At 36.9% G+C, this 288358-nt stretch overlaps 1 protein-coding gene across 2 annotated transcripts; it reads left to right on the top strand.

Moving 5' to 3' along the window:
• Positions 1-104558: 104558 nt before the first annotated feature.
• On the top strand, positions 104559-281116 carry LOC131028940 (fatty acid amide hydrolase). 2 transcript variants are annotated; one of them, XM_057959317.2, is made up of 20 exons: positions 104559-105011; positions 129580-129689; positions 166898-166958; positions 197503-197690; positions 198006-198135; positions 199685-199762; positions 199865-200012; positions 200261-200373; positions 238114-238189; positions 238298-238369; positions 238469-238517; positions 243464-243535; positions 243724-243804; positions 244161-244264; positions 244410-244502; positions 248308-248376; positions 248946-249010; positions 249181-249242; positions 249455-249550; positions 280925-281116. In XM_057959317.2, the coding sequence occupies exons 1-20, from the start codon at positions 104921-104923 to the stop codon at positions 280979-280981; spliced, it is 1815 nt and encodes a 604-aa protein (XP_057815300.2). In that variant the 5' UTR covers positions 104559-104920; the 3' UTR covers positions 280982-281116. The 2 variants fall into 2 exon arrangements, with proteins under 2 accessions (XP_057815300.2, XP_057815301.2); XM_057959318.2 differs by lacking the exon at positions 280925-281116 and adding an exon at positions 250233-250262.
• Positions 281117-288358: the final 7242 nt, after the last annotated feature.

Genomic DNA, 288358 nt, shown 5'->3' with positions numbered 1-288358 from the left:
GTTCTTTCTTGTTTGTTCAGTGCATGGTTGTGTGTATGGAAGTTGCTTTGTGTTAGTCCCTTTGGTAAAGCGTCACTCTTTGTTTAGTGTGTGAGTTGGGACCTAGTGGCATCTCCTAGCTTGGGGGGTGGTTCCTTGTAGGTTCCACATTGGTCGAGTGGTTGGAGCTTTTTTCCATTGAGGTTTTTTCCCTCTTCATTGGTGTTGGAAGCTTTCTTCATGTTGAATTTGAACCCTTGGAGCAGATTCATGTATTGATTATCTTATGATAGAGAAACTTAAATCATATATTAATTTAAGAATTTTATAAAAGAAGTGTGTGATACTCACGATTGTAATACAATGTAAAAACAACCAATAATGCATTCATGAGTTAGATGGTACATTCAAATGGAAGTAATAATATGAGTCAATCAAATGTAAGTAGAAAGAAAGAAGAAAATGATATACCCTTGCTAGTAATGTTTTATCATTTGTTAATCATGTATATTCCTTAATTTGAACTCATAGGACATGAATGAAGTTGTCGTGCTTAGTATATGAGATGAATTAGTTATTTATAATTGAAATGTATTTTGTCAAATAGTTAAATTAGAAATACAGTTATTCATGTGGTAATTAAATGTTAGATAGTAGATATGTAGGTGTGATGGAAAAATTGATGTTGTTACTTTCTTCATGTTATATCTTTAGCAATGGATATGAACTAATGCTTGTACCTTCAATATCTTCATGTGAAAATTGATGTAAAATTTAGTAGATGTTAGCATACATTTATGAGATCAATGATATGAACAATGCAATTAAACAAAAAACTTAGACTATCAATGTTAAGCATGGGAAACACAAAACTATTGATGATATAGTAGATGTTTGGAAACTAGAATATCACTAAGGCTGAAAATTATATTGAAAACTATAATGAGACTTAGTACATAGACATCATTAAGAGCTAAATGAGAATACATATAATTGTGTTATGGTTGCCATAAAACTAATGTTGCATAAATAGCATTATAAACATGTAGATTGCATAAGTAGGTTAATGAGCATGCCTTGGTAGATGCATTGGATAGTGGACAACAATAGTAGCATATCATGTGAAGTGTGTGATATAGATTAATATGCATACATGCATTTGAAGTTATGTTCCATGATAGGATAAATCATTAGAATCATAGAATTGAATTAATACGATAAAGGTGAATTAAAAGTATTGATCATATCATAAATGGTGTCAATACCCTAGGGAAACGAAGGAACCATGTAAGCTATTAAGCCTTGTAAACATGACTTCACTTGTGTTAGTAATGTAATGTATGAAGTAATAGATAAACACTTAATGTTAGATTTTAAACTATTGATCTAAATCATAAACTTAATGGCTAGATTGAGTTATATGTAACCTTGCTAGTAAACAAAAAAAATTATTACACTCCTTTCGGACCTAGTTGTAGTAATTTTCCCTGGGGTTTGTTGGCGAAAGCTATAGGGGCACTACAATATTATTGTTTGCAAGTTTCATCATGAACCGGTTGATCTTTGGTCGACTTGATTTAGTTGTTGTTGCTTGTAGATGGTATACAAAGGAAGTTTGGAGATTCATTTTAGAGGATAGAGGTAGGAGGAAGAAGAGATTATGAACAAATGTAGTTTCTAGAGAGATTATGGTCTGGGGTGACTGAAGTCTAGAGGGAGTAAGGTCCGGATCAGTACAAACTGTTACCGGAGGCCGAATTGTTGAGCAGATGATCTGCGGATCATAGATTTGAGTTGTAAGAATTGATTTGTAATCTTGGGTTGCGGTACAATGTATGTAAAGCCTGCAGGCATATGTAATTCATTAATTGTTATAAGGATTTCTCTTTCTAATTCCTCGGTTATAACTTGTGTTGTGTGAACCGGTTACCGGTATCTTGCATGGTATCTTATGTTGTGCGAACCAGTTACCAGTATCTTTCATGATGATTGTGTTATAGGTTGCACATGAGGTTGTCCTTCATTGGATCTCCCTACCTTGTCTGCACCATATATGTATATATATGTATACACACACACACACGTATATATACACACACATATATACATACATATGCATGCATACATACATACATGCATGCATGCATGCATACATATATATACATTCATACATACATACATACATATATATGTGTGTGTGTGTATGACACACACACACACACATATATATACACACACACTGTGTGTGTGTGTGTGTACACGTATACATGTGTATAGATATATATGCATGTACATATACATATGTATATGTCTATACATATATATGTCTATATATATATATATATGTCTATATATATATATATGTCTATATATATACATACATACATATACATACATATATATACATATACATATGTACATACACACATATATATACATATGTATATCTATACATATACATGTGTATATATATGTATGTATATGTATGTGTATATGTATATGTATATGTATGTATATATAAAAATATATAAATATCACTATTACATAGAAGGGTTTTTAAGACAAAATATTAATTTTGTCTGAAATACTAAATTTATTATTTTAATTATCTTAAATTAAAAATTAAAACTATTTTAATAGTCTTAAATTTAAAATTGAGACAAAAAGAAAATAGGAACATGCATTTTGCAATAGGCATGTTCGCAGGGGCCAGACAATGGCAGGAAGTAAATTTGGCATGTTTTAATGGTTTTTTTTACTTGAGTTGAAAGCTAGGGTTTTTGTTTTGCAAAACTCTGCCCCTTTTTTCTCATGGGAAACACTGAAGCAAGGCAAATTTTTTTGGGTAAGTCTATGATCCGTGCATCTCTCTTTTTTTTGTCCTAGTCCTCAATAAATCTATTTGCAAAAAAATCTCATTTGCTCATGTGTTACCAAATCTATGCAGAATCATGCACACAAAACAGATTACAGTCAGTGGATTATGGAATCTCATTTTACGTAAAAGAGAGGTGGCAAATCAAGGTTGGATGTGGTGTCTAGAGAATTTACCTTTTCAACGTTGACTCGTTCTGGCTACATGTGCAGCTATTTTCTATTAAAAATAATGGATTCTCTCTCAAACCCAAATTTCAGGGTCCATGAAAGACAACTTTTCAAGTAAATTTTAATATTGTTCTATCCATTAATTAGGCAATATATGCCTTTACCAGTTCTTTCTCAGCTACAAAACTCCATTTCAGTAAACTATTTCAATGGATATATTACCACAAAGCAAATTCCTTTAGTATGTTTATGGTTGTTGATAAGTTTTCCAACATCTATATACTAATACTTATTCCATGAAATAATAGTCTTACTGTTGGAAATCTTTTCATTGTGTAGGCAGGACATTTGGAATTTTGTCATTGCTAACATTTGATTCTAAGTATTTAAGCCACCTTTGGAAATCAGTTTGCAACTTCCAATGTGAAATCCCATTTAGAATCTAGGTTTAGTATGCTTGGAAACACCTTTTAAAATCAATATTATGCATTGTTTTAACCAAAAGCAGCAAAACATTGCCTTTCATTGGATTAGTACTTTTTTGTGTATCTAAATTTTACCTTAAAGCTTAATTTAATGAGTATGATTTAGTGTACGGTGCCTTATCTTTAAATTTATTTATTGAATGAGTACATTTAGTGTATATGACATCAGCCAGAAATGGCAGATGATGGACGGGATTTGATGTCGTATACACTAATTCACCTAGACAAGTCACCTTTGATAACTAGAGGAAACTATTGCCTTAGAACTGTGATCCAATCCAACTCTTAACAAGAAGTAGTTTCTCTTTTCTAACAACTTCATTAACAAAAAATTGATGGTGACCAAAACGTTATATTGGATAGTAGCAGAACTTTGATTACAATTTGATGAGTTTCCAGGACACAATACTATGAATTGCTAGAAATTAAATGTTTTTAAATAAAGGTAAATTGTGATAACATTATTTTTTTTTTAACAAAGTGAGTTGCATTATTTATTTATTTTCAATAAAAGTGGATTATTCTACTAAACTTTTTTATTAATATTTTTTATTTTTTACACAGGATTCAAAGAGCATACCAAAGCAAAGAACCCTGGGAAGAAAACCTCCGGTCACAGCTCATAAAATAAACCTATAGTATCTAACGGATCAATTTATACACCCCGCCCAAAACCACATACAAAATGCGGTCACAACACATATAATATCAGTTTTGCATAGAGCCCATATGACAATTTGCCAAAAAAAACCATCGGATAATTTTCAAATGTAGACTCCATAGCTGCTATCAATGGAAGAAGACAAAATTTTCCAAAGCCCTGTGCCAAATCCCATGAGCCAAAAACCTTCCTGCCAAAAAAGAAAGTATCAAAAAACCTTTGGAAAAACACTATTATATCAAATACCATGACCTCGAACTCTTCTCTAGACAACGAACATGAATACTTGAAATGAAAGGGGAAAGCGTGAATAATTATCATCATAAAATTTTACATCGATGTTACTCAAGAAAATCATATGACTATTGCTGCAAACCTTCCCATACCCTAGAAGGAATTTCCTCAAAACCCACCTCTCGCTAATTAGCATTGCTATCAATGGCTAAATTTGCCAAATAATCTGCAATCTTATTAACTTCTCTGTAACAATGGGATACCAAGAAAGATTCAAACAATTCTAATTTTTGAAAAATGGGATCAAGTATATACTGCAAATTCCAACAATTCGATTTCTTTTTCATAATACATTGAATAATCACCATAGAATCACCTTCAATTATTAAGTCCTTAATTCCCAAAGAGATTGCCATATCCAATCCAAAAGACAAAGCATGAAATTCCACATAATTGTTAATTTTAAAACCAATAGCATGACACTTAGCTCGAATAAAATTTGCATTGTGATCATAAATTACCATGCCTACCCCAGCCGACCCAAGGTTACCACGAGAGGCCCCATCAAAATTTAGTTTAAAGTGCCCCTACGGAGGAGGTTTCCATCTAGGAGAGCATCTCTTACCTATTGCATCATTCTTTTTTAAAATTGAACCACGAGAGGGTAAAACTGACACCAGCTTCCAAACTCTAGTAACTCTACTATCCCAGTGCGAAAAAGAAGTAAGATTTTCCAAATTCTTATAAATAAATGACAAAGCAACCTCAAAGATTGAAGACTCAATTTTTAATAGAACCTCGGGCACAAGAGACCTTGTTTTTTTAAATATCCTGTTGTTTCTCTCTAGCCAAACACTCCAAATCACAATAGATGGAGATATGATCCAAAGGCATGCATAAAAAGATGAGGCAAACATAAAGGGCCAAGATCTAAAATGGGAAATGAGATCCTTACCAATAACAAAGCATATATTTAACTTCTCAAACAACCACTGCCAATATTCATAAGCATAATCACAATGTAGGAATAGGTGTGAAGAAGTAGAGTATTCGATTATATTAGAATTCAAAATATCAAGAAAAAATATCGTTTATTGTTTGAAGGGGAGGAGCAAATGCTTGTATGTTTAATAGGGGTGAAAAAAGACATAACAACCTTAGTGGAGAAGTTACATAGACAACTGATAGTCCAGTTAACACCACTAAATAAATTGCACTATATTGGAGACTGAAAATAGAGAGATAGATATCAAATCACAAAGTTGAGAACGAAAAATTGTAGGAACTAATTTTTGTGTATCTCTGCAGAATCAACAATATTTCCATTCAAAATTTGGGGACCATACTGGATAAGATGATTGTCAATAAAAGGTTTGAACTTTGATGTCTAAATCAAATTTGAAAAAACACTCATTTCAATGAGTAGTTTCTCTTGATATTACTTGAAAGTCTATCATTTTGCATATTCAAAGAAATTTTGCAAGTAACCTTTCTAATGAATCAAGTATTACTTTAAGCTAGGTTATCTAAGACATTATGATTGTCTGAGGTAGCATACATTTTCTATCCCCATCTCACATCAAAAGTCTAATCACAAGAGCTATCACAATCTTCTTCACAGTCACTTCTATGACTCACATGGGCTTTGACACCATGAAATACTTGTTGAAACAAAAACAATAGAAGCAAACAAACTCTCAAGAATTATTCCATGAAAAATCAACATAAGAATATAGCCAAAAGAGATTTCAATAATATGTGCAAGAGACTTTATTTACACAACTGCTAATAGAATTATTCTTTGCATTTATTTGTTATTCTAACTTTTTTTTTTTTTAGTGTTAAAACTTAAATCTATAGAGGTTTCAACAAAGCATTGTTTTTCTATATCATTTTAGGTGTGGTTTTTATCATGGGAAGGTGGTCAAACCTGCCTATCCCAAGACTATGTTGTCTGTGTGGATCCCTCAGCCTCTACTCTGAGGAGTCCATTCCCCAAGAAAAAGTGGAGGAAATTCCAACTATCAAATTTGTTCAGCAGCTCAAGTGTTGCAACAAAATTATATACAATAGATGTACGCATAATTGAAGATGGGTGTGAAATTGTTGACAGATGGTTTGTTTCCCTTATGATTTTTTCTGGGCAAACACGAAACATGGCTCTGGATAGGTATTCTATTAGGGAAAAAGAGTGAGAAACACTTATTACAAGAAGTTGGTTAGTGTATTTTCTAGAAAAGAAGCTTGAATAAATTTATGTACAAGTTTAATTGCTTTTCATTTATGATCCTTTTATAATAATTATAAAATGCATACAAAACATATGTCATCCTATAATTTGGATACTAGAGATTATGTCACAAAATCTCACATAGCTTTTCTGCAAAAATAAATAGTGCAATTGATTCATGATTGCTCAAGCATCAAATAATATGTGCTTCATATAAGCTAAAATTCATCCAAAATAATAGAAATTGAGCAAAACATAGAATAAAAATATCAACTTACCATATCACTAAATTACCCTGGAGAAACCCAGCATGGCAAAATCTTTAGCATCTAGTGGTAGTTTTATTAAGTCAAAGATTTATTATAGAAACAAAAATGAGTAGTTTTTATTTTGGACTCCTTCTGAGAAATCTGGCATGTCATGTTTCTCAAATATGAAGTACATATAAGGATAACTTCAGATAGGTATTTTTTATATCTTGAGCAAAGCCAACGCTCAAATGTCATAAAGTCCCTCTATAACCTGGATAAGCTAGGCAAATAAGGCCCTGAAAATCTTTAATTATGGATGAATAAGACCACACAAGGCAAATGAGAGACACCCAAAATGGTATAATGGGACTTCCAAGTGCATTCGCTTATGCAAATAAAATTCACAAAATTGACAATAAGCAAATTACTACTTTGCTAAGGGAGAAGCAAAATGAAATATGGTAAAGTAACAATAATTTGAGCAGACAAGAGAGTGCTACATGGCAATGAGAATTGAATCGGACAAAAGCTTTCATCTCTTAGATGATCTTTTTATGTTGAGAATTTCTTCGAGATTGTTTGTGTCACCTCTTTGCATTTTGATGCCTAGCATCAATAACCACATGATTTAGTCATGATTTTCTCTCACTACTTACAAGTTAAACATAGATCACTATTCATTGGGGTGATATGATCTCTCTCTCTCTCCCCAAGATGTAGAGGAACAATTTATTTCATGTGTTATAACTTATATCATTGTTGTAACCTATTGAGATATCCTTATATCTACATAGACTATGGAGCATCCCTTGTTACCACTTTTGTTACCCAAATTGGTGGTGTTTGGTTTTAAGCATTTGGAAACCCAAACTGGTGGTATTTTGTTTTAACCATTTAGAACAAATTACTTTAGATGTTGGATAGTTTTGGTATTTTAAAGACAACCAGATTTCTCACCTCATTTTGTAGCCTATTTACCCATTAGGAGTAAAGAATTTGTTGGTTATTGAAATCACTAGGTAAGATAATGTTTTATTTGTGAGGTTACACCATCCTATGAATGTAATAGCCTATATATATTCTTGTATTTGCAAGTTGTTGCTTCCAATCCACATAGTTGGGGAGATGTGTTGCGTCCTTTTTCTCTTTACTTGCATATAATTATTAGTTGTACATGTTAAGAGAGGTCATAGGAGTACCTTTTTTTCTAAGTTTGTTCATTTGTGCCCTCTTAGCCTAAGACATTTTCCTAAAGATACCATTAGGATTTGTATTGGTCCTTCTGTGGTGACTAATGAGAAAGTTGGGGTTGCTCTTTTGATTCATATGTAACCTATAATTTTATTTCTATTGGCACCTTGCATTGTCTCTTTCAATTGCTCTTCTTGATATAGGGGCCCTCGTACAAGAATATTTTGTATTGTATTCCAGTGAATGTTACTATGTGGTGACTTGTCTAAGGTTTTTTGGTATCCTCATCTTATTAGGTTTTATTGCTTCATATGTTTAATTTAGAAAATTTTAAACACTTAGTTTTTTACTTAGCAATCATTTTTTTTGTCTTGATTCAATTATTGTGACTTGTTGTAACTTTGAGTTTTGTTAACCTCTTTTGGTCATTTATGAACAATAATATAATATAAGAAAATGATTGTAAGTTAGAAATTCAACAACATTGAGTTGGAAAAGTAAAGTATCAATATTCGGATTTGAAAGCATGCAATTAGGGTAACTTATGGGAGGTTAGACATTTCTAACTTTTTAAGCGATTGCTTTGAGTCTTGGTAGGGTCAAGGTTGTTGGCATTTTGATGATTATGTTGTGATTGTCATTGATGGACACACACTTGCTATGAGATCACTTTGTGAATGTATGAATTATTCTCAACTAGTAATTGTTCCAAATCGGTATCATGTTGTAGTCTTTAGACTACTATTGTTCTGCAGAAAGTGTTTACCGATCTCAAGCAGCAGAAAGACCCAAGCGGCATAGAGAGATCAAGCGGTCTAAGGATCTCAAGCGGAGCGGAGCAAAGGAGCCAGAAGCAGCAGTTATCTTTTTCCCAGTCTTCAAGTTTTGTCTATCGGAAATTTGTTTGAACCGATATTACTTTGAGTTACCAATCGGTAACCGGAAAGTTGAACAAACTGGTAATACTCTGTGATGAGTTACCATCCACCGACACTTTGACGGTGATTTTGTGTCGTGTTATCAAAATGTGTCTAGATACAATGAACATAAGAGCTTGTAATGAAATCCTATTGGACCGACATGAAATCAGATTCCTTTTAAGGACATCATGTCTAGGGTTTTCAAAATGAGAGAGTGTATGCGAATATTGCAGGTTAGGTTTTGTAGTGGCTAAGAAACTTCTTGAATGTGCGATCTTAACTCAGAAGATCAAGTCTGTGAGCTGTAACAGAGTGAAGAGTTACTGAAGACTGAAGTAATGCTTAAATGCATTAGCTATGAGCTACAATGGATCTAATCAAGCAGACTGTGCCATTTTCTAGATCATTCACTTGTTGATTACTCACATCTTTGACAAGTTAGAAACCCTTAACCGGGTAGGCCCAAAAAAGCCTTTGTAAATCCTCTAACAAGGTGGTTCACATCTGTGGATCCGAAATCCTCTCACAAGGTAGTCTTTAATCGGACTTATCTCCTAACAGAGATTGAGATTCCTAATAGGATCTATTCTAGTAAAGAACATTGTATGACCTTAACCGGTCTGGTTACTATTCTGTAGAAAGTTACTTGTGATTTTCATCTCACCGTGGTTTTTCCCATTTGGGTTTCCATGTCAAAATCTCTTGTGTTATGGTGATTGTGCTTCTGTGGGTGAATGCATTATTTGCTATTTGGTTTGCATATATGTTAACCGATTTGTTTGCTAAACTATTTTACCGGTTTACTACTAGACTGTTAAAGTGTTTAAGTACAGTATTTTTTGGTATACTAATTCACACCCCCCCCCTCTTAGTATTCATCAATTGGTATTAGAGCCAACCTTTCTATAAGTCTAACCACTTGGAAAGAGATATGGGGGAATACACTGTGAGGGAACTTACTCATCGGCTCACTCAGTCTGAGCAAGCCTATGATGAACTTATGGTCAAATATAAGGCCTCTCAGGCAAAAAGAAGAGAGCATGTTGAAAAACTGATGGACCTATCTGAAAATAGTTCCTTTGATGAAGCGGACATGGAAGCCCTAATTCAAGAAGTAGAAAAATTGAATCAATCCAATTCCAACCTAAGAAAGGGGTTGGAAGGAATGACTATTCAAATGTGTCAAGAGCTTGAGAACCAGAGGAAAGCTGAAGATCTGATAAAAGACAAAGATCATGAGATCTCCAAGCTGAAGCAAGAGATCAGTGCACTTACCGCTAGTCTTCATGAAAGCAAAATGGAAAAAGAAGAAGTGCAAGGTGAACTAAACATGGCTATCTCTGAGAATACAACCTTGAAGGAATTCAATGCTGCTATTTCTAAAGAACTCACTGAGTCAAAGGAAATACTTTCCAAATTCAATAAGAGCACTGTCAAGCTAGAGCAGAAGCTTGAATCAGCAAAACTGATAAAGAATACCAATGGACTTGGTTTCTCTATTTATGAGGAAGGTGAGACCTTTGGAACAAAAGATGGAGCATCAAAGAAGCAACCAACATCAAAGGATAAAGGTAAGCAAAAGTTCAAACCTGTTTGCTTTAACTGTCTCAAGGAAGGACACACGGCTAATGTATGTAGAAGTAAGGCTTACAATAATTTTCCTTATTTTCTAAATGATAAGCCTAGATCCAATAGATTCAATGGTAATTTTTATGCATGCAATAAGTTTGGGCATAGAGTATTTGAATGCAGGTCTGTCATGCACAATACCGGAAGGTAGCCTCAAAGGAATCAAGGAGTTTTCCTGAACCCTCTAAGAACCGGAACCCAAACCGGTTTAATACCTATAGTCATCAATCAGGTAGCAGTGGCTATCAAGCGGCAACCGGATGGAGAGCAATCCGTGTGATTTGTCATGGTCATGGTCACACTGCTGAAACATGCAGAAGGAAGAATGAAAACATGAATAATGGACCTTGGAGGGCACCTGGAAAGATTTTCTATCATTGCAACAAACTGGGTCATTCAACAAAATTTTGCAGAAGTAGAAAGAGTATATCGGATGATATACTGGTCACTCTGGAAGGACAAATTGATGTTGAAATTGTTCAAGCAGATATGAAGAAAACCTGGAAGAAGAAGCCAGAAGAAGTGATTCAAGAAGAACCGGTTTCTACACCCAGTGTGGAAGTCGCTGAACCGGCAAACTAAGCATCAGAAAAGCTTAGGGGGAGCAAACGGTGAAATATATCGAACCCCAATTGACAACGGTAAAAGACCTTAACCAGTATGAGATACCTATCAGATTGGCAGAAGACCGAAAATGGTATAAGGCAAAATTAGGGTTTAGGCCCTATTAGTGGAGCATTTATTACGGTAGGTGGAGAATCTGTTTAAAAGGAAATTTCAAATCATTTCTCACTATAATTTGTCGAGTGAAGAAGTTTTCAAGTGCAGAGCGAAGAAAAGCGATTTACATTGCGATTCAAAGAATTTATCAAAATCCTGAAGAAGAATCTGAAGCAAACATCTGTTGGGGAAGTGTAGAACGCAAAGCGATATTCCAGCAACCAAAGGAGTGTGTAGCAAAATTCAAATTGCGAAGCCCTAAATTTCGATCTACGAAGGTATTTTTCAAAAATTCTCTGTTTATCATGGCTTCCGCATCACATGCTAGCTCTAGTGCACCTATTGATTCTATTGACTTCATTCAATGGAAGGCTAAATACAATGCCCTATCTCAAATACCTACCGGTGTCATAGTGGAAGAAGGCATTTCAGATTTCATTGACTGCAAAATTGAAGACCTAGGATCTCTGATGATCCATTCCGAGTTGAGTTTGTTCTGTGGAAAGGATAAGAAGATTAAACTAGAATTCAACATTCTGGAAAAGAAGCTACTTCACAATGCAGCCTATTTTCTTGAAGAATTTTTGGATGATCACATTCGAATTATTCTGAGCAGAGTACATGGTGATAAGATGTATTTAGAGCAGACACATGATATCACACTAGAAGCGATTCATGCCGTCACCGATTTTTGCAATGTCGGTGAAGTGCCAGCCCTAAGAAAGTTTAGCAAGACAGAAATGACTAAGCTCACCGGTTCTATGAGCGACTCATGGGGTATGACTATCAATTCAATCAAGGATGATCTTGTCAAATATGCATGTATGGTGATAGGATACCGAATGTTCCATGCCAGCAGAATCAACTCTGTCTCTGTTGAAGCAATAAATGTCGCCTATAAGATGATCAAGGAAGATGCATCGTTTGATCTATGCACATGTATGCAAATACAACTTCTGTTGAATCTCAAGTTGATCAAATAGGACAATGCATTGAGATTTAAGTTCAGACAACTACTGGTTGGGTTGTTCTTTTACTTCCAAGGCTACTTTCCAGGAGTAGGTGATATTCAGTGGTCTGCTAACCAATCGGTGACAAAGCAAATTAAGAAAAGCCTATATGCGGTTGGAACCGGCTATCCGGAAGTGCTGAACAAATACTTTGATGAGTTCAGATGCAAAATGAACCAAAGGGTAAGAATATCCGGTGATATAGTCAAAAAGTATGAGGACGACATTTGCTTCACCATCAAAGTTGATGAGTGCACAATGGAGGCCGTTGAGCCTAGACAGGAAGAAGTGGAACCAATGGGATATGAGGTAATGTATGATATGTTGGATGGGTATACCTCTACCCTACTTGCCTTGCCTGTTGATCCAAAGGCAAAGAGAACCGACACCTATCTAGAAAGGGTTACACCGGTTAAAGAACCCTCATTGAAGAAGGGAAAGGCAGTGCCTTCAGCATTGACACCGATTACTCTAACAAGTCCCAAAGTGACCAAGCGGTCACTAGTAAAGAAGAAACCAGAAGTGGCACTTGCCAAAGTCTTCGAGAGGAAGCGGAAGAAAAAGAACAATACACCAGACTCAGAGGACACTGTCTCTGAAGAACAACCTAAAAAGACTAGGCAAACGAGGAAAAAGACAAAGAATGAACCGGCAACATTGGCACCGGTAAATGTTGACATCTCTTCTTACAAACCTTTGACACATTGTCAAAGAACAATTAAGAATATTAGAAGAAAGGTGCTTGGTGATTTGAAAGAATGTTTTGATGATTTTAATGAAGTTGAAAAATAAGAAGTTGAACAGGAGGTTATTAATTATTTATGTATTAATGACTGGTGGCCTTCAAAAATTAAGTCTCAGACAGCTGATTCTTTTTATAACTCTTTAGATAACAAATGGCGCATTTCCATAGAAAAAGAGTAGGAAATAAGAGAAGAAGTATTTTCATATTACTTCACTAATGTACCTAGATCAGAAATGTATGAAGTAGTGGAGAGATATAAGGGCCTCTTCTTCATGAGAAGAAGAAGACTCTAGTTGATGGAGGGAAAAGTTCTGAAAGTGGTCAAAGATACCCACTCCCTTGCTCAATCAACATTAAGACTGCATCAAGTAGCTGAAGCCAATGAAAAGGCTGAGCAAGAACCGGAAATCACTCAACCGGATGAAGTATACAATAGTGAAGGAGAACCGGTCTAATGAATACTAAGAGGGGGGGGTGAATTAGTATGCCAAAAATCTTTGAACTTAAACACTTTGCAAGTCTAACAGTAAACCGGTAAAACAGTTTAATAGACAAACTGGTTAACACACATGCAAACCAAATAGCAAATAATGCATTCACCCACAGAAGCACAAACACCATAACACAAGAGATTTTGACGTGGAAACCCAAATGGGAAAAACCATGGTGAGATGGAACTCACAAGTAACTATCTATAGAATAGAAACCAGACCGGTTAAGGTCTTACAATGTTCTTTACCAGAACAGATCCTATTAGGAATCTCAATCTCTGTTAGGAGATAAGTCCGATTAAAGACTACCTTGCTAGAGGATTTTAGATCCACAGATGTGAACCACCTTGTTAGAGGATTTACAAGAGGCTTTTGGGCCTACCCGGTTAAGGGCTACAGACTTGTCAAAGATGTGAGTAATCAACAAGTGAGTGATCTAGCAAATAGCACAGATTGCTTGGTTAGATCCTTGATAGCTCAATCTTAATGCACTACAGCATTACTTCAGTATTCTACACATTCATACTCTCTCTAACTCTTCAACCACCTTAAACCCTACCAACAATATCAACTTCACCAACAACAACAACCTAAACCCCTAGACATGATGTCCTTATAAAGGAATTTGATTTCATGTCGGTCCAATAGGATTACAATACAATTTCCTAGGTTTAATGCATTTAGACATATCTAGTAACACGACACAAAAAGCACCATTAAAGTGTTGGCACCGTCAAACAATCGATGGATGGTAACTCATCACAAAAATGTCGGTTGGTAACTCATCACAGAGTATTACCGGTTCATACAATATACCGGTTTAAGCAAAATGCCGATTGTCGGTTTGACAAAAATGAAGACTGGTAAAAATGTGTTATGCCACTTTAATCCCTTGTACCACTTGGGATCCACGAACCGCTTGGGGTCAACATGCCGCTTTAGACCGGTAAACATATTCTGCAAAACACCAATAGTCTAAAGACTATAATACAGCATACCAGTTGGAACATATTCCAGTTGCGCTCTAACTCATACATATAAAGGAGATCTCAATGCAAGTGTGTGTCCATCAATGACAATCACAACATAAACATAAAAAATGCCAACACAGTCACCACTCAAATGGAACCAATTGATGTTGATGCCTTAAATGGTGACAATGTTACTCTGAATGCATCAGTAGAAACTGAAGGTCAAGAGAAACAGGAGGAAGACAAGAGAAAACAGGCAGAGGAAGAGAAGAAGAAACGGGAGACAGAAAAGACAAAACAGGCAAAACAGGAAAAGGAGCAAGAGGATGAGAAGAAAAAGAAAGAGGAAGAAAAGAGAAAGGAAGAAGAGAATAAGAAACAAGAGGAAGAGAAGAAGAAGAAGGAAGCGGAAAAGGAAGAGGACAAGAGAAAGGAAGAGGAGAAGAGAAAGGAAGAGGAGAAAAAGAAGTAAGAATAGGAGAAGAAGAAGAAGGATGAAGATGAAGAGAAGCGGAAAGAAGAGGAGAAAAAGAAGGCAGAAGTAGACAAGAAAAGAGTCAAAGAGAAATAAGAAGCGACACAGAGCACTCAGATGGAGACTCCAAAGGAAGCCTGTATTCAAGCCAAACCGGCTGACATTACCAGTCCTATTGACCTGCAGTCTGCAAATGAATCAGAGCTGCTACAAAGCAGTAAGCTTCCTCAAGAGTGATTGGATGCTCTAAGGAGGAAAAAGGAGGAAGATGTTATCTAGACTGTGGTGGAAACACTCACCAATTTGATACCCGATACGAACCTCCCCAGTATCGATTCCTCACTTGCCCAATTAAAGCTTCTATGTACAGTTGTGGAAGACCAGGTCCAAAGCCTGGAAGAAGTTGTAGAATCAAATGCCAAGAAGGAGCATGAAAAGGCTCTGAACATTGCCTTGGTGAAGAAGTTGAATGAGCTTCGGTCAGAACTTCAGAAGGCACAAAAGGACATCCGAGATGCAATGGATGAGGGCATTCTACTACTCAACAGGATTTGTCAACCTCATTTATTCTGTGATGATGTACTCACTCAAAAGGACAAACTACAATCTGATATGCAGTCATTTATTAGCACCTTCAAGATGCCATATAATTCCTTCTCCACATATGGTCAAACTGCTCACCGGTTTCAACTCTAGTCTGCAAGAATTGAGACAGAGATAAGCAACCAGACACGTAATTTGCAAGAACTTCAACTGGTCCTACTGCCAAGAACACAAATTCTCTAGAAATGCTACCTCAATATAGATGCCCTAACGGTTACTCATGAGATGAGTACCATGGATGCCATGGAGGAGCAGGTTTATCAGATGCAAATGGAGAATGAGGTTGCTACCTCATTGCTTGAATCATGGTCTTTATCCATGAAGACATTCATGCAGGACTTTAAATCTATTTTTGACAAATTTCACTCTTTATTGTCATAAACTCTTATTTTGTTAATGCAAATCGAATAGGGGTTATTCAGTTGTACTTTGTCATTGTTGGCAAAGGGGGAGTAGTATACTTGAATTAAAATTTTGATGGGGAATAGTATCTGTATTTAAATTTTGATGCATGCCATGTCTATCTCTGTAAGAAAGTAGTATACATTGTATTGTTTGCAAAAGGGATAGCGTATATGCTTAGGGGGAGTAATTTTGTTTATGGCATGATTTTGTTGTAAAACACTTAGAAGTCAAAAATTTTCCTAAGTGTTGCCATCAATACCAAAGGGCGAGATTGTTGGCATTTTGATGATTATGTTATGAATGTCATTGATGGACACACACTTGCTATGAGATCACTTTGTGAATGTATGAATCATGCTCAAGTGGTAATTGTTCAAAACCGGTATCGTGTTGTAGTCTTTAGACTACTATTGTTATGCAGAAAGTGTTTACCAATCTCAAGTGGAGCCAGAAGCGACAGTTATCTTTTTCCCAGTCTTCAAGTTTTGTCTACCGGAAATCTGTTTGAACCGGTATTACTCTGAGTTACCAACTAGTAACCGGAAAGTTGGACAAACCGGTAATACTCTATGATGAGTTACCAACTGGTATATTTTTGTGATGAGTTACCATCCACCGACACTTTGACGATGATTTTGTGTCGTGTTATCAAAATGTGTCTAGATACAATGAACTTAGGAACTTGTAATGAAATCCTATTGGACCGACATGAAATCAGATTCCTTTTAAGGACATCATGTCTAGGGTTTTCAAAATGAGAGAGTGTATGTGAATATTGCAGGTTAGGTTTTGTAGTGGCTGAGAAACTTCTTGAATGTGCGATCTTAACTCAAAAGATCAAGTCTGTGAGCTATAACAGAGTGAAGAGTTACTGAAGACTGAAGTAATGTTGAAATGCATTAGCTATGAGCTACAATGGATCTAATCAAGTAGACTGTGCCATTTACTAGATCATCCACTTGTTGATTACTCACATCTTTGACAAGTTAGAAACCCTTAACCAGGTAGGCCCAGAAAAGTCTTTGTAAATCCTCTAACAAGGTGGTTCACATCTGTGGATCTGAAATCCTCTCACAAGGTAGTCTTTAATTGGACTTATCTCCTAATAGAGATTGAGATTCCTAACATGATTTGTTCTGGTAAAGAACATTGTATGACCTTAACCGATCTAGTTACTATTCTCCAGATAGTTACTTGTGAGTTTCATCTCACCGTGGTTTTTCCCATTTGGGTTTCCACGTCAAAATCTCTTGTGTTATGGTGATTGTGCTTCTGTGGTGAATGCATTATTTGCTATTTGGATTGCATATGTGTTAACCGATTTGTTTGCTAAACTATTTTACCAGTTTACTGCTAGACTATTAAAGTGTTTAAGTACAGTATTTTTTGGTATACTAATTCACCCCGCCCCCCCCTCTTAGTAATCATCAAAGGTAGGTCCCCTTTGGAAGTATTGGTGGTGCAGGAGCACCTAATGAAGCTCATGGAGCACTTCATCAAATTTTGGTTTGGAATGGCCTATGTTGGTCTCAATTGAATAATGGACTTTTTGTATGTCCAAAGGGTGTGTTTAGTGTGTTTAAGTGTCCTTTGTGTCTTATTTTTATTGTTTGTGGAGTTTTGGTCTATTTTTGACCTTTTATGCCTTGTAAGCCTAGAATGGGCAAAATGTGGAAAAATGGTCAAAATGCCTTATAAAGCCTTGTGAGGCATTGAAATATATTTGTGTGGCTCTATTAAACCATTTCACATGGTGGATTTAATTCTATTTGGCTCGCAAGTAAAAAATGCTCATTGTACCAAAAATTGTCAATGTTGTCAAGCAACATTTTGATAATATTTGGAAAATTTATAAAAATGAGGCAAAAGGTGATTATTGGTCTATACCTAAGCATGATTTGGGTGGTGAGTTACTATTTAAATCTTCACACAACTTTGTATCAGGTTCGCATCCAAAAAATAGAAGAACTCAATGCAAAAACTAAGAATTTTTTGTCCTTTTTCTTGCATTTTTTGCTCCATATGCTATAGCAGTCCATACCTCCTGAACATTTGTCCGTACTATTTTCATTTAGGAAGTTGTGCCATTTTGTGTTGAAATTTTTTCATCTGGGTTTGTGTGTTGGTGTGGAGTTTTGGCATTGTAGCAAAATTATTTTGTTTAGCCCTGTTCTCGGTTGAGTAAGGGTTTGGCTTCAATAATGGAAGCAACTTGATTTTCTTTGGCTCTTCCTTCATGGCCTCTGAGATTCAAGTTGTTGTGCATATAATTCTTGTATATATAAGTTTTTTTTTTGGCAAAGACAAAGAGAATGGTTTTTTTTTCTTACTAGGCGAGCTCCTATAGCCCGACTAGTGAACCTTCATGGTGTAAACCAAACTTTCTTTGCAAAACCCCACCAAGTGGACCTCATTTTGGTTTCCAAAGGTGGATTGAAGTTTGGACAGAGATTTTAGACTAGATGCAAGGAAGTTTCAGTGAATAGTTAGTTGGAAATGCATTTTGAGTAGCCAAAGTGTTGAAATACAATGGTTTTTGAGCACTTTTCCTCTTGAAACTTGGTTGCACATCAACTGTTTGACTTTAAGCTTGTAGGTAAAGAAGTTGGAATGCTTCCTAATGTTGTTATAGACCTTCTCAAAATATTCTTTGGTCTCAAGAAGAGTTTGGAATGGTTATAAGGAGTTAGAAGACTTAAAACCCTTGAAAACCCTTATTTTTAGGCATATTTATAGGACATAAATTGTACGGTCCTTTCAGACCTCCTCATAGCAAAAATTTGAAATATCTCCATAAAGGGTATCCATAAATGCAAGGTTTTAATGGAGTTTTTTGTAAATTTGAGGAGTTATAAGCATTTTGGCAGTTTCAAAGGGCTAATTGGGGCCCTTTTCCTTGTAGCCCTGTTTTGGGCTTTTCTTCGAATTGGGTAAGAAGATAATTGAATAGATAACCAAACAAAGTTTAATTGAGCCTAAAAGTATGTTAGTTGATTTACTAGACCTCCTACAACTCTTGGTGAGTGATCTTGGTGTTTGGAACTAAAGAAGCAAAGTCTCACCCTTGTGAGGCTTGAGAGCAAGTTTGAATGAAATAAGAGCTAACATGGTAGGAAGACCTCAAGGTTGGTATGAAGCATAGAGAAAGAAAACATCAAAGTAAAAATACCTAAACAAGTGACAAAACCTTCAACAATTACCCTTGAGGAAACATGCAAACTAAAATTGATTACAAACACACAATGTGGGCCAATTTTTTAGTATCTCCCTATCATAGTGGTATCAGAGAAAGAAGTAGGTCTTGGGTAGAAGTGAGTAGTTTCAAGATGGTGAACAATGCTGAGCTAGCCAAGAAGGTAGAAGACCAAGAGGAATAAAATAGAGCACAAAGGGAGAGATTGGAGCAGCTAGAGATAAAACTAGTTTTCGTAGAGGTCAGGACTGGAGAAGTGAGTGATAAGGTGGACAATAAGGGAAAATTGGTAGCAATAGGAGATTAGATCCCTATACCTGACCATGTTCTTGAACAAGAACCTTTCTTGAAGGCCTTGAAGGCATTGAGTGGAAAAACCTTAGAAGGTGTAGCTCTATTTAGTGGCAAGATGGATCTAGATTCAGTCATGGAGTGGATTGAAGGCCTAGAGAATCACTTTGAATGTGATGGGGTGATAGAGGCCCAGAAGGTGAAAGTAGATAAGTCTAGGTTGAGAGGGGTTTCCTTAACATGGTGGAAGTTCATTCAAATTGAGAGAGGGAAAGAAGGGAAACAACCCATATCAACCTAGAAAGGAATGGTGTCTAAGGTCAAAGAAACCTACATACCAGATGATTATGAAATCCAATACATAAGAAGAGGCAGAATTTGAGGTAAAGGGAGTTAGATGTGAGCAGCTATACATAGGAGTTTCAAAGAATAGGTTTGAGGTCAGAGGTTGTGGAAGTTGAGAGCATATAAGTTGCAAGATATCTCAATGGCTTGAGATGGAACATACAAGAAGAGATGAGTTTATTGTGTTCCAATACAGTGCAAAAGTACTACCAACTAGCACTCAAAGTGGAAGAGAAAAGTAGGAAGAAGAAAGAACAAAGCAACAAAGGCAGAGGTAGGGGAAGAGATGGTAGAGGCCATAGAGGCAATTTTGGTGGAAGAGGAGCTTATCAAAGGTTCCAAGGAGAGTCCAAACTTATAGAGCAAAGTAGGGATTCTAATAGCAAGAGCAGCTATAGAGGAAGGGGATCTTGCAACCCAAGTAGAGGTAGATCTAGTGGACCAGGAAGAGGGTCCTACTTCTCCACCATGAAGTGTTACAATTGCCAAAAGTTGGGTCATCCTGCCTATAGATGCCCTGATAAATATTCTTCATCTCAAGGAGGTGAAAGAAGAGTGATATATGTACAAGAAGATGCAGCAAACGGTAAGACACAAGAAGTAAGTTTAGCTTTATATGATGGGGAAACTTTAACGATGAGAAGAGTCTCCATTAAGGAGCCAAACAAAGAGGAACCAACTCAAAGAAGATCTTTATTTAAAATCAAGTGCAAGATAATGGGTAAGGTTTGAAGAGTGGTGATAGATTCAGGGTCTATAGACAATATTGTGTCAAAGGAAGCATCAAATAAAATTAATTTGGAGATAATTCCACATAGTAATCCATATAGGGTCACTTGGCTCAATAAGGAGCAACATGTGGTGGTGACTGAACAAGATTGGGTTGAGTTCACAATAGGGGGTTATAAGGATAAAATCATGTGTGAAATACTCCCAATGGATGCTTGCCACCTACTTCTGGGTAGGCCATGGCAATTTGATAGAAAAGTCATTCATAATGGTGAGAAAAACTCTCTCTTTTCTAAAAGATGGAGTTACTTACAAAATTTAGTCCGTAAATGATAAAGGAGAGGGCAACAAGTCCAAAAACCCAAATGCCTTGTTGGTGAGTGAAAAAGAGTTCATAAACACCCTTGAAGAGGGTGAAGGAGTGGGATTTTCTCTCATAGTGAAACGAAAGGAAGAAAAGAAAGAAAAGAAGGTTCAAATACCTCATGAAGTGCAGAAAATACTAGACAACTTTAAAGAAATCATAAGTGATGAAGCACCAGCAACCCTACCACCTACTAGAGCCGTAAGCCATCAAATTGACTTCATTCCTAGAGCTTCATTACCCAATAAAGCATCCTACAAGATGACCCCATAACACAATAAATAAGTGGCTAGACAAGTAAAATAGTTGTTAGATCAAGGTTTGATAAGAAAGAGCATAAGTCCTTGTGTCGTACCTACAGTGTTAGCACCAAAGAAAGGAGGTACATGGAGGCTATGCACAGATTCAAGAGCCATTAATAGAATCACTATCGAATACAGATTCCCTATCCCAAGGATTGAAGATTTGATGGATTGCTTGGGAGGTGCAAGGTTTTCCACAAAGATTGATCTCAAGAGTGGTTACCACCAGATCAGGATAAAGGAAGGTGATGAGTGGAAAATAGCCTTCAAAACTAATGAAGGACTTTATGAGTGGCTTGTTATGCCATTCGGTCTCACTAACGCTCCTAGTACATTCACGAGACTCATGAATGAAGTGCTTAAAGGTTTTATTGGTAAATTTGTTGTTGTATACTTAGATGATATCTTGATTTTCATTAGAATGAAATATGAAGATCTAAAGCATCTTAAATTTGTATTGCAACAATTGTATGGTGAGCAACTAACAATAAACTTGCAGACATGTGAGTTTATGAAGTAGGAACTAGTCTATCTTGGTATTTCTAGTTTCAGGTGGAGATTTGAAAATGGACACATCAAAGGTGGAAGCCATCACCAAGAACCGCAAGTGAAGTGCAAAGATTTCATGGTTTGGCGCAGTTCTACAGGAAGTTTATAAGGGAATTCAGTGAGATTTGTACACCTATCCTAGTTACTATTAAAGGAGTCAAGACAAAGTTTCAGTGGACCAAGGAAGCTAATAAAGGGTTTGAACTCTTCAAACAAAAGGTAGCTACACAACCCGTACTCATTCTTCCTAGTTTTGATAAGTTGTTCACTATTGAATGTGTTGTAAGTAACATAGAAGTTGGTGTTGTTTTGAGTAAAGATAATAGACCAGTAGTTTTCTTTAGTGAAAAGCTCAATGATGCAAAAAAAAAGTATTCATCCTATGATCTTGAGTTGTATGCTCTTGTCCAAGCTCTTCGAAAATGGAGGCACTATTTGCTACCCAAAGAGTTTGTTGTTTACACAGATAATCAAGCTCTTAGTTTTTTGAATTCACAGGATAATTTGAATCATAGACATGTTAAATGGTTGAGTATTTGCAATCATATACATTTTCCATTAAGCATAAAAAGGGACAATGTAATAAAGTAGCAGATTCTTTGAGTAGAAGGCTACTAACAGTGCAAGAAGTGCAGATTCAGAGTATTGGAGTTGATTGTTTCAAGGATTTGTATCCAAATGATGAAAATTTTCCAGCCATTTACAAGGTTTGTCAAGAATTTCATAACCATTTTCATAGTGAATATGTTGACTTTACCTTGCAAAATGGTTTGTTGTTTAGAGGTGGACAGTTGTGTGTTCCCAAAGGCTCTATGAGGAAAAATCTGATCCAAGAGAAGCACAATGGGTGTTTGAGTGGTCATTTTGGTGTAAATAAGACATTGGAACTTGTGCAATGTTTCTACTATTGGCCAAGAATGCATAGGGATATCAGGAGGCATGTTGAGTAGTGTATGGTTTGTCAAAAGGCAAAAGGCACATCTACCAATGCTGGTCTTTATCAGCCATTACCCATTCCTACAAGGCCATGGGAGTGTGTGATGATGGATTTTGTGGTTGGTTTACCCAAAATAAATCTTGGTTTTGATAGCATTTTTGTTGTTGTTGATAGATTCAGTAAAATGACACATTTTGTTCCTTGCAAAATTACTCATGATGCTAGTCACATTGCACACTTGTTTTTCAAAGAGGTTATTTGAATCCATGGTTTGACTATTATTATTGTTTCAAATAGAGATGTAAAATTCCTTGGATATTTTTGGAAAACTCTTTGGAAAAGATTGGGTACTAACTTGTCTTTTGGTTTAGCCTACCATCCCCAAACTGATGGCCAAACAAAGGTGGTCAATAGGACACTTGGTAACCTCGTAAGGTGTTTGACAAAATAGTATGGACAAAGTTGGGATCAGATTCTTCACCAAGCAGAGTTTGCCTACAATGACAATGTCAATAGGTCTACTGGTAAGAGTCCTTTTGAGATAGTATATGGTATGCAACCAAGGGATGTTATGGAGTTGAGAAACCTTGGTGATGTGCAGCAAGATGGTGAAAAAAAAAGTGGCCACATGCAAACAAAGAGAAAAAAAATTCATAACCCGTGCGTGTTCTGGAAATTCAAAAACATGCTAGGCTTGGTAACAGCAAGCCTAGCCAAAAATAATTTAAAAAAACAAAAAGTTCCTCAAAACTCGTACTGGTTTTGAGGAACATTATATTTTATAATAAAAAATCAAAAGGACGGGTTTTGAGGAACATTATACTTTTTAGAAACCCACGAGTTATTCAGAACTAGAAGTTTTGGCCTTAGTTCTGCGTAACCTGTATGGGTTATATAGAACTAGGAACCAAATAGAGAGAGAGAGAGAGAGAGATAAGGTAGAGAGAGAATGAGAAAGAGAAAAGGGTGAGAGACTCAACATAGAGAGAGACATGCATGTATACTAATATATATATATATATATATACACACACACACATATTATATATTTATATTTGTATATATGAGTAGTAAATGATAAGTTTACAAGCATACATTATTATGAGTTTTGTAAAACACAAAATAATGGTTTTAGTTCTACATAACCCGTACGGGTTATGTAGAACTGTGAATAGTATTTTTTGTTTTTCAAAACCCGTACGGGTTATGAAGAACTGTGAATAGTAATTTTTGTTTTTCAAAACCCATGCAGGTTTTGGCTTGGTAAGAGGGTTGGAAAATGACCCTAAGGCTTGCAAGCCCATTTTCCCCCCATTTTTGTCCCTTTACACCTTTTTTCATCTTCCAACATGATTTCTCAACTTTATCATCATCAGGTTTACAAATGATCAAGTGGGTATCTCTAAAATTACCACCACAATCTCACACGTCTTCTCAATTTTCTAACCATATAATTTTATTTTTATTTTTGGACGACATTAGCATAGTAAACTTTAATTTTCTTTACCAATGCCTTGACAGTCCTCATAGACATATGTCTACCATTTTTTTTAATAAATTTTGATATACTTGACCAAATTAAAAATAAATTACATATTATTGTTCTACACTATATTATATACACTATAAAAAAAAAGAAGTTAACATTTTCGATTATTTTGATGCAAGTTATGCCCAACGCATGAACAGGTTCAAAATGCGGTCACTTCAAAAAATCATTAAAAAATAAATACTCAATGAAAAATTACAAAAAAATACACAACTTATAGATCTCACTCTTACCTATCATCCTAACAAAGGGTTTTACAAACTAGTAAATCTAACTATATATTTTGTGCAACACACGAAAACAACTATGTTATATTTTTCTGAAAAAATCAGGAACAGTTTTTCGTGCGTGAGAGGTTTGACCCTCTTAATATTATCCAATTTTTAAAAACTTTAGTAGTTTAGAAAATAGATTTAGAGCACTAAAATTCTTATTCTTTTCTCAACACCTATTTTTTATTGCATGACCTTGAAATATCTCTTTGAAGTTCAAGTTTACATATTTTCCACCGAAAAAAAAAAGGGCCACTTATACCCACCTTTTTGTTCACCATCAATTTACTTCTATTAACAAATTTGTGAAATTGTTTTGACTAGACAATTGAAGACTTGACACCAATGCAGGGACCTCCACTTCATTGTTTGTTCCATCTGGTACTTTCTTTGAAATGGTGCAAACCGATTTGCCTGAGTAGCCTCTAATAACACATCTAGCCCCATATTATCTAGGGTGACCTCTGGATGTGTCATCAAATTTGAATTTTAAAGCATTGTTGAGGGGAGGAATTCATTTGGCCATCTTTCTGGACTTGCTGGAATTCACTCTACTAGCGCCATGAACAATGATATTATGGGTATTAACATTTTCCTAATTTTTAAGGCTTAAAGCATTTGTCACAATTTTTAAAACTTTTTTATAAATAAATGTTTTTTGTTTTTGTTAATATAGTAGTTGGACATGTTTTCGGTATTGAATCAAGCAATCTTGGTTCCATATTGTAAATCATTTTGTTTGGGTTCCATTTGTTCTAGTTTTTACTTTCATCTTTTGGGAGAAAGTTGAATATTCATAATTTGCTACAAAGAATTGGGATGGGTTTTAAAGACTCTAACAGGTGGACTTGAATAGTTTCTATGATGGCAGCTACGTCCAACACACGTAAGACTAGTGGCTATCAGATGTGAGCTAATGATGAGCTTAATAATGATATTTTATTTTATGGTCTGGACAGCTAGTCAAAGGATGCAAATGTGCTCATTTATTGCTTCAAAGTCACACAATTGAACTTTACATATCCTTGGAAAGTGATGTAGATTGAACCTTTGTTCTTTACAAACAAGTTTCAATAATGTTGTTCAATTTTTCTCAGTAACCTTCATGATATGCTCTACTTTAGCAAAAGATAAAACAAATCATACATTTTTGAAAAGTGATACAACAGTAATTACTTATATATAAATTTATAATCCTGCCAATATGAAATCTAAATTCACCGAATCAGAATATATATCTCAAGTCCAAAAAACAAAAACAATGGTATCAACCTATCCTTCATCAAGCCAACAAAACCCCAATGACAAATAGAAACAAAATCCTCCCAAAAAAGAGAGATCAATACCTTAATCTTATGTCTTAGCCATGAAGATATTTACTTGACTTGACAGTAATCTTATGTCTTAGATTTCATTCTAATCATTATTCTTTTGATTTTAGGCCACTCTGACCACTGATGACTGTCTAGTGGCAACTATGTGATTAACAATGATTTGTTATTATGCTCACTACTTATCTTCTCTCTATTATTGCATTAGACTATTGTTGTAGCCTTCATTTACTATTTATGGATGGAAACTTATTGATTGCCCTCCGTTATAGTGCTCTTTTCATGAGATTCATTGTTATGATTATGTCTTGTTTTTTATAGCACCTTTATGTGATTGGGCATAGAACATCTTGTCATTGTATTCTTGTCTTAGTCACATCAATGGTACTACTACTTGTGTTTCTCTACTACTTGTGTAGCAGACTTAGGACACATGCACAGATCAAACTTCTAGATGGTCCATGGAGAGTACATTGATTCATCATTGCAGCAGTAAAGGTGCCTTACAAAGTATTCAAAGGTCTCAAGATTTTGAGCATTCCAGCTCCCTTCTCGACAAAAAATCATGGTGCACATTTATCTCCTTGTTTTTTCCCATGTAATTATATCCTCCTCCTCCTCCATTATTCAGTCTAGCACGGATGCAGATCAATATTGTTGGCCATTGACACTCAATTGGTTGGTTTCACTATATTTTCATTGATGGCAACATGGTATTGTGTTTCAGCTTCATGTTTTGGTTTAGTTGTGTACCGGCAAACACTTCACAGATTCTACATCGGCATCGGTATCGACAGGACAAAAGGATTTCTTTGGCAACCGACAATGCTGACCGACATGGTTTAGTAAAAGGTTATCAGTATTGGAGGCCGACATCTCTTAGATCCGACATCGACGATTGGTTTTAATATTTATGCATTTATGTTATCTGGCCGACATGTAATTTGATATTTTACATATCTTTGTAAGCTGACATAAGGCATGATAATTTGTATAGGGTATATAGGTCATTTTGATAGATCATTTTGGAAGAGACAAGAAATAGGAGATTATGGATATTTGAATGTAATATGATGCGAAATATTTCAGAGAGATTATGTATGTGAGGAAATTTATGTAAGGGTTATTTGGGTAAAGGGTTTAGGGTTACAGACCGGAACAAACAGAGCTTAAACCGAAACTGTATTCTGGCATAGAAGATGCTATATTAGCAGTTCAACACTTCTTTGGATTTTAGTCTCAATTTATATGTAAACAATGAGGCTCCTTTTGTGATTGAGCAATGTGATCTAGGTTGTAAGCCTTCCTGCAAGTGCAATCCCCTCATATTTTGTAATATCTCTTCATATGGCCAGTGGATTGATATTGTGGGTCACAAATACCACCGTGGTTTTTTCTCTTTGAGGTTTTCCACATATAAATTTGTGTGTTATGGTTCTCATTTATGTGATTGTCTTATTGGTTGCTTTACTTCTTTCAATTTTTTATTTACCAATATATACCGGTTGGTGTATGCATGTTTTAATAAGGCTAAAATTGATCATTCCAGTATAAAAATAATTCACCACCCCCCCCACCACTCTCAGTGTTATTGGATTCTAACAAATACAACCCCTATGAAGGACAACAAGGAAAGTATGAAGGAGATAATACATATATATTTGACAAAGAGAGATTCGGGACTGTTTCAAGCTCTAGAGTTGGAGATATCAAAGTTCCGCCTAACTTCAGGAAACAATCTAAGTTGTTCAAAGGAATTGAAAAATATAGAATCACTTGCATTTAAATGAGGCCCAACTCCTTGTTGAAACCTCAATGCATTGATGCAGACTGGGTGCTCGTTGTTGTTGAAGGTAAGTAACTTAAATTATTTTAATTCAAGGTTGTCTTGTGGAAGTCTAAGAATGTGTTAGATTATGTTGGAATTAGCATTAGATTTTGTTGGAATTAGCAGTCGTCTATAGACATAGAGCCTCTTACAATGAAACAATGATGTCCAATTCTCTCATAAAACTTATTTTAGTTTTTAGCATAGATTTCCTAAATACATTTATCTAAAGAAAGAAATGTCCAAAGATATCAATTAGATATTTTTTTCTTGTATCTTCTGAGACATCGGAACTTAAAACACACCATTTGTTACCTCAAAACCTTGAAAACTTTATGAATTCCAGTCTCTCTACATTTTGACCCAGTACTCCCCTTTTTCATTGTCATTTTATGGATATTACAACTCCTAGGATTGTGAAAGGGCTCTTTATTGTGGTAGATCTCTTGCTTATTGTTATATAAACTCTATTTTCCTTTGAATATGCTTTACTATGGTACTATCATGATCTTATTACTCTCTAGTTAATGAATCATAAAGAAAAATTAGATTCTATCACTAATAATGAATGGGAAAATCTTGTAGTTTGAATAACAAGATGGTAACAAAACAATTGCTTATAATAGAGTAATCCTTTTTAAGCTCGAAACCCTACCTCTAACTGTGAATTCTTCTAGAACTTGGATCTTCTATTATCTTTTGTGCTCTCTTAAGATAGTTACAAAAACTAAGGATCACTGTTTTTTATTTTGATTATCTTCCTTTTTCTCTCCTGAATCGCATCCTTATTGATAGTTCTTATACTAAATATGATTAGTACAGATGCCAAGTTAATAATATGAGAGGGGGGGGGGTGAATCATTCAAACTTAATCTTCAATAAAAACAACAGATTCAACCTCGGTAACCTTATCAGAAAAATAGTAATGCATGCAGACCCATAAATAGATAAGATCACAAACATGTAACACCAGATTTAATGTGGAAACCCAAATAGGGAAAAACCACTGTGGGATTTCTGACCCACTAAGAAATATACTCTTCTAGAGTATGCTCGGTAAAAGCAAATCCTGTTAAAGATTACAAACACATTGCTAAATGTGACCCGGTTAAGGGATTTCCCTAAGATCTGCTAGGATCTTCACCTTGTTAGAAGTGACCTTGTTAAAGGATTTCAAACACTCAATAAGAATGTCACCTTGCTAGAGGATTTTACAAATAAGACTGTTAAGTCCACTCAGTTAAGAGATTTTCTGCTACTTCTCAAAATAACAGTAATAAAAATATGTCTGCAACTTCACATCTAAAAATGTTGAAGCAAATTCTTATTTGTTCAATACAATCTCGACATAGAACTAATCTTCTCTATCTGCTGGGCTTCTATACTCTGTTATTCTAACAGATCTTCAAGCTTCTGTGCTCGGTAAACACTATGTAGCATCCTTGTGCATACACTTGCCCGCATACATTGTTTATCAACAGTTTCCTATTTAGAAACAATCTTCCAACCGCTTAATCTCCTTGATCACATTTCCCATGATCAATCATAGCCATTAGATCTTCAAGCTTGTCCAGGTTCAATGTATCCTTCGATCTGAAAATGTTTTACCTCGCCTTGGAACTTGCATTTTCACCTTGGAACTTGTGTTAGGGTATTGCGGTTCAATCTGAGTTGTAGATCTTCCTGTTGATCTTTCTTTACCATAGATTCTTTAACAATCTTCATACACGGCTTACCAATCATTTAATCTGCTCCAGCTCATCAACTTCCTTCATTAAATATCACATGTAAATATTTAATGCATTTTGTTATAGCTCGGTTGTAACTCGGTAAATACTAAACTTCACTCAGTAGACATTTTGCCTTCATCAACCGATAGCGATAACCTTATGGTTTACCGATTAGGTTCCTTAGGGTTTACCGACTAGGTTCTTTGCTCAGTAACATAGTATAGTATTAACCTTTCAAACAATAGCATATGTAGGATATCAAAACAATCTAAACATCATAATCTCATCATTGTCTAACTCGGTAATAGTTGCCCATTGAATAACTTATCCCCTTATTCATCATATTCTTTCTGTGTCTTTTACGGACATCTTTATACTCATCAAATCATATTTCTTAAGATATGACAACATCATACTGAATTAGAAAATCAATTTCTTGACATCAATGACAAAATAATAATATTAAGATAGTAATCATCCTTAATCAGTTATATCCATAGTCATCAACAACCTTCTTGATATCCTTATTGAAATGCCAACAATCTCTCATTGTAATTGGAATGCCAACCTTCTTCTTGTCTGTTATGATGCCAACAATCTCCCCCTTTGGCATTGATGGCAAAACCAATTGATTTAACTTTATTGATTTGGATTCAGATTGCTGTGAAATTCTGAAATGCTCTCCCTCTGTCATTAGTCTTCTCCTCGGCTCTAAAATGTAGTCTTCTCCTTCGGTCAATAGACTTCTCCCCCATACATTAGTCTTCTCCCCCTTTGACAACAATGCCAAAAATGAAAAGAACTAAAAACATAATTTCTTCCTCTAAGAAGTGAATTCCATGCTGTTATGTATCAATTCAGTCTCGGTCACAGCATTTTGTCTTCAATTCCTGTTCCTTGTTTATTGTTTCCTGCACACCTTTAGAAAACCTCCTAAAGTGTGTAAACCAGCATCAACTCCTAAAAGATATTATGTATAGTCATCAAATTGATGCTTTCACCGAACTCGGTCAGTGAATGGAAGATAGGGGTAGGACCCCTAATTGACTTCTGAGATACTCAAAAGTGTCCTTTGGCAGTGGCTTGGTGAAGATGTCTGCAATTTGTTCCTTTGTGCTAACATACTCCAAAACCACTTTCTTCTCTTGAACTTCTTCTCTAAGATAATGATATTTGATAGAGATGTGCTTTGTCTTAGAGTGCATAACATGATTCTTTGAAATGTTAATGGCACTAGTGTTATCACAGAATATAGTTACTGGCTCGGTAACTTGCTCATTTATACCTTCAACAGTTGTTTGATCCATGCTATATTGGTGCAATTCAGTGCTGCAGCAACATATTTAGCTTCTATTGTTGACTCAGAAACACATCCTTGTTTCTTGCTAAGCCAACTCACTAGTCTTTGTCCTAAAAAGAAAGCTCCTCCACTTGTGCTTTTCTTGTCATCAATGTTGCCTGCCCAATCAACATCAATATAAACTTTTAAATCAAAAACATTTCCTTTCTGATATACTAAGCCATAATCTTCAGTGCCTTTTAAGTATCTGAAAATTCTTTTGATTGTCGTCATGTGTGTTTCCTTAGGATCTGCAGAAAATCTTGCAACTATACCTACTGCATGTGCTATGTCTGGTCTGCTGTGAACAACATATTGTAGTTTTCCAATCATGGATTGGTAGAGTGTCTCATCAACAGATGCAGATTCATCATTCTTTGATAGTTTATAGTTGGTAGTCATAGGAGTACTTACTGGTTTTGAATCCTCCATTCCAAATTTCTTCATGATTTCCTTTATGTACTTGGATTGAGTAATGAAAATCTCATTTTTCATTTGCAGTATCTGTAGACCTATAAAATACTTTATCTCACCGATTAGTGACACCTCAAATTCTTTACTCATTTCATTTCCAAATTTCTTGCATAGAGAGTCATTTCCACTAAAGATAATATCATCAACAAATATGGCTGAGATCAGTATTCCATTTTCATCATTCTTCATGTACATATTGTTGTTTTCACTTGTTCTTATAAAACCAATTTTGATCAAATATGAGTGCAATCTCTCATACCATGCTCTAGGTGCTTGTTTTAGACCATATAAAGCTTTGTTCAATTTACATACCTGATCATTACTTTCTCCTTCAACAAATCCTTCAGGTTGTTCAATGAAAACTTCTTCTTCTAATATACCATTCAGAAATGCAGATTTGACATCCATTTGATATACCTTGAAATTCTTGTAAGCAGCATATGCCAACAATGTTCTTACTCCTTCAAGTCTTTCCATAGGTGCAAAAGTCTCACCATAATCAATTCCTTCTTCTTGGGCATAACCTTTGCAAACTAGTCTTGCTTTATTCCGAATGACCTCACCTTTTTCATTTAGCTTGTTTCTGAAGATCCACTTTGTATCGATTACATTTTTGTCCTTCGGTCTTGGGACCAGTGTCCATGTGTCATTCTTCTTGATTTGATCAATCTCTTCTTTCATAGCATTTATCCAATCTTCATTGTTAAATGCCTCTTTCACTATTCTCAGTTCAAATTCAGATATTAGACATGTGTTATGTCTCAGTTTGTTCCTTGTCATCACTGGATCATTCTTATCTCCTATAATCTAACTTGGTGCATGATTCCTTTTGACATACTTGGCTAATACGGGTTCAGTAGGCTCTGTATGATCTTCTTCATCACTCGGTAACTGGATATTCTCTTCATTTTCTTCAGTAGTCTTCTCGGTAGGACTTCTCGGTTGAACATAGACAAATCCTTCATAATCTTCTGGTTCTTTGGAGTTTCCTTCATCATTTCTTTCTGTAAATTCATCAATTTTCACATTTGCACTTTCTACTATTTTGTTAGATGATTTGATTAGACATTTAAATGCTTTGCTTCTAGAAGAATAACCTAGAAATGTTCCTTCTTCATTTTTCTGATCAAACTTACCATTTCTATCATCTTTGTGAACATGGCATCTACTCCCAAAGATTTTAAAATAACTTACATTAGGTTTCTTGTCATACTAGATTTCATAAGGTGTCTTCAAAGTTCCTTTCTTTAGTTGTACTCGGTTTAGGGTGTAAACTGTTGTGCTTATTGCTTCTCTCCAAAATGTTTGTGGAACTTTCTTTTCAATCATCAAGGTTCTGGCACAATCCACAATAGATCTGTTCCTTCTCTCAACTATCCCATTCCATTGTCGAGTTCTTGGTGCAGAGACTTGTCTTTTTATACCATGATCATTGCAAAATAAGTTGAACTCATTAGAGGTAAACTCTCCTCCTCTATCTGATCTGAGACAGTTCAGTTGTCTTCTTGTTTCATTTTCAACTCTAGCCTTGTACCATTTAAACATTTGAAAACCTTCTGATTTTTCTTTTAAAAACATTATTGACATCATCCTTGAGTAATCATCCACAAATAATATGAAATATTTATCACCATAATAACTCTGAACTTTCATAGGACCACAAAGATCAGTATGTAGAAGATCTAAAATTCCCTCAAAAGTGTAGGACTTACTTGTAAAGCTTGATCTTGTCATCTTACCCATCTGGCATCCTCGGTACATAGCATTCTCAGGTTTTTCAAGACTCGGTAGACCTCTTACTCGATGCTTCTTACTTATTTTGATCAGAATATAAAAATTAACATGACAAAACCTTTTATTCCATAACCAAGTATCATCTATCCTTGCATATAGACATTTATTCCAAGTTGAGTCAAGATGAAATGTATTACCTCTTGTTTGTGTCCCGGTAGCAGCTAACTTTCCATGCTTGTCATGAACTTTGACAATTCCTTTTTCAAACTCTATTCGATAACCTGTGTTGTTTAGCTGTGCAACACTCAACAAATTGTATTTCAAACCTTCAACCCAATAAACATCATTACACTTAGCATTGTCAAGAAGTGTTATGAATCCTTTACCTCTTATCGGACATGGTGCATCGTTACCAAATCTTACATAGCCTCCATCATAATCATCTAATTTAATAAACTTGTGTTTATCACCTGTCATGTGATGTGAGCAACCACTATCTATGATCCAAGAATCATTAGTATTTATATGAGATATTAAAGCTTTTTCTTCATACCTTTCTTCATTTGATCCATCTTTGATAGCCACATAAACAACTTCCTCTATATCAGTTTCATCTGATTTATCATCATTAGATTCCTCGTCAGCTATTGGGCATGTCTTTTTATCTCTTCTCCTGAAGTCTCGGTGTCCTCTGTAATGATTATCTTTCTGTCTGTCATCTCGGTAATTTCTCTTTTCACTAGATTCTTTGTTAGGACAGTTAGAAGCCATATGTCCTATCTTATCACAATTGAAACATTTTAAAGGTAGCTTTCCTTTATACTTACCTTTTCCTCTTGGTAGCCTTCTGGCTAATAGTGCTTCAAACTCTTCTTGCTTTCTGATTTCCTCATATAGTTTGTGTACCTCCTCCATGTTTTTGCGAAATCTTTCACTTGCTCCACTATGATTCCCTTCAGAGAACTTATACTTTCTATCATTATAATCATCAGTTTCATCAATATGAAAAGAACTGAATGCAGATTCAACTTTATTTACCGATGACCCACTGTTATCAAAGTTACTTAACTCAAATTCATGTAGCTTACCAATAGTAGCATCTAAAGAAATGGCATATTGGGTACAGACCTCAATTCATTGATTGCAGAGACTTGGATTGCATAGGCAGGTAGAAGGGTTCTTAGCATCTTACTTGTTACATCCTTTTCTTCAATAGTTCCTCCTACTCCTTTGATTTGATTTACAATCTCCTTTAGTCTTGTACTATACTGGGTTATGTTCTCACCTTCATTCATCCTCATAGATTCAAGTTGTCCTCTTAGACTATCCACTTTTGCTCTTTGAACATGTTCATCTCCACCATACACAGATATGAGCTTAGTCCACATTGCCTTTGCATCAGTACATCCTTCTAGATCATTAAACTCTGAGTCGGTCAATGCAGATGTTATTTCAATCATTGCTTGAATATGTTCTTGCTTTGCCTTTATCTCTTCCATTGTCAATGGATAGGTGCTCGGTGTGATGAAATCATTCTCCAGATAATAGACAACATATTCTCCAATTCCTGATAGATGCAGCTTCATCCTTTTCTACCATGTAGAGAAACTTGACTTATTCAGCTTCGGTGCATCCCTCTTATACATCTTTTGGAACTTTAACTCAAGTGCCTTTAAACTTATCTTCGGGAGTCCAATGCTCTGATACCAATTGATAGTTCTGATACTAAACATGATTAGTACAGATGCCAAGTTAATAATATGAGAGGGGGGGGGTGAATCATTCAAACTTAATCTTCAATAAAAACAACAGATTCAACCTCGGTAACCTTATCAGAAAAATAGTAATGCATGCAGACCCATAAATAGATAAGATCACAAACATATAACACCAGATTTAACGTGTAAACCCAAATAGGGAAAAACCACTGTGGGATTTTGTACCCACTAAGAAATATACTCTTCTAGAGTATGCTCGGTTAAAAGCAAATCCTGTTAAAGATTACAAACATATTGCTAGATGTGACCCGGTTAAGGGATTTCTCTTAGATCTGTTAGGATCTTCACCTTGTTAGAAGTGACCTTGTTAAAGGATTTCAAACACTCAATAAAAATGTCACCTTGCTAGAGGATTTTACAAATAAGGCTGTTAAGTCCACTTGGTTAAGAGATTTTCTGCTACTTCTCAAAATAACAGTAATAAAAATATGTCTGCAACTTCACATCTAAAAATGTTGAAGCAGATTCTTATTTGTTCAATACAATCTAGACATAGAACTAATCTTGTCTATCTGTTGGGCTTCTATACTCTGTTATTCTAACAGATCTTCAAGCTTCTGTGCTCGGTAAACACTATGTAGCATCCCTGTGCATACACTTGCCCGCATACATTGTTTATCAACAGTTTCCTATTTATAAACAATCTTCCAACCGCTTAATCTCCTTGATCACATTTCCCATGATCAATCATAGCCATTAGATCTTCAATCTTGTCCAGGTTCAATGTATCCTTCGATCTGAAAACGTTTTACCCCGCCTTGGAACTTGCATTTTCACCTTGGAACTTTTGTTAGGGTATTGCGGTTCAATCTGAGCTGTAGATCTTCCTACCGATCTTTCTTTACCATAGATTCTTTAACAATCTTCATACACAGCTTACCAATCATTTAATCCGCTCTAGCTCATCAGCTTCCTTCATTAAATATCACATGTAAATATTTAATGCATTCTATTATAGCTCGGTTGTAACTCGGTAAATACTAAACTTCACTCTGTAGACATTCTGCCTTCATTAACCGATAGGGATAACCTTAGGGTTTACCGACTAGGTTCCTTAGGGTTTATCGACTAGGTTCTTTGCTCGGTAACATAGTATAGTATTAACTTTTCAAACAATAGCATATGTAGGATATCAAAACAATCTAAACATCATGATCTCATCATTGTCTAACTCAGTAACAGTTGCCCTTTGAATAACTTATCCCCTTATTCATCATATTCTTTCTGTGTCTTTTACTGACATCTTTATACTCATCAAATCATACTTCTTAAGATATGACAACATCATACTGAATTAGAAAATCAATTTCTTGACATCAATGACAAAATAATAATATTAAGATAGTAATCATCCTTAATCAGTTATATCCATAGTCATCAACAACCTTCTCAATACCCTTATTGAAATGCCAACAATCTCTCATTGTAATTGGAATGCCAACCTTCTTCTTGTCTATTATGATGCCAACACTTATTATGTAAAGGACTCACTTTTATTTTACATTGCAAAACTTTTTTTATTGTCTAGGATTCAAATCTTATGAAGCATGGTGAAGAATCTATGGGACATGGAGAATGTAATGAACTCCCATTTTTAAAAACTCATTACTGTCATCCATAATTTGCCATCATTACTCATCATAATTTTTGGTTCATTGGATGGTTGCATGGTTTTAATTTTGATCCTTGATAGTGTTGGCAGGATATAGGAAAACTACTTATATTTGTAGTACCTTGAGTTTTTTTTTTTACATTAGTTTCTTTTTTTAAGGATATACTTGTTATTTGGTGCTTTTGAAGTTGAAAAAAGTTAAAACTTTCAATAGAATACCTATCCAAAAGATGGATTTAGAATACATTGTATTTACAACAAGAATACATTAAACAAACTATATGCTTTTCAAGCTACCTTGCACATGGCTTGTAATTTTTTCATGCAAGACTAAAGGAATTGAGAAATTGTTTTAACATTCAATACTGCAGGATGAAAGTCAAATTAAGGAACTTCAATTCTTAGCATTGGCGAAAGGGTATGAACTACCACCAAATGTTGTCATCATCACACTACAGGTAACTTTTGTGTAACTGATTATTTTAACTCAATATGGGTGCTCTTATTAGGAATCAATATAAATTGCCAATACAATGAAATCAAGCTCTTATAGGTGCTCTTATTGTTGATAATGAGGTGAATATCAAGCTCATTCAAAGGAAACATCGTAGCTACCTTTTGTGTGTCTCTCATTCTCCATGAGCTGCACCTTGAAATCCTTCATGCAAATGGTGCTAATATTGGGGAGCATTATATCTTCATACTCAATACAAAGGTAAACAACCACTATTTCTCTTCTGGCACCTTCTAATGCCATAAACTACTAGTAGATTAGAATGCTTCATAAACCACTAATTTTCTATAAATCTTGTGCAAGTTAGGAAATATCAGAGAAAAACTATAAAAACTAGATTTTTGTTCCATCCTTCAAATAATATATTAATTTGTATGAATTCCTCATATGTTCTATATATTAATAAAAATAGTTAGTTTTCTTTTCTTTATGCAAACCTATGAAGGCTCGTGTGAATATGCAAGGTCCATTGTTACAAAATTGATGGAAGTTGTAGATCATCAAACAAACTACATTTCTAATTTTTAAAGTACCATTGAAGAGTTATGTATTTATACCTTTGGTGATTGACCGACAAGCAATTTTTTTTGTAGAAATGATACTTGATAACAAATAGATGGTGGTCATATAAGAATTTAGACACGAATGATCATTGCCCTCCTATTGCAATAGCTCTTAGAAAACCTATTATAGTTCAGTATTCACTATATAAAAAACTGAGCATAGAATTTTTTTCATGTACAACTCATGATTATTATGTACTCATATAAAGTCTTTGCTAATGCATACAATGTACATTTGCAGTATCTGCTCATTATTATAGAGCTCTTTTTTCTTGCTTTCTATTATAAAATGATCAGTTATGCAACTGATATTTTTATGTTGTCATTATTGTGTGCTCGTATATCATTGTAACAACAATCAATGACTAAATATACTACCAATTGACAACAATTAATTATTATGATGACTAAATAAATGATCGCATAACAAAAATCAATGACTAAATTAATGACTAAATATATGAATAAAGTAATGACTAAATAAATGACTACTATGACTAAATAAATGACCACTTAACAACAATCAATGACTAAATTAATGACTAAATATATGACTAAATGTACGTCTAAATAAACGACTAGTTAACAACAATTAATGACTAAATTAACAACTAAATCAATGACTAAAATAATGACTAAAATAATGACTAAATCAATGACCAAATAGATGACCAAATTGATCAATCAAAACAACCAATAAATGACTAAAATAGTTTAGTCATAAATTTGGTCGCGTGATTAATGACTAGCAATAAACTACTAATGGTCACATGATCAAATTTAGTCATATATATGTGTTGCCCCATAGTTGACATACCCAAAATTTTAACTTCAAATTGGTCTCAATATTGAATGAAGGCCCAAATATGTGTCTATGCGCAAGCAGTGAGCATGTGACTCAAGGTTGTTGTCAATCAGAATATCAAAAATGGATGAATTTTGAAAATTACCAATAACTGAGGGAAATCATTTGATAGACATATCCTTAGCATCATTTTGTGTCCTTTGGCCAATTTTTTCTTGAACCCAGTTCATAGTTTATCGTATATTAAACTTTCAAATTTTGATGTCCCTCGCCAAAAAATGATTAAAATATCTCATCCTAGGTATTGTCATGAGGAATAAATGATTATGCTGGCCCATTTTCCTACCAGCAACATGTGTTTCAAATTTCAGAGCCTAACTTCCTACCATTTGGAAGATATGGTCATTTTCCCTCAGTTTGAGAATTAAATTTAAAATATTTAAATATTTTAAATTGTTTTAATATTCTGGTCATTTGAGGGAAAAAGTTGTCTAAAAATCTCATTTTCATTTATCCTTTACTTTCCTTTGTATTCAATGGTTTATGGAGGTCGAGATCATAGTCTTTGAAAGAAATGGTTAAAGATGCTCTGTTTTCGAGCATTTTTAACCCATATTCATAACCTCAAAAAGAAAAGGCTAAGAATTCTCCAAAATGGAGCATCTCTAACCTTATTTCCTAGCCTTGTGTAGGCCCTCTTTGCATAAAAAGGTTAGAAATGCTCCGTTTTGGAGCAATCTTAACCTTTTTCACAAGAGATAAAAGAAATGCTCAAATGAAATGCAATCTCATGACATTACATAGTATGAAGAATATGGAAGCATAGACAATACACATAGTAGATTTTCAGAAACTCTAAAGCAAAGTGTGGATCAAGAATAGATGAGCACATAAGTTGTTAGAAAAATATTTCAAATACATGTCATTTCGAGGAGTGTAGTGGTCACAAAGATGAGTAGAAAATATATTTTGATGAAAAAGTTCTACAATTTGGTAGCTATTAATGATGGTGTTATTGCACAATGTGGAAGTAAGGACAAAGAAAGAAGACTATTTGATCAAGTAAGTGCATGCAAATTGTTTGACAAAATGCCTTAAAGAGATGTCACCTCTTCACGACAAGCAAGGATTGCAGAATGCACACAAAATGGATTGCGCAAGGAAGCTCTCAAAATCTTTGATTTAATGAAGCACTCTAAGATACATCAAATTTTATCAAATATTGTAATTGAAACTGCATACATCAAGCCATGCATGCAAGTGGAAATTGTACCCAGGGAATATAAGACGTTTGAAATATTGCTTCAAAGAAATGATTCCTGACATGTAGCGATGGCAGGTTATACAAAAATGGATTTGTTGAAATGACTTTAGCAGTTTGCAGGTTTAAAATAGTTTAGAGCCAATTCCACTTTGTCTTTCACTATCCTCCCCGTCTACACTAGAAATGACATGATAGAATTGTGAATAAAAGAATACAATATTTTATCTAGCTACAAATAATACACAAAATGAAACCATTCAAAATCATTTAAAGGCTTCTAAGAAAAAGCATTGTCATTTTAGCAATCGTGCTATATAAGGAATTAGATGGTCGATGGTGTCTGTGTAAAGTTTGACTCGATTATTTCAAAAGAAGAATTCACAAAATGAGTTTGTTCAAGAATTTGTTATTTTCTCATAATGAATGCATATTAATTTCATTGAGAATGAACATGTCTCATGCCCATGTCGGCTACCTTGAAGATGCCTAGTGGACATGAATGCAAATTATGGAAGCATACACAATGCCATGATGCGTTGGACAAATGCAAATCGTGGGAGTCTAGCCAAGGCAAGTGAATTGTCTGACAAAATGCTTCAAAGAATGTGTCATCTCATGTAATGCAATGATTGCAAGATATGCACAAAATGGATTTCCTGAAAAAGATTTTGAATCTTTCAAGATAATGCAATCGATAGGTGTAAGGCCGAATTCCACTACTGTGCAAGCATCCTTTCAGTCTGTATCAAAATGGGAGCTTTTGATCAGGGTATGGGCATTTATTAAAGCATAAAGGATAGAGGAATTGCATCAGATGTTGTAGTCGCAACTGATCCGGTAAACAATACACATGTCATGTTTTTAACTGCAAATCATGGAGGCATAGACAATGCACATAAAGTGTTTGAAGTGTTGCAGAATGTGGAAGGATAAACGACATACAAATAGGCCCGCATAATGTAATCATTTCATTATATACACAAAATCAATTATTGTAGTGTTTTGATAAACTTAGCAGGTGTCAAAATCTGACAACCTCTGTCAACCATATCCCTGTTGCACCAAAATGAGATCTTGAAAACAAGTTACAGACATCCATCGAAGTGGAAATTTTGGAATGTGGTGTGGGAATTCATCAAAGTGCAATCACCCTCATGGAAATACATTCAAAAAGTGAAAGCATAAAACAATGACATGTTCATCTTGATGTATATGCATGTGATTCTGGAAGCTTGGATCAGATAGTGAGCATGAACTATTTGTTCAAGTATCTCAAAAGGAAAAGACGTCATCTCAAACAATAAAATGAAATGATTGCAGTAATGCACAAAATTGAATTGTTGAGAAGATAATAGAAACTTTCAAACAAATGCAATTGCTAGGAGTAAAGTAAAACCCTGCGAATATGCATGCAAAATATGGAAGGATTAAACATGACATGTTCACTGTTTGACAGAAAGCCTCAAGGGACCGTGAGCATAGACAACGCACATGATTTGTTTGAGTAAATGCCTCCAAGAGATGTCATCATGAAGGATGATATGAAATGGTTATAAGAACAACATAAATCGATTTGTTGAATAGGCTTCATAAAATTTCAAACAAATGCAATTCACAATTGTAGGTTCCTGTAGACACGCATGCAAAATGTCGGAGATGAGAAGATACTTGCGATTGTTGTTACACCATGGATCTCTTCAACCAATTTCACAAGTAAATTTATATGGGCTACTGTCAATATCTTATTCCCAACATTCATGTGACTCAGAGTTATGTAAAGATGAGCATGGTATAGGCAAATTATCAAAACCAGTCCAATTACATCTCTGAATAAATGACTAAAAAATATGAAAATATAGTCATATCCTTGGGGATAATAGCAAGAAAGGACATTGAAAAATGCCTCGAGCAAACTAGAAGGTATTTCTTATAATGAATCAAAATATCCCATGTACATGGCTTGCCATGAAATCCTTGATGATAAATAATGTCACTAGCTCCCAATGTGTATGCCTAGATACAAAGAAAGCATTGATGAAGGTGGGATAACTATGCAAATGAAAGTTTTTTTTTTATCTTTTCTCATCTCGTTATGTGTCAAATGAATTCTAAGGAAGCTTGACCAACTTATCAGATATCTTACAATGGACACCATCTTTCAAAGATAATCAACAAGCATGTGAAGTGGTGATGAAAGATGTTTAAGTGATGTAGTCAAAGAGTGTGTTATTGGAAGGAATATGTTCGTGAATGATTTCTTTGTGTCAGGATGAAGATTCCAATTGATAAAAAAATTTCAATGCGAGATTTTTTCATCTTTATGGAGAAGTGCCTTAACATAACTTTGTTTGCATTTTGATTATGTTGTGATTGTCATTGATGTATGAGTTATACTCAACAGGTATTTGTTCCAACTTGTATTTTGTATTATAGTCTTTAGACTATCAGTGTTTTGCAAAAGATGTTTACCGGTCACAGTTTGACTGAAGACCTCAAGTGGTATGAAGACCTCAAGCGATACAAAGGAACAAAGCGGTAGTTAACATTTTTCCAGTCTTCATTTTTGACAACTGGTAATCGGTAAATTGTATGAACTGGTATTACTCTGTGATGAGTTACCAATCAGTATTTCTGTGATGAGTTATCATCCTCTCACACTTTGGCGTTTATTTTGTGTCATGTTACCAAATGTCTCTAGATGCACTGAACCTAGGAACTTGTAATTTAATCCTATTGGACCGACATGAAATCAGACTCCTTTATAAGGATATCATGTCTAGGGTTTTATATAATGATGAGGGTTTGTATGTGCGATCATATAAGAGAAGATTAGGTCTGTGTGAAGAGTAAGAGTGTGGAGATATTGAAGATTGAAGTAATGTTGAAATGCATTAACAGTGAGCTATCAAGGATCTAACCAAGCATATTGTACTAGTATCTAGATCACTCACTTGTTGATTACTCACATCTTCGACAAGTTTGAAACCCTTAATCGGGTAGGCCTAGCAAATCCTTTGTAAATCCTCTAACAAGGTGGTTCACAACCGTGAATCTGAAATCCTCTCACAAGGTAGTCTTTAACAGGACTTATATCCTAAGAAAGATCTAGATTCCTAACAGGATCTATTTTGGTGAAGAACATTGTATGACCTTAACCGGTCTGGTTTCTATTCTACAGATAGTTACTTGTGAGTTTCTTCTCACTGTGGTTTTTCCCATTTGGGTTTCCACGTCAAAACATCTTGTGTTATGTTGATTGTTCTCTTGTGGGTGAATGCTTTGTTTTCTATTTGGTTTGCATTTATCTTAACCGATTTATTAGTGAATCTGTTGTACCGGTTATCTACTAAACTATTTAGAAGTTTGAGTTTAGTGTTTTTTGGTATACTAATTCACCCCCCTCTTAGTATTCATCAATTGGTATCAGAGCCAACCTTTCTTTAAGTCTAACCACTTGGAAGGAGATATGGGGGAATACACTGTGAGGGAACTTACTCATCGTCTCACTCAAACTGAGAGAGCCTATGATGAACTCAAAGTCAAGTACAAATCCTCTTTGGTCAAAAGAAGAGATCACGTTGAGAAATTAATGGAGCTTACTGAAAATAGTTCTTCTGATGAAGCAAACATAGATGCCCTAGTTGAAGAAGTTGAAAAACTGAATGAATCTAATGCGAACCTGAGAAGGAAACTGGAAGGACTGACTATTAGAATGTGTCAAGAACTTGAGAACCGAAGGAAAGTTGAAGATCTGGTAAAAGACAAAGATCATGAGATCTCCAAGCTAAAGCAAGAAATCAGTGCCCTTACCGCTCATCTCCAAGAGAGTAAAGTGGAAAAAGAAGAAATGCAAGGTGAACTAAATATGGCTATTTATGAGAATGCAACCTTGAAGGAATCCAATGCTTCTATTTCCAAAGAACTTACTGAGACAAATGAGATACTTGCCAAATTCAGTCAGAGTACCACTAAGCTAGATCAAAAGCTTGAATCAGCAAAACCGGTAAAGAATACCACTGGACTTGGTTTCTCCAGTTATGAGGAAGGTGAGACCTCTGGAACAAAAGATGTAGCATCAAAGAAGCAACCAACATAAAAGGATAAAGGTAAGCAAAAGTTTAAACCTGTTTGCTTTAATTGTCTCAAAGAAGGACATACTACTAATGTGTGTAGAAGCAAGGCCTACAATATTTTCCTTATTTTCTAAATAATAAGCCTAGATCTAATGGATTCAATGGAAACTGTTATGCATTCAACAAGTTTGGGCATAGAGTATTTGAAAGCAGGTTTGTTTTGCACAACATTGGGAGATACCCTCCAAGGACTCAAGGAGTTATCCCGGAACCCACTATGAATCGGAATCCAAACCGATATAATGCCTATGACCATCAGTCAGGTGGTGGTGCCTATCAAGTGACAATTGGTTGGAGAGCAACCTGTTTGATCTTTCATTGTAGCGGTCACACTGCTGCAACATGCAGAAGGAAGAATGGTAGTATGAACAATAGACCATGGAGAACACCTGGAATTGTATGCTATCATTACAATAAACTAGGACACACTGCCAAAACCTACAGAATGAGAAAGAACCTATCGGATAATATACCGATCACTCCAGAAGGGAAGATTTATGTTGAAACCATTCAAGCAGGAATGAATAAAACATGGAAAAAGAAACCTAAAGAAGTATCACAAGATGAACCGGTTTCTGCACCTAGTGTGGAAGTCTTTGAACCGGCAAACCGAGCTTCAAAAAAGCTTAGGGGGAGCATATCGGTGAAATATTTGAACCCCCGGATTAGATCCGTAAAGACCTTAACTGGTATACGTTACCTATCAATTGACATAAGATTTTGAAGCGGTAAAAGGCAAATTTAGGGTTTGTACCCTAGCGGTGGAGAATTTATTATGGTAGCTGAAAGATCGTTTAAAAGGGATTTTTGACACCATTTTCACTTATCTGTTTTTGAGCGAAGAATTTTCAAGTGCAGAGCGACAAGAGTGATTCATCTAGTGATTCAAAGTAAATTCAAAATCTTGCAGAAGAATCCAGAGATCGTTTTCAATCAATCAAGTGAAGAACACCAAGCGGTAATCCAGCAACCGAAGTGGTGTGTTGTGAGCGACATTGCAAAACCCTAAATTTTGAAGTGTGAAGGTATTTCTCAAATTTTTTTGTCTATCATTTGATCATGGTTTCTGCATCGCACTCCAGTCCTAGTGCACCTGTAGACTTAGTGGATTTTATTCAAAAGAAGATGAAATACAATGCTCTATCCCAGATACCCACTGGAGTTATAGTTGAGGAAGATATTTCAGGATATATTGATTGCAAATTGGAAGACCTAGGATCCCTAGTGATCCATTCTCAGCTAGGTCTATTATGTGGGGATGACAAAAAAATAAAACTGGAATATAACATCCTAGATAGGAAAAAACTACACAATGTAGTTTATTTTCTTGAAGAGTTCACGAAAGATCACATCCACATCATCTTGTGCAGAGTACACAGTGATAAAATGTACCTCAAGCAGATGCATGATATCATATCGGAAGCAATTCACGTCCTCATCGGTTTCTGTAACATTGGTGAGGTACCAACTCTAAGGAAGGTCATCAAGACTAAAATGACTAAGCTCACCAGTTCTCTGAGCAACCAATGGGGAATGATTGTCAACCCCATCAAAGATGACTTGGTTAAGTATGCTTGCATGGTGATCGACTACTAGGTGTTTAATGCCAGTAGAATAAACTTTGTCCCCGTTGCTGCAGTGAATGCCGCCTACAAAATGATTCAGGAAGACACCTCTTTTGACTTATGTACCTATTTGTAGAAACAACTACTATTGAACCTGAAGTCCATCAAACAGGACAATGCTCTAAGGTTCAGGTTTGGATAGCTTTTGATCAACCTATTTTTCTACTTTCACGGCTATTTTCCTAGAGTAGGTGATATTCAATGGTCTCCTGACCAACCGGTCACTAAGCAAATCAGGGAAAGTCTCCAAGCGGTGGGAACCGAATATCCTAAGGTTCTGAATAAATATTTTGATGAATTCAAGCGGAAAATGAACCAGAGGATGAGGGTTTCTGGAGATATTGTAAATAAATATGAAGATGACATCTACTTTATCATAAAGGTAGATGAATGCATAATGGAAGCGGTAGAGCCAAGAAAGGAAGCAGTAGAACCTATGGGGTATAAAGTGATGTATGACATGTTAGATGGGTATGCCTCTACCCTGATTGCCTACCTTTAGATGCTAAGAAAAAGTGGACCGACACCTACTTGGAGAGAATAACATCGGTTGAAGATCCTACAGTGAAAAAGGGCAAGGCAGTGCCATCAGTATCAGCACCGGTTACCTCAGCCAGCCCAAAAGTGACCAACCGGTCACCTGCCAAGAAGAAACCAGAAGTTGCACCTACTAAAGTATTTTAGAGGAAGCGGAAAACCAAAAACAACTCACCGGAGTGAGAGGATACCAAACCGGAAGTGCAGCCTAAGAAAACAAGTCAATCAAGCAAGAAGGCTAAATCTACCGGTAATGCACCTACATCATCAACACCAGTAAATATAGACATCTCTTCTTATAAGCCTCTGACACATTGTCAAAGGACTTTAAATAATAAAAAGAGAAAGGTGCTTGATGACTTAAAAGAATATTTTGATAATTTTTCTAATAATGAGAAGGAAGAAGTAGAGCAGGAAATGATAAAATATCTGTGTGTAAATGATCGGTCACCATTTGAAATTAGATCAGTGACACTTGATTCTTTATACAATTCTTTGAACAATAAATGGCGCATTGCCATTGAGAAAGAACAGAAAATAAGGGAGAAAGTCTTTGCTCGGTACTTTCCCGATGCCTCCAATTCTGAATTGTTTGAGATAATGGACAAGAATAAAGGTCTACTCTTCATGAGAAGAAGAAGACTTAGGCTGCTAGAAGGCAGAACATTTGAAGTGGAGAAGGACACTCATCTACATGTAAAAGTTGTTGCTAGGTTACATCAAGTGTCTTAGGCCAACAAGAAGGTTGAACAAGAACCTGACCTATCCTCAGCCAAACCGGATGAGGTATTTGATGGTGAAGGAGAAAGAGTTACATAACAGGTTGACACTATTGATGTGGATGCATTAGATGTTGAATATGTCACTCTGAACACAGAGAAGGAGAAACGGGATAAAGAAAAAGTAGGGAAGGAGTAATGGGATAAAGAAAAAGCAGAGAAGGATAAACAAGATAAGGAAAAAGCAGAGAAGGAGAACATAGGATAAGGAAAAAGTAGAGAAAGAGAAATAGGACAAGGAAAAGGCTGATAAGGAGAAAGCGGAGAAAGAGGAGGAGAAAAAGAAAGCGAAAGACAAGAGGAAACAAGAAGAAGAAAAGAGAAAATAAGAGGAGAAGAAAAAAGAAGAAGAGAAAAAGGAGGAAGAAAAGAAAAAGAAGAAAGAAGATGAGACGAAGGAAGAATTGAAGAAGAAACAAGAAGAGGAACAAAAGAAGAAAGAAGAAGAAAAGAAAAGAGTCGTAGAGGAGAAGGAAGCAGAAAGAGCCAATCAAGTGGAGACTCCCAAGGCAACCGACGGTCAAGCCAAACCGGTTGACATTGCCAGTCCTATTGATCTCTAATCTATAGATGAATCAAAGCTACTTCAAAGCATAAAGCTTTCACATGAATTATTGGAAGCATTGAGGAGGAAGAAGGAACATGATGTTATTCAAATTGTGGTTGACACCCTTACCAGTTTGATTCTCGGTACTAACCTCCCCAGTACGGATTCCTCTCTATCTAAACTGAAACTTCTATGTACCGTTGTAGAGGACCAGGTACAATGCCTGGAAGATGTTGCTGAAGCAAATGCAAAGAAGAAGCATGAAAAGGAACTCAACACTGCTTTAGTCAAGAAACTGAATGAGCTCCGGTCTCAACTTCAGAAACAACAAAAGGATATAAGTGTTGCTATGGATGAGGGCAAACTACTGTTGAGCAAAATCAGCCAACCCCATCTATTTTGCGATGATGTGCTCACACAAAAAGATAAACTTCAATCAGATTTGTAGGCATACATCAACAACTTCAAGACGCCATATGATTCCTTCACTACATATGGGCAAACAGTTCATCGTTATCAACTTTAGTCTGCCAGGATAGAATTGGAGATCAGCAATCGGTCAAGAGATTTGTAGGAGCTCCAACTAGTCTTATTACCTAGACTGCAAATTCTTCAGAAGTGCTTTCTCAATCTGGAAGCCTTAACGATAACTCAAGAGATGAGTACCATTGATGCCATGGAAGAACATGTATCTTAGATGCAGACTAAAAGTGAGGTTTCCACCTCATTACTTGAGTCATGGTCATTAGCCATGAAGAGTTTTATGCAAGATTTTAAATATGTTTTTGACAAGTTTCATTCCTTATTGTCATAAACATTTACTCAATTTTAATGATAATGAGAAACAGGGGTTATTTTGCACTACTTTGTCATTGTTGGAAAAGGGGGACTATTATTTAACATTCTTGGTGAATGTTATGATTTCATGTATACTTTCATGTTACCTCTTTAAGGGAGCAGTATACATTGTAATTTCTACAAAAGGGATAATGTATATGCGGATAGTTTTGATACTTAATATAAGTATAGATCCAATAGCCAAAAAGATGAGGGGGGGGGGTGAATCATACAAACTTATTCATCCATATAAACATCAGATTCAACCTCGGTAACATATATTTCAGTAATATAACCAAAACTGATAAACATGCAAACTCAAAAGCATATGAACATCATAAACCTCATAACACCATATTTAACGTGGAAACCCAAATAGGGAAAAACCACTATGGGATTTGAGACCCACTAAGAAATATACTCTTCTAGAGTATGCTCGGTTAAAAGCAAATCATGTTAAAGATTACAAACACATTGCTAGATGTGACTCGGTTAAGAGATTTCCCTTAGATCTGTTAGGATCTTCACCTTGTTAGAAGTGACCTTGTTAAAGGATTTCAAACACTCAATCAGAATGTCACCTTGTTAGAGGGTTTTACAAATAAGACTATTAAGTCCACTCGGTTAAGAGATTTTCTGTCACCTTCACAAAATAACAGTAATAAAATCTATATGCAACTTCACATCTAAAATGCTAAAGCAGATTCTTATTTGTTCAATACAATCTAAACATAGAACTAATCTTGTCTATCTGCTGGGCTTTTATACTTTGTTATTCTAACGGGTCTTCAAGCTTCTATGCTCGGTAATCACTATGTAGCATCCCGATGCATACACTTGCCCGCATGCATTGTTTATCAACAGTTTCCTATTTATAAACAATTAGGTAACCGCTTAATCTCCTTGATCACATTTCCCATGATCAATCATAGCCATCAGATCTTCAATCTTGTCCAGGTTCAATGCATCTTTCAATCTGAAAATGTTTTACCCCACCTTGGAACTTGCATAATAGTCTTGGAACTTGTGCCAGGGTATTGTTGTTCAATCTGAGCTTTAGATCATGTCGACTTTTCATTGCCTTAGATTCGTTAACAAACTTTATTCACGGCTCACCAATCATTGATCAGTTCCAGCTCATCAGCTTCCTTCATTAAATAATGCATGTAAACATTTAATGCATTATGTTATAGCTCAGTTACAACTTGATAACAACTTGGTGAATACTAAACTTCACTCGGTAGACATTCCACCTTCATTAACCAATAGCGATAACCTTAGGGTTTACCGACTAGGTTCTTTGCTTGATAACATAGTATAGTATTAACCTTTATATTTACAACATATGTATGATGTTTAAAACAATCTAAACATCATGATCTCATCATTGTCTGACTTGGTACTAGTTGCCCATTGAATACCTTATTCATCCCCTTATTCATCATATTATTTCCTATGTCTTTTACCGACATCTTTATAATCTTCATATCATACATCTCAAGATATGGCAACATCATACTGAATTAGATAATCAATTTCTTGGCATCAATGACAAAATAATAATATCAAGATAGTAAAACATCTTTAATCAGTTATATCCATAATCATCAACAACTTTTTCAATATCCTTAAGAAATGCCAACAATCTTTCATTGTCTGTTATAATGCAATATTGCCAACAATCTCCCCCTTTAGCATTGATGGCAAAACTAATTGATTTGACCTTAAAAGATTTGGATTGCTGTGATTCTGAAATGCTGAAATGCTCTCCCCCATACATTAGACTTCTCCTGTTTTTAGTCTTCTTTCCAATCTGTAGTCTGCTTAGTTTTCTTTTAGTTTTCTCCCCTGATACGTCTTCTTCTTCCTCTTTAGTAGTCTTCTCCCCCTTTGACAACAATACCAAAAAGTAAAGAACTAAAACATAATTACTTTCTGTTAGAAGTTATTTCCTACTGTTGTGTATCAACTGAGTCTCGGTCAGAGCATTTGTCTTCAATTCCTGTTCCCTGTAGTATTAACTATACGCCTTTAGAAAACATCCTAAAGTGTATAAATCAGCATCAACTCCCAAAATATATTCATTAAAGTCATTGGATTGATGCTTTCACCGAACTCGGTCAGTGAGTAGAAGATAGGGGTAGGACCCCTAACTTACTTCTGAGATATTCAAAAGTGTCCCTTGGTAGTGGTTTGGTGAAGATATCTGCTATTTGTTCCTTTGTGCTAACATACTCCAATACCACTTTCTTCTCTTGAGCTTCTTCTCCAAGATAATGATATTTGATAGATATGTGCTTTGTCTTAGAGTGCATAACAGGATTCTTTGAAATATTAATGACACTAGTATTGTCACATAATATAGTTACTGGCTCGGTAACTTTCTCATTTATACCTTCCAACAGTTGTTTGATCCATGTAGTGTTGGTACAATTCAATGCTGCAACAATGTATTCGGCTTCTGTTGTTGACTATGAAACACATCTTTGTTTCTTGCTAAGCCAACTCACTAGTCTTTCTCCTAAAAAGAAAGCTCCTCCACTTGTGCTTTTTCTGTCATCAATGTTGCATGCCCAATCAGCATCAGTATAAACTTTTAAATCAAAATCATTTTCTTTCTGACATACTAAGCCATAATCCTCCATGCCTTTCAAGTATCTAAAAATTCTTTTGATTGCTATCATGTGTGTTTCCTTAGGATCTGCAGAGAATCTTGCAACTATACCTACTGCATGTGCTATATCTGGTCTATTATAAACAACATATTGTAGCTTTCCAATCATGGATCGGTAAAGTGTCTCATCAACAGATGCAGATTCATCATTCTTTGATAATTTGTAGTTGGTAGTCATAGGAGTACTTACTAGTTTTGAATCCTCCATTCCAAATTTCTTCAAGATTTCCTTTATATATTTGGATTGAGTAATGAAAATCTCATTTTTCATTTGCAATATCTGTAAACCTATAAAATACTTTATCTCACCGATTAATGACATCTCAAATTCTTTGCTCATTTCATTTCCAAAGTTCTTGCATAAAGAGTCATTTCCACAAAATATAATATCATCAACAAATATGGCTGAGATAAGTATTTCATTTTCATCATTCTTCATGTACATGTTGTTGTTCTCACTTGTCCTTATAAAACCAATCTTAATCAAATAAGAGTGCAATCTTTCATACCATGCTCTTGGTGCTTGTTTCAAACCATATAAATCTTTGTTCAATTTACATACCTGATCTTTATTCTTGTCTTCAACAAATCCTTCAGGTTGTTCAATGAAAACTTCTTCTTCTAATATTCCATTCAGAAATGCAGATTTGACATCCATTTGATATATCTTGAAATTTTTTAAAGCAGCATAGGCCAACAATGTTCTAACTCCTTCAAGTCTAGCAACAGGTGCAAAAGTTTCACCATAATCAATTCCTTCTTCTTGAGCATAACCTTTGCAAACTAGTCTTGCTTTGTTTCGAATGACCTCTCCTTTTTCATTTAGGTTGTTTCTGAAAATCCACTTTGTACCAATTACATTTTTGTCCTTCGGTCTTGGGACCAATGTCCATGTGTCATTCTTCTTGATTTGATCAATCTCTTCTGTCATAGCATTTATCCAATCTTCACTGTTAAATGCCTCTTTCACTATTCTCAGTTCAAATTCAAATATCAAACATGTGTTCTATCTCAGTTTGTTCCTTGTCATCACTGGATCATCCTTATCTCCTATAATCTAACTTGGTGCATGATGTCTTCTAACATACTTGGCTAATACAGGCTCGGTAGGCTCTATATGATCTTCTTCATCACTCGGTAACTGGATATTCTCTTCATTTTCTTCAACAGTCTTCTTGGTAGGACTTTTCGGTTGAACATAGACAAATTCATCATAGTCTTCTAGTTCCTTGGAATTTCCTTCATCATTTCTTTCTGCAAATTCATCAATTTTCACATTTGCACTTTCTACTATTTTGTTAGATGATTTGATCAGACATTTAATTGCTTTGCTTCTAGAAGAGTAACCTAGAAACGTTCCTTCTTCACTTTTCTGATCAAATTTGCCATTTCTATCGTCTTTATGAACATAGCATCTACTTCCAAAGATTTTAAAATAACTTACATTAGGTTTCTTATCATATCAGATTTCATATGGTATCTTCAAAGTACCTTTCTTCCATTGAACTCGGTTCAAGGTGTAAACTGCTGTGCTTATTACTTCTCTCCAAAATGTTTGTGGCACCTTCTTTTCAATCATCAATGTTCTAGCACAATCCACAATAGATCTGTTTCTTCTTTCAGCTATTCCATTCTGCTGTGGAGTTCTCGGTGCTGAGACTTGTCTTTTAATACCATGATAATTGCAAAATAAGTTGAACTCATCAGATGTGAACTCTCCTCCTCTATCTGATCTAAGACATTTTAGTTGTCTTCCTGTTTCATTTTCAACTCTTGCCTTGTACCATTTAAACATTTGAAAAGCTTCTGATTTTTCTTTTAAAAACATTACTGACATCATCCTTGAATAGTCATCCACAAATAGCATGAAATATTTATCACCATAATAACTTTGAACTTTCATAGGACCACAAAGATCAGTGTGCACTAGATCTAAAATTCCTTTAGAAGTGTAAGACTTACTTGTAAAGCTTGATCTTGTCATCTTACCCATCTGGCATCCTCGACACATAACATTCTCAGGTTTTTCAAGACTCAGTAGACCTCTTACTCTGTGCTTCTTGCTTATTTTGATCAGATTATCAAAATTGACATGACAAAACCTTTTATGCCATAACCAGGTATCATCTAACTTTGCATGCAAACACTTATTTCGAGTTGAGTCAAGGTGAAATGTGTTACCTTTTGTTTGCGTCCCGGTAGCAGCTAACTTTCCATTTTTGTCATGAACTTTGACAATTCCCTTCTGAAATTCTATTCGGTAACCTGTGTTGTTTAGCTGTGCTACACTCAACAAATTGTATTTCAGACCTTCAACCCAATAAACATCATTGCATCTTGCATTATCAAGAAGTGTTATAGATCATTTACCTCTCACTGGACATGGTGCATCATTACCAAATCTAACATAGCCTCCATCATAATCTTCTAATATAACAAACTTGTGTTTATCTCCTGTCATATGATGTGAGCATTCACTATCTATAATCCAAGAATCATTAGTGTTTATGTGAGATATTAGGGCTTTTTCTTCATACCTTTCTTCATCTGAGCCATCCTTGATAGCCACATAAACTACTTCCTCTGTATCAGTCTCATCTAATTTATCATCGTTAGATTCCTCATCAGCTATTAAGAATGTCTTTCTATCTTTTCTTCTGAAGTCTTGGTGTCCTCTGTAATGATTATCTTTCTATTTGTTATCTCAGTAATCTCTCTTTTCAGTAGAATCTATGTCAGGATAGTTAGAAGCCATATGTCTTATATTATCACAATTGAAGCATTTCAAAGGTAGTTTTCCTTTATACTTACCTTTGCCTCTCGGTAACCTTTTGGCTAAAAGTGCTTCAAACTCTTCTTGCTTTTTGATTTCTTCATACAATTTGTGTACTTCTTCCATGTTCTTCCAAAATATTTCACTTGCTCCATTATGATCTCCTTCAGAGTACTTATATTTTCTTTCATTGTAATCATTAGATTCATCAAGATGAAAAGAACTAAATGCAGATTCAACTTTATTTACCGAAGATCCACTATTATCAAAATTACTTAACTCAAATGCATGTAGCTTACCAATAGTATCATCCAAAGAAACTGGCATATTAGGTACAGACCTCAATTCATTGATTGCAGAGACTCGGATTGCATAAGCTGGTAGAAGGGTTCTCAATTTCTTACTTCTTATATCCTTTTCTTCAATAGTTCCACCTACTCCTTTGATTTGATTGACAATCTCCTTTAGTCTTGTACTGTATTGAGTTATGTTCTCACCTTCATTCATCCTCATAGATTCAATTTGTCCTCTTAGACTATCTACTTTTTCTCTTTGAACATGTTCATCTCCTCCATATACTGATATGAGCTTATCCCACATTGCCTTTGCATCATTGCAGCCTTCTAGATCATTAAACTCTAAATCGGTCAATGCAGATGTTATTTCAATCATTACTTGAATATGTTCTTGCTTCGCCTTTATCTCTTCCATAGTCAATGGATAGGTGCTCGATGTGACAAAATCATTCTCCAGATAGTATACCGAATATTCTCCAATTCCTGATAGATGTAGCTTCATCCTTTTCTGCCATGCAGAGAAACTTGACTTGTTCAGCTTCGGTGCATCCCTCTTATACATCTTTGGATCTTTTAACTCAAGTGCCTTTAAACTTTCCTTCTGGAGTCCAAAGCTTTGATACCAATTGATAGTTTTGATACTTAATATAAGTACAGATCCAATAACCAACAAGATGAGAAGGGGGGGGGGTGAATCATACAAACTTATTCATCCATATAAACATCAGATTCAACCTGGGTAACATATATTTCAGTAATATAACCAAAATTGTTAAACATGCAAACTCAAAACCATATGAACATCACAAACCTCATAACACTAGATTTAACGTGGAAACCCAAATAGGGAAAAACCACTGTGGGATTTCAGACCCACTAAGAAATATACTCTTCTAGATTATGCTTGGTTAAAAGCAAATCCTGTTAAATATTACAAACACATTGCTAGATGTGACCCGGTTAAGGAATTCCCCTCAGATCTGTTAGGATCTTCACCTTGTTAGAAGTGACCTTGTTAAAGGATTTCAAACACTCAATCAGAATGTCACCTTGCTAGAGGGTTTTACAAATAAGACTGTTAAGTCCACTCGGTTAAGAGATTTTCTGTCACTTTCACAAAATAACAGTAATAAAATCTATCTGCAACTTCACATCTAAAATGCTAAAGGAGATTCTTATTTGTTCAGTATAATCTAGACATAGAACTAATCTTGTCTATTTGCTGGGCTTTTATACTTTGTTATTCTAACAGGTCTTCAAGCTTCTGTGCTCGGTAATCACTATGTAGCATCCCTGTGCATGCACTTGCCCGCATGCATTGTTTATCAACAGTTTCCTATTTATAAACAATTAGGTAACCGCTTAATCTCCTTGATCACATTTCCCATGATCAATCATAACCATCAGATCTTCAATCTTGTCCAGGTTCAATGCATCTTTTGATCTGGAAATGTTTTACCCCACCTTGGAACTTGCATAATAGTCTTAGAACTTGTGCCAGGGTATTGCGGTTCAATCTGAGCTTTAGATCTTCATGCTGACTTTTCATTGCCTTAGATTCATTAACAAACTTTATTCACGGCTCACCAATCATTGATCAGTTCCAGCTCATCAGCTTCCTTCATTAAATAATGCATGTAAACATTTAATGCATTCTATTATAGCTCAGTTACAACTCGTTAACAACTCGGTGAATACTAAACTTCACTCGGTAGACATACCGCCTTCATTAACCGATAGCAATAACCTTAGGGTTTACCGACTAGGTTACTTAGGATTTATCGACTAGGTTCTTTGCTTGATAAAATAGTATAGTATTAACCTTTATATTTACAACATATGTATGATGTTTAAAACAATCTAAACATCATGATCTCATCATTGTCTGACTCGGTACTAGTTGCCCATTGAATACCTTATTCATCCCCTTATTCATCATATTCTTTCTTGTGTCTTTTACCGACATCTTTATAATCTTCATATCATACTTCTCAAGATATGGCAACATCATACTAAATTAGAAAATCAATTTCTTGACATCAATGACAAAATAATAATATCAAGACAGTAAAACATCTTTAATTAGTTATATCCATAACCATCAACAACCTTCTCAATATCCTTAAGAAATGCCAACAATCTTTCATTGTCTGTTATAATGCAATATTGCCAACATATGCTTAGGGGGAGTAATTTTGCATATGACATATTTTTTTGTTGTAAAAACACTTAGATGTAAAAATTTTCCTAAGTGTTGCCATCAATGCCAAAGGGGGAGATTGTTGGCATTTTGATGATGTTGTGATTGTCATTGATGGACACACACTTGCTTTGTGTACACTTTCTTGATGTATGAGTTATGCTCAACTGGTATTTGTTCCAACAGGTATTATGTATTATAGTCTTTAGACTATCAGTGTTTTACAGAAGATGTTTACCGGTCACAAATTGACTGAAGACCTCAAGCGATTCGAGAATCTCAAGCGGTATGAAGGAACAAAGCGGTAGTTAACATTTTTCCAATCTTCATTTTTGACAACCGGTAATCGGTAAATTGTATGAACCGGTATTACTCTGTGATGAGTTACCAACCGGTATTTCTGTGATGAGTTATCATTCACCGACACTTTGGCGGTGATTTTGTGTTGTGTTACCAAATGTGTCTAGATGCACTGAACCTAGGAACTTATAATTTAATCCTATTGGACCGACATGAAATCAGACTCCTTTATAAGGACATCATGTCTAGGGTTTTATATAATGATGAGGGTTTGTATGTGCGATCATATAAGAGAAGATTAGGTCTATGTGAAGAGTAAGAGCGTGGAGATATTGAAGACTAAAGTAATGTTGAAATGCATTAACAGTGAGATATCAAGGATCTAACCAAGCATACTGTGCTAGTATCTAGATCACTCACTTGTTGATTACTCACATCTTCGACAAGTGTGAAACCCTTAAACAGGTAGGCCTAGCAAAGCCTTTGTAAATCCTCTAACAAGGTGGTTCACAACTGTGAATCTGAAATCCTCTCACAAGGTAGTCTTTAATAGAACTTATCTCCTAACAGAGATCTAGATAAATAATAGGATCTGTTCTGGTGAAGAACATTGTATGATCTTAACCAGTCTGGTTTCTATTCTACAGATAGTTACTTGTGAGTTTCTGCTCACTGTGGTTTTTCCCGTTTGGGTTTCCACGTCAAAACATCTTGTGTTATGTTGATTGTGCTCTTGTGGGTGAATGCTTTGTTTGCTATTTGGTTTGCATTTATCTTAACCAGTTTATTAGTGAATCTGTTGTACTGGTTATCTGCTAAACTGTTTAGAAGTTTGAGTTCAGTGTTCAAGCTCATGACTTGCTTCTTCATCGATATTACAAATTTGAACTTGTATTTTTATAAAAGTGACTTATGTTAATCATTGTAATTATAGATTAGAAAGTGGACCTTATTCACGCAAAAGTGAAGTAGTTTCTGTTGGCATTATGTGAACCGGCATGAAGACATAATGATATTATATGTTGTCATTGATGTCAATATGAAACATAGTGTGAACCGGCACATGTGATAAGTGAAGAGAGAGAGGAACCGACATTTGTATGAACCTGTTTATATGCCAAAGTGAAGCGGCATATTTGTTCAAGGTGAACCGGCATGTAGCTATGGGAACCGACATGTAGTTATGGGAACCGACACATGGAAGTATTGTATGACTACCGGTTGGTAGGTAGCTTCCACTTCAGGGTTTCCGGTTGGAGTACCTCAATTTTGTGTGACTCAATAGGTGACCTTTGTGTGATGAGTTAGCAGTTTGATGGAGGACATATCGTGTTGCCATGTAAGCTCTGTGTGCGTGAAGAATCTTGCATGAAGATGACTATTCCTGTCTACCTCAGGAATGTGCGAAGTCTGTCAAATGGTGATAACGCATGATGGGTTATCAGCCGCCATGAAATTGGTGGATAATGGATGATGGAGAATGTCTTGAGATCGATTCAAGATTGTTGCATTTAATGCAGTATGATTCAACGGTCAGGATAGAACCATTTGAATTGCTTAACCTAACAGGTTTAGGGTTTAGGGTTTTTGCTACTGACCTGTATGTTTCCTATAAGGTCGATGTTATGTTTCTTTCTGATGTTGTTGACAAAAATTGTGAGTGTGTATCCAAGAGAAGTGATACGTGATTTTTGCCAGACCAAAGGAGAGAAGAGATATCTGCAAAGTGAATGTTCAGAAGGTGAAGAGGAGCCAAAATGGATCTGCATTAGCATTAAGTGTTGTTAACAGATCATTGTAATTCCTGTTGATCTCTAACCACTTCAACAGTTGTAAAATCCCCTAACAGGGTAACCTTAACTGGCTTGATTCAAAATCCCTTAAATCAGGTGGTCTTAACCAACTTGATTCAAATCCCTTAACCGGGTAACTCGAGGCTAACGAGTTCTGAGAAGCTAGAGAGCTTAGGAGATCCTTTCAGCTATTGAGTTCTTGAAATCCTTTAACAAGGTGACCCTACCGAGTTTTAACCCTTAACCAGGTGATCCCTAACAGGATCGGTTCCTAGCAGAACCTATTGTAATGTCTTTAACCGGACAAGGCTCCTAACAGAGTGGACTTCTAAAGAGTTCAAAAAGTAGCTTGTGGGTATTCATCCGCACCGTAGTTTTTCCCAGTTAGGTTTCCATGTGAAAAATATGTGTCATGTGAAATGCTTTTGTCTTGTGATGCTTTGTTTTACCTGTTAAGCATATGAAGGTTTTATGTTTTATGCTTGTCTATAAAACATATTGAACTCACTGTTGTGAAGATCTGATGGTTAAAGTTTACCTGTTTATGCATGAGAATATAATGATACTGTAGTATTGAGCTAAGAGGGTAGCTTATTGAGTGACCGGTTCATGACTGATTGAGTTGTACTGGATGTTACCGGTTGCACTCTGTTTTACCGGTATCCCTATTTGTCAGTCATTTGGGGTATTTATTGTCAAACCGATTTTGGACTAAATTTGTGTTTGTACTGATTCAGCTCCCCCTCTTAGTACCTATTTGGTACTCGTGGTTTATCATTGAGTTATCAGTTTCTGAAGAGGGGAATTTGAAACAAGGTGGATAGGATTGTTAATATGCAAATCAAACACTAAAAACATAAGAAGATGAAGCATAAACCAAATCACATAAAAATAACATGAAGACGATGCTTATACCTTGCTATCTTATCTTCTCCTTCGGATGGAGCTTGATGAAGTGAAGGCACCCTTGGATGATGCTCCACTTGATGTGCTCCTCTTGCTTGCTTGATGTGGACGACTCTCCTATGTTGTGCACAAATAAGATAGATCTTGAAGGATGATGGGGATGAGATGATTAAGTGTGGATGAGAGATGATTTTCCTAGGTTTAAAAGGGCAGCATAAGATTACTAAGCTTGGGGATGAAGAATGAAGGGATGGAGTCCTCAATTTATAGGAAGAGGAGAGGAAAAATGGATGGCTAGGATGGATTCAAGATGAAGGGCTAGAATTGCTTGCGAGCTCACAGAAGACTCAAGAGAGGGTGTGGAGAACAAGAGATATGCCTTAAAGGTATTTCTTGTCTCCACACTCCTCAAGGTACATTGGGAAGACTTCCCAATGTGCCTTGAGAAGAGCAAGGGATGGGACATTCCTTGAAGAATGGTGAGGAGGAATTTAAAATTATCCAAAAAGGGATGATCATGGGGATTGGAGGAATAAGAAGGAATTAAAAATTCCTTGGGAGAGGAGATGCCTAGAGGAATGTGAGATTTTGAAAATCTCACATTCACCTAGGAAAAGAGCATTTAAAGTTAGTGGTTGGATGGAAGGGACAAGGAATTGACTTTGGGGCTAATCATGATGATTAATCACTAGCAACTCATTAGGAGGGGGATTAGAGGAAAGGTTAGGTGAGATAGGATTTGTAGGAGGATTTGACTAGGAGAGAAAATGAGTGGAGGGAATAAAAAATTAGAAGAATAAGGTTAAGTGAGTTTAGGGAGTTTCTAGAAGACTTTATTAGGTTAATGATGAATTAAGAATATGATTCGTAGGAATCATGTAGGTTAACTAATTAATTGAAATTAATTAGCTAAGAGGAAGATTTGTGAGGATTTAATTTTTTTGAAGAATAAAGAAAAGGATTGATTTATTAAATAAATCGGTCACATATTATAGTGACAATATTAATTATATTTAATTAACATTAAGGAGAATTTGAATTAACATAATTAATTAATTAATTATATGAGGAATTAAAAATAATTAAAATAATTATTTTCAAGTGTCTACAGTTTCTAACTAATCTCTTTTTGCATAAAAATGAGTTAGTTATTAAACTATCCAAAGTTGGTTACTAAGGTGGTTATTCTGGGAAGCCTATAAATGCAAGGCTATTTCATTTGTTAAGGGGAGACTTTTACGACAAAGGGAGGAAAATCTACAGAAATGGTTAGAGAATATTGTAATGAATTTTGATTTTATGCTGTGTACAAAGAGGTTTATGAGATTGTACAATCTCACAGAGACAATAAAGAATGCTTTCAAGTTTGTGTGTTCTTGATATTCTTCTAAGTTGTCATTACTAATTTTTCATATGTTAAATTAATAATTCCTTTTTTGTGCTCACGTGAATTATCGACTGATGCTCTACGAAATGGATAAGGTTAGCAAATGACAAACAACACAAGACACAAGAAATCGTTAGTGTTAGTCAATCAAAAACTAATCTAAACAGGCATATCAAAAGAGATACTAAAATCATGCTAATATATCTAACAAATGAAACAAAGACAATAAGACATATCCAAATGCCTCTTAGCATGCTCTTAGCTCCTTCTCCCTTGTTCCTCTCCTCTCCAAGTTCCAAAATAGTGTAGCTCTCAGTAGCTTTTTGCACTATGGATGCTTATGGAGGATTGAGATTTTAGTATTTGCTCCAAATGTAAAATGAAAAGCTAAAATACTAGATGTTATTAAAATGATTGATTTTAACCAAAATAACAAGATTTTAGTTTGTTATGCTAAATGTTCTCTAAAATGCCTATAGGTTAAATGCATACAAGTTTTCAGGATGTGGATTATGAAGAAATGGGCTCTATTTATAGGGAAAATGGAGCAATGGATGGTTGAGATTTAGGAATGCAATTGGATTTGGTGGGTGAGGGAAAATAAGATTTTATTAAAATAAATTAATTTATTTCAATAAATGTATGCAAGTTGCATTTGTAGGAAAATGCAAGTGGGGGGGGGATAATGATTTAAATAAATATTTTTATTTAATTTATTTAAAAAAGGAAAAGGGGATTTAATTAAATAAATAGATTTTATTTATTTAATTGATTTGAATTTGGTTTAATGAATTAATTAAAATAAATTGAATAATTTATTTAATTAATAGGAGAATGTTTGGGAATAAATTAATTAAATATTAATTTAATTAACTGATGGCTAGCGGATTTTTAATCAAATAAATAGCGAATATTTATTTAATTAAGCTGGACAGATTTGTGTGACTACATTTGCCCCTCTTTGAAACGGTGCGGTTTATCGTGTCATTTCAAAGAAAGAAAAACTGATGTGAAAAAATGTCTCATAAAATGTAAATTTAATGGGTGGTATGCCCCCTCGAGAGATGGGCCGAAAAATTTCAAGAAATCGGGCGATTTCTCGAAAAAGAATGAAAATTGGCAAGGTGTTTAGAAGAGAAGAAGTGAGAAATACAGGTGAAAAATAGAAGAAATCGGGGGAAAAATGGAGAAATGGGGGGCTCGGGAAGTTTATGGGGACCATGGCGGTGAGCGGGGGGAAGTTATGGTGACGACGAAGGGTATAAATAGGGTGAAAGGGGTGAAAACAGGATCATTTGTGACCGCGACCAGTGTGAAACCAGAGCTCTGATAGTGACATTTGGAGGAGCGAGCAGTAGTCAAGATGCTGATACTGATTACAGAGCACAGATTTGAGCGAGTCCGACGGTTCCAGCGGCCAAACGACTACGAACCAACGGTACGCAAATTGGAATTTTGAATTTTTAAGTATTTTTGATTGGCTTTTTGCTGAGTTTAAGTCGAGTTGGAGCAAGACCACTGAAACTATGGTTTTGGCACTTTTGCTCAATGAACTAGCGCTATGGTGCCGCAATGGCGCTATCGGCCTATTGTTTGAGCGCTTTTGAAATGTTTTAGCGCTATTGTATGCATGTTTAGGCGCTATTGATTAATAAGCGTTACTAAGTGCTTAATTGAGCGTTATTGCTCTTAATTAGCGCTACTGTGTAGTTGTTTTAGCGCATTTGTAGTTTGAGCGCTATTGGATAGCTTATTGAGCGCTTTTGTTAGGGTTGTAGCGCTATTGTTGAGAAACTAGCGCTTTGTTGGTAAAATAGCGCTTTTGTGTTAGGATAAAGAGATGCCCCAGTTTGGATGAAGAAAATCTCTCGATGCCAATGATGGATGGATGGTGATATGAAGTGGGAGTTGTTTTGAACCATAGCAGCCTGATGAGACATAGGTCATTTTTAGGATAAATGCCCGTTGAAGTCTAGGTGGCCATGATTGCTTACCTGTTGAGACCCGAAGATACTTGATCAAAGTATCTGTTGATGGTCTAGGTGTGTGGGAGTCTATGTATCTGTGTAGACAGAGTAACTGGCTTAATTTTGTGGATGAGTGAGGATGGGAAGTGATGAAGGGATTAGGATGATGTTGATGATCAAGATTTGATATAGCAAGTTAATACAAGCAACTTGATATAATGGATCAAGTTGACATGAGTATTGCTTGCAGCACAGACAAGGATTATCTCCTTTCATGCATGACTTGGATCATCCTCCTTGATCTTAGGCTGATCATATCCTGAGACAAGTGCATACCGTAATAAGAGATAAAACCTTTATCCAATTTGGATGAGGTAGGAGGAACCAAAGAAAGAGCATTGTACCTGCAAACAAACAGTATATACATAAAGAATAAAAAATATGGATCCTTGGTAATGGTTCATGCTCATATGGTCAAGGTATACGCTGTACTCAGCAAGCCGTAGTGATCTATGACTGTATTTTTGCCTATGATCACGTAGCTTAGTGAACTTTTCACGTAGACACCATTAGTACATGCCTCAGAACTTCATCGGAGAAATGCGCCGAAGATACACAAACAATGTTGTAGGAACCTGATATAAATAACTAGCCCATAAATCAACCAAGTATTTGATAGCGTAAACATAATTTTCTTGTCAAAGAAAATGTCATCTTGTCTTTGTTTTGGTAAGGAAAGATGCATCCTTGTTGAAGACAGTTTTGAGTGTTGATGTTGATTGTGTGGTCGATTGATAAGTGGTCATTTTGTGGAGTATATCACAATGTTTGTTTGGTATCTACGCGGATGAGTATGTACAATGTGTTGCCATGTTTTTGTTTGATTTTCGATGGTTTTTCGTTGTTTTTTGGATTTTGTATTGTTTTTTAATGTTTTTGGTATTTTGTGAGATGTTTTTGAATGTTTTTGCCAATGAATCACTAGTAATGTAGAATCCACTTCCATCAACTAGATTGTAAGGGCATTGCCCCCAAGTTTGGACATGATTATGAAAAAGCAGGATGCCAGACGCATGAAGTACTTTCTTTGATTACAGATTAAATAACAAGCCATGGTTTAGATGGATGGATGTGTGTATGCATTGAATGTGATCGCAACGAGCCTGAAAGATACTGGAGCCATTGTCTTTACGAGTGGCGCCTGTTTGCCAGGTTTTCACCATCGCACTTACCCCAGGTGCCACTAGAGTGGTTGTTCACCATTTGGATGCATGATTTTTCTTTACTTTTTTGATGTTTTTTGTATTTTCTTTAGGTCATTTTATCTGGATGTTTTTGGTATTTTCTGGTATGCAAGGGAGCCTGATGCTCTGTACAGCTTAGGTATAAAACCGTTTGAGGTGCATACTGTTGATTGGATCTGCGAGCAGTTCTCCTTCTAATGTAGCCAACTGATATACCCCAGACCTGAATACAGCAGTGACAACATATGGGCCCAGCCAGTTTGATTCAAACTTGCCCTGATGTTCTCTGTTTGGTTGCTTGCGAGGATTCTCTCGTAGAACAAGATCACCTACCTCAAATGTACGAGATCTAACTCGGTGATTGTAGCTTCTACTCATGTGCTGCTGATAGGCTTTGAGGTGATTGTATGCAGCTTGTCGCTTCTCATCAAGTAACTCTAAGTCCTGAAGACGGGATACTCTATATGCTTCATCATCGATGAGATTGTGCAAGAAAACCCGTAATGATGGTATCTCGACCTCAATAGGCAAGATAGCTTCTGCACCATAGACCAATGAATAAGGAGTTGCACCTATAGGGGTTCGAATGCTAGTTCGATATGCCCATAGTGCTGGATTCAGTTGAACATGCTAATCACGACCGACATCATTGATTGTCTTCTTGAGGATTCTCAATATGTTTTTATTGGATGCTTCGGCCTGACCATTGCCTTGTGGGTAATAGGGAGTGGAAAAGCGATGTTGGATGTGAAATTTCTCACAGAGTTCGCGGTCATCCTGATTTTTGAAAGGAAGACTGTTATCTGTGATGATGGACATGGGCACACCATACCGGCAAATGATGTAGTTGAGGATGAATGAGGCGATCTACTTGCCAGTGACTTGGGTAAGTGGAACAACTTCAATCCACTTTGTGAAATATTTGGTGGCGGTAATAATGAATTTATGGCCATTGGATGAAGATGGATGAATCTTACCCACAAGGTCAAGGCCCCATTGACAAAAAGGCCATGGTGTTGTGATTGGTTGCAGTTCCTAGGCTGGTGCATGTATCAGGTCGCCATGAACTTGACATTTCTTGCATTTTTTGACAAAGTAGTAGGAATCTTTTTCCATAGATGGCCAATAGTATCCATTGCGCAGAAGTTTCTTGGCTAGTGACAGACCACTTGCATGGGTTCCACAAATTCCTTCATGTACTTTTTATAAGGCCTTTGTTATCTCATCTTGTTCCAGACATCGAAGGAGAGTACCATCAAGATCGCGTCGGTATAGTGTTTCAGCAATAATGGTATATCGAGCAGTTTGGTGAATAAAGGTTTTACGTTGGTTATTTGATTGGTTGGGAGGAAGGGTGTGATCGCGGAGATAGGTGTAGAATTCACCGTACCATGGGGATTCAGAACTGACAAGGCAACATATCATTTCAGATTCAAGGATATCATAAGCGGGAATCCAAAGCTGTTCTACCAAGAACTCGTAGCGTGTTGAATTCTGTGGAAGATTTAGGAGAGATGTGATGGTAGCCATAGCGTCAGCAACTCGATTCTGATCTCTTGGTATTTGCTCAAAAGTGATAGTAGAAAATGATGTCTTTAGATTGTCCACCATTTGCTTATATGGCATGAGTTTATCATCCTTGGTCTGATATTCATCCATTGCTTGTCAAATGACCAGTTGGGAGTCGCCATATACTTGTAGTTTTTGTAATTTCCATTGTACGGCTAGCCTGAGTCCTGTGATCAAGGCCTCATATTCTGCTATGTTGTTTGTGCATGGAAATGTGAGCCTGTAAGACTTCGGGATGCTGTCACCCTGAGGTGTGATAAACATAATGCCTGCCCTCGAGCCGTGCCTAGTGTATGAACCATCAAAGTATAATTTCTATGGTTGTGTTGTTGTGATCATGAATATCTCTTCATCTGGAAAATTGGAAATGAGAGGATGATCACCTATGAGAGGTGCATCGACCAACTGATCTGCAATAACTTGACCTTTAATAGCTTTACGATCTACATACTCGATGTCAAATTCACTTAGAATCATTACCCATTTGGCCAAGCGGCCTGTCAATGCTGCTTTGCTGAGTAAATACTTGAGTGGATCAATCTTTGCAATGAGTTGTACCTTGTGTGTTAACAGATAGTGCCTTAGTTTAATGGCTGCCAGGATTACTGCTAGGTAAGCTCGCTCAATAGGTGTGTAATTGAGTTCATAGCCTACTAGTGTGCGAGAGATGTAGTAAACAACACATTCTTTTCCTTCTACATTATGTTGTGCCAGTAGTACACCCAATGTTGTACTTGTTGTTGAGATATATAGTAACAATGGTCTACTCGGATCTAGTGGGATCAGCAATGGTGGATTCATGAGATAGTCTTTAAGTGTTTGAAATGCTTGCTAGCATCGGGCATCCCACTGAAAGTGGATGTTCTTGTGTAGCAGGTGTGTGAATGGGTGACACTTATCAGCCAATTGTGCAATGAATCTTTAGATGGATTGAAGCCGCCCTTGTAATGTCCTTAGCTGACTTATATTCTTTGGTGGTGGCATGTCCATGATTGCTTTTACCTTTGCTGGGTCGACCTCAATACCTTTGCTTGAGACGATGTATCCTAGAAGCTTCCCAGAGGTCACTCCAAAGACACATTTCTTTGGGTTGAGTCGAACATGGTATTGTTCTAGTCTGTCAAAGATTTTATCTAAGATGTGGAGATGCCCTTCTCTAGTGAGTGATTTTGCTAGTAAGTCATCCACATAATCTCCCATCATAGTATGCATCATGTCATGGAAGATGGTGGTCATTGCTCTTTGATAGGTCGCTCCTGCATTCTTTAGACCAAAAGGCATTACATTCCAGCAATATGTGCCCCATGGATAGGTGAAGGTTGTCTTATGCTGATCTTCTAGTGCGATCTTTATTTGATTGTATCCTGAAAAGCCATCCATGAGTGAAAGCATGGCATGTCCTGCTGTTAGATCCACTATGATGTCGATATTTGGAAGGGGGAAGTCATCCTTAGGACAGGCCTTATTCAGATCTCTGAAGTCAGTACAAATGCGGATGCCCCCTTTTGGTTTGCCGACAAGCACAATGTTGGAGATCCATTCTGCATAATCAATTGGCCTAATGAAACCAACATCTAGGAGTTTCTTGAGTTCCGTTTTGACTAGTACTGCAATTTGAGTATGCATCTTACGAAGCTTTTGCTTGACAGGTTTGGCTTCTTCTGCTACAGTGAGGTGATGCATGACTAAATCAGGATCAAGCCTAGGCATGTTTGCATATGACCATGCAAAGTTGATCTGACGCTTCTGGAAGAACTCTATAAATTTAGGTTGTTCCTCTAGAGTGAGAAGAGATGCTAGATGTATGAGATGAGGATTTTCAGGAGTCCCCACATTATATTCTTTGGTTTCCTTGATGAGAATCATTGATCGTTCCTGTTGTGCATTAGCAGGGAGAATGTCAAACCCTTCATCCTCAGGCACCTCAGAGAGGTTTTCACTGTTGGATACGCTCTTTCTTTTTACTTTTGTCAGATCAAACAGTGCCACAGTGTGGTTTTCACTAGAAGATCCATGTTTTATTGTTATATTTTTGCAGCTGAAAGGTTTGGCATCCGCCCTGAAGTATGCTACGCTATTAAATTCAATGGCGAATCCAGCTTTGTGATCCCCTCTTGGTAGGTTATCCCTTAATTCCAAAAAGTCAATGATAGCCTCATCGTTTTGGAAGAAGTCAAGACATGGGGGATTGGGTTGGTTCCATTCGATGAGTTCAGGGTGGATAATGGGCATTACTTCATCGATTAGGTTAAGTACGTTAGATGTATCGGTGAGGGTTAAGACGTTATGGTGAAGGTTGTTAATGGTACTCTCCCTGTCAGAATGAGGCGTAGAATGAGACGTAGGGTCTGTGGAAGATGTTTCCAGTTCAGGAAACCAAGTGGTCTTTATTTGTGCTTCTCCATAAACAGGGATGTCTTTGCGTGGCGGAGGTAGTGATGCATCTTCCTCATCTGAAGTGTTAAGATGTACATAATCAAATTCCCACTCATGTGAGTCGGCCTCCAAGTCACTTTCCAGCATCCAATTACCATACCATACTAGGATGTCTTTTGAGTTAAATATTGCAGGTGTGATTGGTTGATGTACCTTTGTAGTGATCGGCGCTGCAGGAAGATCGATGGGGATAAAAGAATATGGTACCGGGAGTATCGACAGTGTTGACTCGATGGCTTCTACTGGAACTGCTAGTGCCATAGATGTTGTTGCGGGTTCTGATACAGTTGCTGCTGCTAATGGTGCTGCTGATGAGATTACGGGTTCGTTTGGTGGGATGAGTGGCATTGGTGATGGTTGTGTTGGGGTTTTGAGCCTCGATGGGGCAGTTGGGATGGTGCTTGAGGCTTCTTTGATAATGAAAGGTGTCCTTTTTGCAGTAGGCTGACATAATGGTTTGCTGGGTTTTCCTTTGAATTTGAGTTTAGGAAATATATCTTTTTCAAAGCCTAGGCCTGTATTACCTTTGGGCTTTAATTTCGGCAACAGAGGTTCATGTCGTCCTTGTTTGCAACATCCCAAAGCACTCTGACCATCATACCCCATTCTTTGCATAATGAGGAGACCTTTGCCATACTAATCCGTAGGAAGTTTAACTTGCAGTATATCAGTGGTGATGGGATCTTTATAGATCCATTCCACTAAGTCCTCATCTTGGGTTTCTTCTTCTTGACTCTTTCCAAGGATGAAAGGCATCAAAGCACATGCAGGCGTGATTAGTGGTTGTTGGAGTAACAGTTGTGGTTTACCATGTGTTCGAGGAGAAGTGGGCATTTGTCCCACACAAAAGAGTTGACTCAAGTTGTATTCCCCAAGACCTTCCTCTGCTACTTTCATCTTAAGCTTTTCTTGCTTTGGTATAGTGGTGTTTGAATTGGTAAGAGAGGTGGGACTTATATGTGATGTGGAAGAAATGGCTTCTCTATTATTAGGAACGGTAATCTCTGGTTGATGGCTGATATTATGGCAATACACAAAGGGATTTGCATTGCCCAGGATTGTGATCTCTACACCGTTATGTGGAAACTTGATACATTGATGATAGGTAGATGGAACGGCTTGCATGGCATGTATCCAGGGTCTCCCTAACAATAGATTGTATGGCAGAGGAAGGTCCAGAACCTGATAGATGATGTGTTTTACCACAAGGCCCACTCGGATTGGTAGTACCACAGCTCCTTTGGATGAACGCTTTGCATCGTCATAGGCTTTGATTGTGATCTTCTTACGAGGATCCACTGATTCTACCACATATCCCAATGTTGTGACCAACTATAGTGTACAAATGTTCAAGCCTGCTCCATTATCTATCAAGACTCGCTTGATCCTATGTTGATTGATAAAGCCTTCAATGTGTAGTGAAGCGTTATGAGGTTACTGGAAAGAAGAGTTGTCACTTTCGGAAAAAGTGAGACAAGGTGATGACTTTAGATTTCCAACCATGGCTTGAAATTGGTCTGTATTCAGGTTTGCAGGGACTGATGTCTCTTGGAGTGCTTGATCCAAGATAGTTTTATGAGATGGCGATAGGTGCAATAGCTCTAAAATGGATATAAGCGCAGGGGTTTTGTCTAATTGGTCCACAAGATTGTATTGCTTTGGGATGGAGGTGGTGCCTTGTGGAGCTGCCTTTATGGTAACCTTATCGCGACGCGTAACAACATTGCAATTTGAGTTGGGATTTTTGAAGGTTATAGTTGCAACTTGTTCACTAGCATCATACAGATGATTTACAGTGTAATTATACGCAGCCTGTGTATAATCAGTGGTATCAGTGCCTCACCTGGAAGTGGAAGGACCCCTTTGATCTTGTGATGGAAGTGGATTTTTGAACATCAGATGATCATTATTTGTTGTTTTGGGGTCACGGCCTTCAATTTCAATTTCTCCTCGGTCAATAAGGTCCTGAATAAGATCTTTCAATCAGTGATAATTACTTGTCTTGTGTCCCCTCCCTTGGTGGAAATCACAGTGTTTAGTATCTCTCCACCATGCAGGTTTGACCTGAGGTTCATAGTTTGATGTTTTAGGGAGAGTGACCAAATTTTGAGAAATGAGTTGTCGCAATACTGTTTCAATGGGTTCCCCTAAGGGAGTGTATGTGCATTTTTGTTTTTGCTGACGAGGTCTTGGTTCATCATGAGATGTGATGCAACCTTGATTGGAAGGAACATTTGTGTTGTTCTGAGGTGGAGGGTTTTGTCCTACAAACCAAACCACAGGTTGTGCATTTTGGATAGTTCGGGCATCCACAACCCCATCGTTGACGATATTCTTGTTTTTGTTCTAGAAGCTTGGTTTATCACTATTGAAGCGTGGGCGAGGACTATCTTTTGGTTCATTATAGATTTTGATAAGTCCTTTCTTGATGAGTGCCCGTTCACATTTCAAACCCTTGGTGATCATATCATTAAAAGAGTCTGTGCCTTTGACATCCAAGTGAAATTCCATTTCTTCGTTTAAGTTGGAAATGAATATTTCCACTAGTTCTCGTTCAGGTAACTGAAGAGAACGTCTACTTAGACATTTGACGCCATCGTTGGAGAAATACTGAGAATAGTTCACCTGGTTTTTGTTTAGTGTTGCACAGATCAGCCATGGTGATGTCATGTTCAATGTTATGAGAGTAACGAGCGAGGAATTTTTGGATAAGTTCCTCAAATGTTCTAATGCCACCTAATTGTCGGGAAAACCATGATGTGGTTGTTCCTCTCAAGCTTTGGGGAAAAAGGCGCATTAGGTATGTGTCTTCATATGCCACTTCGAGACAAGCGGAATGAAATTCTCTGACATGATCGCGGGGATCTCCCTTTCCGCTATATTTTTCGAATTTGGGTGTTTCGAATCCTCGTGGAAAGGGTGGCATATAAAGATTCCTATCAAAAGGATAGGGACATATGTCATTGAGTGAGAATTGGTTAGTTTTGACACCACTATGAAGTTGTTGGGCGAGATTTTCGACTTGTTGCCGCAACATCTCCATTTCATTTGGAGGAGGAGGTGGTGGGTTACCTCGAGGAATGTTATATCTAATAGGATCTCTACCTCTTTCCTCTTCATGGTGACTTTGTCGTTTTGATGCTTGTCTTAATTGGCAAGATCAAAGTCAGAGGGGAGTTTTGCTCCTTCTTGAGCGAGCTTTAAAAAGTGAGCATCCGCATTGCTCCTGAGTATTTCATCAAAAAGTTTGTTAAAGAGAGGGTTATGCTAGGCCCTTTCTATTGTTGCAGGAGTGGGAGTACTTGGGTTTTCGTCATTTGTATTTCCTCCAAGTGCTTCTTGAAATTCATTGAGATTTTCCTCTTCTTCTTCTTCCGTTTCTATTTCTCGTTGCCTTGACTATGATCGGGTTTAGGCCATTTTGTTCACAAGCTTTTGTTAAAGTTGTGTGAAAATGATGATGAGTTTTTGATGAAATGAGAGATTGATGGTTGGTGAATTGTGTTGCATGTGGATCTCTAGCACTTTTAAGGTAGATGTAACCAAAATTCCTTCTTTGAATTGCTTGTGTGTTTTGATAAGATTTGATGTGATAAGGTGTAGAGAAATTTGAGATGTGTTACAGATTTAACTACCTAGTAATGAGAGGATTCACTCATGAACTAGTTTTAACCTACGTAGATGTGTCTCTTAGGATGAACTTATCCTAGATGTAGAAATAATCTAAAAAGTGATGTGATGTGTTTGATTCAAGCAATATCTAAAAAGAGAACTTGGGACAAGAACCTCTTAATGTTTTGAGAGTTGGAACGGATTGATGATGAAGTGATGATGTATGAATAAGATGATGGATGAAAATGTTTTCAACTTCAATAAAAATTTTGTGTCACAAATGGGACAAACTCTACCTCTTCCCTTTCGGGTGTTGGTGGTATTTCTCGAGCTACGTTGTATGTGATACAGACATTTGGGAAAAAGTTGGGATTAATTTTACCTCCTTGGTTTTTGTGATAACTCAAAGCTCTATATTGCATAAAAGCTCTGCGGTTCAATGATTCTGAATCAAATTCATTTGTTTTGCCTCGAAGGCAGAGACGCATGTGACGCAGAAAAACTCTATGTGAGACAAAGATTTGTCTATTTATATAGAAGAATTTCTTCCTTTTGATCAAAGCTTTTGAGCTCAATGGTCTTCTTTTCAAGTTGATATTCTGATGACGCTTCTTCTTTCGCAAGATGTGAAGAATGGTCATAAAATTTGACTCTTTGTTGTTTGCACTTTGTTTTTGATATTTTTGTTTGTTTTGAAAGGTGTTTGGTTGGATGAATACTTTGTTTTTGGAAGTGATTTTCTTTTGATGTTTCTTTGACAAGAAAACAAAGCAAGCACACAAACACAAGAATGTAGCCTCAAAGGCACAAATGAGTATGGGTCTAGATCAACCCAATCCTTGGACTTTTTATATGACCCTTCCTTTAGATGTATTTTAAGGTGTATTTCCAAAGCCTGAAGTCGGCTCAATTTGCACTTGGTCTTTAACTAAAACGAACACACTTCAAACACTTTTTATCCCTAAGGTCAAATGGCCAGTTGTGATAAATTTAGCCCACATCTTGATATTTCTTCGACTTTGGTACTACATACCTTATGAATCCCGCCTTGGCAGGTAAGGATGTGATATACTAAGTCTTGCACGAGCATAACAAATAGATGATCCTTATGATGGGGGAGTCACCATTTTTATCAAGCCACAAGTGACTTTTCAAAAAGCTATGTTTCTACTCAAGGAAATATGTATGGTGAGTATCTTGGGAGCAAAACCATCTATGCTCTTGCACTAAATTATATAGCAAATATCCTCAATCAATAGAACGGGTGGGCTACTACTTAAAGGTGTTTAGTCATGTTCGATGTTTTTGGACATAAGTTCATTCTGCAGTGACTCACTTAAGAGCCTTGTAACGAGTGGTGGGGCCCATTTGTCCTTTCAGCCAGTTACACTATAGGAACAACTATACCCAAGGCTATATCTTTCACTCTCACCTGATTTCTATAGCGGCTCGAAGGATTTACCGCGCGAGGTCGTTCCCAAGAGTGATGTGTCTCTTGGCAGGCCTCTCTTAAAAAGATAAAATTTTGAGTGTTACTAACACTTTTCTCTTGCACCTAGGACCACGAAAGCCAAGGGAGAGGATAGTGTGTGTTAGAAGTAGGACCACTCGACCGACTTTTTGCACAAGTGTGCCAAGCACGAAAAACACTTGTTCTTTTTAATCTGCCATTGCAATGTGATCTAACTATTTGGAGATGTTGCTCCAATAGTCATGGTGTTCTTTTTAACTTCAATGGCAAAATGTGTTGTAATCTAAAAATTGGAAATCCTGGTCAACTGAATTTAAAGCACGTATAAAGAAAGATCGCTTTGCCAAAAAAAAAAATTTAAACAAGTTGATTGTGTATTTTATGTGCACCCAAAATAGAAGTGTGGATTGTAAATTCTTTTGATGCAAGAAAAACAGAATTGTTGATTTTAAGCCCCAAATGAAGTGTGTTTCCTAACTTGCAAGAAAACAAATGTTTGTCTTGTTCAGTTTTAATGCACCAAAGACAAGTGACCCTAACTAGAAAGCAAGAAAATTTTCTTTGTTCAAGTTTTAAAGCACCAAAAAGAAAGTTTGTGATTTTTAATGGTGAGTTTTAAACCTGCACAAACAACAACTGGTTAGTAAAATCCATGTTTGGGGGGGGCTTCCACAAGCCTAAAAACTTTCACTTTTTCGGTTACAAAGTCCTTTGTACAACGTTATGTTACAATAGCGCTAGTCTGTGTTTGAACAGAGGCGCTATTTGACACAAACGCGCTAAAAGAAAAGAAAAACAGAGAAGGCAAAAGTGCTAAAATAGGGTGAATAGCGCCAAAACAATGTCAAATGCGCCAAAACAGTGTCAAAAGCGCTGAACTTGATACAATAGCGCTAGAAAAGCAAGTATCGATAGCGCTAGAACGAGATCAATAGCGCTAAAGCGCAACCTGTGTGACAATTTCAACATTCAAACATGTTATTGGTTAAAAAAAAATGATCTTTTTGGTGTTTGGATTCATGTCAGGTTCACCAAATGATGCTCTGCGAAATGGAAAAGGTTAGCAAATGACAAACAACACAAGACAGAAGAAATCATTAGTGTAAGTCAATCAAAAACTAATCTAAACAGGCATATCAAAAGAGATACTAAAATCATGCTAATATATCTAACAAATGAAACAAAGACAATAAGGCATCTCCAAATGCCTCTTAGCATGCTCTTAGCTCCTTCTCTCTTGTTCCTCTCCTCTCCAAGTTCCAAAATAGTGTAGCTCTCAGCAGCTTTTTGCACTATGGATGCTTATGGAGGATTGAGATTTTAGTATTTGCTCCAAATGTAAAATGAAAAGCTAAAATACTAGATGCTATTAAAATGATTGATTTTAACCAAAATAACAAGATTTTAGTTTGCTATGCTAAATGCTCTCTAAAATGCCTATAGGTTAAATGCATACAAGTTTTCAGGATGTGGATTATGAAGAAATGGGCTCTATTTATAGGGAAAATGGAGCAATAGATGGTTGAGATTTGAGCAATCTCAACAAGGGTCAGGATTGAATGATTTCAAATCCATGTGATGGCTTTCAACCCAATCCCAGGATGACAAGTGTCAATGTGAGATAGGTTGAGAGGGGAGGGAATAAGCATTAAATGCTTGATATGACCTTGGGAGTTAAAGTCAAGGTTAGTTGAATGAATAAGCTCTTTATTCAAAGAATAAAGCTTGTATCCAATGGATAAACTCTTGTGCAAATGTAAAAAGGGATAAATATGGTCAAAACAATAAATGTTTGGGGAGACAAGTTTGAAATAACCATAAATGGTTATGTAAGAGCCATAAATGGTCATGTTAGAGCCATTAGTGGTCTTGGAAGACTTTGAGGGTTAATTTGTTGAACACACAAAGCATTAAATGTTTTTCAAAGACTTTTGAAATCTTTGAGAAGTGACTCCATTTTGCTTAGGAAAGTGACAATAATTAGGGGATGGATTAGGCTAATTAGGAAGGGGCTAGAAGAATCTAGAAGGGGATTTAGGAATGCAATTGGATTTGGTGGGTGAGGGAAAATAGGATTTTATTAAAATAAATTAATTTATTTCAATAAATGTGTGCAAGTTGCATTTGTAGGAAAATGCAAGTGGGGCGGGGGGGATAATGATTTAAATAAATGTTTTTATTTAATTTATTTAAAAGAGGAAAAGGGGATTTAATTAAATAAATAGATTTTATTTATTTAATTGATTTGAATTTGGTTTAATGAATTAATTAAAATAAATTGAATAATTTATTTAATTAATAGAAGAATGTTTGGGAATAAATTAATTAAATATTAATTTAATTAACTGATGGCTAGTGGATTTTTAATCAAATAAATAGCAAATATTTATTTAATTAAGCTGGACAGATTTGTGTGACTACATCAACAACATATGAAATTGATGTAATGAAACACAATCACTTCATGGTATCTTGAGTTAGATGTTTCAAGATAACTTCTCTTTCCGTATGTTACGATTTGTTATCTTTATTTCTTCATCATTGCATATCAACACTTATTTTGTGCTCAAACCCCCTTTGTAATCATTATTAGTTGTGGAATCTCAGTTGGGTTTTGTATGTCTATCATTGGGGTTCCTGATAGTCATATTTCTCTAATTTTGCATTTTCTCCTTTATGTACTTTCAGGTTAAAAGTACACAAAAATCTCAAATATCCCATCATACAAGGGAGCCGCTCCTCTCAAATGCAGAGGAAGATTGTGGTTTTACCACAATCTCTCCAACTGTTGGAACGTTTGTCATTGCTCATCGAGCAAACAGGGTCAGTTTCAGATAAACGACCGCAATGACAATTTTGTTTACCAATAATATGCAATTTTTGGTAGTTTTTTTAGTCATGTATTATTGTTTGTGTACTAGTGATCCTTGTATTCTCTCTCTCTCTCTCTCTCTCTCTCTCTCTCTCTCTCTCTCTCTCTCTCTCTCTCTCTCTCTCTCTCTCTCTCTCTCTCTCTCTCTCTCTCTCTCTCTCTCTCTCTCCTGCAAACTTATTAAAATTTTGAAAACCATTAAAGATATTGTTTTCTCCTCTTAAATGCTTTGACATTAATGAGTGACTCCCCATAATAAAAAAGTCATCATCATAGAGAACCAAAAAAGTGAGAGTATCATCTTATTGCAAAATATTGACATGTGAATCAAAATAGAAATCAATGAAATCGATTATTGGAAGGAAGAAGTTCATCTCAACATATTGAGATTGAGGAGCCTATTTGAGGCCTTAGAGATAATTTTGAAGATAAAAAGTAAGTGAAGGATCCTATATGAACCCCTATGGTGCTCCATATATATCTCCTCCTGAAGGTCACCATGAAGAAAATAATTCTTCACATCCATCAAATGAATTTCCCATATGTGAGCTACAACAATAGAAAGGACAAGCTAGATGGAGTTCATTTTTATGACTAGTGCAAAAGTATCAGAGTAGTCATTCCTAAGAACCTAGTAGAATCCTTTAGCAATGAAGTGAATTTTATGTTTATTAATCGACTTATCAAAATTAAAGTTTGTGTAATAGACCCACTTGCATCAAACAAGTTTTATTCCTTTAGAAAGAGAGATAAGAGACCAAGTGTGATTCCTCTCCAAGGAACTTTAAACTCTTCTTGCATAGCTATATCCCACTTGTGGATACCTAAAGCTTTCTTAAAGGACTATGGATCATAAGATGAAACGATAAAGAGATGCAAAGCCTGCTAAAGTTGTGACCTTGTTCTTCTAGCACATGAAGGAGGGTGATCCAAGAATATTGGGTTACAATTTTTGATACACCCTATTTTTTGTTGAAACCATACGTTTTTCAAAAAATATAATGATTTAAGCCCGAAGAGTTCCTATTTGAATAAATTAATTGAAGAGAGTTATATTAAATCCTCATAGATCAAAATCCCTTGGATAGAACCTCTCTACTCTCAAATCATATCTCCAATGGAGTTTGCTTCACACCTATCAAAATGTTGATTGAAAACCTCTTTTACATTAACTTTTAGGGGGTCAAATGAATTCATTTAGAAGTTTTGTTTTTTTAAGTACGTAGTCCTTATTATAAGCTTCCAAATAGTATAATTTTTAATATATTTAACTTCATTGATATATTTATGTTTTATTTCTTATGAATGTAGTTTTTTCATGAAACATTAAGGATTGTGTTTCACACATGTAGAAAATTAAAAAAATAGAGATTTTTTTTTGTAAAAAATATATTTCCCCTAGGTATTGATATCCTCATTTCAACACAAAAAAAAGAAGTTAATTCAAATTCATACATAAAAAGTTATGCATTGCGGAATACACCTCTGTCTAAATTAAAATTACTCTCTTCAAAAATTAACTTAAAAAAATATATGTAACTAAAAATGATGAAAAATATCCATCCATGATATATTGGTGTGACAAATCTATATTTTAAAAATTATAATTCCCTTCTTGCTATAAAAATGTTATGAACTTCAGAATAAAAGTCACTTCCAAAAAATGTTGATTATTGTAAATATTAAGTTATTAAAAGTTACATAACAATATTGACAATTCATTTTTTAATAATTAAAAAAAATAAAATCGAATTTATATGAAAAATCTCACAAATTAGTATTTTACTTCTTCAAATTCTTAATGGTTTAGCTGCTATAAGTGTTAGAAAGTAAAGATCTCGTAAAAAATGTTGATTTCAATGTCAAGCTTGGCCAAAAAGTGTAACCCAACATTATGGGATCACCTAGGACCACTAACCTAATCACCTATAGAATCTATCGAAAGTAGGAGGATTAAGATTCTCCAAAGAACTATCATCATGATGCAATGTCTTTAATGTGATAGTGAATGAAGAAGTGTTAACAGAAGAGCTACAAGGACTCTCCTCGAAACAAACACTCCTCTCAATGAATAGCTCATGAGTGGTAGGATGTAGAAGCATGCAACCTTTGACATCATTTGAGTATACACCAAATATACAAGGATTACTTTTTGTGTCAATTTCCTTGTATTTTTCTATTGGAATGTGGGCCCATTTATGAGAACCAAACACTTGAAAGTGCCTAATTGACAGTTCTTGACCAATCCAAGCTTCAAAAGGAGTTACCCCCTTTACAAATTTTTGAGGGACTTGGTTCTAGGTATAACATGTACATTTAGTGGCTTCAACCTAGCATGGTGGTGAAGGGTTTGGAGTGTATCATAAAGCTAGTGATTTATTTTAGGGATTGATTCTTGCATTTTGTAATTGTTCTGCTAAGGAGTGTAGGGAACTATTTGTTGCAAGCCAATACTCTCTAAAGCACAAAATTGGTCAAACCTATTGTTGACATGTTCTCCCCATTACCTATATGAATAAATTTCATAAATTTCCTATATTGTTTATATACAAATGCTTCAAATTTCAAGAATAAATCAAATACTAAGACTCTTTTTTGAGAAAATATACAAAAGTGTATCCAGAAAAAATCATTCAATAAAGCTTAAACATATATGGATCTACTAAAAGATGAATGTGAAAATGGTCCAAATAGATCATTGTGTACCAACTCCAAAAGCTATGAAGATCTCCAAGCTTTGCCTTTGCAAATTTCTCTTTTGAATTCTTTACAATTTTTAACTTACTAATAATTGAACATCTTACATTCATTAATTTCAATCCAATTTTATAGTTATGCTTAGAAAAATAACTATATTTTATAGCTCAAGTGCTACGTAAAAAAATTATATACAACATTTATTGGTTTGGTTTACCTTTTCCCTCATTAACTTTTCTTCTTCTTCTTCTTCTTTAAAAAAAATGTGTATAGGGTAAAAATCTATATATTATATTGCAATTGTTGAAAGTAAAGGAATCGTTAGGTTTTCATTGAAAACTACTTTTTATAGCCTATATACATATGGATATGCATACGCATATACATATACATATAGATGCATGCAGATGTGTACAATCTCTCTCTCTCTCTCTCTCTCTCTCTCTCTCTCTCTCTCTCTCTCTCTCTATATATATATATATATATATATATATATATATCTGTGTGTGTGTGTGTGTGCATATATATGTTGCAAGGTATGCACAATTCGTCTCTTTGTGTTGTGCATCACAATGTTCGGGTTTGCGACATGGTTTAACTGCCTTCAAGGGATTCATTAAATCTTGTGGTTATATCAGGCATTAATAGGTCAATCTTTTGGTGCAATGACAACCGTGTTTCTAACAAGTGGTATCAGAGCCTACATCACAGATTCAAGCCCCTCTCTTGTGCTTGGGGAGATATTTTTTCAAGGTGTGCACCCTTGGTCTCCTTATGTAATGAAGTGCTTGGGTTTGTGATATGGCTTACCCACCTCCCATGGATTCATTAAATCTTGCGATTGTATAGGGAATCAATAGGTTGATCTTTTGGTGCAATGACAACCATGTTTATAAAAATATATATAACTAAAGGGGCCCCAATGAATCAACATTCAAACTGGGTGTTCATGCATACTTCCCAATTTCCAATTGTTGTGGGGTTGGAACTGTTAGTCCCAAGCAGTGCTGAGAGGGGAGGGGTGATTACAAAGACACTATTAGGTGCCACCCGGTTAAGGGATTTTGATTAAGGCTTGTCAGTGCCTTTACCCTGTCAAAGATAGCCCTGTTAAAGGTCTTAGGATCATCAATTAAGATGACACCCGGTTAAGGGATTTTTAGTTGCAATGGTTCGAAAGCAACATACAGATGATTTTCTAGATTAACTACAGATAGTTTGATCAGATCACAATGAAAATCATACTTTATCCACATCGGTTGTATCTTCTCTGCACAACACCGGTTTTCTGCTTATACCTTTAGCTCTGCACTCTACTGGTTCTCTAACCCTCAGCTCTGCACTCTATCGGTTCTTTGATCCTCAGCTTTGCACTCTTCTCTGCTCCCCCTGTGTTCACCCTTTTCAGATCTATTTTCACAAGAACAACAACATCATCAAAATGAATTAAGTGAATTTATTAACCTTTGATTCTATTGCCAAATTTCCCTTCAAAACATCAGATTCAAAATTTTGTTATCGTGCCATAAATCACTCTCTAAAAATCATTCCAGGAATCTCTGTCAAAACAATATTTCATGTCAATAAGTCCGTCGATTGACTGGAGAAGATTGTTGGTTTAACTGGATGTTAACTGAACATTACCAAGTATGTTGGTTACAAAATCTGTCGGTGTACCGATCAAAATCTACCTAGCCGATTACCTCCTGTATACCGATCTGTTCACTGCTTGGCCGATTGACCTTTTTTGTGATGGTCTACTCACTACTTATCAATTGACCTCCTATGTGTTGGTCTACTCACTGCTTAGCCTATCTACACATTGCTTATTCGGTTAACCTCTGTATACCGGTCTACTTACTGCTTTCTCTATCTACACATTCTTAACCGGTTAACCTTTGTATACCAGTCTACTTATTGTCGATAGACTGTGAAGACTTGGAAGATGATGTTGCCAACCATGACAACCATATCATTCACTAGTCATACAAAATGCACCAAAATGCCAATAGGAACTATGGGGAAGGGGCCCACCCCCCCTCTCCCCCCCAAGAAATATAAGTTTTCACTCTTTTCCCAAACTCAAATATTCTCATCCCAACAATAATTGAGATAAGGGGTTGAATAATCAACTCAAACTGACTAATAAAGGGAAATGACAAAGCAAGCCCCCATCTTGTGCATATCTTGTTCAAATAACATGACATGAATTACTAAACCTACACTTGAGGATGGTAATGCCTTGAAAACATGTGATTCATTAAGTGAAATATGCTAACCAAATAGCTCAATAAGGGGTTGATGCCCATTAGAATAGTAGGGGGCCCAATTATTTTTCAAGGGGTGGGTGGGAGAGGGGGTTATACATATGTATGTATAAGTATATGTACACATATACATATGCATACATATATATGTGTGTATATGTGTGTGTGTGTGTGTGTGTATATATATATATAGACACACACACACACACACATATATGTATGTATAAGTATATGTACAAATATACATATACATACATATATATGTGTGTATATGTGTGTCTGTACACACACACACAGATATATATATATATATATATATATATATATATATATATATATATAGAGAGAGAGAGAGAGAGAGAGAGAGAGAGAGAGAGAGAGAGAGAGAGTCATAACCCTCCTTTTAGACCTTCACTAGACTTATAATTATTATTATTATTATTATTCATTTTACGAGCAATGTTAGTTAGAGATGAAAAATTCGAATAAGAGTGGAATTAATTTAAAAGGAAGAATTAATAAGTAGTGACTTGTATGTGAGGTCATAATTTATTTGGAAATTATTTATTTCCTCAATATTCTAATTAAGCACGTGGTGTAGGAGAAATAAGAAGATTCTAAAAATGAATTCAAATTCAGATTTTAAATGCATGGTCAAACGTAACTGCCACTATGACAAGTTGTTTAAAGGAATATGTCTTGCATTAAAATAACTTTTGGGAAGGAATCTCAAATTCAAATTTCAAATGTATGGTCAACTGTAACCCCCACTATGACAACAATTTTTTTGCATGAAATAAATTTTGAAATTTCTTATTTGCTCAATATGTTAATTTAGCACATGTTGTAGGAGGAAATAGAAGCTTCTAGAGGTAAAATTCAAATTCCATATTCTTGCATGTAACTCCTCCACTAAGTGATCAATCAATTTTGCATGAAATCAATTTTGGAAAAAGAACCTCCATTTTCAATTAATTATCTTGATAGTGGAATTGGTGCATCTTTTCTATATAATGTATGCAAAGCTTTCAAAAAGGGAGTTCATAGTTTGGGAATGAAAATAAATTTTCTATAGAGTTCTTATTCTTGTTGGTAGAATTGGAATTTGGTAGTCACTTGTATAGTGGGTTTATTTTAAGTTTGGTTGAAGAATTTTTCATGAAGTTACAAGGAAGGATCTAAGAAGGATAGTTGGAAGATTGGAAAGGATTCAACATCAAGCTTCGACAATCCAGGTTCTCCTCTCTTGCTCTCTCTCATTTACATGTGTAAAATTTGTATTTTTAATATATAGCTTTTACCTCTCTAGAATTTTCATTTATATAAAAAAACCGTTCATCTTAATTGTTTAGAAAGATTAATCAAAAGAAAATCTATTTTCATTAAAAATAAATGAAAATAAAATTAAAAAAAATTAAAAAATAAATAATACATTGATAAAGTTCTTTTCAAAAAATGCATATGAAGATTTCTTTTTATATATTTAATCTGTTTTAGAGAAAAAGAAAAAAAAAATTAGATCTTTGCTTTTGCTTTCTTGAATTTTAAAATCTAGATAAAAGATTTGTGTAAATTGTTTTTCTTATTTTCCATATGTAATTATCTCCCTGTGAATAAACTTATCTTTTTATGAATACATGTGATAATCTGTGTATAAATCTTTATTTATTATTATTTATTTATTTTTAATTACTTTCCTGTGAATAAACTTATTTCTACGAGCATATGATCACCTGTGCATAAATCTTACTTCTCTTATTTATTATTTTTTCGTGAATAAATATTCACTTTGTGAATATAAATTTATTAATCTGTGTATAGATCTTATTTTACTCTTTTTGTGAACAGAAAATTGTTCCTCTGTGTAAACATCCGTGAATGTAATTTCTTCCTTGTAAATAAATTTTACTCTCTCTACGTGAATTAATTTAATTGCTTTTCTATGAAAATATACTTGTTCATCTATTAAAGAATTTTCTTATCTCCTGGGAATGTGTGTTTTTCTTTCTCCCTGAAGAATATCACTTCTCTTAGAATTTAAAAAAAATTACCCATCCCAAAATGCATCAGTGATAAAATTAATTTAATTTTTTTATTTTTTATTTTTTCTTTTTTCTTTCACTTATTCTTCTCTATGAATTAATTATATCTTTAAGTGAATACAATATTTAATTCCTAAGTCCATCTCTGTTTATTTTTATTTTTATAAACTCAAATCAAATCATACATACATACATACATACATACATACATACATACATACATACATACATACATATATATGTGTGTGTGTGTGTGTGTACATACATACATACATACATATATATACATATGTACATATATATGTATGTATATGTACACACACACACACACACACACACACACACACACACACACACACACATATATATATATATATAAACCTTTTAAGAATTAATGTCAATTAAGTTTCGGGAGTGTAAAGTTACTGTGGCATCAAAACCATGTTATATTAATTGGTATAACTGTTGTTATATTAATAGGGTCCACAATGGGTATGGGGTGGTTGGGGGCCCCACCTCCCCACCACCTCTCCCCCCAACACACTCCACCGCATTTATAAAAAAAAGCGGTAGATATGAAACCAATCTTTTTTGCTATTCGACATTATTAAAGTGAAATTTTAATTAAGTTTTATTAACTATTTTTACAATTTTATTTTTTATTTAGTTATTAATAAATTATTAATATAGTTGATATATTATATATAGTTAACTATAAAAAGTTTAGGTTATAATATAATATTGGTATTAATTGATTATAAATAACATCTTGTTAATATTAAATTGATTTGCATTGATTCGAGTTGAGTGGATTAAATTATAATTTATTAATTGTTTGATGAATGAATATATATATATATATATATATATATATATATATATATATATATATATATATATATATATATATATATATATATATATATATATATATTATTTTTTATTTTTTTATATCGTAAAAATTAAAATTTATTATTAAAGATTTATTTAAATTTTGAAGTTAGTAATAATAAAAAAAAGGGGCGGGGAGGGGGGGGCTTTATTAAAAGTATAAAATTTATTTCTGTATATATTCTAAGGGGTTTATTTAGTTGAAATTTATTCATTAGAAATTGGTAATTGAAATTTATTTATGTCAGTAGAATTAATTTATAGTTAGAAATTTAATTTATAACCTACTCTTATAAGAAGGGATTTATTCTTTAGTGTATAGAAAAGTTTGTGTATTAAAGAAAAATTTAAGAGGTGATTAATCCTTTAGGGAAAACTATAGAAACTAAAGAATTTATTATCTCCTTAGTGATGGGAAAAGAGTCCCTTTGGGTTTGAAAGGATAAATATTGCATGAGGCATAAGGGTCAATTAACACTTGTGGAATTCAGATGGATAATCGAACATTAAGAGAACTATTATCTTGAATTAAGCTTTCTTAGGATATAGATATAATAGTTAAACCTCCTTATTAAATAAATTTGTTTGACTTAAGGAAACAAAAGAAATGGAAAATGATATTTTACCAACGATACACTTATTCTATAGTATTGGTTCGTTTTCTTCAATTGTCTCTATTTAGTCTCAAATAGTACCTAGTAGTAAGTAGATTTTCCCAAGACATTTGTTAGAATATTTAATCTTTACATGGCTTAGGTTTATTTGTATTTAGTTTAGGATATTCGCTTGGAATCCCTACTTGTAATTTGTCCTCTAGTACATGTGTGAGGAAAAGTCATTTCTTTTATTTTCCTTTATTAAAGAATATTAGATTTCCTCCTTAAGAGGATGTGGACACATGGCACACACATTTTATGAATGGTGACATTCATAGATTTGGGAGTTAATTTATAACTCCTCTCCTCATCTCTATTTAAGAGATGTCTCCTCTTTCATTTCTTCTTAATGACAACATTGTAAAGAGCTTCTTGCTCTCTCTCTCTCTCTCTCTCTCTCTCTCTCTCTCTCTCTCTCTCTCTCTAGGCATTGCCTCATTCATAATAACACAAGGGTTTTTTCTTTGCTTTTCCCCTTTCAAAATTTCTTGTGCCTCCTTCTTCACATTTGGATGATTGCTCCAAGCTTTTTGCATTTCTTTTGGTAACATTTATTTCATCAATAAACTTACTTGGATTTTGTTTTTATTTCCTTGCTCTTGTATTTCCTTTCATGGTATTAGAGCAGGTTTCTAATCCTCGTTTCAAGTTGAGATTGATGAAGTTTACCATTATGTGGAGGTCACCTTCTTGGAGGCATTCTTGAGAGGAGAAGAAGTCCTTTCTCTAATATTTTCTATTGTGTAGGTTTTGGTTTCAGTTTTAATTTTTTTTTCAAACTTGCAAGTTTAATCTTATTCCTGGTTTAAAGTTGTGGCTTCAGAAGGATTGCCGCTAAAGTTTCTTCTTTCTAATTTAAACTTGTGGTTTTGGAAGGCTTGCCACCAAAACTCCATTCCTAACCTCTTTTCCTGCATTCTATGATTTATATTTATCAGTTTTGGAAGGCTTGCTGCCAAAAAAATTTCCATTATTGAATTACATCTTTGATTCACCTGTAGGTTCTATCATTTTTCTTGCTTGCAGAATTTTATTAAAAAGAGGTTTCATATTGATCTCTGTGTAATAAATATCTTTGATTTTCTTTGTATATTCTCTTGTTTGTGTATTGTGAGATTTTCTATTAGAAGTTTTTTTTCTTTATCTTATTAGTAATTCTTTTATGTCTTCCTGTACACAATTCAACCAAATATTTATACCGTTTTCTATTTATTTTTTATATTAAAAGCAGCCAAAAAACAAGGGGGTTGACCCATTGGAACAACAAGGAAAACAGTGGTAGAACCATTGTTCGCATAATAACGACAGAGTTACAGCCCTTTACCTCTATCAAAAACCATGATCATTCTACGCAAGTTTAGCAGATATGAAGCAGTATTAAACAAAGTTTTAGACATATGCCACACAGGGCAATAAATATTAAAGTTAAAATAAAAACATAGGCTAACACTATCTACCCACGGGCTGCTAAGAGTAGACAAAAAACCAGCCTTCCATAGCATAGAGATAAATCATTTCTGTTTCCCGTGGCTCCTCTTGGGGAGGAGCTTTCTTGCCCATTCCTTGCCTTGTAGTCCTCGCCATCCTTGCCTTTACCTTTGGAAGCACTTTCTTGTATAAGACACATAATTGTAGCCGAACAACGCATCACATTCAACGCGAATTTAGAAACATCATGCATTTTGGTTTCCACCACCTCCAGTTTGTTGGTGATATCCTGCACATTATCAGACAAGGCTTCCACTTTTTTCCCTAGTTCTGCTAGGTTGTTTTCATCCTCCTCTTTTATGCTACTCGCCTCCTCCACAACCATTAATTTTTCAAACCTTAGAGTCAAGGAGGGGGAGTTTGCAGGCTCTGGACTCTTAGAAATTGTGTGGCTTTTAGAGGCATGGGTGGAATTGACAGAGTGGGAGATCGGGTTAGGGTGGAACATAACCACATTATCAGTTGGGCTTGAATTCCCAGTGTCATGCGAGGAGGAGGGGTCTCTCAGAGGTTTTTCCAAGGGTTTAGAGGCTAGTCTGCTTGAGCGGTGAGGGGTGTTGGTCTCATCAGTAATTTCCATGTCAAAATCAATCTCTTGGATTCTGAATTTCTTGGGGGTTTTGACCTCTTCAGGGGAGTTATTTTTATTTTTCTTGTTGTAAGAGCCAATTTTCGGGAGCCGAGGGGGGCTAGCATTATGTTTAGCAGTAAGTAGGCCGAAAGACTGGTATTATACACATTCTGGACAGAGATAGAACAGGGTGGACAGAGGGCGAGGTGGAAGTTGTAAAGGTGCGGGATGAGGCCCTAGTGAAGGATGGGGAAATCTTTACCCTTTTTCTTGGCCTCGACAATATCATTGACATTAGCATCCAGAGAATGCAACAAGAAAAACATAATGGAAATATAGTTCTTATTTCTCGGATGGTTAAGGAAAGGGAGATGGTAGTAATAAAAGATTCCATACCTTCCCTCCAGCATGAAGTGTTTCATCACAATGTAACATACCTCATCCCACGAAGAAGGGAGCTCCTCCCAGTTGAAGTTGCCTGCCCTCTTCACTGGGTTTTCGCCTTCATGGAAGAACTGGTTCAGGCTGGTGGTATCCGCGATACGACTTTGCTTTTCCATTTTCTCCCCTCCATAGATAGACTCGTCCCCCAATGGTAACTCTCCTATGCAATAACTTCTTCATTAATTTTGAAAGAGATACCCCCAATGGTAGCTCTTCTATCTTCCAGGAATTCACAAATTGCTTGGAAAGTCTCTCATCGTTCCCCTTCATGCTTTCCATGAATTTATCAATGCCGCCTTCCAAACAGAAGAACCATACTGCCAACTTAGCTTTAAAATTATCAACTTTATCAGGTTCCAGTCTGAGCTTGTCCCCCCCATTTTTGTTTCTTCTAGTTTAGCAGAGTAAATGTGAGACCTGCTAGCAAAATCACAGAGCCGAAACAGGGCTAAAGCAAAGTTGTAATAAAATTTGCGTCGAACTTGGGATAAAAGCACACAATAATCAGTGTGATTATATCTCTTATGTCCGAGTAGATATAAAATTTAAGAAATCTACTAGAAATGTGCGAACCTTCAATCCATCCAATATGATTTGACCTATCCCTTCTATCGCCTTTATCGCCGCCAGTTGGCTCCATCTGGGGATTAAGTAGGGAATAATCATTCCTGATATCAGTATTGTCATCATAAACACATCCCTTATGAGGGTGGTGACAAGGCCCGCTATGGCTACGTGGCAGCCTAGGCCCATGATGGGCGAGATTTCTGTCCCAATTTAAAATCTGAAAATTGGCTCTCTTCATCTGAAAAGGGTTATACAAATTTCTCATTGGACTTGGGTTTTTTCCCTCTCCAAGATCATCTTGGTGGTCATTGGCAGCAGATTGTGTCCCTCCAACATCTTAATTCATTCTGCAACCTTCACACCGTCGCCATGGAGTCTGCAGCTGCATTCCCTTCTCTAAAGACATGTCAGATGGTAAAGCCATCTAAATTAGCCAGAAGGATCTTGATATACCTCAAAATGGAATCAACTCTCCATTCAGCAGTAGATCTCCCCCTCCACCGTTTCCACAATAATCTATGACTCTCCTTCAATTTACAACTTTTTAACTCCTATGGAATTGGCAAATTTCATACCCCATAGGAGGGCCATTCCCTCCGCTTGTGTGACAGTATTGTTCTTTAGGTTGCTTGCATAGGCTTCCACAATGTTCCCCAAGTGGTCGCGGATGATTCCACCTCCTGCTTGGAAAGCATTTTGGGCGGATCCATCAAAGTTCGGTTTAAACCAGTGGATTTTTGGGGTTAACCATTTGGTCAATCTCCTTTTGTTTTTGGCACTTTGTCACTGATATATTTTTTGAAATCATCTTGAAGCAATTGCGTAAGACACTTTCAGGGAGGGATTTAGTATCTCTGAAGATTCTATTGTTTCTCTCTTTCCATAACGCCCAACAGATGTGCGACGGTATTTGCCTCCATAATTGGAGGATGAGGGGGTGGTGGGAGGGGGGATTCCATCCACAAACAAACTACTTAATGTCATTCTGGAGGACCTATTGAAGACCACATTTCTCAAGGGATTTATTCCATAGATTTTCAATAAAGGGGCAAAGGATGAACAGGTGATCAATAGTTTCCTCATCATATTTACACAAGATGCATCTATTGGGGAGTTGGAAGCCCCTCTTTTTTAGGTTATCCAAGATTAGGGTTTTTCCATGTATTAGAGACCACCAAAAGAAGTTGATTTTGGGGATCAGTTGGGAGTTCCATATCTTCTTCCATCACTCTACATTAGCAGAGGGTCTTAGGAGTTGTCTGTAAGCAGATTTGACCGAGAAGGTGCCCGATTGGGTCTCTTTCCAAATGAATCTATCTTCATGAGGGGCTAGGGGGATTCTAATTTCCAACATAATATTTTGTAGTTCTCGAGCCATGGGTAGCAAGTTGGGCCTGTTGAGGAAGAACTGGACAATGTTCTTCCAACCTCTCCTTCTTGGTTCCATATAGTCAACAATATAATCCCCCAGGAGTTCCTTTAGGTGGTACATAATTTGGTGGAAGCGAGTGTTAGCCAGGGGCCTGTCCTCCACCCAGAAGTCTTCCCATAATCTAACCTTCCTACCATTTCAGACCTTCTCTTATTATCAATCTACTTTTCAGGATGTTATTCCATACCTTAGATCCCTGGGGTAGGTCTCCCGTACTCAAGCTGTAATAGAATTGCTCCTGATCTAGGTACTTTGCTATGATAATATTACACCAGTCCACCTCACCTTTAACCAAGGTCCAACCAGTTTTCACCATTAACGCCTTATTCAAGGCATTTATCTTTCTTATACCTAGACCACCCATGGACTTGGGTAAGCACACATTGTCCCAACTGACCAAAGCAAGGCATTTTTTCTCCTCCAATCCCATCCATGGGAAGGTTCTTTGGATTTTCTCAAGTTTTTCTCCCATGGCCCCAGATATTTTAAATATGGACAAGATATACACCGAAATTACTTTTAGGGAAGCCGTGAGGAGTTGGAGCTTGCCTGCGCTACTAAGGAATTTTCCTTTCCAACCAGTAAGCTTCTTTTGCATACGCTCAACGATAGTGTTCCAGAAAGTCGGCATTACTTCTTTGATCGTGAGGGGGAGACCAAGGTAAGTCCCCAAAAGAGCAGCAGTCTTGCATCTTAGAATCAAGAGGATTCTGAGTTGGACGTCATTAGGAGTGTTGAAAAAGAAGAGAGCCCTCTTCTCATAGTTGATACATTGCTCCGAGGCCTTGGCGTAATCAGCCAGTAAGTTCTTCCACTGTTTAGCCTCCATGATGGATGACTTACCAAATAGAAAGGTGTCATCGATAAATTGTTGAATATTAGAGGGGGGGAGCATGGAAGCATCTTTAAATCCTTGAAGTTTGTCATTGGTTACCAAATCAGCCACATTTCTACTCAAGACTTCAGCAATCATGATGAAAAGAGAAGGTGACAGAGGGTCGCCTTGTCGGATACCTTTTCAGCTTTGTAAGATCCCCTAGGAGTCCCATTGATCAAAACCAAGAACCGGAACGTGGTAACACACTCCCATATCATATCCACAACCTTCTGGTTGAAGCCAAGTTTTAAGAGAGTTTTGAATAAAAAACACGAGTTAACTTTATCATACGCTTTTAAAATATCCAGTTTGAAAGCCATACCTAGGATTTTACCCCTATCCATAGAGTGAATTATTTCATGAGTGGCAATGGCAGCATCCAAAATTTGATGACCCAAGACAAAACCTTTCTGGGACGAGCTGATGAACTTCGCCAGGAGGGGTTTAATTCTATTCACGAGGACCATGGAAATTATCTTGTATATGGTATTGCATAGACTTATGGGTCGAAAATACTTCATGCAATTGGGGTTTGCATTCTTAGGGACAAGAACAACGTAAGTGTTATTCAATTTCTTCAGTAATTTACCCGTCTTGAAGAAATATTTCACTTCTTTTGTAACATCATAATTAACAATGTCCCAATATTCCTAAAAGAACATCGGGGGGAATCCATCTGGGCCTGGGGTCTTATAAGAACCCATTGCAAAGACAGCTAGACAGACTTCTTCCAAGGAGATAGGAGCAAGCAGCTAACATTTATCTTCCTCCTCAATGGCATTCAGAAGCTTTCTCAAAAGGCTATCTTGAAGAGACACATCATTCCTTCCAGACTCTATGTATAATCCTATGAAAAAGTCAGCGACACTCTATCTGATTAAGGAGTCACCAGTGATCTCCTTATCAGAGTCATCCCTTAGACTCTTGATGAAGTTCCTTCTCTTGTGGATGCAGGTCGATCGGTGGAAGAAGGCCAAATTTTTTGTCCCCTTCAGCCATTGAATTCTAGATCTTTGCTTCCAGTAAATTTCCTCCTCAGAGAGGACATCCTTCCAACTCTTGCAACACTCCTCTTCCTCCATCAAAATAGGGTCGGGGGGTTACCAGTAGCCATAATGCTCTAAAGTTGTTCCATTCTGGAGCCCATAACCTTCTTTTTCTTGAATATGTCTCCAAAGGTAGCCTTATTCCAACCTTTGACTTCCCTATTGATGAGTTTTAATTTCTCCACAATTCTCAACATAGTAGTCCCTTGAACTGGGGTAGCCCACCAGTTCCTAACCAGGTCTTTGAAATCCGGGTAAGAAGGCGAGAGAGTTGCAGAGCGTTGAACCATCAGGAAGAGCATGCAAAGGCAAAGTCAAATTCAACGGACCAAAAGCATTCCCCCAAGGACCTTGAGCAACCATTTAACATATCCTTGGTGAAAGTTTGAGAAATTACAAAAATAGGAATTACAATGAATAGGATACCAGTATACTTCAAACAAAAGCGTGAGGCTTTTAAATGTGAGAAAATTTATTCTGAAAACAACAAGACACTAGACTTCAAATGAAAGCGTGAGGCTTTTGAATGTGTTCGTCTCCCTAGCAGAGTCACCAAAAACTGTTACTGACTCGGATGGACCAAATAAATTTATATCAGAGATTATAAGATAGAATTACCAAAATATTTCCAATCTCTTATCAGCAGAAACCCAAGAAAAGTTATTCCCTTTTTCTTTGCTTTTTTAACTTAGCAAGACACTAGTCTTCAAACGAAAGCATGAGGCTTCTGAATGTGTTTGATCCCCAACAGAATCGCCAAAAACTGTTGGTTGAAAATTTTGTACACTTGGAGAAATATACAAAATTGTGGTTTCAACCATAGCGTGTGAGTAAAAATCTCCTAATCAAGGGAAGACTCCCCCTATCTAACTACAACTTTAAAAATAAAATAGGATGGGACAACAGTCTTTCTTCTTCTTTTAAGAAAGACAATATCCTTTTCTCTTCACAGAAAAGTGATAGTGATTTGATATAAAACAACGATAACAACTTTCGAAATGAAATGAGAGAAAGGAAATGAAGTTTCCTGAAAGCTCAAAGACTTTCGTCGCTTCCTTCGATATGGGACAATAATATCAAACTCAAAGTCTTGATTATGTGAAGTCCTATCTACCCTTTTCTATACTAATTTTATTAAGAACAAATTATAACAACACAAAGACTGAAATATATTATTGTTTCTATGCAAGACAACAAGAACAAGTGTGAGCTCAAAGACTCACAACTATTTCTCATAAAATCTACTTACTTCTAAACTTTGTTAAGAACAAGTGTAAGCACAAAGTCTTACAACTTTTACCCAATAAAATTTCTACTTTAACTAAATTAATCTCCAATACTTGTAGCTCAAAGACTGCAAATCAGATTCGATCAAGTTCTCAAAGAAACACTTGCAAGAAAGGTAATATGGAACACAAACTCAAGAATATAGCACAAAGACTCAAATCTTGAGCAATTTTCTTCTATTCCTTTCAATTCTTCAATTTACACATAAAAGCTCAAAGACTTCTTTTGCTGCAAATTTGGCAGAGGTTTTGCTTTCTTTCAAAAAGATAAAAATTACAATAGACCCCCTCAAGTATTTATAGAAGAGGAGTCTTGAGAAAAAGGTGGGAGGATCCTAACTAACTTGAGAGATTCTCTCAACCACCAAGACTTATTCAATTACTAACTTTGACTTATTCCAACTACAGTCCTAATTGAACTCAACTTGTAGTTGCTTTACATGTAATTACAAAAGTGCAAGTAACGAGTTAACTTGCAATTACAAAGTTATTTTTTTACATGTAACTTGTCAAAACAATATTACAAATGCATAAATAAAATTATTCCATTGTATCTAAAGACACGACTCTAACTGCATCATCCTTTGTTTGTGATGATCTTCATGTCACTTTCAGGATGCTAGAACTTGAAGTATTCTGGATCAGTGAAGGCATATTGAACCGAAACGAGAATTTGCATCCTTAATGATCTTTGTGTCCTTGGCCAATGAACTTCAACCTTTTCTTCTTTCTTGGGGTAGTACTAGATTTTCAGGAGGGAAAGGGTTGCCTTCCTCCTTTCATGTTATGACCATCTTTGTCTTGAAAGCATTCTATATTCTCAACCATGAATTGTTGTTGTATCTCTTCCTTGTATCATCCTCCAATCCTGAAATTTGCTTGCAAAATAAGGCCCATGCCTTAATCCATTGATTTGGTAGATCGCGTGTGCAAAATAGACTAACATCGGAAGGGATAAATTGATGCACAAAAGGGCTCATGGGTGAATTTTGGGTTCTGGAAGTTGCATTACATGTGTGGTAAAAAAAAGAGCATTAACTTGAAATTGTGGAGGACAAACATGCAAGACCATGTGTGTAATGGGTAACTACAAGTTTGCACTTGTAATTAGACCTTTAAAACTCATTTTCAAGTGTTTTTGAGTGCATTTTGGACCAATTTCGGGTTCTGGATGGCTGACTGCAGGTAGACTTTAAATGGGGAAAATGAATGAAGGTGTGAAATGAGTGGATGAAATGGTGGGAATAGGGATCTTGAAATGAGGGAAATGAAGCTTATGACCAAAAACCACAAGTGCGGATGGTTATGAATGGATTTTTGAAGAACTTTTCCATGTTGATCATATGAAAAATGGGAAGAACTTTTACTTGTAATCAAGTTTCAAAAACCCGATTTTGGAAAGACAAGCTTTTCCAACTTTGAAACTTGGAATTTCACGAAAATATGGTTAAGATTTTTCAACCAAAGGGGTAGATAAACTATTTTCATCTTACATGCAATCGGGTTTTTAAATCCCGAATGCAAGTAAAGAGGGAAAATGGGGAAAGACAATGCAATTTGCAAATTGCTTTGCAAACTTGGAACAAAGGGTAAAATCTCTCACAAAACCGATTTTAGGCAAGAACAAAACAAAACATATAACTATCATGAAGAGAAAAAATCTCTTATATACAAAAGAAGAAGATTCAAACCCTAGCCACGTTTAAAAAAACAACGTCATATGTATCAAAATGCCCATTAAAAACATGAAGAATTGGTCAAGTAAAGCACCCAACCTCCACGCCTAGGCAAGACAAGCCAAAACGGTTTAGGAAAGACAAGATTCATGGCACTTGAATGAGGCAAATCATGGCATTTTTCAAAAATGCCTTTGTTGTTAAAACACCATAAAACCAGCGATATGTCTTCCAAATGGCGTGAAGAGAGTTGGGAAATGCATGAAAATAGCAAGGAATCCAAAACGCCTTCCTCCTCCTTGAATTTCTCCTCAAAAATCGTTGGAAATCTTCAATGAAATCCTCCAATATTGTTGGTTGGGTTTTTGGGAAAGAACAACAAGTTTCATTTTACATGTAATAGTGAAAATCGGGTTTTAATTCCCGTATTACAAGTTTAAAATATTACTTTTCTCTCAACAAGGAAAAATCAGGTTTTAGAAATCCAATTGCAAGTTTAAAATTCCTCTATTTACACTATGGAACAAATCAAGTTTTTTGGACACAATAGCAAGTTTAAAATGCCACTTTATTCCATTTCTAAGCAAAATCGGGTTTTGGAGAGAGATATGCAAGTTATAAATAACTTGTAAAGGGAAAATAAAATCCCTTCAATAAGTTTTAGTAACATAACACATGTAATAGAGGAATAAAATCCCCATTACAAGCAAAAGACATTAAAATATGGGTTCTACAAAAGAATTACAAGTGACTTTTAAATATGCAATTTAAAATTATCTTGTAATTATGACTTAAAAAGCCAAAAAGCATCAAGGGGAAATAAAAAGTAAGTTACAAGTTATTTTTCAATAGAGTGCACTTGTAATTAGCCAAAAATTTCCCTACAAAGATTAAAACAAAGAGAAACATTAAAACTTGCAATTCAAGGAAAATTTCCCACATGCAGTCAGGGAGAAAAAAACCAAAATTGAAGGAATGACATAGCAAACGAACCTAGAATGTGATGAAATTTGAAACGTGGTTCGAGGATGGACCGAGGATTAAAAATTGTGCCTCGGGAAGCATGCCATGGAGTAAAATTTTCAACTTGCAGTGATTGTTTTGAAACCCGAAATTGCATAGAAAGCTAGGAAAAGGAAGACCAAAACTTGGACAATGATGGCAAAGACACTCCCAATGACTTGACACTATAAAATGTGAGTTTTTTTACCTCGTAAAACATGCCTTGGAGACAAAAATGACACTTTTTAGGCAAAAATTTGTAGGGGTTGTCACATTTTTTAGAATCCAAAAATGAGGACAACAAGTTACACTAGCTGATTTACGTTTAATTCATCTTATTCTTAAAAATGTCTTCCTCGTCAATTTCAAAAATTTATTACTAATATTCATGCTCAACTTACTATTCCTACTTTAGCTACTCAATTAACTTATGATATTTTTCGTAATTTATTACATCAAGAGGAAGCTAAATTAATTCAATTTGGTACTCTTAAAAGTAGTGAACATGCTTTTATGTCTAAAAATGAAAATCATAATAATAATTTTAGATCCAATAATAATGATAATCATAATAATCATTATTCTAATAATAAATTTCATTCTAAATCCTGTAATAACAATTCCAGTAATAATCAAAATAATAATTATTCTAAGAGGCCCCATCGTACGTATTGTGGTAAGGATGGTCATGTGACTAATAATTTCTTAAGAAGCAAAATGGTAAAAATCCCATGAACCAAAATAATCAAAATAATCAACAACATAAACCTCATTATAAGAAAGGTAATAATAATGGTAATTCATCTCGTCATGCATTTACATGTAGTTATAATGTTTCTCAACCACTTGAGTGGATTATTGATTCTGGTGCATCTCAACATGTTACTTCTCATAAAGAATGTTTTCAATCATTGCATTCTGATACTTCCAATATTCCTGCTCAATTAGCTAATAATCATAGTTGCAAAGTTGAAGCTATTGGTGATGTGAATGTCCCTAATGGGAAATTACATGATGTTCTTAATGTTCCTGAATTAAAATCAAATTTGCTTTCAGTTCCTAGACTTTGTCAAGGTTATAAGATTAACTTTTATAGGGGCATGTGTTACATCATTGATCGAAAAACTAATCATGTTATTGCTACAACTAAAATGGATACTGGTAACTTATTCAAGTTCTATGAATTTGCTCCTACAAAGTATTCCTTGCTTACTACTATTGATTTTTCTATATGGCATGAAAGAATTGGCCATCTCAATTTTGATTATATTTCATTGATGCAAAAAGCAAACATGGTTGATGGATTGCCTACTATTGTTCCTTCTCAAATTGTTTGCAATGGTTGCATGAGTGGTAACATGCATAGGGAACCCTTTCCTCATGGTCAATCTTGGAGAGCATATATTAAATTGCATCTAGTTCATAGTAATTTCTTGGGTCCCATGGAGAATACCTCCATCCAAGGTTCAAGGTATGTTCTTACCTTTGTTGATGATTTTTCACGGAGAACATGGATATATTTGCCTCATAGTAAGGATCGAGTGCTTGATGTGTTTACTAAATTTCTTATGTTTGTAGAAAGGCATTCTGGTTCTAAAATTAAGATTCTTCGTACTGACAATGGAAGAGAATATGTCAATAATGCATTTAATGCTTATTTGAAATCTTTAGGAATTAAATCTTACCAAATAGTTTTAAAACAGCTTAGATGAGTTGTATCATAGGGAATACTTTAAAAATTATTTGTTAAACGTTTGTTTCATGTTTAATGAGATGTATAAAACTCATCATATACTCTCCATGTTTTAAAAATAGCTTAGATGAGATGAGTTAAGTTAAGTTTGGTGAACTATTGTTTTAAACGTAGCTTAGCAAGGAAACAAAGAGTTATATCATAGTTTATAAAGATAGTAAAAAAAAAGGAAAGATTGGTGGGTAACTTCAACAATCGTTCGAACACTTATTCTTTTCAAACAAATCAATCTCAACTTGAATGTTGGTTTGCAGACTTCTTTTTTGAAAACTACATTTGTAGAAAAAAAAAACATATTCAATTTAGATAAACAAACATGCTATTCCCACTCAATTTCAACTTCATGTTGCTCACAATTTCTTTGTCGCAACCTAATTATCATGTTTCAACTTATTTGCAGGCGAATTTCTTTCACTGATTTTGAATTGAGTGATTGCAACATTAACTACAAATGCCATAGCAAACATCCTTGCAGGCATGCGTCTTGTTGACCCTTGTTTAGAAGTTACAACAATACATTCCATTCAACAACCTCATTCTGCAAATGTCAAATACCGAGCACAACTCTCTAATGGTATGCACACCCATCCGACATTGCTTCCTGAACAAATGAACAATCTTGTTTTGGAAGAAGCTTTAGTCAAGGGTTCTATTCTCTGCCTTAGAGAATATTCTTGCAAGATATTCGACAAATACATGTATGTTCTTGTTTGTTCTTATACACCTCCTTACTAAATAAACATCTCATTTTATTCCAGGGCTATTATAATTGTTAGCTTGGATATAATTTCAAATAATGCAACAATCATTGGATCTTCGACTCCACTCCTCCAAGCTACTACCTACCTTCCATCAAATAATTTAAAAGACCCATTGAACCCTTTCCCAATTATTCTCATTAAAACATAGACCCCATATCACAAACAATGGTCCATTGAAGGTCGAGCATTAGCAAAACCCCCTATTCATGAATTTAAAAATGCAGGAAGTGACGAGAAAGTTTTTGGATTTGATTTTGTAGACGACTTAGGTTCTGAAATACATGCAACTCTTTTTAATGAACTTGTTGATAGCTTCTACCATGCTATTCATTCTAGTAGTCTTTATGTGATCTCCAACGGTCGTATTAAAGTGGCCAACACCAAATATAGTAGCTCCACAAACCCTTTTGAAATAATCCTCCATAACTCTTCCACGACAAGTCCTTCCACATGCATAGACTCTACCATACCCAAGCATAGCTTCCACATTAAGAGTGTAGATTCACTACAATCATTTCCTATTAATTCCCTTGTAGATGTCATTGGAATAGTTTTATCCATCTCCCCAACATCAACCATACGTAAAAGAGATGACACTGAGACAATGAAGTGTATTGCTACAATCATAAACATGCCAAGTTGTACCATAGATGTTATATTTTGGGGTCGCCATTCCCAAATCGAGGGCAAATAAATATTTGAAATGTCCCTAGAACCGAATCCTCCTGTTCTTTTGATCAAGTCTAGTCGCATAATATCTTGGAATGGAAAATCACTCGATACTATCTTTTTAACTACAATTTTAATCAATCCAAATCTGTTGGAGATCACAACATTGCAAACATAGTATGCCAAGAAAGGGCTTGACGAACCCTACATTTCATTGTCACAAAGCCACCTTTCGCCCCACAGATTTGAAAATCCAATGGATATTTCATCTATTAATGATGAAAGCTTTGCTGACAAAAAAAAAGTATGTGTGAAGGCCAGTGCTACAAAACTTCACTTGGACAACTTTTACTACCTTTCTTGTACACAAGTAGTGGACCAGAAAAAATGTAAGAAAAAAGTTGTGCAAAGTTCACCCAACACATTCCAATGCCCAAAGTGTTCTACTGATCTCTCCGAATGTGATTTTAGCTACATTCTTAAAATGGACTTGCAAGATGAAACAGGTGAACTTCTTAAAGTTACCGCATTCGAAGGACCATCAAATACCTTGTTGGGTGTTGGTGCAAAAGATTTTCAGCTTCTTCTAGCGGATCCTGATGCTATGGAACCTATATTGAGCAATACTATTGATTGCCAATTTTTCTTTGATCTGAACATCAAAATGGTTGGACATTTGTTGGCCAAGAAACACAGAGCATTGTTAGTACAACCATTAAGCCTATCTAAAAGTTACATTTGACATTGTCTATGGTTATATATCCATTTTGTATGCCTTTTTCAATATTATGTATTTCACTTGTCCATATATGTAAAGATAATTTTCCTCAAATATATATATGAAAATATTTTGCATTATTTATGGTATGTTTACAGGTGTATTTAAACAAGTTTTTATGTCCTCGTAATGTATTGTAGTTAGTCACGTTACTTCAAATATTGCTTCTAAATTTACTTAAACTGTCACAATAAAAAAAAATGCAAACATTATCCATATATTTAAAGATAATCAACCTCAAATAAACATATTTATAAATCAACATATGCTGAATTATTTTGATTTATGATCAAACTTTATTTCTTGGAACAATTAATCTCACAAGTTTCTTTATAATGGTTTCATATGCTATTTCAAATTACACTTGCACTTTTTTGGGTATATTGATATTTTTAAACGACACTTGCAAAGAGATACATGTATTCAATTCATATTATTTGATTTGTTATATATTTATATTTTTAAGATCTTCATTCACAGATAGATCATATTCCTTTCATTCTGAACACACCCTGCCATGAAAATACAAAACGATACAATGGAAGAAAGACGTGCTTATCGAAATCAAATGCAACGTGCAAGGTACCATGGAGGAAAAATATTCTTAACAAAAGAAGACGAGAAACCCAACACATTTCTGTTGGCCAGGCCTCCACATCCACAATATCATCTCCCCAATTTCCAACCCATCTAGAAACACATGTACCCCAAATCCAATATACAAGTCAACCTGCCCCAATTGCCCAAATCCATAGTCCCCCAATTTTTTGTCAAAAATATTGCATTGCTAGAAATAACTTTTATTCAAAGTTGGACAACCTTTCAAAGATTTCAACACGTATAATCTGTATGGAGAGATATCCAGGAATTAAAACTCGAGAATTTAATGGAATAAATACTTGTTACAGATGCACATCAGAAAAAAAATGGACACTGCTTCTCAAATTGGAACAACATGGACCCTGGTGAGCAACCTCAATGTTAACAAATACTAAATCAAGTTGAGGAGATGTTGATATAAAGGATTAGCCCATTCCTTCAAGTTACCTGTGTAAGAGGAGGCCAACTAAAATATAGTGGCCACACTATTTGTTTTCCTCAAGATATTTCTTCAATTGCATCCCACTTGCCTAGGCGTATAGATGGATTGGACATGATAATAGTAAACAAGGTAAGAAATGGTCAACAACAATACAACTTCTATGTTAGTAGAGGACGTGTCCATGCGACATTACAATATAAGATTTTCTATGACCCATACTACAAATATGTACAATTAGATGACTTAGCATTATCATCTTTACCCATTAACCCCACTAATATATCCAACCTTCTATATACAACAACTTCAAATCTCGATCCCATTGATCTAAGTTTCATGCAAGAAGATGTTACAGAGGATGGTCCATTGATAGAGAACTTGCAAATGACTAATTCATTTGTGGCAAATCTTCTACCTGCACGTCGAGAGGTCAAAGAAGTGCACTCTTTGCTACAACTAGGGAAAGGACGCCCAACTCCTATAGTTCAATGACCACCCATTTGCCCATCTCCTATAAATGAATACACTACTAAAGGATTGTTTGTAATGTCATTCCCTAGTTTGTTCCCTAAAGGTATAGCTGCATTCAAACAACCATGTCTCAAATAAGTTAAGCTACATGAGTATGCTCTCCATATATTAAGATGCCATAATATTAGGTTTGGTCAACACCCAAGGTTTAGGTACTTCATACTCAATATACTTATGCGTTATATAAGTCAAGCCACCGCATCTGTATTTGTCCACGAGCAACTTGATGTTTCGATGCCTATAATAATTTATGACCTTCATCACAAATTAAAGGACTTGTCTGATGACAAACTTGCAGATCAACTAATGCACTTTAGCTCGTCGATTCGTGGAACAAAACCATTCTGGAATCAATGTAGAAAAGAACTTAGTGACATGGTCATTCAAATTGGTTGTCCAACGCTATTTTTCACCCTTAGCGTTGTTGATACAAAATAACCAAACTTGCATAATATCATGCCATCCACTGCATCTACAAATCCATATGCAACTTCTAGGTGGAGGTTACAAAATATAGTTCAAAATCCACACCTTACTACAATGTACATGCATCACAGATTTACTGCATTTCATGAAGAAGTGCTGGAAAAAATTCTTGGTGCAACTGACTATTGGTGTAGGTATAACTCTTGCAACCTTCTAGTTTTACATTCAACTCTTGCTCTTTTTTTTTCTTTCTAAAAACCTCATCTCCAAGGTATGAATGGCAACATAGAGGCTCTGCACATATCCATGATTTCATCTGGCTACAACAAGCACCTGACATTGGCAAATTATAATGGAATAACATTCAATCAATACAAAATGCACTTGCTTACAAGTGTTCCACTGATCCATTGTTGATGACCCTTGCTTGATGGACACAAGCATGATAGTGTCAATTGATCCTTCCACTGACACACTATGAATTGGCTAATCGTGTTCAAAAACATACAAAGTGTACTATCCAAACATGCCTTTAAAAGGAAGGGAACATCTCTTCTATGTTGTTATAAACCCCCTTGGAGCATTTAAGAAAAGTCAACTCTTTTTAATGTTGAAAATGGATAGCCTAAGCACACCCCTGCTCGCAATGATGACTGCCTAAATCTTCACATCCCATTTATACTCTCAATATGGAGGGCCAATGTAGATTGCCAACCTATTCCCTCAATCAATGTTGTGATCAAATATATTGCAAAATATGCAGCTAAAGCTGAAAACAAATATGAAACATACCACGCAATGTTATCTCGTATATCAACCAACTTTGAGTCTAATAAACTGGCTCCTAATTATTTTTGAAAAATGCTTCTTGAGAACCTTGTGGATCGTGATATAGGTGCACAAGAAAGTTGCCACCTTCTACTAAAGCTACCGCTCTCCCTTTGTAGCAAAACACTTGTTTCTTCAAATGTGAACCAAAAAAAATTCCAACGTGTAGCAATCACATCCACAAACACAACCACATATCCAAACTATATTGCATCTTACATGGCACGACCTATACATTTAGAGAGAATGTCTCTTACCGAAGTAACTCAAAAATGGTCGTTCAACGCATCAAGAAAGTGTGATCAATGGAAAGAGCGAGACACACCAGTCATAGTTCGAGTATCCCAATGATTCACAACCATCCCTACAAAGGAAGAAAATATTTTCAAGCATTTTGTTGGAGTGAACTATTGTTGTACTACCCATTCCACAACATTCAAATGGATTTTTGGCTCAACAGATGATGAAATTCAAGCACAATGGGAAAGGTTCTCGCACAACTACAACCCATGGCATGTACGCCGCACACCTTCAGAAGAAGATGAAGAATCTCATGCTAGTACTCCTTCAAGCGAGGTAAAATAAATGCCAGAAAAACATCCTCAAAGAATGGTAAGTACTGCCATCTTCATACCCATGACTTCCTATTCACCTGGATGAACTTGATATGCTTGGCCAACACGATATTGACTTGAACCATGATTGGGGGGAACACCACTTGAATTCAGAAGAGAAATAAATAGCTATAAATTTCATACACTCCAATCATCGAAGATTTCAACCCCATCATGTTCTTAAGCAGCTGACCCAAAATAACCTATGTATACAACAACAAAAGGCATATGATATAGTTATTTCACATCTACATGGTAATAGTTTACAACCACCATAGAAAATTATTGTTCAAGGAACTGTAGGCACAAGAAAGTCACACCTCATAAAAAGCATAAATTCAACACTCACAAGATCAAGACCCAATGGACAATCACCATTATTGCTCCTTGCACCAGCATGAGTTGGGGTGTTCAACATACAAGCATCAACAATTCATTCAACACTTTGAATTCCAATCAAAGAAATGGTCCCTCTACAAGGACAAACATTGGCAAGTTTCCAAGAAAGTATGCACTTCATTTGCTACATTGTAATTGATGAAATGAGCTTCATTGGTCCAAAGTTGATACAACACATTGATATTAGGTTACGTGAGGCATTCCCTGCCCATAACCAACTCCCATTTGGAGGATGCTCAATCATGCTCTTTGGTGAGTCGGGCCAACTACTGCCTGTGAAGGACATTCCTATGTATGCTTCAACTTCATATGGAGGGACATTATGACGTAGCTTCACAATAATTATTACATTGAAAAAAATATTTCGTCAAATTGGAGAGCAACCTGCCCAAATTGCCTTTCGTGCACTTCTCTCAAATTTACGAAATGCAGAACCTACAATTGGATACTGACAACTTTTAATGTCTTAGTCAAATTCAGCACTTACCTCTGTAGAGCAATCTATATTCTTATCATCCACACACCTATTTGCAACAAATGAAATGGTGTCATTACATAACAAACACATGTTGTTGTCTTTGGCAAAGCCTATTGCCCTATCTACTGCAGAACAACTCAAGGGATTCACATGCTCAAATCTAGATGAGGAACAACTTGAATCTAATATCCTTTTATGTATTGGCCAAGAAGTTATCTTATCTGCAAACTTGTGGGTGGAACAAGACTTGTCAATGGTGCACTTGGACAAGTCAAAGAAAGTGTATATAATGATGGTGAAAGACCACCCGAACTTCCCTTATTTGTCGTTGTTCAATTAAAAAATTACATAGGCCCAGTTTGGGACCAGAACAACCCAAAAAATATCCCTCTAATTCCAATAAGTCATGGTCTTCGACATCAAATACCACTAAAAATGGCATGGGCCTTAACAATTCACAAATCACAAGGGCTGACACTTCAAAGAGCAACAATTGACATCGACAATATTTATTGACAAGGGTTGACATTCACAATGATTTCAAAGGTTCGTGACCTTACAAGTCTTTGCATACACCCTCCATTCACGTTCCAAAGATATTCACGTATACAACAAAGCCCATATACTGCTCGACAAAAACAAGAAGAGGAATGACTGACAACGCTATCAAATGCAACCTCTTCAAGCAATCAAACATAACTACAACAACTCTAGGTTTTTCCTCTTCAACCTCTTATCACATTGAATTTTCTTAATTTCTCATGCTTTTGTATACACCAAACAACAATCCTATTCGAATTTTTAAAATTAGTGAATAAAATGATGTCTTCTATCCATTCCAAATTTCATTTTCCTTTATTTTATTTCATCTAAATTTCTTGTAAGTGGATTATTTACAAAATTGTTAAAACGAAGTCCCTATACTAAAACAAAACTTGTACACCATTTGTTCAATCCCATAGTGTTTGTCCTTATATGGACTGTGCTTTATACAACTCTATTTGACAAATTTATGGTGTTTTGCAACAATGTGTGAAATCTTCAAAAGAATGGTTTGGGCCTAACATATCAATCTACCTATCATTTATTTCAAAGATTTGATGTTGCTGAAAAATGAATGATCTCTACATGCTGGTAAATTATAAAACTTGTTCAACTTATTTTAAAAAAACATCTTGCAATATGTCACTTTGTCGATTATCACTTCTTCTATTACCCACTACTATTTAAGAGGTGAACAATATTGACCATTTATCATATTTTCATGTTTATCTATATTACAAATTTTAACATCTCAATCTTCCTTTAAATACTACAAATTCTAACATCTCAATCTTCATTTAATCGATTCTACTTGATTTTGCTCATTAAACAATTATCTCGATACGATGAATCATTGAAATGGTTTAACATATTAAAAAAAAGTATTCCATTTTATCAATTTGCTTTTGCACTTTATCATATTTTTATTTTTATATATATTACAAATTCTAACATTGCAATCTTGTTTCATTGATTCCATAGGACCTATACTATACCATTTAATGTTTTTATTGCTATTTTTTAATTTCCCCATCTTATATTCGACGTACCCATTACACACCAAAGTGCAATTGATAATATAGTAACAATTGATATAATAACATAGTCATGTTGTAGACACCTGAACAATTCATAATTCAAATCCAATCAAATAACTGGAATAACCACATTGACATACTCAAATATCAACGCTATTTAATGGGGAATAAATACTTCATCGGCGCGGTTCGGCGCGGTAATGTCACGTAGGTCAATGAACTAAATATTGAAACCTCCAATTATTTTTGCACAAAGGGAACATTACATTCACAGCACTGTGGTGGGTAAGGGGCAGCAGAATTAAACAACCACAACATTATGTCTTGGTCCGCCCTATTGTCGGTTAAAATAATCGTCTCAAATTTCTTCGAATTTAATCTCCAACTACTTCAAGGCGAGTAGGTATGCAATTACAGTGGATATAAAAAACTACATTCACTCAAGCAGCCATGGCAGTCGGTACGAACCACTCTTTAAGTTCCCTGCTATCCAGCACATTACTCTGTGGCGTGAAGTTTCTTGTTCGTCAGTGACTGAATTTCACATCGGAGTTGCAGGGCTTAAGGAAGCTCGGAGCTTTTTGTATCCTTTTCTGCTTCAGTTTCGCTCAAAATGTGGAAGAAAGGGCGAGTTTATAAGCCAGTGGAGAATATGGATGTAAGCGCTGCGAGCAAAGAAGAGTATATTCAGGAGAAAGTTTTAGGTACGCTTCTTTTCAATTTTGTAAATTTTAGGTACGTTTTTTTACAATTTTGTAAGCGTTGTTCCTTTGCATTTTGTTTCCGTACAAGTTTTTTGACAGAACTTAATGGCGAAATCTAGCTTACATAAACTTGAAAGTAGAAAACCCCAGAATTTGAAGCGCGGGCGTTTATTTTGATCTTTTTACGAGATAACCTTTAAATCAGAGATATTTTTTTAAAAAAATCATTGAACTTAGTCCTTGTGATTTAAATTTTGTGTTTATTTTGTCGTCAAATTGAAACTAGAAGCGTTCGGATCAATATAACCTTTCAATTTCAAATTTTAGGTACTGTGTGGTTTCCGATTAGTTTAGTTGTTTGAATTTATACCGATCTATGTTTATTTTCTAAAATTTGTGAAGTTAGTTGTAAATCTTGATTGGTTTTAATTCTGCTTTTCGGAAGAATTTTTATTTTATACGCTTAACAGTTACATTTACAGGTGCGAGGGTACTCTTCTCTCATTTACAAGATAGCATTTAAATTTTTATTAGTTGACCGAACCAGATATTTTTCTTTATCTAAAGCTTTAAGAAGGCGGATTAGAAAATATTTTTTGTTTTAACAGCCTTGGGTTTGGGAATTTCCTGTAGGGAATTTAGTAGTCCCTTGGATCTTCAGTAACACTCATGTGGAACGGGGTGAATGACTGTTAGCAAATGCCGGAGCATTTTTACCGAGCTGTTCTTTCTTCATTTCTTCATTTCTTTCTTTCATTCATTCTTCTTCTTTAATGTCTCCACAGTCCATAATCATTGATCTGAGTGCTTCTGATTTAAAATTTTTGTTTATTTTGTCATCAAATTTAAACCAGAAGCGCCATATCAAAATAACCTTTCAATTAAAAATTTTAGGTACTGTGTGGCTGCCAATTAGTCTAGTTGTTTGACTTAATACCGATCTATGTTTATTTTCTAAAATTTGTGAAGGAAGTTGCAGATCCTTGCTTGGTTATAGTTCTTTTCGGAAGAAATTTTTATTTTATACGCATAACAGTTGAATTTACTGTGCGAGGGTACTCTTATCTGCTTTACAAGATAGCCTTTAAAATTTTATTAATTGACCGAACCAGAGTTATTCTTTATCTAAAACTTTAAGAAGGCGGAATAAAAAATATATTTGGTTTTTAACAGCCTTGGGTCTGGGAATTTCCTGTAGCGAATTAGTAGTCCTTTGGATGTAGCGAGTTTATTAGTCCTTTGGATCTTCAGTGCATTTTTTTTTTATTTAACTTCTTTTCCACTTTTAAAATCACGTACGCTCAGACGAAGAGTTGACGTTTCCACTTGTATTTTAGTGCAAGTTGGGACTTAGTTGTCGGTTCACATGATTTTTCTAATATGGGAATATCTGCCGAAGGGACTTAAATAATTGTCCGTTCACATGATCTTTCTAATTGGGTAAATTTCTGCGAAAGGAATATCAATAAATGTTAAAGATCACGATGGATTCTTTTGTTGGTAGGCGTTGAAGTCTCGGGATCTTACGTGCGGCTATGAAGCTCTGGCTATAATGTATGGAATTATAAAAATCGTTATCAGCCAGTTTCATCACATCTGACAAGAACGCACATGTATCTCGTGTGCGACCCTCCCGATAAATTGAACGTGTTCTTATATTTTAAATAGGTAATTAAGTTACTACTTTGATGACTTTGTTATTACTAGAAGATTCAATGATAATAATGGTCATGGAAAATATATATAAAGAGTTGTAATTCAATTGGTTGAGTATAATTGGTGAGGATGATGGTATGTGATAAAAAAAAATCATTCAATAAGATTTAAATCCTTATAGGTATTTATAAAAAAAATCATTCAATAAGGTTTAAACTTTAATAGGTATTTTTGCGCTAGGCTCAACACTTAAGTGACTTTGTTGAATGGAATCTCTTAGATGTGGTTGCTTAGCCCAATGATAACTTTCGGTTTAGATATACACTTACTCATATTGTTGTAATCCACTATAAGGTGACAAGTGATTAGGTTAAAAAGTATCCTTGAATAGTGCTAAATAAGCAAAATGCTAGTTGATTGATTGTAGAGAATGATTATTGTTGATGTGAGCTAAAAAGTGGTTGTGTAAAAGAGTATCTTTAGAGTGTGGTTAAGAAATTAGTCTTATTTAATTGATTGTAGACATTGATCATTGTTGATGCTTGAAAAATGTCGACTAACGACTAATTTATCTATAAAAAAGAAGATACTATATGCTCTTGCAAATGTTATCTTATAATTATGTGATTATATGATTTTAATGATTAGTGTCTTAGGATGATGTCTTTGTATACACAATCTTGGACATATAATTAAAGTTGGACATATAATTAAAGTTTGGGCATATAATTGGAGGGTATCAATCAAATCCTAGGAATGTGGTAATTCAAATTTGAAAGAGAGGGACATGCGTGAGGCCAATGATCTTATTTGGGGGATAGATTTGTAGTTACAACAATTTCTAGGATAAATTATATATTTTGAAAACTAGGTTAGACAAGTTCTGAATAGAGTGACTTGGTATAATTGAGTGTTGGATTGGGTCTTAGATCCAGGAGTGTGTCAATATACTGAAATATGTTCTAAAATCATGCATCCAAGACATCTACCCAAAAGTTGTATATGCACTTTTCTTCTCTACAATTAAATTGGTTAGTATGGTTTAGTAAAGTGTAGAATTATGTTACAAATACAAATTTCAAAGTTTTAGTGCACTTTAGACAAATTTAGGGTTCATTCACGCTAAACATGTTTAATTGAAATGATGGTAAATGTTAAGAGGCCTAGACGGATTCAATTTTTTTGCTCAAAAGTGTTTCTTCAAATTCCAACCATGCACATTTAGACATGTTTATTTTCTCTTATGTTAGGGAACAATTATTTTTCTTACACACATTTTTAAGCTTGTATAGGTTATATTATAATGGTTAGTATGAGGACATGTGTCATAATCCTACAATCACATGTGTTATTCACACCCGCATTTGGGTAGTTGAATGTCACACCCTCTTTGGATTTATTAGCCACCTCCCCATAACCATTTGTTTGTCTTTACTTCAGTTAGCATAACCATGTATTTGACATTTACCAAGTACGTAAAACTCCCTCCTAGTTTGGGCTATTGGGAGTTATTAATTTCCCAAAATTATATTCCCATATTTTGCTACTAGCTCAGTTGATTACGAGTCTAGTTCAGTGCTAGGGGAGTGCTAGGTTTTGATCAACTTTGGATTCTTGTCTTGCTTTCCTTCAATCACATTGATTTTGGGTGGCTGCACAACTAAATCCAACATGGTATCAAAGCTAGTTGTGAGTTGTGGGTTACCAGCATGTTAAGAATCTAGAGCATATTATAATTGAAAGAAAATTATGATCTCTTGCATTCAATGATGGCATTGAGAATCGGAAATGTTTGAAGGAATTATAATTTTTGGGGGGTTCCTGTTTCTTTCTTATAAGTGCAGGTAAATTAGGGGCTTCTTGGAGCAAAATTGAGCTCACAATTGAGTTCAAAGTAGCCGAGAAAGTCAGAATTGCCTTTTGTTTTGTCTAAATTGCACACGATGAAAATTTTATGAAGGTTTGAAGTAGAGGTTTCACAACTAGATTCAAAGGGTAGCTGATTTGTCGGGGCATTTTGAGGCCAAACTGATTGTGCCATCATGTCCAAAAGGCCCAAAAATGTTAAAATCGACTATCAATTTGTTGGTTTTGGAAAAATAGTCAAATTTGAGGCAAATTTTTGTAGCAAGTAGAGCCATTGGCCCCACTTGCATGTAGTACGATCAGCTAAATTTGGCAAAGGTGTTATGTTTTGCAAACCTTGACTCGTAACAATTGCAATTTTTAGTTTTGCATCTAGAAACTTCAGAGAGCAATATCTTGGGCATACGAAGGAGTTTTTGAGTGCAATTTTTTTGATTTGGGGTAAAATTTGATGCTCTATGTAGTGGTGGACCTAAGTTTTGCTCAAGTGATCCTATTTTTCCATAGTTTTCTCATTAGATCTGAAGGACAATACCAATTTTTGCAACTTCAAATGGATGTAACTTTCATATATCACCTCGGATCTAGGTGCTTCTTTTTTGAAAGTTGATATTTTTTTTAGCACTATGGATTGGTGTTGGTTTGAGGTTCTCATTTTGAGATTGTATTGTACTTGTTGAATGTGCGAACAACTGAGAGGGGGGGATGAGTCCATTGTCAATACAATTTTAATTCTTCCACAGATCCAAAATGGCCAACTTATAGATTATTTAACATGAACAAATGTAAACTTGAAAGCACACACATGCACAAAGAGATCATACATAGTGAACTCCAGATATGACGTGGAAAACCCACGAAGTGAAAAACCACAAAGAATATTAGTTCTCAATATATAACACCTGTTAGGGTGACACCGGTTAAGGTAATTTTTACAAAGGTGGTTCACTGTTAGAATGCTCACTGCAGGAGGGCTCACTGTCGGAAGAGAAAAAAAGAAAAGAAAATCCACCATTGTGATACAACTGCCACAAACAACAATGTCGGAATAGCCTTCGGTGCCTAATAGCACACCACACACCTTCGCACAACTTCTCACATCAATCAATAGTCAGATTCAACTTTTCAATCTCGCATATCTTCCATACATCATTCATTATGATCATCCTATACTTATACTGTCCTTCTGACTACATAACCTTCCAAGTCGGTCAAACATAATTTAAAATAGGTCCACACTAAACATTTCTGTGGTGGAAAGGAATGAGAAGTGGACCACACCACAACACAATTCATCGGTAAGATCAAAACGTTACATGTCCATCATAGATATTGTAGCCAAAATAAATTCATACGCTACACAAATGTCGTTGCACAATCTCCAATTCCGGATTGGACTAGACCCAAAATAACACTTTCTCAACTTAGCAACACAAGAATGGAACCAAGATATACATGAATCCAAGCAATGAACACCATATCTAGAAAACATATAAATCCGGATCATAAATAACACTATCAATTACCAATCACCACTGAACATCATCTAGAGCACCATACGGTTCGGGAGACATATTCCGGATCACCAACTCAGAAAACCAAATACCAATACAGTTTTTTGACATCAATGACAACCGCATCAACACCATCAACATCACATTTGCAACAATACTTTCAATATTTGATTCCATTTTCAAACATTGTAAAACTTTGGAAAACAACTCCAACATTGTAAACACACTAATCTATAAAGTGCCACAATCATTTTTGTTGGGGGGGATTCTTAATTGAGTGGAAAAGGGAGGGTCTCTCTTGATCTGTGTGTTTTTTATCTACCTGTTTGCGCTCTTCTTTTCTTGTTCACATGGATCATTCTAAGGTTCTTTTGTTTACACCATATAACTATGCTACTTGGCATCAACATGCATGGAATGCACTAATGCAACTAGGGTATACTCCATATGTTGAGCAAAAAAAGGTAGTTGAACTCGTAGAAGATAAGGAAAAGATAAAATGAATGCTTGAACAATCAAAAGCTCTTGGATGTCGTTGTAGTTTTGTTTCCCTTGATCTAATGTTTCAAATTGAAGCATGCAAGACTTCACATAAAGCTTGGGAAAAGTTAAAAACACTGTATGTTACAACAAATGAAGTTAGAGGCTATTTGATTGATAATGATTTGATGAGTCTTGATCCCAATAAATTTGACAACATCCAAGATTTCATAACTAAACTTAATGATTTGAGAGCACAATGTAAAGAATGTGGCATTGAGAGAAAGGACATTCAGTTGATCTACAATTTTTTTGAACAAACTGGGTCCCGAATATTCATCTTTTGTTTCGAGCTTACATACTCACAGCCTAACTATGAGATTGGTTTATGTTAAGCCTTCATTTGCATCTTTTTCAGAGATGTTGATACATGAACAACTAAAGCTTCTTTCTATTGGTTTGGCTAATCAGCCTAAGGGACAAAAAGAGTTAGGACACTTTAACAAGAAACAAAATAACTTTAAGAAAAAACTACAAACAGATCAAGCACAACATAAATCGTTTTGAAATGATGATTCATCTAAGAAGGAGAAGTTTGCTTGTTCATATTGCAAGAGGACTGGATGCGAAGAACATTCTTGTTGTAAGAATAATATTGATGTATTGAAGCATCTTCTTAAGAAGAACAACACCGATCTACCTTCTATAATGTCTGAGTCAACTTCTTCTTCTAATTCAAAATAGTTTGGATCTATTGAGGTAAAAGGTCATGCAAGACTTGCTTATGAAACAACTAAAAATAAAGGTAAAGCTCTTTGTTGTGAATCAGGGAGATGACTCCTAGATTCTGGAGCTTCTCATCATATGGCTTCAACAGAGTCTATGTTCTGTTCTTTTGAGCCCTGTGTTATGTCACCTATTCTGATGGGAAATAATACCTGCATGAGTGTAATTGGGAAAGGTTCTATTGATATTGGGGATGACACTTTCAATGATGTCTTGTGTGTACCTCACTTGTCAGACAATCTTCTTTCCAACTGTCTGATCATCCATGGTGGAGCAAGGAAGATTGTGAAATTCACACTTGATTCAGTTATTATTTGAGACTTGTCCAAAGCAGAGACATAATTTCTATTGGGATTGGTTGATCATGCATCTCAGTTATATACCTTTATAGACTTTTCACATGATGATGGTTCTGATCCTTTGGCTATTAATCACACTCCTAGTGTGAATTTTGATTTTGAGGAGAACTTTGGTTACTTGAACTTGGGTATTCTTACATCAAATCCAATTCTTGAGCCTTGTATTCCTTCTGCTACATCTACTGTTGCTTCGGAGGATACTTATGTTTCTACATTCATGGCTACTAGTGATTCAATGCAACAGGAAATACATTGTCTTCCATATATGGTTCCATTGAATGAATAGTTGATAGACATTGCAGGTTTGTTTATGGAGTCTAATATTTGAGACTTGGGAGACACTATTCATGACTTTCATCTTCTTTGTGATGAAGTTGATTCTTCTTTACTTCTTGTGGAGGAATATTTGAATCCTCTTGTTCATTCTCCACATGATCATTCATCAAAGTTTGAAATGAATGTGGATACTCTTAAGCATCATTTGGAGGCGACACCATTATCGTTAGAGGAGATACTGAAGTCTTTGGATCTTGTTCAACATACATCTCTACTAGGTTCTATAGTGTCATCTTCATTAGTTTGGTCTAAAATGCCTGATTTGATTGTGACATTTTTTTGGCATTGACACGGAGACACATGAGTAGTTTTCAAATACTTCATACATTGCACACTTTCTTCTTACATCTTCCCTTTTAGGAATGGGAAGATAGTCTTTATACACCTTTGGTTTTGTTTCTTCTTTAGTGGAGGAATGTTTTTCGACGATTGTGGTCCATCTTCTACATCTAGTTTCAAGCATCAACCATTGGTATAGTTGACTACTTTTGGGAAGGTTACATAGCCTTTTTTATCCTTTCTAATTTGGAGGGGATTTCCTCCTTGCATGGAATTTTTTCTGTTGGGAAAAATTTGTTTTCTTTTCTCACCTTTGGGGAGGAATTTTTTCCCATTGGGTTTTCTCCTTTACTCCGTTTTTGAGAGATTGTTTTGTACGTGGGTACTTAACATGGCCTTGTTGTCGAGACCCATCTTTGTGTCTTTTTATCCACCCAAGCTATGCTTAAGGGGGGTGTTACCCTATTATTTTCTTACACACATTATTAAGCTTGCTTAGGTTATATTATAATGGTTAATATGAGGAGATGTCGCATAATCCTACAATCACGTGTCATTCACACCCACAATTGGGTAGTTGAATGTCACACCCTCTTTTTGATTTATTAGCCACTTCCCCATAACCATTTGTTTGTTTTTACCTGAGTTGCCATAACCATGTATTTGACATTTACCAAGTAGGTAAAAATTCCTCCTATTTTAGGTTGTTAAGAGTTATTAATCCTTTTGGAATTATATGCCTTTGTTTTGCTATATATATACTACCCTCACCTCTCCCTATGCTAAGAGATCACTAGCTCAGTTGATTATGAGTCTAGTTCAATGCTGGGGAAGTGCTGAGTTTTGATTATCTTAGTATTCTTGTCTTGCTTTTCTTCAGTCACATTGATCTTGGGTGGCTTCACAGCTAAATCCAACAATGTTTTTAGTAATTACTATATGCTAGTTTTGCCGAATACTGTTCACTCAAAATGATATGTCAAAAAATAAATTAAAAGCTTATCTTCTTGTGAATTTTCTCGTATTACAAACATTTTGTAAAAATTCTAAAAATGCCTTTTAATAGATCAAAGATTGTATATTTTGAATATATATTTACATTATTGTTAGTGATTTGTTTTAAATTTTACCACAAGTATGTAATTAAATTTGACATAGGAGTAATTAGAAATTAAAAGAAATATAGAAACTCTTGGGTGACCTAATAGTGGTGCTTCTAGCTGCTATGACTCCAACTAGTTTCCTTATTTGGCTCTTGTCATTTTGCTAACTGGTGCTACTAAAGAAGAAGAAAAATAAAGAAAAGAATGATGATGGATGGGGCCCTCTTGTGGATATAGAACCCATTGATGTATAGGGAAAGTCGGATGACTGAAATCCTCCTCTTGCCCCCTTTGCTTTTGCATTAGCCATTTAGCGGCTTATTTGTTTCTATAATTTATGTTCTAGGCTTTGCCTCGTTTTGACTATAGTTGTATGATTTTATATCCACTGACTTTCATTTTTTGTGAATATATGTAATATTAAATAATTTAGATATGAAATGTAATCCTATCAAAATTATTACTTTTTCAAAACAATTTTTTTTTCCTATTCATAATATACAACCATAATCTTTAAAAGAATTTGTAATCATCCTAATAAAAAATATTTCATTATATATCTTAAATGTGTAAAAATTTAATTTAAAGATCAATTTTAATCATCAATTGTAAAATAATTTAAAACTAGGTTTCATAGATTTAAATAATTATCTCACTTTTATATTATAAATATAGAATTACTATCGAATATGAAAACCAATAATGTTTAAATAGAGTTAACCATTTTTTTCAGTCATTTTAGTGGTGAAAAGTTCAATAACCCAAAATTTAATCATTTAGCAAATTACAAAATTTAACTAAATTGGTTGAGCATTTATCTGAAACCAAGTGGGAGATGGAGTGGATAACCTACCTCCCTCACTCTCTTTTCAATTTTAATTGCTGACCACCGAAACGATCGGTGACAATTACAGAATTTGAAATTCGTTAAAACATTCGTGTCACACTCTACGAACTTATGTTTTTAACTTTTTCATTTCCCATCTGTTTATTATACGAAGCGAACGAATGTTTGTTTTTCAATAATGGTTATATGTCAATTTTATATTTCAATTTTAATAATGTTCATAGGTCAAACAGAAATCCATTGAAAATAACTAAATAAGATAATAAAATCAATTTTTAAAATTGCATTTAATATAAAAATATATTTAATTAAAAAGTGATTTGAATATTCTACATATAAATATCTATGAGAATGTAAGTAGATACAAGTGTTTTCTTTTTTGTTTTTAAGCCTCCTCCATCTCCTCTAAAATATAATTTGTATGGATGCCGCATTGATTTCAATATCCATTGAATTATTGAATTTATTAAATATTAGTATATTTGTCTTTAGTATTTCTTAACATTATTTACATGAATCTTTTAAAAGATAAATATGTTATTTCAATTAAATTTATTTAATAGTAATTTATTTTAGAAAAACATATATGTAATTTATTCTATATTAATAATTTCTTATTAATCAAAATTTTATTCTATATTAATAATTTCTTATTAATCAAAATTCATAAGATAATAGAATTTTATTTATTTAAAAGATATTATTTTTGGCCTGTTAATGGGTTGTTGAGGGTTAATCCTTAGAGTAAGGGTGAATCAATTCCAGAGTGGACTCCGCCAAAAAAGGGGTGGATTAAGATAAATTTCGACGATGCGTCGAGGGGCAACCTAGGGGTCTCTGGAGTTGGGTCTATTGCTCAAGATGATTGGGGCAATACTCTGGCCATTAGTGCTAAAAGATTGGTGGATGGTTCGAACAATGTTGCTGAGTGTCAAGCGGTTTTAGAAGCCATTCTCATGGCTAAGAAATTGGGAGTGATGAAACTCCATTTGGAGGGAGATTCTCAGATTGTGGTGAATGGGATAGCTCGAGGCCGAATGGAGGCGTGGCACTTAGACAAGATGGTTCGAAGAATGCAACTTCTGTTGGGAGGTTTTGAAGATTTTAAAGTGTCTCATGTCCTTCGGGAAGCTAACTTGGAAGCTGACAAACTTTCAAATGTGGAAGCGAATGGCTCCTTGGAACATAAGTTTAAATTGTTCGAGGACTTTAGAAATTTTAGTTCTCATGATTTTGATTTTAGTTGGATGGCTTATTTTAGAAAAGTGAACCCGAGCTTGTTTGTGAAATGACCATTTGTAGCCATAGACCTGTGGGAAGTAATGATCCTCGTGGTGTGTGAGCTACGACGTTACTGCAAGTGGCCTAGCAGTGATGGACGATGATGGAGGCAATCGGTGTGAGTGACTGGCGATGATGCTTAGTTTTCTGCGATGCATGTGGAGTAATCATGACATGTGATGGTGGTTTTTAAAGGCCTTTGTGTTTCGTCCTCAGCATTTTGCAGTGGCTGTTTGGTGGTTGGCAGTGTGATTAGGTTTTGGAGTAGTTGCGAGCTAGGATGAAAGCTAACTTTTCTTTGATGTCGGAAGGGCAAATGCCTACATTTCGTGGCCTGATCTCGAGGAATAGGTTGACAAATGTCTTCAGAGTGGATGGGGAAGATTTTTGGAGGGCTGTGAGGTTGTTGTTTGGGGAAGAATTCCTAACGTTGGACTGGCGGTTGAGAACAAACCTTAACATTTCGTCGCTGTTTGTTGCCTTGGCTTTGCAGTTGGGGAAGTCGACGGAGGAAGTGCAATGAGTTACCTCTCTATTGTTGAGTCCTAAATGGGTAGGTGGCTTGCAAGAAGTGGTGGATCGAGTTGCCATTGGCGAGGGGCTGAAGTAGATGGAAGGGCCGTGGCGGAGGATTGGAGTGGTTGGTGGGGCGTTGCAGCCGTTTGTCATTTGGTCGGCTTCCCGGCTGGTTGCATTGTAGATGGAGGATGCAAGGAAAGGTTGGGGCGAGATTGTGGATTTTGTGTGTAAACTGAGGCCGACTGAGCGAGTGAAAATTCAAGGGAAGGTGACCCCAATTCGGTCTGAGGCCCCTCTGGATGAGGATGGGAGGCCTCTAGTCCGACATCAGCTTCCAAAGAAGCAGACGAAGGTGGTGGAGCGTGGATCTCTGAGGGGGGCAGGCCAGGAACGGTGCCAGGTGGAAGGAGCGTGTTGTAGGAGGCAGAGCCCAGCAAGGGTATCCCAAATTTTTCAAGGGATGAGGCTTTGGGGTGGTTTGGTAATTAGGAATTTTGGTCAATCGGGGCCTCCTTTTGGTGGGGGTTGTGTATGTAAGGGGCCTTTTTTGTGGTTGTTGGCCTTGTTGGGGTGGTGTCTAGTCGGGTTCCTTTTTGTAGTAGGGGCGAGACCCCATGTTGTGGTAGACTGTCTATCTGCTTTTTGGATGTAAATCTTTTCTATTTTAAGCAATATACTATACTTTTATCGATAAAAAAAAAGATATTATTTTTAATTAGATTTAAAGATAATTTTATTTTATTTAAGTTGTTTATTTAATTATGATGAAAAAATTCAATATAAACAATTTAAAAGTTATATATATATATTTTTTATTTTTTAAACTCATGAAATTACATCACATTTCAAATAATTTCATTAATTATTACTTTTTATTATTCTATATTTAATTTTTTTTATTTGGTTTTTTAGAAGTATTATATATTTAAATGTAATGCATTATTTAATATATAAAATACTTATACTATCTACTAAAATATAGTGAAAATTTTATTTCTACCTAAATTCGAAATCTTGGATACTATTTTATTATTTATACAAATTTCAAATAAATTATGTATTACATATTTTTATACTGTTTATATGTCTATTAATTTTATTCATACTATTTACTAAAGTCATTTCATTAAAATTATTTTATTCATTATAAGCTAAATGAAAAAAACCATGCACACAAATACTTTGTATAGTTATTAAACTTTTTGTATGTAAGTCATATATTTTATTTGTCTTTTATTGTTAACACACTTACACTATTACACTTCACCCCTTGCTACCATTGTAGTTACCTCTTTCAACATAATTAAAAATAATAGTTACATACCAAATAATAATGAATTTTATATTAAAGTTGCCCATACAATATGAAACCATATCTTAGTATTAAATATTATATGTATACTTAATATTAGTTGAATGAATGCTTAAAAGAAATTAACCTTTTTCTAATGTCAATTTAGGATAAATCGATATGATATATGTAAATAAGGATAGATTAATTTAAATTTAGTAATGATAGTTTTGGATTAATGTAAGTTACAAAAGTAAATATAATCAATAGGGAAACCATTTAGCTTTATGATGAAAGAATGAATGTCCTTTGATAAAGATTTTGAATTTAATTGTTTCTAACTTAATAAAAGCTTGGTATCATGCACTAAATCTTTGCTTTGCTCTAGGGTGAGTCCATGGGTTGGGTTTGTTTTATGGTTGTGGATTCATTCTATATAATAGAATTTGATGTTGTTCAATGTGTACTTTTTTTTATTCCTCACTTAAGGGATCTCTATTTGTTTTTTTGTACTTTCTTTTTTATTACTCGCTTAAGAGATCTCTATTTGCTTTTCTATATATTGATACATGAGGATATGTGGTGTTTAGAAATACCTTGGAAGGGTGATTGTTATGTAGCAAGGGGACATGTTCACTCAAGCCAATATTGAAAACATGTGTCAATGATCAAAGACAACATGCAAGTGCCCAAAGATGATGTATACAAATTTATTATTCCTTTTTATGCACCAAGTTGAAGTGTCTACTATTAATTACTTTTTAAATGCTTTTAAGATGAAAAGAGTGCAAAGAATGCCTTTACATACAAATTCACATTCATGATAGCAAATTTTGCAAATATGTATTTGAGAAACTTATAATGGCTAGTAGAATATGTGGGAGTCAATCAAATTTGAATTTGAATTTTGAAAAGGCATGGTCAATCTTGTGATCATGGAAATGACCTTGGGTAGGCAAATGATTAGATATAGGTGGATAACAAATAAATTGGAATAGGTGTATGGATTTAAGTATAATAAATGTTTAGTTTGGGTTAATGTATCAAGATATGTGGTATATAGGATAGTTCTTGGATAATCTATGGGGATGTGTGTATAGGGGTGAGTAAGAGCCTTAGGGAATGAACTTCTTAGTCTTGTGATCATGGAAATGACCTTGGAAAGGCAAATGATTAGATATAGGTGGATAAAAAATAAATTAGAATAGGTGTATGGATAAGTTTAATTAATGTTTAGTTTGAGTTAATGTATAAGATATGTGTATATAGGGATAGGGCTTGGATAATCTATGGGGATTGATGTGTATAGGGATGAGTAAGAGTCCCAGGGAATGAATTTTTTCATAAGATTATGCCATTTGTCAATATGTACATGGGTGAAGGCATATATGTGTGTCTCACTTTTTGGTAAGTGGACATTGCAAACCATTTTTTAATTTTTTTAATTTCGTTCAATTATAAGAAACAGACCCTAAAGGTTTTGAAGATAATGTAAACCAATGATTTGTAATATTTTCTTTTCACATTGTATTTCTAATTTTTTCAATCTCCTATTTTAAATGTTTATTTTTCTATAATTTCATAATATATTTATTGATTATACTTTCTTAATGATGCATAACTTGAGATACAATCTTATTTTATATATTTTCTTAAACTATAGAATATTTAGATCAATATCTTAATATTAAACATAGAACATTTTTATTGTTTTAATTCTATATTTTGTTTATTATAATTTTTAAAATGAGAACATTTATTAATTTAGATACATTTCCTTTTAACACAACTCTATTTGTATATACCCAAATTAATTAATATCATTATTTTGAAAGAAAGGCATCAATACAAACAATGGTCTTCTTTTCAAAATTTTTAATTGTTTGCTATTATTAAATGTATTGATCAAGGTCTTTGTTTTTTTAAGAAACCTATTTTTATTAGAAAATAGAAAATAATTATATGTTCTCAAAAAACTTGCTTTGAGGGCTACATTCTTATTATAGTTCATGTCACAATGTCTTTGATTATAAAAAAAGGCTTTGAATGAACAATTTGTGTCTAATCAAATTTTTCCATGTATTTGGAGGGAAAAAGTTATCACAATTTTTTTAAGGTACATACATGTATGTTGAGAATGTCACCTATGTGGAACATAATTTATTTTTTATTGTGTTTCAAGGTTTGAAATACTATTATTTTGCATAAATTGTTAAATCAATTGGCGGCCCACAAGTGAGACACAGTATTATGTTTCAACTCACATTTATTAAGACATTCTCTGAGAATGGGCATAAAACTAAACCTAACGAGAAATGAATGGGTATACAAATTTGATCTTTATCTAGAGCAATTAAAAAATATCAATTTTATAAACATAAATAAGGGTCAGAGGAAATGTGATCTAAAAGGATTTAGAAACGTACAAAAATAGGAAAACAGGAACAGGGAACACATTACAAATAAAGGACAAATGCTTGATACTAGTGTAAATTGTAATAGGAATAGACAATAGCTCACAACTAAGTAGATGACAACATAGGTGACCTAATGTGCGCACTTGTACCAACATCAAACTCACAATTTAAACAATATAGATGTTAGTTCAACTAAGCTAGGAAAAGCTCAATTGTGCATTCGAAATCTATAAATAAAGCGTGTATATGACCATTCAAATAATTAGTGTTTATGGAATTGAGAGTTATGTATGTTTTTGTTCATTGTAGGACAAGTAATAGAAGCAAAAAGGAAGATTTGCCACTTACTATATCTCTTCACCATTAATAAAAGGAGGTAGTCAAGGCACATTGCCCTTACTAAAGGGATTGGTTTTTCCTTCACATTAAAGGTTTTGCATGATAAAAATATTGTGTTATGATTTTTCTTTGACTATTTGCAAGTAAGTAGATAGTAAGAAAATTTGGTTAGTTATGTATCAATAAGTTATGAGTTTGTAGATCAAATTGGTATCAAAGCAATTTAATCTTTATTGATTTGTTGAAGGATTTGCATGACTCTAACAAGAGCTCAAAGTGAAGCCATGGACAAGTTGCATGCACAAGTGACAACACTAGGAGGCCACATGATAGGCATCATGGAAACTTAGGAATGGTTGAGGTAGCAACTAGGAGCACGAGTAGGAAACAAGATAAAATGGAAGAAGAGAAAACTTGCATTGGCTAGTTAGTTAAAGCTATGTCAAAGAAATGTGATGTTATCGTGGATGATATGAAAGAAAAGTAATTTTGAATGAGCTTAATATAGATGCTAATAAAATGAGTCCATTTAGGTTTGAGATTAAAGTTAAAATTGAGCCTCATGATTAAAAAATTAAAATGGAAATATTGGATTCATGGATTAAATAATTAGAAGCTTATTTTATTGTGCATAAAGCTAATGGAGCTCAAAGAATTACTTTTGGTTGTGTAATGTCTCATTCTCAAGCATAATCGGTTTGAGAACAATTAGTCTATTTCTCGAGTTTTCCCGTGGCTAATTGGTGTGCAAGGGAGGACTTAACCTTTGTTAGAGAGCACAAGACTGATCAAGCAATACTTTTGTTTATGAAAGTGAGTTCATGTGACCTTGGTAAGCCTCATGATGCTTTTAGGACGTGGTTCCGTCCTTTGAGGAGCTCTCAAAACTTCTTGGAGAAGCAAACTATTCCTAGAATGATGCTAAGTTGCTTTAGTTCACATTCTAAGTCCTTAGAAGCATTATGGTATGGTAAAAAATTCATATTCATCTCATTTTTATGCTTTTCACAAATTGAGTGAATAATTAAACTATTAAATAGTTATAACTTAAGTTTTTTTAAGGAGAATAAATAAAAAAGGCAACTAGGGTATAATTAACAAATGAAAAAAAAGTGTTGTAGTTGGTGCCTTGAAGGGGGCAACTAGGCCAAGTGGGACTTTGTTCAAATAAAAAGATCATTATTATTTTGAAAAAAAGAGCTTTTGGAAGGAAAAGAGAAAATTGATATTTGATTTCCTCTAGTGTGTTATAAAAGAAGATTGTGATCTCATCGTTGAGGTTAGACGTGTTATGATATTTGCTTCTGCATAGGAGAGAACCTATGTTCATCTTTGATTTTCTTGAGGACAAAAATTCTCTTGAAAATTGTGAGATTTTGCCAAGATCAAGAACTCAATGAAAAGTACAATAGAGAGACAAAATAGATGATAGGAATAAACTGTATTCTATCAAGATGAGAAATTGATCAACTGGATCATCAATCAATCAATACAATGAATATGAGCCTACTTATATAGGCAAGGCTATATGGATATGTGAGCACACAAACATGACATGTGGCTCAATGATAAAAAAGGGTAGGTAGGAAATAGGTGTGGTAGGTAGGAGAAACGATATAATATTCCACATGAGGTGGATCACCCATCGAATGTGGAATGTAACAAAAAGACAAGACCACAAAAGGTTGAAATTCTCCTACACACACTATCCCAATGTGGTACAAACACCAAAGTGTTTCATACCCAAACTACTATGAAATACCTTATCCTAAGTAAACTTAAGTAAGGTGTAATTATATCCAACATGAGTAATTAATTACACCAACACCCCCCCTTAAGTGCAATTTAGGGGAATGCACTTAAATCTACAATGCAACTAAGCAATGCAAGATGGGTCCCAGCTACTAGGCCATGTTAGGTACCCACGTAGAAATGCAAATGCACGCAAACCAATGCAATCTCTCAGAAAGCGGGGAAAGAGATAAACCCAGTGGGAAAAAATCCTCCCCCAAAAGAGAGATGAAAACTATACAAGAGAACTCTCATGGAAGTGTGTGAGGAACAAAACCCCTTGTGAGGAAAAAGTCCCCCCCATATGAGAGAAGAAGAAGAGAGACTAGGTAGCCCCCCCTCAATGTAGAATCTACACCAATGATAGAAGCTCGATGATGTATGAAGAAATTTCTCCACGAACATCGAACAATGTTCCTCCCCTTAGGAAGAAACAAAACCAAAGGTGTATCCATGAAATCTCCCCAGTCATGAAGGGAAGATGTAGGAAAAAAACTCAAGATGAATGGAATCTTTGAAAACTGCTCAAGTGTCCCCATGTCGATGCTGAAAGATACCCCTTCCAAAGGTGGTGAACTGCTCCACACTGCTGAAAAAGGCACTCCAAGATCTAGTGGAGAAGAATGTAGAACAATATCCAAAGACTCACATGTCTCCTGTAAGGATAAAGAGACCTCTTCCAACTGTTGTACAAAAGTATCAACAATCATACCAACCTTGAAAGAATGGTCATGTAGACAATGCACAAGAGGGTCAGAGTGTTCCCTCGCAACAATCGAAGAAGGATCATCCTCATCAAAGAGAAGATGAATTTTATCAATGATGTCTCCGAAATCTGCAATGTAGGACTCCACAAACAAACCTGCAATGTCTGTCAAGTAGTCATCCCAATGAACTTAAGCTGGAAGACATGAAATATCCCACTGCAATAAATCACACGAAGGCAAAACTGTCGCACTAGCTGCATCATCAAGTGCAAAAGGTGATGTGATATCAATAGGAGATGAAATAGAAGACTCAAGAACGAGGTCACATGTGAGAATCCCCAAGTTAAAGTACCCAAAGTTCTCAAAATCTGAATCATCAACATAGGAAGAATCAACCTCATCAATAGGATCAAAATGTGAAAAGGAGTACAACTAAGATGCATGATCAACCACCCCAGTTGTAATGATAGCTCTAGTCTCCAAGTCTCTAATGATAACTGAATCAGGTGTGAACTCCACAGTTTTTCTTGTTTCCTCATGTGTGATTTGATAAATGGAGAGAAGATTGTTTGTCAAATGGGGTACACACAACACATCATTGAAGGAGTTATCCCCAATGGCAATAGATCCTTTCCCAATCACATCCATGTATGTATGATTGCCCATCAAAATCTGCGTCATGTGGCAAGGCTCAAATGAAGAGAACATAGACTGCGAAGATGCCATATGATGAGAAGCCCTTGAATCTAGAAGCCATCTCCCTGAATCATGACTTGTAGTAGCACAAAGAGCTTGTTCCTTACCTTTATCTGTCCCAAAAGAGTGATCCTTTCCTTTATCCTTTTCCTTGGAAGAAGAAGCCAATGTAGACATTCTGGAAGGTAGGTAGATTTTGTTCTTCTCAAGAAGATTCTTCAACTCATCAATATCCTTCTTGTAACAACGACATTCATCATGTCCTGACTTCTTGCAATTTGTAGAAAAAAGATTGTCCTTAGATGATTTCCTCTTAGGTGAGGAAGTAGAATCATCTTCTTGTGGAGAGGATGATTGTGCTCCATCTTGTTGTGGTTTAGACTTAGATTGCTTTTGGTTCTTGCCTTTCCCTTGATTGCTTTGATTCCCTTTGATAGCCACCAATGCTTGTGACTTTGAAGATTTGAGAATCCCCATATTGGTCAAGTTAGATTGCTCAAGTATCAACATCTCCGTGAATGCATCAAATGAGGGAGAAGTGTAAGAGGAACCTTGAGCTAACCTATGGGTGTGAAAGCTATATACAAAGGCTGCATACTGTGAAGGAAGCTTGTCCAACAAGTTATAAACCAATTGAGCAGCCTTTTTGTCAATTCCACAATCCTTTAGCTTTGCTCTTAGCTCATTTGCTTTTGTGACGTAACCTTGGATTGTATCAAAATCCTTGGGATCCAATGTTGGGAGTTCACTATCAAGCTTGTAGCTCTTAATCTCATCAATTTGACCATACAATTCGTCATAAATATCCCAAGCCTCTTTGATTGTAGTACACTTATCAATGTGAAAAATGAGGTCGTCTAGTACATACTTTCTAAGAGTTCCAAGTGCCATAGCATTCTTAGTGAGCCATTCAATTTGAGCATTAGGATCAGGTGGTGTTGTAATAGTTCCATTTACATAATGAATGAGTCCTTTTTCCATTAGTTTACTCCATGCCTTAATCTTCCATGATAAATCTTCTTAAAAAATTTCAAAATACTGCTGACGTCAGCAAACAACCTTAAATTTGACGTCCATCTGGCCGTCGCGAGAAGTTCAACTCCACCCTGCGTGTTGTTCGTACTGTATGAACATGATGACGTGGTGCAAAAAAATGGTTCCGTACAAGATGACGTGGCACTAACGTGGACTGCTGATTGGGGCCGTACGCTCCGTTGGCAGATGACTTGTCAGGTCAAGTAGGTTTTGTCCCTTACGGAGTGGCAGCGTCGTGACGTCCAGGTAGTAGGAGACGAGGTTTCGGCGGTGGCACCACGTAGGTTGCCGAGGAGAGTGCAACAGTGGCCACGTGGGTGGCCAAAGTGGGCGCGGTGGAGATTGCTAGTAGGGAAAGCGACAGCTATGGAAAGCAGCGCACAGTTGTCAAAGCGGTCGAAGGTTTGTGGGCGGCCAATGGTGAACGGGCGTGGAGCTGCCAGAGAAGCCCGAGGATGTGGCGGGACCGACCGAAGATGATGTGCAGGGGCTGCAGAAACACACGTTGGCGGAGAGGACACCAGAAGGAGCCGCAGGTGGTATGGCTCTACGAATAGTGCTAGGTACGACCCCTGCAAAAAGATTTAGGAGTACGGGTTCGGGGGAAGGGGGAACCCCCTGAATTTTTATTTTTATTTTTCTAAATAAATTTTTTGCTAAAGAATATTTGCCCACAATGAAAAAAAACTTTTCCGCGAACTTAAGAAAATATTTTTTAAAAATAAATTTCGCAGAAAGTTAAAAAAACAAAATCCGTACAATAATAGCAAGATTGGCGAAATTTTTTCCCTCACCAAAATAGGCCAACTTTATACTTGATTTTTTATGAAATAGGCCTCCTGGATGCGATGGTGATGCCCAAAACGCTGTATATGACGCTCCCAAAAATGTATCCTCTCGAGATCCGAAAATTGAAGCCTCCAAAATGTCTCCAAAAGACAAATCAATGAAGCCCTTTAGGCTTTGATACCATATGAGATTTTGGCAAGATCAAGAGCTCAATGAAAAGTACAATAGAGAGAGACAAAATAGATGATAGGAATAAACTATTTTCTATCAAGATGAAAATACTGATCAACTGGATTATCAATCAATCAATACAATGAATATGAGCCTGCTTATATAGGAAAGGCTATATGGATATGTGAGCACACAAACATGACATGTGGCTCAATGGGAAACAAGGGTACGTAGGAGATAGGTGTGGTAGGTAGGAGAAACAATATAATATTCCACATGAGGTGGATCACCCATCGAATGTGGAATGTAACAACAAGATAAGACCACAAAAGGTGGAAATTCTCCTACACACACTATCCCAATGTGGCACAAACACCTAAGTGTCTCATACCCAAACTACTATGAAATGCATTATCCTAAGTAAACTTAAGTAAGGTGTAAATATATCCAACACGAATAATTAATTTCACCAACAAAAATAATGGTTTTGGGGACAAAAACCCCCAAGATGGTTGGAATGATTTCATTTAGGAATCACTTGTGAGCTGAAGTGAAGTTTCAGTTTTTTACTACAAGTATGGAGGTATTTGACATCTTCTAATTAATCATTTTGGCTTGCTAATGTTGTTTGTTTGAGCTTTCAGTTGGAGAACTTGGAGTTTTTAATGAGGCTGTACCATTGCCTCACCTACTAGCCGTACCTCCCTACTAGGCCATACATCTTGCAAATTGCAATCATGAGTAGAGATGGATAGTTTATGGTTGATGCTTTTTATTTCCTTCATGTTTATTGTCGGGTCAAATAGTTTTAAGGTAGTTTTTGAAGGGGATACACTAGTTGCAGGTAAGTTGTGTTGATGTGTTTTTAGGACACCTCAAACACAGAATAAAATACCTATCCTCTCTTGAACAAAGAAACCTCACATGCTAAAGAATATGATCAAATAAGGCAATCTGCAAGGTTTACAATGCAAACAATTGACTTTATATTCTAGATAGACTCAGTGTATATGATGTGATCTTGCTGGTAATCACAAAGGGACTTACGTTTAACTCGAACATGGAATCTAACTTAACTCACATGGAAAATAAATATCAAAAGGAATAAAGGGATAGGAAATCTAAGCTAACACCTAACAATGTAAAAATGATTGATGACATGATGAAAGCAGACCAAGCTTTGCTTCACCATGAGGAAACAACTACACAAAGATGGTGCAATCTCCTAAGGATAAGCGAACGATTTTCATATCACTTATGCACACCAACACCATGTACAATGAGCATAAAGCAATTGGAGTTAAGCTTTTAAATAAGTTTGGCGTAACCATGCATTCCAATTTGCAATCAACAAATTCCAAATGGTATGAACATTTGCGTTTCACGATGAATCAACAATATGATTTTCCATTTAACTAATCAGCAAATTTTAATGCTTTGAGAGGTAGAAACCATGCAATGTGTTGAAATAACACACCAAATCCACCATATCTTCAATGAAAATAGTATGTTTATTCCATCAAGCCTTGGCAACAATCTCTGTCTACTCAACCTACTCTTTTACTTGCTTCCTAATTATAGACCTCTAACTTTTAACCCTTACAAATGAAAAGGTAATGCCTTATAAAGACATTCGAAATACAACTGAATGGATCTAAGATCAATGCCCGAGATAACATGATGAAACCCTAATTAAGGTTAGTTACAACTAATCTTCTTCTATCAATAAGAAAATTACAATACATAGGACACATGTCCTTCCTTGAATGTGGACCAATGAGAAATGAGGTTAGCTATGTAGAACAATATTTGATGTAGTGCCACATGTATAGTGTAGTTGTTTGCTTTGTAGGATGAGTCAGGTACATTAAACTTGGACGAGTGATGCGGCATTTCTTGATTGATTGATGATGAATAGGTGCCACCTCATCATGCTCATCTTGTAGATCATCGCAGAGAAGTCTTTGCCTTTTGAGCAATATCTCTTGACACACGACTTTTCTAGTTTGACTGATCATGATGAATCATATTCCCAAATTGCATCATCATTGGTGATCAAGTTTCTAACTTTTCTTAACTCTTTGGAAACTATCACAATGTCCTTGATCACGTTTCACTCTCATATCTGGACATTCCCAAATTCACCTTGTTTTTCTTCTTGATGATGCTCGACCTTGAAATTACTTGTCTTGGACTTGGATTCCATGATGTCTATGCTTAATCTTCTTATGCATGATATCCTTGACTGTGATTCCGTCATTATACTGACCTTGATTCTTGGATTTCTAAAGGAAATTCAAGATAATTGTAAAATTCTCTTATCCTTATCGTGATGTCTTGAAAATCTTGACGTTGTAGGGCTTTTCATTGTGTAATGTCCTCCTCTCCCATGTGTAGTTGAGATGAATCCTCCTTTGGATTCACATTACTTTGACCTTTCTTCCACGTGGTGAAGTCGTTCCTCATGTTGTGATTTCAGCTCCTTGCATGTTGAGATGTCCTCGTTGGGTTGAAACAAACATTTTTTTTCAGCATCATCCATCTCCATCATTACTTGCACATGCGGATCTTAACTTCATGTTTGAAAAATCCTTGTCATAGTAGAGTCCTCTATATAATGGCCCTAGTATCTGCAAACTTTTTCCAGGTGGTTCTGGGGTACTTCTTTTTCATCTGAACAATTGTTATATCCTTTGACACTTGTTCCTTATTGGCTCATTGACTTAAGTTTATTGGCTCATTGCCTTCAGTACCATAATGATATCATGATTATCCATAAGGAATGCAAGAGCTGTTTTTAAGTTGTGTTTGAAGGTAGAATTCATGTAGATCTTTTGCTATTCAGTTCTCTTTGGGATCTGTTTTGGAAGAGAAAAATGTTTCTTTTCTTGTATATAATGCCTTTTTTATGGTAATTCAAATGGCATCCATTTATGTTGTGGATCAGTTAGATAAAACTCCTAAAAATTAGAAGCCCCAGTATACTGCAGTGAGTGACTTGATGACAAGCAACAAATGGTGTGCCATTTAACCTGTCCAAGTAGTGAAGTGCCCTTCTCTTCCTTCAGGTCCTCCACCTCTTCATTATGGTTGAGCACTTTCATTGGTAAGTTCCTAAAGGCTGACCGTCTCCCTGTTTTATGAGCTATAGAATCAGGAGGCCAGCCTATGCGTCCAGGTTAGGGAAAGTTTACCCAAACCTACCAATGCTGTCGTTGAATCGGCATTTAGCTGCTTTTTTATTTTCAGCAAGAACGTTCTATCCTCTCCCCTAATATGCTGGGGATTCCCAAGAAAGGAAGCTGGATTGAGAAAGAAGCTCTCACTTTTATGGCCTATCCAAGGTGGTTATGCTTTGGGCCCTCGTTAGCACTGCCTTTTTAATGTTTGTCTGTCATGGCAATAGTTAGACATGATATCTTCAGTCTTACTGAATTAGTGAGCATGATAGGATTGAGAGAAAGTGTAGGGAATAGTTTTTAATCTTGACTGTTATATAGGACTGCTCCTATTTCATTTCATTTACTGTTCTTTCATTCACACAGTTCCAGCCTCTCGGGAAAAGGCAATTGCTTCTTTCAATTGATAAGACGGATTTCCTGATAGACACAGTGAAGTAAATTTAGACTTAGCCTGCAGTACTTTTAAAAATGGCTAACTTTTCCCCTGTTAGCAGGATTGGTGAAATATTGTGTACTTTGAAGATTATGAATACAAACCTGATTTCAGACTGAATGTCTGGCTTGTTTGCAATGATGATATAATGATAGATTCTCTTCAGCCATGTTGATGAATCAATCTGGAAATATGAAAGGTCTTTTGAGAAGTTGTGGCATGATTGATCTATTTATATCTATAATAATCACAAGTTGAAAAATCAAAACCATTCCATTTTTTAGGACTAGAGCCCTTTTTGGCTCTAATAATTTCAAGGAAAAAGAAATATTAAGTTTAGTACAGAGATAAAACAAACTACTTTCGCCATTTTTTTAATTGGTGTCCTTATCCAGATTTGAATTTAAGAATAATGGTTGAACACTGTAATCGATTGATGAAATTATTTGAATGCAGTGAATTACCCAATCACGGTGACCTATGTTTGATAGAACAAAATTTTGATTGTAATTAAATGTGAAATAAGGTCTAGGAGCTATTTAAACAAGCTCATAGAACTAACCTATTCTTTCTTGTCTATTTATTGCTTGAGGATTACAGTCTATACCTCTCTTTTGAATTGTATTTTTCATCATTCATGTTTTTTTTAAATAAGCGCATTCTATAACATGTTTCTATTCCTTTTTTTTAGTACCACGAGCATTCGGGATCCTTTTGAAGTTTTTTAGTTGGGCTTTAGAAACATGGATCATTGGTTCAGTTGTAATGTTCATAATCAAATGGGGGAATATGATTCCTGAGGTATGTAACTGTTATCCTTTTGTTTGGGTTCATCCTAAACTTCAATTATCTGGTTGAAATATCCTTTACATGTTTCACTCTTAGTGTACTGTTACTAAAGAGAACAAATTTACAATGATTGCTGAAAAGTAGAAACTTTCTGCTCGTTGCAATCAACTTTCTATGCTGTTTGGTGTTCGATCAAAGATATTTTGTTAGTCTAAGGTACCTACAGTATTTTACAGAGTTGATGTCCTAGAGTGTCGACACTCTGGGGCCTTGACTCCTAGATGCCGTGATGCTGGTACATCTAAAGATACTAGAGAAGAACAAAAACACATCCATGGATGCCACATTGTATGGACCTTTATTTATCCTAAGCTTAACTTTTTTGTTGTAATATGCTTTACATGTTTCATTCTTAGTGTACTGTTGCTACAATATTTTTTTTTCTTAGTCATTGTGTAAAATTTCCTTGTAGGTTGATAAATCTCTTTTGTTTGATTGCCACATACCTCACCTATGGCACAGGTCTTAAAAAACAACTCAGCTGTGTGAGAGTGAGTTGGTGACGGGTGAGGAAGGTTGTGTCCTGTAGAGCCTCTTCCTATTTACTGTTGACAAGTCACCGTTACACAGACTGAGCGCATAGGTACAATACATAGATCTCTCTCCTAATCCAAGCATTCCAATCCACAGAGAATATATCTTAACAGATTTATTTCAGTGAATTTTTTGAGTTGTTTTAAATCTATATAGGTGTGTATGCAATCCTTTCCAAGATTGCATCCCGGGACATTCCAAGTTCGTTTGTTACCCACCTATCATGGTGGGAAAACAAAAGGTAATGGGTCTACATCCTAATAGACTTGCATTATTCCTTAAGAACTAGTAGGCCTGCAGGCTCCCGCATTATTCCTTAAGAACTAGTATGCCTGCAGGTTCCCGTTAATGCAACAATATTATTCATTAAAGTGTATCAGTAATATAACAATATTATACATAGAAGTGTATCAAATTGTATCAGTAATATAACAATATTATACATAAAAATGTATTAGTTCTCTAACTAGATTAAAAGTTACAGTCTCATACTTTTCAATCCAACAAGAGCATTCATACAATATAAGGATAAAGAGACTGTAAATCAGGCATAGACACAATGTCTCACATTCAGCCCATCATCACGATTGATACTAACAACACATGCATATACATTCTTTTCTTATTGAAGATAGTTCAATGGCGAGTTTTGTACCTCTATCTTCCATTGCTCACTCAAAAATTGTTAGAGACAATTAATGGCCAGTTACAAATAATGTAAGGCATGATCCAAGTGTTTATAGTAAGCTCAGATATTGGAGATATGGTACAGTCAAGTTGCAGCTGCTGCATTCTAAAAGCACCAAGCACAGTTAAACTAATGTATTCCCAACCTAACCATAAAACTCTGTCTCATTGCAAAGCTCAAAAGGATAGGAGCCATAGGACAGTTTCATAAGTCTCAACCAGAATGTAACCAGGTACAGTCTGTTAGTGTAAATAGGTTCATTTCACATCTAGTTAGCATATCACTGTTTCTAGGTTGACTTATTCACACCAGTTAAGTCTCCACTTAGGGAGTTTTTGCTTTTTGTCCCACTTTATGTGGTTGAGACACATGTACTCACCTTTTAAGATACCTATTTCATGCACACATTACACATGCTCACACATTTGTCATTTGAGCATACATTCGTTGCACCTTTGGAGAGGTATTTAGTCATTCAGTCCTACCTTCTGACCTCTTCAAACTTGCCTATATATGCAAGGCTCTCATTACACACCCTTCATATTATATGATGGGCATGCTCGTGTTCATTGTTTCACTAGGGGAAGATATCAAGTGATTGTGCATTGAGATCTTGGTTCCTCCAACATGTTATTGAAGTCATAATTGCACATCTCTTCTTGCATAAATGTGCTCCAACACTTAGCCCTATTATTAGAGCATTGTGGAGTGAAATAGACTATCACTATTCCATTGAGTGTAGAAGGTTTGAGAAATGAAAGTGTATACCTCTCATTTTGTCAAATTTGATAACTTTCAATATTTGCAATTTTTGTGTGCCACTTTACTCGGCTGTATTGCACAAATCCACAATATGGAAACATAGAAAAAATTGATTTTTTTTTAGTAGAGGGCCAAATGGTTCCCTATCCAATTCACCATTATGGTCGCAAATTTGTTTTTCCTAGAAGGTTTTATGGCCTATTTAGCTTGTTTTGTAGGTTTTATCAATCAATGCATAGGGTTTTATTAATCTATGCCACTCCACAATTGCCATGGTTCCTTTTGTTGCATCTTCAAACTAGCAATTTTTGCTACCTATGCAAAGTTTTTTGCCAAGGTTTTTAAATTTATATTCCTTGACCATTGGGTTTCTTGGTAGGCTAAGTCTGAATTTACAATCTAATTCGAGAGACACATTGAGCTGAAAGGGTCTAGTCACTCCCAATTCAGTCTCACCATTCGCATTGCTCTCTTTTCTAGGTTGCGCAACAAACTGGATGAGCTGTAGGCAAAAACAAATTGGGGAATGATTATTTTGGAAGTTGTTGATGCCTGCATTCCATGGTTGGATACAACACAACTATATCTGGAGAGAGCTTTGCATTAAATATCTCTGTCTCCATCACTCCATTTGTTTCCTCTTCCTTGCTATAACTTGCCAACGGGGAGTCAATTTTTTGTATTTAATTGTCGACAAAAAGCTGATTTTGTCAAGAACGTGGTGGTGAAGTCATTTTTTGGCAAATTGTGTTATTTTTTCACTATTATTGGTCTTTGAAGTCATAGTTTGTATGCCAATTTTGATGGGACATAATTTTCACCTCGGTTATCAAAATTTTGGGCACTTTTTATTGACACATTAGAATTTCGCAAGGAGTTCTTCTTTTTCATGTAATTTGAAGATTTGGATAACCCATTTTATCACAAATTGTAAAATCACCATGCATTATGAACGGTTGATTTAGGCATCCAATCTTAAGGACATTGTAATCTCTCTTGCATAGATTATTAAAGGTGCCCATGTTTCAACACTAATCATTTTTGGGGGACAAATTAGGTGTTTTTGCTTTTTATTTTGTTTGTTCATGTGATCATGTCTCTCACACTAAGTCCCTTTGATTCAAATAGTATTAATAATCTTCATAATAAATGGAAAATCAAGTGTGGATATTGAGGAAAGAAAAGACATGCAACAAAATATTGTATTTGTCATTAAAATGAGGAAATGAAGCAACTTATTCTTTATCATGGTATTGCCTTAATCATCTATTTCAACACATGCAAAAACATTTTATGGTCTCAGTTAGACATCTTGTCGTACATCATCATCATTTGGGGCTGGACAATGTAGCCCCATGACTTGCATTGAGATCTCATCTCCCATATCACTTGTTGCTATATTGAATCCAAAGTTGATATCTTTGTGGCTTCTAGTGATTATGTGCACTAGGACATTAACATCTGTTTTCTAGATCGGTTTCATTGGGATGCATTTCTACCAGACATATCATCCTTGTTTGTAGAGTCTCGCATTGTAGATGTGGAAGACACTATTGAGGACATTTGTTTTCTATTGGATCTTTCTCTTTCCTTGCCTACGCCTCTATATTGACAATTTTTTTAGATATTCACAAGTTCACATATTTGACTTAGTCATCATCCATTTCGACATTCTCTGAAATAGTATTGGAGCCTCATTGGTCCATTTGTCACCATACATCCATGGTTCTTGTACTTGAATCCTATTTGGTACTTGATTCATCCTATCAACATTTGTCATAGTTTAGTATTGGCTTGGAGATCTTTGAGATTCATTTGAAGACATCAACATGGGCATCATATAGGTCTTTTGATCATGTGTAGAGTTCAAAGACTTCATCATACTCCATATATTCACATGTTCCTATAAAGAATGTGAAGTCATCTTGCATACATTTGTGGTGTTGTTTCTACCCAAGGAGAGAAATGTTGTTCAATGTTCGTGGATCATCTTCAACATCAAATGTCAAGCATCTACTAGCACTATAGTGATCATTTTGAGGGGAGTCTACATGGTTTCTGTTCTGATAACAATTTTGGAAGGGAGCATTTTTTCACATGGAGTTTTTTACTTCTCACTTTTTTGGGGGATCACATAGAATTTCTCTATTTTCTCTCCAATGGGGGGAACATTTATTGTAGTTGTTCTCACACTATATAATTCTTGTTTGGAGAGGAGTTTTATTTTCTATTGGGTTTTCTCCTTTAGTTTGTTTATGAGAAATTTGTACATGGGTATTTAACATGGTCTAGTAGTCAAAACCAAACATCATCTTTGTATTTACTACTTGCTAAGTTGCACTTAAGGGAGGATGTTAGTGTAAATAGGGTCATTTCACATCTAGTTAGCATCTCATCTTTTCTAGATTGACCTCTTCACACTAGTTAAGTCTCCATTGAGGGGTTTTTTTGTAATGTCCCCTTTTCCGCTCTAGTTTGTTTGGGGGATTGTTGGCATATTTCGTGACCCGTTGGCCAATCAAAGGCATAAAATAGGGTTTCCTATTCTATAGGAGGATGCTTTGGCAGTTTTGGTGGCTTGCATGTTAGTATTTTACACTTCTGATTCTAGTTTCCTTCTAGGTTTTTAGAGAGTTTCGAGATGGTGTGACATGCCTCTAAATTTGAGGACTTTTCCGAACTTACTTTTTTTAGTAAGTGAGGGCGAGGACAACTTATTTTTCTGGGTTTTTTTTGGTTTTCAGAGAGCCTTGTGATGGTGTGACATGCAAACGAATCCGAAGACTTTTCCGGACTTACTATTTTTAGTAAGTTGTGACGATTGCATAGAATGTGGTTAAAATCTGTTAGTGAACAGATTTTGCTCTTTGCATTTAAATGATTAATTTTAGGACTCTGTTACCTTCTTTTAAGAACAAATGGTTCACTGAACAGTTGGGTCGGCGTTTGTTCAATCATCTCCCTTTGAATTTTTGCCTAGGTACAGCTCCCTATCTAGATTTTTCATAAAGTATGTTTTTGTTTTTATATTTATATCCAAAATGAAAGCTTTTAACCAGAAAGCGTATAAGGCCGCCTATATCATTCTTGGATGAAAGGCTATAACTTTCTTCATATCTCATAAATAACGGAAACTATCTTCTTAATTTTCAAAGTATGTAATTACAGTAACTGAAACAAAGTTCAATATACTTCTTCCAAATAAAGACGAACAGATTCAGAGAAAATGAATGCACCCACAAACATGAATCTTTTCCAGAGTAAACAACACATTCAAAGGAAAGAACATCAGAGGGATAATGAAAAACTGCACTGAAATAATCAAATACTGTTTCCTGATCGGATGAACATATGCAAAGACAAGTTATCCATTCGGATTCAAAATTCACAGATCTTTCTAATCCCCCAAAACAATATCACCAGATTTCATATATATATGTTTATGTAATCAAAGACATAATGATACATCTGCTAATCTTTTTCCACCACAGATTTCAACCATCTGATTCCTCCTTTGATTAGGAATAAGAAAATACCAAAACAAACACATGTTCCAGTTTTTTTTTTTTTAAATCAGTTACTAAAAATCTAACCCCTCTACCATCGATTCTACATAATTTATAGTCTAAACGGGGGAGGTCTCCCTGAAAACTCGACCACTCCCCGATAAAACAGTTACGAAACCAACAGAAAGTATTTTGGGACAGTTGTCCCGAAGTTTTTGCATAACTATGAAAAATGTTTTGTTTTTTAAAAAATAAAGAAAACAAGCCCTAAGCGGATGCATTATGCTATATCTCATCATCACCCTCTTCTCCGTCTTCGCGAGCGTCATGAGCAGCCGTGAGTTCTTGGATCATTGATTGGCTTGGGATTTTCATTGCATTAAGCTTTGCCTTTGCCACCTCTTTATTCCACCTGTGTTGCACCATTTTCTCTGAGTGCTTCGGCAGCTGATCATTCCCAATGAATACCATTGATTCAATCCTAGCCACTTTGGTTATATCTTCCGGCGTGAAACTACTCCTAGCTCTGATCTTCTCCATGTTCAACCGGAACGACTTGACTGCTTCCTGTGTACTTGCCCCATAGATTCCTAGTTCCCAGTCATAATCGGGATTAACCACTTTATTATCTTTGACATTACTGCTCTGCAAATCCTGGAGTTCATAGACGGAGGTTTTCGCATCCGCAATTACCGATTGAAAGGTGAGCACCCGCCACATGATAGTTTTCTTAAGCACGAAAAGTTGGCATTCATCGGATACCAGCTTGATTGAATGTTCAGTCAGAAATCTGGTAGTTCCGTACTCTTCGATTTTGGTAAACAAAGGCAGGACATTTTGCCATTTGTGCTCTTCCTTCTCCCATGGTACAAGCTGATTTTGAATTTCAGAAATCAGGCCCTGTACCTCATCACACAACTTCCGGGAGTCGGTAATGTATTTCTCACCATCTTTGATCACTTGTTCAATCCATTTTTCAATTGCTTCAGCGATGCTCTTAGCCCGTTGGACTTGATCCATCAACTTCCTATTTTTTGGAGAAGTTGGGTCAAAATTCTCAGTGGCATGGGATATTGGCATTGCTCCAAGGCAACCGATGCTCTCGATGAACTGAGCCAAAACACTGATATGTCTTTTAAGTTCCCTTTTCTCTCGTCCATCTTTCTCTGAACGGGTAAGCATCTTCTTTGCTGACACTTGAAAAAAATGTTTATCTGTATCCTTGCTCATCTTTCCCAATTCTATTTTTGTTATTTCAAAATCATCAGAACCGGCCTCTTTGTTCTCATCCCTCGGTTTGTAAGAAGCAATTTCCACCGTCCACTTACCAGTTTCCTCGTCATTGTTTAGGTGCGCGGTGGTCTTGAACCTCTTTGGCTTTGGATTCTTCTCAGAGTACTTGGCAACCATCTCCTGAATTGGAATGGTCACCGGAAGAGAGCTCCTTTTCTTGTTCACTGAGGTTTTTAACCATTTAGGAGTCGCAACAGAATGAGAAGTTCCTTCAATCATCTTTGGAGGTGGTGTCATTGCTACAGTCACCGTTTGAGAGTCTAGAGCACAAGCAACTTCACCATCCAAATCTTCAATTTCAAAAATCTGAGCTTCAAGTACGGCATCTTTGGCTCCCATATCCTTGACCTGATCCTTCTTCTTCTGGGCGACACTACGTGATCGAGTATGCCGAGGGGTAATGAAATCCAGAGTTGGGCTAGGTTTGCATCTAGGCTGAGCCGACTTGATTTCCTTACCTGCACAAACAGGAGCATTGTTAGAAGGACATTTTGGTGAAGACATACTTCTCGTAGAAAGAGGCTTGGCGTCTGGCTTCATTGCTTTCTTCTTGGCCACCCATGCCACTGTTCTGTCCAGAACTCGTTCGGTTCTCAATTGAATGTCATCATTTTGCTCTTCATCCCAATTAATTGGGGGCATTTCAGTCTCTGCGTGGGCTAAATACCTTGTTTCAAACAGTTCAAGATAATCTCCTTCAAGCCCTTTAATATCTATCTTTATTTGCAGAGAAATAACCTGTTCCAGCACCAGTCTCATATTTTCTCTTTTGAAGACTTCAAGTTCATCTGAACAGTCCTCCCATAAATCTTCTAACTGTGGCGTGGGAAGATAAGGCATTAAACCAAGGCTCCGAGAAAATCCTTTGTGGTTGAACCCTTTTCTTTCAGCATACAGAGAGAAATTAAAATTTCGAAGGTCCGCTCCTATACTTAGTGCATCAGACATTGAATTACAGGATAACACTCCCAAATGTATTGGAAAATGACCTTCCCACTTGTCCTTTGGCTGTGCCTTCTTGACCACGGAAGTCAATTGTCTGCATACTTCTGCTAGGATAAAACAATCAAAACAGAAATGCGGAAGCTTGAAGGGTTCCTCTTCAAAGCCTCCCACTTGTATATAGCTAAAGCGTGGAAACTAGATGTAGAAGCTTCCGAACTTCTTAATCAAAGCCTGCGCCTCATCTGAAATCCGTTTGGCTTTTGTACCTTTCAGTTCATGACACATATCGCCCATGAATGCATTATGTACCCTTCTAAAATCTTGTAGGGCATTGTCCTTTTGTAGCATTGGATAAAACTCATACACTGGAACACCTTCCTCAGTGGGCTGCTTGGGTATGACGGTTAACTCCTTAACACAGGCCAGACAATACAAAAGATACGAGGACATGAAGAAATTTTGTTGAAATTGCTTGGCTAGACTCAACTGCTCTTTCATCGAATCAACAATTAACTCCACCCAATCCAGATATTGTTTTCCTTCCAGAACTAATTGTACATAGCAATATATCCAATCATCAAAGCTATAAGCTTCGACAGAACCTCTGGCTCGATGTAACAGAAGCATTACATCGTGGATATGTGGCAACATGTGGTTCTTGTTAGGATTTTTAGGCAGTCTAGAACCACCTCTCTGAGGGACTTTCAACCAGTACTTCGCCACATTATTCCTGTGTCCAGCTCTATCCGCATTGAACTCACTAATTGACTGAGCTGGGGAGAAATTAGAAAACTGATAATCTGGTATTTTGAACACCGAAGCAATCACTTCGCGGTTAATGGCGAGAAGGGTTTCGCCGTTATCCCTTTTGATGGTTTCAGATACAGGGTCGTATCTGGCAATACACTCTCGAACAAGCTCTGGACAAGGGATTGCCGGAGGAAAGGTTGCAGCTTCTAAAAGTCCACTACTCAAAATCTCTATACAGAAAGACTTATGAACACCACTGAACACCCTTTCTTTCAAATCTTCAAGGTTCTCACCCTTGAGGTTAGTATCACTAACTATGGCTTCTGTGGACGCCATACTAAAGACGTTTCCAAACAAGTGCAGGATGGACTTCATGATTTCAAAACAAGAAACCCAAACAATCTTTGCCTTCTCTCTCTACTCTACTCTAATTGCTATTCTATCAACTAGCTAATCACCTTCTAACTACTCTTTATCTGTCTTCTTTCTAACTGCTTCCAACTGCTTTCTCTAAAATGAAGAGTCGGGGCTTATATAGTGCCCATAATACAATTCGATGGCTCAGATCAATTTGAGATCAATGGCCAAGATTCAATAATGAAAACCCTAATTAGGGTTTGTTACAACCATTACATAACATTTAATGCTTGACCAATGATAAAATTGTATTTTACGGACACATGTCTTCTTTGGAAAATTCAACCAATAAATGGTTGGGGTAGGTACATCGAAATTTGTGCCACCTTCCATGAGTTAGGTACTTTGAATCTGGACATGCTGAGGTGGACCAATCCGACTGCAGAAGTGATGACTAGGATGCCAACTCGTCTGACACTTGGTTGATGCCAATTTGGTAATGTTGAGAAATTAGCTTTAATTAACTCTTCTGGAACTATCTGCTTCTTCAACGAACCCTTTGCTCTGACTTCTTTTGCCTTTGATTTGCAAGATGATGATGTATCTCGCCTTGGAATGCTGGATTGGAAGAAGTCGCCCTTATTGATGTTTGATCGAAGAAAGCCATCCTTGTCGATGCTAGACTGGAGGAGGTCGCCCTTGTCCTTGCTTGATCTTCTTGGAGGAGACCGTCCTTGACCTGGCTTGATTTTCCAACTCCGGGATCTCCATTTGATGCCTACACAAAATATTAAAGTTAGTTTTTTTGAGCATCAAACCTTAAAGCATGAAATTTAAGACCTTTCAAAGGTAAAACTTAAGATATTAATTTGAAAAAAGTCATGATAAATCAAGAACTATTCATTTTCAAATTAATAATGAATGGAATATGGATCTTCAAGACTTAGACTTCACAAAATTGCAATGGGATCACAATAAGTTTTGAATAATAACTTCAAAAATGATTCTTCATACCTCCTCCTTTGAGTGCTTGACTACAAAACCTTGAAAAAAAAAAATGATGAGAGAAGACCGGATTTTGTTGGGCAAGATTTATAGCCATCCCTTGGATGAAGTACACCTCCTTTAGCCTTCAAAAAAGCTTCACCTTCCACTAACTTCTCCAAAATCTGGAAATTCACCTTCAATCTACCAAGAAATTCGCCTCTCCAATAGCCTTCAAGATGAATTTTGCCCTTCTTAGTCTCCACACTTAGTAGAAATTCGCTCCACTCCAGCTAGATTTCGCACCTTCAATTAGCTCTCCAAATTCGCACTTAAAAGGTGTAAGAACCCACACCTGGTGGACTCTAACCAACCACAATTTTCTGCCTTTGTTTGATTTTTCAATGTTTTCAGTGTTTGGGTTTTGCTTGAGTTTTCAATGATGTTTCAGCAAGGAATAAAGAAAGTGCAAATAACATATGCTGCAAACTAGAGTATGGAAATGAGAGCTACAGCCATAAGCATTTTATCGAACATTTGCCATGCAATTCCTATTATGAAATGTTGACTTTCAGCTAGGGACATTAAGACAAACAGTTATCTTGCAAACCGAAATAAATACTACAAATATATCATATGCAACTCCTTTTTATTGATGTCCCAATTACCACAGATATGAAAGGGCCAAGACTCTTGGCTGACAGCTGAATATGATATGAAACAAAATACCCAGGTCTGAGTACAATGGTAGCATACAACCAACTTCGAATGTCTATTAAATACTGAAATTAAATGCAAGAGAACTTGATCCAATGAAGCGCCTACGTTGTGGGTAATGTAGCAACTCAAATACCATGTAAATTGTGAAGCAACATGTGTGGCTGCTGCTGCTATAGTACAGCCTCCAACAATTATAAATTCTGCCCAAATTCCAATGTCATGACAGCAGCAACTAATCTGGAAATGAGCAGCAATTAAAACCCTTGAAGAACCCTTGAGTAGACTCAACTAAGATGCAATATACTGTAGCGATTTTACTATTCACGAGTTACTGTTCATGCCCACTGTTCACGGCACTGTAGCAGTGGATGAAATAACTTGCAATCTGCTCTTAAAACCTTGAATAACTTGTTGATAATCTCTCCCAACCATGTGCCAAAGAAGGATGATTCACAACCAACTATAAATGTTCTTCAACAATAAACTTCAAACCCTTGTAGAAAACTTCACCAATTTGCACAAATGAAAGAACTGAAGTATTCTTTCCCACAACTGCAATAATTCAGATGTTATTTCACACCTTCAAAATTGCTATCAATAGGAAGTTTTCGTTTCCTATGATCAAAGAAGAAAATTGCGAAAGCCCTAGGCTCCACAATAAAAATCAATCAAAATACTATTCATCAACTGGATGTCGAGAATGAACTCTTGCCTTTCCTTTTATTCTTTCCTTAAGAGAGCTCAAACACCTTCCTGGCCAATGTGGGATAAAAGATTTATTCCCACATTAAATTATTCACTTAACGCACTTTATTATATGAAAGTGACTTTATTATTATAAAGTTGCTTTAGAACTTTATAATAATATTAAAATATTAAATAAATCACTTAAGTCACTTAAACTTTAATATCTCTTGATGTACTTGTCTGATTGCTAAACCGTCTGAGCCAGGAGTCGATTCTCCCTGTTCTCCATGTGATTGGATGCCTATCTAAAAATAGAAACCCTGAATAGTGACTTACTATAAATAGTAAGTATGTGGAACTGAGTCTAGAAATAGCTGCAAAGGCCCAATCAAGGTCGACACTGCCAATAAGCTCTGCTCAGGTGTCTTTCTATTAATAGGAACCTTGACTCTCCCAAAATAGTAACTTACTATAAATAGTAAGTGTGCCAATCTGAGTCAAAAAACCTGTGCAAAGGCCAACACCTGAATCCAACTGAAGAGTAATGTCTCTAATCACCAAGTAACTGCCACACGAGGCCCTCTATCAATAATTATTAGCCTACGAGGGTCAAATGATAGGCTAATTCTTACAAACTCTGATGCTCGCAAAATGGGGACATTACAGTCCACCCTTCCTGAAATTGCTTGTCCCCAAGCAATCTCGACTGCAAGGAAACTCCAATCCTCGGGAGGCCCAAAAGGAGAATTGTGAAATGTCCCACACATCCTTAACCGACTCCTGTAGCACCAACATAAACATAGTTGCGCACAATATCCCTGGATCCCAAACCCGGAATGGAAGTCTGCCAAGCCTAATACCCTCTGACTTCCTCTGCGCTACTCTGATCTCAACTTCACCATGCCAGAAGTGGTGAAGCAAACCAATGGGACCCATCCAATACATTGTGCCAAACCTGTCGCCTGCTGGATCCCAAAACAACTGAACCCCACATCCATTCGCCATATAGAGATAAAAATATCTGGAAGCGTCTATAACACAATATCTCTCTACAGCTCTCGGTAAACTCCCATGGATGTGATAACTAACCAAACCATCATGCCCACTGACACCATAGTCATCCTGTAACCATGTACCCATAAGAAAACTTTGTGACATAGAAGTAGCAAACCCTGTTGGATACATATCAGCATGATGTATAACTGACAGCTGTCCCTGCAAGTAATCCCCCATAAACTGCTGAGTCGGGCGCTCGCAACTGCTAATCCCATCTTCTGAAGATGATGAATACCCATCCCACAAAGGATGGCATCTCGGAGCCAATCCACACGGATGCATCATCAAGTCCTCTGTGTGTGGATCAAAAGAAAAATGATGAGCACTCCTCACTGTGTAGTCGCGGTAAAATGCTCCAACCTCTGTCAATGGCTTGTCACTAACAACACTTGAATCGAGCAGCTGATCCCTTTGATTCTGAAAAACAACAAGCTGGCATCCAAAATCAGCTGCATGGGATGAAGTGACAGATTTGCTTCCAGGAGATGGAAACAAATCAACATGGGAGCCATACTCCCAACTAGATGACACTCTGCAAATGCCCTGTGAGGACGGAGTAGCGTTGTGTACTACCACACAACTCTCAAGAGAATCCACCATCGTGACACGAGCTACCAGTAAACTGTCCTGCATCAACTGTCATTGTACTGACCTTAGGAGAACTTGATGCAACTAGTGGTTCTCTATTGCTCTCAACCAAGCTACTCATCCCAGCTAAAACTTTCGTACCTATATCTGTGATAGATGTAACCACATTTTCACTACAACCAGTGGATATAAAATCCTCATCAACTGCCTCTGTATATAACTGTACTATATCTGCAGTTGGTGGAGACTGTGCCAAACTCAACTCCTCGGTAAGCTTCTCAATCTGTAACTGTGACTCTTGAAGAGCCAACTCGGCACTCTGCCATGAGTCCATAGTCACCTCAAGCTCATGAGTGAGCTCATCGACCTGCTCCTCTTTTCCCTTCAATGCATCATAACAAATGCAATCCCACTCGAGAAGAAAATCCCTATCCGCAAGTAGTTTTAGGTAATTTTGTTTCATCATTCCAATTGCTTCTCGAAGTGCATGTATCTCTGCAAGGGTAAAACCACTATCACCATGCTCATCTGTCAAAGGAGTACTCCAACCATACGTAGCCAACATCTGACGAGCAACATCAAAATGCTCAATGGTTGTGGCAATCATATTGTCATTCACTTTTAGTTGCCCAACCAAATGATGAGGATTCTGTAGCTTATGACCCCCATACAAGTTTTCCGGTTCACAATATGCACTATGATATGAGGCTGATTCGTCATCACTCACTACATGATAAGCAGCATCATGTGTGCTTTCATCCATGCACACCTCAACATCTAAGGTACTGCTGCTTTGTACCTCAAAGGATGGCTCAACTGATAAGGTAGAAGTTGCTGGTATGACAGTATGTTCACACACCTCCACTCTCAAAGTAATTGCATGCCCATCCAAAGCACGATCTTGGGATTCCGTATCAACATATGAATCTTCTAGCTTGTTTTCAAAGGTCTGATCTGTAAAATCAGACTCGCCATGACATGAATCCTCCACATACAATGCATCATTAGTACCCAATTTCTGAGTACTTTCATGTGACAATTCAATAGGATCATTTTGCACATGTGAAAACACTGCTGTCTCATGCTCATGCAAAGTTTCATCATCGCTGTCATGAAAATCAGAAGTAGCCTCTATATTAGAAACTTCTTGAGTCACCTCTTGCAAGGATGATGTAGATAAATCATTACCCAAAGCTGTGCTAGTGTCTTCTTGAATCAAATCAGCATGTCTATCAAATTCATCATATAAATTTCTGCATACTTCATAGGAATTTGAAGATACCAAATCATTTTGATGAAGAGTTGTATCATCCTTATGTGTAGATTCTCTATCCATTTCATGTGTAAACAATTCATGAGCTATAGTGTGATATTTCTTCCTTGCAAACTCTGTCTTATGGCAAGGACTCGGGTGCAAATCCATGTAACTCATGAAAGGAAGTTCCTTCTTAATTTTTTGAGGAAGAGTGCTATACTCCTTAAACATGCTAATCACTTCTTCTTCTTTGTTTTGTGGTGTTCGACCTTTGCTGGTAGGAAGTGAATTGAATCTTTTAGGCAACCCAAACTTTGAAAGCGTTTGCTCTAAACGCAATAACTCTCGGCTGAGCTTGTATTGTGATTGTTCAAGTTCTTTCAGTGCCTGTTTATCGCTGAACAATGTTGTCATGTAGCCCATTTTCACTACCCAACTGAATATCAAATCAAAACTGATTTGTACACGGATGATTTTCCCACCAATTGAATGCAACCATCACCCAACAGGTTGGCAGGAAACCGCTCTGATACCACTGTAAGAACCCACACCTGGTGGACTCTAACCAACCACAATTTTCTGCCTTCCTTTGATTTTTCAATGTTTTCAGCGTTTGGGTTTTGCTTGAGTTTTCAATGATGTTTCACCAAGGAATAAAGAAAGTGCAAATAACATATGCTGCAAACTAGAGTATGGAAATGAGAGCTACAACCATAAGCATTTTATCGAACATTTGCCATGCAATTCCTATTATGAAATGTTGACTTTCAGCTAGGGACATTAAGACAAACAGTTATCTTGCAAACTGAAATAAATACTACAAATATATCATATGCAACTCGTTTTTATTGATGTCCCAATTACCACAGATATGAAAGGGCCAAGACTCTTGGCTGACAGCTGAATATGATATGAAACAAAATACCCAAGTCTGAGTACAATGGCAGCATACAACCAACTTCGAATGTCTATTAAATACTGAAATTAAATGCAAGAGAACCTGATCCAATGAAGCGCCTACGTTGTGGGTAATGTAGCAACTCAAATACCATGTCAACTGTGAAGCAACATGTGTGGCTGCTGCTGCTATAGTACGGCCTCCAACAATTATAAATTCTGCCCAAATTCCAGTGTCATGACAGCAGCAACTACACATGTTGCTTCACAATTTACATGGTATTTGAGTTGCTACATTACCCACAACGTAGGCGCTTCATTGGATCAGGTTCTCTTGCATTTAATTTCAGTATTTAATAGACATTCGAAGTTGGTTGTATGATGCCATTGTACTCAGACCTGGGTATTTTGTTTCATATCATATTCAGCTGTCAGCCAAGAGTCTTGGCCCCTTTCATATCTGTGGTAATTGGGACATCAATAAAAAGGAGTTGCATATGATATATTTGTAGTATTTATTTCAGTTTGCAAGATAACTGTTTGTCTTAATGTCCCTAGCTGAAAGTCAACATTTCATAATAGGAATTGCATGGCAAATGTTCGATAAAATGCTTATGGCTGTAGCTCTCATTTCCATACTCTAGTTTGTAGCATATGTTATTTGCACTTTCTTTATTCCTTGGTGAAACATCATTGAAAACTCAAGCAAAACCCAAACGTTGAAAACATTGAAAAATCAAACAAAGGCAGAAAATTGTGGTTGGTTAGAGTCCACCAGGTGTGGGTTCTTACAGTGGTATCAGAGCGGTTTCCTGCCAACCTGTTTGGTGATGGTTGCATTCAATTGGTGGGAAAATCATCCGTGTACAAATCAGTTTTGATTTGATTTTCAGTTGGGTAGTGAAAATGGGCTACATGACAACATTGTTCAGCGATAAACAGGCACTGAAAGAACTTGAACAATCACAATACAAGCTACTTCGAATGTCTATTAAATACTGAAATTAAATGCAAGAAAACCTGATCCAATGAAGCGCCTACGTTGTGGGTAATGTAGCAACTCAAATACCATGTAAATTGTGAAGCAACATGTGTGGTTGCTGTTGCTATAGTACGGCCTCCAACAATTATAAATTCTGCCCAAATTCCAATGTCATGACAGCAGCAACTAATCTGGAAATGAGCAGCAATTAAAACCCTTGAAGAACCCTTGAGTAGACTCAACTAAGATGCAATATACTGTAGCGATTTTACTATTCACGTATCACTGTAGTGTTTCACTATTCACGAGTTACTGTTCATGCGCACTGTTCACGGCACTGTAGCAGTGGATGAAATAACTTGCAATCTGCTCTTAAAACCTTGAATAACTTGTTGATAATCTCTCCCAACCATGTGCCAAAGAAGGATGATTCACAACCAACTATAAATGTTCTTCAACAATAAACTTCAAACCCTTGTAGAAAACTTCACCAATTTGCACAAATGAAAGAACTGAAGTATTCTTTCCCACAACTGCAATAATTCAGATGTTATTTCACACCTTCAAAATTGCTATCAATAGGAAGTTTTCGTTTCCTATGATCAAAGAAGAAAATTGCGAAAGCCCTAGGCTCCACAATAAAAATCAATCAAAATACTATTCATCAACTGGATGCCGAGAATGAACTCTTGCCTTTCCTTTTATTCTTTCCTTAAGAGAGCTCAAACACCTTCCTGGCCAATGTGGGATAAAAGATTTATTCCCACATTAAATTATTCACTTAACGCACTTTATTATATTAAAGTGACTTTATTATTATAAAGTTACTTTAGAACTTTATAATAATATTAAAATATTAAATAAATCACTTAAGTCACTTAAACTTTAATATCTCTTGATGTACTTGTCTGATTGCTAAACCGTCTGAGCCAGGAGTCGACTCTCCCTGTTCTCCATGTGATTGGATGCCTGTCTAAAAATAGAAACCCTGAATAGTGACTTACTATAAATAGTAAGTATGTGGAACTGAGTCTAGAAATAGCTGCAAAGGCCCAATCAAGGTCGACACTACCAATAAACTCTGCTCAGGTGTCTTTCTATTAATAGGAACCCTGACTCTCCCAAAATAGTAACTTACTATAAATAGTAAGTGTGCCAATCTGAGTCAAAAAACCTGTGCAAAGGCCAAAACCTGAATCCAGCTGAAGAGTAATGTCTCTAATCACCAAGTAACTGCCACACGAGGCCCTCTATCAATAATTATTAGCCTACGAGGGTCAAATGATAGGCTAATTCTTACAAACTCTGATGCTCGCAAAATGGGGACATTACAAAAGGATGATTGAATGATTTGAATTGTGAAAAAACACCTCCAATATATAGAGCGCTTTACCTTGATTCTTGTTGAGGCAGACCTAACAAATAAAATAAAATCCCACTAAGAAGAAGGCCGACTTGTCAAAATAAGTAAAAATAAGGGTTTGTGCGCTCCACATTTAATTTTAATTTAAAAAAATTAATTTTAAATGCCTTCACAATAAAGGTTCGATTTTTAAAGGCTTAAAATCAATTTATTAATGCCAATTTAATTTTAATTTTTTCCAATGCCCCAAAGTTAGCAAATTTTGGTGAATTTCAAGGAATGTCAACGTTCAATTAATGCAAAAAAGGAAGGATATCATCAATTTCCCCTTGGACCCTTGGTGAAGGCCAGGAGCGATTTTTTAATCTAGACCTTGCATACCTCCCTTTTTCCGCCCAAAACTTCATCTAGACATTTGAATGGCATTTTTAACTGGATTTTTTGAGTTTGATTTCACTTGATCTCTAAGAGGAAGGTGCCTTTAAGACTTTTTCGCCTTGGACCCTTGGAGAGGGACAGGAGTGATTTTTACTTTTGCTCTTATTCCTTCGTCCTTTTAATTGCCAACTCTCAATGTGGGGTAAGTGATGATCTCTTTCATCCATTCCATACATGTTTAACTTGTTTTTGCAAGGCAAAATAGGTGTTCCAAAGCTTTTTGTCCTGGTCCTTCGGTGAAGAACAGGAGCGCCTTTTGCATTTTAGCCTAGGATTATCAAGTTTTTGAAGTCAAATCTTTGTTCACCATGCCTTAGAAGACTTTTTCATCCTTGCACAATCTTGGCTTAGCGTAACCTTGGAGGGAAGTTATTGCTTTTGTGAAAAATCGCCCTGGTCCTTCAGTGAGGGACAGGAGCGCTCTTGAGTCCTTTGCATAAATTCTTGATCACTTCAATCTTCAAATTACTCCAAAGCGTAGAACATCATCCCCCATTCCCTTTTGAGTCTTGGAAACAAAAAAGTTATCTCGAAATGCAAGGTAAATGGGCACACTTAGAAATTTTGCTCTGGAACCTTGGAGAGGGACAGGAGCGAATTTGCAAATTGTCATCAAGCGATTTTGGAAATCCAAGCTTATCCGTCCTTTGTTAGGCTTCCAAATTATCTTCAACGGGCTAAACATGCCTTCTTCCATTCATTTCAATCACAAAACTTGTTTTGTCCTTGCAAGAAAATTACACTTTTTAGAAAATCGCTCTGGTCCTTCAGTGAGGGACAGGAGCGAAATTACTCTTCTATGCAAAACTCCATCATTTCATTGTCTTTAATCGAATCTGGATGCTTTATCACGTTCATTTCGTCCTCCACCATGCCTTTGATGTCTCAATTTGACCAAACAAGGTCAGGAATGACTCCAATAAGCTTTTTCGCCCTGGACCCTTGGCGAGGGACAAGAGCGATTCGCCTTGGACCTCCTGAGAGGGCTAGGAGCGAAATTCGCTTTGGATCCTCAGTGGAGGACAGGAGCGAAATTTGACTTTTTGAACTCTCTATCAGGATAATTTTATGGAATATAACATTTAAGTATAAGAATTCTTATACTTTAAGTTATATTCCATATATACTTTCAGGATGTTTGAGAGTGGTTTCAGACCTCCAGGAGTTATATTGCAAAATTTAGTTTTTGGAGGTTTTTCAGTTTCCAGACTTAGTCAAATTTCAGGATTAGGACATTCCAGACTTAGCCAATTTTCAGGATCAGGACTTTCAGACTTAGCCAAATTTCAGGATCAGGACATTCAGACTTAGCCAAATTTGCTATCCATGTGATCCCTTTGGCGACACTCAAAATGCAAAGCCTAACGGACAAAACCCTAAAAAACCTAAAGAACAAACCCTAAAAAAGCAAAAAAGTAGGGGTCCCCATTTGCAATGGGGCGATGTGTGAAAACGTCACAACAGGGCCAAAATGCAGTTTAATTTTATAACTTATGGTTGGACGCCTTTGTAGGAAATTCTCATTAAAAAGGTTTATAGTTAGTGTTATTTTGGCATTGGTTAAAGTTGGCATTTGTAGACACCTAAAATTAATATTTAATTAATTTAAGCCTATCAACATAATTAATTGGCTTAATTGTGTTATCCTTATTCTTCTCAGTGTTAATTAAAACTAATTTAATTAATTCTATCACTATTGTCTAATAATTAATTTATCAAATAAATTAATTATTTCCCTATTCTTCGAAAGTCCCTTCTAATAATTATTTCCTTTAAACCCACTCAGTTAATTAATCCTAATTAATTAATTTAGTCATGTGATTCCTACAAATCACTTTTCCTAATCCCACTCAACCTAATTAATCCTTCTAGAATCTCTCATAATCATGCTTATCATTAACCCTCAATTTTTAATTCCCACTCATGTCACATCAACATTGAGTCTCTCGAAGAAATTCAAATTTCTTTGAATCCCTCAATGTATCCTTATTTTGGAATTTTTAATTCCTCATGTTTGAAATTCAAATTTCTCCCCCCTTTTCCTAAGGAATTTAATATTCCAGTTTATTTTCCCAAGGCACCCTTGATCCATGCTTTCTATCTGAAATCAATCTCAACCCTCCACAAGGAAATCAATCTTGGCCCTTCATAGGCCTCCTCCAATCTATAAATTGGAACCTCTTCTCCTCACAAATCATCCACTTCTCATGCATTGTCATGCTGGCTATTTCTCCTTGATTATCTTTTATGGCATTCTTATGGTGCTCTTTTCTCCTCTCATCCTCTTCTAATCATCCCTCTATCATGTCCTCATAATCTTCCATTATCAAATCCTTCTACCTATCATCTAAATCAAATCCTATCCTAATCCACTTACCTTGTTGAGCATTTGGAGAGCAACCACATCAAGCAATCTAGAAGCAAATTAACATCACGTTGGAGACATTTGGGCACACTTCAACTTCATCCAAGCTCCATTGAGGAAGAAGGTGAAAGCAAGGTATAATTGGGTTTTATTGCATTGTTTGTGTTTCATGCTTTATTGCTTGTCTATTTGCAATCTAACCATCTTATTATCCTTCCAAAGCTTTTTCCCCTCTTCAACATCCACTTGAGGGAATAATGTATTTGTTGCCAAATAAAATATTATTATTCATTGGGCAATTTGGTGAGGAAATGAAATGAAGTGAAATGAAACACAAATTAAAGGTTGGATGTTGTTGTTTAGTCCCACATTGGAGGAAAAAGGAGGTTCGATTTGGGAGAAGGTTATAAATAAGTGCCTTGGCCTTCGTTTGAGACTATCTATTGCTTATCATAACGAAGTGCTACTGAAATCATTTCAGACTTTGCTTCGAGGGATGCTTACCTCCTAGCCTCTTTCAGTTTCGAGCTTAAAAGATAGCCCCTAGCAGAATATTGTGACTGTTTCTCACTCAAAGGAGCAGATTGAGCTGAAGGAAGATGAAGTTATTTGATGATTTGATTTTTGAAGTGTTGTTTTCAGTGCTGGAGTTTTCTGTTTGGTATGGAGCTGATCGTGAAAATTATTCATAAGTCTGAGTTTATTCGCGACTTCTAGGTATTTTTCCTGTGTTTTCCTTTGGGTCAGGCGATTCTTTTTGCTAAGTTTCGTGGTGTTTGGTGTTGATTTGGATTTAATAGAGCAAATCAAACTTCATGCCCTAGCCGTACTATGCTGGAGAGTGCCTTGGATTGCGTGTTAATTGTTTGCTCAGTGTTTGTTGCTGTTTCTCAGCTCTATCTAAATCGCCTCATGTCTAGGGTTCATTTGATTGTGTTTTGAAGTTATTTGGTTGGGTTTTGAGTGAGTTATGGAGTCTAGTGTTGCTGGTCTGAGTTTTCCAGCTTGCTGTTCATGTATACCAGATTTTAGAATTTGGAGTTTGGAGTGGTTTTTGGGAGTGTGAGTTCTTTCATATTGTGGGAAAGGAACTGATTATCATTTGCAGCTGTTAGACTTGTTATCAGCACTTGATGTGCCATTTATATTTACCTTTGTAATGCTGATTAGTAGCACTAATAGCAAGTTATATTGTGAATTGCTCTTGATTTCCCACTGAATAAGTGGAAGAGGCTGGCTTGCCGCTTATCTTATTTATTGTACTGCTGTCCTCTCGCTAAATAAGCGGTTCAGTAGATTGTTGTTATATTTCAGTCCTTAGGTTGAATAAGTGGTATAGTGATTTGTTTCAGAATTGTAATGATCGTCCTCTCGCTGAAAAGTGGTTGAGTGATTTTCTTATTTTGGTTTCTTGGCTTGTTTACCGCTAGGTGATTTTTTCAGTATTTCTGTCACCCACTGTATAAGCGGAAGGGGCTGGCTTAATGCACAAGCATTGTAATATTTCCAGTTATTTGAAGCTAACAATTCCCTCTGTTAAGGATGATCAGATTTATATATATACGGGTAATTTAAAAATTATAATATAATGTAGATGAAAAAATGTGTTGACTGCTATAGGTGCAATGATAAATACTACTGAATATTGTTCTCATAATATTAACCTCTTTTGCTTATTCCTTTAATTGCATATTAGTTATTACAACATATAGAATGGAGTATTCCGCACAGAAATGATTATCACTTCCACGACAGCCACCCTTGATGTCGACGTGTTGACTGTTGCTCTACCTGTTTGTTGAAGTTGACGTGCAGATTGTTTCGTGTTACCTATTACCTTGCCTCCAATGACAGCAAGATATTTAAAACAGTCGGTGATCCAAAAAGGAGTCACGACTCCTTGTGGAACCGACATGATTCCCGAAGGAGTTGTGACTCCTATGTGGAGTCACGTTGGTATTCATAGATCGATGCATAACCGCAGTGATCTTCAAACATTTCAATCGGTCACAACGAATCGGTAGAGTTTCTAATGAAATAATTTAACATAATTAATATTATGAATGATTAGTAACACAAAGTTGTTACTAATCATTCGTAGTATTGATTATGATATTAATCATAAGACAAATCGACTGATAATCATGCACAAAAAAATGTACATGTAAATGTGATCAGAATAAGAGGAATAGATTTACAAATAACTACAAAACAAATGTCTAAGGCCGTAAGGCCAATTAGTCATTTGATTCATTCGACTGATGCCATCTATTTTAATACCCTCAACACCGTATGTTCTCACCTTCCCATATTGGGCACTTGATGATCAGAAAGTGGAAGGGTTACAATTTCAGCATTATTGTATTTTTATTTCCTAACCTTAACGGGTTCTTGTTGTGTTCTAACTAGAAAAAAATGAAAAAAATTAAGGGGAATATTACATTTTTCTTTCTGTCTCACTTCATGTGGTTGAGACACATGTACTCACCTTTTGGGACACCTATGGCACGCGCGCTTTATACATGCTCATACACTTGTCATTTGAGCATACATATGTTGCACCTTTGAAAGGGTAGTCAATCGTTCAGTCTTACCTTCCTACCTCCTCTACCTTGCCTACATATGCAAGGATTTCATTGTACATTGATTGCTGTTTATATGATATTATTGACCTGCTTTCGTGTTTAGTGTTTCACTAGTGGAAGATATCAAGTGATTGTGCTTTCAAATCTTGGCTTCTCCAACATATTCAAGGATAACTAGAGCAACTAGTTGAAATAGCAGCCAAGAAAATGTATGCCTAATTAAATTCATATTTTGTAAGGTACATCCCTAATTATTTGTTTACCAAATTTGTTGTATTGGATTTTTCTTTTGGGCCCATTGTTGTTTTATTGATTGTTATTTCCTTGTCTGTCATGGTATCCGTCAGGAGATGTGTTAGTGTTTTTGTGTTGTGGTATCTGCCAGGAGATGCGTTATCATAATTGTGTTGTGGTTTAGAAAGTGTTGTCGGAGGGGCTGATTGTTCCCCTTGAATGAAGAGCACCTGTGTGCTTCTTATCTTCAAATTTTATGGGCATTCCTTGATGCAATGCCCCGTCACTTGACAAATGTTGCAAAGCAATTTTTTGGGGCAATTTGTCTTGGTGTGACCTTCTACGTTACAACTGATGCATCATAATTCTTTAGTGTCTTTTGAATTTTCCTTCTGTACTTTTATTTCTATCATCATTATCATCATGTCTTGCCATAAGGCTTGGACTGTCTTCTATGCTCTGGTCGTCTGTTTTCTGCTTCCCTCTTGAGGAATGTTTTGTCTTCAGTCTTGATGTCCATTGCTTGATTGTAGGCATTGGCATATGAGGATGGAGGCATCATTTCCAACTTTCTATGTAGTGAGGGGATCAATCCCTCAATGAACCATCACTTCTTCCGTTCATCGTTCAAATGGTTCTTCGACTTCACCAACGATTCCTTGAGCCTATGATTGTAAGCTCGCACATTCTCATGCTTCCACTGTTTGGTATTGTACATCTCCATCACAATCTCATTGTCATCCTAAAACAGTTTGAACTCTGCCTCAAATAGTTTATTCAATGTGTCCCATGAGGCTATTGATTTTGCTTCAAATTCTGTGAACTAATCTATGGTTATATCCTGTAGCATTGTTGAAACATTCTCAGCCAATAGTCCTTGTCTTCTTGGCCTTTCACTATACATATGGTCTCACACGTCTTACAATGTCTCACAGGATCCTCAAACCTGTTTCTTGTGAACTTCAACAAGAGTTTCTCTCTTTCCACATTTGGACTTGTTGGAGTCACCATTTTCACTATTTCAGTGGGAGGACAATATCACTCAACCACTTACTCAGTGGGAGGACAAGAATTACAAAAAACTGAATTACTAACAAAAGGCGGCTAAGCCAGCCTCTTCCACTTTGCAGTGGGCAAGCAACACTCCAGAAATGGTTAGTACTTAGTAGTACTACTACTTAACCTTATAATATAGAATAGAAGATATAAATGATGTCCAATGCAGATTGCAATAATAAACAATCGTCAAACAACTTCTGGTAAGCCACAACTGCTGAACCAAATCTGAAAGTCAATGATGCACAACTCCAGCTTCAGTCGACAACACCAAATTGATCACAACTCACTCAAATCCACGCTAAATCACACCAAATCTGAAACAAATGAAATAAATAACATAGGCTATCAATATCAAACCTCAAACCAGCAACATGGAAGCTACAAAGGTGATGCACACAAATCGAGGCACATCCCAAATGGTGCAACCCCGCAGAAAATTTTGATTTGAGAGTATAAATCAGAATCTTTGTATCCCTGTTTGCAACTTGGTGAGTTATATCGCCATGGGAGTAAGGATGGAAAGAGCCAATACCTAGAGGCTAGAACGATATGGTTAATAGGCTTAGAGATATAATTAGAAGATCGCTTCAGCCACCACGTCCAACAACACCAAAAAATCACAACAGCAAACAAAACAATTCAAATCCACACGGAAATTGAAACAAACTCTTCAAAAACGTCACCCAAAATCAACAATCCAGCTAGGTACTGTATCTCAAGTACGAAACTGAAGCAACTAGGAAGCTATTCCAACTTTGAAGTTCAATCACTAACCATACCGACAGCATAACGGTGTAAATTCTCTGGATGTTCAAATGAGGAGCCAAACACCTATGTAAATAAATTTCCCAGTCTGAAATTCAAATCCAAATAACCGCCAAATTCATGCCTTCAATTTGCATTTCATTTCCCCAAGGTGGGCCCAAGTATGGCGTCCCACTCATAAGTCAAAAATCACGCCTAAGGGGAAAAGACCACAATATTGGCATGTAAATACACTTTGTTAAATAAAATAATGCCTCCACATTCACTTTTGTTGTCCTCCATAAAATAAATATTTCACCTAGCAGACTTGGGAAAACAACATTATGCACAATTCTCAATAAAATTAATCGGTAATAAACTAATTTAGTATTAAACCTTAGGATAATGAAATAATATTTAATTAAATATCTTATAACTCCAATAGTGATTATCATCAAAAATCAAGGATGAAATTGAGCAAAGAGTGTTTGCCCTCTCGGGTGAATAACTTAACACGTAAAGCACGTAACGCAGAATAGTAATGCCATAGATATCAGACAAAGTATAAGAGATGTTCTTCCATTCATAATTGTGTGTTACAAGTTACATTCCGAAGTATATAAAGATACCGAGGGGGTGCGAGCGCCAACTGTCGCACCACAACGACCACCCCTCGGTTGCCAACTAACCAAAACAATTACACATAATTAACTAGTCTTATTTTCGTGTACAATAATGCCGCCAACATCATCCCCGCCAAAAAGAAAAGTCGTCTCCAGGCGACTTAACAACAAAAACGGAGACAATGCAACCTATACAAAATATACAGTAGAAAAAACTAAGGAGGGGGCTGGGGAAGCGTCCCTAAAGTAGAAGGCTGAGACGCCGGTGTCTGGGCCGCCAAGCGGGCGCGGAGCTCATAAACCTGTTGAGTACGTGCAGTCACATCTCACTCTGCCACCAATACTTTCTCCAAAACCGTCTTCACCATATGCGCCGCTTCCAGTAGCTCCTCCTCTTTGGTATCCGTTGTCGTTGTCATACCGACCAACCGAGTCTGCAACAGGCTCCTCTCAGTTGTGACTGTCTCTAACTCCTGCTGCACGAGGCTCCTCGCACTCTGCTCCGCCAACAGGCGAGTCTCTACCTTCGCCTTCTATGCGCGGGTCATCTCTAGCTGAGCCAACAACTAGGCCGTCTCTTCTGCCCAAGGAGGCCCGCTGAGTGGCCACATCCCTCTCCAATGCGACTCTAGCAGCCTCGCGGATCGCAGACTCATGCTGTGTACGCCTTAGTGCATAGTAAGCGTCCCGGTAGACCTGCTCAATCTCCAGGAAAATTGCCATCACCTGACTCTCCACAACGGGCTGACGCACCATCCAAGCCTGGAGCATCTCCTCCGTCTCAGTAGTCGGCCATCCCCGAGACTCAAAGCATGTAGTGAAGGCTGCGGGGCAGCCCACCTGCATAAACCGTAGGGCCTTGTCCAACTCCACCACAACCTGCTGCAATGCTCGCGTCTGGGCAGTGGCCACCACCTGCCTACACCTCGTCACCATGTCAGCTAGATAGGCCTCAATATCCTCCCCCTCCTGATCCAAAGGTTGTGAAGTTTCTGGCCGAACTGACACAACCGCCTCCTACGGGTATGAAGGTACCTCCTCCGTCACTAGAGGTGTACCATCCCCTTGCTCCTGGATGGCCGAGACGACCTCTCCTGTCGCGTGCCCAATTGCTGGTGCATAAGTCTCGCTAGAGGAGCCCTCCAAGTCGACTACCTCTGCTCTAGTCTCCCGACAAGGTGAGAATACAACAACTCCCTCAGGTTGTACCAATGTCATCTGAAATGGCTATGTGATCCAGCTCTCCATAGCCACGACCGACGGGTCAGTACGCATCTCTACTACCAGGGAATGGGTCGCTGTCATCAGCTCTTCCAACAAAGACGCAGAAACAGTCACCACTGCCTCGGTCCCCACAACGTCCAACCGCACCTGAGGCTCCGTATCCACCACCTCCCTCAGCCCTTGCTCCTCAGCGACCACTACCCGATGCAGTGACTCCTCCGTCCCTGACTCTGCCATGTCCTCGGTAAGTGCCGCCGTGGTTGGGCCCGGTCCTGGTGATGCTACTTGTTCCTGGACGGGGCCAAGTGTAACTGGCGTGCGGCTCTGCCCAAAGGCCGGAATGAAGGTGCCGCCCACTCCAGATGATACCACAGGCTTGCCCATCGGTAGCAGGGGTGGGGCAAAAAGGACCCGCTCCTCCGTCGCCCTGCTGCTATCGTCCTCATCCTCCGCTTCTGAATCCTCTGTACTACTGGAATCCCTCCCACTGTCAAGTTCCCCTGAGGCCGTATCTATCAGCCGTTTCCGCTTTGCGGAAGAGGGCCCAATGTCCAAGTGTCTCCAGTACATGATAGGAGGCTCGCTAGTTGCCAACGGTCTCCGTGGTCGGACCTCCATCTCTGCCTCCGGCATTGCTTCTCGCGTGGCCTCCAGGAACAACCCTATAGCATGGTGGGGCATATAGAATGTGCGATGCTGCATCGGCAAGGACTCATACATGCGCTCTGCTAGTATCGCGGCCCAATCATACACCACGCCATTCATCAACCCGTTCATGAGCATAATCTGAGGGAGGGCGATGTCCGATGCCCTACCCGATCTTGTCAATTTGCTCTTAATGACATCCATAATGCACCGCCAGTGGCCCTCTGCAACAAAGGTCTTACGGATTCCTCGACCCTTTGTGGCATTAGCCACGTTGTCCACCTCTGCTGCCGTCAAGTTCCTGGAGATTAATTTAATCCACCGCTCCTTCTCCTCCCGCTTCATCTTTTTAGCCTTCATCTCTATTTTCCTGCCTTGTCTGCCTGGAATGCCGAATACTCTCGTGAAGTCCACCGCTTTGAAGGATATGGTAACATGCCTCCCGAGGTATTCAAAAGTACTGGTGCGTGTGTGTCTGTCGAAGGTGTCCACCATGAACTATAGGGCACCCTCATACTTGAGGATAGGAAACACGGGCATCCGAATAGCCCACTCCACTTCAGCCTTACCGAGGTTTTGCTTCACCAAATCATTGTCGGGAGTGTTGTGCCACCATTTCTAGCACTTTGACCCATTCAGGCCTTCAAAGGTGATATTCTGGGGTGTTAATGTATTTTTCCCTCTTATGGCAGCTTGTGGTGCTTTCTACTTTTGCTTCTGTCAGGCGCTGGCATCCATGGTGCTGCCTGCAACACGTACGCCTGACGATAAGACCCTGGTATTGCGATCCCTCTGGTTGCTACTGGAGGAAGCTTGCAGCTGTTTTTTCCAACTTCGTTTCCCTGCTGAATCCATTAATCTCTGGTATAACTGATTTCTGGTTAAAAATCGTACGATCGTTGGACACCTTCGTAACGACCTTCTTCCGTTGTGTATGGCTGTTGTGTGTGGCTGCGTTACTGTGCGGGCTGGGCTGGGTTTCTTTCTTCGTGCGTGGCGGCTGTGGGTTTCCTTCTCCTTTTTTCCTTGCGTTCCTTCTCTTTTTTTTTTCCTTGCGTGGGTTGTGTGGTGCGGGGTTCACTTCTTGCGTGTGTTTTGCGTTTTGTGTTTGCGGGGGTTTGTTTTAAGTGCGGGTGCCACCGCATGGTGGTATCCACCGTCGGTGGTCCTACCCTACGGTGGTGCCACCGTCGGTGGGCACACCGTCGGTGTTACCACCGCACGATGGCTCCACCGTCGGTGGTCCCACTGCAGGTGTTACCACTGCACGGTGGTTCCACCATCGGTGGTCCCACCGCCGGTGTGATCACCGCACGGTGCCCCCCGTTTTTTTTTTAATCGTACGGTCGGCGTACGGACAGTACGTTTTTTTTAAAAAAAAAAATAGGTTGTCAAACATCCTGACTGGAGGGTCCAGGTTCTCTCCGTTCATGATAAACCTTTAATTTTGACCCATTGACGACGTGTAGTATCTCCTTCCCGTCCAGCATCCACAACTTGATCGCCTTGTTGGCATTGACTTGGCATACCTTGAAGGGCCCTAGCCATCGCACTTTAAATTTTCTCGGTTTGATTTCTTTCTTCCCGTTGAATTTCAACACTAATTGCCCAGGAGTAAAATTCATTCGTCGAAGATGCTTGTCGTGCCAGACCTTCCGTCTTTGTTGGGTTGCCTCTGTGGCCCATTGTGCCATCATTCTTTTTTCGTCCAACTTGCTTAAGTCATACAGTCTCTCTCTCAGGCTATCCATATCCCCGAGTCTGTTTTCTATCGCAATGCGAAGGCTTGGCACCATGAATTCTGCTGGCACCACCGCTTCCTGCCCGTACATGAGTTGGAATGGAGTTTGACCTGTGGTCACCTTGTAGGTCGTTTTGTAGGCCCATAGTACAGAGGGTAACTTCTCCTCCCAATCTTCCTTTTCTACTCCGCAGGACTTGTAAATTACCGATACCAATATTTTGTTTGTGGCCTCGGTCTGGCCGTTGGCACATGGGTAGTACGGGCTTGATAATGAGTGAAAAATCTTGAACTTTGAGGTCAACAGTCGTATGACATGGTTCACGAAGTGGCCCCCTCGGTCACTGGTCAACTGGATAGGTATGCCATATCGCGTAATGATTTGTTCATAGATAAATTTAGCCGTGCTTACTACAGAGTTATCCGGGAGAGCCCTCGCCTCCACCCACTTAGTCAAGTATTCCGTCGCAACCACAATGTACCGGCACCGTCGTGTGCAGCTAGCCTTGACAGGCCCTACAAAGTCGAGTCCCCATCGTTCGAAGAGTTTCTGTGCGTGTGATGGGTTGAGGGGCATGAAGTCCCGCTTCAGAGGTTTGCCCGCCCCATTGGCAACCCACTACCTGGCGTCGTGATGTACGGTTGGCCACCAGAGTCCTGCCAGAAGCACTTTGCGGGCTGTAGTGTCTGGGCCCATGTGTCCGCTTGTAGGTCCTTCGTGTGCCTCCCTTAATATGCTCGAGACTTCTTACTCCATGACACAACGCCTTAATACCTGGTCCGGCCCCATTTTGTAGAGTAAACCATTGATGAGCGAAAAAGTCTTGCTTCTTAATACGAGCTTTCTCCGTTCCCCTGGAGGCATACCCTCCGGAAATCGAGACGTCAACAGGTATTCTCCAATCTTCTTGTACCACGAAGGAAGTACGGCTATTTGGAACAAGTGCGCGTCCGGAAAATCATCATTTACTCCCTCTGGAGGTTCCCCCGATTTAATCCGGGACAGTTGATTGGCTATGACATGACTTCGCCCTGGTCTTACCACAATTGAAAATGTGAACTCCTGTAGTAGCAATAGCCAACGGCTTATCCTCCCCTGGATAATGGGCTTGTTTACCAAGTACATGAGTGCCTGATGGTCTACGTAAAATGTGAATGGTGTAGCCAGTAGGTAATGACGAAATTTCTGTACGGCATAGACCATGCCGAGGGCTTCGTGTTCTGTGGTACTGTAGTTCTTTTCAGCCTTCGAGAGCAACCTGCTGGCAAAATAGACGGGTGGTCCAACCCGTGTCGTCCTACCTGGGCTAGTGTAGCCTCGATGGCGTAGTTTGAAGCATCCATGTGAATGTGGAATTCCTTATTCTAATTCAAGTATGCCAGTATGGGTGCTTCCATCAACATTGTCTTCAGCTCTTCAAAGGCCTTGCTCTATGGCTCTATCCAGATGTATTGTTCCCCTTTCCGTGTCAACCTATCCAACGGGTGGGACACCGCAGCGAAATTCTTGATGAACCTCCTGTAGTACCCCACATGACCAAGGAAGGACTTTATCCCCGTGACGTCCGTAGGAGGTTCCATTTGTACTATTACTCGAATCTTGTCCAGGTCCGTTTTCAATCCTTCTTTACACACGATGTGTCCCAGCAATCTCCCTTGTGGTACCATGAATCTACATTTCTTCGGATTGAGGGCCAACCGTGCCCTCAGACATCTCTCTAGGTACTCCCCGAGGGTTTTTAGGTGGATGTCCTGTTCGCTGTAAATAGACCAATCGTCCAGGAAGGCTTTGAAGTTCGCCACCTACATCTTGTCGAAGATGTGCAAGATGATGTGCTGGAAGTTGGCCGGTGCATTGCATAGACCGAAGGGCATTCAGTTGTATGCATACACACCGTCCTCCACCACGAAGGTTGTTTTCAACTTATCTTCCTCCGCGATGGATATCTGGTTGTACCTAGAGAACCCATCCATGAAGGAATAGATTTCATGTCCAGCTACTTCCTCCAAGATGCTGTCGGTGAAGGGTATGGGAAACGGGTGTTTAATAGTGACAGCGTTCAGACACCGCAAGTCTACACAGATCCGGATCTAATTGGCCTATTTCTTGAGGGAAATCACAATGGGAGACACCCATTCGCTTGTCCGAACTTTGAAGATTATGCTCGCTTCCAACATCTGCTCAATTTTGTCGTTCACCCGTGCAGCATAATTCTTGTTCATATGGTAAGGCCGCTTCCTTACCGGTTGGGCTTCCGGTACGTCCATGCAAAGACATCCTTGTATTCAAGGAACATTTTGAAGGTTGCAGCCTTCAGCACTGGATTCCAGTCATCTCTGACAAGGATGATCTTGGGGTCACTCATCCCCCCGAGGTTTGTCTCCTTTAAATTGGCTTCCTGGTATTTAATGGGCTCCCCCTTCGGGAATTGGTGTTTCGGTGTCTCGTTCACCGAGGCCATCCCTTCCTTGTACTCGCCATATTCTGGGGGAAATACATGTGGTTCTTCCTCAATGCTCAATACATTGCACGAGGGTGTAAATATTTCATAGTCTTCCATTTGCCAATGGAAGAGACCATTCAAGGAGTCCCCGTCGTCACCTGGGCATGCCTCCAGTTCTAACACCCCTTCGTCACTAGGCTCCATGTGGTGTCTGTCTCTGCCCTCCCCCAACTGGTCTCTCTCCGATTCCGAGCCGGAGGAGGATGCTAACTCCTCACTCACCATCTGCGTACTGAGATCGATCACGTACTTCCTCCCCACGTTTTCCAAGGAAAGAGTATTACGCTTCCAGTTATGGTTCACTTTTGCTGCAATGAGCCACCCTCGCTCGAGGATGGCATCATACCCCTTCTGCTTCAGGGAAATTACCACAAAATCCAGCACGAATGGTTGCGTGCCAATCATCACTTGCTGGCCTGTGAGGGTACCAAGGGGTTTAATCCCATGCTGATCTGCCCCTAGTAGGTTGAACGTGGGGGGCACAACGTAGGCTTTCCCAGTTTTTTCCATGTCGCCTTTGAGGGCACATTTACTCCCAAACCTCCGTCCACAATAGTGTCTGTCAAGGTAGTCCCCAGTATGCCAATTTCTACCACTGCCGGTTGGCGTCCGCTGTTGACTAGCAACAACATGTGGTTGACCATGGGGCTTAGGACCTCCCTTAAGGCAGAGTCGGCTGTGGGGCTCACGACCTCCCTCATTTTCACCTGTGAAGTTACAGAGTTTAAGATAGCTGTTTTGAGCTGCGACATGGTCTCCAGGAGGTCTTGAATTCTCACGAGTACCTCCATTTGCAATATTTGCCGTCAGATTTCCTCTTCTCCCCTCGTCTGTAGCGGACTTGCGGTCTGGTGGCTTTTTTGCCCTTGTGCGGCCATTTCCTTTGTGATCTCGTCTCTTGCTTCCGGCATTGTCTCGGTCTCCGCGTGGGGGTTTGGGTATACACCCTTTTTGGCCTGCGCCTTGGTGATTGCCAATACCTCCGCCTTCGTGGGTTCTATGTTTAGAAGGTTTACACCAAGCTTCAAGCAATTTGCGTCCTCATGGTCACCTGGCCCGCACCATCGACAAAGGTGCTGAGGAGTGGTTTCCTTTGTGCAATCGTGGGCGAAGTGTCCCCACTGATTGCGAGCCCTACACTGGATCATTGGCCGGCCCTTGGTGTCATATTGGATCCGGTTTTTGTTATTGTTATTGTTGTTATTTCTTCCGCCGCGTCTGTTATCTCGGTATCCTCCAGATGACGTCGTTGTGTTAGTTTGCTGGCTCGTACCCGCTGGTGCGGATGTTGTGGATTGCTCCGTGAACAACACTTGATTCATTTGCGTACTTCGGGTTTTCATGTTGTATGGGCACTCCTTAGTGGAGTGTCCCATCAATTGGCAAATCTTGCAGAATGCCTTCTTCGGGCAAGTACCCTTTGTATGCCCCTCCTCTTTGCACTCAGTGCACCATATGTCCCCTTCGGTTCGACCAGTGCTTCTCATTGTTTTGAATTCCTTCCTCATTCGCTCCATGTCTTTTTAGAGCGCTTGCACCCGTTTGTCAGCCTCACCATCGATGCTGCTTCCCTGTGAAGAGTCATCCTCCTCGGACCAGCTATCCTTCTTTTTTTTCTTCGATGTCTTGGTCTCGCTCTCATGATCCATCGCTCTATTGTATGCGCCTTCGTACGATGTCGGTGGAACAATCTTCATCTTCTTTCGGAGGGAGTGTTTCAGTCCCTCCACAAACCATCTCTTTTTCAACCCATCCGCTGGTTGACTCTCCATTTTTCCCAACAGTTCCTTCAGTCGCCGACTATAGGCTTGGATAGTCTTGTTCTTGTTCTGTTTTGTTCCATAGATTTCGGAGACTATTTCGTTGTCATCTCTCAAGAGGCGGAACTCTATCCCAAACTCCTTCAGATCAGGCCATGTGTCGACTTTGGCCTTATCCATATCTGAGTACCAGTCTATGGCCACTCCCCTCAAGGTTGTTGGGAATTGTGTTACCCATTCATCTTGATCGGTAACACCATTTGCTGACCATATGGTTTCGCACGTTCGACAATGGCGGACGGGATCTTCCTTCCTGTCGCCATTGAACTTCGGTAGTTTTTGTTTGCTCGCCATTGATGGGGGTCGTCTCCCCTGAGGTGGCTGTAGTTGTGTCTGAGCCCCTGCGCCGCTCCCTCCGGCGCCCGTGGTGTTTCTTGCGTGGGTGACTGGGGGTACGGTGTTTTGCGTGCCGTGTGTCGCACCTACAACCGTACGGTTGTCCTCCCCTTCGTTCTCACCCGTGCCCACTCCTGGCTCTCTTTGGTGATCCTCACAACGTGGTGTAAGGGATAAGTTTCTAAACTGATCCCGAGTCTCCTCGACTAGATTCTGCCATAACCTTGTTTCCTCTAGAAACTCTTCGTGGCTCCATACCCTATAGTGTTCTGGCGACGCATAGAAATTTCCCTCGGCTTTTGCACCCTCCGTGACACCTCCTTGGTTCCCTTCGGGCCACCCTTCGGCAGGTCGTCCTTCGGCAAGTTGCCTCAGCCTCCGTCTATGTTCCACTTGCTGTACCAGAATCAAGGCCCTCGGTGCGGCCTCCCACTCATCCGTTTCTGCTTTTTTATTTCTATCTTTATTCAATAGGTTGGGCATTAATTGTCGTACATTTCCATAATTCACAATGCATAAATCAAAACACGTCTTTATTAATTCATTTTGTCAGATACAACTTGTGTCAATGACACTTTTATTTGAATATAGAAAGTTCAAGGTTCAATTCCCTCCTTGCCTGGCGCCATCCTGTTCCGCTTCTCGTAGGCTGCTTTCTTCGTACTGTTGAAGGATTTGTTGGCGTCGCTCTTCCTGGGCAATCTCCTCTAGGCGAGCTTGTTGTGTCGGCGATGCGTGTGCAAGGAACTGGGGAAGATGGTTCAAGATGGTTCATCAATCGATTTACCGTCGGGCTCACCTCCAACGCCGTCCACACGACACTTGGTGGGATTTCCGCCTCCGTTGCCTGTCGTCGAACATAGGTCTGGATGGCTCCCTGGAGTAGAATTGAAAATTCTCTCGTTGCGGTGTCTTCTCCTGTGTAAAGTTCTGTTCGCGCGTCATCGGCCTCTGGGTTTACCTCACCAACGGGTAGGCCCATTGTGTCCATGCGCCCATCCGCATCTTCCGTTCCTAAGTACGTCTAGGCAACGACGCCAAATGTTTGCCCTCTCGGGTGAATAACTTAATACGTAAAGCACGTAACGCAGAATAGTAACGCCATAGATATCAGACAAAGTATAAGAGATGTTCTTCCTTTCATAATTGTGTGTTACATTCCGAAGTATATAAAGATACCGAGGGGGTGGGAGCGCCAACTGTCGCACCCCAACGACCACCCCTCGGTTGCCAACTAACCAAAACAATTACACATAATTAACTAGTCTTATTTTCGTGTACAATAATGCCGCCAACAATGAGAACCACTGAACTGAACTGGATCAGAGCCTTGCCCAAGGTTGCCAAAAATAGCAATGCTCAAACTGCCACTTACTAAAAATATTAAGTCAAGAAATACTGCTCCGAGGAACATGATCTTCTCACCCAGGGAAAGAGCTTGGAAAGCTCGGTAAAACTGTACTATCTAGTCAGCCAAACCCTAACTTACTAAAAATAGTAAGTTCGAACTTCACTGTAGAATCAGATGCATATTATGCCACCTTGGAGTTAATGAAAAACCCAGAAGGAAACAGTAAACATAACTGAAGAATTCCCTCCTGACAAACCCTAAAAAGCTCGTGCCGTACTCCACAAAAGTAGGAAACCCTAATGTTCCTTTCCGAATAGCCTACGGGTCTTTAGAATAGGCCATTGGATCACTGAATGAATAATCGATTGTTGTTAGGATGAACTTGTGTCCTGTAGAAGAATTAGGATTACTTACACCAACAAAATCTAAACCCATTGGGTGTACAGTCTCACTTCGTACATAGATTGCAATGGCAATGTGGGGTTTTGTTCATTTGATGCTGATTTCTTGAGGAATATTTGGGCGTAATGATGATGCTTAAACAGTATAAATGTGTAGTGCTTTGCTGATAGAGGTATAAATATTTGTGCACAATCTTCATTTGATGCAATCTTTGGGTGCTGTTACTAGTAATATAAATCTATAATTTTCCATTATCCATAGAAATTTTATGGCACAACAATGACTAGAGAATATGACATATTGGTTCATAGGATCCCCAAAACAATTGTTAATATGATAAAATTATCAAACTTGAAAGAGTTGCACATTTCTAGTTGGGCTTCTAACATTATGTGATGTCATTAGTATATATTCCTTGTTTTTAATATTGCAAATTGTTTACAAATAGTCTTCTCTTATGAGCATCAACATGAAACCAACACAAGATCTTACCAGCACAACCATGAGACTTGTACAAACTCCTTTCAAGCAACCACACTGGGAAATAGTATGGAAGGCCAAGAGTCACAACTTAATAATCCACTTATTTAGAAACCATCTCTATACTAGAAGCCAAACTGTGGAAGTCCAAGGCTCACAACTTGGAATTTCATATTAGATGTCCCTTTGGGATTTGAATTTTAACCTTCACAAAGAGAACTCGATTTTTTAATCAATTAAGGTGAACCCCTTGGACAGTATTTATTCTTTTGAAGGCAAAGGCCCTTTTTTATGGTAACTTATGGTCTCATATAGGCTAAATATTCGCTCCATTGTATTTTACATTTTCTTCTTTATCTTATCACTTTCTTATGGTCTCGTAAATATGGCATACCTTTTATGCATCTCTCACTATGTTCTTAGCTTTTTTATTGAGTTGGTGACCTTGAAGTCCCAATTGTTTGCACAGACTTTTTACAGTCATCTGATTTGGAGTCTTGGCCACTAGGAAGCTCATTGAGCTCACACCACAGATCACAAACATTAACTTCTAGAATGAATGTAGTCTTGGTGATCTTGGAATTCTCCAACCTTAGATCAGAGTGTGGGGTATACCACTAAAAGCAAATATTACCCTTTCTGCCTGAGGACAGCAAAGACCAATTTTGTCACCTTTGTGTATCTGCCAAAAGGTTTTGTCCAACTTTGTATGTGTTTATTGTTAGCAAATCCCATGCTGAAACAGTTCTGGAAATGCATTGTCCATAGTTTTCCTTTATCAAGCCTATGATTGCCCATTCAGTACGATATAGTATTTATATTCTCGTTTACATTCTTATCAAATACTTGTTTCTTAGTTTTAATTTATACGTTCTCTTTTCACTTAACCCCAGGTTGATTGAAGCAATGTATTCATAGTTAAAGATTTCAAGACGTGTTGAAATATTTGCATATATTTGTCTTTAAAAGAATATATCTTCATTGCAGCCCCTTCATGGTAAGTTGAACTGTAAAATACTACAAAGGTCCTTGGTTGACAATTTATTTGGTGTTTGGTGGAAATCAAGTTTTAAGAAAAATTTAGTTCTTTCTGCAGGTTAATATGCTAATCATATTTTCATATTTGTGGGTGCAAACAAGTATTTAACCTCTTACATAAATCTAGTAGTATGATACGTATGCCATTCATATTATCTCTCTGCATCCATGTAGTTTTTAATGGAAGATTTGAACTTCTTGCAGTTTTTTACATATGCTCACATTAAGGAGCCTCCAATGTATTACCCAAAGTTTCCCGAAGAAGGTATTTGTTTATTGTTCATGAAATATAAGTTTTCAATTTACATCACACACACAATGGATTAGATCATTCAATTAAGAATGGCATATTTGTTCTATTATTTTTTTTGTCCTGCGTTGTATGATATTTATCATTCCAGGCATTGAGCAGTCTTGATATTTCTCAAATTTGATGTAAAGAATATTGTTTTTTTTTAACCAAACAGAATAGAGAATTATTGATAATACATTGATCTTTTCCAATACTTACCTGGTTTGCTGTTTTGATCAGTGCTTTAACCTTTTTAATTTTTCTGGTTTGGTTGTCATTGTATTAACGCTAAGTATATTTTTTGTAAACTCAATCAGTCATATTTAAACAAATAAAAAGATGTCACAAGCTATTATTCAAACGGATTCACATTATGGTGGCTTTATGAGCTACTGTTTTGGTTATGACATATAGATACATAGATAAATAGAATATTAGGTTTGTGTATTCTTTGTGTGAAAATCAGATATGATTCATTGGTAAAAACTTCGTTCATATTAACTGGGGAAGGATTACATTATATAGAAGTTACAAAATATTGTAGCTATTAATTAACTACCTACTTCTAACTTCTTGTTATTGTGGACATTTAAGAGGTTTAAAACCCAGTTACATTATTGACCATTAACAGTAATAATATTAAATATTATTCTAACACCCTCCCTTAATGGTCAATCTGTCAAAAACACCAAGTTGTCCCCTGAAGTTTACAAACTTATCCAGGCTTAAAGACTTGGTGAGAATATCCGAAGTCTGATCCGCTTTCAGAACATAGTGCAACTGAATTGATCCGTCTTCTACCAGCTTGCGGATGTAGTGACAATGAAGTTCGACATGCTTGGTACGTTCATGGAAGACTGTATTTTTGACTAGTTTGAGCACCCCTTGATTATCAGTATACTTGGGAGAAGGACTCGTCTGTGGCATCTGCATGTTAGAGAGCATCCTTTGGAGCCAAACCGCCTCACATGTGGTCTTGATGGTTCCCTGGTATTCGGCTTTGGTCAAGGAAAGAGGCACGACCTGTTGCTTCTTGCTGTTCCAAGTGACAACACCATTACCCAAACTGAATATGTACCCAAAAGTGGATTTTCTATCGTCCACCGATCTTGCCCAATTTGAGTCAGTATAACCAATTAGCTTTGGATCATTGCACCTAGTATACAAAATGCCATAGTGTGAAGTGCCTTTCACATTTTGTAACGCTCGCTTCGCTGCAATCCAATGATCATCTTTTGGAGCTGTCATGAAGCAAGAGATTGTTGTCCTCTTTTTTGAAAACAAAAATGATGGACCATTACATAAAATTTTTGTCAAAAAATGAAAATTTTACTCTATGGCACGCTTCTCGAGGCATAATTTTGTTTCACCCTTGAACTGGCTTAATCCTCTGTCCATCCTCGAACCAGGTTTCAAATTTCATCGCATTCTAGGTTCGTTTGCTATGTCTTTCCTTCAATTTCGGGGTTTTTCTCCCTGACTGCAGGTGTGAAATTTTCCTTAAGTTGCAAGTTTTAACGTTCTCCTTTGTTTGTGTCTTTGTAGGGAAATTTTTAGCTAATTACAAGTGCACTTTATTCAAAAAGAACTTGTAACTTACTTTTTATTTCCCCCTTGATGCTTTTTGGCTTTTTGAGTCAGAATAGGGATTTTTTTGGATAAGTTACAAATTAATTTTAAATTGCAAATTTAAAAAGTCACTTGTAATTCTTTTATAAAGTTCCTATTTTAGTCTTCTTACTTGTAATGGGATTTTTATTCCCCTATTACATGTGTTAAGTTATTAAAACTTGTTGAAGGGATTTTATTCTCCCCTTCACAAGTTATTATAACTTGTCTTTCTCTCTCAAAAACCCTATTTTGCTTAGAATGTAGATAAAGTGACTTTTTAAACTTGCAATTGAGTCTCAAAAACCCGATTTGCTGCATAAGAGAAAATAAAGGCATTTTAAACTTGCTAAAGGGTTTATAAAACCCGATTTTGCCCTGCGCAAGATAAAGTGACATTTTAAACATGTAATATGAAGTCCAAAACCCGATTTTCATTATTGCATGTAAAATAACACTTGTTCTTTATTTTCAAAAACCCAACCAGCCAAGAAGGCGGATTTGTTGAAGATATCAAGCAAATTTTTGTGGAGATTTTCTAGGAGGAAGAAGGCGTTTTTAACCCATTGCTGCATTCTTGGACTCTCTTCACGCCATTTGGAGATCATGAATGTTGGTTTCATGTTAATTTCCAGCAAAGGAGTGTTTTATAAACTTCACAATTTTCTCTCACGAAATGCCACGAATCCTTTCGCTTCAAAGTCGTTTATGTTTCCTTCAACTAGGCATTGAGGTTAAAGGAAGATTTGACCGGTTCTTGTGCCATTATACTTGCATTTTGTGCCATGTTTTTGTTGTTTAGTCTCCAAATCCGAGTTTGGAAAACGTGGCTAGGGTTTTTGCGAGTTCGTTTATTGCTTATTTAAGGGATTGTCTTCTTCATTCAAAGATTGTTTCATCTTTTGAAGAGGCATTTCGAATTGAAGCAAGATATGTTTTATTTTCTTCTTGTTTCATTTTCTTGTTTTGTTGTTTTTCCATTCTAGTTGTAAATTTGTATATATGTTGGTTTTTCCCCAAAATCGGTTTTGTGAGAGATTTTCCCCTTTGCAAAGCAATTTGTGAATTGTATTGTTCTTCCCCATTTTACCTCTTTACTTGTATTTGGGATTTTAAATCCCAATTACAAGTTGGATGAAAATAATTGATCTTCCCTTATGGTTATTAGAGTTTAACCATCTTTTGTTGAAATTCCAAGTTGCAAAGATGAAAAACACCCATTCTTCCAAAATCGGGTTTTTAGAACTGGATTGCATGTTCAAAATTCATCCCATTCTCTTGAAGATGACATTCTCAAAACCTTCCCATTTTTATGCATCCATATTGCCTATATCTGTACTTTCCGTTCACGTCATTTCCCACAAGTCTAAATCTCATTTTTCACTCATTTCTCCATTTTTTCGTTTTACAAGTATACTTGCATTCGGATTTTAAAAATCCGATTGCATGTTCGTTCTTCCCCACTTGTATACTAGTAAAACTTTCCCCAAGATCCCAAATTGGTCAAAGTCAAATTTCCAGCATTCCCATTTATTTCCCATCTTTCTCTCACAAAGTCGTGATGTGCAAGGGCTAGAGTTCTTCCCATTTGAAGAAAGAAAAATGTAAGTTGTAGTTGATTATGATGTTGCCTTAACACTTTTAAGTCTTCATCGTAGTATACCAGGTTGTTCTTCAACGTCATATTTACCATCCTCTCCCATTCCGAAGAAGATGAAGAATAAATATGACAAGTACTGGAATGAAGTTTCACTTTCGCAAGTTTCCTCTCCTTTGGATCACATCAAGGACACAGAGATAGGGCATGTGGACATGTCAAAATTCATTAAGAGGGTGGAGGATACATAGGATAGTAATGTGCAGCTGTTGTTGGACAACCACATTCATCATGCATCTTCTTTTCCAGTGGCTGCCCTAGAACTTGAATTTGTTCTCGCTTGTGCCCATCACTTTGACAAGGAGACGAGAACCATTAGAAATGATGATGTTGAGGCAATAATCTGCCTTGATGCAGATATTATTGAGAAAGTATTTAGAATACCACCAACACCTGTTTATATGCAGATTTCAAAGGATAGTGCAACTGAGTACTATGTGAAGAGGGAAAAGGACTGCAAACGTCATATTAACAGGTGGATTCATGAGCCATGAGCCGCCTTCACGAGATGAGATAAGTTGTACCATTGTGACTTGTTGGTTGAAAATTTTGTACACTTGGGGAAATGTACAAAATTATGGTTTCAACCACAGTGTGAGTAAAACTCTCCTAATTAAGGGAGGGATCCCTCTATCTAATTACAACTTTAAAAATAAAATAGGATGGGACAACAATCTTTCTTCTTCTTTCAAGAAAGACTATACCCTTTTCTGTTCACAGAAAAGTGATAGCGATTCGATATAAAACAGCAGTAACAACTTTCGAAATGAAATGAGAGAAAGGAAAATGAAGTTTCCTGGAAGCTCAAAGACTTCTGTCACTTCCTTCGAGACGGGGCAACAATATCAAGCTCAAAGACTTGATTATGTGAAGTCCTATTGTAATGTCCCCACTTTGAAATAAAATTCAAAAATAAATAATAATAATAAAATTAAAATATTTAAAATTAAATTAAAATATAAAATAAAATAATTAAATATAATTAAATATGATTAATTAAAAATTTATTAAGTTAATGAAAAGTCAAAAGAAATGAAAGGAAAGGTTGTGACTCCCTCAACAATGAGATATAAAAAGGGAGAAGAGAACCTCATTTGAGGGGGGGAATAATTTGGAAATGAGAAGTGCAGATCTGATTTAAATGATAAGTGCAGATCTGATTATGAGAGGTTGTGTCCCTTTCAAAGGGCATAAATAATGAAGAGTTGCACTCTATCAAAGGGAATGGTGAAAGGGTGTGTCTCTTGCCAAAGGGCATACATGATGAAGAGGTGTGACCTCTCCCTCACATTGAGAGATATAAAGGAAAGGAATCAAAAGCATCTAGTAAGAGCACCATGGATCAGATCAGATCAGAACTGTTATTAAGTTACAGGCATTAACATCCTTGTTCTTGGTGGTATGCATGGGGATGTGTTTAATAAGTATCCTTAATATTAAATATATGAAGCCCAATAATGTTCTTATGCAGAATTAATAGTAATACTAATATGGACTGCAATATGTATGATAGTCATACTTAATTTCATATACGTATTCATAGTACATAAGAAATATATATACTTATAGTCTAAATCATGTTAGTACTTTCCGTATTTAAGATGATGGGATTGAGATGTTCCAAAGAGGGGCAGACTAAATTCAAGCAATAGGTTAAGTCCCAAGATAGGGTGGCGATTAGCGACCAATAAGCCTTGAGGGTATAGACCCAAGATAGGTAAGGGCTTGGATCTGTAAACTTTGAGGGAACCTATTGTAGTTGGTCTCTAAGCGCTTTGGTAACATATGTAAACCCTTCTCCCTTAAAACTGAAGTAGTAGGAGGGTTTGATATCTATATTAAGAACTATGAATAATGAAATTAATCAGCTAATGAGAAAAATAGACAAGCACTTGTTAATAACTTATTGAGGAAAATAGACCAGCTTGATGCAAAAACATAAACACTCAATCTAGTTTGTGATCTCAGGTAGATTATTTAAGAATTTCAAATGGAGTAAATATAATGAGTCTGATTAGCCATATCGACAAAGAGGATAGATAGCACAATGTTTGGATACTTGCCTCAAGTATTAATTAAATGGACTATGCTTAACCCCCCATTCACCATTAATGAAAGAGAAAAGATTTAGACACAACGAGACGCCCGTAGCGCTTATCAGGCCCAAGAGCGGTACACTCCCCCTTGGCCCAACTGATGGCAGACTTTCGGTCATCCACATCGGGTTGCCTACCTGACAGAGGCCTAGTTTCTGCTGACCTCATTGCTCTATCTCTCTCCCACACTAGTGGTGAATGTAAAGTATACATCTATTATTAGTCAATTTGTTTAAGATTATATTTTTATCAATGAGATAATTCCATACTCATTCCCTAGTGAGACCAAGGAGAAGTAGGTGCAATAGGATGCGCGTAGCGCTTATCAGGCCCAAGAGCGGTACACTCCCCCTAGGCCCAACTTGTGGCAGATGTTCGGTCATCCACAGTGGGTTGCCCACCTGACAGAGGCCTAGTTCCTGCTATCCCATGGCCCTATTCCCTTGTATCTTACTGGGTTTGGGTATGCAATTTATCCATTCATCATTACTTAATAATTAATCCATGGTTTCTTTATGGCACTAATCCTTGTGATCTTAAAATCACATTAATAATGCAATTCAATACTGACTTGTAATTTCAATAAATATTTGTGTATGCATTAGCCTTCTTCGTATTCACTTCCTCAGTGAGATCAAAAGGATTTAGATGCAATGAGATGCCCGAAGCGCTTATCAGGCCCAAGAGTGGTTTACTCCACCTTGGCCTCACTAATGGCAAACCTACAGTCGCCATAGCGGGTGATGTACGTGACAGAGGCCTAACATCTGCTGACCTCATTGCTCTACCCCATTTCCTCACTAATGGTCCATATGGAATTTATGATTAATTTATCCTCAATTTAAATGCCAGCGTATTTGTTATTTGTTATTTTTTTTGTCATTATTATTATATATCAGATCTGCACTTATCATTTAAATCAGATCTGCACTTCTCATTTCCAAATTATTCCCCCCCTCAAATGAGGTTCTCTTCTCCCTTTTATATCTCATTGTTGAGGGAGTCACAACCTTTCCTTTCCTTTCTTTTGACTTTTCATTAACTTAATTAATTTTTAATTAATCATATTTAATTATATTTAATTATTTTATTTTATATTTTAATTTAATTTTAAATATTTTAATTTTATTATTATTATTTATTATTGAATTTTATTTCAAAGTGGGGACATTACACCTATCTACCCTTTTCTATACTAATTCTATGAAGAACAAATTATAACAGCTCAAAGACTGGAATATCTTATTCTTTTCTACTTAAAACAATGAGAACTAGTATAAGCTCAAAGACTCACAACTATTTCTCATAAAATCTACTTCTAAATTCTGTTACGAACAAGTGTAAGAACAAAGTCTTACAACTTTTTCCCAATAGAACTTCTACTTTAACTAAATTAATCTTCAATACTTGCAGCTCAAAGACTTCAAATTAGATTCGATTAAGTTCTTAAAGAAACACTTGCAAGGAAGGAAATATGGAACACAAACCGAAGAATGTAGCACAAAGACTCAAAGCTTGAGCAATTTTCTTCTATTCCTTTCAATTCTTCAATTTACACATAAAAACTCAAAGACTTCTTTGCTGCAAATTTGGTAGAGTTTTTGCTTGCTTTCAAAAAGATAAAGATGAGAATAGACCCCCCAAGTATTTATAGGAGAGGAGCCTTGAGAAAAAGGTGGGAGGATCCTCACTAACTTGAGAGGTTCTCTCAACCACCAAGACTTACTCAATAACTAACTAAGACTTATTCCAACTACAGTCCTAACTGAACTCAAATTGTAGTTGCCTTACATGTAATTACAAAACTGCAAGTAATGACTTATTTTGCAATTTACAAAAAGGCTTTTACATGTAAGGTGTCAAAAGAAAAACTACAACTAAAAGATTACATATCTTGAAAAAATACAACTATTTTGAAAAAACACTTAAGTTGCAGTATGTGAAGAAACGAATCCTTCGAACTTTTGGATGGTCATTTGCAGCTCATCAAGATCCGGTTTAAGGGTGTTCTTGGCCATGATCATGGTTTTCACGATAACATCGCTGCAATGAAGGATTGTGGGATTATTTCTCTCAAAGGAAGACTGGATTTCCTGCAAGTAACCTTGATAAGAGACTAAGGCTTGAATGGATGTTGCTGAAAATAGTCCAATTTTCCACTCTTGATGGATCTTTAACTGTAGATCAGAAAGAACTTTTTCTTCTATCAACAATTCTCCATCATGACCCATGATGGTGCATGCAGCTTTCTGACAATGAGAGACCATATCTTGAAAAACTTCCATTCGCAGCCTCATAGCATCATCAATGTCTTCAATAAGTGACTTAAGAACAAGGGCTTTGTTGTCCAAGAGCTCGTGATATTCCAAGTATACAACTCTTGAAGGAATTACCTGACGTTCTAGAAGAATGCTTAACTTTTGCTGAGGGATTTTAAGACAAATAGTTAAGCTGTCTTCTACCTTTTCGAAGTTTCATTTGAAAGTATCAAAAAGTTGGTTCAATTGTTCTTCAATGGTTTTCAACTTGGCCATAATTTGGAAAACCTCCTTCAAGACTTGTGCAGATAGATTATGAAGCTGATCAACCCAAGATTCCAGTGCTTGTACCTTTTGAGCAGCTCTCTCAACTTGCTAGATTGATTCTCGTCCCTCAGAAGAACTTGTAGAATTACTCACTTCACCAATTGGTTTTGTGATTTTACGAACAACTGCAACGAGTTGCTGGTTGTCCCCTTCTAGCTTATCTTTCTTAGCTTGAAGCTCATCATATCACTGCACCAGTGAGGCTACAGAATATTGGGCATCATGTTTAACCACTTCATGTGTTTGCTTGCCCAATTCTACCTTTGTGACTTTGTAATCAGCAACTAACATCTCTTCAAGTGGTTTATCTGCTAGAGGCTCAACAATTTCAACCTTTTTCATCTTGTTGCTATCAACAGTTACTCTTGAGATAGTCTTGGCCTTTTTAGCAACCATGGATCTAGACTGTTTAAGTTGTTGATAATCAAAAGCATCAGGAGAGATTTCTTGCTTCTTCCTCTTTGGAGTAAAAGAACTAAGCCATGGAGGTAAAGCAATCAACTCTCCTTGAGTAGCAACTGCGAGAAAAGGAGAAGCAATTTCTGTTTGAACAATTGTGGTCATCCTGGGAGGAGTATCTGTTTGGATGGCGACCGTGGTTTGCTCAGTAACCAATGGGCATGAAGATTGCTTCATAAATTATTCAAAACTAGAAGTGGAGGTATCAATCTTTGACAACTAGGTACATGCAGGAGTATCCTCAAGAATTTCAAGCACACTCTCGTTGATGATCAAGAGGCGGCTCGCATGCTGAAATAGGAACGACATTCTGAGGAGACTCTTCCACCATTATGTCAAGACGAGAAAGGGGCGTCTCAATGGAAGCTGAGGAAGGAATCTCATGAGTTGAGTCCGAAGCTGGAGACTTAGGAGGATCATCAGATTGATGCCCTTCTTATGGATTATCAAGATCGATCACCTGAACATGAAACCGTGACTTTTCCTTTCCACGAATTGTCGCCTCCTAAGGAGGAAGCACTACCCCCTGACTAACTTGCAATTTGATCCTGGTGCTAGAAGATAATGCACCTTTTTTATTGTCAATTTGAATCTCAGACTTACGTCCAAGAGGCCTCGTAGAATCATCTTCTTTTCCAACCTTGATTTGTATGAGTTTAACACCATTACCTTTAAGCCAAGTATTGGTGTTAGCTAAGATAGGTTGAAATCTTTCAAGAATGGACGTGCATTCTTTATGCCACCGTTGGATTACAGGAAGTGGAACTTCCTCAACCCTTCGTGAAATATATTTAGGATCAAGTACATGCCCATCATCAATCATCCCTTGTGGAATATCCACCAAGTTCAAATCAACAACTTGCTCAACAGTAAGCCTGCAGTAATCCATCTTCAGAATTTCCACTTCTGTAGGAAGATCTACCTAGATATCCTCAATACGATGCACGTGCACGAAGTACTTTTTGATCTTTTCCTTCATACCTCGGTAATCAAAATCAGCTCTGGACTTAAACCTTCTGAGTTTAATTTCTTGCATCTCAGTCTCCATAGCCTTGGCTTTGACGGATGTGACAAGAGAATACTGACCAATTTTCAATGGGTTTGTTGTAGAAATCGCCATTCCCACCTTATGTCTGACAGGCTGATGGGCGTGCACAACCATGATCTGTCTTCCCAACTCCATAAGTATGATCTTATCAATTGTGTATCTAGGGAGCATGTATGGCTGCCCACTATAGCATCTGACTCTCATGTAGGTAAAGGTCGGGAATTGAAGAAACAAACACCCATACTCATTCACTCTTTCCCATGCCTCATCTGATACCCTTCTGTTCTTCAAAGTTCTGTCAAATTGGCACATGAAGTAACCGAAGAATGCATCTTGAACTCTTTTGAAATGCAATCTGCTAGGTCTCAAAGGTAGCTGATCATAGTATTCCCATACAGGTATAAGCGAGCGGTCATCGTTGGTAGAAAGACCAAGGAAATGTTTGTGTGATGCTGCCAAATACACTAAGTATGAATTCATATAGAAAGTCATGGTGGAAGGGATTGTTGCAAGTTGCTCGCACAAGGCATCGCTGATAATCTCTCCCGATGATATATGATGGGACTGCCTTATGAACACGACGAACTAGTACATCCAGGGTTCAAAAACATTGGAGCGTTCCAGATCCATCATCCTGCTAAGGAGAGTTATGATGTCTCCAATTTCCCACTTGAAGTCACATTGGTACAACTTAGCCCATCTTGAGAAGGCAACTCATGGCTCATGAATCCACTTGTTAATATGACGTTTACAGTCCTTTTCCCTTTTGACATAGTACTTAGTTGCACTATCTTTGGAGATTTCCATATAAACAGGTGCCGGTGGTATTCTGAAGACTTTTTCAATTGTCTTCATCAAGGCGGATTATTGCTTCACCATCATCATTTTTAATGGTTCTTGTCTCCTTGTCAAAGCGATGGGCGCAAGCGAGAAAAAATTCAGGTTCTAGGGCAGCCACTGGAAAAGAAGATGCATGATGGATATGACTGTCCAGCAGCCGTTGCATATTGCTATCCTGAGGATCGTCCACCCACTTGACAAATTCTGGCATATCGACATTGCCTATCTCCGTATCTTTTATGCGATCCAAAGGAGAGGAAACTTGAGGATGACGACAAATCTGACATTGAAGGACAACTTGGTATATTGCGATGAAGACTTAAAAGTGTTAAAGCAACATCATAATCCGTTGCAACCATCATTTTTCCTCCTTCAAATGGGAAGAACTCCTACTCTTGCGCTTCACGTTTTTGTGAGAGAAAGATGGGAAATAAATGGGAAGTGCTAGGAATCTCGATTTTGACCAATTTCGGATCTTGGGAAAAATTTTACAAGTATACAAGTTTGGGAAGAATGCACATGCAATCGGATTGTTAAAACCCGAATGTAAATATACTTGTAAAATGGAAAATGGAGAAATGAGTGAAAAATGAGAATTAGACTTGCGGGAAATGACGTGAATGGAAAGTACGGATATAGGGGATATGGATGGATAGAAATGGAAAGATTTTGGGAATGACATTTCCAAGAAAAGGGGAAAAACTGTAGACATGCAATCCGGTTCTAAAAAGCAGATTTTGAAAGGATGGGTATTTTTCATCTTTGCAACTTGGAATTTCAACAAAAGATGCTTAAACTTTTTTAACTGTAACGAAAGAACAATGATTTTCATCCACCTTGTAATCGGGATTTAAAATCCCGATTACTGAAAGATCCCAAATGGATCATTTTGTTGTTGCTGCTGTAAATTCTTAATTAAACATACTATATTTTTGTATTTTTCCGTATATAATAGACAGAAGTTGCAGAGAGGGATTGTTTCTTTTTGGGTTTTGATGTTATAAGTAAAGTAATTGATAAATAGCAACAACTGTGAAATAAAACAGTAAACAATGTTCATATGTTAGAACACTTAAGCAATCTGAAAATACTGCAAATCGTACCAGGTAAATAACCTTTTTTGTATTCAGCAAGAATCCATACATTTATTTGGAGCTGTTCTCAATCTTGATTGATGCCAGATGGAGGAATATTAATAGCAACGAACAAGGAAGACCAAATAAGCTGAATACAACCTTCCAAGCCAACATACAAACAAGGCGTGGTTGTAAAGGAGGTGTGGAAGCTGCTGCAAATCACGTGCCAACTGAAATAGACTAGCGACTCTGTTGAAACCCCCAATATGCACGTTGAATCTTCAGAACAAGAAAATGTGTCTTCTACCTCTAACAATCTCTGTGCAATCCTGGATAAATCCACTGTCAACTCTTGTTGAGGGCTACGTCTGAGCAAGCTCAGACCTGGGGTTTGCGTCCCAGACTAAAATCACTCTTCCAGAGCAATTCCCAAATTCGCAAGTTTCAAAATGATCAAAGATGCTATCAATTAGGTTTTCATCTCCTTATAACTCCTTTCCCTTTGCAAATCGAACCCTAAAGAATAATAAAGCTTGCGCTTTATAATTAAAGTGACACTTTCCCAATTATGGTGTCAAACTATAGAAAAATATCACTTTATTGCAAATAAATAGCTTCAAGCATCCAAAAAGACTCCGGGAGGTGAGAATCATGTAGCAAAGTTCAAGACCTTTCCAACGAGCTATAACACATAGGCATATCAAACCAGATGAAGCCAAAAACCCCTTATTACTTCGAAATGGCTATATACATAGGCTTATTTTAATTTATTTAATCACTAACTTAGGAAATATTTAAATATATTAAAATATTTCCATAGATCTAACAATAGCCCAAAATAACCAACCAAACATGAATTTGACTTCGTCACCTGTCTGTGACTGATGCTGAACAAGATGGGCCAACTGGCAGTCCCATCCCTAAAATCTAGGGATATTCCTAGAAACTACGAAACACACCCAATCTTCCTAAAACTGAAACCATGGTATGGTCCGGTGGAACCTCAAATATGGAAATTGCCACAACGTCCTAAAAAGTAGGGAATCGCCCTAAAAAGTAGGGATCCTGCTCTACTCCTTGGTCCCCCAGGTGGTCTTTCAGTCAACTGCCAGTTCTCCCTAAAAAATAGGAATTGTCGTCCGATGGTCCAAAATGGCTCATAGAGCCCCTGCAAAGCTCCATGACCCTCAGAATGAGTCCCCTAACCATGTCATTGACCTATGGGAACTCGAATGGTAGGTCAACCCCTGTTCATCTCATGTCACCTAGAAAAGGGGACATTACAAATACAAGTAAAGAGGGAAAATGGGGAAGAACAATGCAATTCAAAAATTGCTTTTGAAAGGGAAAAATCTCTCTCACAAAGCCGATTTTTGGGGCAAAATCAACATATATACAAATCTACAACTAGAAAGGAAAATAAGAAAAAAAGAAAACAGAAAAATGAAACAAGAAAAGAAAGGAAATCATACCTTGTTTCAATTTGAAAATGTCTCTTCAAAAGATAATCAATTTTTGAAAGAAGGATGAATAGCTCTTAAATAGAGCTTAACCGCTATTGAAAACCCTTGGCACGTTTTACCAAAACGTCATAAACAACAAAACGTGGCACCAAATGCAAGTTAAATGGCATAAGAAGTGGCCAAATCTCCCTCCAACTTCAACGCCTAGGTATGAAAGGCAAAAATGCCTTGGGAGATTGCAACTTGATGAAGTTTAAATTCCCCAAAACATTGATTCAAAGAACCACGTGGTAAACCGTTTTAGCAAAAAATGAGGGTAAAACAGCAGCAACGTGTTGGATAGCTCACAAAAACTGCCTAGCAACAAAAACGCCTCCTTGTTCCATGAATTTCTCCACAAAAAATTGGGAAGAATTGTGGCAAAATTGGCTTAGGAGATGAAAATCGGGTTTTTGGAAAGAAAAGACAAATTTTAATTCGTGTATTCATATGCAATAGAGAAAATCGGGTTTTATTTCCCATATAGCAAGTTTTAATTGTCACTTTTCTCTCAACAAGGCAAAATCGGGTTTTAGAAATGAAATTACAAGTTCAAAATTCCTCAATTTGCACTTTATGGAGAAAATTAGGTTTTTTGGGCAAAATAGCAAGTTTAAAATGTCACTTGATTTCATTTCTAAGCAAAATCGGGTTTTGGAGAGAGATGTGCAAGTTACAAATAACTTGTAAAGGGTAAATAAAATCCGTACAACAAGTTTTAATAACTTGCACATATGTAATAGGGGTTTAAAATCATATTACAAGCAAAAGACATTAAAATAGGGGTTTTAGAAATTGGAGACATCAGATTAATAAGTGGGAAATTGGAGACATCATTACTCTCCTCAGTAGGATGATGGGTCTTGAACACTTTAATGTTGGTGAGCCCTAGATGTATTAGTTTACCATGTTCATAAGGTAGTCCCATCATATATCATGGGGAGAGATTATCAGTGATGCTTTGGGCGAGCAACTTGCAGCAGTCCTTACTACCATGACTTTCTACATGAATTCATACTTAGTGTATTTGGCAGCATCACTCAGACATTTCCCTGGTCTTTCTACCAAGGGTGATCGCTCGCTTATACCTGTGTGCGAATATTATGATCAACTGCTTTTGAGACCGAGCATATTACATTTCAGAAGCGTTCAAGATGCATTCTTTGGTTACTTCATGGGCAATTGGAAAGGACTCTAAAGAACAGAAGGGTGTCAGATGAAGCATGGGAAATACTGAATGAGTATGGGTGGTTGTTTCTTCAATTCCCAACTTTCACTTATGTAAGAGTCGGATGCTATAGTGGGCAGTGGTGCACGAGCACCTAGTTTTGAGTCAACTTTCTTCATTTTGGTGTGTTTGTTCATAGGTTGGTTTGGAATGGCGAATAAGAGTCTTCTCTTAGGTCTTGATATGTTTTTGTAGTGCTTGGGTAGGTTGAATGTCCTTAGGACAATAAATTTGCTCAATTTTGGGTTGTAAGCCTCAAATGGCAAATATCTTGCATTTTGATGAAAAATGCCTTGAATAGTCTTGTTTGGCATTAGGACATGTCAATGTAATGGTTTTTAGTCATCTTAGATGGTTTGGAGGAGAGAATCAAGCATGTAAGGCAAAAATGCACTTTTTGGCAGAAGTTGTCAAAGTTGCTTGACAACTTTTTGCAACGTTGAGCAACTTTTTGCATTTTTGTGCAAAGGGAGCAACTTTTTGCATTTTTGTGCAAGGGGTTGGTTAGGGAACAGATGGAGAGTTAGATAGGCCAAAAATGGCATATAAAAGCTTTGAGAATAAATGTAATGATGTTGTTCAACGCCTGGAGTAGATTGGAATACATTTTGAGACCAATTTTGAGGTTTTACGTTGCAATTGTCAAGAATTAGAGCAGCAATCTGTACTTAATGGATTGATAGCATTGCTGTACCTTGTTTGCTGTTTTGTACATGTTCTTGTAGTGCTCAGGAAGCAATTTGATTAGTTTATTTGCAGGTTTGAATTAAGTTTGCAATTTTGTAAGCTCTCGGCCTGAGTAAGGGTTTGAGAGGCCCAGACACAGTTCCAACTTGAAGTCCTTTGAGTTCTTCTCAATAACCCTTGGGACTCGAGCCATGGAACCTTTGTATAGTATATAACTTTTATTTTCCTTTGGAGGTAATTGAAAGGCCAACTTAGGCGAGCTAAGTCATAGCCCGGTTAGGAAATGAATGAGATTATGCAAGTGTTTGCAGGAATGAGCAGGGTTGGAGTTGCAAAGTGTTAGGGATGAAGAAGTGATGTGTGACAGAACATATGTGTGAATTTGGAGGTGTGAAAAATCAAGGAAGACACCTAACCCTTGGAAAAAGACCAAAATAAGCCCAAAACCACCTAAAACAAGCATTTCTCTGGTTGCATACCTGTACAGTCAGACTGAGATTCTTAAATTCAGAAGTTGGAAAGTACTTCAAAAAGGGTATCCTGATCAGCAAAGAGTTTGTGTGAGTCTTTGGAGAAATTGGGAGACAATCCACAAAAACCAGTTAGGTAGGGCTAATAAGGGCTCTAGGGCTACTAGGCCTAGAAAATAAGAAAAGGAAAAAGCGATGGGGAAAAGAATGAAACCCTCACACAAAACCAATTGATTGACCTTGAAAAACATCCCAAGTACCTACTACACCCTCTGCAAGCACTTGTTAAGAGTTTTAGAGTATAAGGTTGGATTTACCTTGGTGAATGTCAACCATGTTTGAGCAACAAGTGAGCACATTTGGATTGGGAGCACTCTTAGAGAGCTTAGGTGTCTAAATTGACTAGAAGACAATATGAACAAAGTATGAAGCTCACAAGGATAACATTTGACTGCCCTTAAGTAAGGAAATAGCTGTCTTTGAGTAACCTCCCCATCAAGAAGCCATACATGCTTCCTAGATACTCGACCGATAAGATCATTCTTATGGAGTTGGGTAGACAGGTCATGGCTGTGCACGTTCATCAATCTGTCAAACATAAGGTTGGAATGGGGATTTCTACAACAAACCCATTAAAGATTGGTCGATATTCTCTTGTCACATCCGTCAAAGCCAAAGCTATGGAGACTGAGATGCAGGAGATTAAACTCAAAAGGTTTAAGTCCAGAGCAGATTTTGACTATCGGGGTATGAAGGAAAAGATCAAAAAGTCCTTTGTACATGTGTATCGTATTGAGGATATCTGGATAGATCTCTATATAGAAATGGAGGTTTTCGAAATGGACTACTGCAGGCTTACTATTGATCAGGTTATTGATCTGAACTTGGTGGACATTCTACAAGGAATGATTGATGATGGGAATGTGCTCGATCCATATTATGTGTCACGAAGAGTTGAAGAAGCCCCACTTACTTTAATCCAATGGTCACATAAAGAATGCACTTCCATTCTTGAAAGGTTTCAGCCTATCTTAGCTAACACCAACACTTCGCTCAAAGGTAATGGTGTTAGACTCATGAATATCAAAGTTAGAAAAGATGATGATTCTACAGGGCCTCTTGGATGTAAGTCTGAGATTCAGATTGACAACAAGGAAGGTGCATCATCTTTAGGCACTAGGATCACGTTGCGGGTTAGTCGGGCAATAGTGCTTCCTCCTGAGGAGGCGACAGTTCGTGGGAAAGAAAAGTCTCGGCTTCACGTTCATGTGATCGATCCTGATAATCCTGAAGGACATCAATCAGATGATGCTCCTAAGTCACTAGCTTCAGACTCACCTCATGAGATTCCCTCCTCAGTTTCCATGGAGCTGCCACTATCTCCTCCCGACATAATAGTGGAGGAGTCTTCTCAGAATGCCGCTCCTATTTCAGCAATTGAGCCACCTCTTGATCATCAAGAAGAGAGTTTGGTGGAAATCCCCGTGGATACTCCTGCATGTATCCATTTGTCAGAGACTGATACCTCTACTTCTGGCTTTGAAGAATTTATGAGGCAATCTTCGTGCCCTTTGGTTACTAAGCAAACCATTGTCGCCATCCAAGCAGATACTCCTCCCAGGGTGACCACGGTTGTTCAAACAGAAATTGCTTCTTCTTCGCATTCAACAGCTATTAGAGGAGAACTAGTGGTTTTACCTCCATGGCTTAGTTCTTTTACCCCAAAGAATAAGAAGTAGGAAATCTCTCCTGATGTCTTTGATTATCAACAACTCAAGCAGTCCAAGCCCAAGGTTGCTAAAAAAGCCAAGACAATCTCAAGAGTAACCGTTGACAGCAACAAGATGAAAGTGGCAAAAATTATTGAGCCCCTTGCGGATAAGCCATGTGAAGAAATGCAAGCTGCTGATTACAAGATTACAAGGATAGAATTGGGTAAACAAACGCATGAAGTGCTCAAACATGATGCCCAACAATCCGTAGCTTCACTAGTTCAACGGTATGATCAACTTCTAGTAAAGAAAGACAAGCTAGAAGAGGAGAATAGGCGACTTGTTGCAACTGTTCATAAAATTACAAAACCTGTTGGTGAAGGGAGTAATCCTACAAGTTCTTTCGGTTCGCAAAAATCAATTAGGGGAGTTGACAAAGCTGCTCAGAAAGTAGAAGCGTTGGGTTATTGGGTGGATCAACTTCATGATCTGTGTGCACAAGTGCTGAAAGACATTTTTCAAATGATGTCTAAGTTGGAGACCATTGAAGAAAAATTGAATCATACCTCCGAGACTTTCGAACAAAATTTTGAAAGGGTTGAAGGTAGCTTGACAATTTGGCGAACGATGCCTCGACAAAAGTTTAGTGTTCTTCAGGAGCATGCCATTATTCCATCCAGGGTTATGGACTTGGAATTTGAAGAACTTCTAGAGAATAAAGCCCTTGTTCTAAAATCCCTCATTGAGGAGATTGATGATGCAATTAGATTGCGAGTTGAAGTATTTCAAGGTGTTGTTTCTCATTGTGAGAAGGCCTCTTGCAATATAATGAGTCTGTTGTCCTCATTTTTGTTTCCAAAAACGAAGAACCACTACATTGAAATTTTTGTGAAAGAATGAAAATTTTTACTCTATGGCATGCTTCCTGAGGCAGAATTTTGACTAATCCTTGGACTGGCTTAATCCTCAGTCTATCCTCGAACTACGTTTAGAATTTCGTCAAATTCTGGGTTCGTTTGCTATGTCTTTCCTTCAATTTCGTGTTTTAAAACTCCGACTACAGGTGGAGAATTTTCTTCAAACTGCAAGTTTTAATGATATTCATTGTTTTGGTTGTTGTATGGGAATTTTTAGCTTATTACATGTGCATTTTTATTAAAAGATGTTACTTGCAATTTGTTTTAAATTTCCCTTTCTTGTTTTTGTCTTTTTTATTGATTTTTGATCTTGTTTAGTTAAAATAGGGATTTTTTGGCTCAATTACAAATAAACTTGCAGTTTGGTCAAAAAAACCCCTACTTTAATGGTTTTTGCATGTAATAGGGATTTTAAATCCCCATTACATATGTGCAAGTCTTTCTTACTTGTAGGGATTTTATTTCCCTTTTACAAATAATTAAAACTTGTAGTCCTCTCCAAAAAACCCGATTTTGCCTTGCAAGTGCTTTTTTGACAATTTTAAACTTGTCATTTGCTCCAAAAAACCCGATTTTGTCTAGTATGTTTAAAAGGGGAAAATAAAACTTGCAGTTTGCTCCAAAAAATACGATTTTGGCTTGTAAGAGGAAAAAGTGAAAATAAAACTTGTCATCCTCTCCAAAAAACCCGATTTGCATTCCCTTATGCAAAATCGAACTTGTCTTTCATTCCAAGAAACCCGAAATGCAAAAAAAAAACGGTTTTTGAAGAATTCAAAGCAATTTTTTGTGGAGATTTTCTAGGGAGGAAAGGCGTTTTTGCTTCTACCCTATTTTCATGCATTCATGGACATCTTTCACGCCAAATGGAGGTTGCATTGACTGGTTTTTCGTCCTAAATCAGCAACCACGTTTTTCATAAATGCCACTTTTTGAGGGATTAAATCTTCAACAAACTTCACTCTCCTAAATCGTTTTGCCCTTTCTCATCTAGGCGTGGAGTTCAAGAGGATTGTTGAGCCATTTAATGAATGCCATTGGAGATGCAAATGATGGCCACGTTTTTTCCACGTGACTCCTTTGGCTACGCTTTGCAAACACTTGTCATCATTTCTTTTACTTCCTCCTTAGGCATTTTGTTCTAATCCTCTTTGGTGTGCTCTCTCATTGGCATTTTGGTCCTCCAAGTTTGGGATTGCTGCTACATTTATCAATTTGGGGCATTTTTGCAAAAAACGTGATAAGGATTTGGCATTACGGATTACTTCCATTTGCCGGTTTTCCTTCTTCTTTTCAAAGATTATTGCTTTTTTGGAAAAGCATTTGCATTTTCAAGAAAGGTATGGCTTCTTTCCTTTCATTCGTTTATTCGATTATTTTCTTGTTTTCTTAATTTTCTTTCTTAGTTACATGTTTGGCATGTATTGTTTTTCCCCCAAAAATCTGTTTTTGTGAGAGGATTTTTCCCCTTGGTATGCAATTTTCGAATTGCATTGTTCTTCCCAAAATTCGCTCTTTACTTGTATTCGGGATTTTTAATCTTGATTACAAGTTTGCTGGAAATTCTTGTTCTTCCCCTACGGTAAAGGAATTTAACCATTTTTGGTTAAAATTCTAAGTTGAAAAGTGTGAAATACCCCTCCCTTGCAAATTCGGGTTTTGAAAACCGGATTACATGTTGTTGAAGAGTTCTTCCCATTTTCATGCAAATGACTTACCCAGATTTTCCCATTTCTATCCATTTATGTTCTCCATATCCGTACGTTCCGTTTCCGTCATTTTCCGCAAGTCAAAATCTCATTTTTCGTCCATTTCTCCATTTTCAAATTTACAAGTGTACTTGTATTTGGGTTTTAAAACCCCGATTGCATGTATGTCCTTTCCAACTTGTATACTTGCGAAAATTCTCCCAAGATCTGAAATTGGTCAAAGTCAAGATTTTCCCATTTCTACATATTTCCCCTCTTCCTCTCATAAAATCGTGAAATTCAAGAATCAAAGTTTTACCCATTTGGAGAAGGAAGAATGATATTTGCAGCTGACTATGATGTTGCCTTAACTCTTTTAAGTTTTCATCACAGTATTCTAGGTTCACAATCAATGACAGATTTGCCGGCATCTCCAACTCCAAAGAAAATGAAATACAAATATGACAAATATCAGAATGAGGTTGCACCTTCCCAGGTTTCTTCTCCTTTGGATCACATCAGAGACACGGAGATAGGGCACGTTGATATGGCAGAACTCGTCAACAGGGTAGAAGATCCACAGGATAATAATTTGCAGCGGCTATTGGACAGCCATATCCATCATGCATCTTCCTTCCCGGTGGCTGCCTTAGAACCTAAGTTCGTTATTGCATGCGCCCATCATTTTGACAAGAAATCAAGAGTCATCAAAAATGATGATGGTTAAGCGATAATTCGTCTTGATGTGGATACAATCGAGAAAGTCTTCAGAATACCTCCTACACCTGTTTATGTGGAAATCACCAAAGAAAGTGCAGCAAATTATTACGTGAAGAGGGAAAAAGATTGCAAGCGGCATATCAATAGGTGGATCCAAGAGCCACAACCTTCCTTCTCAAGGTGGGCAAAGTTGTACCATTGTGATTTCAAATGGGAGATAGGAGACACCGTCACTCTTTTCAGCAGGATGATGGGCCTTGAACATTCCAATGTCTTTGAGCCATGGATGTATCAGTTCATTATGTTCATTCGGTAGTCACATCACATTTCATTGGGGGAAATCAGCAGCGATGCCTTGTGCGAACAACTTGCAGCAGTTCCTACCACCATGACCTTCTTCATGAATTCTTATTTGGTATATTTGGCAGCATCACTCAGACACTTTCCAGGTCTTTCTACCAAGGGTGATCGTTCACTTATACCAGTTTGGGAATATTATGACCCGTTTGCCATCGAGACCTAGCAGACTGCATTTTAGAAGAGTCCAAGACGCATTCTTTGGATATTTCATGTGTCAGTTTGATAGAAATCTCAGGAACAGAAGAGTATCAGATGAGGCATAGGTCAGAGTGTCTAAGTATGGGTGTTTGTTTTTGCAATTGCCCACCTTCACTTATACGAGGATATGATGCTATGATGGTCAGCCATTAATGCTTCCGAGATACCCAATCGATAAGATAATTCTTTTGGAATTGTGAAGACAGATCATGGCTGTTCACACAAGGTTGGAATGAGGATCTCCACCAGAAACCCATTGAAAATTGGCCAGCACTCCCTTGTCACATCTGTGAAGGCTAAGGCCATGGAGGCTGAATTGCAGGAAATCAAGCTTAAAAGGTTTAAACCTAGAGCTGATTTTGATTATAGAGGAATGAAGGAGAAAATCAAGAAATCCTTTGTACATGTTCATCGCATTGAAGACATCTGGGTAGATCTCCCCACAGATGCCAAAGTCCTCAAGATGGATTACTGCAGGCTCATTGTTGAGCAAATTGTTGATTTGAACCTGAAGGATATATCCCACAAGGGATGATTGATGACGAGCATATACTTGATCCTGAATAGACTTCAGGGAGAGTTGAGGAAGCTCCACATCCTTTGATCCAATGGTCGCACAAGAAGTACATATCCATCCTTGACAGATTTCAGCCTATCGTGGCCAACACCAACTCATGGCTAAAAAGTAATGCTGTTAGACTTATCATAATCAAGGTTGGTAAAGAAGATGATTCTACGGGGCCTCTTGGACAGAAATCTGAGATTCAGATTGAGAACAAAGAGGGTGCTTCATCTTCAGGCACAAGGATCAAGTTACAAGTCAGTCGTGCAGTAGTGCTTCCTCCTGAGGAGATGACTGTTCGTGGGAAGGAAAAATCACGATTCCATGTTCAGGTGATCGATCTGGATAATCCAAAAGAGGGGTAGCAATCTGATGATGCTCCTAAGTCTCCAGTTTCAGAATCGCCTCATGAGGTCATTCCTCCAGTTTCCATTGGGACACCACTTTCTCCTCCTCATTTGCTCATAGATGAGTCTCCTCAGAATGCAATTCCCATTTCAGTGTACGAGCCATCTCTTGATCAGCAACAAGAGAGTGTTGAAAGTTCCTGAGAATATTCCTACTTGCATTCAGTTATCAGAAATTGATACTTCTACTTCTGGTTTTGAAGAATTCATGAGGCAATCTTCATGCCCATTGGTAACTGAGCAAACCATGGTCGCTGTCCAAACAGATATTCCTCCCAGGATGACCACGGTGATTCAAACAGAAATTGCTTCTCCTTTGCCTACGGCTGTTACTGGAGGGGAGTTGATGACTTTGTCTCCATGGCTTAGTTCTTTCACCTCGAAAAGGAAGAAGCAAGAAATCTCACCTGACGCCTTTGACTATAAGCAACTGAAACAGTCCAGATCCAAAGTTGCTAAGAAGGCTAAGACTATCTCTAGGGTAACTGTTGATAGCAACAAGATAAAGGTAGCTGAAACTGTGGAACCTATTGCAGATAAGCCACTTGATGAAATGTCAGCTACTGATTATAAGGTTACGAGGATAGAGTTGAGCAAGCAAACACATGAGGTCATTAAACATGATGCTCAGTTTTCTGTTGCTTCATTGGTGCAAAGGTGTGATGATCTTCTAGCAAAGAAAGACAAGCTAGAAGAGGAAAACCGACAGCTTATGGCAGCCATTCATAAAATCACAAAACCTATTGTTGAAGGGAGTAACTCCATAGGTTCTTCTGGTTCCCAAGAATCGATTCATGGAGTGGAGAGGGCTACTCAGAAAGTACAAGCACTGGATTCTTGGGTTGATCAGCTTCATGATCAATGTGTACAAGTAATGAAAGACATTTTTCAAATAATGTCTAAGTTGGAAACTGTTGAGGAGAAACTAGATCAAACTTCTAATACTTTCAAAAAGAATCTGGAAAGTGTTGAAGAAAGTTTGACAATCTGGCGTACGATGCCCCAACAACAGCTGAGTATTTTGCAGGAGCATGCCATCATCTCTTCCAGCGTTATGTACTTGGAATTTGAAGAACTTCTGTAAAACAAGACCCTTGTTCTTAAATCCCTCATTGAGGAGATCGGTGATGCAAAGAGATTTCGGGGCGAAGTTTACCGAGATATTGTCTCACATTATGAAAGGGCCTCTTGCAACATAGTAAGTCAGGATGGAGAGATGATTCCAAAAGAAGAAGTTCTTGCTGATTTACAAATGAGGATTCATAATAAATGGAGGAGCGAACAATTCTCGGCAGCTTCGATTCAAGCATTGATGAAACACCAAGCCTTTCTGCATGAAATCCAGTCTATCCTGGATAAAAACAATTCTGCGCTCCTCCGCTGTCACGACACTATTGTGAAGACTATGGTTGTTGTCAAGAACACCCATGAACCGAATCCGGAGGAACTACAAGCAAACATCCGGAAGTTTCAAGGATTTGTGTCTTCATAAAATGCAACTTAAGTGTTTTTCAACACTTAGTTGAATATTCTTTTTTTGTAATCTTTAGTTGTAATTTAGTTTTGACAAGTTACATGTAAAAGTATTTTTTGTAGAAAACAAGTTTCACATTACTTGCACTTTTGTAATTACATGTAAGGCAACTACAAGTTGTGTCCAATTAGAATTGTAGTTGGAATAAGTCTTAGTTAGTTGGAGTAACTCTTAGTTAGTTAATGAAATTTCAGTTAGTTATTGAATGAGTCTTGGTGGTTGAGAGAATCTCTCAAGTTAGTTAGGATCCTCCCACCTTTTTCTCAAGGCTCGTCTTCTATAAATATTTGAGGAGTTCATTGTAATTGATATCTTTTGGAAAACAAGCAAAAACTCTGCTAAATTTACAGCAAGAAGTCTTTGAGCTTATGTATGTGGATTGAAAGTTTTTGAAGAACAATAAAGAAGGATTAGTCAAGTTTTGAGTCTTTGAGCTACATGTTTGAGTTTGAATCTTTTTATTTCTTCTATGCAAAGTGTTTCTAAAGGAGCTTAGTCCAATCTAATTTGAAGTCTTTGAGCTGCAAGTAGAGAAGATTAATTAAAATAGGAAAATCTCTTGAAGGAGCAGCAAGTCTTTGAGCTTGCGTCTATTCTTGAGGAAAAATTACTGTTTGATAAGAAATACCAGCAAGTCTTTGTGCTTGCATTAGTTCTTGTCTTTGTGTTCAAAGAATAGATTATTCTAGTCTTTGAGCTGTTGTCTTTTATTCGTTGTAAAATTTAGTATAGCAAAGGGTAGATAGGACTTGTAATAGTCAAGTCTTTGAGCTTGATATTGTTGTCCCGTCCCGAAGGAAGTGACTGAATTCTTTGCGCTTTCAGGATACTTCATTTCATTTCTCTCATTTCACTTGAAAGTGGTTACTGCTATTCATATTCAATCGCTATCCTTTTCTGTGAAGAGAAAAGGATATTGTCTTTCTTGAAGAAAGAAGGAGGACTTTTGTACCATCCTGTTTTTATTTCAGTTTTAGTTAGATAGGGGGAGCCTTCCCTTAATTAGGAGAGTTTTTACTCGTGTGCTGTGGTTGAAACCACAATTTTGTATATTTCCCCAAGTGTACAAAATTTTCAACCAACAAAGTCTGAATGGAGAATTGATACCAGAAGAAGAAGTGCTTACAAACCTACAGATGAGGATTCATAATGAGTAGAGGAGCGAACAATTTTCAGCTCCCTCAATTCAGGTATTGATGAAACATCAAATCTTTTTGCACGAATCCTCCACTTTGGAGAAGAACGACTCTATGCTTCTTCGATGCCATAACACCATCGTAAAGACCATGGTTGTTGCCAAGAACACTCACAAACTGAATCCTGCTGAGCTACGAATGATCATCCAGAAGTTCAAAGAATTCATGTCTTCACATGCTGCAACTTAAGTGTTTTTCAACACTTGTTGCATTTATACATAATTGTAATCTCTTAGTTCTAGTTTTTCTTTTGACAAGTTACATGTAAAAAAACATTTTTTAAATTGCAAGTCAAATCTCTACTTGCACTTTTGTAAGTACATGTAGAGCAACTACATGTTGTGTTCAGTTAGGACTGTAGTTGGAATAAGTCATAGTTAGTTATTGAATAGGTCTTGGTGGTTGAGAGAATCCCTCAAGTTAGTTAGGATCCTCCCACCTTTTTCTCAAGACTTCTCCTCTATAAATATTTGAGGGGTCTATTGTAATCTTCATCTTTTAGAAAAGCAAGCAAAAACTCTGCCAAATTACAGCAAAGAAGTCTTTGAGCTTTCATGTGTGAATTCAAGAATTGAAAGAAATAAAAGAAAATTGCTCAAGCTATGAGTCTTTGTGCTACATTCTTGAGTTTGTGTTCTATATTATCTTTCTTGCAAGTGTTTCTTTAAGAGCTTAATCGAATTTTATTTGTGGTCTTTGTGCTGCAAGTATTGGAGGTTAATAAAAATTAGAGTAAATATTCTTTTGAGAGGAGCTGTAAGACTTTGTGCTTGCACTTGTTCTTAAGAGAGTTTAGAAGCAGATTTTGTAAGAATAGCTGCGAGTCTTTGAGCTCGTACTAGTTCCTACTATTTTATGTAGAAAAGAATAAGATATTTCAGTCGTTGTGTTGTTATAATTTGTTCTTGATAGCATTAGTATAGAAAAGGGTAGATAGGACTTCACATAATCTAGACTTTGAGCTTGATATTGTTGTCCTGTCTCGAAGGAAGTGACGGAAGTCTTTGAGCTTTCAGGAAACTTCATTTCTTTTGTTTCATTTCATTTCACAAGTTGTTGGTGTTGTTTTATGTTAAAATTGCTTTCACTTTTTTGTGAAAAGAAAAGGATATTCTTTTCTTTGAAAGAAGAAGAAAGATTGCTGTCCCATCCTATATTATTTTTAAAGTTGTACTTAGATAGGGGGAGCCTTTGCTTAATTAGGAGAGTTTTACTCACACACTGTGGTTGAAACCGCAATTTTGTATATTTCCCCAAGTGTACAAAATTTTCAACCAACAGTGTTGTAGCTGATAGCGAAATTGATGCGGGTCTAGTGGCAATGAGATGGAAGAGGTTGCCTACTAGCTTTCTAAATTTTGTTTCATCTACTGTAGGTGAATCAGACTGGGCTTATAACTTGAGCCGTTTCTCCATAGGTGTGGAAGCAGGTTTACAAGCCTTCATTCGAAACTTGTCAAGCAAATTGCGGGCATACTTGGACTGTGAGATAAAGATACTGTCATCAGTCTGCTGTACTTCGACACCTAAGCAATAATGGAGAAGCCCCAAATCTGTCATGTCAAAAGCTTGGCACAACTCCTGTTTGATTGTGGCAATAAAATGTGTTGAATTTCCAGTAATGATCAAGTCATCCACGTAGACAACAAGAAAAAGGATCTCATCATCAGAAAGTTTGACGTACAAATTAGTGTCATAGGGACTGCGTTGAAAACCATGTTCAACCAAATACTGATCAATCTTGAAGTACCTAGCCCAAGGGGCTTGCTTCAGGCCATAGAGGGCTTTTACCAATCTACAAACTCGATGTTCCTTACGAGGAACCTTGAAGCCAAGAGGTTGAGTCATATAAACTTCTTCTTGCAAGTCACCATTGAGGAATGCACTCTTAACGTCCATCTGGTGAAGTTTCTATCCGAACTGAGCTGCAATGGCGAGAAGAAGATGAATGGTGCTCATCTTGGCAGTAGGAGCAAAAGTCTCCTTGTAGTCAATTCCCTCCCGCTGTGTAAAACCCCGAGCAACCAATCTGGCCTTGTAATTATCCGAAGTACCATCCGCATGATACTTGACTTTCCAAATCCGTTTATAGCTGATAGGTTTCTTCCCAGGAGGGAGATCAGAAAGAAACTAAGTGTTATTCTTCAGAAGACTATGGTATTCTATCTCCATAGCCTTTTCCCGCTCAGGAATGCCTTTAGCCTCAAAATACGTTCGGGGCTCATGGATTTTGTGGATGTTGGCCATAAGTGCAAGGTTGACTGTATTTTGTTGCTTTCTCTTGCTGCGAACTGTTCTATCCTCAAGAAGCTCATCATCACGAAGATCTCCTATAGTCTTGGCCCACCATTTAGGCCTGAGGGTAGAAGTACCAACATCTGGCATTGGAGGAACAACATCCACTGGAGTTGTTGGAACAAAGTCATATGAATGCGTATCTTGTGAAAATTCAGGTGGTGCTGGATCAGTAGATTCCTCATCTTCAGAGTTAGAATGCTTTGAAGCTCTCCCATCATGGGAACCAAGAGGAAGATGAACACCAGCAGACGAAGTCTGCATAGACGGAGTCGCAGGACTAGGAGTAGTAGAAGGCATAAATGGACCAATAGTCTCATCAATCAAAACATCATGACTGAAAATGAGACGATCTGTCTCCACATCAATCAACCTGTAGGCCTTGTGGTTGTCGCAATAACGAATAAACACAAGTGTTTGGCTCTTTGAATCTAGCTTAGCACACTTAGTGTCTGGAATCCATACATGAGTCGTAGAACCGAGGACTTTCAAATGGCCCAATTTAGGCTTGTGTCTTGACCAGGCTTCTTCAGGAGTCATCTTCTTTACGACATGTGTAGGTGATCGGTTTAGCAAATAGACTGCAGTGTAAACTACTTCAGCCCAGTATTTCTTAGGAACATTTCTATGTTCTAGCATATAACGAGCCATTTCAATAGTGGTGCGATTTCTACGTTCAACTACACCATTCTGCCGAGGGGTGTATGGTGTGGTGAGTTGGTGTTTAATGCAATGTGTAGCACAAAATGTAGAGAAGTCATTGGAACAAAACTCCCCCTCATTATCTGACCTTAGAGTGACAATCTGAGAACCAGATTCTTTGTCAACTAAGGCCTTAAACTGCTGAAATGTACCGAACATATCTGATTTATTTTTCAAAAAGTACACCCACATTTTATGACTAAAATCGTCAACAGATAACAAGAATTACCTGCAACCAGTAACAGATGGAGTGTTCATTGGCTCACATACATCAGCGTGAACCAATTGAAGAACCTTGGAGGCTCACCAAGAATCACCATTTCAGAATGGTGTGCAATGCTACTTCCCAGCACGACAGGCTGCACAAACTCCATGATTGTGTGGTTGGATCTTAGGTAGACCAGTAACCAAACCCTCTCAATATAACTGAGACAGATACTGCATGTTTAATTGCCCATAACGTTGATGCCAAAGTGTTTTGATGGATGTACTCTGAGCAACCGGAACGTAACCTTGAGAATCGTTGGAATTAGCAAGCCTATACAAACCATGATGCTCAAGTCCCGTAGCGATTGTAGTACGAGTATCCCTATCAACGATGCTGCAGATGGACGAACTGAAGACAACATCTAATTGAGGAGAATGCCTCATGATCTAATTGATGGAGAGGAGATTATGTTCCATGCCTGGAACATAGTGGATATCAAGAAAAAATAAATTTCTACTTCCTGAGTGAATTTGGACAGTGTCCTTACTAACAATTGTGTACTCTTCTCCTCCTCCGAATCTGAGAGTGGTTCAAATTTCGTGAACCAATCCTGATGATGAGTAAAATGCCGCGAAGCTCCTGAATCAATATATCAGGCAGAAGAGTGTACTGGATGTGCTGTTCTATTGGCCATAAAAGCATAAAATGCAAATTCTTTTTGCTCGGAGTGTTCGGCGAGCTTTGCTTTGTGTTGAGACCCTCCCTGCTTCTTTTTTTCAGAAGCCAAACGAATTCGACTCTTGGCCTTCATGTGACCAAACTTATGACAATAATTGCACTGAACGTTCTTTTTCTTCTTGCTGTCCTGAGAAGAACTAGAGCCTTCCCTTTGTTCTTAGCAAAAGATTTGGCAGAGAACGCTTGCTTGGTGGAGGTGGAATTGGTACTGCTTCCAAACTTCTGGCGCCACCGATCTTGGTGTAAAAGCTTGTTTCAAAGATCGAAAAACTTCAAATCGTCATCAGTGGAAGTGATATTGAGTGTTTCGATGAAATGCTCATAAGATTTGGGCAAACTTTTTAGTGTGATGACGACCATGCACTCTTCCTCCATTGTGCGACCAATCGCCTCAAGTTGGTCATGGTTGTCCTTGATCTTGGTCAAGTGATCCTGCAGAGGTGTCCTCTCATCCATCATAATCGAAAAAGCATATTCTTCAGAAAGAATGCTTTGCTCTTGTCAGAGGCTTCATGTAGACTCTTCAAATGATCCCATATCTCCTTCGCTGTTTTGTCGGACGCTACTCGAGGTAGCTGCTCATCGGTGACAGAGTTTGATGAGCATGACTGCTTCCCGGTTGCACTCATCCCATTTGTCTTGATCTTATCCGACAGTGGTTGAACGTTGAGACGTTCCTATAACAACTGCATCAAGACATCGATACTCTAAAATCTTCAGCATACGCTGCTTCCAGGTGTTGTAGTTGCCGTCGTTGAACTTCTAGTTGCTTTCAAGCATAATGTTTGTCAGAGATGCCATCACGTCTCCTGAGGTCGAATTGGTGAAGGCACAAACTTCAATGCACGAAAACCAGCAGATGAAAACAGAGTGTGTTTATCAAAAAAATTTGCAAGTCGTATATTTAAGGGAGAAATTGAAACCCTAGCATGGTTTTCGAGGCAGAAAGTTTTGAGGGAACCAAAAAAATCTGACGACAACCCAGTTTAGATCTCGAAAAAGCCACAAAGATTTTGCAAATAATTTTTTTTTCTGACTTGAAACGTAGGAAATAATCTCAGAAGCCTAGCACAGTTTTTGAGGTAAAATTTTCAACTGACCCAAAAAAATCCGACGAAGACCCAAAAATCCTTGCTAAATACCCAAAAAGAATCTGCAGTCAGAATAATTTTTTTTGAAAATGAAGGGTCAAATCTGCAGGCCCCAAAAAAATGAGGCACGAAAAATGATGCACCCAAAAAAATCCAACAACCCAGTTGAGCTCTCGAAAAACCCACCAAGAATTTGTGATTGGAAATTTTTTTCGAGTTGAAACAGAGGGATAAAACCCTAGCCAATTTTTCAGAAACCCTAGGCCACCATTAAAGCCAGAAAAATTGCAAAATGTCGTCGGGTGGGTAAAATGATAGACAAGGCAAGAAAATCGCGGGATAAATCTCAATTTTTGAAAAAATTGTGTGAGATGAGGGAAGAAAAACACGACCCTGCTGAAAAAATGGCCCAACAAACTCGCGAATTAAGAAAAACTCTTGACGAAAACAGATGTGGGTAGGAAAAATTTTCCAAGGCAGACCCACGATGCTGGAAAAATATTCAAAATTTTTTTGGATGCAATCTGCACTAAAATTTTTAGAATTATAGAATTGCCCTAAAATTTTAATCTTGTTTTCATTTCATGTGAAAAGCAGAGATGATTCAATGCTAAAAACTTCGTTCATATTAACTGGGGAAGGATTATATTATATAGAAGTTACAAAATACTGTAGCTATTAATTAACTACCTACTTCTAACTACTTGTTACTGTAGACATTGAAGATGTGTAACAGCTAGTTACATTATTGACCATTAACAATAATAATATTAAATATTATTCTAACACTTTGTCTGTCTCACTAGCTGCCGATGGATTCATATTTGTCTTCTAGATAAAACAGTGTGTGTTGTAGAATATGATAGGATGTGTTTGAAGTTACTGTCAAATTGAGGATTGAATGGAAGAATCTAATTGAATCGTTCATTGTAGAATTTGACGAGCAAGATGTAATATATATGCATCCTGATTCAACTGCACAAGAAAAAGCTACACAAGTTCTCAATTGTCTTATGGATTGTACATCAAGAAAGAAAACAGAAAATGAACCATTTTTCAGACGTTGGACTATTCGAGATTTTTCAAGAGCTTATGTATCTGGAGAAGTCACCCCAACAGAGGTATTTTGTAAAAAAATATTTATAGCACTCTTGTAAGAATCAATAATAGACACAGGAATTTTACTTGTTTCACTTATTATAGAATAAGATAGTGAAATTTTGCGATATCATAAGTTCAAGCATCTCTGTTAGCCTTGGGGACTTAAAATTGTTTGATGAATTTCACAGTATTATCTTTAATATTCTTAAAACATGTTTAGAAAAACTATTTATCTATTGAACTAATTAGCATGACATTTGGCTTTAAGGAGTAACCTGGTTTTCTCTTCCTAACTGTTCACGTGTTTCTTTCTTAACTTTGCTATTGTTTTTTAGGTTGCAGAACGATTTTTATCTGCTGTTGAACAATCCATAAAACATTCTCCACAGATGTTTATTTTCATAAGTTACAATTCTGTGGACATTCTCAAACAAGCTGCAGAGTCAACATCACGATATAAAAGAGGTAAGCACTTGACTAGATTTATGTGTCACAATTATACAGAACATTGCAGCTATCTGTGTAAGATAACTAATGGTGTACTAAATTGATATCGTGGCTTGAATTTAGGCTTTCTCGAGTATCGAGTTATTACTTCAATTTTTCCTTTTTCTGATGTTTTTTTTTAACTTTGTTGTTATGGGAGATGAATGTAGCATGTTGTCAAAAAAGGAAATTGTGTCCAAGGTTCCTTGGAAAACTGAATAACATATATTGTCATTTCTTATACACATATTCTAACTACATGGCACTTTCAAGCCGTGTTACAATCTCAATTATTGGTGAAATTTCAAAGTTTGGGTTTCTCAAGTTTTGGAATGTTCCTTGCATTAGTAGGGAAGTTTTATAACTGATGTAAACTTTCCATAAAAGATGATACTCTTACAGTTTGTCACTTATCTTGATTACTTTATTATGATATATGGATGCTTGGTAAACATTTCTACCCAGTCTCCCAATACTACTGACAGCTAGCTACTGCAGCTGAGATTGAGGTTGTACAGTAAGGAAGCTTTTGTTGTCTGAGCAGATTGTGATTTGGGTTTCATACGACAAAGTGGAGGAGTCATGTGCAAGGCATTGCCATGTCCATGTGTGTTGAAAACTGTTACCAGCACAATATTGAGTTGGCCAGTAGAACAATCATTCATCTTATGTTTGAGCTGATGACAAAGCTCGCCTCTAGTGCATTTTTTATTTGAAGTTTCCAAAAGTATGAGATGCATTGTTGATGCTTTCATAATCCGACAGCTTTTGCATGATCATGCATTTATCCTAATCCTATGATCACGTACCCTTGGGCTGAGATTAGGGTTGCTTCCAGGGGTATTTCTCCGATACAAATTTATTAGATGAATTATTGATGCTGTCATAAAATCTCATAGGTTTTGTATGTCCTGCATTTGTTCTCATCATAAAATCGTTTAGTTACTCGCACATTGTAGTTTCAAGGGTAGGAAACCCGGTCTTGGACACATGATTCAAATGATGCGTCAATTGTAGACCTTCAGAATTTTTTTCTGAAGGGATGAGGGTAGATACTGTAATACTCTGTTATTTCTTTTTCAGGTCCACCTTTCTTTTACTGATGGCAATAAACTCTCTTTACTCAGAGCCACACATTAACATAGTAGAGAAAGTGAAGAGATTTGATCTAATTCTTTCTTCATTTAGCTGTATGATTAGGAATCCCTTCAAAACAAATTGTAAGGTGGTATAGAGAGATATTTCTTATACAGCTTGTTAATTGTTTTCATTCGAAGACCATCTTTATTTCAATATTTCCCACATGTTATTTCCGACTACTGTACTGGACTTGGTAAGTATTGTTTTTCTTTCTTATTTAGCTACTGTCATAGTGCCAAATTTATTGCAAAACTTGAGAACAAATATAGCAATTACAAGTCAAAGTGTTTGTTGAGAGGATATTCTCCATATTGTTGATTGTGAATTGAAATTGCAAGCTACAATTTGAGAAAATTTGAAGGCATTTTTTTCCCAAGTCTTATTGCAGGCGAGCCACTGTCAGTTCTTGATGGAGTACCAATTGCAGTGAAAGATGAGATTGACTGTTTGCCATATCCTACGACAGGTATCATTTTTTCCATCCTAACATATATAGTTTAGCACACCAAACTAGTCTTTGATGCAACTCCATCAGACAAGCAACTAATGAATATTGTAATACCTGAAGGAGGCACAAAGTGGTTGCATAAGGTACGAAAAGTAACAGGTGATTCTACTTGTATCAAGCAATTACGTGCCTGTGGGGCAGTTCTTGTTGGGAAGACAAACATGCACGAGCTCGGAGTAGGAACCACTGGCATCAATCCTCATTATGGGTACTCTTTTCTCACTAACTAGTATTAGAATAGCTTTTGACTTTATTTTATATTTTCATTTATTAATGAAATAGAATTTTTTGCTGTCACTAGTTAATCAACTATATTTTATTCTTTCAATACGATGCAGTTTTTGTTGACCATATGGCAACATTACACTCTGTATATATTAAGGATTCTAGTGATATATAGAATGTATAGCCATGAAGAAAAGCTATAATAAGTTTTTAATTTCCATTGACCTGCAGAGCAACAAGGAATCCATATGACACTGAAAGGATTTCTGGGGGTTCTTCTAGTGGTTCTGCTGCAGCAGTCTCTGCTGGTTTATGCCCTGCTACACTTGGTGTTGATGGGGGAGGTTAGTAGTGTTTTCGTAGATATTAAAAAAATCAGTGAGGTGCTGTGGTTTGTGGAATTCAGTTCAGGATTTTAATTTTTCACAATTCAATGGAAAAGGTACAGGTGCTAATTTTCTGTCTTGGTTGAGACAGTCAAAACATATTTTGTAGAACACAGGGTAAAAGAATATTGTCATAAAATAACTGTTAATTAATGGATATAAAGAACCCGAAAATCAGTACACAGTCAATCATAGTTTCAAGACTATGTTATTGAGTTCCTCTAAACTTCCCTCCCTGCCTTCCCCACCCCCATTGGTACCCATATGGGTATGGTTTGGGCCCAGGTCTTGGGGTGGTTCCTCACTGGGTTCACCCAAGTTCCCTCCCAAGACTCTCATAAGGGGCATTGCCCATCAACCCTGTTAGGAGCATTGCCCCCAAACCTCCACGATGGTACTAACCCTCAACCCTATTGGGGGCTTTGTCCCCAAATCCCCATGAGAGATGCTGCACCATTAGGGTCTCCACTCCTAAACCCCCTCTAGCTATTAGGATTTCTAGTCATGTAAGAGACTTGATTACAATGGGGTGGTGACAAGGAATTGGAAGGTAACTCTTGAGTGTGTTGACATAGATGTTATTGTTGCACAACTTGCTAGAAAGCATCTTTAGATGAGGCAGCTTGTACAATACATGGCTAGTGGAAGTGGCATTGTAACTCAGTGTGGTTGAAGTGAAATTAAACCAAATGTTGAATTTGATGCCTTTATAGTCAGTTTTCTTCTATCGTTATGGTGAAGTCTTTATAAATGTGGTAGCTTCTAAATGTGACATGGCTAGTGAGAGTGGCACTCCAATCGATTGTGGTTCAAATGAAATCAAACCAAATGTTGACCTTGAAGGTTTTAATGAAGAAGAATATGAAGACTACTAAATATTGAGTGTAATTATATATTTTCATCGTGTAATGACATTTTTAGACTCAATTATTTTTTGTATTGCAAATTATAAATATGAGGTATTTCAATATTCTATTTATTGGCAATTACGAGTATCATTATTCTTATAATATATAATTTTGAGCACATATATGTTCTTTTACCTGTGCCAAAGGAATTTTTTTTGTTGTATTGTCATACCAGATTTCGGTACCCATACTTGTTGATGATTTATAGCTTCAGTTGGAGTAATCTCATCAAATCATATGTATAAGTAATGCTGATTATACCATCAGCATGATTAATGATTTGTTAATATGTATATATACATGTTAATATTTAATAATAATAAGTGCTCTTATTATCATTATATTTATGAATATTTATATATACATAATTTATGATTGGAATATTAAATCATTAATCATGCTGTTGATAAATCAATGAGATTAAATTCATGTTGAATCAATAAAGTAATATCAATTATATTAATCTAGTGATTAAATTGAATTTATAATCAGGTTTATACCAAATTGAATATTGTTGCCGGGAATAATCATTATGTTATGTTGTCATATTATGTTTATGTTGTCGTCGGTAATACTGAGTTACGACAATCAGTTAGTTAGTTGTCCCGAAGGGCAGTTGGACGCGACAGTTGGTCTCACCCCTTCGGGTATTATATATTCCATACCGTTCCTTCTTAGTATCATCATGATAGTCGTATCTAGGTTTAAGGTTATAAGCACTTGATGTACATGGACTATTGAATTAATACAGAAACTGGTTCTTTAATATATTTCAATTATGTTCTGTGCATTTACTTTCTGCGTTTAATCGTTTACCCGTATGTGGCAAACAAATATGAGCACCGAATTATTTATCATTTGATAAATGATCATAAGTATCGATTATATTGATCAAATGGAATGATCAATATAAAACGATCATCCACATTAAACAGTTCGATATTATTAATCGTTGTTTGAATCGACTATGGTTGATCTTCATATCAAAATGATTGTGAATCATTACCTGCTGTTAATAATAACCAACAATTATGTGAATCGTTACCCGTTCTTAATAATAACAAACGATTATGTGAATCGTGATCTTGCAAACAAACGGTTATGTGAATCGGTATTTAGAGAGGCATCTCGATTCATTGACATGTCTCCACGTACGTAGAGGCATGTCTATTCATCGACATGCCCAAACCGTTTTATATATATCATGATAGATTTCGACTCTAAAGGCAAGTACATAAATTGAAAGTACAAGCCAATAAGACATCGATCTCCTTCATTTGCAGTCCAGCAAATACTTTGTGAATTAAGTTGTGATCTCCTCATATATGCAGTAACCTGCACATAGAGTTCATAGTCATATAGCTTAGTTGTGAACTAAGTAATAAAAATAAATTTGAAACTACTCACATATCAAATATGATCCAGTTCGCCACAATACTCGCATCGGAATTGGTTGTTGCCAGGAATAATCATTATGTTATGTTGTCGTCGGTAATAATGAGTTACGACAGTTAGTTAGTTAGTCGTCCCGAAGGGCAGTTGGGCGCAACAGTTGGTCGCACCCCTTCGGGTATTATATATTGCATACCATTCCTTCGTAGTGGTATCTTGATAGTGGTATTTGGGGTTTAATATTATAAGCACTTGATGTACATGCACTGTTGAATTAATACAAAGACTGGTTATTTAATATATTTCCATTATGTTATGTGCATTTACTTTCTGCATTTAATCGTTTACCCGTATGTGGCAAACATTTGGCACCGTTGCCTAGACATACTCGGGAAAGGAAGGAGTGGATGGCGTACAGACACGATGGGCCTACCTATCGGTGAGATTAACCCATAGGCCGACGACGTGCAAACGAAACAATTGTCGTGTGCCGCAGAGCGTGATGGCAAGAGGCGAAGGGGAAATTGAACCCTGTAATAATCCCGGCACACTGTTGATATAAATCATGGCCGAAAGGCAAAATATTAAAAAAACAATTTTTTTTTGTGTACATGGCGTGTGCTTGCTATGTACGTAAGTGATTTATGCCAAATATATTAAATAAGAACAAAAATAAAAAGATACAAAGTGATGAATGGGAAGTGGCACAAAGAGCATTGAATCTCCGACAGCAAATAGAACGAAGGCGTAGGCTAAGGCAGCTTGCTGAGGGATGACCGGCCGAGGGGTTGCTCGAAGGGAACCCAGGAGGTGTCACGGAGGTAGAGATAGACGAAGAGAATTACACTCTCTACACTGTCGTTGGGTTGCCCGAAGGGAACCTAGGAGTCATGGAGGGTGCCGAAGGAGAACTCTACAGTTCGCCAGAATACCACCATAGGGTAAGAAGTCACGAAGAGTTGGTGGAACAAACAAGACGAAGTCTAAACCTGATCGATGCTACCAGAGACCTACTAAAGAACTTGTCCATTTTGGAGGACAACCGGAGGGAGAGGACCGAAGGTGACGTTTCGGCCGACGGTGCTGAGGGAGCACAAGGGTACCGTACGGGAGGCAATTTGTTCGGTTCGGGGTCAACAACCCTTCGGAGGACCCACAAGTGGAGGGTTAGGTGTAGAAGGTGGAGGCGGACGATTACCAGGTACAACTACACAAGGCACCAGAGGAGCGAGACCCAACGGTGGGATGGCAAGTAAGCAGAAGTTGCCGAAGTTCAACGCCGATGGGAAGGAAGATCCCATCTGCCATTGCCGCACTTGCGAAACCATATGGTCAGCGAACGGTGTTATCGACCAGGACGAATGGGTAACACAATTTCCAGCAACCTTAAGGGGAGTGGCCATCGACTGGTACTCAGATATGGATAAGGCCAAAGTCGGCACATGGCCCGATCTGAAGGAGTTCGGGATAGAATTCCGCCTCCTCAGAGACGACAATGAAATAGTCGCCGAAATCTATGGCACAAAGCAGAACAAGAATGAGACGGTTCGAGCCTATAGTCGGCGGCTCAAGGAACTGTTCCACCAGCGGATGGGTTGAAAAAGAGATGGTTCGTGGTGGGGTTGAAACACTCCATTGGAAAGAAGATGAAAATTGTTCCACCAACCTCGTATGAAGATGCATATAACAGAGCAATGGATCTCGAGAGCGACACCAAGACATCCAAGAAAAAAAAGAAAAAGGATAGCTCGTCCGAGGATGATGACTCTTTCGAGGGAAGCAGCAGTGATAGCGAGTCCGACAAAAAGGTGCAAGCCTTGCAGAAGGACATGCTGAGGATAATGAAAGAGTTGAAGGTTATGAAGGGATGTCCGAGCAAGACCGACAAAGGGGAGCTTTGGTGCACAGAATGTAAGATAGACTGCCACACAAAAGGCTCCTGCCAAAAGAAGGCCTATTGTGATATACGCCAGTTGATGGGGCATCCCACCAGGGAATGCCCCTACAACATGAAAACACGAAACCAACAAGTATTGCTTACGTAGGAACAACCAACTACATCGGGTGATACCGGCAGCTCCCAGGCGAACAACAATGCAACATCAGGAGGCTACCGAGATAACTAGTGGGGAGGATGAAACATCAATAACAATACAAGGAGCCGGATCCACTATGACTCCAAAGGCTGATCGATGGTACAATGCAGAGTGTGCAACGAGTGGGGAACTTCGGTCGAGACTGCCCGAAGGGAGAGGCCACACAATATTTGTGCAAATGGTGCGGACTGGAAGATCACGAAGACGCCACCTGCCCAAAGTCCGACGTCAACTTGCTCAATGTCGAGGAAACCAAAGAAGAGGAAGTGCTGGCCGTAACCCGAACCCAAGCCACACACGCAATGTGCCCAGATCCGGAGATGGAGAAGCAAAGGGTACGGGAAGCACGGGAAGAAATTGAGAAAGAGATACGAGAAAGGGTGAAGGCGAAAAGTACGGCGAGTACTTCCAGCCGATCGGAGGCGGAGGAGGCTATACTAAATCAAATTTTAAAACTGGAGGTGAATGTGAAGGTACACGACCTCCTCCGGACGATGCGTCAATCATGAACAACGTTGCTTAATAATCTCTCCCAACCACGCACCAATACCAACCACCGCACAGATGTTCTTGGGGTGTCTGCAATAGACCCCATGTTGCTTGCAGTTAACACTGGAAGGAACCTGACCATTGTGGAGATGGGTATCCTTGGCACCATTCTAACCGATACCATCGTCGATGGTGGATCAGGAGTGAATGTTCTTCCAGAAGAAACCTGGCGGAAGCCGGGGAAGCCCACGCTGTGGCCATCTACATTCAATCTGTTGGGAGTGGATCAACATGGAATCAAACCCATCGGGACACTAATGGGCCAACAAGTTACCATTGGGATGCAACCCTTCATACTGGACTTCGTGGTAATCCCAGTAAAGAAAAAAGGGTATGATGCGATCTTAGGGAGAGGTTGGCTGCTGGCAGCCAAGGCCACCCACAACTGGAAGAAGAACACTTTGTCTATGGAGAATGGAGGAAGGAAGTTTATCATAGACCTCGGGACACTGTTGGTTAGTGAGGAACTGGCATCTCCTTCGGAATCAGAGGGTGAAGGAGAAGGCAACCTGAGGAACCAAGGACAGGGTTGCAGGGAGCCCAACGACGAAGGGATTCTCAAACTAGGAGAGTGCTCCTAGGATGAGACGGGGTCAGTGAACGGGCTCTTCCACTTGCAGATGGAGGATTACGAAATTTTCCAGACCTACAGGCTTGAAGTAGAGGAACCAGAGCAAGTAACAGAGGAGGTGTACCTGCCAGAATACAAAGAATATTGGAAGGGAGACGGCCCAAACCTCGGTGATGTAGATAATCCCAAGATCATTCGTGTCGACCACGAATGGAACCCTGTTTGGAAGGCCGTAGCCTTCAAAATCTTTATTATTCTTCTTCTTATGTACGAGGAGATTGTGGTCCCTATAGAATTTGTGGTTCCAGGTCTTCAGATGGCCATTGAAAATAGACTTGACACCAACGGGTCCAAATTGAAACCCTACCACGAGAAGCATGGAGGGGACTTGAGAGGCCGGAAGGACACCTGAGAGTCCGAAGGGGAATCCGATAGCATGGAAGGGGACCTCAGAGTCCGAGCAGGCGACTCGAAAGGCACGGGACCTAAGCGGGAGACTCTTGGGCAAGGCAAACCGAGAAAGGGCGATCCCAGAGACACGGAACCCTAGCCGAATCTGGATGCTTAAAAAAAAAAAATCTGTACGATTCGTACGACATCCAAAAAAAGAAAAAGGGAAAAAAAAGAAAACCACGGTGGAATCACCGTACGGTGGGACCACTGTGCGGTGGCAACACCGATATTGGGGGGCCATCGGCGGTGGAACCACCGTGCGGTGGCAACATCGAAGGTGGAGCAACCACCGTGCGGTGGAGATACCGTAGATTGGACCACCGAGAGTGGAACCACCGTGCGGTGGCAACACTGACAGTGGAACCACCGTGCGGTGGAAACCACCGCCCACGCGAGAAATAAAACATGCAGCGGCCCCAAACGCAGAGACACAAAAACACGCACTCCGCCCAACAACGCAGCGCACAAGCACAGGGAAGGCATACGCAGCCATACATAGCCATCCAGTAGGTAGTTAAGCGTTTTTTCGTGCAGAAGGAGGCCCGTACGATGTGTATGGTAGACGGTTGGTCGTGTATTCCGTATGAGGTGATCCATACGGTGGAGGGGTGTTGATCGCACGGGAAGGTGGCTGTACAATTGGAGGTGTCAGTGTTGTTGTTGATTATACGGGGAGGTTGTATGTGTTAGGCCCAATATGGAAAGCTAATGTACTGAGAAGGGAGGGGTGAATCAGTACTTCAAAACTTTTCTTGAATAATAACTTTATTGTTATGCATAAACAGAATAGTGCAGTAACATAAAATAAAGTTAAAAGAAATAGATAACAATCATACATGATTCACTCCATAACACATATATTTTGGTTCCGCAGAAACTCTTAGAGAGAAAAACTGGGGTGGGGATGGCACCCACAACTTCACTACTGCAATAATAAAGATGCTCGGTTAGAGCTACATGTTTAGCTATTTCTGATAGCTTACCCTGTTAGGAGTAACAAGATCTGTTAGATCTACCTTGCAAAAGGATTTTACAACACTTAATCTAAATGTTGCACCTGGTTAGAGGCTTTACAATTTATAGACTTGGTTAGAGTCTTTTACGCTGTTAAAGGTTTCTCTATAACTCAAAATATTATAATTAAATTATTACAAATATCTGCAACTTTACATCTGAAATGTTATAGCAGATTCTATGTGCTCAGAATAAGCTACCTTGTTTATAGCATACCTCGGTAACCCATATAGTAACTCGGTAAACCCTTCTGTTTACTCTGTTCTTCGACTGTTCTCTGAAAACCTTCTTGGTGACCTCTGTGTCTCTGTAACAGTCTTCATACACTCATGCACACACCTTTTAACTCTTAACTCATTCTATGTAAATAGATCTCTTAAGACGGTGATCCAATTCATTGCTCCGATCTTACAAACACGATTCCTCGAATGAATAACTATACAAAATATTTCATTGGTTAGATTGATCTCAAAATCATACACAATCTTCTAGTGCAATTTCCAATGTGGTAACGGTTAGATGTGCCTTGATCTTGTAACACGTTTTCATATGCATGTCCAGGTTCAATGAATCTGGTAACACGTTTCACTCGGTATATATCAACTCGGTGTATCATCTTTGTTGCTCGATAGATATAAAAAGATACTCGGTAGACAGCTTGGTGTGTACTGCGTTTTGTGACTGCTTTCTTTTGTAACCGACTACACTGTGCATACCGACTTCTCTGTGTATACTGACTTCATAATTCGGTAGTGTTAACCGACTAGAGTGTATAGTATGACTTTGAATATAAAAACCTAATGGCAACTTGATAAATAGTAACAATCTCCCCTTTTGACATTAGTTGTGATGTTTGACAAAAACTACTTTCAAAGTCATAACTCAAAAATCTATATACTTTGCAAAATGACTATACTTGACAGTATATACAATAGTCAATGAAATAGTATATTCAGATATAGTCCCCTTATCATTATACTGTACATAACTTTGATTTTGCATGCTTGGTGATCAATGTTCTATGTGCTCTGCTTACTGTCCTTGGATACTCTGCATACTCTGCTCGGTATACTCCCCTTGTATACAATACTCCGAATACTATATTATTCTCAATGTTGTATCAAAACTGTATCACTCCCCAAATATATTATGTGACTCCCTCAAGACTATCATATTACTCCCCCTTTTTGACAAACATCAGAAACTTTAATTTCCATGCGGGGGCGGTAACTGGACAAAAATGGATTTGTACTTGGTCTGTGCTTCGGTGAGAGCGACAGAGTGGGCATTCTTTACACTTTCCATTAAAGAATTGTGTGCTTGAATATCAGCCAATAGTGATATTAAGCCATCAAGAGTGCTTCCCTCTTGTGTAGTAGATAAGCGTGTGGCTCGGTTAATCTGTTCTTGGACGGATGAAAGATGAGGAAGGAATAATGTTTGGAGTGTCATTATATCTATCCTGATCTTGTGTTCTTCATTTCTTTGTTCCAATTGTTGAGCCATGAGTTGTTGAAGCTTGGTATAAAAATTCTAAACTGAATTTGGCTCTGTGGTCAACTCATTTGAGAGATCGGTGATCTCGTTCTCAATTGCCTCTGTTTTATTCTTAATGTCTTTAATGAATAAAGAAAATGTGCAAAGTTTCTAAAATAAATAAAGAATGTGCTTGAGTTGAGGGGACAACTCAGTAATGAATTTGACAAGTTTGACTTTGCCAATAGCTAGAGCTTTCTGTACCTCTTCTATCATTTTTGCAGTAAGCTCCTTGTCTTTTAGCTTGCTCAAATGCTTAGATGCATCAACTCCGGATGTTTGTATTTGATTAAGGAGTTCATCCAGTTGAATGTGGATGGCTGCATAGGTTGACACTGTAGCTGTAGGTAGCATATCTGATAGCAGTGTCTTCACCTTCTGAAGTAATTTATTCTTCTTTTGTATGGCCATCTGTTTTTCCTGTTCGGCCTTTGCTTTGCATAGTTCACCAAAATCAATGAGTGCTTGCCCCTTTAATTTTGATATATCCACATTGGGCAACACTATCGGTTTAGATAAATCAACTTTGAAACTATGCTTTTTCACCTTCTTTTCTTTACCTTTCATCGAAGGAACTAAGACAAGGGCTTGTGAGGCTTGTTGATCCTCGATAGGTTGCTCGGTAGAGGCAACACTTTGATCGGTTTCCTTAGCCTCTGTAGAGTCCTTTGGTGTCTCGGTACTTTTTGTCTCCGTTGCAACAGTTTCAGTGCTGGAAGGTGCTTGAGAGGGCTGTTCCCCGGTTGCTTGAGAAGTACCTTCTCCTGTTGTAGACTTGTGACCTTCGGTGCCTTGTGTTGTATCTTGAGGAGCTTCGGTAGAGACATGTTGATTGATCGGTGGATAAGGCTGAACTTGTTCTAAAACAGATTCACTAGATACAAGTTTTGCATATGTAGTGCCTTCTATCATTTCCTGTTCCGGTTTCTCTGTATCCATGACATCTTCATCTATTTGAATAGTGTCAGCCGGGTCTTATTCGGTAGCATCAAGACCTTGCTCGGTGACATCAGGATCGTGCTTGGTGACATCAACAATTTCAATTGTAGATTGTTCACCGGCATCCTTGATTCTGAAGATTTCTTGCCATTTTGCTTTTGTCTCATTTTCTACGTCAATATATAGCCCATTCATCAGTTTTAAGGCTCTCTGTTTGACAAGAAATTTTGAATTGTAGGTTGTTAGATGTTCCTTTATTTCGGCTACTGACATGTCAGGAAATAGATGGACTAGACTTCTTTCTCTGAGTCCATTGCATACTTCCACCTATTATCCATATGCAAGTAAAGATCATTTGGAAGTGACTTTACTAGTTCCAATGGAGCTAACCGGAACTTTAGAAGTGTGCAGATGACAGCTTCTTCAATTTGTCTCTTCTCATCATTATTTCTAGTTTCATACTTGACATATCTAAATGAACCAAATCCGCCATACTCTTTCGGATTGGCACAGAAGTTTCAAGAAGGTATATTTTCCTTCTTGCTCTTGACAATCTGGAATTTGTTTGCATCTTCAGATTCTGTATCACTAGACTCTTTTGGCAAAATGAGTCTCCGAGTACATTTCTTGTAGGTCTTTGTTACCTTGGGAACAGTAACACTCTTTTGTTTCTTACTCGGTGATGCTGCAGATGCTCTTGTGTTAGGTCTCTTTGTTGGAGGAGTCGGTAGAGCCTTTGAAGTGTCCTGTTTCTTTCTTTTTAACACTTTACCCTTAGGCAATTCGGTGCTTAGTGTTATAGCTGCCTCTTGAGCTTCTGATTCCTCTTTGGTTATGGCAAGAGTGCCTTTTACAGATGTAGAGGAAGAGTCTTCTCCGAATTTCTCAGATAATGCCTTAATCATCTTTGTAGCCTTTCTTGTAGCTTTGGGTACTACAATGCTCATTTTTACCTTTTCCTCAATTTCTTCATAGGTTCCATACCTCAGCTCGGTAGCATGCCTTGGTAATGTAAGAAATGCATGAATTTGCTATTGTGTGATGTCAAAGTCAATCTCATAACCCATAGGTGGCAAAGATTGAGTCCTTGGTTCCACAACATTCACATAACAGTAATCAGTGTCTACCTCAAAGCATATGTCATCTTTATATTTCTCCACTAGCTGGGGTGGAATCCGGTACCTGTTGTGCATTTTCTCTTGAAATTTACTGAAGTAATCATCCATTATATCATTGAAATTATCACCTAGCTTCTTGATGAAGTCATTAATCTGATGGGTGATTAGTCGGTGTAGCTCCCAAACTATTTTATGGACTGATGGAAAGAATTTTTCAAAGTAGAAAAACATGCATACAAGAAGTGAACCAAACTTCAGTGTATTTGACGAGTTGTTCTTCTTTGGCTTCCTTATTGTGTTCAGATTCTCAAACAGGTTCTTCAGTAACACTTCACATAAGTCAATTTTCATTCCCTTTTTCACAATTTTATTAACTATGTCAACTGCTGCATAGGGTACACTGTTTTCCCTTGTCGATTGGAAGAAATAGTAACCAATTATTCTAATGGCAAACTTAAGTTCTGGATCAGTGACATTGTTCAATTTCAGTCCTCTGTAATCAGATTCTACTCCGGTTAAACTGATCAATTCCTTCTGTGATATCATCTTTTGAGCTCGTGCATGATCATAGATAGAATAACCGGTGATCACATGAATGATTTCCTTGGTGATTTTAAACGGTTGCTCTTCTAGCCACATGAAATCATCATGAACTCTGCTCAGAACAAACTTGACCCATTGGGGTTTGAACACACGAGGATAGTGTTGGTTGAAAATTTTGTACACTTGGTGGAAATATACAAAATTGTGGTTTCAACCACAGCACACGAGTAAAAACTCTCCTAATTAAGGGAAGGCTCCTCCTATCTAACTAAAACTGAAATAAAAACAGGATGGGACAGCAGTCTTCCTTCTTTCTTCAAGAAAGACAATATCCTTTTCTCTTCACAGAAAAGGATAGCGATTGAAAATGAACAGCAGTAACTACTTTCAAGTGAAATAATAGAAAGGAAATGAAGTTTCCTGAAAGCGCAAAGACTTCCGTCACTTCCTTCGGGACGAGACAACAATATCAAGCTCAAAGACTTGACTATTGGAAGTCCTATCTACCCTTTGCTATACTAAATTTTTACAATGAATAAAAGATAACAGCTCAAAGACTGGAATAATCTATTCTTTCAACACAAAGACAAGAACTAATGCAAGCTCAAAGACTTGCTGCTATTTCTTATCAAACAGTAATTTTTCCTCAAGAATAGACGCAAGCTTAAAGACTTGCTGCTCCTTCTAGAGATTTTTTTATTTTAATTAATCTTCTCTACTTGCAGCTCAAAGACTTCAAATCAGATTGGACTAAGCTCCTTTAGAAACACTTTGCTTTGAAGAAATAAAAAGATTCAAACTCAGACATGTAGCTGAAAGACTCAAAACTTGAGTAATCCTTCTTTCTTATTCTTCAAAACCTTCAATTCACATACATAAGCTCAAAGACTTCTTGCTATAAATTTGACAGAGTTTTTGCTTGCTTTCCAAAAGATAAAGATTACAAAGGACCCTCTCTTCTATTTATAGGAGAGGAGCCTTGAGAAAAAGGTGGGAGAATCCTAACTAACTTGAGAAATTCCCTCAACCACCAAGACCTATTCAAGAACTAATTATGACTTCATTAACTAACTAAGACTTATTCTAACTACAGTCCTAATCGGACACAACTTGTAGTTGCCTTACCAGTAATTACAAAAATGCAAGTGATGCCAACTTGCAATTACAAAAAATGTTTTTTACAAGTAAACTTGTCGAAAGGGAAACTACAATTTTGAAATTACAATTTTGAAATTTTACAACCAAGTGTTAAAAACACTTGAGTTGCACATCTTGAAGACATGAACAATTCGAACTTCCGAATAACTTTTTGCAATTCATCAGGATCTGGTTCATGAGTGTTCATAGCCACCACCCTAGTCTTTACGACGACATCATGGCATCGGCATAGCGTGGAGTTGCCCTTTTCCAATGCTGAGCGGATTTCCTGCAACTCAGTTTGATACTTAATCAATATTTGAATGGAAGCGACTGAGAATTGCTCACTTCTCCATTCATCATGAATCTTGAGTTGCAGGTCTGCAAGAACTTCTTCCTCGGGCAGCAGCTCATCATTCTGATTTAAAATGTCGCAGGATGCCTTTTTGCAATGGGAGGTTACATCTTGAAAGACTGCTTCACGCAACTTTAAGGTTTCATCAATTTCTTCAATGAGTGATTTGAGAACAAGAGATTTGTTCTCCAGGAGTTCCTCATATTCAATGTACCTGACTCTGGAAGTAATCACGTCATGCCCTTGAAGAACGCCCAACTGATATTGAGGCATCTTTCGCCAAGAAACTAAATTTCCCTCAACCTTCTCCAAATTTAGCTTGAAAGCAACCAAGATCTGATTCAACTTATCTTCAATGATCTCCAATTTAACCATCATTTCAAATACCTGTCTTATGACTTGTGAACATAAGTCATGCAGTTGATCAACCCAGGTGTCTAAGGTTTGAACCTTTTGGGCCGCTCTCTCGATACCTTGGATTGGTTCACTGACTTTGGAAGAAATAGGTACTTGGCCTTCTCCACTTGAAGGTTGAGTAATACTTTGGATTCTCTACTTCTAGTTGATCTTTCTTGGTCAACACCTCATCATGTCGTTGTACCAATGTAGCCATTGTTTGTTGAGCATCGTGCTTGACAATCTCATGAGTTTGCTTACCCAGTTGAACTTTGGTAATCCGATAATCAGCTGCTTGCATTTCTTCAACTGGTTTATCTGATATTGGTTCAGCTATCTCTGCCACTCCCATCCGATTTTCATCAACGATCACCCTTGAAACTGCCTTTGCCTTCTTAACAGCTTTAGGTTTTGATTGTTTCAACTGTTGGTAGTCGAAGGGATCAGGTGAGATCACCTGCTTCTTCCTCTTTGCAGTGAAGGAACTGAGCCATGGAGGTAAAGCCATTAACTCTGATTCTGAGATAGAGGGAGAAGCAGTTTTTGTTTGAATAACAGTGGTGACCTTGGGAGAAGTGTCCGTCTGGATAGCCACCATAGTCTGCTGAGTGACGATAGGATGTGATGAAGATGTCATGAACTCATCAAAACAGGTCATAGAAGTATCAATATCAGACATAGGTACATATGAAGGATCTTCCAAAAAGATATTCAACAAATTTTCCTGAGGATGGCCTTGAGATGGTTCTGCTGCTGAAAGTGGGAGGACGTTCTGTGGAGATTTGGAAACTGAAGGGGCAGATTGAGAGCTCACATCTATCACAGGAGGAAACATGGGTACCTCAATAGGAAGTGAAGAAAGAGAATTATGTGGAGACTCTGTAGAAAGTGACTGAGGAGCATTATCAGATTGGGTTTCTTCCTCTGAAGCTTCAGGATCAATCACATGAATTTTCAACTGTGGCTTCTCTTTGCCTTGAATTGTTATTTCTTGAGGAGGAAGCACCATTGCACAGCTGACTCGCAATTTAATCCTCGTACTAGAAGAGGATGCACCTTCTTTGTTGTCTAGTTGAATTTCAGACTTCCGCCCAAGAGGCCCTGTAGAATCATCTTCTTTCCCAACCTTAATCTTAATGAGCTTGACACCATTATTCTTAAGCCAGATATTGGTATTGGCAAGAACTGACTGAAATCTATCCAAGATAGAAGTGCCTTCCTTGTGGGACCAGTGGATAGAAGAAAGCGGAGCCTCATCAACATTCTGATTGACAAACTCAGGATCAAGAACATTACCATCATCAATCATACCTTGTGGCATGTTCACAAGGTTTAGATCCACAATCTGTTCTGCAGTGAGTCGGCAGTAATCCATCTTGCGAATCTCCTTTTCGGTACGAAGATCAGCCCAGATATCTTCTATTCGGTGTACATGGATGAAGGTCTTCTTGATCTTCTCCTTCATGCCTCGGTAATCAAAATCAGCTCTAGGTTTGAATCTTTTGAGTCTAAGTTCCTGCAACTCGGTCTCCATAGCCCTGGCCTTGATTGAAGTCATTAGAGAATATTGACCAATCTTCAACGGGTTGTTGGAAGAAATACCCATGCCAACCTTGTGCTTAACTGACTGGTGTGTATGCACAACCATGATCTACCTTCCCAATTCCATGAGAATAATCTTATCTGTTGGGTACCGTGGGAGCATGTAAGGCTGCCCGCCATAGCATCCAACTCTCATGTAGGTAAAAGTTGGAAATTGGAGAAACAAACAACCATATTCTTTCACCTTTTCCCATGCTTCATGTGAGACTCTTTTGTTCTTCAGGTTCTTGTCAAATTGACACAAATAATGACCAAAGAAAGCATCCTGAACCCTTCTGAAATGAGACCTATTTGATCTTAGAGGCAACTGATCATAGTATTCCCAAACTGGTACAAGCATGCGGTCACCCTTGGTGGAAAGACCTGGGAAATGTCTAAGTGACGCAGCAATATACACGAGATATGAATTCATGTAGAAGGTGAAGGTAGTAGGGACGACTGCAAGTTGCTCACACAAAGCATCACTGATGATTTCACCCCAACAGATGTGCTGAGACTGCCTTACTAACATAATAAATTGGTACATCCAAGGTTCAAAAACATTGGAATGCTCCAATCCCATCATACGGCTAAGAAGAGTAATAGTATCACCGATCTCATTCTTGAAATCAGACCGATATAACTTTGCCCATCTGGTAAGCGCAGTGCGAGGTTCATGAATCCATTTGTTGATATGACACTTACAGTCTTTCTCCCTTTTGACAAAGTATTCAGCTACACTTTGCTTCGAGATCTCTATATAAATGGTTTCAGAAGGTATTTTGAAAACCCTCTCTATAGCTTCTGCATCCAGGCGAATGATCACTTCCCCATCATCATTTCTAATGACTCGTGACTTCTTGTCAAAATGATGAGCACATGCTAGAATAGATTCTGGTTTTAGGGCAGCAACTAGAAAGGATGCAGCATGATGGATATGGCTGTCTAGCAACCGTTGCATATCCCCCTCCTTCGGATCTTCAATCCTTTGTATGAATTCGGACATGTCAACATGCCCTATCTCAGTATCCTTGATATGATCAAGGGAGGAGGAGATCTGTGACTGCGGAACTTCATTTTGGTATTTATCATACCTGTATTTCATCTTTTTTGGAGTGGGAGATGATGATACATCTGTCATCTGGAAACAACCGGGAATGCTGCAATGTAAATCCAAGAGTATCGAGGCAATATCAAAGTCAGTATCTTTAGACATTTTCACTCCTCCAAATGAGAAAATTCAACTTTCGTATTTTGGCTTTGTGAGAGGAGATATAAGAGGTGGAAAAATAAGCTTTTGACTTATTTCGGGTTTTGAAACATGTTTCGCAAGTACACAAGAGGGAAGTACAAACGTGCAATCGGATTTTAAATTCTAAATGCAATTATACTTGCGAAACACGAAGCATGATTGAATGGAAGGAGAATGAATTTTCAGTTTGGAAGTTGGGAAGAACACATTTGCAATTGGTTTTCTAAATCCAAATGCAAACTTATTTACAAACTGAAAATCGAAGGAATGGACGGAAAAAGATATTTAGGCATGCGGGAAATGACGAAGATGATAAGTACGGATGAGGGAATTGGAAGTGGATAGGTAAAAATGAATTTCGGGAAGATCACTTGGAACTTTGTCATGCCAAAATGGGAAGGACTTTCAACTTGCAATCCGGATTTCAAAACCCGAAATTGGGAAGAACTTGATTTTTCCGTCATTGAAACTTGATTTTTGGACTAAAGAAGGTTAAGTCTTTGTCCAAAAAGGGAAGAACGCATCTTGAGGTAGAAGTTTTCATGCTTGCAAATTTCTTTGCAAATTGGGAAGAACACATTTGGAAGAACACATTTTTTCTTGTTTTGAAACTTGATCTTTTGGATCAAAGAAGGTTAAGTCTTTGTCCAAAAAGGGAAGAACACATATTTTCCTCTTACCTGCAATTGGGTTTCTAAAACCCGAATGCAAGTAAAGAAGGAAAATTTTCAATGGGGAAGAACAACTTTTACTTTACAAATTTCTTTGTAAAATGGGGAATTTCCTCTCATAAACCCAATATGAACGTGAACGAAAACAAAACTTAAACAAGGAAATTGCAAGGAAAGAAACAAGAAAGAAATACAAAAATAAAAATTACCTTGCAAAGATGAGGAGAGATCCAAGCTTGTAGAGTCAACCAAACATAGAAGATGAAACCCTTTAAATAGAAATTAAACAAAGGAAGAAACTTAGCCACGCATGGTGACCAAAGAAAAACCGATTCGCTATAAAAACGCCATGAAAAATGCCAAGGAAGTAGTTCAAAAACGATTTGATTCATTATTACATACAAGAGAAAGCAAAAATGATTTAGAATTGAAAGCATACCTTGAATGAAAAAGGTGCGAAACTTGCAAAAAACGTGACTGGTTTTCAGGGCGTTTTTGCAAATTGATTCCCCAAAATGAGCACAAAACGGTTTGAATGCAGTTTGAAATCCAACGCATTTATGATTAAATCAAAAACGCCTTAGGAAAGAGCAGATTCGAACCTCCAAACCGTGGCAAATGGCACAAATGCATGATTCAGAAAAAAAAACGTTGAAGAAGACAAATGGCGAAAATCAGTTTGATAGATGCGTAGAACAAGGGTTTGAATCCTTCAAAGTTGCAGCAAATCCGCATTTGGAAGTAATCCCTATCTTTCTTCCAAAAAATTCGAACCCAAATCAATTTGCAAAGGCATGGGAGAAATTTCGGGTTTTAGAAATGGAAATACAAGTTTTAAATATGTTCATATTTTTGCCTCTTAAGGCAAATTTCGGGTTTTAGAAAAGAAAATACAAGTAAAATTACTTGTGATAGGGAAATAGAATTCCCTTTACAAGTGATTTTACTTAAAACATGTAAAGGGATTTTAAAATCCCATTAACAAGTTCTATTTAAAAATAAAAAACAAACTTTAAGTTATAAAAACATGTAAAGGGGTTTTAAAAACCCATTTACAAGTTTTACAAAACACTTAAGTCATTCTACTAGTAAAGGGGGTTTTAAAACCCTTTTTACCAGTTTCCAAAAACTTGTAATTATCGAAAAATTCCCCTACAAGAGCAAAAGCTTCAAGGGGGTTTTGAAAAACAAATTACCAGTTACTGGTAATTATCGAAAAATTCCCCTACATTGAAGCAAAAACATAGCAAACGGACTCGAAACGCGACGAAATTCGAAACATAGCTTGGGGATGGGTCAACAATCGATTCAGTCCAAGGATGGGACGAATTTCTACCTCGGGAAGCGTGCCATAGAGTAAAAATTTTCATTTTAAAATAAAAATTTCCATGTGATAGTCCAATTTTTGAAATCAAAAATTGAGGACAACAGATAGGTTAGGGCTTTAGTCAATCCTTTGATTTTGATGTGTTCATACTTGCTGTTTAATACACTATCGGTACATAGTTCATCATAGGTGTCTCTTATTTCAACATGACCGAGTTCTTCAACACGGCATTTGGTGAAGAATCTCAAATCTTCAATTAACAATACTCTGTCCGGGATGAGTGAAAAGGCAGTTTTGTCATCCGGTTCAGAGGCGACTTTAGGAGTGAAAGAGTATTTCAGTGAGGGCTTCTCTACATTCTTGACAACTATGGGATCTTGGATCTTGGGCGCCATTTAGGATTTCAGGAAAAAAAAAAATTAAAGAGTCTTTAGGGTTTCAGAATTCCAAACTACAGACGCTTTATACTTAGCAAATAATGGCAACAAGATCGGTAAACCAGCTTAACAATATGTTGAGATTTGATGTAAACACCTTGGATTTGCTTTGAATGAGGTTTTGATCGCCTTGGAATCGCTCTGCTCTGCTCTTTCGAAAACTTGGTGAATGAAGATGACAGTGAAAATACTTTTAAGTACACAAAATATCTTATCGGGCTCCGTGCGGGTTAGGTCAAAAACATTAAATGCACTCGGTTCACCTTTAACTGATTTACTCTCTTTTTTGTTTTAACCGAGTAATCAGACTTCTTTCATTTACCGACTTGACAGGTTTCCTGTATTCATCGACTTGACAGGTTTCTTGTAAAGTAGTTTTGATAGAATTTCAAACTTACTAATGCATCTTAACTATGCAGATTTTGAATTTAGTACATAATAGAATAGGAACTGTTATGATTTTAACCTTCAGGAAATGCAGTCCCTTAATACCTTTACTGATTAATTTGGACTAAGTGCACCTAACTCGGTAGGTAAGGTGCTTTCTTCATTTGACACAATTTCCTTCTTTTTCCAAATCATCTGTAATTTGCGTTTTAGTTCTTCAGTGTCTCCTCTAGGTTGATCTTTGCAATCTCGAGCCAAGTGTCCAACTTTGTGACAATGAAAACATGCCATACCAGGATTTCTCCATGATCTTCGGTTGTTCATTCCAAACCTTATAAAACAGTTAGCACTAATATGTCCATATTTTCCACAACATTCACACCATATCCTTGTATTGTAATCCCATGGTACTGCTGCATATTGTTGGTAAGGATCTGTGTGAGTTCCGTAACCTCTAGTGTTTGTTCGGTGTGCATACCACATATAGTTCTTTTGCTTAAACCAATACTTCTCGGTACTATGTCCATATCTATTGCAGTTTCTACAAAATCCTTTGTATTTTGCCTTCTGATAGTTGTTAACAGACTTTGTCCTACATTGGTTAAATGTGTGACCATATTTATTGCAATTATAACAATAACCATTGGACTTAGTGACATTCGGTTGCTTACCTTTTTTGATTTGGCACATGTTGGCAGTATGACCTTGATTTCCACAGTAGTTGCAAATAGGCTTCTTTCTTTTGATGTTCTTCTTGATTCCAGCTTGCTTTGATGATTCTCCTCTCTCGGTAGTATGAATTCCCTTCTTGGTAGAGTCTTTTCCCTTGTAACCAAGTCCTGCATCTTTGTTGGGTCTTCTTGTATTCAGTCGCTCATCCAACATCTTCGATGCTTCATAACTCTTCTTCAGTGATTCTTTGGATTTCTTCTCTGTTTCAAGTTCATTGGACAACCTAGATATTTCAAGTTTCAATGCTTGATTCTCATTCTCTTTCAGATTTGCATCATGATGTGCATAGCCCAGTTGATCTGACATATTTTGTTGAATCCCAGTCAACCTTGTGATTTCATCATTCGTTTCAGATTCTAATGCTTCAAGCTGTTGTTTCTCTCTTTTTAGATCTTTTATTTTATTCTCAGCTGTCCTCAATGCATCTAGATTTTCAGTCATCTGTGTGCTGAAATGTTCATGTCTCTTTTCATTGCTTTCAGTTGATCAGCCAGTGCTTTGTTCTTTTCTTTCAATACTCCAATCATTCCTTCAGTCTCTTCAGATATACTGTTCTCAGATGATGTCTCAATTTGTTCCACTAACTCTTGAGAGTCCTGCAAATCATTAGATAATCTTCTTCTTACTTTCAGAGATTTTTGCATTTGCCTTTGCATGTCTGCAATTACTTGATTAGCATGATCCATCTCTTCTTGTAGATACACAATCCTCCGAGATTGTTTGTAGCCTTCGATTGATAAGATCTTTCTCTTTAGGCAGTTAAACCCTTTTCCAAGATTCAAGCTCTGATACCAATTGTTAGGCCCAATATGGAAAGCTAATGTACTGAGAGGGGATGGGTGAATTAGTACTTCAAAACTTTTCTTGAATAATAACTTTAGTGTTATGCATAAATAGAATAGTGCAGTAACATAAAATAAAGTTAAAACAAATAGATAACAATCATACATGATTCACTCTATAAGACATATTTTGGTTACGCAGAAACTCTTGGTTAGAGAGAAAAACTGCGGTGAGGATGGCACCCACAACTTCACTACTGCAATAATAAAGATGCTCGGTTAGAGCTACGTGTTTAGCTATTTCTGATAGCTTACCTTGTTAGGAGTAACAAGATCTGTTAGATCTACCTTGCAAAAATATTTTACAACACTTAATCTAAATGTTGCACCTGGTTAGAGGCTTTACAATTTATAGACTTGGTTAGAGTCTTTTACCCTGTTAAAGGTTTCTCTATAACTCAAAATATTACAATGAAATTATTACAAATATATGCAACTTTACATCTGAAATGTTATAGCAGATTCTATGTGCTCAGAATAAGTTACCTTGCTTATAGCATACCTCGGTAACCCATATAGAAACTCGGTAAACCCTTCTGTTTACTCTGTTCTTCGACTGTTCTCCGAAAACCTTCTCGGTGACTTCTGTGTCTTTGTAATAGTCTTCTTACACTCATGCACACACCTTTTAACTCTTAACTCATGCTGTATAAATAGATCTCTTAAGACGGTGATCCAATTCATTGCTTCGATCTTACAAACACGATTCTTCGAATGAATAACTATACAAAATATTTCATTGGTTAGATTGATCTCAAAATCATACACAATCTTCTAGTGCAATTTCCAATGTGATAACGGTTAGATGTGCCTTGATCTTGTAACACGTTTTCATATGCATGTCCAGGTTCAATGAATCTGGTAACACGTTTCAGGGTTTTTGCATCTTAAAATATCACAGAAATGATGTGCCCCCGGACCCTGCTGGGGCGTTGCCCCAGAGCCCGCTTGGGGCACTGCCTCCAGACCCCCAGTTTATTTTTGAGCTACAATACACTTTTTGGTGTTGGGTGACGGGCATCAGAGCAGTCATGGTAAGTGTTGGGTTGTTTCATACTGTGAGAAAGAAGCCTAAAGCTAAGCATTGGTGGGGAAGCCATAAGCTGTAGAGGGAGACGGATTTGGATGTTGCGAACAAGCATAGTTTGAAGGAAGGCATTGCAAGAACGCGAAGTTGTATGACACCAGAGAGTTATTCAGTTCAGTTATCAGCCTTTGGGGGGTGTGATGGAGTATTTTGAGGTGTCTCCTAGCCTTTGTGCCAGAAGGTTGTAGCCTCTTCCAGGCATGAATGTTACACTTTGAGGAACTCGGAGTATGTCTCGGCTGAACGAGAGGTTGCCTTGGTGGATGCACAGAGGGCTCAGGAGGAGTTGACCACCAGGTTGGAGGAAGGAGAAGCGTGAGACTTAGCTCAGCGTACCCAGGTGTTGGATGCCGAGAGGGTAGCAGGTGGCTATTGAGGACAAATTGGCTAGGGAGACAGTATCATTTGAGTAGCTGTTGGTGGAGGTTGAGACTGGAAAGCGTGTTTTGCAGACAAGTTTGGTTTAGGCACAGGAGGATTGTGATGTCAAAGGAAGCACTAATGGTGAAATCCGTACTTGAGCATCGGATTGTAGCAGAAAAGGGTTTTCAGGCGAGGAAGCAACAGGTGTATGAGTTCCACGCTCGACTAGCGCTCGCAGTTCCTGCAGTTCTCTACCTTGGTTTTGTTTAATGTCATCTCTATTTTGTATTAAGTCGTTCGGAGACGACTTCTTTTCTTGGGGGGGATGATGTTGCCGGGAATAATCATTATGTTATGTTGTAATATTATGTTTATGTTGTCGTCGGTAATAATGAGTTACGTCAGTCAGTTAGTTAGTCGTCTCGAAGGGCAGTTGGACGCGACGGTTGGTCGCACCCCTTCGGGTATTATATATTGCATACCGTTCCTTCGTAGTGGCATCATGATAGTGGTATTTGGGGTTTAATATTATAAGCACTTGATGTACATGGACTGTTGAATTAATACAGAGACTGGTTATTTAATATATTTCAATGTCCAAATGACTTGAATCTTGGTGTGAGCGAGATTAAGTCACTTTTGATGGCATCTATCTACTTGACAACTTAACCTGCCTCTGGATGCCACTTATGCCACTTGTTTTCAAACATGGAAATTTGATTCCTATGGTAGTGGTTTTTGTATACTGAAGTGATGCAGGAGTGTCTGGGTGCACTTTTGATCCACATTAATTGAAACGGTTCCTTGGTTTTCCTTTGGTTTGTTCTTCTGTTAGTCGTTGACTTAAGTTGGTTGTTGATAGTTGAATTTGGAGAAAATCTTGGTTCAAAAGCCCTTTATTCAACCATCTTCTAAATTTGAAAATTAATTCTAAAGCTGCAAAAATAGCTGATGATTGACATCTTCATGTGCTGGGTAAGCCCTTGTTCACCAACTTAAAATCTTGCCAAGAAGGCTTTAATTGGTAAACTTCTTGGTTCACCTACTTTGGATTTTGTTGAAAAGCTTATTTTTGCCTAGGGATGCAGTTCAATAACCTTTTGGTTTGCAAAGACCAATATTGCCAAAATAGTTCAGCCAATCCTTGAATTCACAAACTCATAAGTTTGCCGTATCTCCATTCTGTCGCAGAAGAAAGAGCATCGTCAAGAGGAAGAGAAACGAAGGCTTGTGTTTCGGCTAATAGTCATGTTTGAGAACTCATGACTTCATTGAAATTTAATTTCACTAAATAAAGAAAAAGTGAAGGTGCTCAAAGGCTTGTGTTTTGGGCAATATTCAAGTTCGTGAACTCATAAGTTCGTTGAAACTCAATTTTGCTGAATGAAGGAAAGGTGAAGGTGTCTGAAGGCTTGTGTTTGGCCAATATTCAAGTTTGTGAACTCAGAAGTTCATTGAAGCTCAATTTCGCTGAACTAAGGAAAAGTGAAAAAGTTATAATGCTTGAAGTTCGCGAACTGATGAGTTCACCGAGGTTCAATTTCACTGAAAGGTAGGTGATCGCAGTTAAGGACCAACACACTTGGAATTAAATTTCGCCACTTGGATAATTTTGATTGGACCAAAGACTTTTGCACCTAAAATCAAGTGTTGTCATATGCATGACTTTGATTGAACCACAACACGTGGTTGTTCAAGTTCCTTTCGAATGATATAAACTGTAGATTGTAAACTGAGAGAGGTGGGGGCTGAGGAAACAGACAAGAGGATGAACAAATAGTAGCAGAGGGGTTTTAGGCTCATGTGAAGGAGCAAAGAAGATTGCAGAGAAAGAGAACTTCAGTTTTGGGTAAAGGGAATATTTATGTGAACTATGATGAAATCATAGCTGAATAATAAAACTGAATCTTTATAGTGTTCAGATAGTGAATTTTGTTCTATATTTGAAGTATTGTTTTGTGTTTGATTTTCTCGCTGCTTGTTTGGGGATTATCCTAGGACTTGACTACACCATAAATTGTTAGTTTTGATTGCGAAGCGGCAGTTTGGATCTACGAAGAGGCAAATGATGCCATCGACAAATTTTTCATTGTCATTGGCATTCCATTCCATGTGGTTTACTCTTCTTATTATAAGAAAGCTATGGCAAAGATAATAAGAGCAAGATCATCATGTGCCCCACCAAGGGAGATAAAATTGAGGACAACAATCCTCGGTAAAAACTATTGCAATAATATTATTGTAACAGAGAAAATAAAGGCTCCCTAGGTCACTAGTGGATGACGCATAGTGTAACAAGACAGCCTACTTTTTAAATTACTCCGAGAGCAAGGTAAGAGCATACAGTTCTTCAATCACACTATTGACTACAATGTATGCAAACATAATGAAATGGTCGCAGGGCAACCATAGCACGCAATGATATAGTTGACCTCAATCAACACTTCTTCAATGGACAACATGCATAAATGCAAGCCACTAGTAGAATGTCTAAGCTGGTTCAGAGTCCAGACCAAAATTGTTGATTACACAAACTTGGTCAATGCTAAAACGGGCTAATAAAATACATTGGATCTAATGGTGAATCAACCAAGACCTGTCAGCATGATATGCATATGTGTAATGTCCCCACTCTAGCAGATTGACCAAGTATATGTGCGTTAGCCTAGCTCTAAATGGTCTTGAGGGCTGACGAAGGGTTTAAAGGGATCCTGGAGTGTTTTGGCCTAGTCATTTCCAGTTTGGGCCAAAACGAAGTTGATTTACTTAGTTTCAGGCATACTTACTATTTTTAGTAAGTCAGCAGGACACAACGGGGGCTAGTTTTGGTGATTGGATTTGATACTCCTTGGCGAGAGCTTTCCGATGAGCTATCACTCACGCTATTCGGAGTCCGATTGCTAATATATTTTAATGCCTGAAGTTTTATTAAAGTAACATTTAATTTAATTGTAAAATATTAAAGTGTTACTTTAATATTTATTTTATGGAGATATGTGTAAATCAAAGGGGCAACCAAGGGAGACATAAGTGAATATTTTAATATGTTTTATATTGAACATGTTTTATCCCACATTGCTTGAGTGAGTTGGGTCGCCCCTTGGAGAAAGAATAAAAGGGAGCTTTTGTGGCTTCATTGGGCATGTGGAATATGAGAAGAATTTGGTGTGTGAGTTGCAGATCCGTTCTTGGCATTAGAGGATGTCTATCCTCTCTTGTGACATTCTAGACGTCATTCCCTTGGGGTTTGGCCTTTGGAATCCTTTGCTATCAGCTTCATTTACAGGCAGATTGGGTGCTTTTCCAGCTACAAGCAGCAGCATTATTTGGTTGCATTTCCAGCTATAGGCCGCGACACTATTCACGCGGGTACTATTCACGCGACACTATTCACGCGGGTACTATTGACGCCACACTATTCACGCGGCAACTATTCACCTGGCACTATTCATGCGGCACTATTCACCTGGCACTATTCATGCGGCACTATTCATGTTATTGTAGCAGCAGAATTAGAAACTTTGGTTGGAACATTATGTCAAAATGCTGGAGTATTTAGTGAGTTGAAAATAACTTGCTATGTATTTGATTTTTGTTAATTCTGGAAATAATATTATAACAGCAGTAGTTCAATTTCCAGCTTGCCTATTATCTGGTTTCATACCTGTGCAAAGACTTAAAAACAAAAAAAAACATTGAAACATTAAACGAAGGAATAAGGAGTTGGCTGCAAACTGTTTGACTAAATTCCTATCAGCAGTGGGGTTAGTTTTTGGGCATTCTAGGGTGTCCACTACAGTGGTATCAGAGCAGAAGATTCTGCCATCTTGTGGGAAACTTTCACCAAAACATATTGCAGAAATAAAACAGGTCCAGAATGTATGATTGAGCATGCGACAGGGGCATTATAATTTTCGCAGTACCAGGGCCAGACAAAATAGAAATCCGGATAGTCAGAGTGAGCAGTCTAGTTCATCCGTGCAGGTGGACATAGAATCCAGTCATACAGACATAGAGGAAATATTCTTCGATCAGGACAGCAGGATGGGTGACCGAGATGAGAGGAATATTGTTCCAGATCAGGGGGAGGTAATGTTCAGACAGTTGCTGGGTACGTTAGAGCAAGGGCAGCGTATGCAGCAGGAGCAGAATAGGCGAATGGACATGATGTTGCAGCTTATGGCTAGACAGATGGGCGTTAATATTAATCCAGGTGAGGCCAACAATGGAAACAATAACAATGGGGGAAACGATAACAATAGGGGCAATGATAATAATGGAGGCCGAGGCAACAACAATGGCCCTGAGAATAACATTAATGGTAATAATGGACATGGCAACAATGGAATTGAGGCGGATAACTTTAGACACATTGCACACCCAGCTCGAACAGCGAGCTCGAGACCTCTTCTACCCACCTTTCCACCTAGGGATCCGGTTCAACCAGTGAACGAACCCCAGATTACTGAGTTACAGGGTCAGTTCAGGAGGGACTGGGAGGCCAGTGGACCCGAGTTTCAGGCAGATATTTCCCTCAGAGATTATATGGACTTGAGGATGAGACATATGCCTAGAGCAGGAGGGAGGAATCAGAATTTTGAGCTGAGGAAGAAAGTTGGAAAACTTTCCTTGCCTTATTATGATGCTTCAGGGAAGATGACTGCACGAGCTTGGGTGCAGAAGGTAGATACATACTTGCAGCTAAATCCTATGCCTGAGGATGAGGCTATCAAGTATGCGGCTATGCATTTGGACGGCGTTGCGCATGAATGGTGGCATCATGGCATGGTGACTCTGGGGCATAATCAGATTACATCCTATGAGGAATTCACAGAAAGATTGATTGAGAGATTTGACACTAGGGATCTCGAGCTACATTTCAAGGAGCTAGCACGGTTAAAACAGTCAGGGTCAGTGGATGCTTACATCGCCGAGTTTCAGCGTTTGTCTGTACTTGTTACTGATATCTCTCCTAGGAGATTGGTGGTGTTATTTTGTGATGGGCTTGCTGATCCATTACGTGTTTGGGTGAAGGGACATGATCCACTCACCTTAGCAGAAGCAACTAAAAAGGCACGAGATTTAGCCCCTTAGGTATACAAAGGAAAATACCATTCAACAGATTCTTCCTACCGCAAGGACAGAGATAAAAAACCATTTCAGAAAGAGTATAACAAACCCAAAGAAGGATCAAAAGGACTAGACAGTGAAACCTTGAATGAACTTCGAAAGAAGAAACTGTGCTTCCAGTGTAGAGAGCCTTGGGACTTATCTCATAAATGCCCTCTCAAGGCTAAGGCAAATCAAATGGAGTATTTTTCAGCAGAGGAGTCAGAGTCAGAGGGGGAGGATCAACACTCCGATTCAAATGAGGGTAACATGATAGAGGAGAGCAACATTCCTAAGGATGATACATCGTTGGCACGCTTGACAAGGGCCCAAAAGGCAATCACATTTAAGGCCAGGGGTACTATCCAGGGGCAGAAAGTGATATCTCTCATTGACACTGGGGCTACACATAACTTTATAGATACACAGTTGGTAGCCAGGAGAGGTTTATAGACAGAGGAGCATGATGGTTTTAGGGTCATGGTGGCTAATGGCGAAAAGCTATTATGTACTCAGAAGGTTTCAAATCTTCACATTAGATTTGGAGATGGCTATGAGTTGGAGGATGATTTCTACGTTGTGGACATGGGAGATTACGACGTCATCCTCGGTATGACATGGATGGCATCGCTGGTTGAGTTCACTTTCAACCTAGCGAAGTTGGAAATGAGGTTTCAGCATGAGGGTAGGACTGTTGTTCTCAGGGGACTTTCAGATGGGAGTTGCAAGGTAGTCTCTTTGAAGAGAATGGAGAGACTTTTTCTACATAATGACATAGAGTGGGCAACAGAGTGCTTAGTTATGCCAACTTCACCGGAGCCTCGGGTGAAGAGTCATCCATCAGATATACAGGAGATTCTTCACAGGCATGCCAAGGTATTCAGTGATATTCCTCACGGGGTTCCTCCTGACAGGGGTGCAGAGCATGTTATTGAGCTCGAGGAGGGAGCCAAACCAGTGATGATCACTCCCTATCGTCATCCTAAGAAACATAAAGATGAGATAGAGAAGGCAATTAAGGAGTTGTTGGAAATGGGGCACATCAGGGCTAGCAAAAGCCCCTTTGCTTCAGCTGTAGTTTTGGTAAAGAAGAAGGATGGGACAATGCGCATGTGCATCGATTACAGGGCACTGAATAAGAAAACAATTAAAAACAGGTATCCCATTCCTAGGATTGATGAGTTGATTGATGAGTTGCATGGGGCATGCTTCTTCACCAAAATTGATTTGCGATCCGGATACCATCAGATCAGGATGAGAGCTGAGGACATTGAGAAAACAACCTTCCGATGTCACTATGGCCACTTTGAGTTTATGGTTATGCCATTTGGACTAACCAATGCACCCGCTACATTTCAGAGTTGTATGAACCAGGTATTCAGGGAGCAGTTGAGGAGATTTGTCTTGATCTTCTTTGATGACATCTTGGTCTTCAGTAAGACCTGGGAGGAACATTCACAGCATTTGGAGGAGGTATTATCTATCCTAGAGAGAGAGTCTTTATATGCCAAGGAGTCTAAGTGTGAGTTTGGTATGACAGAATTACTATACCTTGGGCATATCATTAGTGCAGATGGAGTTTGAGTAGACCCTGAAAAGATTAGAGCTATAGTAGATTGGCCTACTCCCACGAACCTCACACAACTTAAGGGGTTCTTTGGTTTATGCGGGTTTTATAGGAGGTTTGTTAAGGGGTTTTCACAGACTGCAGCACCTTTGACAGACCTCACTAAAAAGGGAGCCTTCGTATGGACAGAAGCAGCGCAGCAATGTTTTGACCACTTCAAACAAGTGATGTCATCTTGTCCGGTTTTAGCTCTACTAGATTTCACGAAGCCATTTGAACTTTAGTGTGATGCTTCAGGTGATGGGATAGGGCCAGTATTGATGCAGGAGAAACATCCCATTGCATTCGAGAGTAGGAAGCTCCGAGGTGTTGAGAGGAGCTATTCTATCTATGACAGGGAGATGTTGGCCATAATGCATGCATTGGCCAAATTTCGATCATACTTAGTAGGCGGACAGTTTGTGATCAAAACTGATCACAATAGCATAAAATATTTCATGAGCCAGCGTGATCTTAATGACCGGCAACAGAAATGGGTTACTAAATTGCAGGCTTATGACTTTGACATAGAGTTTGTCAAAGGTAAGAAAAACGTGGTGGCTGATGCCTTATCTCGGAGACCTCACTTATGTGCTCTGGCAGAGATTTCAGGAGATTGGAGAGATCAGATTATAGCAGAGTATGTCGGAGATGCTTGGGCTTCTGGATTGATTTCAGGTACTATACAGGATGATCGCTATGAGGTGATAGATGGATTGATCAGAGTTCAGGACAGGGTTTATTTGATTCCGTCATCACATTTGTGAGAGGTGATACTAAAGGCATTTCATGATGCACCCACAGCTGGGCATCCGGGGATCTTCAAGACCTATAGGCAGATCCAGCGGTTCTCATGGAGAGGGCTCAAGGATGATGTTCAGAGGTATGTCAGGGAGTGTGCAGTTTGTCAACAGAATAAGGGAGAGCACACATTTCTTGCAGGTTTATTACAGCCCTTGCCCATTCCTGATAGGAAATGGGAAAGTATTTCGATGGACTTCATCACTGGGTTACCATGAGTGCAGGGAAGGGATTGCATCTATGTGGTGGTGGACCGCTTGACGAAGTTCGCTCACTTCTTTGCTATTCCGTCCATTTACACAGCAGCACAGGTGGCAGATCTTTTCTTTAGAGAGATATTCAGGTTACATGGGTTGCCCAGATTCATTGTCAATGATCGGGATAGTAAGTTTATGAGTGTTTTTTGGCAGGAGTTGTTTAGGTTGTGTGGTACAGATCTTACACCTAGCACTAGTTATCATCCGCAGACAGATGGGCAAACAGAGATTGTGAATAAATGGGTGGAGGGATATTTGAGGAACTATGTAACTGCACAACAAAAAGCTTGGGTCAAATGGTTGCATATGGGAGAGTATTGTTATAACACCACTTATCATATGTCCATCAGGATGACTACTTTCATGGCACTCTATGGTTATGATGCACCTAGCTTCATGGATTTAGTTTTGGGGGACAGCAGAGTGCCCAAAGCCAAAAACTTATTGCAGGATAGTCAGGACATCGTGAAAGTGCTCAAGGAGAATATACAGCAGGCCGAGAATCAACAGAAATGGTACGCTGATCAGCACCGTATAGAGCGCAGTTTCGAGGTAGGGGATATGGTTTACTTGAGGCTACAACCATATAGACAGTCATCACTCAAGAAGAGCGGAGCTGAAAAGTTGAAGCCTAGATTTTATGGTCCCTACAGGGTGATTCGCAGAGTGGGCGAAGTCGCCTATGAGCTTGAGCTTCCAGAGGGCAGTCAGGTGCACAATGTATTTCATGTGTCTAGGCTTAAGAAAGCTATTGGTCAGAGTGTAGTACCTTCTGCAGATTTACCTCCTTTGGATGAGGAGGGGAAGCTCGTGTTAGTACCTGAGGCTATTTTGGACACCAGAGAGAGGAAACTCAGAAACAGGATAGTGAAGGAGTATTTGGTCAGATGGAGAGACCTGCCGGAGGAAGATGCTACATGGGAGAATGAGCAGGTGATACAGCAGGCTGGACTGAGATTGCTTGAGGACAAGCAATTTCAAGGGGGGCGGACTGTAATGTCCCCACTCTAGCAGATTGACCAAGTATATGTGCGTTAGCCTAGCTCTACATGGTCCCGAGGGCTAACGAAGGGTTTAAAGGGATCCTGGAGTGTTTTGGCCTAGTCATTTCCAGTTTGGGCCAAAACGAAGTTGATTTACTTAGTTTCAGGCATACTTACTATTTTTAGTAAGTCAGCAGGACACAACGGGGGCTAGTTTTGGTGATTGGATTTGATACTCCTTGACGAGAGCTTTCCGACGAGCTATCACTCACGCTATTCGGAGTCCCATTGCTAAAATATTTTAATGCCTGAAGTTTTATTAAAGTAACATTTAATTTAATTGTAAAATATTAAAGTGTACTTTAATATTTATTTTATGGAGATATGTGTAAATCAAAGAAGCAACCAAGCGAGACATAAGTGAATATTTTAATATGTTTTATATTGAACATGTTTTATCCCACATTGCTTGAGTGAGTTGGGTCGCCCCTTGGAGAAAGAATAAAAGGGAGCTTTTGTGGCTTCAATGGGCATGTGGAATATGAGAAGAATTTGGTGTGTGAGTTGCAGATCCGTTCTTGGCATTAGAGGACGTCTATCCTCTCTTGTGACATTCTAGACGTCATTCCCTTGGGGTTTGGCCTTTGGAATCCTTTGCTATTAGCTTCATTTACAGGCAGATTGGGTGCTTTTCCAGCTACAAGCAGCAGCATTATTTGGTTGCATTTCCAGCTCCAGGCCGCGACACTATTCACGTGGGTACTATTCACGCGACACTATTCACGCGGGTACTATTCACCGGGCACTATTCACACGGCACTATTCACCTGGTACTATTCATGCAGCACTATTCATGTTACCGTAGCAGCAGAATTAGAAACTTTGGTTGGAACATTATGTCAAAATGCTGGAGTATTTAGTGAGTTTAAAATAACCTGTTATATATTTGATTTTTGTTAATTCTGGAAATAATATTATAACAGCAGTAGTTCAATTTCCAGCTTGCCTATTATTGTAAATTCTTTTTAGTTCATGTTATGTGGTTTCATACCTGTGCAAAGACTTAAAAACAAAAAAAAACATTGAAACATTAAACGAAGGAATAAGGAGTTGGCTGCAAACTGTTTGACTAAATTCCTATCAGCAGTGGGGTTAGTTTTTGGGCATTCTAGGGTGTCCACTACAATATGAACTGGCGATAAACAATCCATTTTTACAAGATAAAATGCATATAATTATATACCTCTAGTGGTACTAACATCCGGGGTTCACAAGACAAGCATGGATGCACAACATAAATGATTGATATACTGCTAGAACAAGTCTGATATAATATTCTGATTACGAAATGAGACTGCTGCAATAACATAAATTAGTCTAAAAGACTCAAAATGAGCATAGAATATCATACCCAAAATGTCTATTTATCAACGTAGCTGAAGTATAAGTTGAAGCAAGAGGCTGATATAGTGCTTATACAACTCTATACTGCTGTCATACTATCAAAATCAGAACTAATGCATACTGAACTTACTTTGGAATCACCATTAATGTAACAACCACCCCATTTTTTTTGACTTTTTGGCAACGAGAACAATAACCCAACTTGCAAATTGCAGTACACTACTGTCATTAGAGTTTGATATAAATTATCAATGCACACATTACATTTGTTACAATTGTTTTGGAAGACAGTGGTTCCAATACATGAAATATAATTCATATGAAAATTCCAACTTGAAATACCTTGGAAACCATGTTGGAGTTGACTGTTGTAGGTCTGATATTGACTCCAGAAAAGGCTGCTACAGGTAGTGGATCAAGTATATGTCTCCCAACGATTTTCTAACTCTAGACCACATGGACCATATGATCTATACTGGGGTTACCCCATGAGACTACTCCTCGAACTCCTTGTAAGTGGGCTGATATTAATATGAACAGATATGCTCTACAGTGTTGAGCATGATACAGGTCTGTAACGGCAAGATGATACCATGATGCACCCTCCAACGTTGGCTGAAGCTTTCACCAAGGACCCAAATCAAGCCAAAATCAACCCTGCATTGATGTATTGCCACAAAATGAAAGAAAAAAGCAAGTTCCAGGTACACCTGACCCACTGGAAGGATCAGATATCCAATTGGAAATGTGTATCAGAATGGTATAGGTTTGAAACGCCCTATGTGCAGCAGGCTGTATAGCCCCTTAATGCATTTAAAACATCATGAAAACCACTCAGAACTCCTGCTATCAGCTTCCTAAGAGCCCAGTGTCACTAATGAGCAATAACAGGTCAGAGGGAAGTGCACCAAACACATCCAGCAATGGAAAATACCAATTCACCTTCAAACCTTGCTTACACAATGCAATAAGGTCTGAAAGAGGCAGAGAATGATTAGACACCACCTCTCAAGGCAAGACAACGTCCAAAATCAGGGCTATTTGCACCTATAATCCTTATGCCATGCTTCAATGGTCACCTGCAAATGATACGGCTATCATGGAAATGCATATGGCCTACTAACAACCAGAAAACCTTTACAAATAGTGTCACCCAACACTAGATATCAGTTGCATTTGTTTTCAGAGCATTCCAATCCTTTGTCACACTTCCCCATGCTTTTTGAAGGGTACAACCCAGCTAGGGTATCTCGGAGACTTAGCATTTTGAACCAGCAACATGGACTTCACAAAAACCTTTCAAATTCAGCACAAAACTTAGAAAAATCAGCAAACATAATCTCAAAATATCTGCACATGAAAATACCATAAAAATCTTAATTTCTTGAAACCCTTGTTTAAAGGTCTATGAATGCAAAGGTGACCCCTATGAGGAATCATTCTCACTAGCTAGGGGTTGTCTTTCAGATCTGAAACTAACAACCAAAAGAGGGTTTTTGTCCTCAATCGATCTTGGAAGAACTCTCTGGTTTAATCTGACAACATCTTGTTAAGTGTACTCTGTTGCATAATCCAAATGAGAGACCAAGAGCTTTCATAGAGGTGGAGGGAAAAAAGCCAATTTAAGAGTTCAAATAATTCATTTCCCTCTCAAAACATATTTCAAATGATAAAATGACTTAAGTATTAGTCCCCTTCCCTTGGTGTCCATTTTAATTCTTAGTGTATATTTAAATATTCTTGCCCGAGTTGTGGAAAGCATTGTCAAGGCTTTGGAGGCATGAACCGATTAAGCCATGATAACATTGGGTAGTCGAATGATGATAGGTATCAACCGAATGACGTGCTAAAAATAGATGTGCTCTCCAAGAACTTTGGAGAACACCCTAGGAGCATGAAAATGCTTCTAAAAGTGTCACTGCACTTCACCAATTGAGCTCAATGCCATAAATAGATACTAAATAAAACTGGACCCGGATCCTCCAAGAACTTAGGAGCACTTTCAAGCACACCTAGGTAATGGGAAAACTTGGATCTAGCAAAAAGTTAATGAAACAAATGTTGTAGAAAATGGGGCATTACAATCTTCTCTCTATAGAATTGCTTGCCCCCAAAAATTGCGAGCCTAAATCATCCAAACAATCCTGAATCACCTATAGAATTGCCGGATCCCAAACCAATCTAGGAGGCCTATATCTTCTTCTACTTGGAGTACTATATAGTTGAGTGCCATCAAATGTGACTTGAAGAGCAAGCAAACTTTGTAAGATCTCAATCAAGTCCTTACAAATTTCTCTCCACAATCAAGTTTCCATAGCATCATTTGGGAAGTCAATGTTATCTTTCCATTTTTAACTCCTTGCACTCCAACATAATAGTTCTAATTGTAAAGTAATTTGCTGTCTTAATGACAGGTGCACATTGAAAACAAGAAATGACAAAAGTTTGGTGCTTGAACACCAATCGAAAACTGAACTTGGTTAGTGAATTAGTCATCCCTTTCATTTGAAAACATAAACTAACCCTGACAAGTGGCTGAATGGTCTGAAAACGTATAAACTTTTAGCTGTCCAAGTGTGAATTAGCGACTTATAGTCTGATTTTCAAAAAATCAGCACCCTGAAAAAAGACCAACTGTAACAAACTTTAAGGTCCTCAACCAAGATGAAAAAGTTGATCGTTTCCTGAGCTGAAATAACCTATCCAAGAACCAACCAACTAGTTGAACTCCATATCTTGCTCAAAATCTCCCTCCAATCCGTTTGTAAGAACACAAATGGACCCATAAGATGGTCGTATGGAAAGGTAACATCAACATTATTTTTGCATTTTAGGTCAATAACGTTCAATGGTATATTTCTCGCAACATCAATAGTTTACAATAAGTTATGTTGATGATCCTGGGCATAGATATTCACCCCAAAAATAGCCCCAACATTTTGATGTAGTGCTAATCTGATAATCATATGAATTTCACCTAGAGGGCATTGGGTAATGCTTGAAGTTCAAACACTAAGGCCTTCCACCACATCAACCTCTAAATCATAATATTACTCCTGTCCTTGTGAACCCACAGAGCCAACGATAATGCCCTCAAATGATCTTGAATGCCCCTTCAAGCAAATCAACAGGTACTACCTCATGACTGAACATCACACTTGGATCCCGTATCTCAATATTGTCATCACTCGTGTCATCAAAATCAGGAAGTCCCTCATCATCCAACTCAGAGTGGATTATCAAATGATGACTCTGCATCCATTGAAATCGATGGGTTATCAACAAGTTGAAGACTATAATTATCCTGAAGCTCAAACCAATTCCCTCGTTGATTTAAACTTTAAATTTCCGATTACATTGGGTAATGTTTTAGATCAAAGTCATCTTGTATTTTGTTAAATTTATCAATCACCTGCTTGATTTCTTTAGCCCTGTTTCTGTTCTCTAGCTCCTTGAATTTTGTGACAAGAAGATATTCTTCTGCCCCAAGTAATGCTATTTGAGTGATGTTGCTATTTGAGTGATGTTCAAATAGTCTTTAGTTGATTGAAGCTCCTAGGTGATCTCATCAACCTTTGCCTTTGTTTCTCTAGATGTACATAAGCCTCATTTGCGAATTTGGTTTTCATATCTCTATCTTTGATCATGTGCAAATATGCTATTTTCATTTCTTTCATTGTACTTCTTACTACTAGTAAATCTGTAAAGGTTATATTTTGTTCAAGTTGGTCTCTTTGTGCCTTTTTGCATAATTCTTTTAGCGAACCTTTTTGAGTGATCCAGGTTAGATATGGTTTGCATTTCATTTTCAGCTATCACTAATAATTGTTTATTCTAATCTTCCTCATTAATGTCAGAGTCTTGCAAGGATGATGAGTTGATGTTAGAAATATAAAAATCAGAAATTTTTTTCATACCTTCCAATGGTGTTATTATGATTGCCATAGGTCTCACGCAATCAGAATTCAGTTTCAAAATTTCTTCACTGACTTGATAATAGTGCTCATCATTATTTGCAAGGATGATGAGTTGATGTTAGAAATATAAAAATCAGAATCTTTCTTCATACCTTCCAATGGTGTTATTATGATTGCCTTAGGTCTCATGCAATCATAATTCAGTTTCAAAATTTCTTCACTGACTTGATAATAGTGCTCATCTTTATTTGCAAGGATGATGAGTTGATGTTGGAAATATAAAAATCAGAATCTTTCTTCATACCTTCCAATGGTGTTATTATGATTGCCTTAGGTTTCATGCAATCATAATTCAGTTTCAAAATTTCTTCACTGACTTGATAATAGTGCTCATCATTATTTGCAATCATAATTCAATTTCAAAATTTCTTCATTGACTTGATAATAGTGCTCATTATTATTTGATAAATCTAGAATTTGCAACAAACCAAATATCATTATTGGTGACTTCAAAATTTATGTCATTGGCATACCTTTCATTTGAATCATCCTGGAGCTCCCCCTCAAAGTACCTCCTATCTTCAAAGGTTTTTTGATGTTTTCTTTTCTTCTTCCAGGACCTGTAATTGATCCAAATCAGCAAAAACACTATGGAGATAAAGCCAAATTCAACTCTCTCATTATGAATATTCCTCTCCATAGATTTTGTTTGGAAGTCATCATGGAAGTCGAGTTCTTCTAAAAGATCAATATGGAGATAAGCAATACATAGCTCTTAAAATGACCCTTCATCTTCTTCAAAAGAAAATTCTGGAGATTCTTCATTCTCAATTTCAGGCTCTCCAGTCACCAGTTCTTTCTCTATCTCAATAGGCAAAAAAAGTTCCAATTTTTCTTCACATTGATTGACAACCTTTTTAAACAGACTATGTGCAGCTGCATAAGTATTTTATTCTTGCCTCAATCCAACAATAAAGTAGATAAGAATCATTGGGAGATTTCGTCACTCTTGTTCACAATCAAAATCATGATGGTTTGCATGGAAATATGACCTTTCCTGCACCATTCTCAACAACACCCATGAAAAGATGAAACATTTCGAGAATGAAATGTGAAACATGAATCTTTTTAATGTAACAAATTTATTTAGTTGAGCTTGTAAACCGCTAGCATACGAGCAATTTTATCATCCAACATTAAAGAATGGACACTTGTATCCTGCAATAACACGCATATAATCAATATATTTCAAAACAAAGTTTGAATCTAACATCCTTGTGTAATATTTATGGAAAGGAATTTTGAAGATATCATGGGGTATTTCAGATGTTGATAATGCTCTGTTAATGTCGTGAGTTTTAATCACTATTTTATGGCATTGCTTCATTCGTTGACATAAGTGCCACGATAATAAAAGACAACCTTAGAATGGGAGGTGTAATTGGTTTAATAACTAGCAACCCAATTCTTTTTCTTTATCTGGAAGTCCTCTCTCATAACAATTATTTTGAAATGTTGAACTTGAGGATACCATAGACTCTTTTAGAGAATCATAATTTTAATAGGAAAGAAATGACTAAAGATCTAGTTTAAGATCTTGGAACATGAGTATTTAAGGAGGATAACTTGGTGTTCTATGCCGAGTCAAAGATGATTAATGTACAGGAACTTTTTATAGAGTAAGTCAATCGTTTTTACATATTTTAAAATTATATTAGCTTTCCAAAATTGTGAAATCATTAGAATATTTTTATCAAGTTTGTATGGTATCATACCTTTTGTAAATGACTGTTATGATTTAAGAGTCCAGGTTTATGAAAATTCGCATATGATTGTAATATTCATATATATTGCTGATGTGATTACTTGTTTTTTCACTTTTCAACTAAAGGCAACAGACTTACCATCAAAACTGACCAAATGAGTTTTTCCTAGGATCTGTGCGAATGCCTGCAGCATTATGTGGAGTAACCGGTTTTAAACCAACATACGGACGGTTATGCCATTCAGGGTAAATTTATGAATATTTTGTTGATTTTCGAGATGTGTATTCTCGTTAATTTCATTCAAACGGTCTTTGGTTAACAATACACTAAATTCAAGAATTTATATGGTACAGGGTGCTTCCTTTAAATTGGACAGTTGGAATGCTTGGCATACTGGCTTCTTCAGTGGAAGATGTGCTAATTGTGTTAGTATCGAAGACTTAAAATTTACAGTTAAATGTCAAACAATTTTTTTTTCTATTTTCAGCGTTATTAATTGTTGGGTATTGTTTATTCATTTCCAGATATGCGGCTATCGTTGGGCATTCTCTATCTAAATCGGTTTCATTGCCGGTGAGATTATTTTAAGAACAAAATTGTTTTACTTTCATAGCAAGTAGAGATTGTGTGAGAGATTCAAGGCAAATGGTTCCTTGCGACTGTCTGTGTAGCTTAGTATCAATAATTTTTTTAGTTTGATACGTATTGCAGGATGCAAGGACGTGAAAAAAGAAAATTCGAAGACTAGCTATCTTTTCTTATGTATAAGTATAAATTATGTGGTTTATTTTCTATGGAGGGTTGGTATTATTTCTTGAGCGTGCATAATAATCCAGTAATTGAATTCTTAGCACACCAGCATATCATCCACCTTGAAGGATACAGTCCTTTGACAAAAGATCACTCAGGTTATTTAGAGGATCCAGGAATCCATCTAGTTAAAGGAATAAAGAATGACTATCACAAAAATGTACTTAGACAAACAAGAATCAAAGATCCATGACACGTTATACTATAAAGAGTATGTTACATATACGTTGCTAGTGGCTATGAGTACATTGGCCCTTGGGCTATACTACAGGCAAGACCAATCGGCAAGGACTTTGGTCATAGCCATTTCTACTCTGCTTTGGTCCTTCGCCCACCAATATGGTATCCAGTAATGCATATGCTATTAAAGTTATTTAAATAACCACAATTGCATCTCTAGCCAAAGTTAAGTGGATGGCTTTTTCTGATGTTTCCTGCAATGCATTTATTGGCTCCGACTTTCTAATGTGTAGAGCAGCAAATATAGAAGACCAAAAGATTTACATTGTAAACACTATTAAAGATAAGTATTATTATATTTATTCAGTTTATGTATTATATTTGATGGACTGGTTTTATAAAGCTATTATTTTTTTTGTTATGAGAATAACTTCCTACTCAACTAAAAAATTAATTAATTATATTATTAAATGTAAATCTTATTTCTTGACAACCTTATTTAAGGTTAAAGAAAAATAAGAAAAAACCGTATCAGCATTAACTAAAACTTCTCGATCTAGGCAATTGACCTTATTATACAAGTCTGCATCAGCATTAACCCAAACTTGTGTCTGGGTAAATGTTCTGATTACTCAAATCTGTATCAGCGTTAACCCAAACTCCTATTGTTTGGGCAAATGTTCTGATTGTCCAACTGAATACTCAAACTATCTATATCTAGTATGTGGATTGAACTATCCACATACCAACAACAACTCACCAAGTCTGTGAATTCAATCATTCAATTATCCAGAAACCAACAACAACCCCCTAAGTTTATGAATTCAACTATCCACAAACCAACAAATTACTTCAAATATCTTTACAACATGAGAGAACATAAAGTGTTCCCAATATCCTTGTACAATGAGACACCTTTCTTCTAAAAGTCTACATCTCCTTCGAGTGTGTCTAATTCCTCCTCTAATCCTGTGGAAACAATCTTTTCTGCTGTACAAAACACCAATGAAATGTGAATATGCCAAGTACACTCACAAGAAAACCTAACTCCCCTTACTCCTTGAAGGGACGCACATCATGTCAAGCCCCCTCTTTTCTTCAAGTACACATGCTTTTCATTCAATAAATCAATGTTGAACGAAAAACTAACTTTGATGATATGTAATATCCCTAACCTTAAACTAATAGCATAAAAGCAATAAAGTACTTTTGTGGTCAAGGAGTGGCAGTCATTGAACACTAATAGCCTGTTAGAAGTTATGAGAAATAGATATACATAGCAAGTTGATAGTTAGAGTAAAATACATAAACAATTGAAAATAAGATGTCTGGAAAATTGTGGAGTTTCATAAATAAGATGATTTTCCTATTAAGAGGAATAAGAATTAGTCCAAGATGATGGTCATCTTTCCAAGGATAGTGAGCAATATGTCAAACACTCCAAGAAATCAACACTTCCATCAGTACATTGTGTAGATCAATTATTGCAGAAGAGAGTCAGCATGACATCTCAAAGTCAGTAATCAAATATAATAGAGCATATCAAAGATGAATCCTCAAAACGATAGAGATCATTTCATACACTGTTTGAGAAGATAATTCTTATGGCACTAATGATAACATACTATCATAAGAAGCTCGATTACTCATAAGCATCCTCAATGAGATATCACATAGAAACGGTGGCAATAAAACAAACCAATTTTGTGAAAGAATGGACATGGAGATCATCAACTAAGTATAAGGAAGGTCTATATCAATCTGCATTAACCAATTATGCGGTATTTCATCACAGAAAGACAAGGATCAAAAATACCGCAGAAACACAAGGATCAAGAGATCAATGAAGAATAACATCAATATTAACTAAGGACGTGGAGAATCCATATCGACAATCAATAAGGAAGAAGACTAAACAAAGATATGTATAGTCGCCAAGCAGAATTAATGGTGAAGATCTGAAATGATGTTAATTGCATAATTTTATTAAAAGAATCGAATGTACATATAGACAGTTCAACAGACAATGTTTTCTAAAGAAACAATCGATAACTGTAAGCAAAAATAGAAATAATCTATTCTATCTAAAATGCATTATTGACCATTAAATTATATAAGGTACAATTATTAATCAAATAACTTTCCTGAATGGTTAATCTGTCAACTACACCAAGTTGCCTCCTAAATTTTACAAATTTTGTCCGGGCTTAAAGACTTGGTGAGGATGTCTGCAGTCTGATTCTCAGGTGGAACATATTGCAACTCGGATGAAATGACAGTGAAGCTCAACATGGTTGGTTCGTTCATGGAAGACTAAATTTTTGACAAGTTTGAGCACCCCTTGATTGTCACAAAAGAGAGGTGAAGGGCCCTCCTTGAGACATTTCATGTCAGAAAACATCCTTCAAAGCCAAACTGCCTCACAAGCTGCTTTAATGGTTTCCGATTTTTCCAAAGACGGGATAACAAAAGAACTTAAAAAACAATTTCACTAAAAAAATTGCTGTATTCCCGCTTTGATACCATGAAATGATGGTAATTGCATAATTTTATTAAAAGAATTGAATGTACATATAGACAATTATACAGACGATGTTTCCTTAAGAAACAATTGATAACTGAAAGTAAAAATAGAAAGAATCTATTCTACCTAAAATACATTATTGACCATTAAACTATAAGATATGCCAATATTAATCTAATAAGATCATCATCGATCATCAATATTTCAAAGATCTTATCGGCTAAGGCATGGACTGATCATAATAGAAGATAATGATGGGATCGATATTTAAATAGCATTACTGATCGATTATCATCCATAATCGATATCATAAGAAGAAATACGGCAAGGAATAGGAATACACAGTGATGAATAAGATTGACAATGACTATCTATGTTAAACATAAACTAATGTCTTTGTGAAAAGACGTGAAGACCATCCATTGTCAGCGATTAGTAATAATGAATGGGTGTGTTAACTATTGTATACAAACCCGATATGGATTAATGCAGCAATTAGAAGTATTATAGAATGATGCCATTAAGAAGAGACATGAGTCATGTCCTTTACACGTGATTCCTCATGCCAAGGAGAAGATATAAGAAGGCAAGTTCTATCATTCAACTCGATCGTGGAAGTTGGTTTTTGTTATTGTTGTATCCTTACGTGGATCTACTCATTAGAGCATCTTTTGGCTTAAGTGTCAAAACAGGTTGCATACATTTCAGGAATAAAAAAATCAGAGAGGGCACCGTCATTGTTGCAGGCTTCTACAGTCGTATCAGAAACAACACCATTAATATTTGTTGCAAGTATTCATTTTCAAACCTGAAACAGCAACATATTGCTTTAACCAATATCATCATCTTATCTACATTGCATATACTTAAGGATTGAAATCAGAAATAGCAATTCATTGCTATAGGGGATTGGAGGACAAATTAGCATACTTCCTTTTGTCAAATCAGAAAAGGCTAACATCGATACTATACGGGATTGGAGTACAAATTAGCATACTTCCCATTGTCAAATCAGAAAAAGCCTAACATCAATATCATCTTTGCATAATTATCATTTTATATATATATATATATATATATATATATAATTCTTTGAATAATATTATCATTATTTATATACAAATCTTATCAATTAGATAGTTTTAAACACTCATAAGTGTTATCATTATTTTTAATTCATAGTAATTATAGAGACTCGGAGGAAAGCAGTCTTTTGCAATTGATTCTTACAATTTATCTTTGCAAGATAAATGTCCTTATTTCCTAAGTCATAAAATTAAGTTGCATGATAGATATCCTCAGCCTCCACTTCCTCCAACCTCTAACTGAACCCTTTACATTCCATTCATTTGATGTTTTATTTGGCTCTATATAGCACAACCATATGAATTTGAAATATTTGTCAGTCATAACATAAATGATTTGGAGAACATAAACATTATCTTAAAAAACCATAGATTATATCACTATATGCAAAAGTAAAAATTGATACTAGTTTCAATCAATTATTCGCCCTGGTTTCTCCAAAAGATGCCCTTATCTCATCACAAATAGCTTATTTTTCAAAAAACCTATTTAAAAAATACCAATGTAGCAGCAAATACAGAAGAACAAAATATTTACATCTTAAACAAAATTAAAAAAATAATATTATATTTATTCAGGTTATCTATTACAATCAATGGATCGGCTTTATAAAGCTATTATTTTACTGTTACTAGAAAACTTGCTACGAAACTAAAATACTAACTAGATAATTTAATGTAACTTTATTTCTTAATACTTGTGATTACCTGATTTCCAACATCTTATAATTAGGTCATTGCAAATCGGTTGCACTTTCAGTGTTTATATAACCAGACAAAGTATATAAATTAAGAGGCAAATCATGTTCACAGTCTACAACATAAAAGTCGATATTAGAAGTCTAATAGCCTGTTGATCATTTTTTATATACACTACATTTTTAATTTTTTTAATTCTTATTGCATTTTGCATTTCTCAGCCACATATAAGGCTACCATTGTTGGAAAAGAGCGAAGGTATCCGAGATCTGAAGCTAGCAAAATACACCAAGGTTGGATTTCAGAGCACCTGCCGTGATTGTTTGTTTTGTTAGTTTCTACTGTCCATTACTTAATGATTTCAAAAGCTTTTCACTTTGCACTCTTTGAAAATAGCAATTACTTAACATCTACTGTTGCACGTTATTGTAAGCTAAAAAATTTACCACATTTTCACCTTAATCTTGTTTGTATGTTGCAGTGGTTTGATGATTGTGAAGATGCCGTAAGGAGTGCTTGCTACAAGGCACTAAACCTTATAAAACTTCATTATGGATGTGAGGTATTGACACTTAAATTATTCTTGATCACTAGCACTGATTGAATTTCTTATTCAAAACTTTTATATCTTAACATCTACACTACAAAATCCAATGTTTACAAGTTCATCTTCTTTTGCCCTGTCTTGAATACAAAACGCTATAGCTATTTAGTCGTAAAAATCTTATTGTTCATGCCAAATATTCTTTATAATCTAATAATTATATTCTCAAAGCAGAATCATTGATTATTGGAAGAAAGCTGAAAACTTGACAAGCTTATCGCAAAATGCACATGATGGCATTTTTAATTTTTTGCGAGATTGAGTCATTCGTAGCAGTACTTGTCGCTTAAATAATTTCGGATTAACTTTTGTAGATTCTCGAGGTCACACTGCCAGAGCTGGAAGAAATGCGCCGTGCACATTACATTACAATTGGATGCGAATGTGACTCATCTTTTTCTCATGATTTTAAAAATGTGTATGGAATCGTCACTTAACAGTTACTTGTTTGTCAATAGGTTTTGTAAATTTTGTGATTGTAACAAGATTACGGTTTTCTAATCATGTTTTGAGATTTGACTAATTCTGATGCATTTCTGATAATGAACTCCGGAATGGTCTAGCGGTCTAGCAAAATCAGGTGGTGATGCACGGGTCCAATTATCAGCATACAGCTCTTTTAGTAGTCGAGAATTTCTCAACGCCCAACGACACAAGTAAGCTTAAAATTGCTTCTTCATTCCATTTTGTGGTCAAGTAGTTGAATATTTATAGTTTTGTGAACATGCTTTTATAAGTTTACAAATCTTCCTTGATAGCACTGCTAATAATGAAAAGGCTTTCCTGTATTTTGTCTATACAAACAATTATTAACCTGAAATAACTGAATATTCGACCATTGGCTGTATTATGTAGATGGCGAGAATGAGTATAATAATTATATAAAAATATTCTTTAAAATATTAAAATAATAGTGAATTAAAAATATAAATTTCGACGGTGCCTCCAGGGGAAACCCGAGCTTGTTTGGTGCCGGCTTCATTATTAAAAATGATAGGGGAGAGTTGGTATGGGGTGGCTCGGTTAAGCTCCTGGTCGTCACCAACAATGATGCTGAATATGCAGTGCTTCTTGGCAGCATAAAACTATGTATGGAGAAAAACCTTCGACGGATCGATATTGAGGGTGACTCCCTTAATGTGATTCGTGTTGTTATCTTTGGCAAAGCATTGAGTTAGAAATTCATAATGTGGCTGATGGGAATCAGAGAGATCTTAGGCAGAGTGGATTACTCAATCAAGCACATATTTTGAGAGGCAAATCAATGAGCAGATCTCTTATAAAATCATGCAATTGATAATGGATGTGAATTGTAATGTCCTGCTTTTAGCAGTTATCTATCGATTTGTCGTTAGTCCTTTTTGTCATGATCTTCAAGGATAACCAGGATTTTGTAGGGATGTGTGATGGTTTTGGCCTAGGCAAATTCTGTTTCGGGTCAAATGGAGTTAATTCGTCAGAGTTTCCAGGTACTTACTATTTATAGTAAGTCAGTTTGGAAACAATGAGGGGAAATTTTTGGTGCGATTTTAGTCAACATCATTTTGGTGCATTTATTCATTCGCCTGGATTGCATTTTTATGAAGGAATTAATTCTTCAGGCAAAAAATCAAAAGTTTCTAAAGTTAAATTTAATTATTTAACTTAAAGCATTATTTAATGCTGAAGCTAACGTTTTAAAAGGAAATATTAAAAGTACACTTTCTTTGAGGAGACATCAGGGGAAAATGTTATTTTATTCTGTTTCCCATTTATCCCATATTGATAGTGCTTTGGAATGCATGCCAAAAAGAAGTGATAAATAGAAGCATTTAATGCTGGAAACTTATCTTGGGAATTGTGTTATGTTGAGGATTGGTTTTCTGGAGATATCTGGAGATTGTGTTTTCAGGCATTGGAGGACAAAATCCCTCTCTTGCAACACTCTCCACGCCTGTGAAAGATCAGGCCTGGGAGGTCAAAAAACCAAATTTGATTAAAAAGTTATCTCAGTTGGAGCAGAGAGTACGACTGGGTATGGACAGGTATATTTCAGATTATTTTATGTCTAGTCTTGTTAGTAATCTGCAGTAGAAGAAAGTACGACAAGAAATGTGGTAGTTTTGGCTTAGTTAACAGCAGGAAGTTGGAACATTACCTCCAGCTCGAGCTTATTTGGCTGCTGGATGTGCGAACTGTTATTGCTGGTGAGTTGTTTGAATGTAGGCGATTTAATTTATAGTTGTTGGGCGTAACTCTAATTCACTATTGTTTGATGTGATTCCCCTTTTGATTGGACGTTAAAATTACTTTGGCTGGGCATATGTTGGGTTTGCTGGACGTTAAAAATTCAGACCATTACTGAATGTATGCCAACTGTTCGAAGTAATACCAACAGCAGGGTTGATAGAGAAATATCGAGCAGATAGGGCAGCCTATTACAGTGATATCAGAGCTCTAAGACCTCCCAACCTGTGAGGGTTAATGAATGAAAGAGAAAGGAGATATTATCAGCGAGAACTGAGAAAAGAGTTCAGGGATGAATCCCACCGAAACTGCGGATACTAAGTAGGGAGGATCGTCCACCTCTGTAATGGCTGATGGCTGAGAACCGAACTCCACTGGAATTCATACAAACAAAGAGAAAATACCAAACTCGCCTACCAACACAAATGACAGACTCGGCCATAAATATGGGCTCCAGGAACTTTCCCGAAGGGTTACAAACGGGCCGACACGACCAAACTAAGACTTGACTAATCTAATTAAATAAAGGGCCGGAAAGATTTGTTATTACATTTAAGGCCTTACAATAAAGTATTTAAATTTATTATTTAATTATATTGGGGAAATCACAAAATAACAGGGGAGAGTTGGTATGGGGTGGCTCAGTTAAGCTCCTAGTCGGCACCAATAATTATGCTGAATATGTGGCACTTCTTGGCAGCATAAAACTAGGTATGGGGAAAAACCTTCGACGGATTGATACCCCTTAATGTGATTCGTGTTGTTATCTTTGGCAAAGTATCGAGCTGGAAATTCAATATGTGGCTGATGGGAATCAGTGAGATCTTAGGCAGAGTGGATTACTCAATCAAGCACATATTTTGAGAGGCAAATCAAGAAGTAGATCTCCTATAAAATCATGCAATTGATCACGGATGTGAATCTATCACATTAAATGATATTCCTGCTTGGAATGGCTTTAGTCTTTGTGACGACATCCTCCATATGCTGGACGCCTCCATTACAAATATCGGTTTTGCAGACACATGGTGCTCGCATGAGTAGTAACTTAGAATTCTTTTTGCTATGCAAGATCTGTAGGGACATTCGGTTTGTCCTGCCTATATAATGGAATGCCATAGTTAACATGGCAATTGTGTTGCAGAGCTCGGGTAATGAGTATGGCGGATTTCTCTGAGTCGAATCGTGAGGAGATGGAGTTTGTCATCATCCTAGAGTGCGAATGCGATTGTTTATAGGCGTCCGTTGGTGATTAGCTGAAAGAGATTTTTTGTGTTAGTGGCGAGGTTGAGGATGTCATCTGCAAGATCATCGGCAACAAAATGTTTGCATGGACTCCATGCACACAATGTGAAGCTATTGGAGAAGTTGTGTACACCATCGCCAGGACAATAGGGGATCACGACATTAGAGAGGGGGTTGTCTATCGATTGGTAAGCGCATGTATCTAAGTAAAGTGTAATAATATTCACGATGAATAATTATTTACATCAACAATAATTCCTAGACATCTGAAACCACTCTCAAACATCTTGCCAATATATAACATTTCAATATGTCTTTTTTATTTCTTATAGTTAAATGTTATATTTCATGTATATATTCCGATGAAGAAAATGAAATTGACTTGAAAGAAAAATGAGATTTTTTTGGACGTATTTGGGCCTCTTTCTAACATAGCCTTTAAAAACCATAAGAATCTTTCGAGGATAATGAACATTAATTTTTGTAATTAATTATTTGTTATAGGTAAGTGTAAATTTCAGTTATATTCTCAAGTCTATATACAGTAATATATTTTCATGAAAAAAATAATGTAATAGAAATTATAGAATAATCATTCATTATTCGAACATAGACTCGTCGAATAATCTTAAAAAACTCGGCAAATTTTGGTGGCAATTCAATGACGTTATTACTCACCTCAACCAAAAACTCGCCGAGTTTTCGGGGAGTAGTACATATACTTCGGTGGACGTTTATACTAGAAAAGAATGTGGCCTGAAGTATATTCTAAAAGCTATCGTCTTTTAAACATTGATCATAATGTACTGCTGCTTTAAAGACTAGAAAAGAAATAGTGTGGGTGAAGTTTACTCTAAATTACAATAGTAACCATAATATCATTGTTCAAATGTTTGCTTTGACGTAAGAAAGAAAACATGCTTTCCTCCACTTTCTTTATTTTATGGGCCTGTTGATATATCGTGATTAATTTTTACTTCACATTTGCAGGTCTCGTCAAATGCATTTCCATATGGAAATATTCAAGAAAGCGAGCGTGATTGTCACCCCTACAACAGGGTATATTTCATAAGCTTTCGTCATAAACATATCTGAAGACAAAAACTTGATTGATAATGTTAGTCAATTCAACATTTTCTTGTATGGATGAATAATAATTTCTACATCTCATTTATGAAAAATTAAAAGTAACCTGCCCAAAAATATGAAAACAGGGTTCATTCTTGAATGTTTTCCACTGTAATTGTCGACTGAACAAAATATTTGTGGCACTGATTTAAACATGGATAATGTGGGATTAAACGGATAGGATGTGATCTTTAATTAGAATAGTAGTCTTCGGATTTAAATAATATTGGTAAGAGGCGTTTTAAAATTGAATCACTTTGTGAAAGAGATAATCCATTGATCTTGAACTAAACTGGGCAGTAATTACCATATTATAGGTGGCAAATCAGAAGTAGAGGCAAAAAGTATGGTGAAAATAAAAGGAACAATCAAATTTTGTTTCTTAAAAAGCTATCTGCATGAAGATAAATAGCTTGACACTTACTTTATGTAAATTATATATTCAAATTCCTATGTAAAGTTTGTAAGAAATTCTGAGTGTTGAAGGTTTGTTTTAACAGTAGAACTGCATATCCAATACAAAAAGATGCTCTGAAATATGGAGAGATAGATTATGGCAACAGTGGTAAGTTGACTACTCGTTTTTTGTAGTTATTGGTGTCTAGCCATTAAGTGTTCTCAAAAGTTAGCTATTCTGGTTAAATGTTGATAGCTTCAGCATATCAAACTATATTTTGTGCAGATGATTGCACTCTTCTCTTCAGAATTTACTAATCAGTTTTCTTTGCTTTTTAGCTGAGCTGATGCGCTATCAGCTAGCTGGAAATTTCCTTGGGCTACCAGCAATAACCATTCCGGTTTGTTCAAACATTTCCGAAGCTTTCTTTTCATTAAAATAGATGCATTAATAATGCAGCTTTCTGAGTACATCGTGTGGGATTTTTATATTTCTCTCTCATTGTTCTGGTTAAACACGAGCATGGTAGAACCTCAGTTTTTTTGATGAAACACATTGTAAATGAATAATCTAATCATTTTTATAATTTCCTTTATTTGGAGTCTTTATTAGGTTGGATATGATGCATCTGGAATGCCCATTGGACTTCAATTTATTGGTCGCCCTTGGTCAGAAGCAACACTACTACGTCTGGCTTGTGCTACGGAGGTATTTCCATTATAATACCTGCAAGTCCCTTTTAGACCCTAATTATATTCCACCTTTGATCTTCAACATATAAACTATAAAATTTAAATATAGAAACAAAGATTTTCAGCTAATCAATTGTTCTTAATAATTAGAATTTCATTTTATTTTTAATTCGTAGATGCATTTATATTATTTATTTATACATTGTTTTTATAATAAAGTCAAATTATCTACAAAGAAGAGATTTTGTGAGCTTTTAAATAATCTTAGAGATTATTTGATATGAAAAAAATGTAAATTTCTTTAAAAAGGGTTAAGATAGAAAATCCATAACTAAAATAGAAACAAATTTTGAGATACACTAAGGTTAAATCAATGTCTTTTGTCCTTTAATGAACACATTCAAAATTAAAAAAGTAAAAAAAAATTATTTTACCAATATATTTGGTCACTATATAAGAGGATATGCGATTGAACAAGAAAACATTAGAAGCTGGAATAATGTTCATATTGAACAAGAAAACATTAGAAGCTGGAATAATGTTCATACTTCTATAGACATGCATAATCGTATGCAAAAAAGTTGTTGAGGATCTACAAAGATATCTTCAAAATTGTTTTTTCTAGTTGATACTAATAAATGTTGAATTTCATTACAATACTAGGATCACAAGAAGATGACCATGCACAATAATCATAGGGTGTGCTCGATTAACCACGAGCAATGATTCATATCATTGTTGCCCTCCCAACCATAGATGATATATACGGTTATTGCCTCCCCCGAGCACGAAATTATCTCTCTTTCTATATATATATCAAATATCTATATATATATCAAATATGAACAACAAGATGCTTTTACAATGATCAAGTACAAAGGCCAATGTGAATCGCTTCACTCCTTGAAGCTATATGCTCAAATCAATTTACAATGCACAGCTGTGTATGTAGTCCACACTGCATTAATGTATCCAACCTATGAAGAATGTGTTCTTTCAGCCAAGGAAGGATACGATCTGCCAAGTAGTGTATTCGCTCTCCCAAGAAATGATTTTGTTGATGATAATTTAATTTGATCTGAGATATATGAAAGTCGATCTGCTATGGAAGTTTGAATCTGTTGTGGATGATTAATAAACTTGCTGATGATAAACACTAACTGCATATAGGAAATCTTCCACATGATTGGAGTATGTTCCAAAATTCATCAAATGAAAAAGGTAGTATCCCTCTTTTACACGCCACAGTGACTCTTCATGAAGAGTCAGCTTCTTCAAGGGCAACGTGATCCTTCATCGAGGGGTGGCGGACAATATCAATAAGGGGACGTGTCTAACCATGGGTGACGGGTGTGTGTCTTAACCGATGCTTAGTTAAGGACTTAAAAACAAAACCGCTTCATAATGTATATTACACGCTTTCTCTAGAGCATACACGGGTTCATGATTGTTTAAGGCTGATAGGCCAATTAGACAATCATGTTTGCTATGTCGGCCAAGGGAAGGATCCGACCATAGCTATAACTTTTAACAATAAAGATAAGATTTTGGGATTCTCATTTAACAAGAAATTGCAATACTTTATCGCTCGTAATTTAAATGGAAAAACTTTTGAAATTCAAAATTGATTCCAAAAAATAATTTCTTCTTATGAATAGTTATTCATAAAAAGATACCAATTTAGGATAATTTATCTAAAAGAGGTTTTCAAGTCCCTAATAGATGCATTTTATGTCAATCTTAAGAAGAAAATATTGATCATTTGTTTTTTCATTGCTCAAATTCAAAAAAGGATTTTGAAAAAATGTAGATTCATCAATAGATAATGTGTATATACTAAAAAAATTCATATAATGTTGGACTCTTATAAATTCATCCACGTGGCATGGGGATATGAAAAGAGAGAACCAATCATATATTGAAAGAAAAAATAAAAATTTCTTAGCAACTCAATCACTTTATATGTTTAATTTTAGAGAATTTTCAGTCATATAAAAAATCTTAAAAGTTGTTCAATCATATCAAAAACTATAATTATATAAAAAATTGGAACCATCGATATGAACTTAACATGTGTCGATAAGACAAGTAGATGTAGGAAATTTAAGGGATGATAGGGGAGAACTAATACAGTGTTATATTTCTTTTATTAGCTTGAAAACAAACAATGAAATCGAGGTGATAATTGTTAAATGGGCATAAATAGAGCTCTTAACAATAATATTTGAAAGATACAAAATGAAGGTGATTCAAAAGTGATTACTTATCTAATTCTAGAGTTGTCAATTTTTTTTGGAGTTAAAAACTATGTGAGAAATATAAAGAAAACTAAAACTCCCTTTCAATAGGTATCTATAAAGCAAACCTATATATAAGAGAAACAAGGTTTCTTATAATAGTACAAATGTGGTTGAATGAAGTTGTTTAATACTTGTGAATTGACTCCAATTTTCAATTCAAACTGCTATCGAAAATTATTTGCAATAAATTTTGTCAGTCTATATTAAAATTGTCCATAAAATTAGAATATAGTTTCTTCACAATTACACATATTACAATGGTATTTAGTTTGTAACCAAAAACTTATGTAAAGCTGGTGAAATGACTTGCAACTGTATTAGGGCATATAGATTTTGGCAAGAAAAGTTTCCAAATTTGGATGTTTGACTAGGCATGAAAGACGTTGCTTTCACAAAGAGAACATGTAGGTTTCTATTGGTAAATAAGGGTTTCACTTCTTTAAGAATGGTCACATCAATGGAAGAAGGCCATTATGTTTATAACGAACAAAAGTGGATAATTCAAAAATTTGGAAGGACACTTGGTATCAAGAATGAGTTGGAAAATTTTGAGGACAATTTTGGTTATCGAAGGAGATAGAGTCTTGACTAGAAGAATCTTTTGAGGGTATCGATAACCAAAGGTTCATTTGTGGCAAACTAAATTCCACCAAATTCAAAATCAATATTAAGCAATTCCTCTTTCTTTGAATTCATGTTAACTCTTTCCAACTGTAACTTACCTTAGGGATTGTGCCTTCTTCAACAAGTGGCTAGTTGATTGGTTGGCAAGGGCTTAAGTCCAAAAATTGAGTAAATCCAATTAGGGGAAGGAGGTAAAAAATAAATCGTTTAGAGGTTTTTTTATGGTAAAATGTCCATCCATAGAAAGGAAAAAAGAAATCTTGAATAAAGAATTGTTAATGATGGAAGGGGTTAGTTTCTACATCAAAGATTGGGTCTCAAACTTTAACTCAATTAATCACAAAGTATTTGACACTCCAGTGTGGTTCATGTTTTTTGCAATCTCCCAATTGCATGCTAGCATCTCGAAACCTAAAGGTGATAGGGGACGAGATCAAAACTTGTATTAAATTGGATGATCAAATAGTAGTGGCGACTTTGGAATGTATGCAATAATTTGTGTTTCCATAAGACTTGGTTCACCCTTGTTGGAGGAACTTGAAATAAGAATGGAGATAGGAATTTGGAGACAAAAAGTGGAGGTGAATTGTTCTTAGTGTGGGTTGTGTTTTTTGCTGGGTCATTCTAGGTCTCAAAATGCAAAAGAGAATGAAAACCAAAATTAGCAAAAAAGGTTTTAGATCTAGTGAAGGCTTTGAAACACTTTGTCTATAAAGAGTGTGATGAGGATGACATTGTTAGTTCTCATAACCAAAACTTCATACAAACAAGGATCGAGTATGTTACAACATTTGGGAACCAAAGGTGTAGGAGATAGAGGAAGTGTTGGGGCAGAAAGGAGTGCTAAAAGAATCAAAAGTACAAAGGAGACATTTGTGTTTAGGTTAGGGTGTTGGGAAGTTTGCAAGTAAGGATAAGAAAAAGTGGGGAGGAGGAGGTAATCTGCACAAAACTTGCAATTGGTAATGTTAACATCTCTATTATAGAGGAAATTCAATGCATCAATATCTCAAGTGATTTCTCAATTCTAAGGTAGATATTTTAAGGAAGAATATTGTGATTGTGAAATTTTCATTGGTATATGGCCTTTTTGGATAGGTTTAGGAAGTGGATTGAGCAAAACTCGGGTGGAGTGCAAGCCTAACATTAGTTACTTGGCCTTAGGTTTCCTATTAATTATTTTCCAATTTGATTTTGAAAGACACAATATTTTAAGAGGCGGACCTCGATTTATGGAGAATGTTTCTTGGCCTCAGAGTTCCTACAAATTATCTTCCAATCTTAATGTGAAAGGGACAATATCTTGAGAAGTGGATCCCTAGTTTATGGGGAATGGAAGCTTCTATATGAGGGCATGGTCATTGTGTTTTAGTTCTCATATGAAACTAATTAAGGAGGCAACACATTGGATTAGATTTTAGAAACTATTGCATGAGGTTTGGACATAGTAAATCTTCAAATTCACTGGTAATTCATTGGGGGAGTATGTTCAAAGTGCGAATTCTACAAGAACTAGGCATTCGGCCACCTATGCTAGGATTTGTGACAAATAGGATTTGAGTAAACCTATTAGGCATACTCTATTGTTATCTTCAATTTTAGGTTATCAAATTAAGGAGAATCATTATGATTACCTGTTCATTTTATGTTTTAGGTGTATGCAAATTTATCACTTTGCTAGGACATTTGAAAAGGCCAATAAAAGGATGCTTGTGGTCACTAGTACATTTGGGGCTAATTTTCGATGGTCGTTTGTTGAAATTGCGACTACATATCGTCCTTGACGATGCCTTTGAACATCAGCATTACGACGACACCATGGACTCAACCGATGGCGGGCATGATCACTCTTCCAATCAAAAAAGTCATCAAACATACAACATCCTCGTCGGATGTTTGTTTAGATTGTGTTGGAATTTGGATTGAAGTCTGAAACTTTGCACCGACGAGAATGTTGTTGGTCTAACGGTTTTGTTGTCGGTCCATTAATATGCATCAACGATCGTCCTCCATGGAAGTGTCGTCAGACATGCAACATCCTTGTCGGATGTTTGTTTAGTTGGGGTGTGAATTTCGACGGAATCTTGAAACTTTGCATCGACGAGAATGTTATTGGGCCGACGATTCCATCGTCGGTGGAAAGTTTAATTGCCATCGTAATTCCGATGGAAATTTTTTTTTAAAAAAATTATTATTATTTAGACGTAAAGCACACCTCATTGATATGTATAGCGAAAGATGTTCTATCCCCATCAGCTACCAATAGGGGGCATATGTTTCAAGCTAATATGATCAGGCACACCATGGTTGAGATGGTCCAACTCCTAAGAGGACTGTATGAACCACTGAGTACTGGTAAACCTATTAAAAATGGTGTTGATAGGGAATTAGCTAACCCAAATACAAGAGCCTTTAAAACCAATCATGGAGATGAAATGACTTTATCTTCCTTATCTAAGTTAGTTGTTCTTGGGAGCCACAAAAATTTATCTACTATATATATACATGAAATGAATTTATCTACTATATATAAACATTTCTTATAAGTATATCCCAAATTGATAATCTCATATAAAGTGTCATCCTATGTCAATACATGACATATACCTATTGAATGACATGTATATATCTCATACTAAGTAGTCACTTGTTATTATATATTCAACATATATTCAAAGACGATAATCATGCATTCCGGACTACATGAATATCCTCTTTAATAAAATAAATCACATGTACAAGGTTATTGGGTTGATCGAGTCCAATAACAAAGTACAATAGGTAAAGATAGTACTAAAAATAATATTACTAGCATCTTAAAAAAAAACAGAAATGCATTATGACCACCCACAAAACACTTGATATAAAGTAGTTCCAACCTTTCTTTTGTTTAAGTAACTAGGTATTTGAATTTAAATTTTGGTATAAAAAAATAAAATTTTAAAGGTCATCTCTCCCCCTGTATATTTCAACATGCCCACATGTTTACTCCTAAAAAAATTTCAACTCATTTAGATATCTTATTTTCTTTTTATGAAATTGATCTTGGGACCTACGGGTTATGGGCCCATAATATACTTAAGTGAAGTTAGCATAAACCATATCAATTATGTTCAATTACATCAATCTCCACTTGGAGTGTTTAATATACATATCATGAATGATTACAATGCTTATTTCAATATACATTTAAATTACAACTTGCAAGAATAGATGAAAGAGAAAGTACATGTGTTGAGGGAGGTGGAAGTGCTCTCTGAGGTGATCACGAATTGACTCCATCGGTCCCCAACGATGGTTTGCAATGCCACCCGACCACGTGGAACCCTTAGGTCCACCCCATCGTGCTTGTGGAGATAGTTCGAAATAGTCAATCAAAGTGAAGTAGGGTGATGATAGGCTCACACATGCCATTCACGATGCATACATGACACAAGTAATGGAACAATACAGTGCAACATCAATAGAGAAGGATGATACCGAGTCATGAATCCACATAGGGTCACTACTTTATAAATACACGGCATTAGATTCTAGAGTGCAGTGGAGGAAGTGTCATCGTATGTGCTCATTGGGACGCACAATATGGAACCAAGCATTCTCTCATATGGACGATAAGGACGATCGTGCAATCCTTGTGCTACATGAGCACGCATGTCTCTTCCGACAAGTCCCAACGCTCCATGTGCGGGTATGCCTTTCATCATATGCGCTCATGGGGATGCACCATATGGAACCAAGCATTCTCTCATATGGACGAGAAGGACGATCGTGCAATCCTTGTGCTACATGAGCAGGCATGACTCTTCTGACAAGTCCCAACGTTCTTGTGTGGGCATGCCTTTTATCGTATGTGCTCATGGGGATGCACCATATGGAACCAAGCATTCTCTCATACAGACGAGAACAATGATCACACAATCCCTGTGCTACATGAGTGGGCATGTCTCTTTGCACAAGTCCCAACGCTCCATGTCCAGGCTTGCCTTTCATTGTATTTGCCCCTGGGAATGCACCATATGGAACCAAGCATTCTCTCATACAGACAAGAACGACGATCACACAATCCCTATGCTACATGAGCAGGTATGTCTCTTTGCACAAGTCCCAACGCTACATGTGCGGGCATGCCTTTCATTGTATGTCCTCTTGCAAACTGACCATATGGAACCAAGCATTCTCTCATGTGAACACGAACAACGATCACATAATCCTTGTGTGAGTGGGCATGCCTCTTCGCACAAGTCCCAACGCTCCATGTGCGAGCATGCCTTCCTAAAACACCCTTGGTGTCGTGATAGCACTCAAGGCATGCTCAAGGAACCAATTGTCTTCTTATTTGTTTTAACCCAAGTCTATTGTTATGTTATCACTTGATTACAAAATTCCCCAAACACGAATGCCAAGCGTACCACTTTCAGACAAGGGACACGAGTGGGATCCACTTCCTAGACGCACTCTAGGACTAAGCTCATGCCATATCTAAATGGAAGACATCTCAAATACATCAAATTGTCTCAATTGCAAAATGTCATTTTCATACATAAGCAAGACATACTCAATTGGGCACAACACCAAAAGAATGAATCCCAATTGATCCCTTATCAAAATTCACATATATGTTATCATGATTCCATAATACGATATCATCTCAAAATCATCATATACCACTTTTCGATAATTCCCAAGTTTGGACCAAAAACCACTCATGAGGCCAATTACCATTGATGAATGAATGAATGAAGGATTTTAATGACGTCCACGAGACTAAATAGTCTATGGGACCAAAACAAACACCCTTAACTGATGGACCTCAAAAAACTTGAAATTTCAAAGTGCATAAAATGAAAATTCAAGAATAGCCTTTTGATTCTAATCAACTCAACAATACAATACTCCTTTGATTTGTCTTTTCATATATACTTGTAATTTCCAAATTTGGTTCATACAAATCATATAATCATCCAAATGGAGAGATTTAAATTGGAAGAATACTTTAATTCAGTCAACAATTCAATTGAAAAACAAAGGAGGAATTTGAGTTCCTACCTCAAACATGACCAAATGTTCAAATTGACAATGCAATTGAACATAATTGAGATGAGACATGAGTTTCTTAAGTGAAGTTACCCATAAACTATGTACAATTGTTTGAATTCTTTTAGCGTAAACCACAATGAATCTACACCTATAGTCCAAAGTAATCTAGTGAGGCATGCTATCTAAAATCCAAAATCATAGTATTGGATCCAAGAGTATAGCACAAAAATTCAGTTATAGCAATTTGTTATACATAATATATCAAAGCAATTTGAAAAATATGTTTTATGTTTATATGTATTTATTCAAATAATTGATCTTTTGTCATTGAAATATAAGGATATATACCACTTTATTACTATTGAAAATTACTCACTGAGAATTAAAACAAAATAAATCTAGGATATGGAACAAAATTTTTTTAAGGTTTGACAATGGATGTATCCCTCAAATCAATCACAAAATTAACTATATAGATCAATATCTTACTTGAAATCGTATAGGGAAAGCTTATTGATTGACAATGAACATGCTACCTTAGGATGAGCTTAGATATGAATTTGGAGTTATCAAAGGAATGTTAACAACATGTATCGGACCTCTGGGATAGCAGCATAGAGAAAGGGGAATATAAGATAGGTGAGAGTGAAATGCCTTGGATGGAATGTTGGAAGAGATGTGTGGGACCCCTGCACACCCCATAGAAGCATTTAGAAGCCATAAAAAAGTGTCATAGACCAAATATTAATGACTGTCCTAAGGGTACCAATTGTGACAATCACAAGTTTACCAGTGATACTGCCTGCTCAAACATCTCTTCAAATATTAATGACTGTCCTAAGGGTACCAATGTTGACAATCACAAGGGTACCAAATATTAATGACTGTCCTAAGAGTATACCCTTACACTAGTATGCACAAACCTTGGTGTCACAACAGTGTTGGTGTGGCCTTAGGCCAATGGTGGTTGACTGTTACAATTAGGACAATGATCTCAAACACAATTTACAGTGTTTAAAACTCCAATGTCCAAATCTACTTGTATATGTTTTCACAAAACAATTAACAACCCAACCATAGTTATTAATAGTATTTCCCCATAAAATGCATGCAAAAGGTATCATCTTTGATAGGATAACTGACTTGCATTTAGTAAGAGACCTCAATGAGTGGAGTTTCATGTTGAAAAGAGTACTTGCAATAAAGATATTGAAATCAACGAGATATTATTCATTCAAAAATCCACAAGGAAGATCTAATATTTATGAATGAAATTGCAAATCAATCTAGGTTACATGTTTGATATCTTACTTATATCATGGCAACATAAAATGTATATATGCACTCAATATACCTCTTTGCTTGTTTATTTGAGAATGTTGCTAGGAATTAATAGGTGAATGATAGATTGATCTACACATGAATCACTTGTACTTTCCCGATACTTTCATTCCTTGGTCAAGGTCGTGTACCCCCTAACACTTGAAGATTGTTTCCACCCCCATGATTACTTGAAGTCCATGCTCAAATCACACTAAATGACAATAGCTAGTACAAAATAGTGACCATAGCCAAGGAAGCCCAAATTTACTCATACTCAACATAATAAGAAATAACTAAATCATTTGGACCATTATTCATAACATAACCTTTTTTTCACATCATGGAAGGCTAAAATTACAAGGATCACGCTTCTTTGAAGGAGGCATTGTTTAGAGCCACCAAACTATCAACAAGAGTAGAAGCTATTAGGCTCATACAATTTTAGGACATATAAAGAGTTGAATAGGAAGCGAGAAAAAAAAAACGATTTTTTTTTGAAATATAATCTTCACAATTTTGTCATCACGAGTGCAAACAATCCAGTGAGGAGGACAAAGTTGAATAGTGTGATGAGGATGAGAGCCATCCAATCTAGGAGGCATGATATGAGACTCTTTCTGAACCAATGTTAAGGGCTATTATGTTTTCAAGCTTCTTTTAAATCCTCACTTTTTGTTGTCACATAATGAGGTAGAAGAGGCAGATCCAAAGTCTTAGAATGAGGTCGATATATATATATATATATATATATATATATATATATATATATATATATATGGATGGTAATATATGAAAGGATATTTGAAAGATATATGAAGGCCATGGTAGAGGAGAATAATTACTTCACACTAAGTGAAGTTATAGAGGTACTTGTCATGGATGTAAAGTGGGGAGTGTAAAGGAGTCTTTGGATACATGAAGAACATTAAGGAGAAAAGGTTAGTTATATCAAGAAAAAGTAAAGAAAAAGGGAAGTGATAAAGAAGCGATGAAGAAAATAGGGAAGAAAGTGAAGAAATAAAGAGGGAGATCTAATTTATTTTGGTATGTGGCCTCTACTACTATTTTTCTTGTTGAATGATTTTTCAATATTTTGAGAAGACTACAAACAATACATATGAATACATGCAAGGCATGAATCATAAATGTAAACTATGAAGTAATACATAAATACACATAAGGTACAAGCATATATGAGAAAGGTTCTCATGGAGTGGACATGCTGAAGACACGTCGATCATGAAGCATACAATAGAGAGGTATTCATGGAATAGACATCTGAAAGCATCTCATTCATAACTCACAAGGATGAGGCTAAAGAAAATGACAAGTAATAAAAAAAACTTACAAGGATGAGGCATATTCATAACTTTTGCAGTCCCGCCATGGATATCAACACTAGAAGCAACTCATACTGTTAGTGTACATACAAGACAATATGGGAGTTCATTATACCCAAAAACTTGTGGTGGTGTTGTTCGTGTTGGCTTTGTTGGACCCTGCAATTAAGATTCAATATACATTATTCAATAAGATTAACCGTGCAACATAATGAAAGATTGAAAAGTCTGTTATCTTGTTTAGCTTCGCTTGGTTTCGAGAATAGTTTAATATTCTCTACTTAAAAGGGCCAACCACGTGAATGTGGAAAGTCATTTGGCCCCTCCTCCCCCCGGCCCCCCCCATCACTCTAAAATTCCATGTTAACATCTTATAACATTCATTCATTCATTCTTTCTACCATTAATAAAATATAACATACATTCATTCATTAATATCACAAAACGTTCAATAACACAACATTAATTAACACGCAACATTCATCAATATTAATTAACGCATATCATTCATAACCATTAATTTGCACATAGTTTCATTCATTAACACATAAAAATCAGTCATTATCAAATAAGATAGATTACAATCATTTATTTTTTTGTTTTTTCTTTGAAGCTATGAAAAAACTAAGTGGAACATCGGTTTCTTCATCATTTCCCCCCTTTGCGGTTGTTCCGCCCTCTGCTCATGATCTTGATGTATGCCTAGTTCTATACTAAGGACGAGGATACTGAAGCGAAAGGGGGTCCTCTGCAATAACAAAGAAATGGGTTAAATTCAAAACATTTTTTATTATTGTTACAAGTATTTCATTAATTTAGAAAACATAATTGTTGCGCTCTTTACCTGATGGAGCCACATCATTTTGTCTAGCCTCAACCTGAACATGTTGGACACCCTCTAGATCATCTAGAGTTGAAATACTAAAGGTTACATTAATGTTGAACACAAAATGCAATTATATTTGTTTAAAGGAATAACAATGGCCCTCTTTACTTGATTGGGGAACATCACGTTCCTAATGTTGTGTACCCAGATTATGCTCCACTTGGTCACCACCGACTACATGCTCTAAAATATTAACAAAAAAGGTTACATTAATTACTACACTAATAACAAATTAAGATGTTTAATTGTATTAATAACTACATAAATAAATTTGAATAGCAAATGAATACCTCCACTACTGGGATGCACATTCGGACCTTCATATGCAGGTGGTGTTTCACGATTAGTAGGCTACATTACAATTTCATGCACATTGTTATCATCGTTTGCTTATTTAAAACAAATATAGTCACTTTATGTTGGAACTCAACATTAATTAGATTATTGGTAAAGTATTCAATTTGAAACAATTTCCATTTAACATATTTATCTGTGTGACGGATGCACTCGAATATTGTGTATGCCCACTCAATTCTTGTAGCCAATTAGCCACAACTGTATAGTCTTGCTGGTAGGCAATTCTCTTGTCATCTTTTGTGGGCGCTCTATTGAATTTAGAGCATTGCATTTTTGCTTGGTATTGTGAATTTTGCTTGCATTGTTTGAAAAAAAAAAATCATTTGCAATTTATTAATATTTTGATGCAATATTTCATTTACATGAGATACTTACAATTCGTGTAGCAAGTTTCATATAACCACCAGAGCCGAGTTTGTGTTGCTCGTGTTTTTCTTGCTTGCCTTGGTTGCCTTGGACATGTCACTCAGTCTATGAAAAGTTTGAAATATGTTAGATTATATAAATATAAAGAGTAATTAATTAGTAATTACATTCTTAATAGTATCATGTACCTTTTTTATGTACCTTCTTTTGGCGTCTGTTGGTGTATTTCCTTTTTTCCTTTCAACTCTCTCCTTGGCATCCAAAAACAGGTCCTTCCACTCTCTCTGGAATCATGGGGGGACGCTCGTACTTTAGGTTCTTCTCTAAATGGGTCTTATATTGGTCCCTCACATATTTTAGATATGTGCCAGGTTTTTCAAGGAGCTTGGTTTTGTCAAATGTGTCAGTTCCAAACCACTCAACCATTTGGTTTGTCAATTCATCTTTTAACCTTTTTTCTTGGTCATTCCAACTTTTAAAGCAAAAACAAACTTGTTAGATTCATAAATGAACTGAAGCTACATTTATTATAGTTCAAGAAATGGATCAAAGGAAAACTATTGTGGCAATGATATGAAATCAAAATAGTGGATTACAGTTAGTTCACATATTATGTACTACCTTTTACGTATGGTGGGCCCAAATATCTGCAATGCAATGTCACTAAGATGTTTATAGAAAATATCATTTCTTGCAAAACATTCATGGTAGCATTAGTCCAAAACGAGTGATCATAAAGTAAATTACAATTAGACTATATATAATAATAATTTTAAAGTACTTGGAACTTTCTGTATCTTTAAGGGAATCATTTCTTTGTCGATCACCACCAATGTGGCCTGCAACGTTCCTGTATTAGCAATACGAGAAAATCCAAAAAATGGTGGTATGTTATCAATAGTGGTTGGCTGTGGCGCATCCTCATGTGCATCTCCTCTTGTAGAAAATGAATCCACTATGAATTGCCCCCAAGAAAGAACGCTTGAAGGGAAATAAACACATAACAGAAGATAGAGCAAAAAAGGGATCTACCAACAGTGGGCGGGCCAATAGGACGTGCACTAGAGGATGTCTACATGCTACGTGTTGCCGACATTGCAGTCGGCAATACAAGTGGGGCTAACGTCTGATGAGGCGACGACGACATTTGCACAAGAACATTAACAACACTTGAAGAATAATACATTAATTATATCAAACATTAAATATATGAAAAGTGCAAGAATTGTAAACAAGGATGAACGTTTATTATGAACATTGACAGTATCAAGTATGATGTGTTTTGGGTACTCAAAGTGATAAGCCAAGCAAGCGATAATCCAAGAAAATCGTCATCACCTGAAGTACTCGCAACACCCTAATCATGGCCACCACTTTCATGAGAGCGCATAAATTGTTGTAAAAACAACACGTACATATTTTGGTTAATGACATAAAAGAGAATAAAACATAAACCATTATTGAACTTTTGTTATAATTAAAGCTTTCATTATTGCTTACTTGCAAGTTTTTTGTTGTCTTAATCAATACTTGCACCCTCTCTCGTATCTCATCAATCATAGAATGCACAGCTACCAAAGCAACAATCTCTTTACTAATTTTTCTAAGAGGTTTTTTTATGAATTCCATAGGGTGTGGAATTTTCAAGGTCATCATCATTTAATCTTGTTGAGTCCACATCCCTAGAGAGGTGCTTAGGTACTGCAGCTCCCTTTCCCTTTCTCCAAACATCCATCTGTGTTAAGAATATCATTAACAATTACAAAATTAGTCTAAATCACTCCAAAAAAAAGAACATAATAATGTAACAGTTTGCTTCGATCTAATTTGTACAATTGCAATGAGGTTTAGTTGGTCGGTAGAAGTGTCGCGACCTACATCCCTGTCTGCGTTATGTGATGGATCCATGTTGCCTTGTGACAAAGAAAAAATTTAAAAAACGTAAGTGAAATTAAACCAATAGACTTAGCAAAAAAACTTCATAATAAAATGGTATATTGGATTTCTTTAATTGGAGGTTTGTTAATTTAAATGGTTTATAGTACGTACCACCCCTATGATATTAACTTTGTTTGTATCTATATGATTCAAATTGTAATCTATTAGAAGCTCTTCACCTGCAATTATTGATTTTATCGCACATACAAATACATGGTTTCTCTCGCGCGCCTCAAATATTCAATTGGGTTGTTTATTAGCTGACCCAGGTCATGTACTATTTATAAAACCTACAATATTCCTTGTTGCTTTTGGCCGACCATCAATGTGTACAACCACTCGTTTACTTTGATCATTATCTTTGTGTTGTATATAATTTGCTGATAGTGCATACGTACACATCCTTTTTTTATATCGAACAATTTGCATCCAATTATTGTAATTGTAACAAGGTCCGACAAACTCCATCAATTTAGCAACTTTGTTGTAATCGACCTTTATGCCATCCATGGAAAATAGGCCGAAACCATGTAACGACGAAGGTGCTATGCGATATATCCTATCGTTAACACAAAAATCGGTGTTTATTGGAGGAAGTTCCTTGGGCACCCATTATTTCTGTAGATGTTTGTACCTCAATGGCACCTCAATGTCGCCTTTAGCCTCATCATCATAAGAACATGACTCCCCTTGAGTAAGGAAATATTTCATGCGTTTATTGAATTTTCTTCTAATATTTTGACCTCGTGTTGATCTCCCTATTGTAGACCTACGACATGTCTTACTTTCATTTTCTATTCCTGCATTGCCCCCACTCGAGGAAGACACATATGATAAATACATATTTGTGGGTACCTGCACTCCATCACATGAGAGAGTTAATTGGTAATGAGAGAAATTTTGCAAATGAGGGTAATATTGATAAAGATGTCGGCCTTAAAGTTGATTTTGGGATTAAAATTTGAATAAGTCCAACTGGGGCCTCAAGTGTTGATAACCGTATTAGATTTGCTGCTAATGTTGAGGTTTGAAAAACTGAGGAAGTTTGTTTTCCAAGTAATTTTTAAAAAATAAACTGTTTCTATAGGGTGTATTGACTAGTTATACCTATCCATCCATGAGACCATGCACGATCCTCGTCAAAGGGGTTCAGGTTCCTGCACTTGTAATTCAATTATCTTATGTTAGCTAAAAGTTACATAGTACACAACATGAACAACATGAACTTTGTAGACAAAAAGAGTATTAAATAATAAAAAGATGTTATCAAAATCATTGTAAATTTTTTAATTCCTTACCTTTACTTTATGTAGACTATGAAGGATCCTCAACTAAATGGACTATACCTGAAATAAACACCATCAATTGAGCATCATAAGCATTACATTTGTAAGTTGATAAACAATAAATACATATGTATCATAAGCATCACATGATGTATGATCATATATGTAATTGAGCATCATAATTAGCATCACATATGTGTCATCATAAGCATGTAATCCATCACATATGTATCATAAATCACCATCCATCACATAGGTAATAAACAATCGACATTTTATAAATAAACACAAAGTTCAAAAAATGTCACATGTATCATCATAAACATGTAATCAATCACATATGTATAAACAATCCAAATTCCATAAATAAACACAGTTTTAAAAATGTCACATAAATAGTTTCTCTCTCTATCTCCATCTCCATATTAAAAGATGCATCATGAATTAATTATGTAATGGCATTAGTATTCAAAACATAATGAATTAATTATGTAAAAAAAATTCTATCAAGAAATCAATATTAAATAGATAATATATTGATCGCATACCTCATACTTTTCATTCATCATCATGACCATCATCATCATCATCATCATCATCACCACTACCACCACCACCACCATCATCTTCGTCATCGTCATCACCACACCATCACCATCACCATCATCATCATCATCATCAACTTCTTCTTCATCATCATCAAGAAACTGTCGATCCTGATCATCATCTACTTCATCTTCTACATCTTCGGTATCTTCTTCTTCCATCACATTATACTTTATCGACCTTCCTCTTGGATCTTGTCTAACCACAAATGACCAACTCGGTTTATGTGGAACTTCCGAGTAAAATATCTGCTCACATTTGCTTGAAAGAACATAAGGCTCATCCCCAACTGGTTCAAATGACCTTGCATTAACCATTGTAAAACCATTATCATGTTCAATAACAATTCTATCAAGAGCATTATTATTCAATCGTAACCTGTACCATTTGACGACGAACAAAACTAATTTGAAGGAATTAAAGTCAGTCAAATATATCATCCAAAATGCCATAGTATCGATTTTGAGACTGTTGAGGATGTATGTCATTTCTCGATGAACTATTTGTTACCTCAAAGACTGCAGTGATGCCGAAATCACAAGTTTTCTCCATGTCATTCAACTTTTTTATGTGAAATTTATGACCATTGCAGCACATAGCGTTGTGGTGTTTGACCTGTGATATGTGAAACATGTAAAATTTATTGCATTGTGAATTGATAAACATATGGGTGATTAATAAATTTATACGTACTTGTTTATCTCTTAAACCATATGCTAAATCAATTTTCTTTTGCGTAACATTGGAATCTCCATTACGATGAGCTTCTTTAACCAAGGAAGGCACACCTTCCCATGTTATTGTACGACTAGAATGTTGACAATGTTCAACCCATACCGTCATCCAATCAAGATTGTTTGCAATATACAAATTTAGTGCATCCCACTCTCGACCAACTGTACAAAATATAAATAGACGTCTTAAATAGTGCATCCCCGTCAAGTACTCCCCTTCGAATTTATTAATGGGGTTGGGATCTCAAATGCGATCCACGTGGATCTTTGCTGCAAACTTAAGAAGATATTCAAAAATGTACACCATATTCTGGTATATCATATATTCCTCCACCATAGAACCCTCAGGATGTGCTCTTTGTCCAACCAAAGCCTTCAAAAATTTCAAGTGCCTCTCAACCATCCACATTGACCTAGCGTGTACAGGTCCACACAATTCAATCTCCTCAACTTGATGTATGAGGTAGTGTTCGTGTATTGAAAAAAGTTGGAGGTAGACACTTTTGCATTTCACACATTATATAAGGAATTTTTCTCTTCCAATATTTTATATCTTCTTTATGGATTTCTTTACATGACAACTACCGACAAGATATTCAAGATGCAAAAAAAAATATTACATCACAAGTAAAACAAATCGCAAATATAATATCCATACAACGAACTGAACAAATATCACTACTTACCTCATGTATTTTCCAAAATCATATATGGCTTGCTTGACATTATTGTCGAAGTCGTCAGGGAGAGATAGAGGTAGAACGTACTGCAACAATTATAAAATTATTTTTTCATTTTTTTCTAACATAATGCAATGAAAAGTACACGCGCAGTACTTAGATACATAGTAAAAACACATTAACATGAATTACCTTAATGAAGGTATGTCAATCATGCGTTTTCATCCCTGACCCAAATTCACTTTTCTTTGATATGAGATTGTTTATGTTTGCAGCAAATCCTGTGGGAAATTGAATTTTTCGTATGACTTCTTTTATAGCATTGCTTTGTTGGTTCGTTAATAACCAAGGAAGCTCGCTTATATAATATCTGGTCTCCATGGCTATTTGATTGAATGACATTTATCATTGCATGATTGGAATCCTGAATCTCACCACTTTTTTTGACAGTTTTTTCTTTGTCACGCCTTCCATCCAATATTTTCCATAATGTCTTTGTCATATTCTTTCCAAATATGCATAGTATCAAACAAATGCACAATTTGTAACTACTTGTAGTAGGACAACCTACTAAATTGTTGGGGATAACTTTTTAGTCTCTTAGGAAGGTGGTCATTTGTGCCTTCACGATCATCAATCACATCATCAGTAAACAAAACAAAATAGAAAATATGTTTTATGACAAACCATTAGATGGAATGACATTACCTTGACGATTAATTCTATTATATTCCAACTTCCATAGGTGAGGAGTCATTCTTCGTGGTTTTGATGTATTCTCTTCTTTTCCATTGAAAATATGTTTTTCAGTATTTTGATATTTATGATTTTTGTGGAGAAAGTGCTTATACTCATCAAACACCTGTTTTCCTAAACTTTTTCAATGACGAGATTTCATCTTTGGACCACAAACTGGACATGCAAATTTTCCCTTTGTTTGAAGACCTACAAGATAATGTATAATTGGATTAAATATGTTAATTTTTATATTTATAATGTTCATGCACAACTTAAACACTATAACATACCACAAAATTGTGTTAGCTCTGGGGCATCATGTATTGTCCATAGAAGCATCGCATGGAATTGAAATTGTCTTTGTTCTATTGGTCTATAGACGTCATACATAGTGACACCATTCCATAACTCCAGCAACTCGTCGATAAGAGACTCAATATATACATTCATATCTTTAACTTGGTACTTACCTAATCGAATGAAAAAAACATTACATAATTATTATGACCATTTTACTGCAATATTTATAATTAAATGTAGACGGCTATATTTAAATGATAAAATACTTGGAACAATCATTGCCAACAATATGTGCTCCCTCTTTATTGACATCCATGGAGGAATGTTATTGTTGATAACAAAAATAAGCCACACTGAGTAAACAGATCTCATCTCTCCAAATGAATTGACACCGTCCGTTGCCAATGAAAGCTTGAGATTATGAGGTTCTTCTTGAAAGTGTGCCCACTTTTCTTCTATGTCCATAAATGTTGAACCATCGGCAAGCATTCAAATAATGTCATCTCGACTTCTATTGCGTGCATGGTAATCAATAAATTGTGCCAAGCTAGTGCACTTGAATAATCATTGCATACGTGGAATAATGGGAATATATCGAGGAACTTTGTAGGGAACTCTTTTTGTTATTTGATTTGCTCGATATCTATTGATATGACATTCAGGGCATTCAATTCGAAATTCATGTTGTTTGTGATATATAATATGATCATTGGGACAAGCATCTATTGCTTGATACTCCATTCCAATATCTTTCATAATGGTAGATAATTCTCGGTATTAGCGAGGTTGAATATTTGATGGTGGTAACAAAAACTCGCCTATCAATCTACAGCAAAAAAATATAATTTGTTAATATAAAGAATATTAATGGTACAACATGATTCACCATTTATTACGACATATATGACATACCTTAACATACGTGAGATTTTTATGTTGGATAAACCATTCATAACCTTCAAGTTCAGCAACAACAATACAGCGGAGAGAAGTGTTGTCTGCGAGCCTTCGTAAAGGGCCTCAGAAGCCTTCTCAAGTAGAGGGACATCATGAACAACATCAAGGTCATCTTCTTCATCATGATCAGCTGCATGAGTACTAAATGTGTCATGGATCAATGTATTTGTACCATCGTCTTCAATTGTGTTTTGTGGCTCATAATCGTCATCTTCCATGGGATCATTATCTTCAGCTTCGATATTCACACCTCCATGTTCGTCCACTTCGAAAACCATATTCTCTGGGTTATGTTGATCCATATCATGTGCTCCGGGGTGCTTGACCTATATAAAATTGATAAATATAAATAAACCATGATCATGATCTCATCATCAAGTGATTTATTATGTATATAAATTGCTAAAACAATATAATGAAAAACTTATCAATGGATGATAATCATGTCCACCTTCAATGTGACCATGCAACCTATAATGTTTCTTAGTTGTTTTGATTAGAAGTCTTCTAGTCTTTAACCCCTTACAAATTTTGCAAGGACAATAACATTTTTCATCAGCTTTTCTTTTCAAGTTAGACCACAATCTGGCAATTGTCTCCTTATTTTGTTGTTCGCCGATATTGTCTGACATGGACTTTTTTCACAGGCAAGAAAATGGGGCTATAGAACTAGTTATATAGAAGTTGAAATGTTAGTTATGAAATCACGTTTCAGTAGAATATACTAAATTAAATTACTTGAACATAAAAATTATGCAAATTGAACCAAAACCATTTAACTCTTCTTTTTCATCTCAAAACCTATCTAATGGCTTTGTGGTATGCAATCCTTGTATCACATCTTAAGTTGAATAATGCCTAATTGGGGTAATCCATGAGTGTCTAATGTGAATTCATTATCAATGTCGTGAAGTCATTCCTTATAGGATTCTCTCAATATTGTCCAAATCAGTCTAAAAGGAAAGCAACTATCCATTCTCATGCTCATGCATACTTACATGACTAATGCTGCCCTTGTGTATCCTAAACATTGGAGAGACCTTCTCTGACTTGCCTAATCAATGTGGTTGATGTCCTAATATGAAATATTGAGTTCTACCCTTGCCTTTGCATCAAACTTCTCACATCATGTTTTTTCAACAAAACACACTAATATGAATTGAGCCAACACCATGAGGATAGGGTCGAGTATCATGGCAACTAATCATAATACGTGAAGACAAGGTTCACATAAGTGTTGGCTCTCAACAATGCCACACTTCCAAAATTGTCAGTCTCAAGACTTCTCCTATTGGTTCAACACTCATTGATGGCCACAAGGCCAAATCAATGTATATAAGCTTCGAACTCCTTACTCTAGGCTTGGAGGACCCTACACAAGGTCTATGAACACTCACTTGGTATTACAATAGAAATAGCCTTCCTCTAGAACTTTGTTTGCAACACACACATCATTGGTAATCATTGTTATGATGGATGGTCTGTTAGGACGGTAAATAAAATGCTTATTCTTTTTCCACCCTTTGAAACTACAAAAAGGTATTTGACTTGGCAGGGTCCCCACACATCACTTCAACAACAAACATTAGGCAATTCAACCTTTTGCCTTCTCAATGCATTTTTTGTTGTCTTTCACTGGTTTTCTCAGTCTGATACATAGGGATATCAGACCTTTCATGGCATCACCAATATGTAGTCCTTTCATATTTTAGGTGCCTACACACTATGTTGTTGTTAAGTATTGATGTAGTCTTAAGACATCTCATGACTCCATTACATGTCCACACTTGGGTTTACAAACACAACTCTATCAAAACAAACAATATCACTAGTAAAACTATGACTATGACAATCAATACCCTTTGGACAATCATAGAAATTTAATCTATTTCATTTGGTTTTGATCCACAAATCCTTCTGAACGTTGCATAGGGTCCCCTCACCCCTCTCCCTGTCATCAACCACTTCAAAATACCAATCGCTTGGTCTTCCCACCAAATTCTTCACTCTTACTGCCTATTACTGTCTTATACATAGAGATATCAGACCGTCCTCATGCCCAAACACGTACCAAATCTAATTTGGAGCCCTGCACAGAACATAATATGATACATAGCATGAACAAAGGTCTTCCCACACATTTGGGTGAATTTATATGCATGGGAGGCCAAACTATACATTATTTACTCCTCTCGGTAAACACTAAGCTGGGTTTTGACATTTTTTGGAAAAACTATGATATCTTCTTTAAACACTATGAAACTCAATGCCACAAAAAGACAAAATGAAGTTAACTCTATAAACTGCAATCTTGTATTTATTTTTAATCGATGCTTTCCTACATTGTTTGATCTGCCATCTTTTTAGAAATCTCATCTCTATTATGCTTTGATGGATGTTGCATCCTGTTACAAACCTCACATTTTGGCACTGGCAGAAAAGGATTTTAGCAAAGGTTGTGGAATATGGCTTTTCCATCTACCAATTGTCATTCCATCTTGTGCATATGGCTTTTACATCTACCAATTGTCATTCCATCTTGTGCATATGGCTTTTACATGTAGAAGAAATAAATTTGATAAATAGGCCATATGGTGGATGATAAGTGAAGGATGTGAGTACTAAAGGTGTGGCACTAGTGGCTTTGGTACATGAAGGTGACTAGAGGTTGTGGAAGGCGAAATGGTGGAAGTTGGACCTATGGTATAGGTGGGAGTAGATGTTATTTACGCATGAAAATGTTAAGCTAATGCTCATAAAATAGTCAGGAATCCAACTTAATGCATTCTATTTATAAATAAATTTCTCTACCATTGAGCTACTGCCCCCTTTCTTACCATTCCATTGTTGGCTTGAGTGTAGATTATTTTCAACACCCATTATAAGACACATTATAGGTTCTTGGGGCTCCTAACCTAACCTAGCTTTGATAACATTTTGAGCTACTACTCATGGACTAGCTAGGTTACCAAGATATGACCTTCTATTTGTTGTTAGAATGCGATCTATGACTAAGTATTAGAGGATCTTACTAACTTTGGTATCATGCTTTTATGTGTCTCTAACATGACTCCTAGTAACTATATAAGGATCTTACTAGTCCTAGATCTATGCCTTGTCTTTTTTATATGGTTCCTAGTGAGAATATATGAATCTTACTAGTTCTAAATCTCATAACTTTGTGTTTTGCATGCTCCATGTGTGTTACCAATGTTACTCATATTACTCACTTTATACTTCCCTTTTATCGCAATATTGTAGATTGACAATATTGTAAGTCTTGGGAGCTACCACCTTTCCAAACTTGTAGTCATCTTGACTCTTCAATATCTTGGTGAAAGAATATTTGGTTTCTCCATATTTTCCCAAGAGTACATGAGCATAATTTCATAGTCTTGCTAAGAGGGGGCTAAACATTGCATCATAAGTTGTATCTCTTTATAAATATACACTAGGTTTGGACTCACTTTAGTGGTTGTGCCTTATTTATGCCTAATTGTACTTAGGTTTCAAAATGTTTCCATAAATTTGGTTCATTCCCTTATTCATGATGTTCCTCATGGCTCAATTTTCTAGGACTAGGGTCTTGGGAACCCTTATTCATGGAAATTGGACCTAAAATCTGGAAGATGGATGTTGGATTCACAAATAGTTCAATTTGAAAAGGTGCAAGCTACATATAGATACAAGTCTATTTCTCATTTCAAACCCTTATAAACTCCAACCCACATCCACCAATTTTTCAATCAAGCAATTAAAATCAATTGAGCATAGATCTATAATCAAGGAACAAGGCATTCAAAGATACAACTTTGTTACATCAGTTATGATCAACTACATTATGCTTTTCCATGATGAAAGCATACACTAACATGTTCTAGAAACATTAAAGCATTTCAAAATTGAGGTATATTTGTCAATTTTTTATTTACATATATGTTTGGAACATATTAACACAAATTGTAATGTTATGAAGCTTCCTCTGCTAGATACCTCCCTAGAACTGGTTCAAGATGACTCTCACACATTTGTAAATGTGCAAGAAAACACATATATGCCCGAGTCTGAGAGCATAGTATAACTGTGGTATGTAGATGACAATGACAAGCCTTATGTATAGGTCTAAGGAAAAGAATTGTGAGCAACACATCACTTTGAAGCACACATTAAAAGAAGACATAGAAAGGAATAGCTACACCAACAAAATAGTGAATAAGAAGTAAACAAAGCCAAGTTTCATTGAAAATATAGTAAAGATCTTCTAGGATAGTGTTAAGAGCAAACACAAAGCCTCCTAAAGAAGTCATGAGAAGATGATACACAAAAAGGAGCAAATACACATGGCAAAGTACAAGTGATAATAGTCCTAGCCAAATTAATAATAGTGAGATCATGGGCAAAGATTTGAAATGTAAATCTCAATGACAACCCAACCAAAGAGAATAAGTTGGGACAAAGCCTATAAAAAAGAGATAGCGACAAAATAGTAACAAGTAGTATATACATTGTTTTTTCTATCACTACTGCTATGGTACTCATTGATGTTGATATTGAACCCAAATCACAAGCCTGGGTTGTCCCTTTACTTCCTCTAGGACTGTGTAGGTCTTCATTATCATTGTGATCTTTGACTGAAAATGAAAATTTGTGTTGTAATCCTAAAGACGGTTTACACATACAATGAGCTTCTTGTATTCCTCTCATGAGGACCTCTGTCTTGGCTATTCTATTTAATACTTCATGAATGTGTACTTTGTGATAGTTAAAATAACTGTGACTCCCATCTGAAACTATTTTAAATGCGATCTAGCATGGTGATGATGTGATTGTTTTATTTGAAGTTAATGATGAATGACAATCATTTTCATTGATAAGATTATTGTGATAACATGCACTTCATTTCACTATAAAATCTGACTTAGACTATCGTTTACTCCTTTTAATTCTTATTCATAGGTATATATCCCTGTGCTTATCACTGTTGTAACTTATACCTACTTTTTTTGTCCTCTAGGCCTAGATACATCTTCATGAAACTAATTCTTTGGAAAGAGGCATGTTGTGTTTGATCATGACTGTAATAATCAAGTCTCTTTAAATTAGATGCTTTATAGTATGCTCTCAAACTTAGGCATATTTGCTTCCTCTACTAGATACCTCCCTAGAACTCGTAAGCTCGTTCTTCGTTGTGTATACATCCTAGTGCAATGGTAGGGGCAAGGTGGGAGAGAGAGAAAAGAGAAACAGAGGTCGATTGCCCTCTGGGGCGTATAGAATTCATGGTGGCGAAAGGGGAAGACTGAACATCGACAACCGAGGCATGGGGGCAACATTAAAATACTTTCGATGACCTAGGAACGGCAAAGCACGAGTAGTTGTGAAATGTAGTGGATAGCTCAAGCAATGGGTGGGATGCAAGAAATTCCTCATATATGCAAATCAATGAATGAAGGTAAAGATTCAGCTACCTCGAATGGTGAAGATTCTACCAAAGCAATTCCATAAATTATGCAAATATTATGCAAATCCGAAATTCCTCATGCAAATATTATGCGACTCCGAAATTCCTCGTGCAACTATTATGCAAATCCGAAGATTCAATGAATGAAGGTGAAGATTCAGAAATTCCTCATATCATGCAAATCCGAAATGAAGGTGAAGATTCTACCTCGAATGGTGAGTGTGTCGTTTGATCTTGTCAGGGGTTGAGCTCAATGCGGAAGCCTGCGCGAGATTGCAAATGTCACAAATGACTTGCCCTCTTTTTTCGTTTTTTTTAAAGTATAATGCCCGTTGTCGTCGCAATTGCGACGAACGCAGGCACTTTTTTGAAAAAATAAAAAATAAAAAATTCATTGCTAATGTCTTCTCTATCGAAACCAAATTTGAAATTATCGTCGGAATTTTGACGAATTCGTGCATTTCTTTAAAAAAATCAAATTTGGTCACAATATATCTTCTCCGTCGGAATTATAGACCAAATGTATTAGTGGGTAGAAGAGGCACAAGCCTTTAATTTTATTCCCGACTGGGAGGGCAGAAGTGGTTGAGGGGAATCCTAAGGTGATGTTAGTCATTGAGCTAGTGGATGGTGGTATGGTATCCCTTGATGTGGGAAAGGAAAGCAAGGGTGATGCAGTCATTAGGCGATGCTATACGTTGATTAGTTTCAATGGCACGAAAATTTTTAAATAAGGAGGCTAGAAGGTCGTTAGCTTGGTTGCAACAATAATGTGTTTTTGAAGGAAATTGAGAATGTGACTAAAGTGCCTCATGATGTTTCTATAGGGTAGGCAAGGGTTTCTCTTTCAAATAATTTCAAACTTGCAAAGATGGAGACAATGATTATGATATGCTAGTGCGGAAACAAACAAGGATAATGAGTGGACGATTGCAACTAGGAGAATCGAAAAATTTGGTGGTAAGACGAACATAGAGATGGATACTAGAGCGACCAATAACAAAGCTCAGAACAAATCTAAAATTTCAATGTAGTTTGTGAAAATAGGAGGCGAGGACCTCCCTTATGTAAGGAAACCCTAAAAGTTTTGAGTGGAAACTTTCGAGGTCTAAATGGCCTAGAGAAATGTTTTTTGCTTAAACGACTTATAGAAATTGAGTGTTTGGATATAGTTCTTATCCATAAAAATGGAAGTTGGCAAATTCAAGTAATTGATGCCTAGGATGTGGATAAATGGAAAAGACGAGGCTTTGAGGTTTTGGATGCTCTAGGTGTGGTCGGAGGGCTAGCTGTCTTGTAGAATAAATTCTCTTTTCTAGGTTTTGTTAATTGAAGCCAAGTAGCTTCGCCTCTCAATTTCTCGCAAAATTTTTGAATGATGGTAGTAATTTTATTATTTTCAGTATACTCGGGCCTAATTTCAAGAGGGATAGAGTTAAGTTATATTTTTTGAAAAGCTTCAAGAGGAGCCATGGGAGTTGTAATTATATTGTTGGAGGGGATTTTAACATCACCTTGAATCTAGAGGATAAGTAGGAAGGGAGGATTCAAAGCAATTTGGGTTCCCAAGACTTTAGGAGGGTTTGCTAGGACCTTTCTTTAGTGGACATTAAACCTAGGTCAAGTTGGTACACATAGAGTAACATGAGAATATAGGGTGATAATATCAAGTGCTAATTGGATAGAGTCCTCCTAAACTTACAATAGTTGCTAGATTTAGGTTTTTCTTATTCAAAGTTTCCTAGTTCAATGGTTCAATCATTGGTCAACAACTCTACAAGTGTATGGTTCAAGTGACCCTAATTGCATTCCCTTCAAAATGGAAGCATTATGGTTTGAACACCTAGACGTTACTAGGGTATTGGGAGATAGGTGGAATGTTGAAATCATAGGCTGAAGAGGGTTTGTCATATTCAAGAAGCTATAGGAGGAAAGAACCAGAGACAAAGGAATAACAAGGTTGTGAGTAATATTTTTTTAAATAAAACCAGTTTGAATGAGAGTTGAAAGATCTGAAGGTAGATATAGCTATTATTTTTGCTTTTCACTGGATAAGCAAGTGAAAGAGATTGGAATTATCGAAAACCTCTTGATAATCTTGAGAATAGATGAAATTTTCAAGCACCAAAAATTGAGAGTGAAGTGGTTGAGGAAGGTTGACAGACACTAATTTGTTTCACCTGTCTATTAAGGTTTAGAGGCAAAACAAAAGAATCATGAAAATTCAAAATCCTTTAAATGTTTTTGATTAAGGAAAAACAAGTTTTTAAGGCACCAGAAACCCTATACAAGACAGGTTTTAGAAGGACATGCAACCCAAACCGAAAGATAAACTTGAAAGTCTACTCAAAGAAACAGAACACAAAAGAGACTCAGCACAACCAATCAAAAGAAGGGGAATAGCATAAGAAAGACCCCCACCAAAAACCAGCGGGCTGCAAAAAACCAGCAGCCCCAACCCAACCAAGATGGATCAAGAATTTGTCCTACCCTTGTGGGATCGAAGGGTCATATCAAAAGAGGACTGGGACAATTTAATTTTTTTACTTTTAACAATAATCCATCCCTCCTCAACCCTAGCAGCAGCCTTTTGCCAAGAGGATGGGTCTAGAATAGAGGACCTCCCATCATCAGGAGGAACAGAGCCAGCATCGAGAGAGGCAGGGACAACAGAAATGGGAGAATCAGACAATGATCCAGCAGTAATTTGGGACGCGGGAGGGTCATCCATCGAAGAAGAAGATCCAACATTTTTCAACGATCAGTCAAGATGCCACCGCAAGCATCCACACACTCTTGAGGCAAGGCAACACCAGAAACGGAGGCAACAGCCAGAGGTGCAATACCATCGGCCTGAGGAACTTGATCCACCACCTGGGAGAAGCTTTTCTTTTTAACAAAATACTGTTCAAAGGAGGCACCCTTCCACCAAGAAGCAGATCTTTTTTTCTTTTTATTTGTTTCACATCGTGTAGCAACATGTCCAGTCTGGAAGCACTTTTGACATCTAAAGGGGATACCCTCAAAGTTGAGCGGTTGGACCCAAGATTCAATCTCTAACTCAGTTGGAAGCCCTTTAGAAACATCAATGTTAACCAAAATCCGAGCATAAGTAGAATGATAAATTTGGAAAGAGTCTTTATCAATCATTAGGAATTCGCCTAAAGCCTCCCCCACTTCCTCTAGCAGAGAGTCTATCCATAGATGAAGGGGAAGGTTAGGGAGCCTAACCCAAAGAGGAATCTCATTAAATGAATCAGTAGATGTGTTAAAACCCGAGATCCAAGGTTTAACCATCAAAACAAATTTGTCCTCCCAACTGAAAGGATTAATACATAAGATTTTCGATCTATCCTCTGCAAGTTCAAATTTAGCAATGAAAAAACCCTTGGCTGAAGGAAAAATATTAACTGAACCTTTTAAGATCAGTTCCCAGCTTTGGGAAATCCAAGTGTGCAGCTGAGGAAGGCTTGGCCAAAAGCCCCGAAACCTACAAATCAGACAATGAGATTCAAACATAGAGGAATTGTAGATGATCTCCATATCAGTATCAGTAGACACCCTAAAAGCCAAGGGTTTGCACACGGTAACAGCCACAGGCCCCAAGCCACGAGCAGCTGGATCAGCAGCAGAGAACGTTGGATGCACCATATCACCATCCTTTTTATTAGCGAGAGAAACCCCCGCAGAGCCCCATTCGCAACACCAGGCAGAGCAGCCTCACCAGGGGATCGAATAGGGGGCTGGACGGCAACACCAGTCGACCTTAGGGTAGACGACTTCCCAACAGCAGACGGCCTTAGGGCAGCAGCAACGACAGACGTAGATGGCATTGCAGACGGCCTAGGACAGCGGCAGCACTCCTTCCAATTGCAATATTGGATGATTTGTTAAATGTTGGAAGGATTCCTTTCATTTATTTTTTTGAGGGATGAGGTTATTAGAGGGGTGGTTTGGAAGGTGTGGAATAAGAAATGTATCCCAAAAGCTAATTCCTTATTATGGATTGCCTAGAGGAAGAATTTCTTAATGTGGAATAGGTTGCAAAAGATGGACGATATAGGTCCATTTAGGTTTGTTACATATGTGCAAGGCGGAGGAAAGTAATGATCATCTTTTTATTCATTGTGAGTTAGCCAATCAAGTGCGAGGCCAGTTTGTGAATATGTAGGGGATTCTTAATAATTTCTGAAGAATTATGGAGAGAACATGGGATATATTTTAAAACATTATAGGAGAATTAGGAGAGATACATAAGAAGGATGGTTCCTTGAGCGGGGGAAAAGGAGTTGGTCAATGTGCGATAGAGATTTAGGTGGATTGAATAACTTGCATCCCATCCATTCAGCAAATTGGTTAAATAGGAGCATCTTGAGAGGATGGGTTAAAATAAATTTTGATGGAAAATTCTAAGGGCAATCTTGGGAAAGAAGTAGGTAGGGGAGTTTTTAGAGATTACAAAGGTTGGCCTAGAGATTATATACCCTTCATTATTGTTTTGAGATGAATAACATGGCTAATGTGGGGACAATGTTTTAGAGAATGATGCTAGCAAAGGAGAAGGGGTGGAGGAAACTTTAGGTGGAAGTCGATTCTAAACTATTCTTGGGAGTGGGAGCAATAAGGGTGGAGAAATTCATAATTTGAAGATTAGAGTTGTAATTTATTCTATCAAAGCCCTAAGGGTAGAGAAATGTTTTAATTGTAATTTTTAGAGGGGAAAAAAGGAGAGTTAAAATCATTGACCAACATTCATTGTATTGATTGATTTTTTGGGATCATAGTAAATAAATGTTCACGATTTTTTTTTACCTCATCTTGAATTTAGAGCATATAAATTAGCTAAATGTAATCCTTATTTTAAATACCATATAAAAAACTAAAAGACATTTTGCAGAAATATCAAATTCCCTTGAATATCACAAACACAAAATTTAGCCCCAAGCTATTTTTATTTAACTATAATTTCAAAAACTATTTCAAACATCTTTGTTTTTTAATTCATGTTTCGCATGTAGTCGGTCTACTTTGTTTAGAGTCAACTCCTACATCTCTTGACTTTTGATTTCTTTAATTTTTAATGTTTTTTTCTCTAATTATTAGAGAACTTTCAAAGAAATCCTAGTATAATTCTTTCGTAAAGCTATTTTGAACTTCCTCACTGTTTTCTTTATTACTTTGTCTCACTTTCTCATGAAGTAGAAACAAATTGTCATTCAATTTCATTTACATCAAAACGTTGTGTCTTTCCTTTTGAGAAACCTCTTTCATTGTTTAATCTTCCTCTAATTTAATTTCAATATTCTTATAGATAAGTGTTTTGTCTTTATCCATTTGAATAAAAACACGATTATCATCTATATATTCTACATCATTTTTTTCTAATTGAAGAAGATTAACGTTTTGGACTATTCAAAGATCTATGTGAAATGGAAATTGATCTTCTGGTTTTTTTTTGGTTTTTTTTTAAGTATTATTGAAATATTGATCAATATTTAAGATTTGAGAGATTTCTTATATAGCCTTTTTTTCTTTGTTTCTATTTGTTTTTATTTCAAGGATATGACATTCATTAGATAGATCAAATGTTCAAATTCGGAACTATTTTAACAATAATTTAGATTTTTTATATAAAAATTGTTATGTGCATTTCTTAAAGTTTAATTGAAGAATGATGGAATTTGGAAGGGTTCTATCAACATAAAAGTTAATACATTTTCAATGGATGTAAAAAAAAGTTCATAGTTTTTTAATAAAATGACCAAATGATTTTGCAATACGTCCAAATTCATTCTCATTGCAACATTCAAATAATAATTGTGGTAATTTGACCAAAACAAGGACAATGACACATAGAACCACAAATATATCAAAACTAGGTTTCCATACATAAAGAAAGATTATTTCTTCTAAAAAATAATAAGCCATCAACCAATATGTTTCTTAATCTTCATTGGAAGCAAAAATAAACAGAAAAACTCTTTTAAAATAGCATGAACAACGCATTTTTCAATCAAATCTATATTTGGATAAAAGGATAAAAAGTTATCAATCGAGGCTATAAATATGTGGAGAGAGAGAGAGAGGGGTTAATTTTAGTCCTATCCCTTCTATATGAAATAGATGAGGAGTAATGTCCTTTTCAATCTCAACAACTTCATAACAAGTTACTTATAGGTGTTGCATGTTTTCAAATAGGAACATTACTTGTTGCTTTGATGGACAAGGAGACCTTGGTAGACCCCCTTACTTTGATTACAGTCATGACAAATTTATCCCCTCAAAATATTTTGAAATTGTTTGTCGTAGAGTGCTTAAATTATAATGAGGTTTCATTGATACAAAAAGTAGTTATGATGAACGAAGAATTTAATTTATTAAATTAATGAAAGAATGATTTAACTAGAATTTGTACTAATTTTGAAATTTTTGTTTGTTTGCTTTTTTATTGCAGGTCCTACATTATCAAGAATACAAGCAACCAAAAGTTTTGTACAATTTACTTAAATAAACTAGTAATATTAGACTTTCTTTATTCCAAATTTTAATTAAAAATATAATATTATTGAAACAGATGATGATACAATTATTGAATAATAATTTTTTCTCGTTTTATAAATCAATTTGATTAGAAATTTCCACTTTATGTATATTTTGTCATTTTGTTTGTTTAATGTAAACTAATATTTATATATTAAATATACAATAAATATATTCCTAGTTTAAATTTTATTTGAATTTTTTTATAAATAATCTATATAATGAAAATGAACAATTTAATTGTAGAATTAAGAAATACAAAATGGCTTTACATTAAGATGTTTTTACATTGGTTTTCAAGATGACTCAAAATTGAACATGATAATAATTGTTATATAGACTGACAAATAAGGATCGACCTTCTTATAGCTAACAAAATAAGATTCAAACAGATACCATAGAGTAAAGATAAATTAGATAAATTTATCTTCCTTGTCTTTCATACTTAATCACCATTAGATAGCTTCTTTATACAAATACCTTAATTTGTATGTCCATGCAATAATTGCTAGTGTCCTATTATTATGTTTTGAAAAAACAAACTTCATTTATTAGATTTAAATTTAATTGAAAGAACACAACAACAATTATTGCATGGACATGCAAATCAATGCCAAACACGTCAAAGCAAAAATGAGAAAGGTTTTGAAAAAATATCACAGTAGAGAAAGATAAATTAAAGAAATTTCTTCACTATCTGATAGTTTAATTAAGGATGGACAATTATACCACCTCCTACCCCTTCCTACTGTTTTAACCTATTAGGGTTTAAGAAGATTGAAAAAATAAATAATACTAATTATAATGTAGAATAACAGACAAAAATAATAATTTACAATAATACAAATTTAGTGTGGTTTGTTTAATTCAAGTTACATCTACATAGAAACAATTGTCTCATTTCTTTTTATCGTCCAATAAAAATCAAATTACACAATATGATAGAGTTTTCATGTTACACAAACATATATTTATCAAGCGTTTTTTATAGTTTACAAAGGTTGACTACATGTCAAACATGGTAGAAAAGTCCTTTATTACTTAATGGCCAGTATTTGCTTTAGGGGTAATGTCCCAACAAGCTCATTGGGGATTAATTTTCAAAATTCAACAAGAGCAATTTATTCACCAATTTCCATAAGGTAAAAACCCATAATAGTACAACAATGATGTGCTCTTTCTAATTGAAGTAGTTTTCCCTTGAAAAATACCTTTTCAGACAGGTCTGGCACAAGAAGTTAGTAAAAAATGGACCAAAAAATTGTTTTAAAAATACACACAAAAATGATCTTGATTATTAAATTGAAATGGTGTAATTGTTCTTTGGGAAAATTAAACAAAATCTTTCTCTAAAACTAAAACAAAACATTTCAATATTTCTTGTATGATTTGTTTTTTGATTTGCAGAAATACATAAAAATGAGTACCAAAATGAGAAAATTGTTTTTGATTAAAAAAGCAGCGAGAACCAGGGCGTTGACCCTTAACATAGCCAAAGAATATCAAAACAACAACAAAAACAAGGGTACAGACCCTTAGAAAGTAACAGAGAAAGAAAGAAAAACAACCCAAACTCATTCAAAGAAGAGGAGGGGTTTGGGGGAGCAGGGAGGACTTCCCCTTCCGCCTACGATAAACCACAATCCAGGTGATACAATTTTTAGGACCATCAAGAGATAGGTCCAGCGGGGAGGACCCTGTAAGGTTACAAATAGAAGTGCCAACAAAGTGTTGTTGTAGGGCAGCAAAAGGCTGCTACAGAGGGGTAGCAGTAGCAGAATCAACAGCATCAGTAGGAGAGGAACAAGGTAGTAAAGTTGGAGTGAGAGGAGTTGAAACCACAGGGGTAGAAGAGGAGTCCACCAGAGGGGCCAAAACATCAACAACAGTAAGAGGCACCTCATCCTCCTGAGAGGAGCCATTCGAAACAGCTTGGATGGTCAGGTGATCAGCAGTAGCGTCCTTCCACCAAGTAGGAGCACCTTTGTGGTGTGCAATAGAGAAGTCCGAAGCAAGATGACTCGTAGAGAAGCATTTTTGGCAACAAAAGGGGAGGCCCTCAAAATCCAATAGTTGTGTCCAAGGCCTATACCCCACCATGAGAACAACATCCCTCGGGAGAGGCAAGGAGATGTCAATGTCCACAAGGATGGGGGCAAAGGTAGTGTGGTCCATTGAGGACGTAGCATCATCGACCTTCAATAATTGGCCAAAACAATTATCGAAAGCCTCATAGCAAGAGTGCTCCCAAAAATGAAGAGGGAGATTTGGGAGGCAAACCCAAACTAGACGCACATTAAGTGGTTTAGTGAGAGGGTTAAAAGAGGATGACCAGGGCTTAATAGAGAGGGAATGCACTCCCCAAGCCCACAACTTGTCCAAAACCAAATCACGATCAAGCAGAGAAGTAAATGAAGCAATGAAAAAGCCTTTAGCACAAGGAAATAGCTCAATATTGTGAGCCACCAAAGGCCTCCAGGAGTCACTCATTCAACGATGGAGATCCGATAGTGAATGCCAAAGCCCAGAGAATCTGCACACAAGAGCACAGCGTTGGTAGAACCCAATGTTGTCCACCACATCCTATCCACAAACCACCACACGAGAAGTTTTGACACAGGGAAGAGGATGAACCCCCTTGTTGGAGGGTTGGGCAGCGGGTCTGGCCACACGAGCAAAGCTACATCTGCCAGTAGAAGAAGGTTTGGGCCGGTCCATAGCGCCAACAGCATCAACAATAGTCAATTTAGGAGAATCACCAGGAGCACCAACAGTAGCCCTAGAACGGGAAGCCACAGGTGGGGGAGGGCACGAACCCTCCACACAGGCAGTACCCACCACAGAAGGCAAAACCCCAACAAGGGGAGTATCACACGACCCAGGAGGAGGTATCGCGTGGGGAGCACAACTAACAAGGACACCAACGGCTCTAGCACGAGGCGGAAGGGGCAGGAAAGCATCAACATCGAACACAACAGGAACAGTTGGAAGAGGAGAGTCGTTGAAGCAGATATTTGAAATCGCAACAAGAGCGGGAGCAAAACTGAGAAAATTGTTAGTGGTTTTGTCTCCTAATATTAAAAAGAACAAATAGTTTTCTTATGGAAAATGTTCGTGCAAGTTGCAAAATTTTGTACAAATTAAAAAAATATGCTCCTCTCCTTTATGACACTATATTATATGTACTTTTCTAAAACTAAAAGTCTTTGCACATTTTTGAAATGTAATCCCCAAAAAGAACCAAATGGTTGTAACAATAGGTTTAGGTTTCTTTGGTAAGTAGGTGCTCTAATATACTTATATTAGACATAAATGTTGGAGTTGATGATTGAGGCCCACAACTAGATAAAAATGAACTATAATCAAAATTTCCAATCATCAAAGAGAGAAGCATTTGACTTGCTATGTAGGTTGAGATTTCATTATATGCAAAAATAATAAAGACAAATATAATGAGAAAATTGTGTTATAAAGACAAGGATGATTAAATTATATCATTGTATGTTTTGTAAACCTAACTTGAGACAAAAAATAACTTGAGTAAACTTGAGTATACTAGAGTGAATAGGGTTTAAGATAGCTTATTAGGTGATATACATTTTTCACACCAACACCCCTTTTTAGTGCAACTTAGGGAGTATTAAAATTAGAGTATGCATTGATGATTAATTATGGATAAATAAATAGATCTCGACTATAGTATTTAATGATGTGCCTATCAAAACAAAAACAAAAAATCTCTCACAACCAAACAAAAGGAGAAAACATCATGGGAAAATGTCCTCTCCAAAAGGGAAAAAAATGTAAACTAACATGTACATGAACCATAGTACTGCTTCTATCACTAATGTACAATGGATACCCCCCAATTATAGAGCTATGTATCCCCTCCAATGGTGAATGCTCAAAGAAGAGTGTTGAATATGGAAAAATAATAGTTATCCCTGTAGGGGGAAAAAAAAAATACAAGGGTAGATGTAGAAGGAACTTTGTCAGGCAAGATACAAAAAAAATTCTCACGATGTGCACCCCTAAAAATTGTCTTTCTCATGTCAGAATCCAAAAAAAAATTAAGACATAAATAATGTGATAATAGGTGGATTGTAACTTTCATCAAATAGTAAGTGGATATCCTCAAATATACCCTCAATATCTATAATGTGAGACTCTACAAATAAATTTGCAATGCATATCTCAAAATCATCCCAAAAAGATGAATTTAAAAGAGAAGAAACATTATGCTTAATTATAGTGAACTCTAAAGAACACCAAGGAAAAATGCAATCCACAATAGATGCATGAAGATGATTATCAATCAAAGGAACTACAAGAACACCAAGGAAAAATGTGAAAAGATGTACAAGAAAGATGTATGATCAAATATCTCGACAACAATAATCTTATTGATCTACGAGTCTCTAAAAATCAGTAAATCTAGTGAACTTAACAATCTTCCTTTCCACTATGTAATTTGATAGATGGAAAGGAGATTGGCTGACAATGAAGGAACACAAAGTACGACTTTGAAGGTGTCATCTCCAATATCAATATATCATTTCCCACAAACACTCATATGTGTGTTGTTTCCCATCAAGATGTGTGATAAATTATAGGGCTCAAATGAAGAGAATATACCCTATGATGAAGCCATATGATGTGAGGCTCTTGAGTCAAGAAGCCATCTCCATGAATAAATACTTTTAGATGTGAAAAATGTGTTGTCCTTCCTCTTTTATTTCTCGTTTTCTTTTGTAGCTATTGATAGATCATCTGTAATAAAAAAAAATATCATATAAAGAGTAACTTTAGGGCAATAACTATGAAGGATTATGTTATCTTATAATCACACTATCCTTTTTTTAAGGTATGTAAATAGTAACTTTATAGAACTTACCAATTACTAATGCACCATAAAATGAACTAGTCAAAAGGATTCATGTAGGAAAAATAAAAAATTCCTAGGCACTTCCTACTTACCTTGATATACATGAAAGCAGCACAACATGGTACTAACCTAGGGGAATTTTATAAAAAGCTAGTTTCAACTATTATTATCCACTATCTCCACAAATTTATGATTAGCCTGGGTCCCACAAATGGCAAGGCAAGAGCATAATACTAGTTAATGACAATAAGGCACTAAATTTTGGGCTTGAGACTTAACAAAAAAAATTCATATCTAAATATGAAAATAAAAAGTATAGATCTTTACTTTAATACAAATATGATATATGAAGTGAAGCTTCTATAGCTCCTATGCCATATTAAAGTTTGTTGTTCCCTAGAACCATTGTAGCGATACAAGACATTCACCCACATAATATAACAATACAACAAATCAATAAAAGCTAAATAAATAATAAAACAGAATTAGAACATGAGTAACATTACTACTTTTTATCAAAATGCTCTAGCATAAATTTGCCATAATAACAATCTCTCTTTTAGAGTGATACATCACCCACTAGCTCTCTATGCTCTTATTTAGACAAGGTAGAGGCTAGAGATATGATTTGGAGAGTAGTTACCTAAAATAATAATTCTATTTAAGTGATAATTAATTAGTATAACACAATTATTTAAAATTATTAATTAATAAACATGTCTACTTGATAGAAATTTTTATTCAACCTGTTAATGGGTCTTTGGGGGCTAATCCTTCATCAAATAAAGGGGAGGTCATATGGGAGCCACTTAGCAAGGAATGGATAAAAATAAATTTTGATGGTGCTTCTAGAGGAAACCCAGGAATCTTAGGTGTTGGGGTAGTGGCGAGGAATGATAAAGGATCTATCCTTTTCAAAGGAGCACAACGTTTGCCGGATGGTACGAATAACAAAGCAGAGGCTCAGGCGGCACTTGTGACAATTGAGTTGGCCTTAAATATGAAAGTCCAACGGTTGCATTTGGAAGGAGACTCTCAAGTGATCATTAATGCAATTACTAAAGGCAACACTCCATCCTGTAAATTATCTCGTTGGGTGTCTATTATCTGAGAGAAACTCAAATCTTTTGAGGAATTTTGTGTCTCCCAAGTCAGGGGAGGTGCAAATGCAGTGGCAAATCTACTCTCCAGTATTGGCTACAACATGGATAGTTATATGGCCAAGTGGTGGAATGGAGACAATATATTGTGGAAGTAGTCTTAAATGCAATCCTAAAAATATGCAGCCAACAACCACGCAAGGAAGCCCGTTATGGAAAGTACATCCCGTGAGATGGCTTTTGCTATTAAAAGTGGCAGTTGTCCATGGTAGACAACATGTTTTAGAGAAGGTGGCGGAGTACAAAAAATCTGTTGGCGATTTTTTGTTATTTATTATGAAGTACTTATTGTATAGCTTTCCTAACTATACAAGGTTCCAACAAAGGAACACAATGATAATTTGGTCAAACAATTAAGCATTATATTCATCTAAAAACCTTATTTGTTTCAAATTTGTCAATTGGGTAAAATAAGTTACCTTGGATTGTTACTCATAGTGAAATTCTAAATCAATAGTAAAATTTGTCCAACTAATTGGATGTCATTGCATGTTACTCATCCACTAGTACCACCAATAAGGTTCATATTCTAAATTTAGTAAGACTATGTCAACCAATGTTATTATTCCATGAGACTTATCCATGAAGTTATATTTGAACCATTAAACCTGCAAATGTCTACTTTGGGTATGTTCAATTTTGACTTTGAAAAGGTCGTCCTATTCCTTAATTTGTTAGTGTTGTATATGCCTATATAGTTTAGTTGGGGATTCAATTATAACAATACTTGTTACTTAAACCCATGCAAAGCCTCATTGTAAATTGTTGTACAACAGATTAAAATAAATTATCATTAATATAATTTACTGCAATTTCACATCCTAGTGAAAATTTCCCCTCAAGTTTAGGTGGTGGACAATAAATAGTCACCAAAATAAATATTTGTAGAAAAGTTCTCTAATCCAGTAGATGACTTCATTGAATTTAATGTACCTCTTTTAGCCAAACTTGAGGTATTTGAGTGTTAGAATTTAACTTTGAGATCGATTAGAATATCTAACAAGTTTTTTTCACTAAAATGGCCAAACCAATATAAGAGGAGAGAAAAATGATGATAAAAATGAAATCATAAAAGTATTCAAGGGCCGACAATATTTTTGTTCAATTTTTTTTAGAAGTCCTTTAATGGGTGGTTCTATCAACTCCATCATAAAGTAAATCCTTTGGTTGTCAAATACCTACTAGGTTTATAGTGAACCTAGGAATTCCTATGTTTGAGGAAACTTAGATTCATTTACATGTGGTAGCTAATTGGTTAGATTAGTTATAATTCTATTTCTCTATTGATAAATATTTTGATGAA

The sequence above is a fragment of the Cryptomeria japonica genome, chromosome 7 (genome assembly GCF_030272615.1).
Source record: "Cryptomeria japonica chromosome 7, Sugi_1.0, whole genome shotgun sequence".
NCBI classification, from domain to species: Eukaryota; Viridiplantae; Streptophyta; class Pinopsida; order Cupressales; family Cupressaceae; genus Cryptomeria; species Cryptomeria japonica.
The sequence above is the reverse complement of the archived record's forward strand: the minus strand, read 5'-3'. Positions and strand labels throughout refer to the sequence as shown.

Coding starts and splice junctions, on each gene's coding strand:
- LOC131028940 (XM_057959317.2), top strand. CDS start 104,921: ATGTGGAAGAAAGGGCGAGTTTATAAGCCAGTGGAGAATATGGATGTA. Junction 105,012..129,579: donor TATTCAGGAGAAAGTTTTAG/GTACGCTTCTTT, acceptor CCTTTTTTTTAG/TACCACGAGCATTCGGGATC. Junction 238,370..238,468: donor GTGGAAGATGTGCTAATTGT/GTTAGTATCGAA, acceptor ATTCATTTCCAG/ATATGCGGCTATCGTTGGGC.